General features: G+C 34.1%; 3 protein-coding genes and 1 pseudogene across 4 annotated transcripts; 2 read left to right on the top strand and 2 right to left on the bottom strand.

Annotated features, from left to right (window-relative positions):
- Nucleotides 1–25,779: 25,779 nt before the first annotated feature.
- On the bottom strand, nucleotides 25,780–59,748 carry LOC145297762 (charged multivesicular body protein 1a-like). The gene is made up of 8 exons (XM_080144005.1): nucleotides 59,612–59,748; nucleotides 54,400–54,419; nucleotides 50,333–50,410; nucleotides 39,573–39,719; nucleotides 33,493–33,561; nucleotides 32,789–32,848; nucleotides 30,886–31,088; nucleotides 25,780–26,714 (listed from the first exon to the last, which is right to left on the bottom strand). Exons 1-8 carry the CDS (start codon nucleotides 59,625–59,627, stop codon nucleotides 26,693–26,695), a joined length of 615 nt encoding a protein of 204 aa, XP_080000131.1. The 5' UTR covers nucleotides 59,628–59,748; the 3' UTR covers nucleotides 25,780–26,692.
- Nucleotides 51,014–51,130, bottom strand: LOC145301529 (5S ribosomal RNA; annotated as a pseudogene).
- On the top strand, nucleotides 58,151–116,484 carry LOC145297761 (pseudouridylate synthase RPUSD2-like). Of its 2 annotated transcripts, XM_080144004.1 has the most exons (12): nucleotides 58,151–58,180; nucleotides 67,436–67,456; nucleotides 88,018–88,129; nucleotides 92,778–92,899; nucleotides 93,961–94,061; nucleotides 96,762–96,928; nucleotides 100,312–100,453; nucleotides 104,478–104,614; nucleotides 107,683–107,736; nucleotides 109,652–109,749; nucleotides 113,346–113,720; nucleotides 116,345–116,484. In XM_080144004.1, the coding sequence occupies exons 2-12, from the start codon at nucleotides 67,448–67,450 to the stop codon at nucleotides 116,411–116,413; spliced, it is 1,386 nt and encodes a 461-aa protein (XP_080000130.1). In that variant the 5' UTR covers nucleotides 58,151–58,180; nucleotides 67,436–67,447; the 3' UTR covers nucleotides 116,414–116,484. The 2 variants fall into 2 exon arrangements, with proteins under 2 accessions (XP_080000130.1, XP_080000129.1); XM_080144003.1 differs by lacking the exons at nucleotides 58,151–58,180; nucleotides 67,436–67,456 and adding an exon at nucleotides 84,407–85,099.
- Nucleotides 116,485–131,388: 14,904 nt separating this feature from the next.
- On the top strand, nucleotides 131,389–179,641 carry LOC145297760 (F-box only protein 22-like). Its single transcript, XM_080144002.1, has 5 exons — nucleotides 131,389–131,539; nucleotides 145,066–145,198; nucleotides 146,919–147,117; nucleotides 165,465–165,807; nucleotides 178,992–179,641. The coding sequence occupies exons 1-5, from the start codon at nucleotides 131,424–131,426 to the stop codon at nucleotides 179,392–179,394; spliced, it is 1,194 nt and encodes a 397-aa protein (XP_080000128.1). The 5' UTR covers nucleotides 131,389–131,423; the 3' UTR covers nucleotides 179,395–179,641.
- The last annotated feature ends 25,762 nt before the right edge of the window (nucleotides 179,642–205,403 follow it).

Here is a 205,403-nt window from a genome sequence, read left to right as displayed (position 1 = left end):
GAAATATTGAATTTCAAGTGAAACCAATGGTATCTACTGAATTGCCATGTTGTTGCACTAATGAAATATCCAAAAATGATGAAAAACGATAGGGGAGAAAATTAATTATTCATGAAAATAGTTTTCGAAGATAATTAGCGAAAATTAAGTTTTGCTAAATTGGCCAAGATTTTCAGTTTTCAGAAAAAATAGTTACCCCCCCCCTTCTGTTATGATTCAAACTCCTTTTTTTTTTCTTTTTTTTTTTTTTCGGAAAACTCAGTTTTCAGTAATTGTCTCCGAAAACTATTTTCATTAATAATTAATTTTATACCTTATCATTTTCGTAATTCTTGGATATGTTCATTACTGCAACATGATAATTCAATAGATGCCATTGGTTTCATTTGAATTTCAATATTTTGCCTTTCACTACAATAATGAAAAAAAACTATTTTCTGAAATCTGATGAAGGTTTATTTTAAAATCATGGTACTTGTGCATCTATGTTACCGTGCTGAAATAATGACGTTATCATTTAGAAAGCCATTCTTAACATGGGGAGAAGAGTGTGTTTTGTAACTATTCTGTACTTTCACTTAACAATTTAATAAATGGGTGGGCTCTCCCTACCGTGCTAGAAAGTTACTTATGCCTGAAAGTATCCTGTATCTCTACAAGGCCACAATTCGCCCATGTATGGAGTATTGTTGTCACATCAGATCTGACCGAATGGTTAATTGTAGGCATAGACCAATTCATACCATCTAAAAAATTCCAACAAAAACCTAACAGCCAGCCATGGTTCTCCCCAGAATGTGCTGCTGTTATCGCGCACAGAAATCACTTTTTCCATAACTACCAACGTAATAGATGCACTGAGACTAAAGCTGCTTTCAGGACTGCCAGCAACCACTGTAAAAGAGTAATAAAAAATGCAAGAGAGCTATATGCCCAGTCTGTTAAATCCAAGGTAGCTGATCAGCGGCTTGGTTCCCACCAGTTTTGGCAAATAACAAATAGGATCCTGAACAGAAGTGTGCGTTCTATCCCAACCATTATCAATGGACCAGACGTTATCCCGTCAGCGTCAGACAAGGCCAAACTATTTGCAAAGAACTTTGCAGCTAATTCTACCCTATGCGACGAAGGCCATCAACTCCCCATATTTCCTCCTATAACATAGAACAAGCTAGGTAACATACAAATATCCGTGCATGAGGTCGCCAAGCTAATAAAAAACCTAGATTCCAGTAAAGCAACTGGCCCTGATGCCATCCCAATTATAGTGTTAAAAAAGCTTCAACCAGAACTTGCTCCCATACTTACGAAACTATTTAAGCGCTGCCTTAAGGAGAAGTGCTTTCCGACCCCCTGGAAGACCTCATCAGTTTGCCCTGTATTTAAGAATTCAGGTGATAAGTCATCTCCCTCTCAATACAGACCAATAAGTCTTCTCTGTGTTATGAGTAAGTTACTGGAATCAATATTAAATAGAGAAATAGTCAACCACCTCAGCAGGAATAACCTTCTTAGTGACACACAATATGGTTTCCGCTCTGCAAGATCTACCGCAGATGTGCTGACGGTTATATCCCACAGGATTAGTGAATCTCTTGACAAAGGCTTCCTTTCTAGTGCAATTGCTCTTGACATATCAAAGGCCTTTGACAAAGTATGGCATAAGGGTCTACTTCACAAGATTTCCAGCTACGGTATAACTGGAAATGTTTTCTCAATCATTAAATCATTTCTCTCCGATAGGCTCATAAGAGTAGTGGTAGATGGACAAAAATCGGAGGCCTGCAATATAAATGCTGGAGTCCCTCAGGGGTCAATCCTGGGCCCAGCTCTCTTCCTGATCTACATCAATGACCTCCCTAAACACATACTTAAATCATTCGTTGACATCTATGCTGATGACACGACCATCTACGGCAACACATCAAAGGCTGTAAATGACGAAGTTCTCTCGGATTCTCTCTCCTCTGATCTCGAGCGCGTGGTTCAGTGGGGGAAGATGTGGCTAGTTACCTTTAATGCGTCCAAAACCAAACTCCTATCCTTACATCATCAACGCTCTGATCCCCAGCTGGCATCAATTGTGATGGATGGCTCTCGTCTGGGTGAGGCCCCGTGTTTTGACAAGCTTCTGGGTTTGACCTTTACTCCTGATCTGAAATGGAACACGTACATCAAGTCTGTTGCCAAGGTCGCAGGAAAGATGGTGGGATCCTTCTACCGCTCCAGAAGATATCTCACTACTGATGCAATTCTCTATCTATATAAAAGCCAAGTACGGCCAAGGATGGAATACTGTTGCCATATCTGGGCAGGAGCTGCCAAAAACAGCCTATCATGCCTTGACAGAGTACAAAATAGACTTCGTGGTTTAGTGGGGGATGCCCTTTTCTCTTCCCTGCAACCCCTCTCCCACAGAAGAGACGTTGCGAGCCTATCCTTGTTTTATCGTTATTTTCATGGCAGGTGCTCGTCTGAACTCCAATCCCTGGTCCCCCCTCGCCAAACTTTCACGAAAAACACCCGTCTAGCTGAATCCACTGTGAAAAATTTCCCCCACTCTATATCTGTGCCTAAATCAAAACGCGGATTTCATGAGCAAAGCTTCTTTCTTAGAACTGCACGCCTGTGGAACTCTGTTCCGTCTGCCTGCTTCCCTCCGGACTACAACTTGGATGTCTTCAAGTCTAATGTTAACAAATTCCTAATGAACCGCCCCCCCTAATTAAACACTTCATAAAATCTCCTCACTAAGGTGATGTACTTGCAATAACCCTTATCCCTGAGTGGCTTCCTGGCCTTGATAAGTGGTGATCACTGTGTAAAAAAAAAAAAAAAAAAAAACATTTGGGCTGGTGCATTTGCTACTAGTCTCTCCCTCCTGGACAGGGTTCAAAAGAGAGTCGCCAACCTGGTAGGTCTTGAACTGTCATCTAAGCTTCAGCCTCTGTTCCATTGACAAAATGCTGCATCCCTCTGCCTGTTTTAGAAGTATTTTAATGGTGGATGCTCTGACGAACTACAAGTCCTTGTACTCCCTCGACGTAAATATCCCCGACAAAACCGACAAGTAACAAAGTCCCACTTTTACATAATAGCGATACATAAACGTAAGAAAACCTTCTACTCTAATAGTTTCTTCTCCAGAATTGCTAGACTTTGGAATTTCCTTTCCAAGTTCCTGCTTCCCCAACTGTACTGGCATGCAGAAGTTCAAGAGTAATGTGAACAGACATTTTTTTTTTATTATTATTTTACATAGGCATCGCCACTTATCAAGGCCAAGAGGTCACTCAAGGATAAGGGTTAATGAGTGTACAGTAGAAATTGGGCACTATAGTACTTGTTAGTAATGGAAATTCGGTAAATTTGTTAACTTATATGGAACGGCTCGTCAAAAACTTGTTTACGTTAGACTTGAAGACAACCATATTGTAGTCAGCTGGAAAGCAGGAAAACGGAAGACAATTCCGTAGGCGTGCAGTTCTAAGAAAGAAGCTTTGTTCATGGAATCTATGTTTAAGTTTAAGGACAGATAAAGAGTGGAGGAAAGTATAGATAGTGTTTTCTGCTAGACGGGTGTTTCTTAAATATCTTTAAATATCGTAAAAATTTAAATTAACTCTAAAGTACTATTTAAAAAAAAAAAAACACGTTACCATGAATGCATAAGCAACAAAATCATTTCTTTCTTTTTTTTTTTTTTTTTTGAAACTAATGATCTGTTTTTATCTATGTTCTTTTTTTTTCTTTTAGGGTGTTTGTGTTGTAGCAACCCTCATGATTTTCCACTAAGATTGTAAAAAATCTTTGTTAAATGAAATTGATTTTCAACTATTGGGCTATCTTTTAAGACAGATAGTCCAGAAAGTAAATGTGGTATTATGGTAACTGCAGACGTGACAGTGATTGAAAAAATTATGAAAGAATGAAAGAAACAGTATTATGTTTCTGAATTTTTTTTAGATAAGGGTTGATAATTCATATTATTTGGATTATTCAGAATGCTGTTCTCATCTTGAGTGTTGTTTTCCCAACATTTCAATTTATGTAACCTCCAACATTCTAACCAGCTCTTGCTTGCTCCTCTGACAGTGATTGACAAATCATAGACGTCGCTCCCTGATGGTAATAGATATGGCAGGTAGGTTGCCATAAAGTTACTGCTTCATGAGATGATCTTGATCATGATAGCACATGGGTGTAAGTGTTGTCTAGCTGTCTTTCCAATCTTTTGGTGAGTGTCCAGGTTGTAGCACCATAAACAAGGACAGACTCAACCACTGCTTTGAAGAACTGCCTTTACAATTTGTTAGTTAACCTTGAAATCCATACCGACCGCAGGTTAACCAATGCAACCATGTTTTTGAGATGCAAATTTCAATATCACTCTCTCCATAACTTTATTAAACTTGACCAATGTTTTTGTTTTTACCAGTTTGTCTTTTGTAAACCTAGCAATGTCTAGACAGGACTCTCAAAAGTAGGCGAATGTTGTGTACACACACTGAGTATGATTCGCAGGAAAATTTTAGTTGATTCCCCCCCCCCCGTGAGTGGGGAGACTCGTCTGCAAAAGACAGGAAATTTGCATCAAACATGCAAAAATTGTTGCGATGAGATGGAATCCCTTAAAGGGAAGCAACCTCTGTCCACTTATATTTAAATAAAAAGGACGTGATTTATTCCCTTATTACGAAGACATTTTTCCTTTTTCATCCTGCACAATTTATTTACGTCGGCCATATTCAAAACAAATTGTGATAGCGTGGATTTCATCATTTATCGTGTCCAATTTAAATTGCCATGTTTTTGCATTATAGTTGGATGTAAAAAAAAATTATTTTAAATAAAAACTCTTACGTAATTAGGTGTCGTATCGAAATTGGTAAAAATTACGAAAAATGGAGACAAAAATACAAGAAAAAATGCAATTTATTGAATAATGTAGTTTTATCGGTTTCTTCTATTGCGGTAAATTCCGTATAACAAACTGGGTTATCTCCCTTGTTTTAAGTTGCTGCCCAGGTATGTAAACTCAGTATTCCATCTAGAGCTCTGATCTCCCCCTCCATATTGAAAGTAATAAACTGGTGAAAAATGGATCCCACAACATGGGTGCATAAGCATAGGACGACCTAGATCCACGTACATCCAGCAAATTGCACATAACGCCAACTGTGATGCTGAAGATCTGAGGCAGCTGATGAAAGACAGATAGAGATAGACAACCTCCAACCTTCGAGTAGAGAATTTAATAAAACAATTAATTATAAATGATAGATAAAGTTACAATTTACATATCTATCTATCTAGTACTAGCAGGAGTGGGGGAGGGTCTTTGCCGAGGCATAAAATACGCTTAAATATGGCATTTTAATTTGTCCGGATTTTGTATATATAATTATAGAATCGTGATTTCAAAAGTAAAAAAATAGTATTTGGGTGCCATCAGTTAGAATCGAAACCGAAACTGTAGCATTCGAAGCTGGTGACGTTACCATTGTACTGATGTGACTCGCATATGACCTGATAAAAAATTCAAAATTCAAAAATAAACTAAGATGAATGTACAAAATGTATAACGATTTTTTTCAATTTTTGATCTCTTAAAAACTATTTAAACTAGCGAAAGACCCATAAAAGAACGGACCGTAAAAAATCCAATCATTTGAGACTTTTAGTTTTGGAGGAGATATAGTTTGAAAATATGGAAACAGACAGACAGACATATAGCCTTTTATGTATTAGATTATGTAAAGGGAACTTTGTGTGTGTGTGTGTGTGTGTGTGTGTGTGTGTGTGTGTGTGTGTGTGTGTGTGTGTGTGTGTGTGTTTTCATTCCCTATGGACTCCAAAACAGCTATGCCAATTTTTTTTTAAATTTCACACAAAGGTACTTGATGTGTCTGGGGGTGCTCTTACATAGGTCTGGTATCGGAATGTTTCCGATAAGTATCGGAAATCCCTGCTCGAAACAATCTAATTAAAAAGAGTCTGATTTTAACCAAAGTTAACACTTTTATACAGCCTAATATCACAAATGCAATTTGAGAAGTTTTATCACTACACAAGCAGAAAGGCCCAGCCTATAAAATCAACTGTAGACTCTTTTATAAGGCAGGGGCACATTCAAATTGAATGTTTCTTTTTAGAGCACAATTGAACCATAATATTTACTTTTGTACATTTAATTCAAGTGATTATGTGAAAATAATTTCATAAAATCAATTCTGTGATAAGACATGGGCGCATTCAAAATGAATGTTTCTGTTTAGAGCACAATTGAAATATGATACTTGACTTTTTCATTTTAAAACTTTAAATCAAGCCATTATTTAAAAATAATTTTATAAAATCAACAAAAGTTTCTCTACAGTGCAATGGAAACTACAAAGTCGCTGCAGGGAGGTATGCAAAGCTTCCTCCCAATGCAACACGATAGGTCCCCAACTAGAGCAGGCAATCAATCGATTTGATTGAAAAATGGGCGATTTTATCGATTTTGATGACAATAAGAATATGGGAGTGTGAAACATTTGTTAAATATCATTCAATCCTGGGCAATGTCGGATCTCCCTGCTAGTATTATATAGATCCTTTTTACTACCTATCCCCAAGTCTATCAACTAATCACAATTATAGCATGAAGCTGTATTCAGTAGTGATACCCCACTTTGGGAACTTTGTAAGGTTACAGTTTAGTCATTATTACTCCCAGATTCATTCTGATTGGGATGATAGTACTTATTATGTCTTGATTTACGGATTAAATAGAAGCGATCATTTATTGGTAAAATAGATAGTATTCACTTGCCAGCTGGTGACCTAATATTCCTCAATGTTTTATACATTTCTATTGTAATATTCATGCATGTCTGTTTAATATGCTTCATTTTTTTTTCTTTGCTAAAATGTAACTTTTATAGACAACGAGCAGACCGCCCAGCATTGAACAGTCATAAGATATGCTTCAATATGATATTTTAATTCATGCAGATCTCATATTTATTATTATAGAGCAACTTCATTATTGATTATTATATTGTACCCAATATATAATAATTTCAAAAGTTTAAAAACATCAGCTGGAATCAAAATCCATTATTAGCCATTATTTCATACTTCAGTATTCGTCATTAGGGTTTGAATTACATTTTTCAAGTAGTTATAAGCTTGGAAAGATAGGAGGTCGAATTATTAAATTTTTTATCACGCATTTTTAATGTTAGTTTCTGACACTGCTACTGTTTCACCTTACCTTGAGATAATGAAATACAATGCTGTTTGATTCGCTTCTATAAAAAATGTGGTTGGCTTTGGTTTTGTGCTTTGGTTTGAATTTTACAAGTTTTTCCTCGTTTGTATTTGTTCTTGTTGAAAAGATTGTAAATTTATATTGTTGACATGTAAACGACCTTGACATTGAATATTACAGTAAAATGTAAGTTTTGTTAAGAATTGAGGTATTTTTTGAAAATGTTTGTAAGTTTTAATGATATAATTATTTGATATACATTGTTGTTATTGATGAATAAAACACTTTTGATATACTAATATCGGTGGGAATCATATGGAGGTATTTTAGTATTTAGCTATCATCAAATGGATAAACATCGCTCATCTTCCTCTTAGTACAGACTAATAAGTCTTCTGTGCATCATAAGTAAGCTGATGGAATCTGTGTTAAATACAGAAGTAATCAACCATCTCAGCAGAAACAACCTTCTTAGTGACACACAATATGGTTTCCGTTCTGCTAGATCTACAGTAGATGTGCTTACTGTTATTTCTCATAGGATTAGTGAATCTCTTGACAGAGACTTCCTTTCTAGGGAAATTGCTCTTGACATATCAAGTGCCTTTGAGAGGGTATGGCATAAAGGTCTAATTCACAAGATCTCCAGCTATGGCATAGCTGGAAGTGTCTACTCAATTATTAAATCATTTCTCTCTGATAGGTTCATAAGAGTAGTGGTTGATGGGCAGAAATCAGAAGCTCATAGTATTAATGCTGAAGTCCCTCAGGGGTCCATCCTGGGTGCAACTCTCTTCCTGATCTACATCAATGATCTTCCAAATCACATCCTTAGATCATTCATAGACATTTATGCTGATGACACTACCATCTATGGCCGCACATCAAATGCCGTAAATGACCAAGTTCTCTCTCGTTATCTCTCCTCTGATCTTCAGCACATGGTTGGTTACTTTTAATGCATCTAAAACCAAGCTTCTATCTTTACATCATCAACGCTTTGATCCCCATCTGGTATCAACTGAAATGAATAGCTCTCGTCTCGGGGAGGCTCCATGTTTTGACAAGCGTGGCTTTTACTCCTAATCTGAAATGGAACACGTACATCAAATCCGTTGCCAAGACCGCAGGTAAAATGGTGGGATCCTTCTATCGAACCAGTTGATATCTCACTGCTGATGCAATTCTCTACCTATATAAGAGCCAGGTACGGCCAAGAATGGAATACTGTTGCCACATCTGGGCAGGAGCTGCTAGAAAGGACTTATCTTACCTTGATAAAGTTCAAAATAGACTTCGTGGCCTAGTAAGGGATGCCCTTTTCCTTTCTCTGCAACCTCTTTCTCACAGAAGATACATTGCGAGTCTGCCCCTGCTTTATCATGATTTTCATAGCAAGTGCTCGTCTGAGCTCCAATCTATGGTCCCTCCTCGCAAAACTTTTATGAGAAGCACTCGTCTAGCCAAAACCACTATCAATAATTTCCCTTACTATTTATCTGTGCCTAAACCTAAACATAGATTCCATGAACAAAGCTTCTTTCTTAGAACTGCACAACTGTGGAACTCTCTCTCGTTTTCCTGCTTTCCAGCTGACTACAACACGGTCGTCTTCAAGTCCAACATAAACAAGTTCTTGATGAGCCGTTCTCCTTAAGTAATCTAATTTACCAAATTTACATTACTAACGATTACTGCAATATTGACTGACATGTTCCCCTTGACTACTGTACACTCTTCAACCCTTATTCTCGAGGGGCCTCTCGGCCTTGATAAGTAGTGACTCCTATGTAAAAAAGAAAAAGAAAGGGTAAAAATTAAGGGGCTTCAAGCTAAAAATGTAGATGTAATTCGATTTACTCCTTTTTTTTTCTATTTTGCCCGTTAGCAGATATTTTTACAGGCTTAAAACAAAATAGAAACAAATACTCTATATATCAAGTTTCAAGTTTGTAGAACAAATATTCAGGGAGGAGTTTGGCAAGGATGTTTCGTGCACACACACACACACACACACACACACACACACACACACATATATGATCACTTTTATATATATTAGTATTGGGACAATTAATCGGAATTGGAAAAATCAGAACATTTTAGGGAAAAAATTGTGCCGTAAAAACTCGGAACAGAAAGAGACAATCCAAGAAATTATGAAAGTTTAAATATTGTAAAAAAAAAGAAGTTCTTTTAATGATCATTCGAATTTATTACAACTTTTTAATTTAGAAAAAAAAAAACACAGATATTTTTTAAGTTATATATTTTTTATGATGACCACATAACACGTTCCAGAAAAAAAAATATGCCTGTTTCAAAATTCTAATTATTTTATAAAACCTAAAGAATTATTTTAATTCAATAAATATTCAGATAATTAATGTTTTACAATAGCTACTGTGTAAATTTACCTCTATCAAAAAGTTACGCCGTGACTAGCATTTTCAGAAAAAACTTGTTTAACTGTTTATTTCTTTTCAGTGTGGAAATTGTCAAAAATTGCAACAAAACAAAAACAAAAAAAGAACACATCCCCACAAACTAAAAAAAATATGCGAAAGTATTTGCAATACTTCACACACGCACACGTATATATATTTTCCGATGCCATAAAACGATTCCTTTGTCTTTTTTTATTTGATTTTTTTTAAAGTAATGATAAAATAGTGAAAAATCTATGGATTTTAAAACTAAAATCAATAAATCACCCCCACAATTGTATTTTTACGTTTGAGAAAATATCTGCACATTTAGCATGTTTTTACGGCAATCAGGAAAAAAATAACAATTTTATGGTTAAATATTTAGAGATTTATAAAGAATCGGAATCTGTAATTGTATTGGAATTGTCCCAGCACTAATATATTATATGTAGATTTATTATTACATGAAGGCGTGGTTTGTGGCTATATCCAAAGATGCAATCATCATTCACAGTTTATCATCACTTTTGTTAAACATAACTCACTTGTAGTAAGTTGTAATCACTGCAGGGATCTTAATATCTGAAAAACAAGTGAAGTATGCATGGTCCCCCGTGAGTGCACAGTGAACGAGACATAAAAAAAAATGACTAAGTTCAACATTTTCCCCGACCCCGCATTTAGCCCCAAAAGTCTCCAGAGGACGTCAAATCCTGGCAAAAATGAACAAACCGTGCAGTTTTAAGCCTTAATACATGTAAATTTGAGTTCTGCACCATGCAAAAAAAAGAGAAATGACTGAGTCCATCATTTGTACAACCCCCCCTCCTATTTAACCCCAAAAGTCCCCAAGGCGTTAACATATTTAAATTTGAGTTAAGCACCATGCAAAACCGCTAAATAGACATACACAGAAAATTTTGGACAAACATGGTAAAATAGTCCCCAAAATGGAGTGTTTTTATTAGCCCTAAAAGAGCCCCTGGAGCACACCAAAGAGTTATTGTAAAGAAAAAGTGTGTAATCACCTTTTTCTTTACCATATTCCCTCTGCTTAACTTATTTTGTTTTCAAGTAAGATCTTTGACTTACTTGTTGTTTCATCAAATACTTCTGCATGCAAAATCCGATCCCGCATTTTGCTAATACCTACCCTCTGATGAGAAGGAGAGTATTTCTTTGAAACTCCGCGGATTAAGGACTATCCATTTATCTAGTGTTTCCTTTTCAGATTAAATATGTTTTTAACTCATTTCAAAGTGGTTTTTAACATATTTTATTAACTGTTTGCTCATATATATATACATATATATATATACATATATCAACAAGTTTGACTCATATCCAGATAACCTAGATTCAAAATTTTAAGTGTTTAGACCCAAAATTGGCAGAGGAGTTTGGCAGAGTCTGCTAAGGTAGATTCTTTCAACTTTGATCTCTTGGCAGCCAAATTTTTGCCCAAAAACTGACTAAAAAGCTTGCTATATGTCTGAATATCCTTTATGTAAGATTTCAAATGTTTAGACACAAAATTGGCTAAATAGTTTGCTAGACACCGCAAAGGTCAAATCTTTTGACCTTTATCCCCTTGGAAGCCAAATTTTCGGCCAAATGCCAATTAAATAGCTTGCCATATGCCTGAATACACTTTATGTAAAATTTAAAATGTTTAGATCAAAAATTGGCTGAGTAATTTTGGTAGAAACCGCAGAGGTCAATTTTTTTTTTCACTTTGACCCCAATTTTGACCCTTTACCATTTATTGTTTTGGGTTCAAATCGAATTAAAAAGTTTGATCCATGTCCAAGGAACCTGCATCTAAAATTTCAAGTGTTTAGACCCAAAATTGGCAGAGGAGTTTGGTAAAGTTTTCAAAGGTCAAATTGTTGAACTTTGACCCTTTGACAGCCAAATTTCTGGCCAAAAACCGATTAAAAAGATTTTCCCAAATCTCAATACCCCATATGTCAAATCTCGAGTCTGTAGACTGAAAATTGACAGAGTAGTTTGGTAGAGATAATGTACACACAAAGACAGACACTTTCACTTTTATAGATATATAGATTTGTACACTTTGATGCAAATTTATTCGGAATAGTGTTTCTTTCATTCATCTTACAGTCTTTTGCACTTTATGTATTTTTCTTTTTCAACAAATATTTTAAAGAAATATACATTTTTTTTTAATAGAAACAACTATGATCGAAAATATTTTGTTTTCCTTGAATAGTATCAGAATAGTGGTTTTAAGGTTAGGATAGATGACTGCGTTCTCTGTTTGTGTTTGTGCACTCCTATGCAAATTTGTCTGTAATAGTTTTTTTTTTCTTTCATTTTACAGAGACTTTAGCATATTTGCATTTCTTATTTCTGGCTATGAGTGCTTCTTTCCTAACAGAAAGAGATTATATGAAATAAAATATGCATCTAGTGCACTTGAAAGCCAAACCACAACGTAATATTAGGAATATAAACAAATATTTTACTTGCTTGAAATTTATCACAAATATATTTCAGAGGTATACTCCATCTTCAATGTGTTGCTTTGCTTCTTCTTTTTTTTTTCCTTTTCTACTTCCTTGCCATGTCGTAACGTTGGAGAAAGAAGTCTGTAAAGAGCCGCGTGTTGTATCTAGCAGTTGTATTTTGAAATGTTTGAACTGTGCATAGGCAACGCGAGAATAACGTCAAGGATGAGAGTTCAATAGAAACGTTGTTTTACTTTGAATAAAATAAAATATGCATCAAGTGTGCTTGAAAACCAAATCCCAATGTAATAGTAGGGAAATAAACAAATATTTTACGCACAGTTCAAACATTTCAAAATACAACTGCTAAATACAATGCGCGGCTCTTTACAAACCGACTTCTTTCTCCAACTTTACAACATGGCAAGGAAGAAAAAAAGGAAAAAAGAAACAAACAAAGCAACATACTGAAGATGGAGTATACCTCTGAAATATATTTGTGATAAATTTCAAACAAGTAAAATATTTGTTGATTTTCCTAATATTACGTTGTGATTTGGCTTTCAAGCGCACTTGATGTGTATTTTATTTTATTCAAATTAAAACAACGTTTCTATATGAACTCTTATTCTTGAAGAAAGAGATTATATCTTTTTTTTTTTTTTTTTTTTACATAGGCATCACCACATTATCAAGGCCAAGAGGCCACTCAAGGATAAGGGTTAAAGAGTGTACAGTAGAAATTGGACAATATAGTAATCATTAGTAATGAAAATTTGGTAAATTTGATAACTTATATGGAACGGCTCATCAAGAACTTATTTACGTTAGACTTGAAGACAACCATATTGTAGTCAGTCGGAAAGCAGGAAAACGGAAGACAATTCCACAGGCGTGCAGTTCTAAGAAAGAAGCTTTGTTCATGGAATCTACGTTTAGGTTTAGGCACAGATAAAGAGTGGGGGAAATTATTGATAGTGTTTACAGCTAGACGAGTGTTTCTTGTGAAAGTTTGGCGAGGAGGGACCATAGATTGAAGCTCAGTCGAACACTTTCCATGAAAATAACGATACATCAGAGACAAACTCGCAACATCTCTTCTGTGAGATAGAGGTTGCAAGGAAGAGAAAAGGACATCTCCAATGAGGCTACGAAGTCTATTTTGAACTCTATCAAGGCAGGCCAAGTCCTTTCTAGCAGCTCCTGCCCAGATGTGGCAACAGTATTCCATCCTTGGACGTACCTGGCTCTTATATAGATAGAGAATAGCATCAGCAGTGAGATATCTACCGGATCGATAGAAAGATCCCACCATTTTTCCAGCGGCCTTGACAACAGATTTGATGTACGTGTTCCATTTAAGATCAGGAGTAATGGTCAAGCCAAGAAGCTTGTCAAAACTTGAGGCCTCCTGAAGACGAGAGCCATTCATTTCAATTGATGCCAGATGTGGATCAGAATGTTGATGATGTAAAGAGAGAAGCTTGGTTTTAGATGCATTAAAAGTAACCAGCCACTCCTTACCCCATTGTACTACGTGCTCAAGATCAGAGGAGAGAGAATTGGAGAGAACTTGGTCGTTTACTGTCTTAGATGTGCTACCATAAATGGTAGTGTCGTCAGCATAGATGTCTACAAATGATGTAAGGATGTGATTTGGAAGATCATTAATATAGATCAGGAAAAGAGTTGGGCCCAGGATGGATCCCTGAGGGACACCGGCATTAATACTGTGAGCTTCTTATTTTTGCCCCTCAACTACTACTCTTATGAACCTATCAGAAATAAATGATTTAATAATTGAGAAGACATTTCCAGCAATATCATAGCTAGAGATCTTATGAAGTAAACCTTTATGCCATACCCTATCAAAGGCCTTAGATATGTCAAGAGCAATTGCCCTAGAAAGGTTGCCTCCGTCGAGAGATTTGCTAATCCTATGAGATATAACTGTAAGCACATCAGCTGTAGATCTAGCAGAACGGAAACCATATTGAGTGTCACTAAGAAGATTATTTTTGTTGAGATGGTTGATTACTTCTGTATTTAACACAGATTCCAGCAACTTACTCATGACGCACAGGAGACTTATTGGCCTGTACTGAGAGGGGGATGAGCGATCACCTAAATTCTTAAATACAGGGCATACTGATGAAATTTTCCAGGGAGATGGGAAACTATTCTCCTTAAGACAACGTTTAAACAGTTTTGTAAGTATGGGCGCTAGTTCAGGTTGAAGTTTTTTGAGTACTATAATTGGAATACCGTCAGGGCCAGTTGCTTTACTGGAATCAAGGTTTTTGATTAGCTTGGCAACATCACGTACAGATATACGTATATCACATAGCGTGTTTTCTGATACAGGAGAAATATTGGGGGTTGGCAGCCTTGATCGCAAAGGGTAGAATTAGCTGCAAAGTTCTTGACAAAGAGTTTGGCTTTGTCTGATGCTGACGAGTTACCTCAGGTCCATTGATAATAGTTGGGATGGAGCACACGCTTCTGTTCAGGATTCTGTTTGCTATTTGCCAAAACTGGTGGGAACCAAGCCGCTGCTCAGCTACTTTGGACTTAACAGATTGAGCATACAACTCTCTTGCATTCTTTATTACTTTCTTACAATGGTTTCATACATCTATTACGTTGGAAACAGTGGAAAAAGTGATTTCTGTGCGCAATGGTAGCAGCACATTCTGGAGAGAACCATGGCTGGCTGTTAGGTTTTTGCTGAAACTTTTTCAAGGGTATGAAATGGTCAATACCTACAATTAACCATTCCGTCAGGTCTAATACTATAGAGGACACATCCTTTTTAAACATGGAATGCAGAAGTAGATCAGATATAAATGTACGGAAGCTATCCCAGTCAGCCTTAGTGTATCGATATACTGTACGATGGAGAGGTACGTCTGGGGACTTATTACATTTCATTTTTATCTTAATTGATACAAGTGGTCGGAAGATCCAAGAGGCGACAGAACAGAAACTGAACATAGTTCAGGGCAAGTTGTGAGAAAAAGGTCTAGTAGGCTCGCATACTGGCCGTCATTGTCGGGCACACGAGTGGGTTCGTGAACAATCTGAGTGAGGTCATAGGCAATGGAGAAATCATGACAGAACCTCCCCTCATCATCGGTCTTGTTAGAGTGGGTCAACCATTCGACGTTGTGAACATTGAAGTCACCACATATGTGAATGTTAGCCGAAGGATAAGCAGATTGGACTTGGTCAATTTTCCTCCGAGAGACTTCATAATTTCACACATGCTGTAGTCCATTTTCGCTTTTAAAACATAATTTTCTTTTTGTTGCAACAAATCTATTTGGTACTTGTACAATTTAACGAAGACATTAAAAAATGAGGATATTGAAAAAAAAAAAATTATATTGTAGATTATCATTATGGAATAAAATTTTCACCAAAAAAAAAAAACTACAGCTCATTACCAAGAGTCTTTCGTAAAAACAATATTATTTCATAGGAACATTACTGTTAAAGACTTATTTGAATTTATAGGACAGAGCATTCATTATATATATATATATATATATATATATATATCTATAAAAGTGAACGTGTCTGTGTGTGTGTCTGTGTACATTTCCCTACGCAATAACTCTATCAATTTTAAGCCTACAAACTCGAAATTTGATATACTCCATCTTCAGTGTGTTGCTTTGTTTCTTCTTTTTTTTCCCTTTTTTTCTTCCTTGCCATGTTGTAACGTTGGAGAAAGAAGTTTGTTTGTAAAGAGCCGCGTGTTGCATCTGGCGGTTGTATTTTGAAAATGTTTGAACTGTGCATAGGCAACGCGAGAATAACGTCAAGAATGAGAGTTCATATAGAAACGCTGTTTTAATTTGAATAAAATAAAATATGCATCAAGTGCGCTTGAAAGCCAAAACACAACGTAATATTAGGAAAATAAACAAATATTTTATGCACAGTTCCAACATTTCAAAATACAACTGCCAGATACAACGCACGGCTCTTTACAAACAGATATTTCTTTCTCCAACTTTATAACATGGCAAGAAAGAAGAAAAGAAAAAAGAAAGAAAACATACTGAAGATGGAGTATACCTCTGAAATATATTTATGTTATAAATTTCAAACAAGTAAAATATTTGTTTATTTTCCTAATATTAAGTTATGATTTGGTTTCAAGCGCACTTGATACATATTTTATTCAAATCAAATTAAAACGTTTTTATATGAACTCTCATCCTTGAAGAAAGAGATCTATATCTCTGAGAGACTTCATAATTTCACACATGCTGTAGTCCATTTTCGCTTTTAAAACATAATTTTCTTTTTGTTGCAACAAATCTATTTGATACTTGTACAGTTTAACGAAGACATTAAAAAATGAGGATATTGAAAAAAAAAAAATTATATTGTAGATTATCATTATGGAATAAAATTTTCATCCAAAAAAACCCCCCAAAAAACTCACTTAATTTTATAAAGTACTTTCTTTTTTTTCCACAGAGGAAAATTGAATTTTAATGAGATCGATCAAGTAGCGTCCATCTTGATTTTTTGCTGATGAGGAGGGAGCGCCAGGGAAGATAACTCTAATCACAGCTTAAAGTTTGTCAAAATTTAACGAGATTTTGAAACATAGCAGAAAAAATACATAAAGTTTTTTTTTCATTTATTTTAAAGAGTTTATATGTCCTTTTTTAATCCCCTTTTTTCATTTTGTCTTTACTTAATTTTTCATTGAAAGGCACCCTCTCCTTGTCTGCGAAATAAACAAGATGGCAGGATACTATCGATCTCATTAAAATTTGATTTTCCTCTAAAAAACTACTTGATCAAATTAAGTGAAATTTTTTTTTGAAGAACTTCATTCCATAAAGATACATACAATATAATTTTATCAATATTTTCATTTTTTTAATGTCTTGATTAAACTGTAGAAGTACCATCTATTTTAATTGAAATTTGTCTATTGCTGACTGCTGATTGGCTAATCGCATCGGCCTTTTTCAACAACTTACCTGGTTGCTTACCGTAAACTGCCAGAAGATGCAGATGCAAACTTGGGTCAGATTTTGGATCAGTACTGAAAATATAAAAGAGCTTTTATATCTGCATGCCCCTCTTTCTCTCCCTCCCTCACAATATTTTTTTTTTTTACCGTGTCTAATTACAGAGATTTGAACATAATAAAAGAATTATTGAAATGAATAAGGAAAACATGACCCAAGGTCACGTCAGCATTTTCCAATAGTTTGTCAATATCAGAAAAGTGTTTTTAGAGTAAGGGTTAAGTTTCGCATTTTTTGCATTTCATATTTCTAACTATGAGCCTTCTTCCCTGACAGAAAAGAATTGCCCTCCCCTTTGGAAGACTTAATTTCACACGGTGCACTATAGTTCATATTCGCTTTCAAAACAAAATTGAAATTTGTTGCAACAGACTGATGTCATTAAAACTTGTCCTCTGTTCACAACTGATTGCTGATTGGCTAACAGTGTCATTAAAACTTGTCCTCTGTTCACAACTGATTGCTGATTGGCTAACAGTGTCATTAAAACTTGTCCTCTGTTCACAACTGATTGCTGATTGGCTAACAGTGTCATTAAAACTTGTCCTCTGTTCACAACTGATTGCTGATTGGCTAACAGTGTCATTAAAACTTGTCCTCTGTTCACAACTGATTGCTGATTGGCTAACAGTGTCATTAAAACTTGTCCTCTGTTCACAACTGATTGCTGATTGGCTAACAGTGTCATTAGAACTTGTCCTCTGTTCACAACTGATTGCTGATTGGCTAACAGTGTCGGCTTTTGTTCAGCTGCTTACCAAAAACTCCTGGAAGATGCCAACGTGACCTTAGGTCAGATTCTGGATTGGTGCCCGAGTTTCATATTCCAGCCTGATCATGTCTCTCAACACTACAAAATCTACAAAAGAATGGTTCTTAATTTTCTGGCAAAAAGCCCAGATTCAAATCTATTAGAGAATTTATGAAGAATCCGCAAAAAAAAAAAAAAATATATTAAAACATTTTTTTTATTCAATTTTTTTTTTCTTTGATTTATTACCAAGAATCTTTCGTAAACACAATATTATTTCATAGGAACATTACTGTTAAAGACTTATTTGAATTTATAGGACAGAGCATTCATTATATATATATATATATATATATATATAATGAATGCCCTGTCCTATAAATTCAAATAAGTCTATATATATTAGAAATTCTTGTGTGCAGGACGTTTGCTCAGTTGGTAGAGTGCTTGCCTTACATGCAAGAGGCTCGGGTTTCGAATCTTGAGTTCGGATGTGTCTAACTGATGAGCCCAAATGAGGGCGAAACTCGAGTCTTGGACTTCCGGTTCTTTGACTGTCATGGCTCTTGTGGGCTGCGACGTTGTTTGGCTGTGGAATTTATTATATATATATATAGAAAAGTGAACGTGTGTGTACATTTCCCTATGCAATAACTGTCAATTTTAAGCCTAGAGACTCGAAATTTGATATACAGGGTACTGAGATTTGGGAAAATCTATGTGATCAGTTTTCGATCAGAAATTTCGATGTTAAGGGGTCAAAGTTCAACGTTTGGACCTTTGAGAACTCTACCAAACTCCTCCGACAATTTTGCTCTACACACTTGAAATTTTAGATATAGGTTCCATGGACATCGATCTAACTTAATAACTTGAGCTGAGCCCAAAACAATAAATTTTAAGGGGTCATAATAGGGGTCAAAGTTAAAAAAAATGAACCCTTTTTTGTTTTTGCTCAGCATATACCTCCAAACACCCGGACAACGCCGGGCTGAAATGCTAGTATATATATATATATATATATATATTTCTTATAATATGTACTAATCCTTATTTAAGAAGCTCAATGTAATTACAGAGCAATATGGTGAATAAATGACAAAAGACTATATTCCAAAGTTCATGATGTTGACCATCTTACAATTTATTCCTTTAATTCAGTTGACATTTACAATTCTTGGCAGTATCTGTTTTGTAGCACAAAATCAGTCAATTATTATATCAATCAGTGAATCTATTTTGCTCTTAACTCAAAAAGGAAATAAAGTGCGTTTGACATGATTAAAATCCAAAACTTGGAAGAGAAGCTGTAAATACCTTATATGTTTCTATTAGGCCATTTTGAATTTTAGAAATCAAATTCTAAAATTCAAAATGGCGTAATAGAAACATATTATAAGGTATTTACAGCTTCCAATTTTTGGATTTTAATCATGTCAAAATGCATTTATTTCCTTTTGACAGATTGATTGTTGCTATTTCTTCTGATGAGTTAAGGGCATAATAGATTCACTGATTGATATAATAAGTGATTGATTTTGCTCTATGAAACAGATACTGTCAAGAATTGTAAATGTCAACTGAATTAAAGGAATAAATTATAAGATGGTCAAAATCATGAACTTTGGAATATAGTCTTTTGTCGTTTAATCACTATATATATATATATATATATATATATATATAAATATAAATAAAATAAAAATTACAATTAAATTTACCAAAATGATCCAAGATGGCAAAACTAAAGTAAATTATAAATATTAAAAAATTAATATTTATAAAGTTATCTCAACCAGATGTAAAAGCTCGATAAAACCAAATAGGAGATAGAGCTTATAATAAGAGCAAATAGTTAATAAAACATGTTAAAAAACACTTTGAAAAAGAGATAAAAACATATTTAATCTAAAAAGGAAACACTTGATAAGTGGATAGTCCTTAATCCGCGGAGTTTCGAAGAAATACTTTCCTTCTCATCAGAGGGAAGGAATTAGCAAAATGCAGGATCGGATTTTGCATACAAAAGTATTTGATGAAACTGCAAGTAAGTCAAAGATCTTACTTGATAACAAAAAGTGAAGCAGAGGGAATATGGCGAAGAAAAAGGTGATTTCACGTGAATGGATAGTCAGGTGAAAGGTAAGGTATCCAATGACGGTAAAATCCAAAAATGTAACTCCAAGAAAGTTAATTTAATTTTCCATTCACACAAGTAAAATCCAAGGAAATCGCATAATTGGAAGATTGTCCAAAATAATCCAAAAGGCTGAAATCCATGGAATAATTCACAAATATGTACAAGGAAAAGGGGGAAAAATTTCAATAATAATAATAAAAGAAAAATAAGATATGCTTTTAACATGGCTGCCGAGAACAAAGTGCAATAAAAAACAAAAAATCAGTCATGAAGAAGAAAAAAAAAGAGGACTATCCACTTATTAAGTGTTTCCTTTTCAGATTAAATATGGTTTTAACTCTTTTTCAAAGTGTTTTTAACATGTTTTATTAACTATTTGCTCTTTATATATATATATATATGATGAAAATGATGGAAATAGTATTCCAACAAAATAGAGAAAATAAAAAGGAACAAACTGTATTATGTGTTCATCAACGTTTCGTCTTTATTTCGAGACTTCATCCAGAGGAAGTCTCGAAATAAAGACGAAACGTTGATGAACACATAATACGGTTTGTTCCTTTTTATTTTCTCTCTCTCTCTATATATATATATATATATATACTAGCAGGCCACTCGACGTTGCTCAGTCATAAAATACACATAAATATTATATTTTTATTAATGCAGATTTCTTATTTAGTATTAACAGATATACTATAGGTAACGTTAAATTCCTTTAAAAAAATTAAGTAAAAAAAAAATGGAAAGAAACTGAAATATGTGAACGCGAATATTGTTTTTTTTTTTTCTAAACAATTCACTTCTTGTAAGTAAAAAAAAAAATAACACAAGCTGAGATCGAAACAAACCCTAAAGACTGAGAGACAAGTGTGATAACCATTAGGCCAGATTGACACGATCTTTTAAAAAGTGTTTTCAAACCTACTTATTCTTAACATGAAGAATCTGTTATGGGAATGATTCACGCATGTGCATTTGTGAAACGGTTGACGAACAGATAAAAATCTGACAACACCCACATACCTATTTTTCAATTTTGACCCATTTTTTCCCCGATGAAAACAGATTAAGTTTTCCACGTGTCTGAATACCCTATATACCAAATTTCAAGTCTGTAATCAAAAATTTGTTGAGTATATAGGTTGAGATTCTGTACTTTCATAACTTACTACTGAGCTCTACTCATGTATTGAGCACTGTTAAAGTAAATATTGAAAATTGATATATAAAATACTATATCTCTTTATAATATTTTATATGGTGAAATGAAATAACGTAAGTTCGAGTATAATGATCACATGAAAACTGACTTACTGCACTAATTAATATAGTTCAGCCGTGTTTTTTTGCTGGGCGTGGGAGGGGGTTGATGAACTTGCAAAGACAATTGTTTCTTTTGCTGTACCATTCTAGTTATTTCTAGTTAACAAATGATGAATTTCAGCTTTTTTAATATCTTCCTCCTCCTCATGTTAAGAATGGTTTTCTAAAATCTCACAAAAGTTTTAATTATTTGGAATTGTATCCCTAATTTTTCAAACTATTTGCAAAATGGTGTTGAGAGATCGTCAATTTGTTGTATACTGGGCTATTTAACGAGTGCATATATGTGAATTGTACATAATGAGTCTCTTTATTTTGTTAACGTGTCGTCTATTTGTGTTCATGTATTTTGTGTCTAGTTAATGCGTGTGACGTCATCCATTATGTTATGTTTTTTTTTTTGTTTTTTTTTAACATAGGCATCACCACTTATCAAGGCCCAGAGGCCGCTCGAGGATAAGGGTTAAAAAGTGTACAGTAGTCAATTGGACAATATAGTAATCGTTAATGATGGAAATTCAGTAAATTTGTTAACTTAAGTGGAACAGCTCATCAAGAACTTGTTTACATTGAACTTGAAGACAACCATATTGTAGTCAGCTGAAAAGCAGAAAAACGGAAGACGGTTATGTTTCTCTTGTTGATGTGTGTATAATGGTTACCTGTACATGTCGACATACTAGACAGTTTATAGACAAAAGGACGGGTAAACATCTTTTACATCTTGTGCCGAACAAAGAGCAACATACTGTGAATCACAACCATTTTTGTCTGTTCCAACGTGCTCCTGAAATGTAGTCATGTCTCTCATAAAAAACTCAAATAACCAAGTTGTTTCACATTTACACTCGTGAGCAAAAAAAAAAAAAAAAAAAAAATGGGCCAAACAAATTTCATAAATTTTATCGCACTAAAAGCTATATTGAACAAGGAAACTTAAACGAGACTAATAACACAGAACAAGACATTTACGTTAATAAATGCTTAGGATGGAAACACATTCCCTTTTGATTTCTTTAAAAGATCAATCCTTTTAGACATGCTCTCAACCAAAGTGAAATACTATGAAGAGGAGATGCTATTCCATTTGCTTTGCACAGCTTTCCATAGTTTGTCATTGTTCTCAAAAGTTCTTCCGGCCAATGCATGAGATATTATGGACCAAATATTCTCGATTGGGTTTAAATCAGAGCTTTGACCTGCCCAAAATATCACACCAACTGAATGTTGAAAAATAATTTTCTGGGATATTCCCAGCTTCTGGATACTTGATAACCGTCCTGTTTCTAATATTCAAATGTATTCCTTTGCATTGATGATGCAGTCTTACCATTTTTCCACTTATTATTATATGTTATAATAATAATGATTCACAAAATAGAAATTTCCAGTTAAAATTAACAAAAATTCATGGAAAAATATTGAAAAATCGATTTCTTCCTTCTTTCACTCTTGGCTTTTTTTTTTTTTTTTTGCTCATAAGTGTACATTTACTGTGGTTGGTTCTCAATGTGATACGCCGATTTTCTTCTCCACATGTTCCTTTAACCAGTCCAGTGTCCCCATGACTGCTATCCTCTCCTCTACTACACAACTTTCAGTTACAGACTGTTCAATCTAACTCTCCACTTTCTACGTGTAATCTAAAACTCAATTCTTTTGCTGACGTCACATTCTACGTAGCACCAAAACACATCACTTGTTTTTTTTTCCAAATATATTTTGTTTATCCATTTTCTTTGTCCTAAATTCATAAAGCTCTCCGATACATTCTTAGTGAAAAAAAAAAAAATAAAAATAACATTATCAAAATATTTCATTCATCAATTACAATCCTGAAAAGTATTTAATATAAATATTTCAATCATGATAATCAAGTATTTTGCTTCCAATGTTTTTCGGTAGACTAACAGATTGTCATTTAGCCATAAAATCTGATTTTCTTTTTTAATGAGAAGGAGATTAATAGAATTTCTAGAACAGATATGCAGATGGTGAAATGAATGTATGGAAGGATAGGAAATCATTAGACGAGTTAAGGAATCGATTATACATTTCCAACGTAGTTGAGGCTTCGCACCGGAATAGATTGCAGTAGTACAGATATGTTAAAAAGAATGGATGATGCAAATCGAATCAGTAGATGTACAGAATGGAATGATAAAATTCTTGCCCTAAAGAAAACGACACTACAGCTTTATTTCGAACATTTTGTTGAAAAAATCAATTCAGGTAACTTGATTATGTAGTAGAGCTGACATCTATTTAAAGTAGCCATTGTCAGTCTCAATTACCGTCTTGATACGAGTCTGGAACAGGGTTGGTTGGTTGTTTTTGTTTTACGGCATATCAACCCTTTTCAGGTTATTTAATGCCGAATTCGGTGATTTTGAAGAAAATTTTTTTAATAGAATATATTGTTTTTTTGCAAGTCAGTTTCTATTTAACCCATAGTTGGGACCCTAACAGGTACTACCACTCCGGGTCAGACTGGACCTGGGAGCAATAGCAATTAAAGGGTGGGTCCACACTCCCCAGAGTCCGCAAGCTGGGGCCTCACAATCGGATATAGTTTAAGGTCATCTCCAGGACCCTGGAACTGGGAGCATGCCTTTTCCCTAAACAGCAGCAGGTTAGCAAATATTCAGCAGACGGTGGCAATCGGGCTGGCTTTGGTGTTGTGGGAGGTCATGTTGATATTAAGTGGCATCATGTGGCCCTCACTTAAAACCACACCAAAGACCATATGTGTCCGGAAACATTGTTTTCATCACCCGGGGTACGTCCCTGTTATTTGTGGTAGTTCAATGATGCATTTTAATGGTGCTGGCAATGGCCCTGTTGTCATAACTTAGATCAGTAGAGAGCACAAGATGTACTCCAATCTCGCTTGTCGAACATTGTGTCACTTTTAGACATGATAGAAGGCTCTTATCGCTCTTGGAATTTGTACACAACTGGTCAACTAGTAGATGGTTTGCAACAAAAAAAGAAAACCGGTTTTCATCACACAGAAATGGAATCATGCCGTCTTTTCTGGGGGGGGGGGGGTGACAATTTTATCGATCAACCTTGTGGGTTTATTGAAGCTGATGCATTTAGAGGGAGGGGTAGACATGGAGTCAATTAAGGATGAACTAAGGAGTTGAGACCTACTAGAAGACTGAGAGGACTGGAGAAGAACCATCAGGCAAAACGCGTTCATTCCATCCTAGCATGGAAACGGACATTAAACGATAACGAAAATAAAACTACCTGATCTATTTATGTGATTTTTGGTCTACAATATTTTTTTTATCACAGGTAAGTACATTATAAAGATTTTTCTTTATTTTAATTTTTCAGAGAAAGCGGGTATAAACTTGCACCAACAATTGTTTTTTTTTCTTTTGCTATCCTGTTCTAGTTTTTCCGGGCCGATATCAATTGATGTTATTCCAATGATAAAAATAGCCTGGTTCTTATTCAGAATTTCCCCTATATCAAAAAACAAAAATAAAGAAAAATCTCTACAATGTATGTACCCGTGGGAAAAAAAAAATATTTTGCAAATCACGTAAATTGATTAGTTTTATTTTTTTTATAAGAAATTCATTTGTAAGTGATTAATGGGAATTCGTAGGCATTACAACGTATATCCAGTAATTATGAATTATTGAATTATCTCCCTCTGTCTCTCAAGATTTTTTTTTTTCAAAATGGCAGTCAAGATAATCATTCCTTGCATACTCATAAACTTTGATTTTCTTATTTTAAAATAAAACAATTTTTATTTATTTTATTGTGAATGTAAAATTAAGTTTTCGTTCAAACCGATGTGAAAATGAGAAAGATTAGTATTATAAATAAAGAAATGCCCGTTAGCAGAGTAAATGAGATTTTTAATTAAAATAATTTAAAAAAAAACAAAACAAAAAAAAAATTGCCCAGTTTTATGGTATTTTCATTTCATTGTTTATAAGCTATAAGCAACAGCTTTGTGTATACATTTTTTTATGGGAAATCCATTAAAAACGACTCTTCGATTATTCCAGTCTCTTGGATATGTATTCAAGTTTCACATTAAACAGTTTTTAAAGTTCTTTTTTTATTTTTATATCATCTTTGATACAAGAATTAAACTTGAAAATAAAGTGGCCGGAAGTCTGTTGAGCAAGAGAGAGAGAGAGAAAAGAAAAAATAATAAAAATGAAGAGAGAGAAAAATGTACATACACAGCAATACAAAAAAAAACATTATCCCCCCCCCCTACTATATATATATATATATATATATATATATATATATATATATATATAAACATGACAGGCGCTTAAGACACTTTCAAAATATGAAAAAAAAAAATTGTAGAAGTTATTGTTTTTTTTTTTATATTTGCATGTATCTTTTTTGTTTTGTTTTTCAACTAATTAATCTTAAAACTTGTTTTGTTTCCACGTGGTTAATTTTGTTCTTATAAAATGTACAAATGAACAGCATTTAAAGTGTGGGAGAGGAGGAAAAAGGGAGAGGGAAAGGAGAGGCGAGGGAAAGGAGAGGGAAAACGAAAAGGGGAGGAGAAGCGGGGAAAGCTAAAGGGGAGGAGAAGCGACAAGAGCAAAAGGGGAGAGAAGCGGGGAAAACGAAAATGAGGAGAAGCGGGAAAAACGAAAATGAGGAGAAGGGGAGAAAGAGAAAGGGAGAGCAAAAGCAAACAAAAGAGAGAGATGAGAGAGAGAGAGAGAGAGAGAGAGAGAGAGAGAGAGAGAGATGAGATAAAGTGAGAAGGCAAAAGGAAGTGAAGAAAAGAGAGGAAGCAAAAGTAAGAGAGGGAGCAGAAAAATATGAGGAGAAAAAAGAGCAGGCGAGCTGGAAACCGAAAAGGAGAGAGATAGAGCGCAAGAGTGAGAGAAAGAGAGTGGAAAAGTAAATTGAAGCAAAACAGAGAGAGGGAGCAAAAACAAGACCGAAGAGACAGGGCAGAGGAGAATAGGAGAGATTAAAAGGAAGCAAGTGAGAGCAGAATATCAAGGGAGGAAGGAAGCGGGAAAACCGGAGGGAGAAAAAGTGGGGGGGGGGGTTTAAAAACAAACGGAATACTTCCTTAATGGGCGGACATCAAATAAGATATAAGTTTGTTCTTTTGCGATGAAATTGTACACCTTTGCTACCCACCCCCCTCCAGCAAAGAATTCTGACTTCACCACCCCTTGCAGCACAGCACAAGTGAGGAGGAGTTTAAGGGAAGAAGGTCGGCAGATCATTAAATCCCAAAGATTTAATTCCGCAATGCTTGTAACCTGCAATTAAAACAAATATGAAAAAATAATTTGGATAAAACCGATTCTGTGTAGACAAAAAAAAAATTATTATTTATTAAATAAACAACAACTTGAATGACTTTGAAATAAGTGTTTCATTGTTGCTGAAGGGATGTTACCCCATTTGTTCTATCATTAGCTGATCAAATGCAGGGGCAGATAACTGCTCAAATCTAAAATGAGGCAAGAAAGACAACATTTGGGTAAAATATTAATTCCCTAAAAAAAATATTCAGTTTCCCTTAAATACAAAATATTTAAACACATTATTATTCTCTACAGTGAATTTATCCATCTAACTACACTAATCAAAAAAAATTCAGAAATAAGTAAAATGATAAATTAATTTACATGAGTTGAAAATAAACTGTGCTTATTTAAAATTCAACTTGATTAAAAACAATAAAAAACAGAAAATACAGATAAATCTTCATCACAGAACAAAGATGTCATATTCCAAAAATCACGTAAATTGATCAAGTAGGTTTTTGTTATTTCAACTAAGAAAATCAAATATTATGAAGCAAGGCTTTGTCTTTTAATAGGGACACAATTCCAACTATCACGTCTTCTAACGGCTACAATTTACTCTTATTAGTAAAAATTGTAAAAAAATTAATTGATCAATTTATGTGACTTTTGGAATATAACATCTTAATTCAGTAACGAGAATGCACATCACAAAAATTTTTTCTAAATAAGCACCGTAAAATCAAAAGTGTGTAAATCTGGGTAACTTTCACAAAGCGCAACAGAAAACACAATACCTCAATTAGAACATGGCTTACACGTTTGCAAGGTTTGATTGACAATTTATATTATTTGAATTATTCCAACTACTATTCTCGTATTGAGTGTTTATGCTCTCAACATTTTGCTGATGCTACCCCCCCCCCACCCCATGGATTAAATAAAAGGTCCATTTGAAATTCTGTGCAAATTCACTAGTTCGACAGAAAGATCCCCACGTTTAACAAGATATGCCTGAAAAAGGTTGGCGGTTACATAAATTGAAACGTTGTGAAAATAACACTCAAGATCAGAACAGTAGTCTGAAAAATTCAAATAATATGAGCAATCAATTCTCATCTCAAATTATGTTCCTAAATTTTGTAGATGAGGATTGATAATCTAAATATTAATTTACTTGTCCGACGTCTAACCGGTGTCACAAAAAATCATCACAAACATTAATTAATGAGAAACAAATTACCTCCTTTTATAGTCGCTCTTTATCAGTTAAAAATCATTGAAACGGTTTCCTCTCCAAAATATTTCAAAACAAAAAAGAACATGGCTGTCTGTTTATGACTTCAAATTGGTTATTTTATTTTATAATTTAAAAGACTCATGTTGAGGAAATTAAGTTTTTTGTGTGCTTGTACAGTTTAGTCAAGACATTAAAAAATGAAAATATCGAAAAAGTTTAAATTGTATGTATCCGTTATGGGACGAAGTTCTCTGAAAAAAAATTTCACTTAATTTCATCAAGTAGTTTTTTTTTTACAGCGAGAAAACAATTTGTTATGATACCGAGCAAAATGTTCGATTTTTAGGAAGAAAAGCTAGTATTAAAGATGGGGAGGGGTGTCAGCGCTTTAACTGGAGTTATCTCCCTTTGTCATTTATAAAATTCTTTCTTAGAACTGCACGCCTGTGGAACTCTGTTCCGTCTGCCTGCTTCCCACCGCACTACAACTTGGATGTGTTCAAGTCCAACGTTAACAAATTCCTAATGAACCGCCCCCTTAAGTAAACACTTCATCAAATCTCCACACTAACGTAATGTACTTGCAATAACCCTTATCCCTGAGTGGCTTCCGGGCCTTGATAAGTGGTGATCACTGTGTAAAAAAAAAAATAAATAAATAAAATAAAATTCAAACAAATTTTTTAAAAATCCAATATGGCCGCCTTCAACGCGCTCTCATAAAAACGTGTTTTTCCGCCGTAAAAAAAAACAAACTATTTGATGAAATTAAGTGAAATTCTTTTTTGGAGAACTTTGTTCTATAACGGAGACATACAATTTAAACTTTTTTCGATATTTTCATTTTTTAATGTCTTGACTAAACTGTACAAGTACCGTTTTTTGATTATAGATTCTTCTTAAAATCTAAAAAAAAAATGTGCAAGTGAAATTGACATTTCCTTTATAATTTATAATAAAAAATGATTCAGAAAACAAAAAATTGTAATGCGTGTTGAAAAAAAAAATCTCAATTTTTTAAAATCAATTTGAGCGTCCATACAATAGAAACATGTCACAGACTCCTGTACAGTTTAATCAAGACATTAAAAAATGAAAATCTCAAAAAAAAAAAGGTTATATTGTATGTATCCTTTATGGAATGAAGTTCTCCTAAAAAAAAAAAAAATTCACTTAATTTCATCAAGTAGTTTTGTTTTTTTTACAGTGAAAAAACAATTTGTTATGATACCGAGCAAAAGGTTTGATTTTTAGGAAGAAAAGCTAGTTATAAAGAGGAGGAGGGAGTTTTGGTGCTTTACATGGAGTTATCTCTCCGTGGCGTATTAAAAATTTTCATAATGGCTGACTTCGACGGGGTCTCGTAAAAATGTGTTTTTCCGCTGTAAAAAAAACTACTCAATCAAATTAAACAAATTTTTTTTTCGGAGATCTTCAGTCCAAAACGGATATGTACAATATAACCTTTTTTCGATATTTTCATTTTTTAATATTGTGATTAAACTGTACAAGTATAAAAAATTAAAAAGAAAAAAAAAACAGCATGCCAGTCAATCTAAATGAAAATTGGTTGCTTTTTGTTGTTCTTGACATAAGAATCTCAGGTTGTTCGAATGACGTGCATAAATATTACACAAATAGAAAATAAGAAAATTTGTGTTAATTTAACAATTAACGCTTAATTTGCTATAATTTTAACCTATGTGTTCACTGCTGCTCTACTACAATACTAGCACAACTATACATCTTACAATATCCTCGTTTCACCAGGCACCTTTAATGCGTCGAAACATTAAGATTCCAAAAATCACATAAATCAATCAAGTAGATTTACTTTTAAAAAAAAAAAAAATCATTTTTAAGTGATTAATGGGAATTTGTAGGCATTACAAGAAAAAATCTCATAAGTTTGAATTATATTGAGTTATCGTTTTCAAAATGATGTCCCAAGACAGTCGCTCCTCGGTTAGGCATAAAATTTGATTTTCTTACCTAAAACTACTTGATTAATTTTGTGTATTCATTTTATTGTGGACTGTTATTCTCATCTTCATAGTTCATGTTTCACCATGTTTCAGCCAACTCATCCTCCAACCTTCTTCAGGTGGTTAACCACGACCAGATAGGAATGCTGAGTCTTGTAACTGTATCCATAGTAATTACTAGGGTTATGACAAGAGAGTAATTTTTTCTATTATTTTGACTCTCGAGTATATATCAGTTAATATCTTATGTTTTTATATAGAGTGATATGGTTTTAAATTGATTAACTATGTTTAACTGTGTTGGATATATACTCGAGAGTCAAAACAATGAAAAGACTATTCTCTTGTCATAGCCTTGGTAATTACTACCTTCCATAGTTGTTGTCGTCTTACCACGTTTCAAGGTGAGCATTGTCTGAAGATAGTGGTTTCAATGCTACCCAAAGCAGGCCAAAAGATTAGTCGGCCAGAAATGAGGTGAGACAACGACAACTATGGAAGACAGTAATTACTACGGATACAGTTACTCAGCATTCCTATCCAGTCATAGTTAACCACCCCAAAAAATGACCAAAGGATGAGTTGGCCGAAATGTGATGAAGCAACGACAACAACAACAATGAAGATAAGGATAACTGTCCACAATCAAATAATTACACAAACTATGAAGCCTCATCTCAAAGGATTCCAAAAAAATAAAAAATATATAATACTTGATCAAGTTAGGTGATTTTTGGAATACAATATTTTCTTTCTGTCACGGGTACATATATCACAAATTTAAAAAAAATTTTTTTAATTCTAAACAAACACCAAACATCATCCATTTTCTTACTGGCATTTCTAGTGTTTTCTTTTTTAGTCAATTTTCATAATACCCATAATTCCTTTCTACATCGTCAAAGCATTCTGAACAAAGAAAATTATAGGGGTGTTGCCCCGCATCTAAACTTACCTCCGAGCGAGTTCATCTTCTCTCGTTGAATCGGCTGTTGAAGCAACAGGCGTGGATGAAATTGAGCCAGTGACAGGGTTAAGATCTTGGAGTTGGTCAATCATTTCCAGACCATTCTCTTCGGCAACTTGTTGAATCAAAGCTTCCACTTGATCTTGTGGAGTCGTCAACGTGGTGGCAGAACTCATTGAAGATTCCAGGGTCTGAAAATAAAACAACTGTTGTATACCCTGTATATGTTGTTATTCGTCTGTCTTAATGAGGAGGACCATCTGATCATCCTGGAGAATAGGGTGAGGAGGTTTTCAGCGGTGAGTGCAGAGACGGCTAAGTTCAATCTTCGCTTGGAAAGTACTGCTGCAGTGGGAACAGGGAATGGTAGCAGATGTCGAGGGCTTTAAAGCATTGTTCTTCGTGTCCGGAACAAAAGTATTATTTGGATTATTCGTTCTCCTACTGTTCACTATCTGTCCCACATTTCAGACGTTAATTTACATTTGAAGGCTGTAATATCTCTTGGACTTCCTGGATATAAAAACCTAACTGTTCAATTTCCCCAACCCTCCCTTTCTCTGTTATTCATTTGTTCTTATATAACCAGTTGTGGCTTTGTTCTTTAAATATTACAATTTTAGGTAATCAGTCATGACTTTCACCCTGGTGCCCCTGCACTTTGCAGATAAAATTAAACTCCTCATTGTCTATTTAATCTGACGTTCAAACGAGATAATTACCTATGACGTCTAATCTGTCATATTATTGTTAGTTGCTAGAAAACTACTTACGCTTGAAAGTATCCTGTACCTCTATATTGTCACCATTCGCTCATGTATGGAGTATTGTTGTCACATTTGGGCTGGTGCATCTTCTCACTCCTGGCACCGGGTTCAAAAGAGAGTTGCCAACCTGATAGGTCATGAACTATATCATCTAAACTTCTGCCTTTGTCCCATCGATGAGATTTTGTATCCCTCTGCCTGTTCTACAGGTATTTTAACGATGAATGCTCTGATGAACTACAAGCACTTGTACCCCCTCAACATAAATACCCCTGACAAACCCGACAAGCAGCTAAATCCCACCTCCTCACAGTATAGATTCCTCGGTATAAGAAAGCCTTCTACTCCAATAGTTTCTTCCCCAGAACTGCTGGACTTTGGAACTCCCTTCCGGGATTCTGCTTTCTCAACTGTACTGACATGCAGAAATTCAAGTGTAATGTGAACAGACATCTTGCTGCTCATCTCCCTTCATAATATCCCGGCAACTTATGTTCCTGATAGTAGCCCCCCCCACACATCAAAGTGGCGTTGTGCCTTGTTTGGGGTGAAAATTGAATTAAAAAAAAAAATTCTTTAAATTCCCAATTTTATATATTTACTTAGTTAACCCTACTCACTCGCCACCTTAGGTCCTTAATCTGTAATACGACAACCGATATTAAGATGAATCGATTTAATATGCTGATATCACTGTAGCCAAACAATTCAGTGATAATGGCATCGTCATTTTTTTATGTTATCAACATGGCACAATTATCCAGGATCTCTTTTTTAATGGATGACAACATTTTGATGACGTCATCAAGTGTGTATGGGGACTTACAAGATAAAGGTTTAGTAATATGCAGATAAACACTTATAAGTTTCAAAATTATTGGTTGAAATTCTACCAAATTTGGCATAAAGTGTCCTTGGGATGCTGCATATCATACAAAATTAGAATACTAATAAAGACGTCTATTTAGACGTCTTTATTAGTATTCTAATTTTGTATGATATAGTTCCAATAAAACTCCCACAGATGTTGGATGATTAATCTTAGATGAGATGGGGGTAACAGCAATATTACAGTTATGTATAATAAAAAAAAAAAAAGAAAAGAAAAGGCAGATTTTACTTACTGAGGTTCGTACATCAAGATCTTCAAACTGCTTCTCAAATTTCTCCATAATTTGCTCGACCTTTGAAGATAAAAATAAATATAAACAAAATAATTAAAGAAAACAATTCATTTCTTTGAAAGATCTGTAAATAAAAACATTTTTAAAAATGATCCGACGAGTATTATGGATTTCTTTTGATGCCAACAAACTTTTTTGGTAGCATTTGTGGAATCATATTATTTGGATTCTTTTGAACTATTGTTCTCATCTTGAGTGTTATTTTTACAACGTTTCGGTTGATGTAACTTCCGACCATCTTCAGGTGCATCTTGTCAAATTCAAAAATGTTTCTGTTAAACTTAGGAATCTGATTGGAATGTCAAACGGAACCCGTTCGTTCATTGAGGTAGCATGCTCTTGTTCCATCAACCATGACTGGATAGAGGTTCTAAGTAATTTGCATTTATATTTTTCAGTCGCCCACACTTAGAATTGAACCTTCTTTCAGGAGAATATCACTTTTACAATTCATTTTTTGTCAAGTACTCTAACCACTATTCTACAGGTCCTTGCTTATTTTAACTGAAGTAAAATGAAACATAACTGCTATTCATAGGGGAGGGTCAGGGTTAGGGTTATTCATAGGGGAGGAGCAGCTAACAAAATTGTGGTTGTACTGAATCTCTGAGGAAAACAAAAATAAAAATAAAAAAAATACTCACTTTTGGCAAATCCAAAGATGACATGGCCTTTTCTAATGATTTTGTGACGCCTTCAAGATTCTTTGTGACCTACAATATAAAACAATGAAACAAAGTGTTATCAACTTGCAGGATTTCCGCACTCATTTCAGAAATTATAACAGAAATTCCAACACTACTTGTTTCTTTTCATGTACAATCCAAAACAATGTACATGTTGCAATCATTTTCACAGATTTTCAAAATATTTTCAAGGTGTCGCTGCGAGACCGTTGCTCATAGTTTAGCCATAAAATTTGATTTTTTTTCTTCAAAAATAAAACTATTTGATCAATTTACGTGATTTTTGGTACACAATATTTTCTTTCCGTCAGATTTTTCTTTATTTCTCTTTGTTTTTTCCACGGGGGGAAATTTAAAATTTACTTTGGAAGAGAGTTCATTGGAGAAAAATTATGGTTATAGTCAGCTAACGTACTTCCTAACTTCCGGCGTGGTTTCTACTGGAAACAATGACAGGATAAATCAGTTCCTGTGAAACAATGACAGGACAAATCAGTTCCTTTGTTTCTTTTTTCTCTCTCACACCTATATCCCCCCCCCCCCCCCCGCTGTGCATGTACTCTTTTTCTAATACGTTTTTTTCGATCATTTTTTTTTTTTTTAAATAATCACTGTAAAGGATTTTTCGGTCTTATCTTGTATCTTTTAAGAAAAATAAAGTAGACGAAATTTTTCCCCTCTGGATGAAACTGTCCTAAGCTGACAATAACAGTGGGCACTGGGCACATAGAAAACTATTATGTTTACGCCAATAAGCCATTACGTCATCTAGCTATAGAACACAATTACATACACATTACTTCATAATATTAAAACATTACTTTTATTCTGAGGAGCGCCATGATCACCATCTAGGATGATGGTGATCATGGCGCTCCTCAGAATAAAAGTAATGTTTTAATATTATGAAGTAATGTGTATGTAATTGTGTTCTATAGCTAGATGACGTAATGGCTTATTGGCGTAAACATAATAGTTTTCTATGTGCCCAGTGCCCACTGTTGTTGTCAGCTTAGGACAGTTTCATCCAGAGAAGTAGTTAAAATTTCACTCACTCTATACCAAGTCCTCTTACGACACCATTCTACACAGAGTGCATTTATACTTTTTCTTACTTTCCTGGATGTTAACCATCATTAAGTGATTACAGACTTTCTACACAACCACATATTCTTACTCCCTATGGTATACAAAAATGAATGATTTCTCTCGTACATAAATATACAATTCATGTAACTATTCCGCTTAGAATCTCTATACTTTTACTGCTTATTTGTGAAGATATTACACTGCAAAACATAACTCATTCACCGGCCAGCGAGCAATAGAAAGAGAGAAAGAAAGAGAGAGAACTATTAATGTCTAAAATTAAATCACACTATTAGTTCACATGTTAGAATGTGGTTAACAATCATTTTGTTTAATTTGGCTTTTGATTCGATTTATGTTTGCTTATTTGTTTATATACACAAACTATAATTGGATATTCGATTTTTAAGTTTTCACGTTTGTTTGCATTATATCTGCTTCACAAACTATAAATGGCTTAAATTAATTCACAATATTATTTCACGTTAAGATGTGGTTAACAATTAATTTATATTAACCTTTTATATTATTATTAAAATACCGCAATAGTAGTTCTAGGGACGCATCTGATAATATTTTGTTTCATTTGACTTTCCAGTGTCCAATTCGATTTATACATTTCCATGTTTGTTTATATACACAAACTATAAATGGATAAATTTCCATCACTCTATCATTATACAAGTGAGGATGTCATTAAATTTTTATTACACTTAAACACGTTATTTTACAAATACAAAAACAAAAGGGGTAAATATGAGGATTCTTTCTATCTCCGACCAATCCTTAAAAATTACGACATGTTTTCAACACCACTGAAAACAAAAATCACGTTTAAAATTCTGGCAAACAAGTACTTTATCACGTTATTTAGTAAATACAAAAAAAAGGGGGGAGTATGACGATTTTTCTATCTTCAACCAATCCTTAAAAATCACGTTTACAATTCAGGCCCAAGTACTTTAACATATATGAAGAAATGTTTTCAGGTGTGCTAAAAACAAAAATAACGTTTAAAATTCTGGCAAAAATTTTAAATACTGTTAATTTAAAAAAAGTAAGAGATCACTTGTATATAATAATTTAACGTACATTGAGCACCCACTTTATGGTCACCTTTTGTTGGGGGGGGTCAGCGGTTTTATTTTTTTTGAAGAATTATTAAAAACACTTTAAAATCTTTTAAAACTATTTTGGGAATTATTAAAATTGGATACGTTTTTTTAATGATGTTTGAAATTTTATTATTTTGATTTCAATAATTTTATTTGTTATTTTGATTCCAATAATTTTATTTTTATTTTTAAAATCAAAAAAGAAGTGTATTTTCATAATTTCATAAAAATATTTCTTATAAAATTTCAAATAAGATAAAAACTTATTTTTTAATTTTGTTATTAAAAGTGCAAATCAAGACTAATTGTGTTATTTTTATCTTTTTATAATTTTGTTAAATTTTATTGTATATTTTTCAATAATATCATTTCTTTATATTTTACTAGCGGGGTACCCGGCGTTGCTCGGGTGTTTCGAGGTGTGTGTGCTCTAAAATCAAAAAGAAACCCGGAGGGGGGGGGGGATAAAAAAAAAGTTTTGATAAGTTGGTAGAATTGAACCCGAAGCCCTGAGGTCAAGTTGGAAAATAAAATGTGAAAAAAAAACATGACACGTTAACCGCTCGGAAGTCGTAGAGCTAACATTTTGTGCGAGCATTTCGATGACGACAACGGCGACGACGTAAGCAATAGCTATTCAGCAGTTAAAATTTTCTGCGGGACAGTTTTTAATGAGGTCAAGAACCCGGGTTGTTTGTTTTTACCTAACTTCGGGGAAAAACAGCTCCTCCGTTTATTAGGAGAGTGCTTCGTCTCGAAATGAAAGCAACCGTCTGATATGACGACAGTAAACCGACATTGACCAAACGTTACATCGCTTTCTAGAGACCACTGGCCGTGGGCAAGGGATTTGAATCGAGTTTCTTTTTTTTTTTTATACCGAAAAACGAAAGCAATATGCGGTGATCCCAAAATGTTGAATATTTAACGTTTCAAAGTTGGGCAAATTAAATAGACGGGCGACCTCCGTTTGTAACTCGTAGATATTATGATTTCAACGTGATATAAAACGTTTTAAAAATAAGCGACGGCCTCGAGAAGACACCGAAAAAAAATCCTTTTGCGGACATACACAAAAAGCGAACATACACACACACATTTTCGCTTTTATATATACAGATTTCAATAAATCACTTTGCAATAGATATACTGAAGAACAATAAAAGTGAAGGAAATGATTCGTCTTGTCACCGTTTCCAGTAGCAGCCACACCAAAAGTTAGGAAGTAAGTTAACTGGCTATAACCAAATTTTTTTTTAGTTTAATTGCCCTCCCTGGCTCAGTTACGTGATAGAGAACCAGTATTTTTATCGAGACCTCATCGCTTTATAAGGCTTCACCAAAACTAAAACATCACTTTGTCTATCATTTTCATTTGTTTTTCCGTAAAAAAAAATAAAATAATTTACTTGTTCTGTGCTCTGTTGCCAACTGCAAAATTCTTTTCACTTCTCAACCTATACACTCAACGAATATTTTATCCACAGACTTGAAATTTGGTATATAGGGTATTCAGACATGTGAAAAACTTTTTAATTGGTTTTCATCTGTCTCTTCTGTGAGAAGGAGGTTGCAGGTAAGAGAAAAGGCATCCCCACTAGGCTAACGAAATCTATTTTGAACTTTGTCAAGGCAGGATAAGTCTTTCTAGTAGCTCCTGCCCAGATGTGGCAACAGTACTCCATCCTTGGACATACCTGGCTCTTATAAAGGTAAAGGATTGCATCAGCAGTGAGATATCTACTGGATCAATAGAAGGATCCCACCATTTTCCAAGCAACCTTGGCTACAGATTTGATGTACGTGTTCCATTTCAGATCAGGAGCAATGGTCAAGCCCAGGAGCTTGGCAAAACATGGAGCCTCCTTAAGATGAGAGCCATTAATTTCAATTGATGCCAGATGAGGATCAACGTGATGATGTAAAAACAAAAGCTTGGTTTTAGATGCATTAAAAGTAACCAGTCACCTCTTTCCCCATTGTACCACATGCTCAAGATTAGAGGAGAGTGAATCAGAGAGAACTTGATCATTTACAGTTTTTGATGTACTACCATAGATGGGAGTGTCGTCAGCATAAATGTCTACGAATGATCTAAGGATGTGATTTGGGAGATCATTGATATAGATTAGGAAGAGGGTAGGGTGCAGGATGGACCCCCGAGGGACTCCCAGCATTAATACTATGAGCTTCTGATTTCTGCCCATCAACCAAAACTCTTATGAACCTATCAGAGAGAAATAATTTAATAATTAAGATATTTCCAGCTGATTATTAAACAAAAAAGAATGATTGGAAAAACGTAATAAAAAAAAAAGTACATGCACAGGGGAGATATAGGCGTGAGAGAAAAAAGTGATGGAACTGATTTGTCTTGTCACCGCTTCCGGTAGCAGATACACTGGAAGTTAGGAAGTATGTTAGCTGACTATTACCAGTATAGTTTTGAATCGCTGCTAAGTTTCCAATTTAGTCACAAAAAGACTAATATTCAGTAACACAACGCAGTGATCAACATAAATTATAAGCACAAATACAAACATATATATAATGCATGCAATAATTTAACAAGAATTATGAATTATCAAGTTGAAACTATTTGAAAACCAGCAGAGGTGCACTCGGTTTTGCCCGGTTGTAAAATATGCTTAAATATATTTTAATTTGTCCAGATTTCATATATGTTATTATTATAGTTGTGATTTCAAAAGTAAAAAAAAATGTATTTGGGTGCCATCAGCTAGAATCGAAACCAGAAGCAAAATTGTAGCATTCAAAGCTGGTTATGTTACCACTGTACCAAATGTGATAAGCATATGGTTGGTTGGTTGTTTTTGTTTTACGGCATATCAACCCTTTTCAGGTTATTTAATGCCGAATCCAGTGATTTTGAAGAACAATTTTTGAATAGAGTATATTTGTTTTTTTAAGTCGTTTTCTATTTAACCCATAGTTGGGACCCTAACAGGTACTACCAGTCCGGGTCAGAGTGGACCTGGGAGCAATGGCAATTAAAGGGTGGCTCTACACTTCCCAAAGCCCGCAAGCTGGAGCCCTCACCACCGGATATAGTTTAAGGTCATATCCAGGACCGTGCTAAGCATATGAACTGATTAAAAATAAACTAAGATGAATGTACAAAATGTATAATGATTAACCAGTTAAAGACCCATAAAAGAATGTTCCATAAAAAATTCAATCATTTGAGGCTCCCTAGCGCCGCTCTATGACTTTTAGTTTCTGAAAAGATAAAGTTTGAAAATATGGAGACAGACAGACAGACATAGGAAGCTTTATAAATTAGAATAACAGATGTTTCAAAATAGTTCTAAAAGGGTTTGTTTTCATAGAAATATTAAAAATGATGGTTTGGTTCTTTTACGATATATCAACCCTTTTAAGGTGATTTAATGTAGAATTCAGTAATTTTGCAAAACGTTTTTAATGCTTCAAGTTGGTTATAGTTTCAAATATTTATTCATTATGTTTGGTTTGATTGTTTTGCTTCACGGCATATCAATCCTTTTTTAGTTATTTAATCCTTTTCAGGCTCAATCATTTGGGCATAAGTTTTTATAAGTTCTTTATATCTTCAAATGTTTATTCCTAGTGTTTGGTTTTGTTGTTCGTAGAGGAGAATTGTGGTTTTTGGCTTTGCAGAACATGATTGAGTTTTGAAAAGGAAAAAAACAAAATAACATCAATGTTTGGTGCATTTTCGGTCAGGATGCTGGTATTTTCAGACGGCCTGATCTAGTAAGACCGGCAGCAATTTAGTTCGTAATTGAAATAAATAATTTCCAGAATTTCTTCCCATTAAGAACTGACTCTTACCTGTTTCATCGTCAGCGCTGTTTGGACCTTACTGGACACGGCATCAATTCGAGCTGCCATACGCAAATAGTTCAAAGATTCGTTTTTCTTTCGGATGGCATTCTCTGCATACACTTTGGCTACCTCGATATTTTTCTGTTGGATTGCCTGTCAAAATTGTGAAAACATTTGTAAAAAAAAAAACCAACTCAATAGTACAAAAGCACTTAGAGAGTGCAAGGTGAAACAATGTAGCAATCTGTGATGGCATGGAATGATTGCATAGAATTTAGTTAGTACAAATAAAGAACGAGATTAGAGTTGATAAAAATGTGATAAGTCTTGGCTCGTCATCTGCTGACATTTGGATGGGGTGACAAACGGTGAAATTTCATTGGTTGAGATGTGGTGTCAATTAAACAATTGTAAAAGAGAATTTTTATGAATCTAAGAAAATCTTACATATAAAAGTTATCTGGTCAGATTTTCAAAGTCAGGCTCAGATAGCAATTTATTTGGGGTATTGATGCTTGATTTGGACTAGCTTAAATTCTTTGCTTTTTCCTTTACTATATTATTGTCACAAATATATTTGATTTTGCATTAATTTTTTTCTGAAAATACTTATTCTAGCTAAGAAAACTTTATATATGCGTGTGCTGTGTGTGTGTGTGTGGAAATATGTTTTTTTTTCCAATTATATTTCACCTTTTATTTATACCAATCCGTAATTTATGAAGCTCAATATAATTACAGAGCATATAACAAATAAATGACAAAAGTCTATATTCCAAATTTCATGATGTAGGATGGTCAACATCATGAAATTTGGAATATAGACTTTTGTCATTTATTTGTTATATATACAGGGTGAGCCAAAATAAGGGTCCTATCTTTAAATTCCACAAAATAAAAGTTAAAGTCACCAAACTTTATGTGTGTGTAGACTGACCCTTCCGAGATTTTTTTGAAATAAACAAAACAAATTTTGGCCGAAAAACACTTCTTAAAACTTACATGAATTTATGAATTTTTAAAAATAGGACCCTTATTTTGGCCCACCCTGTGTATATATATATATATATATATATATATATATATATATATATATATATATATATATATATATATTAAACGGGCTCCTTCAGTCTTTGACAGACTATGGATACCCACCCATGAAGGGGTGTCTGCACATGAAATTTTTGTGGTAGGAGATGCGCAATCTCCAACCACATCTCTCCTAGATCGACATTGTTGAATACCAGTGGCAAGTGAAGTAACTGTGCAGGATGACTGGAAAAAAAAGCTGGAATAAGCGGAGAGCACATACAGCACCTAGAATTCCCAAATAGTCACTCATCTGGTACTAACCAGGCTCAATGTTGTTTATCTTTGGTAATCTGATGAGAACCGGTGTGTCAACACAATTATGCTGCATATATATATATATATATATATATATATATATATATATATATATATATATTGCTTAAATTGGACCGAAGTATAAGTGGAATATGAACCCTGGAAGTCAACAAACTCCAGTTGACTGCCAAGAAGAAGAAGAAAAAAAAGATTTGATAAAAAAAAAAGGATTAAGAAAAAAAAAGGATTGAGAAAAAAAAGATTGAGAAAAACAAAAGGATTGAGAAAAAAAAAGGATTGAGAAAAAAAAAAAGGATTGAGAAAAAAAAAAGGATTGAGAAAAAAAAAGGATTGAGAAAAAAAAAGGATTGAGAAAAAAAAAAGGATTGAGAAAAAAAAAAGGATTGAGAAAAAAAAAAGGATTGAGAAAAAAAAAAGGATTGAGAAAAAAAAAAGGATTGAGAAAAAAAAAAGGATTGAGAAAAAAAGAAGGATAGAAAAAAAAAAGGATTGAGAAAAAAAAGGATTGAGAAAAAAAAGGATTGAGAAAAAAAAAGGATTGAGAAAAAAAAAGGATTGAGAAAAAAAAGGATTGAGAAAAAAGAAGGATTGAGAAAAAAAAAAGGATTGAGAAAAAAAAAGGATTGAGAAAAAAAAAGGATTGAGAAAAAAAAAAGGATTGAGAAAAAAAAAAGGATTGAGAAAAAAAAGGATTGAGAAAAAAAAAGGATTGAGAAAAAAAAAGGATTGAGAAAAAAAAAAGGATTGAGAAAAAAAAAAGGATTGAGAAAAAAAAAGGATTGAGAAAAAAAAAGGATTGAGAAAAAAAAAGGATTGAGAAAAAAAAAAGGATTGAGAAAAAAAAAGGATTGAGAAAAAAAAAGGATTGAGAAAAAAAAAAGGATTGAGAAAAAAAAAGGATTGAGAAAAAAAAAGGATTGAGAAAAAAAAAGGATTGAGAAAAAAAAGGATTGAGAAAAAAAAAGGATTGAGAAAAAAAAAGGATTGAGAAAAAAAAGGATTGAGAAAAAAGAAGGATTGAGAAAAAAAAAGGATTGAGAAAAAAAAGGATTGAGAAAAAAAAAGGATTGAGAAAAAAAAAGGATTGAGAAAAAAAAAAAGGATTGAGAAAAAAAAAGGATTGAGAAAAAAAAAGGATTGAGAAAAAAAAGGATTGAGAAAAAAAAAGGATTGAGAAAAAAAAAGGATTGAGAAAAAAAAAGGATTGAGAAAAAAAAAAGGATTGAGAAAAAAAAAGGATTGAGAAAAAAAAAGGATTGAGAAAAAAAAAGGATTGAGAAAAAAAAAGGATTGAGAAAAAAAAGGATTGAGAAAAAAAAGGATTGAGAAAAAAAAAGGATTGAGAAAAAAAAAGGATTGAGAAAAAAGAAGGATTGAGAAAAAAAAAGGATTGAGAAAAAAAAGGATTGAGAAAAAAAAAGGATTGAGAAAAAAAAAGGATTGAGAAAAAAAAAGGATTGAGAAAAAAAAAGGATTGAGAAAAAAAAGGATTGAGAAAAAAAAAGGATTGAGAAAAAAAAAGGATTGAGAAAAAAAAAGGATTGAGAAAAAAAAAGGATTGAGAAAAAAAAAGGATTGAGAAAAAAAAGGATTGAGAAAAAAAAAGGATTGAGAAAAAAAAAAGGATTGAGAAAAAAAAAGGATTGAGAAAAAAAAAGGATTGAGAAAAAAAAAGGATTGAGAAAAAAAAAGGATTGAGAAAAAAAAAGGATTGAGAAAAAAAAGGATTGAGAAAAAAAAAGGATTGAGAAAAAAAAGGATTGAGAAAAAAAAAGGATTGAGAAAAAAAAAAGGATTGAGAAAAAAAAAGGATTGAGAAAAAAAAAGGATTGAGAAAAAAAAAGGATTGAGAAAAAAAAAGGATTGAGAAAAAAAAGGATTGAGAAAAAAAAAGGATTGAGAAAAAAAAGGATTGAGAAAAAAAAAGGATTGAGAAAAAAAAAAGGATTGAGAAAAAAAAAGGATTGAGAAAAAAAAAGGATTGAGAAAAAAAAAGGATTGAGAAAAAAAAAGGATTGAGAAAAAAAAAGGATTGAGAAAAAAAAAGGATTGAGAAAAAAAAAGGATTGAGAAAAAAAAAGGATTGAGAAAAAAAAGGATTGAGAAAAAAAAAGGATTGAGAAAAAAAAAGGATTGAGAAAAAAAAAGGATTGAGAAAAAAAAGGATTGAGAAAAAAAAAGGATTGAGAAAAAAAAAGGATTGAGAAAAAAAAAAGGATTGAGAAAAAAAAAGGATTGAGAAAAAAAAAAGGATTGAGAAAAATAAAAGGAAAGCCCCGCCCCCTCCTCCAAAAATGCACTCTACATTAAATATATTCCCCCAAATTTTCTTTAAATCTTTCCTTGATATTTAAAATCAACAAATAAAACAAACAACTCAGGTTGTGCATGGACACTTGCTATTATATATTTATATATATGGTGATATAATATCAAGTGTTCATACACAACCTGAGTTGTTTGTTTTATTCGTTGATTAATTAATATAGTTATCTCTGCAAAAAATGTTTTTCTTCTTTTTTTTTTTTGATAAGAGCATATCTTAATGCAATGAACATATAAGATACTCAGGCATTAAATGGCACGCAAGACGCTAAGCCGTTTGATGACAGGAGAGACACTAAAGCAGTAGACATCCAGTTTTGATTACATTGAATTGTTTCTTTTATTTCAATGTGATTTAGATAATGGGGCATATGGGATCATGGGATAAAGGGGTGATATGCGGAAAGCCGTCAAGAAGCAGGTCCAGAAACAGTGCATAGTCTTTTCTGATGGCTAAACATTATTTGGAAGCTAAAATGAAATATTCTGCAACTGTGGTACTATATCTCAGTGCCACGGTTGCTAACACACTCTACAACATGGCCGAGTGGTGATTTGGTCATAAGCGTAGAGGTACAAAGAAATGCATTCCCAGAATTCCGTTTCTAGACAGACCTCTTTCTGTCCGGACCGTCATGAGGTGAGCACGCATATAAAATATATAAAATAAGTTTTTATTTTATTTTAAATTTTATAAGGAATGTTTATGAAATTATAAAAATAAGTTTTTTTAATTTTAAAAATAAATTTTTTTTTTTATTTGAATTTATATAATAAATATACGTTTACGAAAGTATGAAAATAAAATTAATGAAATCAAAATAACAAAATTTCAAACATCATAAAAAAACCTATCCAATACATGATATTCCCAAAATAGTTTTAAAAGATTTGAAAAAGTGTTCTCTTGGGGTTGGGGGGAGGGGCAAACTAATTTCAATAATTCTTAAATAAAATAGGACCAAGAGAATTTTTAATGATTATTAAATAAAAAATAAAAAAAACTATTAGAAAAATGCAATAAAAAAGAATAAATGCACAGGGTAGATTTCGGCGTGAGAGAAAAAAAGCAAAGGATTTGTTTTGCCAACGCTTCCGGTAGCAGCCACACTGGCAGTTAGGAAGTACTTTAGCTGACTATAATCGCCTTTTCTTTCTTTTACTCACAAGCAACACTAGGTAAATACAACTTATAGTTGATGAAAACAGGGATTTTAAGATTTGGACATGAAAGGATGAGGGTAGCAAATGTGACTCGATTCGTGCTCTCCATAATATATAGCAAAATAGCTTTCAGATCAGCTCCTTTAATTTTAGTAGATGTGCCAGATATTTCAAATTCACTTCTTCATGTGGAGAATGGGTTGCAGCACACTGGTAATAACAACAACATTGATGTTTAATTATTACCGACGAATATCAAATTGTAATCGATTGTCACTGATAAACATACATCTTTAATAAGTTTTGAAAGGCAAAAACTAAGGTTGTGTTTATCCTATATAAATTTGTTCAAACTGAGGAATCTATTTAAAGTCAATTCACCAAAACCAATTCATCCAAGCCGGTTCAGCTAAGTTCATCCAAGTCGGTTCATCTCTATTTCATCCTTTATATAATACTAGCGGGGGTACCCGGCATTGCCCAAAAGTTTGGAGGTATATAAAAAAAAAAGTTTTGGTAGGTAGATAGGCTTGAACCTGAAGTCTTGACGTGAAGGTGGAAAAGAAAGTGATAAAAAACCTGACAACTTGCCGCTCGGCCACGACGACAAAGGAAGTGAAAAGCCTTCTAATTTAACGATTAAAAAGTTGACTTACAGAAAGCTAAAGTGAATGAGTTCACGCAGGAGAAATGAAATCACCCAGTTCTTTCTGCCATCATGGGGAAAATCAGCTCCCTAATAGGGGGAGCCCTCGCAGTGTTTTAATGAATAGCAATTGTCTGATATGAAGGGTATTCCCCCCCAGTAATCAAAGCCGATTGCCTTCAACACCTGCTGATCATGAAGGCCAGCGACTCGATTTTTTTTTTCAAATCAGTTTCACTTTTATACGAATAAACCAAAGAAACACGCGGAGACCAAGAAATAGCGCAAAAATAGTGTACAAATCACTCAAATAAAAGATAGACACAACCTCCTTTTGTAACTCGGAGATATTATAATCTAGGGAGTATATAAAAAATTGTAAGAATTAGTACCCCGCCCCCCAAAGCTTTTGACAGACATACAAAAAATTTGCACACATATTTTCGCTTTTATATTATAGACTAGCGGGGTGCAGAAGAGGTGGGGAGATGCCCAGCTTTGCCTGGTCGTAAAATATGCTTAAATATGGTATATTTAATTTGTTCAGATTTCATATATATTATGATAGAGTCGTGATTTCAAAAGTAAAAAAAAAAAAAAGTATTTGGATGCTATCAGCTAGAATCGAAAGCAAAACTCTAGCATTCAAAGCTGGTGACATTACCATTGTACCAATGTGACGAACTGATTAAAAATTAAAAATAAACTAAGATGAATGTACAAAATGTATAACGATTTTTTAAATTTTGACAAATTTTTGACCCCTTAAGAATTATTTTAACCGGCTAAAGACCCATAAAAGAACGGTCCGTAAAACATCCAATCCTTTGAAGCCCCTAGCGCCGCTCTGCAACTTAATTTCGGAGGAGATAGTTTGAAAATATAGAGACAGACAGACCAATGGACAGACATATAACCGTTTATATGTTATACTAGCGGTTATAAAATACGCTTAAATATGATACTTTAATTTGTCCAGATTAGTATATATATTATTATAGAGTCATCAACACTAACGTACTGTACACGCAATAACCCTTATCCCTGAGTGGCTTCCGGGCCTTGATGCATTGGCATCTTCAAAAGAGTACACATCACCATTACCAAAAATCGGAATTGTCTTCCCTGCAATTGAACACTGTTTAATGTAATCCCAGTCAGCAAGTTTTGTATACCTCTGTTCACGTGATCTGCTATGAATTGTGACAAGGTCTATACCCCAAAGTGGTTGATGGGCAGAAATCAGAGGCCCTCAGTATTAATGCTGGAGTCACTCATGGGTCAATCCTGGGCCCAACTCTCTTCCTGATCTACATCAATGATCTGCCAAAACACATACTTAAATCATTCGTTGACATTTATGCTGATGACACGACCATCTATGGCAACACATCAAAGGCCGTGAATGACAAAGTTCTCTCTGATTCTCTCTCCTCTGATCTTGAGCGCGTGGTACAGGGGGGGGGGGAAGAGGTGGCTGGTTACTGTTAATGCATCTAAAACCAAGCTCCTATCTTTACATCATCAACACTGATCCCCATCTGGCATAAATTGAAATGGATGGCTCTCGTCTTGGGGAGGCTCCATGGTTTGATAAGCTTCTGGGCTTGACCTTTACTCCTGACCTGAAATGGAACACGTACATTAAGTCTATTGCCAAGGTCGCTGGAAAAATGGTAGGATCCTTCTACCGCTCCAGAAGATATCTCACTGCTGATGCAATTTTCTATCTATATAAAAACCAAGTACGTCCAAGGATGGAGTACTGTTGCCACATTTGGGCAGGAGATGCTAAAAATAGCCTATCCTGTCTTGACAGAGTACAAAATAGGCTTTGTGACTTAGTGGGGGATGCCCTTTTCTCTTCCCTGCAACCTCTCCCACAGGAGAGACGTTGCGAGCCTGTCTTTGTTTTATCATTACTTCCATAGCAAGTGCTCGTCTGAGCTCCAATCTCTGATCCCACCTTACCAATCTTTCATGAGGAGCACCCGTTTATCTGAAACCACTGTCAAAATTTTCCCCACTCTTTATTTGTGCCAAAACCAAAACGTAGATTCCATGAACTTCTTTCTTAGAAGTGCACGCCTGTGGAACTCTGTTCCATCTGCCTGTTTCCCACCTGACTACAACCTGGATGTCTTCAAGTCCAATGTAAACAAATTTCTGATGAACCGCCCCCTTAAGTAAGACACTTTATCAAATCTCAACACTAATCTACTGTACATGCAATAACCCTTATCCCAGAGTGGCTTCCGGGCCTTGATAAGTGGTGACCACCTTGTAAAAGAAAAAAAAAAATTCAAAGGTAAAAAAAAAAGGTAATTGGGTGCAATCAGCTAGAATTGAAACCGGAAGCAAAGCTATAACATTCAAAGTTGGTGATGTTACCACTGTACCAACATGACACATATATAAACTGATTAAAAATAAACTAAGACGAATGTACAAAATGAATAACGATTTTTTCAATTTTGACCCCTTTTGACCCCTTAAAAATTATTTTAACTGGCTAAAGACCCATAAAAGAACAGTCCATAAAAAAATCCAATCATTTGAGGCCCCTGCGACTTTTAGTTTCAGAGGAGATAGAGTTTGAAAATATGGAGACAGACAGCCATATCGCCTTTTATATATAATACTTGGTGCCCAGCGTTGCCCGGGTGTTTGGAGGTGTGTGTTGAGAAAAAAAAAAAAAAAAAAAAAAAAAGATTGTAGTCAGCAGGCAGGCTTGAACTCGTACCGCGAAGGAGAAAAAGAATGTGAAAAAAAAAAAATGTGACGTCTTTGCTGTTGCACCCATCACCAAACCGGAAGTAACAAATTTTTAAATAAAGGCTAGTCAATCAAAAAGAGAAGATGACTTTCGAAAATATCGGTGGAGAAAAGATACCCCTTCCTGTAGAAAATTGCCCAGTTGAGGGTGCAGGAATTAGTGCTTTTAACCAATATTTCGATATTTGTCGTTCAAAGGGTCGAGCCTCAAAATACTGATCTCGTGAAAATCTGTCGCCTCTGTTGAAAGTTTTAGGTAGATATACAAACAAACAAACATACATACATACATACATACATACATACATTTAAACAGACAGGTGAGATTTATATTATAGATGACTAAATCTATAACAGTCAAAAACTGTAAGAAGCAAACGTTTTTGGTATTCTCAAAACTAAGGTTGTGTAATTAATAAATAAAATATTTGACTGTTGACAATTCAAAAATTTCCAACTTACAAAAATCTTTCGTTAGTAATAATTTATATATGCTGTTTTATTTATGTAAATCCTTGACCTCTATGTATGCCTTGCGTATCTCTCACACATAAGACAGAGAGGCATTAAACAATGTTCTGCTATGGGTTGGTGTAACGTTGTCCGGGAACCAACACATTGTAGCCTCAGTCACAAAGTAGACAAAGAATAGAAAAAAACTTCAATTCACTGTTTTTTTTTTTGTTTTACAACATTTTCTTATTATTTTAAGCATAATCTTGAACGCTATCCACATCTCTAACATAATCTCCTTTTTGAAGCCTTTATTTTTCCCTACTTTTCATGCATTTTCTTCTGCGCTATGTTAAATTAGTTGCTGGACATAAATGAGTATCTAAGAAAATAAAATGGATTTTTTTACCTTGATACAACTCGTAAAAAATAACCAAGCAAATAGCATCCTTCACCATGACTTAAGCTATTCCAACCAATTTTTATCAGAGATGACATTGCTAAGAATCCAGCTAAGTTCTTGCCTGGCAATGGTAAGTTTCAGGAGAAGCAAGTCGAGTGCAAAGTAATGTCTAGTGAAGCCGCTTTTACCTTAGCTGTCGGAATCTAAGTCTGCATCCAAAATTGCTGTAAGTTTGGGTTTATATGGAGATGGCCAATACGTCAATTCACTTTCTTTGCATTTCTCGTCTGGACTAACTCGGCTAGAAATGAAATACACTTGATGATTCATGCATCTGGCATCCTTTTCTGTTTTGCTTCACGCATTGCACGAATCTGTGACACATTTTGGAGGCACACACTGCCATCATGTTTTTTTCTTTCCATAGTTTATTTAGGTCTGAAAACGAAAACGTTTGTCCCAAAAATAGTTGTGAAAGTATGAGTAAAAAAAAAAAAGCGAATGCCATTAATAATAATTGAGCATTTTGATATTAATAACAATCTATACTAAATTATTGTAAAAAAACAAAAAAGTAAAAGACAATGTAAAAAAAAAGTAAAAAAAAGTAAAAGTAAAAGTAAAAAAAAGTAAAAAAAGTAAAAAATTTAAAAAAGTAAAAAAAGTTTTAAAAAGTTTTAAAAAAGTAAAAAAGTAAAAAAAAGTAAAAAGGTAAAAAAAATAAAAAAAGTAAAAAAAAATAAAAAAATAAAAAAAGTAAAAAAAATAAAAAAATAAAAAAGTAAAAAAAGTAAAAAAAAGTAAAAAAAGTAAAAAAAGTAAAAAAAAGTAAAAAAAAGTAAAAAAAGTAAAAAAGTAAAAAAGTAAAAAAAAATAAAAAAAAATAAAAAAAGTAAAAAAAAGTAAAAAAAAATAAAAAGTAAAAAAAATAAAAAAGTAAAAAAAAAGTAAAAAAAAGTAAAAAAAAATAAAAAAAAGTAAAAAAAAAAGTAAAAAAAGTAAAAAAAGAAAAAAAGGAAAAAAAGTAAAAAAAATTTTAAAAAAGTAAAAAAAGTAAAAAAAAGTAAAAAAAGTAAAAAAAGAAAAAAAGGAAAAAAAAGTAAAAAGTAAAAAAAGTAAAAAGTAAAAAAAGTAAAAAAAAGTAAAAAAATTAAAAAAAAGTAAAAAAAAGTAAAAAAAAGTTAAAAGTAAAAAAAGTAAAAAAAAGTAAAAAAGTAAAAACAAGTAAAAAAGTAAAAAAAAGTAAAAAAGTAAAAAAAAAGTAAAAAAAGTAAAAAAAAGTAAAAAAAAGTAAAAAAAGTAAAAAAAGTAAAAAAATAAAAAAGTAAAAAAAAGTAAAAAAAAATAAAAAAGTAAAAAAAAGTAAAAAAAAGTAAAAAAAATAAAAAAGTAAAAGTAAAAAAAAGTAAAAAAAGTAAAAAAAAGTTTAAAAAAAGTTTTAAAAAAGTTTAAAAAAAGTAAAAAAAAAGTTAAAAAAAAGTAAAAAAAAAGTAAAAAAAAAGTAAAAAAGAAAAAGTAAAAAAGTAACAAAGAAAAAGTTTTAAAAAAAGTAAAAAAAAAAAGTAAAAAAAAAGTAAAAAAGAAAAAGTAAAAAAAAAAGTTAAAAAAAAAGATGCAAAAATTTCTTACTTTTTTTACTCGGTTCTGTTGAACATGCTGTTCTTTTTCAGCTTTTCGAGAAAGGCGTTCCAGTTGTTTGTTGGTAAACTTGAATAGAAACAAAAAATAAACTTTAAAGCATAAGGAAAACAAGATCTGAAAGAAACGTTTATAAAATCTATCAAACATTTAAAAAAAAATTTTTTTAAATAATAGACCGGTTTTACATGAAAAAGGGGCTCCTTCAATCTTTAACAGACTATGGATACCCACGAAGGGATGCCTGCACGTGAAATTTTTGTGGCAAGAGATACGCAATCTCCAACCACATATCTCCTGAGTCGACATTGTTAAATACCAGTGACAAGTGAAGTGTATGTACAGGATGACTGGAAACAAATGCCGAGATAAGCGGAGAGCATATGCAGCATAATCACGTTGACACACCGGTTCCCGTCAGATCACCAAAGTTAAGCAACGTTGAACCTAGTAAGTACTAAATTGGTGACCATTTGGGATTTTCAGGTGCTGTATGTGTTCTCCGCTTATCTCAGCATTGTTTCCAGTCGTCTTGAACTTCTCCTTGCCACTGGACTCAAACAATGCCGATTCAGGAGAGGTGTGGTTGGAGATTGCGCAACCCTTGCTTCACAATTACACACGCAGCTACCCCTACTATCCTTCGTCTTTCGGGACTGAACAGAGGCATCGAACATACAGTGCCTAGAATTCCCAAATGGTCACCCATTTGGTACTAACCAGGCTCACCATTGCTTACCTTCGGTGATCTGACGAGAACCGGTGTGTCAATGCAATGATGCTGTATATATGTTTTACGTGAGAGAACTAACAAATAGAATGATGTTTATAGGATAATTTTATTCCAATGTACACATGCTCCTGTGAAAACTCAACACTTTAAGGTTTAACGAAAAACTGTTACAGTACTTAGCTAATTGCCAGACAAATTAACCTACATATATCTAATATATTATTTTCACTCCAAGCAAGGGACATTGCCACTGAAACATAAAGGAGTACTGTGAATTAGAGGACAGGTTTATAGGGGCATCCTAAGTGGGGAGTCGTGAAGTGAGGTGCTTGTTCACATTAGATTTAAATATCTCCATGATAGTAGAATCTTCTATTGTTACTCCAGAGACAACTCTGCATTTTTACTATTTAATAATTTTATTTCAGTTTTGATTAAAGTAACATTGGGATTGTATTTTTTTTTAAGCAAACCGAAAAGTGTTTTCTTTTTCTCTCTAAATCAGATATGTGAATATATGTATATACATTTATGTTCAGGATAATTTCCTAAACTTGTAAACGAACCTTTATCAATTTTGGAATATATATTCTAGGCAACATATTGTGCAACATGAGAAAGTAACTAATGTTCAAGTGTAATTAAATAATTTTTTTTTTGTTTTTTAAATCACTAATAAATTTGAAATAAAGTCAGAAAAAAAGGGCAAAACAAAAAATATTCGGCCTTGAAAAATATCTTTATCTGTGCCTAAATCAAAACGTAGATTCCATGAACAAAGCTTCTTTCTTAGAACTGCACGCCTGTGGAACTCTGTTCCGTCTCCCTGCTTCCCTCCGGACTACAACTTGGATGTCTTCAAGTCCAACGTAAACAAATTCCTGATGAACCGCCCCTTAAGTAGACACTCTAAAATATCCACACTAACGTACTGTACTTACAATAACCCTTATCCATGAGTGGCTTCCGGGCCTTGATAAGTGGTGACCACTTTGTAAAAAAAAAAAAAGAAAAAAAAAAGGAAGAGTAAACTGTATCATGGTGCCTTTTTCTTCCCTAATGTCACATGCAAAATGACAGAAAAATGGACAAAGGATTGGCGAGGACATAGTCTCAGCGAATTATATCAGCTGCTACAATTTTCTTCTTCACTTGAGCTAGTCAGCACTTAACTGCTTTGGTTTGGTTATTTTACGACATATCAACCCTTTTCGGGTTATTTAATGCCGAACCCAGTCATTTTGGAAATAATATTCATGTTGCATCCAGTTATTTTGTAGAGGGTTTTTATTTTTCAATCTCTTTGTATCTTCAATCGATAGTTTGTAGTGTTTGGTTTCGTTGTTTTTATAGTGGATTTTATCCTTTTTGTTCCCTGCCTAGCAGAACATGAATGAGTTTTGCAATGGGAGAGAGAAAAGGGTTACAGTATTAATGTTTGGTACATTTTAGGAAACCAGTCAGGAAGTGGGGGAAATAGAAAGAGAAAGGGGAAATGGGGAGAAGGAAAAGGGGGAAAAGATTTTTTTTTTTTTTTTTTTTTTTTTTTTGCAAAACATAATTAAGTTTTGCAAAAGGAGGTAGAAAAACAAAAAACATCAATGTCAGGTGCATTTCGTCTCAGGATTGGTTGGTTGGTTGTTTTTGTTTTAAGGCATATCAACCCTTTTGGGTTATTTAATGCCAAATCCAGTGATTTTGAAGAACAATTTTTTAATAGAATATATTTGAATTTTTTTTAAGTCGGTTTCTATTTAACCCATAGTTGGGACCCTAACAGGTACTACCACTCCGGATCAGAGTGGACCTGGGAGCAATGGCAATTAAAGGGTGGCTCCACACTCCCCAAAACCCACAAGCTGGGGCCTCACCATCGGATATAGTTTAAGGTCATATCCAGGACCTCGTCTCAGGAAGCCAATATCTTCAGACAGCCTGATCTGGTAGCACCAGGGCGTAAGAAGAGAAAATGAGTGCGTGATGTAATGAGAAGGAGATAGTAAAGGATAATGAAAAAAAAAAAGTGGAATTGGAAGAGCAGCCAACTTTTGTTTATGAGTATGAAATTTAAGTCGAATTTGGAATTTTGGGTTGTGATGACATGGACAGCGATCAGAGAGAAAAAGAGAAGTGATTTCGACAACTGAATTTTGGAAATTGGAATCGGGAAGATATGGGGGGGGGAGAAGAACATTGGAAGAGAACAAGGATTAAATTTAAAAAAAAAAAAAGGTGAGTTAAGAAAAAAAAAAATCATTATTGTTATTTATTTTTATTTATTTATTTTTTTAATAAAAATATCAATCCAAAGAATAATTAAAGTTGTGTACGTATAAAAAAATCCACTTTTAGTCGAGAAAATCTGCTTGAATGTACTAAGGTGAAGGTTAAAGCAGTGTCAACCAAAATCTGACCTTTTCTAAGTGAAGCCGGCCATGGTCCTTATACTCTACTTTGTCTGAAAAAACATTTAATGCATTGAAAAACCAAGCTTCTCTCCTTTCACCATAATCGCTCTGATCCCCATCCCACCCCAATTGAAATGAATGGCTTGCATCTTGGGGAAGCTCCATGTCGAGAAGTTTCTGGGACTGGCTTTCACTCCTGATCTGAAAAGAAACACATCAAATCTGTTGCCAAGATTGCTGGAAAAATTGTTGGATTACTGCTGCTTCAGTAGGTATTTCACTGCTGGTGCAGTTCTCTATCTGTATAAGAATCAGGTACTAAAATGGAATACTGTTGCCATATATGGACAAGAGCTGCTCAGCACGCTCTATCCAGCCATGATAGAGTTCAAAACCAGCTTCAAAACCTAGTAGATGATATCTGTTTCTATTCCCTGCAATCTCTTTCCCACAATAGAGACATTGCAAGCCTGTCTCTGCTTTATCATTATTTCCATGGCAAGTGTTCAACTGGACTCCAATCTATGGTCCCCGACCTTGCCAAACTTTCACAAAACACACTCGACTAGCTATAACCACTATATACGATTTCCCCCACTCTCTATCTCTGTGCCTAAATCTAGATTCCATGGTCAAAACTTTTTCCCAGAACTGTCCACCTGTGGAACACTGTTCTGCTGGCTTGCTTCCCAGTTGAATACAACATGGTAGCCTTTAAATCCAATGTAAACAAGTTCTTGTTGAGCTGTCTCCATAAATAATCAAATTCTACCAAATTTACGCCATTAACGATTACATTTAGTAACCCTTATCCTCGAGTGGCCTTCGGGTCTTGATTACTGGTGACTAATGCTATATTTATTGCTTGTAATCGTCCTGAAATGGGTATTCTATTAGTTAAATAAAAAAAAACTTACCTTTAACTGGAATAACATTTCTAAAAATTAAAAGAAAAAAAAAAATGTATTAAAACAAAAAACATAGTAGCATAAAAAAAAACAGGAAAAATGTTAAACTTTAAAAAAAAAAAAAAATTTATTTCAAGTTCTAGGCAAAAATAAAAGTGTATATCAACTCTCAGGAGGCGATTCTCCAAGGCATTATCTTCTCCAAAAACAAAAGTGGATTGGTTTATACTCTGTTGCAGATGTAAGCCAAACAAACATGGGTAGAAATGATACGGATTGATTTGAGAAAAAGGGCTAAATGAAAACTTGGCCAGAGATAGGATCGGTTTCAGTCAATTTTTAACACCTGTCAGCATGTATAACAGACGTTAAACTAAATATGATTATAGTGGTGTTATGCAAACGTAAAAAGTTGCAAAATGCTGGTTTAAGATATTTAAAAAAATTAGTTGGAATAGTTTATCATAAAAGATGTTGCAAGACATAAATTAATTTTAAAGAAAAAGAAAATTCAACAATATATCTGTTTTTAATGGGTTTCTAAATAATAACGTTATTATTTCAGTACGGTCCGTATTCTGCATAAGTATCTATACATATTTAGGTGCTTATGAAAAGAAGGTACCATGCTATTTTTTAAAATAGTATTTTCATATTAAATTTAAATTTTATGGTATCTTTTGTTTATTTAATTGTTAGATGAAAGTACAGAATAGTTACAAAACGCCATCTCCTGCCATGGGTTTCTAAAGAAAATTCAACAATATATATATATATATATTTAGTAGAAATGGTAATTAATAAAAACCTGAAAAAAGTGCTCAATACTGTTGTAGAGCAAATATGCATTTTATTTTTTATTACCGTTTTTTTTCTGTTTAGTTACATTATTGTTTCAACTACCCGGCCGTTTTTTTGGCCATCTGTAGCTTCTTCAGACTTTTACAGAAATGTTCGTTTATGGTGGATTTGAAATTTGAATTCAACCAAAAGTACCACTCTATGATAAATATCCACTCCTCGGTGGTGTAACGACCCCTGATGACTTTGCTAACATCATTCTAGATGCTCTAAAATCTTTTTTTCACTGATTTGTTGCTTCTGTTGTCCCGTCTTATATTTGATCAATTCAGCTTCTTTTGGGACACCCTGTATATAGAATAAACTTGATTTTTCCAAAAAGGCATTATACGAATATAAACGCAGGCAGCACACATAATTCCAACATAGTTGTGCTACCTGTCACTACCTGATGCATATTTTCAGAAAGTATTAGACGGTTTTAATCAAATTGGTAAATTCCCACAATGTTTCTGAACAAAGTCACTCTCCCCAAAAAATTCATACTTAGGAGGTAGGAGTATATTTTAGTCATTATCATACACTTTCACTCTCCCAGCATTCACCAGGAAAAATATTTCTTTGTAGTCACTTTCAGGATTGGTTGGTTAGTTGGTTGGTTGTTTTTGTTTTACGGCATATCAACCCTTTTCAGGTTATTTAATGCCGAATCCGGTGATTTTGAAGAAAAATTTTTTAATAGAGTATATTTGTTTTTTGCAAGTCAGTTTCTATTTAACCCATAGTTGGGACCCTAACAGGTACTACCACTCCGGGTCAGACTGGACCTGGGAGCAATGGAAATTAAAGGGTGGCTCCACACTCCCCAGAGCCCGCAAGCTGGGGCCTCACCATTGGATATAGGTTAAGGTCATATCCAGGACCCACTTTTCAGGAAGAACTGTCATTATTTCATAAAGTTCTTTCTTGTTGGAAATAAATCAATAAATGTTTTTATTTTATTTTTCATTTTTCTCCAGTTTCCTTTTCTGGAACCTGGTTTTCATTTTGTGTTGTTGCCTTTCACAAAAAAAAAAAAAAAAATTCAAAATATAATTTTGTTTATATTTTTTTTCTAAATAGGATTTTAAAAGTTTAGCTGTTTTATTTTTTTATTAAGATAAATATACAATTAATTAATAGTAAATTAAAAACATAATTCGAAGTTACATACTCTCTGTTGCTAATAGGTCACTGTCCTGCAGAAATGCCAACTTTTGTACAGAATTTTATTTTTTTTTACGCATATTTTACGAAAATAATTGTTTAATTTAATTATTTGATTAAATTTTGGGGGCTTGTTAAGATAGAATCAGACAGATCGATTTTTTTAAATATGTTGTTTTAAGCAAAAACAACTTGTCACGTCAAAAATAGTCATATATTAAAAAATTATCAAAATTCATCAAGTAGAAAATTATTTATAGTTAAAAGTAATATGGAAAATTGGGGAAAATAGCATTTTCCCTAGATGTGAACACATTGAAGATTGTGAAGGGGAACATACTCATCTCCTTTTTTGCTACTTTAATGGCGGCGTTTTGTTTTAGAATTTTTTTTTTGAAACTAAAAATACAATAGCAGTTTTCTACATCTATAAATATAAAAGCGAAAATGTATGTATGTATGTTTGCTTTTTCTGTATGTCTACAAAAGGCTTTTTTCAGAGAAGCGGTCGATCGCTTCTCAACTTTTAAAAACTTTTTATATCACATATAAGTCGTAATATCTCACAGTTAACAATGAAGCTCGCCTGTGTATTTAATTTGCTCGATTTCGGGAAGATAAATATTCAACATTTGTCGCTCGACGCATGTGGGTTAGTCTCTTTCCTATAACATCTTGGGAAGCGTTCCCGCCCGCAGTCAAAATTAACCTCATTAACTCATTAAAACGGGCACCTGCCAAATCCAAGTAATTAAATAAATTCAAACGTGTTTCCGTTAGCATCTCGCGGTGGGGCAATGGTTAACGTCGCACGTTTTTTTTTTCACACTTTAATTTAAAACTTTGCTTCAACAGTTTGGGTTCGATTCTCATACTTAGTTTGTTTTTTTTAACCCCCCACCCCCGGAGTTTCCACACACACCTCCAAACACCCGGGCAACGCCGGATACCCCTCGCTAGTATATAAAGGGCAAAAGCAGTGCGTGCATTTTTGTATGTCCAGCAAGGGCTTTTTTTGCCGAGTTCTCGGGGGTGGGGGGGCTTACTATGTCTTAGAACTTGATCAATGCGGGGAAAACTCATCATATCAGACAATTGCTATTCATTTGTACACTCCCCTTTTTAAGGGGAACTGGTTTTCCCCAAAATCTTAGGGAAACTGGCTTACAGCCAAAGTTAAGTGCGTGATTTCATTCCCCAATGGCGCGATGTTTGACTTCATTAAATTTATGCACCTGTTATCTAACTTTTTAATCGTTTAATTTCAACCATTCTTATTTCTCTGCCTTTGTAGCATAGCGGTAAGTTAGCTATTCGCCTTAAAGCTTCGTGTTTGAGCCTACCTGCCTACGAAAACTCTATTTTTTTTTCTTTTACATTTCCAAACACCCGGGCACGGGCACCCCTGCTAGTTTTTACTAAAAACACAATAGCAGTTGTTATACTGAATGGATTTTTGGAATTTTCGGATATATTACTATTTTTGACATGACAATTAAGTAAGTACTATTGTTTTAGCTTAAAACCACATATTCGTTGTAAGCATACCCGAAAACCTATAAAAGTCGACATTCCTATGTGAATGGTGAATTGGACCGTGCTTACGTATTTTTGGTACCGCACTATTTTTAAATAGCTTTTTCAGGTGAAATTCAAATTTCACAATACCTTTTAGCACAGAACAGTTAGAAACCACCCTCCCCATGTTAAAAATGGCTTCTGAGATAACATTCTTTCAACGCAGTCGCAGTACCAAAAACAAAAGAAAAGAAAAATAGAAAAGGTATTCCAAATTGACTTCTTTCGTTTAAAAATTAAATTATTTCGTTTTTGTTAATAAAATTTTTTTTCTTTATAAAAAATGAGAGATTTTTTTATAAAAAAAAAGGTTTTTTTATAAAAAAAATGATTTTTTTATATATAAAAAGTACGATTGTTGAATGTTATTCTTTCGATTACTTTCGTTTTGGGGGGGAGCACAATTAAAAAAAAAAAAAAAAATTAAAACGGAACGAAATTTAAATTTCCGTTCCATATTTACAACAACCGTAAAACAGAGCGTTCTCCGCAAGTTTTACTCTGTTAACTAATTGTCAGAAAAAAGTTTTTTTTTTTTTTTTAAAGACGTAAAACAAAACACGTATTTTTAAGGGGTGAGCAGCGTGGGCACTCTCGTACAGGTCCGCCAATAACGCTATTATTTCAGCACGATACAATAAGTGCCTAAGTACGATATTTTTATGAAAAAAAAAAAAAATAGTATTTATGAAGAATACAGTCCGTTAGTTTTTTAGATAAGATTTTTAAGTTAAATTCAATTTTTACGCCATCTTTTGGTAATTAAATGGCTATGTGAAAGTAGAGAATAGTTACAAAACACTCTGCCCTCCGCATGTTAAGAACGATTTTCTAAATGTAGCGACGAACAAAATGGAGGCGAGTTTAAAAATTTATTGGTGCTTATGCAATGCACTTTTGTTACCGCGCTATTTAAAAAAAAAGTAGTATTTTCAAGTTAAATTCAATTTTTACGACGGTATGTTTTGTTTATTAAATTGTTAAGTGAAAGTAGAGAATAGTTAGAAAACACCCTCCCCTCCCAATGTTAAGAATGGCTTTCTAAATAACAGTATTATTTCAGCACGATAACAAAAGTGCATCATCAGTATCAGTTTATTTTGACGGATTCTCTCTTTAAAAATCTACCAGAAATCAGGTAATTAATCAATATAAAATGTTCAGGTGAAGAACGAACTTTACACACAGACACAGTTTTTTTTTTTTTTGCGTACATTTCTTCATTCTTGTTCTCTTAAAATAAAAAGCCCCACCTGGACATATTAAATAATGTAATTATTTAAACACAGTTCATATCCTGCGTGCATGCATAAGTACCTAATTTTTATGATATTTTTTTGTTTATTAAAGTGTTAGATGAAATTATAGAATAATTAACAACCCCCCCATTCCCATGGTAAGAATTCTTTTTTAATAACCTTATTATTTCAGCACGGCCAGTATTCAGCATGAGTACGAACATTTTAAGAAATAGTTTTTCTTAATATGAGCAGACGTAAAAAAATAAACTCGAATCAAGTTTTAGATTTTCAAATACTTGAAATATCACGTCTTTTTCAATTCCTTCAACAAATTAACAAACATTTTTTTTTCTTCTGTCGAATGGAGAAGGAAGAAATACCAATTTATATCTTACCATCCATTTTCGACATCTTAGTAGTTTTTGCAAGTCAAGAAAGACTTGACAGACGAAAATTAGATTCTGTTGACAATTTAAGTTTCACAAAGTTAGGCGAAACAAAACCGGAAGTTTTCGATCCTAAACTTCCGGCCTTTTTCTTTCCAAACAAAGGTAATAAGCGACAAAATTGCACTTTCCACACAAAGGTGATGGATCACATTCATTCATTCATTCATTCATTTACTAAAAAAAAAAAAAAAAAAAAAAAAAAAACTTTAGTAGGTTAATGAGTGTACGGTAGTCATGGGACAATATCGTAGTAATCGTTAGTAGTGGATATTTGGTCAATTGGATGACTTAAGGGGACGGCTCGTCAAGAACTTGTTTATGGTGGACTTAAAGACGACCATATTGTAGTCAGCTGGAAAGTAGGCTAACGGGATAAGTTCTACAGGCGTGCAGACTGCAGTTCTAAGGAAGAAGCTTTGTTCATGGAATCTACGTTTAGGTTTAAGCACAGATAAAGAGTGTGGGAAATTATTGATAGTAATTTCAGTGAAACTTTGGCAAAAGTGTGTGTGGAGGGGGAGAACAAAGATTGGAGCTCAGGCGAGCACTTGCCATGAAAAATTCCAGTAATTAAAAGTAGGAGCAACTGGACATTCCAGCAATTATATGGACTCACGAAAAAGAATTTCAAAAACTACCTGGCAAATATACCAGGTGAGCCAACAAGCGCAAGAGAGATTCAAATAATTGCACTTAAAGGGATGGTTGGAATCTTAAAAAGATCTCTCGGTTAGAATACATGAGATAGCAAGTGGATGTTTAGTGTTTGGTAGGATGCCCCATCCCCAGCTTGAACAAACTGATAAGAAAATTTAACAACAACAAAAAAAAAAACACACAAAAGACAGCAATCTAAATACTGATTTAATTCAGGGAATCTGTGCGACTATTGATTCTAGCAAGAAGACCCGTCGCTATCCAGGATTAAATGAGTAACTATATATCTTTTGTATTAAAATATTATTAAATTTATTATTATCTTAAATTCGTTGCTAAAGTCTGTAAAGGAACGTCGGATTTACCAATTGTTGGGGACTTGCATAAATCCCCTGAAATAAATAAATAACAATAAATACCAAATAACAAAAATAAACTTTTTGTTTATTTTTGTTAAAAGAAATGAAATTACTTTTTAATGTGCGCCAAGGTGGCACTCGGTATGAAAGAAGGAAGGAAGGAAGGAAGAAGATGAAGACTTGAGAGCATGAGAGGAAAAAAATCTGACTATGTGTTGCGGCGAAGTGAGAGAAAGAGAGAGTCAAGCAATGTTCTTTGGCGTGCGAGAAAAGCTGTCATTTCAGCTACTGAATTTCACTCAGTGAGTGTTGCTGTTGGTGTCGGTTATCCCTTTCTCTGATGAGAAAAGTTCTCCGGGACTTTATATTTCTTCAGCGGCTCTCAGAGGCTTGCAAAAATAAGTTTTTTTAAAACGAACCCTGATTGGTCAAAATTCATATTTTTGACAAAAAAAAAAAAAGTGCTTTCATGCTTTCAACCTTTTTTCAAGCGTCCTGCTTTTTGACCCAAGAGGATGAATGCTGTAATTCCGATGCAAATGAATTTATGAATTTTAATGTGTGTGTGTGTGTGTGTGTGGTAGAAAAATAAAATAAGCACGTCACTGGGAAAATTGTTGGATCATTTTATAGCTTTGGAAAATACCTGTTTTCCGATGCAAGACCATGCTAGAGTGCTCGGGGGGGGGGCAGTGTAGCAGTCAGAATTAAGGACTTATTTTCTCTTGTGGATAAATGTCCTTGCCAGGCGATTTAGTTACACCAATCAATTTGCTGGGTGCATTAATTTCATCTGTCCGCTAAAGAACTTATTCAGCCCCTTTGGGAATCATGGTCAGCGAACAGAAAGAACCCTGGAAGCAACGCGAAAAGATATCTCTCCTCTTTCTCTCTCTAGCCCCTGTCCACTCAACCATCGGTGATCTTTCTCTGACAGATTTTTGATAGTCTAAAGAGCTTTCCTTTTTCACTTGGAGGCAGTCTAACTTTCTTCCAGTTAAATAAATTCTCTCGTTGTTGTGGTAAAAGAGATTTTATTTTTTTCTTCCTGTGTGTCGTTTATGCTTATTATCAATATAAAAAGTGCATCTCACATTTGTATGGAGGCCTTGCTTGGATCAGTTTTAGTTGGGGGATGATTAGTTTTGAAGAAAGTCAGAATGACGATAAAATTAGTTGAAGCTGGCCGTATCTGACTGAAATAAAATATGAAATAAGAAAAGCGCAACAACAGAATCAATCTAATGTTGATTGTTGCATTTTAAAGCAGGATTGGATCATCTAACATCGAAACCGTATTTAGTTGAACAATTCAGAAAGAAGGAAGAAATGTGATGTGGATGAGTTAGTTAAAACTTGAAAGAGTTAGGCAAAATTTGAAAGAGTTAGTTAAAATTTGAAAGAGTTAGTTAAAACTTGAAAGAGTTAGTTAAAATTTGAAAGAGTTAGTTAAAACTTGAAAGAGTTAGGCAAAATTTGAAATAGTTAGTTAAAACTTGAAAGAGTTAGTTAAAATTTGAAAGAGTTAGTTAAAATTTGAAAGAGTTAGTTAAAACTTGAAAGAGTTAGTTAAAATTTGAAAGAGTTAGTTAAAATTTGAAAGAGTTAGTTAAAACTTGAAAGAGTTAGTTAAAATTTGAAAGAGTTAGTTAAAACTTGAAAGAGTTAGGCAAAATTTGAAATAGTTAGTTAAAACTTGAAAGAGTTAGTTAAAACTTGAAAGAGTTAGTTAAAATTTGAAAGAGTTAGTTAAAATTTGAAAGAGTTAGTTAAAATTTGAAAGAGTTAGTTAAAACTTGAAAGAGTTAGTTAAAACTTGAAAGAGTTAGTTAAAATTTGAAAGAGTTAGTTAAAATTTGAAAGAGTTAGTTAAAATTTGAAAGAGTTAGTTAAAATTTGAAAGAGTTAGTTAAAATTTGAAAGAGTTAGTAAAAACTTGAAAGAGTTAGTTAAAACTTGAAAGAGTTAGTTAAAACTTGAAAGAGTTAGTTAAAACTTGAAAGAGTTAGTTAAAATTTGAAAGAGTTAGTTAAAATTTGAAAGAATTAGTTAAAATTTGAAAGAGTTAGTTAAAACTTGAAAGAGTTAGGCAAAATTTGATATAGTTAGTTAAAATTTGAAAGAGTTAGTTAAAACTTGAAAGAGTTAGTTAAAACTTGAAAGAGTTAGTTAAAACTTGAAAGAGTTAGTTAAAACTAGCCACATCTGATTGAAATCGAATAAAACATATGGTACCTTCTTCCATGAATTTTTTATTTATTGCATTTTCACCCCAAAAGAAAGCACAGTGCCACTTTGATGTAGGGGGCTACTATCTGGGACATAATTTGCAGGGAATCTATGTAGGAATCTATGTAGGAATCTATGTAAGAATCTGTGTAGGAATCTGTGTAGGAATCTATGTAGGAATCTATGTAGGAATCTATGTAGGAATCTGTGTAGGAATCTATGTAGGAATCTATGTAGGAATCTGTGTAGGAATCTATGTAGGAATCTGTGTTAAATACAGAAGTAATCAATCATCTCAACAAAAATAACCTTCTTAGTGACACTCAATATGGTTTCCGTTCTGCTAGATCTACAGCAGATGTGTTTACAGTTATATCTCATAGGATTAGCAAATCTCTCGACGGAGGCAACCTTTCTAGGGCAATTGCTCTTGACATATCTAAGGCCTTTGATAGGGTATGGCATAAAGGTTTACTTCATAAGATCTCTAGCTATGGTATTGCTGGAAATGTCTTCTCAATTATTAAATCATTTCTTTCTGATAGGTTCATAAGAGTAGTAGTTGAGGGGCAAAAATCAGAAGCTCACAGTATTAATGCCGGTGTCCCTCAGGGGTCCATCCTGGGCCCAACTCTTTTCCTGATCTACATTAATGATCTTCCAAATCACATCCTTACATCATTTGTAGACATTTATGCTGACGACACTACCATTTATGGTACCACATCTAAGACAGTAAACGACCAAGTTCTCTCCAATTCTCTCTCCTCTGATCTTGAGCATGTAGTACAATGGGGAAAGGAGTGGCTGGTTACTTTTAATGCATCTAAAACCAAGCTTCTCTCTTTACATCATCAACATTCTGATCCATATCTGGCATCAATTTTTTTTTTTTTTTTTTTTTTTTTTTTTTTTTTTTTTACACAGTGATCACCACTTATCAAGGCCCGGAAGCCACTCAGGGATAAGGGTTATTGTAAGTACATCACGTTAGTGAGGAGATTTTATGAAGTGTTTAATTAGGGGGGCGGTTCATTAGGAATTTGTTAACATTAGACTTGAAGACATCCAAGTTGTAGTCCGGAGGGAAGCAGGCAGACGGAACAGAGTTCCACAGGCGTGCAGTTCTAAGAAAGAAGCTTTGCTCATGAAATCCGCGTTTTGATTTAGGCATAGATATAGAGTGGGGGAAATTTTTCACAGTGGATTCAGCTAGACGGGTGTTTTTCGTGAAAGATTGGCGAGGGGGGACCAGGGATTGGAGTTCAGACGAGCACCTGCCATGAAAGTAACGATAAAACAAGGATAGGCTCGCAACGTCTCTTCTGTGGGAGAGGGGTTGCAGGGTAGAGAAAAGGGCATCCCCCACTAAACCACGAAGTCTATTTTGTACTCTGTCAAGGCATGATAGGCTGTTTTTGGCAGCTCCTGCCCAGATATGGCAACAGTATTCCATCCTTGGCCGTACTTGGCTTTTATATAGATAGAGAATTGCATCAGTAGTGAGATATCTTCTGGAGCGGTAGAAGGATCCCACCATCTTTCCTGCGACCTTGGCCACAGACTTGATGTACGTGTTCCATTTCAGATCAGGAGTAAAGGTCAAACCCAGAAGCTTGTCAAAACACGGGGCCTCACCCAGACGAGAGCCATCCATCACAATTGATGCCAGCTGGGGATCAGAGCGTTGATGATGTAAGGATAGGAGTTTGGTTTTGGATGCATTAAAGGTAACTAGCCACATCTTCCCCCACTGAACCACGCGCTCGAGATCAGAGGAGAGAGAATCCGAGAGAACTTCGTCATTTACAGCCTTTGATGTGTTGCCGTAGATGGTCGTGTCATCAGCATAGATGTCAACGAATGATTTAAGTATGTGTTTAGGGAGGTCATTGATGTAGATCAGGAAGAGAGTTGGGCCCAGGATTGACCCCTGAGGGACTCCAGCATTTATATTGCAGGCCTCCGATTTTTGTCCATCTACCACTACTCTTATGAGCCTATCAGAGAGAAATGATTTAATGATTGAGCATTTATGTAATATTGTTTAGATGTACGGCCATCGAGGACAACCTGGATTCTTTTATTTAAGGATTTAATTATGTTAAGTATTCACCCAGTGATAATGTATGATCTGATTTTACTGAGAAGACCATCGTACCATACCCTGCATATAACCTTAGATATACCTAGGGCTACTGCCCTCCACTCTCCTGCTTTGTCTAGTGTATGGTATATATGTTCCGAGATTAGTTAGGATGTCTGCAGTAGAACAAGCTTGCCTAAATCCATATTGTTGGTCGGACAGAAAATTAGCAGCTGTAAGGTGATTGACTAGTGCTTAGTTTATTATGGACTCAAATATTTTGGCAAAAAGAGGGAAGATGCTAATGGGGCGATAATTTAATGAGTCGGTTATTTTGCTAGAATTTTTGTAAATTGTACGACAGAAGCAGTTTTTCAGCAGGCAGGAAAGCAAGATTCGTTAAAGCATTTGTTGAAAAGTTTGCAGAGGACTGTAACAACCTCAGCGGAGCATTTTTTTAATAGTACAGCTGGGATGAGATCGGGCCACATGCTTGTGAGGTGTTTAGATTTTTTATGATATCATGCACTTGAGAAGGGGTGATTTTCAGACCATTGAGTGTGGTGTTTGTCCGCAAAGGAAAATCGGGGGGGGGGGGGGTTGCTGGGCCCAATGTGGAGTTTGAAGTAAACCTACTAGCAAGCATGTTAGCCTTCTCGGTTGCCGTGCAAACAACCTCATGATTGTTGGATAGTGGGGGAATAGTTGATTGTCCATTATTTACTATGCTGTTGTAGATTTTCCAGAAGTAGGTTTTTACTGATTTGCCAGCATTTAATGTGATGGTTTGACATAACTTGCAAGCAGCTGTATTCTTATTCTTGGGAATTGACATCAAAATACTTCCAGCAGAAACTTATTGCCATAATGGTTGAAGGTTGTTGTCAGTATTTAGTTAATTTTTTACATATAGAAATTACATATGTCTGATATCTAATTAGTAATTTATTTCAATAAAATATACATTATTAAAACCAGAAAATATATATGTAATCGTACCAAGAGTCCAAAAATGAGGAACAAGAATATGACTGATGAAGAATGCTTTATTTTCGGTTGCAATTTACTGTACAATTCCTCAACATTAAAACTAAAAGATGAAGCAATAATTTTCTTTGACAAATAATGTAAAGTAAAAATTAATAATTCGATAGAAAGAGAAACGGCTGAAACTTTCTATATGCTTACATCTATTTTCCTCAAATTCAGTGCAGCTTTAAAAAGTCTACATGTTAACAGCACGTCATGCCTGTTATTTGATAATATGGTGTAGACGATGCATGTATCTTTGATAAATTTTCACTGGTATGCAAAGCTTGTTTTCGTTTACAATATAATTAATATTAGTATCATTCAGGACAACAAAATTTGCTGATAAATCGACATTAGAAAAGCTATTAATCGGCCGATTATCAAAGACCGATTGATCAGTATATTGCTATCTGAGATCGATGTGATCAGACGGCAATTAACGGACGAAGTTTGCGGTTTCCTTTCTATGCATGCTGTATGTACACACAGCTAAACTGATTTATACCAACAGTTTGTCTTGTGCTGTTATCGTAATGCGATCACGAAAGCGGTTATCTTCTGAATCAGCATTGCTTAAGTTCAACGACAAAATGAAAGTGACTGGAAACAATGTTTAGATAAGTTTTTTTTTTTTAAGAAAAAAAAAAGAAGAGGAAAAACAAGGCCATCTTATTTTCAGAATTTTCCTCCTAGATTAGTTGCTCTATTCAACTATTGCGTCCATAGCTAGTAAATGGGAAAGATAGATTCTTACTATTTTCGAAAGTTTTTACAGAAAGTGATTTTCCAGTCATTTCTACTTCCATTCCATAAAAAATTTCTCAGCATTAATTGACTCCAGTGATTCAGCAATAACTGTTTAAAATATTTAGACTCGACAGAATGGTGATGTAGTAAGTTTAACTGATTCTCACTACACTATCAAATCCGTCTCGCAAATTGGTGTCATCCAGTGCCCAGCATAAATATACGCATATTCCAGGAAGTTCATACGAGTTGACAGTCGGTCTCATCATTGATGGTGACACTGACAACGTACACGTTAGTAGTCCAGATCTTTTAAAGTAAAAGACCAACGCTTACTTGCAATAGCAACGAAGCATGTCTGTTTTCTGTTAGCAGCAATATTGGACGTTACATATCAGAAGTATTTTGATTTATATAACTGGGGGGTCATTTTCTTTTTACTTTACCTTTTAACATAAATTTTATATTTTTTCAACTTAAAAAAATAAATAAATAAAAAGCACTCAAACATTCGTTCTCGTGCACACGTGAAAAAGATAGTGTGTTATGCTCGGCGACATGAGTAAAGGCGAAGTAGATTATCTGCACGTTAAGGCTCTGCCATTCCTTCTCTTTTCGTTCGACTTTACTCTTTATTTTTTTCTTTTTCTCTTTTCTCAGGTTTAGAGGAAAATGGAAATGGTAAGTACTTATAACCATTGTTTAAAATGACGTCTACAAATCAGGTCACCTGATCAATTCACAAGTAAAAAAAAAAAAATGAAAATAAATAAATAACCTAATGTTGATAGAATTACCCAGAACGCATCATGTATGTTTGTTCGAAGCCAATCTAGGAGCCTCAAATTTAAGATAAAAGGAAACATGTTTATTAGAAGCATTTTCAGGGCGTTTACTTAACAGAATGTTAAAAACAACACAATGCTGAAGAAAACGCCAAATTTTTAAATCATGTCCGACACAGAAGAATTATAACAACGATAGCGAGCTTTCAAATGACATAACATGATTTTGAGCTAAGATCAAAGTAGCTGTTCTTCAGATGCTACACTTCAATTTCTTGTTCTCTCTCAGTGGAGGAGAAATCCTTCACGACTGAGACCATTTTTATTTTTGTTCCTTTTCTCCACGTTAAAAAACGACCCTGTTGTCTAACTCTGCCCCGTGGAGAGGCATTGTAAATAGGAACGTGACTAGTTCTGGATGCTAGAAACGACGTAGCTGACAGTGCGTCCACACGCGTTGAACTTAGACAGCAATGAACATTTCGAGAACTTTTAAAATGAAAGCTATGTAAATCTTAGATTATTTGGGCACTTTTGCATTTATCAACCCGCGATTCCACAAAAATTACTCTGGTGTGCCCGGCAAATGACGAGAAGAAGAACCGGAAACAGTCAAGTAGTTTTCTGAATATTAAGACATTTTTTTCCAATGTATTATTTAATGAATTTCAGTGGTCGTCGCTGTTCTTAACATTGGGAGAGGGGTTGTAACAATTTTTTTTTTTTTTTTTTTTTTTTTTTTTAATAAAGTCGCCCAGCCGTTTCCGGTTATTCTCGTCATCTACCGGCACATCCGAGTAACTTCGTGAAAATCGCTGGTCGATAAATGCAGAAGCAAGATTACTGTTCTCATCTTCAGTGTTATTTTTACAACGTTCCGGCCGATGTAATCTCCAACCTTCTTCAGTTGTAATTTATCGGACTCTGGAATCTTTCTGTGACACTTTTAAATCTGCATGGAATTTTAAACGGAACCACCAAAACGTTTTGAAAATAACACTCAAGATGAGAACAGTAATCGGTATAATCCAAATAATATGAATTGTTAAAGATCCAGAAAGATGTATATCTCAATTCCATCGTTTTCTCATTTTTTTTTTTTTTCCTAATTGCAAGATCCTTTTTAAGTGCGGTTTTTCATTTCTAACACCATTTTTTTTCTGGTTTTCTCCTTGTCCAATCATATTTGTAACTTATTGTGTATGTCACTTTATTTCTTTTTTTTTTTTTTTTGACGATATTAATCAGTCCATTGATCTTTTTGTAAAAAGAAACTCGGCATTCAACTTTTCACAATCTAATTAGATTGGCGTATTCTCAACGGGTTTGTGCATGTCTAGATTTTGATTGATATGCACAATTTATTAATCTTCCGTTGTCGTCTGCATAAATTATTATTCAAAAGAGTTTTCTGATATTTTTTTTAATTATCTCTTATTTCGAATTGTTTTTTTTTTTTGTTTTTTTTTAAGAAATCCAGTCCAATTATTTTTTTGTTACTGTTTTAATAACTTTAATATTAAAAAAAAAAAAAAAATCTGCTAACATATAATAATGAACATGAAGAAAACAGTTGTTAACTGGAAATTCCTACAATTATTTTTAGACCAGACCATGAATTTTTATAATTTTATATTTCCGTTGTTTAATCACGAATATAGTTGAAATAGTACTTCCATTGCTAAACGTGCTGATTGAATGAAATCAGTTCATAATAATAATAATAATAATATAATAATAATAATAATAATCCAAGACGTCAACTTTTCAGTTCGTGTGTTTGTAATGGCCGTTTGTGTCAAATCAATTACCATGGAATCATCACCATCGTCATTATTGTTACATCCAATGGCACTCTCATAATATGCGTATTTATATCGTTAGTAATCCTTCCAAAACCAGAAGATGTATTTATTTCACACTTATAGTATTAATGTTAATCGAGTTGAGTAGCGGAAATTCATCAAATAACTTATCAGACAGATATGTGTTTCTCGAGGAAAAAAAAAACAATTGGAGAGAGGGGTTTTTTTTTTTTTTTTAATGTTTTGTTTTTCCTTGGAATGAAAAATATGGTTAATGTTGATAAAAGTAAATATAGTACTGAAGTTGAATCAGTTTCTTCCGAAGAAGAAAGTTTTATGGGAGTATGAAATTCACAAGTGGTCCCCAGTTGCATGTATATCTTCATTGGGGAAGATGACGACGTTAGGTTTTTGCAGCTCTTGCAGGGGGGTGTCAACTCAACGTCCTTCTATATACAGTGTACAAGGTATTCCCAAATGGTCACCCATCTGGTACTGACCAGGCTCAACGTTGCTTAAGTTTAGTGATCTGAGAACCGGTGTGTCAACATGATTAAAAGATTTCCATTTCCTTTTATAAAGTTTGCAAAGTCGTCAGGATAAAAACTCTTACTTAATATAGAGTATACAGGCACCTTTCCGAAAAAAATAAGTTATATATATACATATAAGCAGGGTTACTCAGTGTTGCCTGTGTTCAAATGTAGGGCAGCCACATCCACAACATTTTGGTTCTCTCTTCTGATATTGAGCACAGTACTTAGGGGAAAAAGGTAGTTGGTTAATTTTAATGTCTCCAAAACTAAGCTTCTATCTTTTCACCACCAATTCCGATCTCCACTTAGCCTCAATTGAAATGAATAGTCCTTGTCTTGAGGAAACACCCTGCCTTGACATGCTTCTAGGACTGACCTTCATTTCTGATCATAAATTGAAGACTTACATGAAATTTGTTCCCAAAGTCACTAGCAAAATAGTGGGATTATTCTACTGCTCCATCAGATAACCCACTTTGGACTCGATTCTCTAACTCTGTAATAGCTAAATACGTCCTAAAATGGAGTACTGTTACCACATCTGTGGAGGGGTTGTTCAGGGCACTCTTTCCTGTCTGACAGAATATAAAACTGGCTTCGAAATCTGGTGGGGAACGACCTATTTTGCTCTCTGGTACTTCTTTTTTATGCGGGTATAAATTCTTACACGGTAAAAACTAATTAAATTCAAACAAATATAATTTTTTGTTTTTCACAATATTATGTAAAAATTTCATTTACACAATTTAAAAAGTTAACCTTGCTTATTTGAATATCATCATGGGCCTTGCATGGAAGTGGAATTATTACTTGTATATGTCGTTTAATTTAATAGTTGTTCTTTTTTTTTTTTTTTTTTTTTTTTTTTACTGTGAAATAATTTAGATTAGTATGAAATAGTTTAAACTTACAACAAACTTTGTTCATGGTCTTGGTAAAAAATTAAAATAAATTAAAAAAAACATTGATGCCGGCCCACTGCTACAAATTCAGAACAGGGGCACGTGAACGAGAACAAACGAAAGTAAAAAAGGGGAGACAACAAGTACATCAGAACCACTATTTTCATCGTAATTATAATTGTTTCTATTTATTCTCGGGAGAGGAGGTGGCATGATATTTACATTTTTCATAACTGTCATGTTGCTCAGGTAGTTGCATGAAATTTATAATTACATAATTTTTTACTGTCATTGCATCAAATCAGGAACTGAACTAATTCAGTCATAATTTGAAATTATTCCATTTGTTTGAACGGTTGATTCATGCATTTACACTTTCGATTTTGTTTGGTTCAGATTGAGAAAAATACTAACACGCATGTCCATCTTAAACTAATTAAAATTATTTATTAATATCAGGAATTTAACTAATTGTATCAAATGTATAAGCAGCTAAGTAAACGCTCTGAAAATGCTTTTTCTGGATAAAAAACAAACATAATTTGTTCCATAGATCCGAGTCTCCTATATATCCAGTTTGTAGACCAAAAATTGACAGAATAGTTCTGTAGAGACGCTTCTGCACTGAGAGACACAGTCAAGATCACTTATATACATACATAAACCTGAAATACTAAAATGTAGTACTTAACACTCAGCATGGAATGATCCTGTGAAAGGAGTGGCGTCCTTTCCTACATTTTTTTTTTTTTTTTTTTTACAAAGGCATCACCACAATTATCAAGGCCCAGAGGCCACTCAAGGATAAGGGTTAAAGAGTGTACAGTAGAAGTTGGTCAATATAGTAATCATTAGTAATGAAAATTTGGTAAATTTAATAACTTATATGGAACGGCTCATCAAGAACTTATTTACCTTAGACTTGAACACAACCATATTGTAGTCAGCTGGGAAGCAGGAAAACGGAAGACAATTCCACAGGCGTGCAGTTCTAAGAAAGAAGCTTTGTTCATGGAATCTATGTTTAGGTTTAGGCACAGATAAAGAGTGGGGGAAATTATTGATAGTGTTTACAGCTAGACGAGTGTTTCTTGTGAAAGTTTGGCGAGGGGGGACCATAGATTGAAGCTCAGTTGAACACTTTCCATGAAAATAACGATACATCAGAGACAAACTCGCAACATCTCTTCTGTGAGATAGAGGTTGTAAGGAGGAGAAAAGGACATCTCCTACGAGGCTACGAAGTCTATTTTGAACTCTATCAAGGCAGGACAAGTCCTTTCTAGCAGCTCCTGCCCAGATGTGGCAACAGTATTCCATCCTTGGACGTACCTGGCTCTTATATAGATAGAGAATAGCATCAGCAGTGAGATATCTACTGGATCGATAGAAAGATCCCACCATTTTTCCAGCGGCCTTGGCAACAGATTTGATATACGTGTTCCATTTAAGATCAGGAGTAATGGTCAAGCCCAGAAGCTTGTCAAAACTTGAGGCCTCCTGAAGACGAGAGCCATTCATTTCAATTGATGACAAATGTGGATTAAAATGTTGATGATGTAAAGAGAGAAGCTTGGTTTTAGATGCATTAAAAGTAACCAGCCACTCCTTTCCCCATTGTACTACATGCTCAAGATCAGAGGAGAGAGAATTGGAGAGTACTTGCTCGTTTACTGTCTTAGATGTGGTACCATAAATGGTAGTGTCGTCAGCATAAATGTCTACAAATGATGTAAGGATATGATTTGGAAGATCATTAATGTAGATCAGGAAAAGAGTTGGGCCCAGGATGGATCCCTGAGGGACACCGGCATTAATACTGAGAGCTTCTGATTTTTGCCCCTCAACTACTACTCTTATGAACCTATCAGAAAGAAATGATTTAATAATTGAGAAGACTTTTCCAGCTATACCATAGCTAGCGATCTTATGAAGTAAACCTTTATGCCATACCCTATCAAAGGCTTTAGATATGTCAAGAGCAATTGCCCTAGAAAGATTGCCACCGTCGAGAGATTTGCTAATCCTATGCGATATAACTGTAAGGACATCTGCTGTAGATCTAGCAGAACGGAAACCATATTGAGTGTCACTAAGAAGGTTATTTTTGTTGAGATGTTTGATTACTTCTGTATTTAACACAGATTCTAGCAACTTACTCATGACGCACAGGAGACTTATTGGCCTGTACTGAGAGGGGGATGAGCGATCACCTGAATTCTTAAATACAGGGCATACTGATGAGATTTTCCAGGGAGATGGGAAACTATTCTCCTTAAGACAACGTTTAAACAGTTTTGTAAGTATGGGCGCTAGTTCAGGTTGAAGTTTTTTGAGTACTATAATTGGAATACCATCAGGGCCAGTTGCTTTACTGGAATCAAGGTTTTTGATTAGCTTGGCAACATCACGTACAGATATACGTATATCACATAGCGTGTTTTCTGATACAGGAGGAAATATTGGGGGTTGGCGGTCTTGGTCGCAAAGGGTAGAATTAGCTGCAAAGTTCTTGACAAAGAGTTTGGCTTTGTCTGATGCTGACGAGATTACCTCAGGTCCATTGATAATAGTTGGGATGGAGCACACGCTTCTGTTCAGGATTCTGTTTGCTATTTGCCAAAACTGGTGGGAACCAAGCCGCTGCTCAGCTACTTTGGACTTAACAGATTGAGCATACAACTCTCTTGCGTTCCTTATTACTTTCTTACAATGGTTGCTGGCAGTCCTGAAAACGGCTTTAGTTTCCATACATCTATTACGTTTGAAGCAGTGGAAAAAGTGATTTCTGTGCGCAATGGCAGCAGCACATTCTGGAGAGAACCATGGCTGGCTGTTAGGTTTTTGCTGAAACATTTTAGAGGGTATGAAATGGTCAATACCTACAATTAACCATTCAGTTAGGTCTAATACTATAGAGGACACATCCTTTTTAAACATGGAATGCAGAGGTAGATCAGATATAAATGTACGGAAGCTATCCCAGTCAGCCTTAGTGTATCGATATACTGTACGATGAAGTGGTACGTCTGGGGACTTATTACATTTCATTTTTATCTTAATTGATACAACAGAGTGGTCGGAAGATCCAAGAGGCGACAGAACAGAAACTGAACATAGTTCAGGGCAAGTTGTGAGAAAAAGGTCTAGTAGGCTCGCATACTGGCCGTCATTATCGGGCACACGGGTAGGTTCCTGAACAATCTGAGTGAGGTCATAGGCAATGGAGAAATCATGACAGAACCTCCCCTCATCATCGGTCTTGTTTGAGTGGGTCAACCATTCGACGTTGTGAACATTGAAGTCTCCACATACGTGAATGTTAGCTGAAGGATAAGTAGAAAGGACTTGGTCAATTTTCTCAGATATGCTTTGAAAGATAGTAACTCCGCTGTTGTGGGGGCGATAGAGAGTAAATATAAATGCAGTAGTGTGAGCTAAAGCAACCCGGAAGCACATATAGGGTAAGTTAGGATCTTCCCTGGAGATGTCCCTCCCACATGGAAAGCTATCTTTAATATAGGCACATATTCCATGCCCATGGCGATCTTGGGGGTCAGATTTAGAAGTTAAGTTAGAGTATCCTGTAATTGCAAACTCATCTAGGGAAATAGCCTGTCCAATGCCAGTTTCACTTAAAAATAAAAGGTCTGGTTTAGTCTCCTGTAATTGGGTTTCAACCTCTGGAAGGTTAGAACGTAGACCCCTGATGTTGGAGAAGGAGACATGGTAGTAGGGGTCTACGTTGGAAGTTGGAGAACCGGGTTTAATCGTGTATTTTTTCTTGAAACTTGTCATGATGAAATTTTGGAATTTGTGGACTAGGTCGACAGATTTACTTAGAGCAGGACAGAGAGGGGAAACTGAGAGAGAAAAAGAAACGAAGAATTTTTTTTTATTTGTAGCTAATGATAAGGTAAAGCCGTAACAATTACCCACTAGTATGGCATCGAGAGGCCCCACCAGAAGCTACTGCATGGTCCAGATTCCATTCACCAAATGGCAATACAGCAGCCCCAGTACTTTGCACCTGCTGATAGGACAGCCTCCTTAGTGGTTAATCCAAGGTTCGGGTCCCTGACTATCAGGCGGATAACGTCAGCCCAGACAAAACGTTTACCTCCAGCACCCTTACTAGTGACATGGCTACAAGGATAGACATAGAAACAGAAAATTTCCACCAACTCTGCCAACTGTTCGCGCAAAAATACTGCCAACCTAGAAAACAGCTTATTCTTCTCCCTTTGTCAGAAAAATCACTCATTTAAAAAATGAGGACTGAGGGACAAATAAGAAGAAGCGAGAGTAACAGGAGCTGCCGATAACGCATCCACAATGCGTTTTCTACTCTCCATTAAAAAAAAAAAAAAAAATAAATAAAATAAATAAATAAATAAATAAATAACTAATAAGTATTGTACTTAATAAAAGTCCAACAGACCTGTTTAAGGGAAAGTATGGTGATAGATTCCCCTCCCACGAACTAAAAATGAGTACAATTAGGTAATCTATTTTTGCAATCAACTCGGTAGATAAATAAACATTTATGGACGAGAAAAAAAAAAAAAAAAAAAAAAAAAAAAAAAAGAAGCTAGCATTTAATACAACAGAAATACATAAATTAAATACTGAAATAAAATGTAGTTATTAATATTTGAATCTTAAAATAAAAAGTGCGAATTAGTAGAGAAAAAAATCACTTATCACAACAACGCATTCCGTCTCCAAACTAGTGAAGAATTTAACTTTTAATAGCGTTCAGAAGATTTTTTTTTGTTTTTTTAAATTAACCGTTAAGAGAAAGCGTGATTTTATTCTGAACTTTAACTAATCACGTTTTAAGCAACTTATGATATAAAACAAAATCGGATGGGGGGGGGGGTTCTTCCGAAGCTAGTTGGTGACGTTATAAGTAATTGCGAGATAAGATGGGAGCCAGAAATTAGGGGTGGGGGACTGAAAATGATAATATAATGGATTGATTATACAATATTTAAGATCAACTTGGTAGATAAACATTTATGGACGAGAAAAAAAAAAAAAAAAAAAAAAAAAAAAAAAAAAAAAAAAAAAGAAGCTAGCATTTAATACAACAGAAATACATAAATTAAATACTGAAATAAAATGTAGTTATTAATATTTGAATCTTAAAATAAAAAGTGCGAATTAGTAGAGAAAAAAATCACTTATCACAACAACGCATTCCGTCTCCAAACTAGTGAAGAATTTAACTTTTAATAGCGTTCAGAAGATTTTATTTTGTTTTTTTAAATTAACCGTTAAGAGAAAGCGTGATTTTATTCTGAACTTTAACTAATCACGTTTTAAGCAACTTATGATATAAAACAATGAATGGCTCTCGTCTTCAGGAGGCCTCAAGTTTTGACAAGCTTCTTGGCTTGACCATTACTCCTGATCTTAAATGGAACACGTACATCAAATCTGTTGCCAAGGCCGCTGGAAAAATGGTCGGATCTTTCTATCGATCCGGTAGATATCTCACTACTGATGCTATTCTCTATCTATATAAGAGCCAGGTACGTCCAAGGATGGAATACTGTTGCCACATCTGGGCAGGAGCTGCTAGAAAGGACTTGGCCTGCCTTGATAGAGTTCAAAATAGACTTCGTAGCCTCGTAGGAGATGTCCTTTTCTCTTCCTTGCAACCTCTATCTCACAGAAGAGATGTTGCGAGTTTGTCTCTGATGTATCGTTATTTTCATGGAAAGTGTTCGACTGAGCTTCAATCTATGGTCCCCCCTCGCCAAACTTTCACAAGAAACACTCATCTAGCTGTAAACACTATCAATAATTCCCCCCACTCTTTATCTGTGCCTAAACCTAAACGTAGATTCCATGAACAAAGCTTCTTTCTTAGAACTGCACGCCTGTGGAATTGTCTTCCGTTTTCCTGCTTTCCGGCTGACTACAATATGGTTGTCTTCAAGTCTAATGTAAATAAGTTCTTGATGAGCCGTTCCATATAAGTTATCAAATTTACCAAATTTTCATTACTAATGATTACTATATTGTCCAATTTCTACTGTACACTCTTTAACCCTTATCCTTGAGTGGCCTCTGGGCCTTGATAATGTGGTGATGCCTATGTAAAAAAAAAAAAGAAATAAATAAAAAATAAAAAGGGTGTTGAGCAGCAAAATGTCTGTTTACATTACACTTGAACTTCTGCATGTCAGTACAGTCAGGGAAATTCCAAGTCTAGCAGTCTTAGGGAAGAAACTATTTCTTGCATCTGGGGATTTCTCCTGTGTGGGGGTGGGATTTTGCTGCTTGTCAGGTTTGTCGGGGGTATTTACGTCAACGGGGCACAAGAGCTTGTAGTTTGTTGGAGCACCTACCCATCAAGTACTTGTAAAACAGTCAGAGGGATGCAACATTTTGTCGATGAGATAGCGATGGAAGCTTAGATGACAGTGCGGGGCCTATTAGTTGTTATTCAAAGGTTAGTCAATCCTGATTTATTAACTTGGTGGGGGATGTTATTACATTGATCAGTGGGTGGAAGTAATGGGATTAACAAATGCGGAGGGATTGAGTTAGATACTCTTAGAGCTCAAAGTTCTCTTTGGTGTTGACTTTCAAACCAATTTCGAAGATGCGAGATGACATGATATGGCCCTCACTTAAAACCACACCAAAGACCATAACCGTGGGTCATCCGATATGTTGAGCTGTGCTCTCGAGTGTTGAACTGTTGGGATTTGCATTTTGAGGGTGCTGGCAATGGTCCTGTTGTCATAACTTGGATTGATAGAGAGCATGAGTTGTACAGTGGCACATCTCCAATCTTGCTTGTTGAAGATTGTCATTTTCAGACATGATAGAAAGCTCCTATTGCTCTTGGGATCAACAGGTCAACTAGTAAATGGTCTGCAACAAAAGAAGAATAACGGTTTTCATTAAATGGAAATGGAATCATATGATGTTTTCTAGGCCAACAATTTTATCATTCCCTGTATTTTTATGTATGACATCTTTGTTAACCTTTTTTCTTTTCTTTTTTTTTTTTTTGTAAAAAAAAAGCATTAATTTTGGATTGTCTTCTCATTTCACTAAACTCTTCTGAAAATGAAAACAAATAATTTTTCCGGCAAGTAAAAGTGCAATTTCGCCAAAAAAAAAAAGAAAAAAAGAAAAAGAAACTTTAGAAAAACTATTAGGAGCATTCAATAAGTTTCCAGACTTTTTTTTATACAGGCATTTAAAATTGTTGTATACTCTTGAAAATTCAGTATATTATTGCTATAACTCTTATGAGATGATTGGCCAGTTTTTATGATTTCAGGTTCAAATGAACAGCTACAGCAGAAATTGGAATACACCCTACTAAAGCCTGGTTGTCACAGTTAATGAATTTCAAAAATTCAATCTGTACATGAGGACACTTTAGAAGAACATATATATAGGGACGGCTCAGCAAGAACTTGTTTACATTGGACTTGAATGCTACCATGTTGTATTCACCCAGGAAGCAGACCAGCAGAACAATGTTCCACAGTCGGACAGTTCTAGGAAAAGCCTGCGTTTAGATTTAGGCACAGTTAGAGGGGAGGAGAAATCTGTTTTAAACTTGGAAAAAATGACACAAAAATGTACGAAATGCTTCAGACTGCTTTTATAACATCTTGCATGAGTGGTATAAGAGATTCAAGGAATATATATACTAGCAAAAGTACCCGTCGTTGATTGGGTCCAAAAACAGCCTACAGAAAATTGATTCTGATTTATTAAAAGTATGATAGGTCATGAAAAGTAAGGGTTGTAAAGAGATAGCTTCGAATTTGGGGGTATCAAAACCAAAGCAAAATATGATGAAAGTAAAAATAAAATAGATAAACCCCATAATTTATTATACCATACCTGTTCATACTGAAACACTTATCACAATATTCTGTGGATCTATATTAAAAAAAAACCTTGTTAAAGTTTGTGACATATTTCCATTCTGTGGAGGTCAGGTGCGAACGAACACCCCATAATTTTATTATACCATATTTCTTCAAACTGAAACATAATTATCAAAGTATATGTAGTGGACTGGTGGATATATTATATGCATCCCCCGGTCGTACAAAATAGGAAAAATGAATTGAGAAAGGAAAAATGAATTGCTTTGAGAAGGAAAGTCTATTGTCGTAGAGAGAGAAAGAGAGAAAGTCAATCCAGTTTGGTGTGCGTCTCTCGCTGTTAGCTGATGAGAAGGAAAGTCTATTGTAGTATAGAGAGAGAGAGAGAGAATGAGAAAAAGTCAATCCAGGCCATGGAGATAGAAAACGTGTAAGGTGTACATACTGTCTGTTAACTCTTGCTCCCACACATACAGTAGCAGGGGACGTGATGTGCATGGGCGCGCACGCCCTGAAAGGGGCGAATGGTTTGTTGAACCTCTTAGCTCGGAAGCCGAATTGAAAAAGGCTGGAAACAGATTGTCTCTTGCTTTTATAGTTGTTTCCGGTGGTCTTTTGCGCATGTGTGGATTTCCTTTGAAAGTGGAAATGACGTTGCCCATGTGTGCGTATGTGTGCGCGTATGTGAGTACATGTGTGTACGTTAGCGTGTGTGTGTATACACGTGAATGTGAGTGTATACACGCGAACGTGAATATATGTACGTGTGTGGACGTGCGCGCGTATGTTTGTGTGCACGTATGTATATGACACGTAATATAGCTTGAGATGTGAACGCGTGTTTTTGTGTGAGACTAGAAAAGGCTCCCACAATACTTCCCTTCCTAGGAAAGAAAAAAATATGCAGTGTATATTTTTTTTTTAAGTAATGTTTTCGGCCATTGACTTTTCGTCTTGTTTTTTTTTCTGTTGGTGTGGTTTAAAAAAACGTCAAAAACAGAGTGTGTTCGTAAAAAAAAGTATTTACTTACGCGTAGAAAAGGCGCTTACTCTTTTTTTTTAGGCTGACATTTGTTTTGTTTGTTTTTTTGTATGCTGACATCTGCAACGAGTTTCTTGGATAGTGAAGTGAATTGTTCGTTTGGAAGGAAAATTTTTGTTTCGTGTTGATGTTGTGTATCAAGTTGACAGTGTCTTCGCAAATGAGTCCGCGGTAGTGTGTGTACATTGTCTGTATGGGCGTTTGTTGTGCATTCGTTCGTGTTGAACGGGTTTCCAGTTGCCGTTGTCTTCGCATGTGAGTCTGCGGTAGTGTGTGTACATTGTCTGTACAGGCGTTTGTTGTGCATTTGTTCGTGTTGAACGAGTTTCCAGTTGCCGGTGTCAACGAAACTTCCAGTTGTGAGTTTATCCGTGTGCGTGGTGCATCTCAACTCATTGTTAATTCAGCTTATTCCTATGTGTTGATAGGGATGTCCCGTAATTGTTTCTTTGTTGTTGCGTCTGCTGTGCGAGAGAGAATGTGTATAGGCCTATGTGATTTTTCTCCTCGCGTTTGTTGCAGGGTAATGTCAGGAAACCATGAAAAATGTTTGTCGAGCTCAAATTTTTTTTAAAATTCGGTATGAAGTCGACAGCTCCATGTATATTTTTCTGCCGAGTCTGACGAGGGGTTTCGTCATTGTAGTTCGTTGAGGTTCTTGTTGGTAGTAGGTCACTTGTTTTTCTTTGTTGAAATGTTTTTTTGTTTTTTTTTGTCAAATAAAACGCGCGTCTCACTCAAAACAATTCCTTTAAAAAAAAGTAGGGTCACCATGCATGTTCGTTTTACGTCAGTCGGTCGCCAGTTTGTTGTGAGACTTGTGGTTTAGAAGGAAATGCGTGTTCATTTCACGTTCAGGTGTCACCAATTTGTAGAAATTAGGAGAAATGATTTGAATTGGGAAAGGAAAATGAATTGCTTTGAGGAAGAAATGAACAACGCGTTTACTTGAATTAAATGAACTAGGATATATTTCGTGAAGAAACAAATGAAAGAAAAGGGTACTACACATGCTTAGTTTGGCGTGTGTCTCTTGCTGTTTACTGGTGAGAAGGAAAGTCTATTGTCGTAGAGAGAGAAAGAGAGAAAGTCAATCCAGTTTGATGTGCGTCTCTCGCTGTTAGCTGATGAGAAGGAAAGTCTATTGTAGTATATATATATAGAGAGAGAATGAGAAAAAGTCAATCCAGGCCATGGAGATAGAAAACGTGTAAGGTGTACATACTGTCTGTTAACTCTTGCCCCCACACATACAGTAGCAGGGGACGTGACGTGCGCGGGATTGCATGCCCTGAAAGGGGCGAATGGTTTGTCGAACCTCTCAGCTCGGAAGCCGAATTGAAAAAGGCTGAAAACAGCTTTTCTCTTGCTTTTATAATTGTTTCCGGTGGTCTTTTGCGCATGTGTGGATTTCCTTTGAAAGTGGAAGTGACGTTGTCCATGTGTGCGTACGTGTGCGCGTATGTGAGTACATGTGTGTACGTTAGCGTGTGTGTGTATACACGTGAATGTGAGTGTATACATGCGAACGTGAATATATGGACGTGCGCTCGTATGTTTTTGTGCGCATATGTATATGACACGTAATATGGCTTCAGATGTGAACGCGTGTTTTTGTGTGAGACTAGGAAAGGCTCCCACATATACTAACGCAGACCCCACAATTTTATTATACCATCTCTTTTTTTTTTTTTTTTGTTTACACGGTGGTCACCACTTATCAAGGCCCGGAAGCCACTCAGGGATAAGGGTTTTTGTAAGTACAATACGTTAGTGTGGAGATTTAATAAAGTGTCTACTTAAGGGGGCGGTTCATCAGGAATTTGTTTACGTTGGACTTGAAGACATCCAAGTTGTAGTCAGGTGGGAAGCAGGCAGACGGAACAGAGTTCCACAGTCAGGTGGGGTAAGCAGGCAAAGTAAAAACATACTTATCAAAGTATTCTTATGTACATCTATATCAAAAACACTTGTAAACGTTTTTTTTTTAATTTTTTAAATTTTTTATTTCCATATTTTGTGGACCAGGCATGAACGCACACCCCACAATTTTATTGAACCACCGTTCTGCCAGATCAAACATACCCATTCCTGTCTCTCGATACATCTTCTATCATTATATGCAATCAGTTTTTTAAAATAGTGAACCATATAGGAGCCTATTCGTGACCACACACACACACACACACACACACACACACACACACACACACACACACACAGAGAGCTTTATATTATATATATATATTTATACATATTTTTACCTTTTCCACCTTAACATTCACTATTAAATTGGCAACTTTAAACGTTTTCGAGTATGCTGAAAACAAATATCACATTTAAATTTTGCGCGGACAAGTAGTTTTCTGGATATTAAGACCTTTATTATCCAGTGTAATCTCTTATGTTTTTACTGGTGGCCATGTTTTTTTTCCAACTGAAAAGTATTAATGCGCATGCGTGTCACAAAACACCCCCTCCTCCCCATGTTAAAAATGGCGAACGCCATTGAAATTTAAGTAATACATTGAAAAAAAAAAAAAATTTCTTAATATCCAGAAAACTATTTGCCTGCACAAAATGATCTATTCTCCTATAATTTTTTTTTTTGTAGATTGATATTCATATTAAAAACCCTTTCTATATATATATTTATGTATACATATATATTTTTGTTTTAAAAAAATTGCCTACCAAACTCCTCTGTCAGTTTTTGGTCTGCAGACATGAAACTTAATATATAGGTTGTTCGAATCCATGCAAAACTTTATATTTGGGTTTTAGCCGGGGAAAATCGATGCAAAAGTGTGAAAATTTTTTAAAATGGACTTTGCCAGATGATGGTGAAACGATAGCATTACAAATATGCATGCGTAACGTAATAGCCATTGGTTCATGTTTTAATTTTTAGCCTTGCAGCAAACGTCTTCATAGCTCAGGCATTAACATCAAAGGAAAAAGTAAATCATAAGCTAAACGTTTTGGTTTCGATTCTCGATAGTGGCGCACAAGTTATTTTTTTTTTTAATTTTTAAATCGTTACTATATATTGGGTCCAATCTAATATAATAATCAATACGAAATCTGCATTAATCAAAATATCATATTTAAGCGTATTTTACGACTGGGCAATGCCAGGCGGCCTGCTAGTATATTACAAATTTGTAGCAATTTCTGTTATATTCTGAATAAATTTTAGGAGATCTTAGGTGCGTGCAAAATGAATGCCAATGTTCAAAATGAATAAACATTTTGACCCCTCCCTTTGCATAAAAAATCACCAAAAATCAGAAAATTGACCAATTTTAATGAACTTTTCAGTATTTATCAAATAATGATCACAGAATATATTGATCCCATTATTTTTATTTAAATCTTAGTGGAAATGTATTATTTTGTTTAAACAAAAAATACCTTTACTAAAGTTATGGTTTTCAGTAATAAAAAAAATAAAGGAATTTATTTTTGCTTTTTCTATGAAAATAAAGCATCGTACAATATAACAATTAAAAAAAATTAATTTTTACAGAAACATTACGATAAAAGACCCTAAAGTCTGTATTAATGAATTCGATAACTCAAAGAAAAATGAATTTCTCGAACTACCGATATTTTTATTGAACTAAGCATTATTTATTTAATATTTTCACACAAAAAAATTCTAATAGCAAAATCTATTTCTACTTTTTCTTTTTAAATGACAGATTTCGCATAATTTTTATATGTAAGATTTTAATATTTTCCTTGCTTGAAAGAATGTGAAATTTTCCGCATAACATAATTTTTTATATAATATGGAACAATATTAAAAAAAAAATAATTTAATAACAAGAACACACAAAAATAATTAAATTAAAAAGTCGAAAAAAATTATACAATCATTCAGAATAGGAATGTTCGGATGCACGCCTGGAGGAAAAAAAAAAAAAGAAGAAAACTAGCACAACCTTCCTCCCCTTTAATTACATGACGTCATTTTCACAGTCTTTCGACTGGCTGAAATTTTGGGCTTTCGTGTTTACAAAACTTTAGTTTGTTGCATTTTGCGAACAGCACTCGGTTTTTGGGCTAATTAATTTATGTTTTGTACAAACAAGGTTTTTTTTTTTAATTTAATTCAATATCTTAGGACTTTACTAATTATCTTTGAAATAGACCCAGAAAACTAATATTTATCTTTTAAAGAATTTTTACAATGAATTTATTTAACTTCAAAATTTAGCTCGCCGTGAAAACATTTTCCATAGCTTTTTTTTTTTTCGCGTGTACAAATATTTTTTTTCCTTTTGGAAATTAAGTTTAGTCATTAGTCTTTCAAATACAATCAAAAAGTTGTCGGAAACCTAGAAAAAAATTATGATAAATCGGCTTTCAAAACTATGTCCCCCTATTTTTGTCCGTTTGTTGTTAGGTTATCATGGTATGATGTTCTTATAGTGATTGATGAAGGATGTATACGCTGATGGATGTATAGTATGAATGTGGTATTATGGTGTAAGTAGAGTGAAAGTAGGAACTAGTTAGGTTAGATTAGTTAGCACTAGTCAGAGAAGACCGTCCTTTCCCCTCCCCCATCTTCGGCCTTGTGCCAAATTTTTCTGAATTTTTATTTGTAAATTTTCTGAAAATAAATACCTATTTTTGTCCGTGCCTAGGAAATCTTTAAATGGAATAATTTTCTAAAGGGATTTTTATACATTGTCCCGGTTGTTTTCGTCCATGAGAGTTATCCCCCTTGAGAACATGTGTTTTCTTCAAGTTCAAATTCGTCCATAAAAAAAATCACACCAGAACTTTGTTTTAATGACATTCTTTTTATTGAAATCGATCCAAAGTAAATTTAGGTTTATTTCCAATCACTGAGAAATATGTTATGTGTGTTTTCACAATCTTAGCCAAAAAAACCTTCCTTGTCCAACAGTGGAGGAGGTTGATATACCCCAAAATCACCGGGTCCCTTCCGAAAACCTTTAGCTTAAAGGGATATCCTTGTTGTCTAAGAAGGAATATACCTAGTAATTCTTGCAGAACGAATTCCATATCTTGTTCTTTTATCCGTAGAATGTCAACAATAATGGACAATGCAGTAGCAGGAGAAGAAATGGCGGCGGCCTCTTCTAATGTCGACAGTGATATTTTAAAATCGAAAAACGATGTTGATATGTTAGAAAAAGCGCCCGAGAACGATACGAATGGCGATAACCCTGTCGAAACTAGTCCAACAAGTCCAACTGACGATTCGTCTCTTAAAAATGTTTCCAATATAAACAAAGTTTGTGAAGAAGAAGCTACAGAGACAAACAATCACGCAAAAAATGTTGAAATAACAGCGAAGAAAACGTATGTTCCAGCCCCGGGAGCAATGTCGAAGCGTGCCTTGAAAAAGGTAAGAAACTATGGGCATTTGGGTTTGTATTACTGTACACATAGATTCGAAAAAGTTGCCAAAAAACAAATATATAACAAATAAATGTTATCAAAGGCAAGATAAGTTACTTTTCTACCTAACTGGATAATTTTTAAAAGTTTTTATTTAATGTAACATGTTTATTCAGCTCGAAAAACATAGTGTTTACCGATGTATTCGAAAATTGCAAATGGCGGGGCACTCTCTGGTAAACATGGTAAGCTTGGAAAAAACAAGTTCAAACTAAAAAGAATACACAAAATACTGTTAAAACCCCACCACCGAATATATGTCAGCCTGTAGCATATATTGAGCGAGTTTCTAACAATATTTTTGTTAGTTTTTTAGTTTTAACTCATTTTCCCAAGCTTACCATGTTTACCAGAGAGTGCCCCCGCCATTTGCAATTTTCGAATACATCGGTAAACACTCTATGTTTTTCGAGCTGAATAAACAAGTTACATAAAATAAAAACACTAAAAAATTATCCAGTTAGGTAGAAAAGTAACTTATCTTGTCTTTGATAACATTTATTTGTTTTTGTTTTTTGACAACTTTTTCGAATCTATGTGTACAGTAATACAAACCAGGGCATTTAATAGAATATCCCCCCCCCCCGGCAAAAAAAGTGTGTGTGAAAAAATTATACAACAAATGAATGTTACCAAAGGCAAGATAAGTTACTCTTCTACCTTCCTGGATAAGTTTTTTATAGGCACCGCCAAAACTGGGGGGGCAGGTCAGTACTTTTTGACGGACCGTCTTTTTAAAAATCTACCAAAAATCAGGTAATTATCCGATCAATACGAAATTTTCAGCGATTATTAGGAGAAGAATGAACTTTATAACAGTGTACTTATTTTTCATAAACGATATTTATATATATATTTTTTTTTGCTTACAAAACCCCCCCTTGTTTTGAAGTGGGAACAAATATGCTTAAAATAATCATCTGAAACTGAACAAAACATATTGTGTTGTTGTAAGGGACAGAATTATAGATTAAAAAAAAAAAAAAAAAAAAATTGTTTGCATACCTTATTTTGACGTCTGAATATCAGAACTTCGATTGTGTTTAATTATCCCGCTTTTGAGTTTTGAAGTGTGAAATTCGGTGAATATGTTAAGTAAAATAATTAATTTAAGTTAAGCAAAACAAAAAAAAAATTTTTTTTATATTTATACGAAAAAAGCCATTTTAAAATTTTTGATAAATAAATTAACAATTTTTTTTTAGCGAGCCGAATAATGCATGACCATTATTAAACAGAGCATGCTTTGAATAATCGATACAAAAAAAAAAATTCGATAAATATTGTGCCCTTTGTGTTAAAAATAGCATCATTTTTTTCGATCTCGTTTGAAAACGTTTGCCGCCTTTCGACTACGGTGGACCAAACGTGCTGAAATAATTTTTTTTTTATTCTGCTTTAAATTGCCCCCTCCCCCCATTTTGGGGAGCCTGGCCCCCACACACATACACATTAAAAACCAAACTCATACAAATGGTCACCCATCTGGTACTGGCCAGCCTCAGCTTAATAATACATTGAAATTTTCGTCACTGAAAAATAAGTTTTTTTGGCCTGTTTAGCCTTCCATAGTTTTCGTCTCATCGAAAGAAAACGTAAACAGAGTCGATCTGAACTCTTCGGCGACGCGAAATATCTGGTTACATATATGAATAAGTGGAATTATTTGAAATTCAGGTACTTATATTATAATATTTTTGCATATTCTCTTAGAAAATCATCCTAAATCTTAGTTAGACAATAAATGAATAAATAAATTATTTCAAAAACCCTTTTTTTTTAAATATTTAAGTACGTTTTTTGTGCAAGACAAAAAATAACAATTGTTGACTTTTTGGGAAAATTTAACATTTAAAATTGAATTAAAAATAGTAGAAAAAGTTTTACATTATTCTGTTTTCTATATGATAAAATTCAGGGTTTTATCTTTCTGGAAAAAAAAAAAGTTACTCAGAAATAATGGATTTTAATAAATGTAATTTAGTTTTAAAAAACAACAACAACTTGATTTTGCGGCCATTTTTGGCGGTGCCTAGTTTTTTATATGTGCATTTTAACTTTTTTTTTTAAGTGTTATTTTTTAACTTAAAAATAAAAGTACTGTAAAGCTCATTGAGTTAAAACGAAAACAAAACATGATCTCATTTGAGCTATAGTTGAGCATTGATAATCGCTCAAAAACCGAAAATTAAACAAAATACTGATAGAAATACATCCAATGTCACCAATCATGCAAAAATATAATGTTCTACCAGTATTTTGTTTAATTTTCAATTGTTGAGTGAGCATTGAGGTTCGACTATTGCTTTAATGAGACCACCATTTTATTTCGTTCTAACTTGATAGGCTTTAGACTATTTTATGTCTCGGCACACGGTAAGATTTACCCCAGAGAGAATTATTAACCAAGTGTTCAAATGGAACTCTGATAAAGAAAAAAAAGAGGAAGACCAAAAATGAACTGGAAGCTGACAAGCTAGATTTGGTTGCAATGGGAAGAAGCTGATAATATTTGTTTTTAGCAATTAAATTAAGCTATCTAAATGGTTGACTATAGCCAAGAGTGGCCCAAAGGTTCCCATTTCATTGTCTGTTACATTGATGTGTAAGAAAGGATGCCATTCACTTTATTCCCCAAATTGCTCCACTTACCCTTGATCATTCCCTTATAATGCTGAATTTTTTAGAAAGGAGGCATCACGTACCATTTTACAATTTTTGGTACGATTCGACTGAGGATTGAACCCTGGTCATAAATTAAATTGTAATTAATACAAATGCTTTTTTTAATACATGCTTTCGGATTTTATTTTTTTATTAATCTATTTTTTAATTTTACATCCTATTTTTTTTTTTTTGTTCTAGTGGAAGAGGCAACAAAGTAAAGGGATTAAATCAACTGGTCCTTTGACGACCAATCCAGATCCAGGCTACGGTTCCGATGTTCTTTCAGAAACTGAATATTATTATGAAGATGGTAAGCAATGTCTTAGATTTTACCATTTAAAATTCTGCAATGCTTTAGCAAGATTAGACGCTGGCTGTATATGTATACTAGCAATGGTTGCTCAGGTGTTTGGAGGTGTATGCTGAGCAAAATAAAAATAAATAAACAAAAAAACGGTAACTGTTTTTAACTTTGACCCCTATTATGACCCCTTAATATTTATTGTTTTGGGCTCAAATCAAGTTATTAAGTTAAATCCATGTCCAAGGAACCTATATCTAAAATGTCAAGTGTTTAGACCCAAAATTGTCGGAGGAGTTTGGTAGAGTTCTCAATGGTCAAATCGTTGAACTTTTTTTTTTTTTTTTACATAGACGTCACCACTTATCAAGGCCGATAGGCCACTCAAGGATAAGGGTTAAAGAGTGTAGATTAGTCAAAAGGACAATATAGTAATCTATAGTAATGGAAGTTCGGTAAATTTGTTAACTTAAGTGGAACGGCTCATCAGAAACTTGTTCACGTTGGACTTGAAGACAACCATATTATAGAAAGCAGGAAAACGGAAGACAATTCCACAGGCGTGCAGTTCTAAGAAAGAAGCTTTGATCATGGAATCTATGTTTAGGTTTAGGTACAGATAAAGAGTGGGGAAAATTATTGATAGTGTTTTCAGCTAGTCTAGTGTTTCTTGTGAAAGTTTGGCGAGGGGGGACCATAGATTGAAGCTCAGTTGAACACTTTCCATGAAAATAACGATAAAGCAGAGACAAACTCGCAACATCTCTTCTGTGAGACAGAGGTTGCAGCGAAGAGAAAAGGACATCTCCCACCAGGCCCCGAAGTCTATTTTGAACCCTATCAAGGCAGGACAAGTCTTTTCTAGCAGCTCCTGCCCATATGTGACAACAGTACTCCATCCTTGGATGTATCTGGCTCTTATATAGATAGAGAATTGCATCAGCAGTGAGATATCTACTGGATCGATAGAAGGATCCGACCATTTTTCCAGCGGCCTTGGCAACAGATTTGATGTACGTATTCCATTTAAGATCAGGAGTTCAGGATCATTTAACCCCTTAACAGCGAAATTTCTGTCCGAAACCCGACCACATCGATTTTCACAAATCTCAGTACCCTGTATATCAAATTTTGAGTCTGTAGACTAAAAATTGACAGAGTTATTGCGTAGGGAAATATACACAGACACACACACAGACATGTTCACTTCTATATATATATATATATTTAAATAAATGTTTAGAGGTACAGAATTTGTATATGGTTTTAAATAAAATACTAGGTGGAAGTTTCTCGAGAGCTCTTTCGGCTATCATCTCTTCAGGAGTAAATTGATAGCAATCTAAATAATATCGTAACGAAAATAAAGAGTTCTATTGGGGAACTTATTTAATGTGCCAACGTACGGGGACATTAATTAAATTTATTTACGTTTAAAAAAACAATTAAAAATGTTGGCACAACAAGGGAGAAAAAAAAAAAGGAGAAAAAATTCAAAGTTCCCCAAAGAGAAACAATGCGTTTGATGTTTCTTTTTGCCGGCTGAAGGTTGAAACATTGAAAGATGATAGCCGAAAGAGCTCTTGAGAAAATTCCGCCTAGTATTTTATTTAAAATATATATATATATATATATATATATTCAGGGTAGTGTTTTCCGTTTTAGAAGCATTGATTGAATTTGAATTTAAAATTGAAATACGTATGAAATATGTTTGAAAGCTAAATTACAACACAACATTATGAAAATAAACATTTACTTGTTTAAAATCAATATATATTTTGGAGTTATAATTAATTTTATTTTTAGTTATACTCATTTGTCAAAATTAAAAAAAAAATTTTTTTTCCCCCCACCATAATGCTAACTTGAAGAAAAAAAGTTTCAAATCTCATTACCAAACACATTCTTCTGGCATTTCAAAAACAACACAGCAGATAATTTTTTTTTTCTGTAACTTAACATCATTGCAAGGAAAAAAAATTTTTTTTTTAATTCTGACGAAGGAGTATAACTCCGAAATATATTGATTTTAAACAAATAAATATTTATTTTCATAATATTGCATTGTAATTCGACTTTCAAACATATTTCAGATGTATTTCAATTTTAAACTAGTTTAAAAATGGAAATTTTTACATTGAAATAAAGTAGTCATTTGTGAGTGGTAAGTCACAAATATGAAGAAATAAATTGGATGAAAATGATGCCTTGTAGATGTAGATCTACAAGGTGTCGTCAATAAGTTTCCAGATTTCTTTTGTATGTGCTCGTTTATTGAGAGTACACACATAAAACTCTAGTCTCCTTCGAAGTAATCTCCTCTGGCTACTATACACTTGTACTGTTCCAACAACTTGGAAGTTCTCTTGTGTGAGTGTGTCAATGACCCTCGTCATAGCCTCTTTAATCTCTTCAATTATCTCATAACAACAGCCTCTAAAGTTTTTTTTTTTTTACATGTGGGGGAGGGTCACGACTTATCAAGGCACAGGAGCCACTCGGGGATAAGGGTTATTGTGTGTACAGTAATCAATGGGATAGTATCGTAGTAATAGTTAGTATTGGGAATTTGATAAGGTGTCATTACTTAAGGGGGCGGTTCATCAGGTATTTGTTTGTGTTGGACTTGAAGACATCCAAGTTGAATTCGGGGGGGAAATAGGCAAGCGGCAGAGAGTTTCACAGCCATGCAGTTCTAAGAAAGAAGCTTTGTTCATGGAATCTACGTTTTGATTTAGGCACGGATAAAGAGTGGGGAAAATTATTGACAGTGGTTTCAGCTAGTCGGGTGTTTTTCGTGAAAGATTGGCGAGGGGGGGACCAGAGAATCAAGCTCAGACAAGCACTTGCCAGGGAAATAATGATAAAACAGAGACAGGCTCGCAACGTCTCTTCTGTGGGAGAGAGGTTGCCGGGAAGAGAAAAGGGCATCCCCACCAAGCCAGTTTTCCTTGAACTTAGGGAATAACTAAAAGTCACAGGGAGTAAGATCTGGGCTATAAGGAGGATGAGGAACTGTCTTGATGCCCATCTTGGTCAAATAATTTCTGACAAGGCAGGAGTTGTGGACTGGTGCATTCACGCAAATCTTCCACATCTTCAGTTCTTTGTGAATAATTGTCTGTACAGTTCCCACACTGACATCAAACTGTGCACTTATTGTCTCTACACACGACGATCCATGAAATTCTTTATTTGACCAATCAACTCTTCCTTACTCCTGTCACACCTCTCATTATTCCTCACAGACACTTTGCCTTCCTTGAATCTCTTATGCTTGAGTCCTGCAAGATGGTCCAAAAGCAGTTTAAGCATTCCATACGTTTCTGTGGCATTTTTTCCAAGTTAAAAACGGAATTTTATTGCATATCATTCTTCTAAAGTGTCCTCACGTCCAGATTGCATTTTTTTAATTCACCAGATGTGACAATACGGCTTTAGTAGGGTGTATTCAAGCTCCCGCTGTAGCTGTTCATTTGAACCTGAAATCATAAAAATTGGTCAGTCATCTTATAAGGTGTATAGTAATAACTAGGGCTAAGACAACAGCATATTCTTTTCCTTGTTTTGACTCTCGAGGGTGTATCCGTTGATATCTTATATGCTTTTATATAGTGATGTGGTTCTTGGTTGAGTAACTGTGTCGGATATACACTCGAAAGTCTACAACTGTTGTGTTATCTAATAAGGGTTAACGTTGTGTGATTGTCTAGTGGTCCAGTCTATTCGTTCATATGCCGTTGTGTGTGTGTGGTACATGTATTTTAGACATACCTTCATGTGTCGTGGATGTTGGTCTATCTGGAACCATCTCGTGTCTTGGAGGGGAGACTGGTACCTGTTTTGGGGACGAAGATTCATTTCACTCCAAAACGCTGAATTGGTTTTATAGTTTTTATTTCACTTTCCAGATGTCTTGCAGAAGGATGGAAAGTGAATCTCTGGCTTGCGTGGTTTACTTCTAGGTCTTATTTCCACACATGTCAGCATCCCCCTCCTCCCCCCCCCAGTGAAGGGGAGGAGATGACTGTTAAGCCGTCCGTCGCTTTCTATGTCAAAACCCAATCTCTTCGATTCAGCTAAACTGTTCACGTGACTCATGCAATCCGATCAGCTGACCCTCACTTCCGGTCAACCTGTCTACAATATAATTTACTCACCTCCCTCTCTCTCGGTCCATTCTCTAACACAACATTTTAATTTTAAACGCCTGTACAAAACATGTTTGGAAACTTATTGAAGGCACCTTGTAACTTGTTAGCAGCTGAATAGTATTCTGAAATCAAAGTTAAAAGTAAGTGAGAGATTGTCATCTCTCTGATAGTTGTGGTGATGATTGGGACTGATAAGCAAATTCTAACAGTTCTTGCAAGGAAGAAACAATTTCTTTCTCTTCCACTCTTTCTCTCTCACTCTCTCTTTCTCACTCTCTCTTTCTTTCTCTTGCTCTCTTTCCCACTCTCTCTCTCCTACTCACACTTTAACTGTCTTTTTATCATGTATCACAATCTCTTTCTAATCTCCTACCACCTCTCAGTATCAATAACAGAATGACCGTCGTGTCTGTTAACAAGAAGTTGATGTCTGTGAACCCAAAATATTTTTTTTTTGATATTTTAGTAATTTCAATTTTACTATTTATGTGTTTTTGTAGGTCTCCGAAAGGTATACCCTTATTACCACGAATTTTCTTCTTACGTGAAAGGACGTTGGGTAAGAAGGACGGTTTTCGATGTTTTCAAGAAAGAATTTCACGTTCCATCAGATGAAAGCTTGGTAAGGCAACTATTTTTCTTTTTAATCTCCTATTCACTCTTCTTTCGCCTCTTCTTCCCTTCCTCTCTCTCCCCCCCCACCGTTCTCTCCTCCCCCACTGGTCTCTCCTCCCCTTCCCCTTCCTCTTTCTTCCTTCTCTTCTTTTCTCCTATTCCCCTCTCTCTTCTCCTCTTCTTCATCTCTCTCTTCTCCTCTCTCTCTTCTCCTCTTCTTCATCTCTCTCTTCTCCTCTTCTTCATCTCTCTCTTCTCCTCTTCTTCATCTCTCTCTTCTCCTCTTTTTCATCTCTCTCTTCTCCTCTTCTTCATCTCTCTCTTCTCCTCTTCTTCATCTCTCTCTTCTCCTCTTCTTCATCTCTCTCTTCTCCTCTTCTTCATCTCTCTCTTCTCCTCTTCTTCATCTCTCTCTTCTCCTCTTCTTCATCTCTCTCTTCTCCTCTTCTTCATCTCTCTCTTCTCCTCTTCATCTCTCTCTTCTCCTCTTTTTCATCTCTCTCTTCTCCTCTTTTTCATCTCTCTCTTCTCCTCTTTTTCATCTCTCTCTTCTCCTCTTTTTCATCTCTCTCTTCTCCTCTTTTTCATCTCTCTCTTCTCCTCTTTTTCATCTCTCTCTTATCCTCTTTTTCATCTCTCTCTTCTCCTCTTTTTCATCTCTCTCTTCTCCTCTTCTTCATCTCTCTCTTCTCCTCTTCTTCATCTCTCTCTTCTCCTCTTCTTCATCTCTCTCTTCTCCTCTTCTTCATCTCTCTCTTCTCCTCTTCTTCATCTCTCTCTTCTCCTCTTTTTCATCTCTCTCTTCTCCTCTTCCTTTCTCTTCCACCCATCCTTTTTCTTTTCTCCCCGTTCTCTTTATCTTCAATCCATACTCTCTCTGTTCTTCCCTTTTTCCTTTCACCTTCTCTATCTCCCCTTACCTATTTCTCTATCTCTCCTCATATTGCAGTTTAATATCTCTTCCTTCTTTTCATTTTTTCTATCCATTTTTTTTTTTTTTTTTGTAATATAGTCTTTTTAGAATTTGCTAAAACAATTTCATAGTTTTCCTCTCGTCTTTTGACACAGCTAAATGACCTCAAAACTGGTTCCCTCCGTGTGAATAACAAAATCGTAGCCCCTGACTACAAACTCCGATTCAACGATTTTATGTCGCATAAAATCCATCGGTAAGTAAAAGCAATTTTTGTACAAATCTGAATTATCATTGAATTTTCTTTCATCGGAAACTGCAGAATGATTTCATTTGGAGATAAATAAGGGCCACATTGCCGTGTTTTTCAATCTTTTTGCTGGAGCAGAACCCCATAGAAACATTCCACGTGCTCATGGAACCCTATACAAAAAAAAAAACAAAAAAAAAACAGCGTTTAAAAAATAAAATGCCGACCTTCCTTGCAGCAGCTGTGGCAATGCCCTTGTGTATCTGTTGCAACTCCTGTTTCCTGTGAATATTAAGCCAAGGAGTTTGAATACTTTCAGAAAAATAAAATGTTTTTTTTATTTGAAATTTTATGATAAGTATTTGTTTATGAAATTATAAAAAATTAGAGTTTTTATTTGAAATTTTAAATTTTTTCAATAATTCTTAATAAAAATATATTAGAAAAAAGGTATCTTTTGCTAAAACTTAATAAAAAAGACTGCATACACAGAATATATATGAACATGAGAAAAACTAGCAAAAAGTTGTAATCGATCCCGCAGAAAATTAAGAAAGACTGATTATATCCCGTTGAAATCTGATTACAATCATATTAATCATTAGATTCTACTTACTTACTGCAAAATGAGTTCATTGCCAATAAAAAGGGGGGGGGGGTAACATTGTAAAAAAAAAAGAAAGGATCCTCAAGATGCACTCGTTTTGCTATATGTGGTTATTTTATTTCCCTAACTGTATTTAAATAAGATCCGAAACATGACCATCATCAGAACAGATGATAGAAGAAACTAAAACCAAATATTTTCATCTAACAAAAAAAAAAAGATATTGTGTTGATTAATTAATTAGTTAATTATTAACCTCATGTGTTTTGAATAAAATTCACACGGGTAATCATATCGACGCTTGACAAAAAGATAAATTAACATGCAGCCACTTTTAGTTTTACACAGACACAGAGAAGAGGCCGTTTGTCTTTATTTACATGTTGACAGGAAAGAGAGCGAGTGACACGCAATTACTCATTTTATATACAGACAAAGAAAGTCACACTAAGTTACTCAAAAAAAAAAAAAAGAAGCTTAATATAACATTTCATCACAAACCCAGACAAGGGGAGGCAACTTTTCACATGGTTCAATGGAGATATATTATCTTCACTTGTATTTCATTTTTTTATTTAAATTCATTTTCACCCCAAACAAGGCATAGTGATGTAGGGGGCTACTATCAGGGACATAAGTTGCAGGGATATTATGAAGGGAGTTGAGCAGCAAGATGTCTGTTCACATTAGACTTGAACTTCTGCATGTCAGTACAGTTGGGAAAGCAGAATCCTGGAAGGGAGTTCCAAAGTCTAGCAGTTTTGGGGAAGAAACTATTGGAATAGAAGGCTTTCTTACATTTAGGGATCTCTACTGTGTAGGCGTGGGACTTTGTTGTTTGTCGGGGGTATTTACGTTGAAGGGGGGTGGGGTCCAAGGGCTTGTAGTTCGTCAGAGCATTTACTATTAAAATACTTGTAGAACAGGCAGAGGGGTGCAACATTTCGTCGATGGGACAAAGGCTAACATGACAGTTCAAGACCTATCAGGTTGTTGACTATTATTTGAACCCTGTCCAGGAGTGAGAGATTAGCAGCAGATGCACCAGCTCAAATGTGACAACAATACTCTATACATGGGCAAATAGTGGCTTTATAGAGGTACAGGATACTTTCAGGTGTAAGTAGCTTTCTAGCATAGTAGAGAGAGCCCACCTTCCTCACAGCGGCTCAATGAAACATGACTATCATCAGAATAAATGATAGCAGAAACTAAAACCAAATATTTACAGTTGACAAAAAAAATATTGTTGGTTAATTAATTAGTTAATTATTAATGTTTTGTGTTTTAAATAAAATTCACACGGGTAGTCATATCAATGCTTGACAAAAAGATAAATTAACACGCAGCCACTTTTAGTTTTACACAGACACAGAAGAGGCCGTTTGTCTTTATTTACATGTTGACAGGTAGAGAGCGACTGACACGCAATTACTCATTTTATATACAGACAAGGAGTAACACTGTTACACTAAAAAAGCTTAAATAACATTTCATCACAAACCCAGACAAAGGGAGGCAACTTTTCCACTTATGTATTTAGATGAGATATGAAACATGACCATCATCAGAATAAATAATAGAAGAAACAAAAACCAAATATTTACAGTTGATAATAACATTAAAAAAAACTGTATAACATTTATGCAAAGCATTAAACATTAATAATGTATGGAATATACATAGATGTTATTTATTTTAGTTTGCAATACTTTTTGAACAAATTCAATTATTTATACGTAAGTGCATTTTTACCTAAATGCAAGTTGGGAATAATTTTCCCTTTGACCAATTCGGTAGCTCCAAATGGGGAGCGGCATATGTATTGTTTTTTTTTGTTTTTTTTTTTGTTTTTTTGTTTAAATATAATTATCCACTGACACATGTTTTGTCGTCTACGACTCCTCAAAATGGCTGAATCTAGCGAAATTAGAAATCGGGACCTCATGGTAAGAAGTGTAAACCTTTACCGCTAGGTTATCTCACGCGACTGCTGTTACATATCACGATTAATGTAGATGTTATTTATTTGTTTTTTGTTTTATATTCTCAAACAGATCATTAATTTTCTTTTTTTTTTTTTTTTTCTTTGCTTTCAGGCATGAAAACCCTGTTGTGGGCACAAAACTTGAGATAATTAAAGATGATGAACATGTCGTTGTCATTAACAAACCTTCATCAATTCCGTGCCATCCTTGTGGCCGATATCGCTACAATTCCATTGTCTTCATTCTTGGTAAAGAATATGGTTATAGTAATCTTCGAAGTAAGTGTATCAAACTGATTGACTACGAAGCAACTGTGACTGCTTCTCTCAATATTAATATAATTGTGTGATCACTTCTATGTATTTCTCGTCTCTACGTGACTTACATTTTTTTTTTTATTTACTTTCAATTGAATGTTTATTGAAATTAAAAATGAAATCGCTCAAAATAAAAAGAAATTTTTAAGATCCTCATGAAATAAAATTTAATCATCAAATTAAATCCATCACAATGCATTTCGGTTTTTGTGTAAAATATTTTTTCTGTACCTGATTCCAATGCCTGTATCAGCATTTCGGAGGGCATCCTTCAGCATTGCAGTGAACAGTGCTGGTTTCACTTGATTTATAACTTCGAAAGGGTTAGAGACAGAATTCGTACAGACTTGAATTTTTACTTTTGCCTTGAAAATGCCTTATTTTTATTATTACCTTGAAAAGTTATTAAGAATATGGAAAATGTCTTGAAAATTTCTTGAAAACTACTTGAAAATTGTATTCTTTATGTCCAGTGAAAATTTGTGTGGAAATATCTATGATATAAAGGGCAAAATGTGTGTGGGTTTGTATGTCTGCCAAAAGATTTCGACAGACGCGTCTGACCATGACAAAATTGGTTCGTTTTAAAGCTTGATATCTCGGACAACAAAATTGGCCCAAAACATTAATTCTTTCACTGTCAACTAGGCCGTTTTTTTACAAGGAGAGGTCACTTTTTTCATCAACATTTTTGCAAGGCATTCAAACTTTGCGTCAACGAAGTTGCATAAAACGTTATTTCGAATGCCTGTGACGTTACAATCGCAGTCAACGCATCAATAAGACCATTTGCTTTTCCTCCTGTGCATTATAGGTTCAAGCCTGCCTACTACCACTAATATTTTTTTTTTTTTGCTCAACCAACACCCTTACACACACCTACACACACCCGGGCAATGCCGGACACTCGGGCTGGTTAAAAATAAAATTAAAATACTCTTAAAATTATTTTTTAAGTATTGATAAAAATACCATTAAAATATATTTTAAATTTCAAAAATAAAATCAAAATACATTTTTCTGAAATTGTATTTTTGTGGATACAAGAGTTACGTCCCTTCATCACAAAACTGCCCAAGGTAGTTTTTTGATGAAGATTCAAATTTACATCTATTTTTGTTCTTATTTATAATTTAATTTGGGGGGGGGGGTAGAAGCACAAAGAGGGAGGAGTAGTAGTGGCTGCCATAAATAAAATTAATCCTCCTCTCTAAAAAAATACTTTCCTTGAGCAGACAGGATTCTATAAACACTTTCTAAATTCTTTTAAAACTATTTTGATACATTTTTTATGGTGCTTGAAATGTTGTCATTTTGATTTCAATAATTTCATTTGTCATTTTGATTTCAATAATTTCATTTGTCATTTTGATTTCAATAATTTGATTTGCCATTTGGATTTCAATAATTTGATTTGCCATTTGGATTTCAATAATATGATTTGCCATTTTGATTTCAATAATTTGATTTGTCATTTGGATTTCAATAATTTGATTTGTCATTTGGATTTCAATAATTTTATTTGCCATTTTGATTTCAATAATTTGATTTGTCATTTTGATTTCAATAATTTGATTTGTCATTTGGATTTCAATAATTTGATTTGTCATTTTGATTTCAATAATTTGATTTGTCATTTGGATTTCAATAATTTGATTTGTCATTTGGATTTCAATAATTTGATTTGTCATTTGGATTTCAATAATTTGATTTGTCATTTGGATTTCAATAATTTGATTTGTCATTTGGATTTCAATAATTTGATTTGTCATTTGGATTTCAATAATTTGATTTGTCATTTGGATTTCAATAATTTGATTTGTCATTTGGATTTCAATAATTTGATTTGTCATTTGGATTTCAATAATTTGATTTGTCATTTGGATTTCAATAATTTGATTTGTCATTTGGATTTCAATAATTTGATTTGTCATTTGGATTTCAATAATTTGATTTGTCATTTGGATTTCAATAATTTAATTTGTCATTTGGATTTCAATAATTTAATTTGTCATTTGGATTTCAATAATTTAATTTGTCATTTGGATTTCAATAATTTTATTTTTATACTGTTAAGACATATATTTGTCACATAAATTCCAATAGAAACCTTTTTTTTTTTTTAATTAAAAAAAACTTTAATTTTTATAATTTCATAAACATATTTCTTTATAAAGTTTCAAATAAAATAAAACTTATTTTTTTATTTTATTAAAATTGCAAATAAATTAATTTTGTTATTTTTATCTTTTTATAATTTTATTAATTTTTATTGCATACATTTCAATCATGTCCTGAAATAAAATATAAGAAAATATTTTATTTCAATAAATCGCTTCACAATAGAAATACTGAAAAACAATAAAAGTGAGGGAACTAATTTGCCTTATCACCACTGCCGGTAGCAGCCTCGCCGGAAGTTAGGAAGTATGTTAGCTGATTATAACCAAAATGTAAATATATATCACTTTTGTAATGTTGAAGATATTCACCTTTTTTGTTAGTGTGAGAAAAAAAGAGAAGGCTTAACGCAAAAACGTGCTCAGGTCTGTCTGTTGTGCAGGCTTAGAAAGAAAAACAAAAAGATTCAAGATGGTGACCTTGGTCTTTTAATGTCCACAGTCTCGAACAGTTCTTGAAAAATCACGCCTCACACGTGATTTTGAGGTGTGCTCGGACACCGTAAAAGCAAGTTGCTGGGGGGAGTGGGGAGAAGTGTTCAACCTGTGTATAGTCAACTTTATTGTGCGACTTGTTGAATTTCTTGATACAACCTGTGTATAATGAGCTCTGTTGTGTGACTCGCTAGACTTTTCCGATTCAGTTAGTGATGTAATTGATGTAGATCCAAAGTTGGAACCACTGAAGGAAAACACAGAAAACGGTTTAGGTTTAAGAAAGATATATTAACTAAAAGGTTACAAGGACAGGATAAAGAGTAAGCGGTGCTTACTATCCGGTGATGTCCAATATGGGTAGTTGCATGCGCTGTGCAGTGCACTACTAGTACTTCTGCTGATTCTATGGTATTACGATACTGCTCCTTGAGAGTTATCGTAATATAGTTCTGGAAAAGTCCATGATGCAGAAAAGTTTTAGTCTCACAACAGTAATAAACTTTGTTACCTTAAAAAACAAATTAGTTTTCTTTAGTAACATTTTCAATTTCTTTGCAACTATCATCGGATTTTCTTTCGTTTTCATAACACGTATTCAGTTGTGAAAGAGGAAAATTTGAGAACCCTTCGATAGATGGCTGCTTGACCTATTATAGATATGTTTTAAATAAAAATATTTCTTTAAAAATAGTTACCACTTTTTTTTTTTTTTTTTTTAATTTTCAGATATTTACCGGCTGGACCGGTTAACATCAGGGGTCTTGATCTGTGCAAAGACTTCTGAAAAAACACGGGAACTTGAAGACCAAATTCTTAACAAGTTGGTTAGGAAGGAATACGTCTGCCGTGTTTTTGGAAAATTTCCAGAGTAAGCAAAAATCTTATCTTGTTTCTATTTTTGGTTTTGGTCCAGAATTTCCCCATATTAATAAATTGATCAAGTAGTTTTATTTTTAAATAACAAAAAATAATCAAATTTTATGAATAATCAAAGAACAACTATCTCGCATACCATCTTGGAAAAAAAAAAAAAATCTGAAAATAACAAAGGGAGATAACTCAACAATAATTAAAACTTGCAGATTTATATTGTAATGCCTTTAAATTCCCATTAATCACTTAAAAATGATTTTCTGTATAAAAATAAAACTACTTGATCAATTTACGTGGTTTTTGGAATATGATATTTTTGTTTAATCATGGATATGTATATAATGCAAATTTTTTTTTTTTTTTTTTAGTATAGAGGGAATTCTGGACAAGAATCCTAGATTTTTGCTTAATATTCTTGTGGGAAAGTCTTTCCTTTCTAAATATTATAAGATTTGTATGGATAAGATTAACTGTTCACATTTAGAATATATATATTAATACTGTACGCATGTGTTCTTTTATGTGTCACGCTTGCATCCGGGTCGTTTGTTATGTTCTTCTATTTCTTGTTATAAATAATTTGATCAAGAATTTTTCATAAGCTTTGGTTTCGATTATGGCTGAAGGAACTCAAGTTATATATATACAGTATCGGCCATAATATAAGGAACAGAAAAAAAATTACTATTATTCATGTATATTTCAAAAATTAGAGCAAGGATTTTTCTGAAATACTCAGAATAAACAAATAGAACCAACAAACTAGTACCAAAAAAAAAAATAAAATTACGATTCAATATTGAGAAATATTTTAGTTTTAAATTATATCTGTGGATTTATCCTGGCCAAAAGTTAAGGAACGAAATAGAAACTTTGTTTTTTTTAATGCAAATGTTTTAAAAAATAAATCCATTCAATATTTAGTGAACATCCCTTTATTCTTTATGACCTCACTGCATCTTTGACCACAATGCACAGATATAATTTTAAACTAAAATATTTCTCAATATTGAATCGTAATTTTTTTTTTTTTTTTTTTGTACTAGTTTATACACATTGGTTCTATTTGTTTATTCTGAGTATTTCAGAAAAATCCATGCACTAATTTTTGAAATATACATGAATAATTGTAATTTTTTTCCGTTCCTTATATTATGGCCGATACTGTGTATATATATATATATATATATATATATATATATTTTTTTTTTTTTATAAGTTTTTATTTTCGGTTTCCATTCTAGCTAATGCACTCAAGTCATATGGATATATATTTTTATTTTTGAAATCACAATTTTATAACCTATAAAAATCGCTAGAACATTAACTCTATAATAATGTATACGAAATCTGCAAGAATTAAATTATCATATTTTAGCGTACTTTACGACTGGGCATTACCGGGCGTTTGTGTTAGCTTAGATAAATACTTTATCAGTTTTAACAAAAAAGCTACAATAATATCAGCGTCTCGTTTCCATATTAGGTCACTGAACATCTACAGAATGCCAACATCAATACGTCGTTACATATGAATGAGTCGCCTGTGGAAGTTCAACAGGTCGCACTAGTATATATTAATACTGTATGTATGTCATGGATTCCAGATTATATATTATTCCATCGGGAGATCTTATTTATTAAAAAAGGAAGATAATATACTACGAACATTAAATGAGTATGTAGGGACACTAATTTAATGTTCATAGTATGTCAGCATCTTCCATCCTTCTTTTTAATAAATAGGATCTCCTGATCGCCGAAGATGTAATGTAAAAAGAAAAATTTTTAAATAAATGATGTTGCTTTTGGGTTGTATAGGAAACTAAAATATACCTTCTTGGCCTTCTGGCTAGGATCCAAGGGGAGTATCTGTTCTGTCTAAGGTCAAACGGCATTGTGTTCCACTGAACAGTTGTGGGAAAGAAACTCTGCTGATGGAATTTTTGTTTAGTTTTAGGCCTAGATAGATAAGGAGGGAAGTTGTTAACAGCTGTTGTCGCTAGATGAGTATTTGTTGCAAACATTTTACAGGGAGGAACCGTAGATTGGAACTCGGTCAAGCATCTACCATTGAAGAAACGAAAGAGCGGAGACAGACTTTGCGAGAAAGATGATGGAGACAAAACGATCCTCACCTGCTAAATTTCGAAGATTTTTTTTTTTTTTTGTGGTACTTCTAACATTAGACTCTTATTTCCGACACTGCTACCATATCTGGGCAGAAGCTGCTAAAAACAGCCTATCCTGCCTTGACAGAGTACAAAATAGACTTTGTGGCTTAGTGGGGGATGCCCTTTTCTCTACCCTGCAACCTCTCTCCCACAGAAAAGACGTTGCAAGCCTATCCTTGTTTTATCGTTATTTCCATGGCAGGTGCTCGTCTGAACTCCAGTCTCTGGTCCCCCCTCGCCAATCTTTCACGAAAAACACCCGTCTAGCTGAATCCACTGTGAAAAATTTCACCCACTCTTTATCTGTGCCTAAATCAAAACGTAGATTCCATGAACAAAGCTTCTTTCTTAGAACTGCATGCCTGTGGAACTCTGTTCCGTCTGCCTGCTTCCCACCTGACTACAACTTGGATGTCTTCAAGACTAACGTTAACAAATTCCTAATGAACCGCCCCCTTAAGTAAACACTTCATCAAATCTCCACACTTACGTACTGTACTTGCAATAACCCTTATCCCTGAGTGGCTTCCGGGCCTTGATAAGTGGTGACCACCGTGTAAAAAACAAAAAAAACAAAAAAAACTGGCACTTCTGACATTGACTTTTGTAAAAGGGTTGTGGAAAAAGGATTCCAGAGTGGTGGTGGTGGTATAGGTGTGCTGGCAGATAGATGCCTTGCCTAAGAGTATGGCCAAATAAAGAGAGTTGTAGTTTTGCTCTTTTTTTTTCTTTTATCTGTTGATATTATCTTCTTTACACTCATTGAAATTTCTATTTTATTTTATTTTATTTATTTTTATTTATTTTTATTTTATTTATTTTTATTTTATTTTATTTCTTTTTTTCTTTTTTTTTTTATCTGGTGATATTGTCTTCTCAATATTCTTTACACTCATTGAAATTTTTATAGGGTATCTTTTTTTTTTATATAGAAGTCAAACTTTAAATTAAAATAATTTACAGAAAAATACTTTATCATGCAAATATATATATATATATATATATATATATATATATTTCTGTAGAAATATATTTTCTTATTTATCAATCTCTCCATTTCTTCATTCTATGCACAATTTATCTTTCTTTTAATAATATTTTGAACTCCCTCTTTTTTCCTTGTTTCCATTTGTAAATTATTTCATGGAATTCTCTATAATGAGCTTCTTATCATGCAAATATGTGGTTTATTTCAAAGATTAATTCTTGGCATTTAAAATTAAACTAGCAGGCTGCCGGGTGTTTTCCGGTCATAAAATATGCTTAAATATAAATGCAGAAACAATTTGAAAATCTTTTATCGAATGTTTTAGATATAGATATTTATTATTATACCAAATGTGAGTTTCTAGAAATTTCAATGAGTGAAAAGAAAGTTGAAGCTTAGGCATCTATTGGTTATTTTGAGTTCAGCTTGGTTCGCAATTCATTATAAGGAGACAAACACCTGCAAACTTTTTCATCACTCTGGGCACATCCCTGTTATTTGTGGATATCCAGCAATGCATTTTGAGAGTATTGGCAATGGTTATAACTTGAATTGGTAGAGAGCATGAGTTGTACAGTGGCGCATCTCCGATCTTGCTCATTGAACATTGTGTCACTTTCAAACATGATAGAAGGCTCCTATTGCTCTTGGGATTTGTACACAACTGGCCAACTAGTAGATGGTCTGCAAAATTTCGTTATGGCATTTGGTGTGGTTTAAAAAAAAAAAAAAATGCAAATGTTAACTCACATTTGGTATAATAATAATAATTATCTATGTTTAAAACATTTGATAAAGATTTTCAAATTGTTTCTGCATTCTTTGTAATCCAAACCTTTTTTTTTTTTTTCTTCCAGTGATGAAATTGAAGTGGACCAACCCTTGGAATGCATCAACCATAAAATTTCCTTATGGCAAATCCGAGAATCTGGGAAACCAAGCAAGACATTATTTAAACGTCTAAGCTACAATGGCACAAGCAGTGTTGTTCAATGTTAGTAGAGTTCTTTTATCATATTATAGACTGCCTCACGAAGCTGGGATCGCCAGAAAATGTTAGCTAGAAAGTAGAAACATGAATAACAATAAAAAGACTGGTAGATCCCTTGAACTCTCAAATAAAATTTTATAGGGTTCGCCCTTTCCTTATTTTCAAAAGCAAGTTAGTTTTCACAGGAACATATTAACTGAAAATATTTTGACAAAAGATGGCTATGACAATTATTAGTTTGTTTTTTTTTTTAATGATTTTTGACAGGAGAGCATTGTTGACATTTATTGTGTACGTGTTTTAGGAAAGTCACATTATTAAAATCAAAATGGTGATCATTCTCCATAATGTGACAGAAAATACCATTAAGTGTATTATTATTTTTCACATCTCTTTTGTGTTCATATAATCTCTTAAGATCACGTGTTTCTCCTATGTATACTTTGCCGCAATCAAGACAGGGTATGGAGTATACTCCGTCTTTGATTTTAGTATTAGTGTTAGATACAGGTTTCTGGGTTAGATCTCTAATTGTCAGAGTTTTTCTTTTTTTTTTTTTTTTTTTTTGTGATATTTGGATCCGATTTTGTTTCGATTTTTGTAAATTGCACTGTTATTCTTGTTAGTGGGCAGGATTAATTTTCTGTTATGTATTTGGTTATTTTGAGGCTGTTATGATTCTGGTCATTTTGGGCTGTTATGATTCTGGTCATTTTGGGGCTGTTTTGATTGTGGTTATTTTGGGGCTGTTTTGATTGTGGTTATTTTGGGGCTGTTTTGATTGTGGTTATTTTGGGGCTGTTTTGATTGTGGTTATTTTGGGGCTGTTTTGATTGTGGTTATTTTGGGGCTGTTTTGATTGTTATTTTTGGGTTATTTTGATTGTGGTTATTTTGGGGCTGTTTTGATTCTGGTTACAGTAAATTTTTAGAGCTTTTCTTTTTGTGTTTAGTAAAAAAAAATATGGAGGGTATTGCAAATTTTTTAAGGTGCATTCCATGTGATCAAATTCTTCATTTATATATTCCTTGCTGCAAATTGTTAGGGTTCTGAGATAAAACCCAATTATAAAACCTCTTTTCAATTTTATCATTGTGATGTGAGTAAAAGTGTATATAATCATTTTAATTTGTTGTGATGAACCTTAAAACTTGGTTGGTTATTATTTATTGGATGTCTAGAAAAGATATGGAATTGTTTTTTTCTGTTTAAAGGTGTATTTTATGGTAGATTCAATTTTATTTAGTTTGTTAGTGATGTTCTCTATCTTGGATGATTTAACAAAACATACAAGAAATTAATATTTTAATCTCATATTATTTTCACAAAAACAAGACAACAAAAGTTTGATTGATAGCAACAAGTAGTGTATTTTGATTGTTCGTTACAAATGTTTCGCGACCATTCGGACAATTTCAAACCTTATATCACGATAAAAGATTTACCTACATTTCTTCCTACAAAGGTTTCCAAGAAAACGGAAAAACCTCTGAAGGAAGAAATGTAGGTAAATCTTTTATCGCATAGTTTTCCTTAAAAAGGAAATGGATTCCATATGGTTCATTAAAAAAGTGTTTTTTCCATACATCTGATGAGAGGCCGTTCTTGTGAATATTTTCAAACGATATAAGGTTTGAAATTGTCCGAATGGTCGCAAAACATTTGTAACGAACAATCAAAATACACTACTTGTTGCTATCAATCCAACTTTTGTTGTCTTGTTTTTTGTGAAAATAATATATGAATGCTTGATTACAAAAACTGGTACTTTTGAAGCTTATAAATTAAGTCACTTTATACAGACCTAAAATTTATTGGTATATGAACACTTACAGAATTCTCAATTATATAAACATAATAAAATTTGGAATATTATAAATAAGATATATATATATATATATATATATATATATATATATATAAAAGTGAACGTGTCTGTGTGTCTGTCTGTCTGTGTACATTTCCCTACGCAATAACTCTGTCAATTTTTAGTCTATAGACTCGAAATTTGAAATACCGGGTACTGAGATTTGGGAAAATCGATGTGACGGGTGTCAGCCAGAAATTTGGCTGTTAAGGGGTCAAATATATATATATATATATATATATATATATATATATATATATGAAATTATTTAAGAATCTAAATTTATATTTCTCTTATACTGTTTACCTCTCCATTTTAAGAACTCTACCAAACTCCTCCGACAATTTTGGGTCTAGACACTTGAAATTTTAGATATAGGTTCCTTGAACCTGGATCTAACTTAATAAAGTGATTTGAGCCCGAAACTATAAATTTTAAGGGGTCATAATAGGGGTCAAAGTTTTAAAAAATTAACCATTTTTTTGCACAGCATACACCTCCGATTAAGAGGTCAAAGTTCTACGATTTGACCTTTGAGAACTCTACCAAACTCCTCCTACAATTTGGAGTCTAAACACGTGAAATTTTATATATAAGTTCCGTGGACATGGATCTAACTTAATAACTGGATTTGAGCCCCAAACAATAAATGTTAAGGGGTCATAATAGGGGACAAAGTTAAAAAAAAAAAAAACGTTTTTTTTTGATCAGCATACAACTCCAAACACCCGGGCAACGCCGGGCACCCATGCTAGTATATATATATATATATATATATATATATATATATATATATGAAATTATTTAAGAATCTAAATTTATATTTCTCTTATACTGTTTACCTCTCCATTTTACTTTTTCTCTGATACTGTTGGCCAATCTGGTTAAAATTTTGTATAGACTTTTGTTACGAGGCACCAAACTAAGTATTATGGCGTCCATTACAATTAATGATTATTAAGGATTAATGCAAAAATGAGCAGAAATTTAACCATATTCAACCATCAATTTGACATCAAGTACTCATTCTAAGTCAACAGGTCATAACTTTTGACCATTTTTATTAGGCTAAAAAAGTTTAGTAAAAATAAGAGCAGCTTAAATTTCAGTGATTTTTCTAGAAACTAAATTGTTACTTTTATCCACCTTTTTGTATTAACTTTGTTTTTATTTTTTTATTTTTATTATAATTTTATAACTTTAGGTATTCCATTTACTGGACGGACTCATCAACTCCGTGTTCATTTGCAATATTTAGGTAAGAAAGATTTTTATTTTTTATTTATTTTTTTTTCTATATCTTTTGGGCATCTAGTAGAATTGAGCCAAAAATGAATGGCTACATTTAATGCTACTAAGATAAAGCCCCTTTCCTTTTATAGTTATAACAAACCAATGATTGCCATGGCTGGTAGTAGTATTACCAAATGTTGCAACATTCACAAGTAACATGAATTGGAATAGATGCATTGAAGATACTGCCAAGTCTGCTGCAGAGAAATCAAGTTCCTTCTACCAGACTAGAAAACTTCTCGTATATGCCAGTATTTTATATTTCTACAAATCACCATTTGCACAGAGTATTGTTTTCACATTTGGACTGGCACACCAACCACTAATCTTGCCATCTTAGACAGAATCCCAATAAGAACCTCTAACATAATAGATCCACATTTTCAATCAAGTTACAGTCTCTGCCTCATCACCACATTGTTGCATCAATGGTCTGATCCCCATCTGACATCAGTTGAAATGGATGGTGCTCATCTTGAGGAGGCTCCATGTTTTAACAAGCTTCTGGGCTTAATCTTTACTCCTGATCTGAAATGGAACACTTACATCAAATCCATTGCTAAGGTTGCTGGAAAAATTATAGGATCCTTCTATTGATCCAGTAGATATCTCACTGCTGATGCAATTCTCTATCTATATAAGAGTCAAGTATGTCCAAGGATGGAGTACTATTGCTACATCTGGGCAGGAGCTGCTAAAAACAGCCTATCCTGCCTTGACAGAGTACAAAATAGACTTCGTAGCTTAGTGGAGGATGTCCTTTTCTCTTCCCTGCTTTCTTTGTTTAATCGTTATTTCAATGGCAAGTGCTCGTCTTAGCTTCAATCTCTGGTCCCCTCTTGCCAATCTTTCACAAAAAACACCCGTCTGGTTGAAACCACTGTCAATAATTTTCCCCACTCTTTATCTGTGCCTAAATCAAAACGTAGATTCCATGAACAAAGCTTCTTTCTTAGAACTGGATGCTTGTGGAACTCTCTTCCATTTGCCTGCTTCCCAGCTGACTACAACTTGGTTATCTTCAAGTCCAACATAAACAAATTCTTGATGAATCGCCCTCCCCCCTTAAGTAATCCAATTTACCAAATTTCCATTACTAACGATTACTACAATATTATCCCATTGACTACTGTACGCTCTATTACCCTTATCCTCGAGTGGCCTCCAGGCCTTGATAAGTGGCGACTCCTATGTACAAAAAAAAAAAAAAAAATTATTTAAATTATTTGTTAAGAGTTGATATGGACAGTCAATGAACTTTTAAGGAACCAAAGTGGTTGGAGTCACCCAAGACTGAGCAACAACCAAAAGACACATTTTTTTCTGTAATTTTATTTCTGATTTCTGATAAATATTTTGATAACAAAACATCCAATATTTAAACAATGATTCAATATTTTTTTTAAATACTTTTTTCTTAATTCTGCAACACTATCTCTGCAGTATATCCACTCAATGTTTTGTTTTTTATATTTGTTTTCGATTTTCTATAGATTTTTGCTTTAATAAAAAAATTTGTAAATAAAACTTGACTTTTTTAAGTATTTTTATGAATAAAACTTTTGAATTTTGTTTTTCATTAAAAATGTGCTTTAAAATTAAACTACGTATGTTTTAGGCTATTAATAAAAGCTTTTCCTGAATAAACCACCTTTTAAATATATATATATATATATATATATATATATGTGTGTGTGTGTGTGTTGTGTTGTTTTTAATTCTGTGTTAAGACAAAAGGTGCTATTTTGGTTTTGAGGTGCCTCAAATGTATTTGATCCATATTATTGTAAAAAGAAACCTATATATATATATATATATATATTTGATTTTCATGATGAAAGCAATTAATTTGAATACATTATTTTATTTCCCTTCCACAGGTCATCCCATTCTGAATGATCCGCTTTATTTCAACGAAGCGTGGGGCCCAGAATCCGCAAAAGGAAAAATATTCAAATGCAAAATTGATGATAAAAAGGTAAACACTTTCATTTGATTGCGTAAAAAAAAATTATATTTTACTGCTTTTCCACCCCAAACATGGCACAGTGTCACTTGGTTGTAAGGGGCAAAATTTAGGCAGTTGAGCAGCAAAATGTCTGTTCACATTACACTTGAACTTGTGCATATCAGTACATTCAGGAAAGCAGGGACTCTAGAGAGAATCCCAAAGTCTAGCAGTTTGAGGAAAAAAACTATTTGAGTAGAAAACTTTCTGAGCATTTAGGGATCTCTACAGGAATGAAGGGATGGGATTTTTGCTGCTTGTCAGATTAGTCGTTTTATTTATGTTGAGGAGATACAAGGGCTTGGAGTATTTATGTGGAGGTGGTACAATGGCTTTGAGTATTTATGTTGAGGTGGTACAATGGCTTGGAGTATTTATGTGGAGGTGGTACAATGGCTTGGAGTTCATCGGAGCACATTCTATTAAAATACTTGTAAAATAGGTACAGGGGCAGGTTGGAGTTTGGAGTTGATGACTCTTTTTGGAACCCTGTCTAGGAGTAAGAGACTATTAGCAGATGCACCATCCCAAATGTGGCAACAATACTCTATTCATGGGCGAATAGTAATCTTATAAAGGTACAAGATGTTCTCTGGCATTAGTAACTTCCTAGCACAGTAGAGAAAGCCCACCTTTTAATAGCAGCCTTGGCAATACCCTTTATGTTCTCATTTTGAGTGTCATTTTCACATTTCAGTCAATGTAATCTCTGACCATATGACATGAAAACAGTATTTAGAAGCGATGCAACTCTCTGGAAACAGCTTGTGCAAGTCAAGCACGCTCACAGAAAGAAAATAAATGTCTAAGAACTGTGTATATGCGATCCCACGTAAAAGTGGAAAACTATATAAAGGTGAAACATGTTGTCCACTAGAAGTACAGTTAGAAGAATATCAAAAAGCTGTAATACGTGAAGAGATTGAAAAGTCGGGTACGGCTGATCACATCTGGAATGAAAAGGAAAACCATCTACTCTTATGAGATGAAGTAAAAATTATAGACAGAGAAAAATGGTGGAGAGTAAGATGCCTCAAAGAAGCAGCACATACGACTCAGTTACTAAGTAAACCTGGTATAGAATTTAACGTTAATTATAAATAATAGATATTATATATAGTAATAAGTAAACAATAATATATATATAGTTATATATGTGTCAATCGCTTTATTGCAGATCAGTAAAATATCAATATTTCACTGAATATATGTCACAAAAAAATAAAAATTGTATAATCAAATGACTGCTTTAAGGTTAGTTATTTCCCAAACTTTTAACCAAATTCATGCGATATTCACAAAGTTATGGCATTTTATTCTTTATTAAGGAATTTCCACAGTCCATATTGCAGGTCTCTTAAAATGTTGTATTAGGGCAAAAATACATGAAAACTTTACTTTTTATTATATTTTTCTGTCAAAGATTAATAAACAAAAGCACATCCTAGGTTCTAAGCCTCAAATAAATGAATAGTTTATCGCCATATCCACTATTTTTTTTTAAATAACTTTAAACAACGTTTTGTCCACAGAAGAAGCCAATTATTTGATCTGAAAAGGAGTTATAGTTCTGGCGACATCAACTACTTTCCTCCACAGGACATCCTTTGAAGTAAATTGCTCTCCTCCCTCATAAACACCTCTTTTTAATATTGACCAGAGATGTTAAGATCCGGAGAACACGCTGGCCAGCTCATAAGGGTTTCTTCAAAGAAGCTCATAGATTCAAGGAAGGCTGCAGTCGCCCTAACAGAATGGGATGGTGCATTGTCATGCATAAAAATCATCTGAAAGCGATTTGACAATGGTAGGTCATCTAGCCATGGTGACAAATGTTTATCCAAAAAGGCTGTGTATGCATTGCTGGTAAGTTTTACACTCTATGGAACTCGGAATGGTCCAACTAACCTATCCCCAATGATTCCTGCACAAAACATGATGCCTTCACCTCCTTGTTGGTGATGAACTCTAGTTGTAGTTCCATTCAAGTTCCAAACTTTGGCCCATACATCCAAACCGTCAATAGTAGCACTGATCTCATCTGTAAATAGGATGTTAGAAATCCATTTTTATGTAATTCTGTGCCCAAGCCATTCATTTTTCCATATGTTGTTTGCTCAATGGAGGCCTTGGAATAGTTTTGATGTTCCTTGCCATCTCATTCAACACATTACATCGGGTCTGCCTGGATCTTGGAGCGATTCCAGCTCTTTCAAAAATGGAAGTACTGGTGCTGTTTGGGTTTCAGTTGACTTCCCTATGAATTTTCCGAAAATCATGATGTAAAAGGTTTCTCCAGGTGCCCTTATCTTTTCTGGATTTGGTGTTGGGGTTGTTCACAAATGAAGCTAAAGTTCTTGGATCCCTTTCCAGCTCCATAACTAAATCTTTGAACAATCATTCTGTGGCAACAATCCTTTCCTTTTTTTTTTTTTTTTTCATTTTAAAAGACCTGCAATAAAGCGATGGACAGTATAAATTACTTGATAATAAATAAAATGTCATAACTTTGTGAATATCGCATGGATTTGAATGAAATTTTGGGAAATAACTAGCCTTGAAACAGTCATTTGATGATACAATTTTCATTTATTTGTGACGTATATTTAGTGAAATATTGATATTTTACTAATCTGCAATAAAGCGATTGACGCAGTTTATATACTAGACTATTCATAACCTGTTTAGTTGGTATGTGTTATATGAAATAGCTATGAAATAGTGAGTATACAGAATTAGTGTATAAATGTGCAAAAATTGAATGCACATGCGCACAAAAATAAACATGGCGACCAACAAAAACCATATGAAACCTTGGATAATAAAGGCCTTAACATCATTGCCCTTAGGTTAAATGAAAAATCTTTTATATAAGATTGATGTAATCCGTTGAAAAAAAAACTGGAAAAAAAAAGAAAAAGTTTGTTTTTTTTGTTTACATTAGAAAAACATGTTTGTCTTTTTTTTTTTTTTTTTTGAAAACAATTCCAACTTGCAATGTAAAATACAGATAAAATAATTGTAAATAAATAATTTTGGACACAAAAAAGGTTTTTTTTTTCTTTTTTTAAATCAAATTTTAGTTTTAATCATGCACAACTTGGGTAAAGAAAATATTTGAAAAAAAATATCTAGGTGCACCTGAACAATCCGCCCCCCCCTACAATTTTTTTTTTTTTTTCTCCTCTTTCTGCAGATTATTGGACATTAGGTTGTTTAAACATTTAGATTCAATTCAGCTTAAATTTGCGGTTTTTAAAAAAAATGACAAGTGTGGATTTTCTTTTTGGCGTCACTGTATGTTATAATCTCTGGTCCTTCTTTTAAAGATGTTCACAGCAAGAACTTGTCTTCTTCCACAATTGAAAAGAATGTTCCTTCTTTCATCCATGGCCTAGTGTCAGATGGAATTTCCATGTTCATAATTTTCTTTCAAGAACTTCTACCCTATCAGAACACATTAGCATGAGATTACTTCTCTACAGACATGGTAATTTTTAAAAAGATTGTCAGCAAGTGTACAAACATCTTGTATTAATACAATTTGTTTTTTTTTTTTATTGCAGATTGGAGATGCAGTTATGAAGAACCATAACATTGGGCTGTGGGTGAAAGGACCAAACCCTCGTTTCCAGTCTCGTCTGCAACAGGTGAAAGAAGAAGAGGCTGCGAGGGAAGCAGCTTCGGCTTCCAACAATTCGGTCAGTGAGTCTCACGAAGGAGAAACTAACTCCGCAAAAGATGAAGATGAATCTTGTGAAGTGAAAGAGCCACCATCGAAACGTTTCAAAGCCAATGATGCGGACACAGAAAAGGAATCACGTCCAGACTATGACCCCCAAAAGTGGATACCTGACGAGAATTGCATTCATTGCCAGACGGAATATATTGACCCTCGACCTAAAGATTTGATTATGTATTTGCACGCGCTCAGCTATAAAGTAAGTTTTTTTCATTTTTTAATTGTAACTATCATTGTCGGCTCCCACTTGTATCCAAGTATTGAATCCCGTCGTTTGTCACTAGTCTCCTATCTTTATGTTTGTGTATGATGTGGCTGTAAAATCCAAGTCTATGGTGGAAGAGTCGTGGACAGTGTTCACAAGGGAGGGTGGGACAGGGTTTTTCTCTTCGCTCTCTTCTTCTCCTTCTCCTCCTCCTCCTCCTCCTAGCCTCCTTATTCTCTCTCCTCTTCTCCTCAAAGTCCATGGTGTGCTGCATCTCTCCACGTCTTCCTGTCCCTGGCAGTTTCCTCCCACGAGGATGGGTCGATGTTTGTTAGAGCCAGGGTGTGCGTGAGTTGGTTTTTGTAACACATTTCTGGAGCTCCTCGTGGCCTTGTACCCTGGGCCAGTTCTCCATATAGCAACTGCCGCATATTCAACAACCATGCACTAATGACGTCCATCAAAATAATGAGACGTGGACGCTGTATAGAAGCGATATAAAATATCTGGAACAGTAAACTAAACTGAGGCAGATTTAGAAAATTCCCTGGGAGAGCCACACGACCAATATTGAAGTCCTACAATGAGCCTGGGTGACCTGTGTTGAGGCCATCATCATCCACCACCACCTCTGCTGGGTAGAACACGTCCACAGGTTGGATAATTGATATGCCGTAAAACAAAACAACCAACCAAAACTACTTCTGATGCACAGCTATGAGAGTCTCACACCATCAATATCTGCAACAGAGAGATGAATACTTTTCAGATCATGAATGCATGAGTTCAGTCATTATAGCAATGCAATTTGCAATCGTCTTTGGTCCATTCAGGTGGAATAAAAAAATAGGAAGCCTAACTTTTGGAACATTCCTCGTAGTTTATTTATAACTCCAAAATTATATAAATGAAAAAAATATATATATATAAAATATATAATCGAGATAAGACACTAATTAGAAATCAGATGAAAGATTCTGATAGATATTGCTTGAAGTAATACTTTCAGGGCGATCCTAGCCAAAAAGGAGAAGCTCAATATTTAAGCATATCTATCACTCACGGGATATATACAATGGAATGGTATATCTATTTAACATCTGATACACTGTGCCAACACCTAAAAAGATTTTGGAGTACATCCACCAAAACACACTCAACGCACCAACGAATACGACTGCCCCGTATACTTTTCGCAAAATTACTAAGGAGCAACCACGCTTTTTTGTTATATGGGACTATTGCCTTCTCCTCTGGACCAATACTCTGCCTACCTGGATTTATAACCCCGGAGGACATTGTACTCCTTCCGATAATGGACTGCCCAGGTTGTATCAAATTCCTTTTCCTATAATTATTTCCATATAATTATCATTCACCACTCAAAAAAACTATTTTCAATATTTGTGCTGAAAAGCAAAATAAGTGTCTATTCACAGATGAACATTTTGCTAACCGCATTTCATTTCCTCTGATGATATGAGCCTTTATTGAAAATCCATGGATTAAGGAAATCAACATAACCCCTTCTATATATTTTTTTTGTCAAAGAATAAATTTTTAATTCCAATATATGTGTCTATATGTTGTTTTTTCGGAATTTAAATACAACCACTTAACTTATATATATATATATATAAGTTATCGCCCAAAGTGACTATTCTAGAAAAGAAGCCAATGTTTTTATTTTAATTTTTGTTTCATTTTTAGTGTTGTCTTGTGAAGTTAGTTAAAATTGTAATACTTGTACATCATAATATGATGTAAAAAAATACATTTTAAGTAAAAATATTACGTACTTACTTGTAATGTCAAAATTTGTTACATCACCAAAAATTATGAAAAATGATTGAGTAGAATAAATAATTACAAGAAAAAATAAAATAATGCAGTTTTATTGGTTCCTTTGATGCTTCTACACTATTTGGACGAAATTTCATAAGTCATAAAACTGAATTTCACATGAAAACAAACGTATTCCTCATATTTTCAAGATGATTATATCCAAAAATTACGAAAATCGATAGGGTAGGAAATTATCTATTAAAGAAAAAAAGAATAGAATTTGATGAAAACGATCGTAAAACACAGGAGAGTTCGAAAGGGGGATAATTTTCTGTTTTGAGTTAAACAAGATGGCGGCAATTTTCACCTGCTAACACGATTAAAGTTGTTTCGTTTAATAATTCAGTAAGATTCAGGTAATTTCAACTGCATAATTTTGAAGCTGCCATTGTGGCTTATTAGAATTGACAAAAAAAAACAATTTCTTTTTTATCTGAAAACTGCATTTATTGACTACAAAATCTCGTCCAATTCTGTAGAAGTGCCATTCCTTCTATTGCAGCTAATTCTGTATGATAAACTGACTTATCTCCCTTGTTTTCAGTTAACTTCCATGATTTCAAATTAGAAAATTGTGTAAGATCTTCTATTCTGTTCATTTTTCATAATTTAAATTTTTGTTTACTAATTTTGACATTACAGGTAAGTACGTAATAGTGCTTTTTACCAGAATGCATTTTTTTTTTATTATTCAATTATAATGCATAAGCAGCAAAATTTTAAATTTAAATGATTTCTTTTTAAAGCTTTCTTTTTTTTTTTTTTTGTTATAGGGTCCTGATTGGGAGTATCGAACAAGTTTACCTGACTGGGCTCAACCAGACTGGCAAGAAAATCTTTGAAACCCTTTTCTTGGGTAGTTAGTATTTTCTGTTGTCAGTGTCACATTAAAATATATTTTAACATTTCAAAATCGTATTTCCATCTTCCTTTTATTTTTACTATTCTTTTTAATCATGTTTATAATTAGGGCTATGACAACAGCCTATTCTTTTCATTGTTTTGACTCTCGAGTATATATCCGACACAGTTAATCAACCGAGAACCACATCACTCTATATAAAAGCATATAAAATATCAATGGATACACACTTGAGAGTTAAAACAATGAAAAGAATATGCTGTTGTCATAGCCCTAGTTATAATAACCAGGTATAGAAAATTTGGTGCTTTTATATTTAAATAACAAAAAAAATATTGAATTTCAAGTAAAGCAAATGGTGTCTACATAATTGTCATGTCGCAAATAGGAACATATCCCAAAATTATGAAAAACGATAGAAAATTAGTTATTTGTGAAAAACACTTCCAATAAAGGTAAAACTATTTTGATAAGTTTACACGCTGAGGCAGACATATTGCATCACATGATATTAGCAAAGGGGAAGTAACTCCGTTGAAACATTATGTATAGCAGACAGTTTATTCAGAAAACAAAACTAAACATAACATATAGACATAATTTGTGAATTAAAAAAAACAAACACTTTTTTAACTGATTGAATTTTTAATTTCTTTTTATAAAAAGTAACTGATTGAATTTTGGTATTAGATTTCCGAGAAATTGAAAACTTAATTGCTTCCCTTGTTAACTCTCTAATTTGAATGAGAAGATTTTGAAACCAAATTGCCAGATTTTACAAATGTCTTTTTTTCATGATTAATTAATTTTCTACCTTATCGTTTTCCAAAATTTTTGGATATGTTACTACTTGCGACATGACAATTATATAGGTGAAATGGCACCTATGTAATTTTAGTTAAAATTCAATATTTCTTTTTTGCTTAAAATTCAATATTTTTTCATTATTATAAAATGGTTGGAAACACCGAAAAGCATTTCGAATTGAATTTATTAAAAAAGAAAGAAAATACAGAAAAATCTTTCTGATGTAAGCATTCGTCACAGAATAACGATGTCATATTCCAAAAATCACGTAAATTGATGATGTATTTTTTTTTTTTTTTACGTGAGTTACCACGTATATATTTATTTAATTGGAATTTATTATTGAGATGAGTATTATTTATTAATTTTATTTATTACAGATTATTATCCTCATCTTTATTAGTTGTTGTTTTATGACGTTTCGGCCAACTGTTCCTCTGTCTTCATCCAAAACGACAATAATCAACTATTATTGCTGAGAATGCAGTTAGGAGATTCGGAGTTTCTATCCTGTCACGGCCAGAGGAATAGTTGGCCGAAACATCATGAAACAACAACTAAAAGATAAGAATAATAGTCCGCAATAAATAAATGGGTTACCATTTATCAAGGCCACTCAGTTTAATGAGTGCACACCTGGAAAACAGCATATTAATAGTTAGTGGTGAAAATGGATTATTTAGGCTCAGCAAGAACTTGTTTACTTTGGACTTGAAGATGACCATATTTTAGTCAGCTGGAAAGCATGTAGTTCTAGGAAAGAAGCTTTGTTTATGGAATTTGCATTTAGATTTAGGTGCAGATAAAGAGTGAAGGGAAACTCTTGATCGTCGTTATAGCTACAAAATTAAAGATTTATGATTTTTAGCGATTTTTTTTTTTTTTTTAATACTAAATGTATCCATTATAAGACTGATTTTGATCTTGGTGGTTCAAAGATATTTTAAAATCTTGAAGCATAAAAACTGTTTCCAAAATAACTGGATTCGGCATTAAATAACCTGAAAAGAGTTGATATGCCATAAAACAAAACAACCAAACCAAACTATTATTATCTGTATGTATTATAAAAGTGACGTTGTCTGCCCGTGAAGAACGGTCTCTACCAAACTACTGTCAATTTTTTGGGTCTACAGACTTGAGGGATTCACACAAATATTTATACGTTCAACTGCCCTAAAGAAAACAACACTAAAGATTTATTTTAAAACTTTTATTAAAAAAAATCAGTTCCAGTAACTTGATTATGTAGTAGAGCTGCCATCTATTCAATGTAGCCGCCTTCAGCCTCAATCATCGCCTTGATAAGGGTTCTGAACTGGGAGCATACTTTTTCCACAAACGCTGCTAAGAGCTTGGCGAATACTTGGCAGATGCCGACAATCAGGCTGGCTTTGGTGTTGTGGGAGGACATGTTGGTGATATTCTCAACGTATGACCAAACGGGTTCAGGTTGGGGGAGGAGCGAGACCAGTGAGAGAAGGGTACACAGTCGTAGCACTCCTTCTGAAGCCAGGCCTGGGTCTCTTTGGACTTGTGGGCTGGCACCAAGTACTGCTGCCACACCAGGGTCTGTCAGCATCCACCTGATTGCACCAGAGGATCATCACACACTTCAACACGCCGAGGTACACTTTAGTGTTGATTTTTGAAGCCGACTTTGAAAATGTGAGGTGGCATGATGTGGCCCTCACTTGAAACCACACCAAAGACCAAAACTGTGGCTGGAAACTTTGTTTTCATCACCCTGGGCATGTCTCTGTTATTCATGGCAATCCAGCGATGGTTTTGGCTGTTGCGCACCTGGTCCTGGCAGAAGTTCTTTTCGTCTGACAAGAACCAAAGCATGTTTGGCTTCTTGGGATGATTGAGTAACCTGACGGACTTAGCCTAAGGTTCTTTTTCTTCTCAGTCAAGATCTGGCTTGTCTGGCGCCTGTAGGACCAACACTTCAAGTCCTTTTTCACACATGCATTCACAGTTGCGTGTGAGATGCTTACATCTTTAGCAATCTGCTGAATAGGCCGCTGAGGAGTTTCATCAATGATTGCTTGGACCTTTTCAATGAACCCCATTGGCAGTGTCTTTGGCCTTGGGCTTTCACTTCACCACCTCCAAAGGGTCAGCTGATACAATGCATTGAGTTGTGCCCTCAAGTGTTGAACCATTTGGATTTGCATTTTGAGGGTGTTGGCAATGGTCCTGTTGTCATAACTTGGATCAGTCGAGAGCATGAATTGTACAGCAGCGCATCTCTGATCTTGCTTGTTGAACATCGTGTCACTTTTAGACATGAAAGAAGGCTCCTATTACTTTTGGGATTTGGACACAACTGGTTGACTAATAGATGGTCTGCAACAAAAAAGAAAACCGGTTACATCAAATGGAAATGGAATCATGTCATCTTTTCTAGGGCAACAATTTTATCTTTCTACCCTGTAGTGAATACTGCTGGAGAGTTACATGTTTTGGTTTTGATTTTAGCTGATGGCATTCAAGTCATGTACTTACTTTTTTTAAACTTTTCAAATCATTACTTTTTATCGAGTTGATTGGCCAAATAAAGAATTTCATGGATAAAGGCAGTCATGTGCCTATAGAGTGCACAGTTTGATGTCAGTGTGAGAACTGTACACAGACTTATTTACAGAAGATTTTTTTAAAAATTTTTTATTTTTTTTACTCATGTCCACCCTAACAAGGAATATCGCCACTTTGACGTAAGGGGCTACTATTTGGGACCGTGCCTAGGAAAGATTAACAAGATGTTTGTTTACATTACATTTAAACTTCTGCATATCAGTACAGCCAGGGAAGCAGATAGCAGGAAGGGAATTTCAAACTCTAGCTGTTCTAGGGAAGAAACTATTAGAATAGAAAGCTTTCTGACATTTAGGGTAATCAACAGTGAAGGGGTGAGATTTTGTTGTTAAGCAGGTTTGTCAGGGATATGTACGTTAAGGGGGCAGAAGTGCAACAAGTTCATCAGAGCATATTCCATTAAAATATTTGTAAAACAAGTACAGAGATGCAACATTGTGGCGATGGGACAGGGGTTGGATCTTAGTTCACAAAATGGGAACTATTAGATTGGAGGGAGAGGCTAATGGTAGATTCACCAGTTCAGATGTGGCAACAAATACTCCATGCGTGGGCGAATGGTGGCCTTGTAGAAGTTCAGGATAATCTCAGGTGTGAGTAGCCTTCTAGCTTGATAAAGGGAACCCACCTTCTTCGCAGCAGCTTTCACAATTTCCTTAATGTATTTGTTCCAGTTCATGTTGTCTGCAAATGTTAGGCCGAGGAGTTTGAAGGAAGAATTCTCAGGTAGGGTATGATTTGACATGGATATAGGCGGCTGGAGAGGCGTCTTGTAATTGATAAAGGAGAGCAGCTTAGTTTTAGTAGCATTAAATGTTACCATCCATTTGTGGCCCCATTCCACGATAGTCTGGAGGTCATTTTCTAACGATTCTGCTATTGTCTTAGATTTATGTACATCCATTCTTCCCTCATGCATATTATAGAACGTTGTATCATCAGTAAATATACCTACTTGGACACAATATTGTCAGGGAGGTCGTTTATGAATATCAGGAATAATAGTGGTCGTAGGATCGAACCCTGAAGCACTCCAGCATGAATGTTATGCTGCTTGGATGTACGTCCATCAATGACAAGCTGAATGGTCGGATTGTCTAAGAAAGGTTTAATTATATTTAGTATACATCCAGTTATACCATAGGATTTAATTTTCATTAGCAGCTGTTTGTGCCAGACTTTGTCAAAGGCCTTTTTCTTTCTTTTTTTATTTTCTGTATAGGAATCACCACTTATCAAGGCCCGAGGGCTACTCGAGGATAAGGGTTAATGAGTATACATTAGTCAATGTGATTATAGCGTAGTAAACATAAGTAGTGGAAATTTTGTAAATTGGATTACTTAGGAGGACGGTTCATCAAGAACTTGTTTACGTTGGACTTGAAGACAATCAGATTGTAGTTAGCTGGAAAGCAGGCAAACGGAAGAGAGTTCCACAGGCGTGCAGTTCTAAGAAAGAAGCTTTGTTCATGGAATCTACATTTAGGTTTAGGCACAGATAAAGAGTGTGGGAAATTATTAATAATGGTTTTGGCTAGACAAGTGTTTTTCTTGAAAGTTTGGCGAGGGGGGACCAGAGATTGGAGCTCAGACAAGCACTTTCCATGAAAATAACAATAAAGCAGAGACAGGCTCACAACGTCTCTTCTGTGGGAAAGAGGTTGCAGGGAAGAGAAAAGGGCATCCCCCAGTAAGCTATGAAGTCTATTTTGAATTCTATCAAGGCAGGATAAACTGCTTCTAACAGCTCCTGCCCAGATGGGGCAATAGTGCTCCATTGTTGACCGTACCTATTTGAAGATGTATAGAATTTGAAGCACAAAAACTTTTACCAAAATGACCAGATTCAGCATTAAATAACCTACAAAAGGGTTGATGTACTATAAAACAAAACAGCCAAACCAAACATCTCTATATATAAAAGGCAAAATGGCCACGCACATTTTTGTATTTGTCCCAGAAAGGCTTTTTCGCGGTGGTTCTCGGTGGGGTTACTCTATTTTAGAACTTTTTATATACTCCCTAGATTGTAATATGTACGATTTGTGAACAGAGATCGTCTCTATCTTTTATTTGAGCAACTTTTTACAAAATTCACGCAATTCCGTCCTGTCGCGTGTTTGTTCAGCTTTTTCGTTCCAGGAACGTCCAGAAAGCAATTAGCTTGGATCACTATGGGGGGAAACCCCGCATATCAGGCAATTGCTATTCATTTGGACACCCCCTTTTAGTTGGGAGCTGGTTTTCTCCAATGTTGTGAGGAAACAAATATGTCTGGTAGAAAGCTGAAATCTTAACTGGCCTACAGCTAAACTTAAGTGCGTGATTTCATTTCTGTGCCTACGTGAAATCATTAACTTTCACTTTCTGCGTGTCAACTTTTTGATCAGTAAATTAGAACGCTTTTCACTTCCTGTCGCGTCATAGTGCAGCGGTAAATCTCATGTTTTCTTTCACTTTCTTTTCGGCCTTCACATCAAGGCTTCGGGTTCGAGCCTGCCAGCCTACTACAACTTCTTTTTTTTTCTCAACACAAACCTCTAAGCACCCAGACAACGCCAGGCACCCCTGCTAGTCATGAATAAATATTTGATTTGGCATTAATTAGTCTGGAAAGGGTTGAAACGCCATAAACAAAATGAAGGGTGGGATACTAGTTGAATGATGACATTAAATGGAATTGAAGGTCTTGTTACCCACTCAAAAAGAAAAAAAAAAAGAAACCAAGCACTCCTACAGAAGGTTCAAAAGAAAGTCGCCAACCTGATACGTCCTGAACTGTCATCTAAGCTTCAGCCTCTGTCACATCGACGAAATGTAGCATCCCTCTGCCTGTTCTACAAGTACTTTAATGGGATGTGCTCTGATGAACTGCAAGTGCTTGTACCCCCTCGGCGTAAATATCCCCGGCAAATCCGAGAAGCAGCAAAATCCCACCCCTTCACGGTTGAGATCCCTAGATGTAAGAGAGCCTTCTACTCTAGTAGTTTCTTCCCCAGAACCGCTAAACTTTGGAATTCCCTTCCGGGTTCCTGCTTCCCCAACTGTACTGACATGCAGAAGTTCAAATGTAACGTGAACCGACATCTTGTTGCCCAACTCCCCACATAGTACTCCTGTAGCTTACATCCCTTTGGGGTGAAAATGTAATAAAAAAAAAATAGAAGCAAGTTCTCACTTTCCATGAGTGATGTTTCTGACAAAGCAGAAAAGAATTTCTCTTTTCAACTGTCCGTCTGTCCGTTCTATTAACTTGTATCCTCAAGCGGCTTTAGGCTTGGATAAATGTGAGTCGTTACTAAAAAGCGACATCCGATTTCTCCCCCCCCCTCCCCTACACAATAGAAAAAAATGAATCACTTGTGAAATCAGTCGATGAAGTTCCCATAGGGTCTGAGAAGTTAATAGTGAGTGCTGACGCCCATATTGGATTCTAACTAAAACTCTGCGCTTTAGTATCATATTCATTCATGTAAGAATTATATTTCAATAAAAAATTAAGAGCACTCAATAATAATGGTATATTTTTCAATCATGTAATATATATATATATATATATATATATATATATATGTTTTATTTTTGTTTCGGATGTTGGACCATGTTTACAATCCTCGTCAGACCTTACAGATTTCTGTAAGGTCTGACGAGGCTGTTGGATCGTAAACATGGTCCAACATCCGAAACATATGTAACCAAACAGATAAAACGGTAATAAAAAAATAAAACAAATATTTTCTCTGCAATAGTATTGAGCACTCTCTTCAGGTTTTTACTAATTACCAGTTTTACCAAATATATATATATATATATATATATATATTTCCGTAGAAATATATTTTCTTATAATATATACCAATCCTTATTTAAGAAGCTCAATGTAATTACAGAGCAATATAGTGAATAAATGACAAAAAAACTATTTTTAATCATGTCAAATCACACTTCATTTTCTTTTGACGGATTGATTGTTGCTATTTCTTCTGATGAGTTAAGGGCATAATAGATTCACTGATTAATGTAATAATTGAGTGATTGATTTTGCACTACAAAACAGATACTGTCAAGAATTGTAAATGTCAACTGAATTAAAGGAATAAATTATAAGATGGGCAACAACATGAATTTTGGAATATAACTTTTTGTCATTTATTCACTATATATATATATATATATATATATATATATATATATATATGAGGACAGAATATTCACATATATCAAATACAACCTGGCAATGCCAAGTACTTCAGCTCGTGTGCAAATAATAGAATGGAAAAGAGAAAGTATTAAAATATTATATTTTGATTTGTCCAGATTTCATATTTATTATTATAGAGTCGTGATTTCAAAAGTAAAACAGAAAAATATTTAAGTGCCATAAGCTAGAATCGAAACTGTAGCATTCAAAGCTGGTGACGTTACCACTGTACCGACGTGACACGCATATAAACCACTTAAAAATAAACTAAGATGAATGTACAAAGTGTATAACGATTTTTTTTTTCAATTTTGACCCATTTTTGACCCTTTAAATCTATTTAAACTAGCTAAAGATCCATAAAAGAACGGCTTGTAAAAAATACAATCATTTGATCCCCCCTAGCACTGCTTTGCGACTTTTAGTTTTGGAGGAGATAGAGTTTGAAAATATGGAGACAGACAGACAAACATATAGTTTTTTATATATTAGATAACACTGATATTTTATTTGAAATCCAGACGTTTTATTGCAATGTCTGCAACCCCCTCTTCTAAGTTTTCTAAATTCCATGAAACAGAAGAATTTTGCACCACCATTATTAAAAAATCATATCAAAGATTAACATAAAATTTTAATTTTAATCAAAATCTGTTACATGTATTATTATTCATTGGGCTACTGTTCTCATCTTGTGTGTGATTTTCACGACGTTTCGGTCGATGTAATTTCCGACCTTCTTCAGGGTATCTTGTCGAACTTGGGAATTTCGAGCAGAACCCTTTATTTACTTCACAGGGGTAGCATGCTCTTGATCCGTCAGTCATGACTGGATAGAGGTCCTAAGTAATTCGCAAATGTATATTTTGGTTGTCCACACCGAGGATTGAACCTTCAACCTTCAAGAGAATGTCACTTTTTTACAATTGATTTTCCCCAGTATTCTAACCACTGCGCCATGGATCCTTGCGGACAATTCTAGTACGAATTTATTTAGGAGCCTTAAACCTACTTTTTATTTCTAGTTGTAAATATCACTATTTAATACTAATTATTATTATATATTAATGTTTATCTATTTCTATACTTATTACTTGTATATATTAATGTTTTTACTTATTACTTGTATATATTTTTTTTTTTTTTACATAGACGTCACCACTTATCAAGGCCGATAGGCCACTCAAGGATAAGGGTTAAAGAGTGTAGAGTAGTCAAAAGGACAATATAGTAATCGATAGTAATGGAAGTTCGGTAAATTTGTTAACTTAAGTGGAACGGCTCATCAGAAACTTGTTCATGTTGGACTTGAAGACAACCATATTATAGAAAGCTGGAAAGCAGGAAAACGGAAGACAATTCCACAGGCGTGCAGTTCTAAGGAAGAAGCTTTGATCATGGAATCTATGTTTAGGTTTAGGTACAGATAAAGAGTGGGGAAAATTATTGATAATGTTTTCAGCTAGTCTAGTGTTTCTTGTGAAAGTTTGGCGAGGGGGGACCATAGATTGAAGCTCAGTCGAACACTTTCCATGAAAATAACGATAAAGCAGAGACAAACTCGCAACATCTCTTCTGTGAGACAGAGGTTGCAGCAAAGAGAAAAAGACATCTCCCACCAGGCACCGAAGTCTATTTTGAACTCTATCAAGGCAGGACAAGTCTTTTCTAGCAGCTCCTGCCCATATGTGGCAACAGTACTCCATCCTTGGACGTATCTGACTCTTATATAGATAGAGAATTGCATCAGCAGTGAGATATTGTTTATAATTCCCCAGCATTTGTGCTGCTTCTTTCAGTCGGCTTACTCTCCACCGTTCCTCTCTGGCTATAATTTTTACTTTGTCCCATAATGGTAGATGGTTTCCCTTTTCTTTCCAGATATGGTCAGCCTTAAACCTATTTTTATTTCTAGTTATAAGTATCACCATTTACTAATTATTACTATATATTAATGTTTATCTATCTCTATATTTATTACTTGTATATATTAATGTTTTTACTTGTTACTTGTATATATTATCTATTGTTTATAATTACTGGTTCCCATATCGTATTGAATGTGAAGTAAATAAAGGGTTCTGCTCGAAATTCTGTCCAAATTCCCGAGATCGACAGAAACGTTCCCGAGTTCAACAAGATACACCTGAAGAAGGTCGGAGGTTACATCGACCGAAACGTTGTAAAAATCACAATCAAGATGAGAACAGTAGTCCGATGAATAATAATACAAATAACCAATCCTGATCTCACAAATGCAGAAACGTCATTTCTATTACATGGATTTGATTGTAGAAAATATGGAATTTAAAGCTAAAGGGGCCGATAGTAAAAAAAAAAAAAATTGGCATGTGCTGTGAAAGGCGTGACTACTATAGCTGCACACATGAATTTAGTATCACACATATGCTTTAAAGGTTCTGTGGTCAGCACTAATATACAAGTACACATTCTTCATAAATAAACACTTTTCTTTTCCTTGCTAACACAACGTGGAATTTCTAATCTTTCGTGTTTTCACTCATAGACTTATTCCAATACTTATCTCTTTTCCATTCCATTATTTGCACACGAGCTGAAGTACCCGGCGTTGCCAGGGTTGTATTTGATATATTTTCATATTCCATCCTCAGACATAAGTATTTGATTTCCAGCCAAAATAAATAATTTCCAAAAAATATCTGTCAGAAATTAAAAAAGAAAAGTTTTATTTTCCAAACCTTTAAATAAATATTTTGATTTCGCCTGTCATAAAATACGTTTAAATATATTCAAAACCATGCAGATATTCACATTTAATAATACAAAGAAAGGATGGCAAAAGTTAAAAAAAAAAAAGATGACTTGGTGCCATCAGGTAGAATCGAAACCAAAACATTTCATGTTCCAGCCATTTTTTTCTACGGATGTTGGTATCAAGACAAAGATAATTAACTTTAAAAAAGAAGAAAATGATTTATGTGCGCATGCATAAACATGTCCGCCAGTAGAAATGAACATTTCGCGTTTCAACATGCCACTATATGTCTGTATGCGTTATTCATCAACCCAAACAAAGATTTTATGCATTATAAACTATCCTTGGTGTATAATTACTATTTTCTGTTAATTTCAGTGTAATGTGACAATAGTTTAAGCGTTTATCGGTTAAATATTTACGCACACACACATAGTCTACTGTGTTATTTATATAGATAGATTAACGAAGATGATTCAATAAAAGTTGTTTTAAATGTTAGACTGGGACTCTGTCGTCCTATTCTTGACCACAAAGGGATGACCAGAAGAATGATGTATTCAGAATAGCTCAACAAACGGCAAAGCCAAATATGTATATTGTTAGATAAAAGTGCATTTGAAATAACAATGGAGTGTTAGCAACAAATAACAAAAGTACAAAAGAGGGATACTTGTGTAAAATGGGAAAATGTTTCCTTGCAGTTTGTTACTGAGCTCAACACAAAAAGCAAATGGATGCCCCCACTGGTAAATCCCGCTTAGATGCCCGAAGGCACAAAACGAGCATGACCTTAAGTCTGTGTAGCAACACTGTTTACTTTAACCAGCTGCACGTCGCTTCAACGTTGTGCTGAGTTCCCTTCTCACAACGGCTTTATCTGTGTCATCACTGTCTTGGCATCAGGATAAATCTGAAATCAACTGCACTTTCAATTCGACAGGCAATCAACACATAAAGAAAAACCAGTGGTTATTTTTATTATAAACAAAGAAATAATTATTCACTGAAAGTTACAAAACTCTGATCATTCATAAGTTTCTGTCTCTAAATACAAATACTCAGAGATGGCGGCTTCTATTAGTAAAGTTAGGGGTTGTGTCTTCATAGTATATATTCAGGGGCTTAGAATAGAGTGAGACTCAGGTCAGGGGTTTCTCTATGACTGATTTGGAATCTCCAGGTGGTTGGCAGAATGTGTCCTCGAGGCTATTTTTTCCTTTTCATTATATTGAGAATCAGGTGGGCTTTAACCCCGCCTCCCTATCTACAGAATTTCACTTCACAATTCTCAGCAAACCAATCTCAGGCAGTTTTAAAAATTCTCAAGCTCTAAAAAATTTTCGTTTTCTTCTTCCTCAAATCTGTAGCTCTGGCCACCACTCTCAACAGGAGGGTTCATTGCTTTCACCCTTCATTGGGTCTCTACCTTTCACCATCACTCACGAAGGAGGGTCCCGCATCTTCTTGTTTCATTTGCATAACCAAGGGTTTTTCTCAAATGCCATTTCGTATTGGTAAAAAAATAAATAATTTGATTATCTTTTGAGGATTCCTGAACAACAATTAATAGCCACTTGAATTTGTATCCACCATCTTGTTTTTCCTTATCCAAAGAAACTCATAATATATGGCTTATATTTCAGGTGACCCAGAAATAAATTTTGATGATCCAAGAATTTGGTTAACTGTTTTTCTTAATAAGAGTGGCCTTGAGATGAAACTTGTTAAATTGTCAAAAGGCACCATTTCCGACATCTTTTCAAGATATCTTTATAATCCAAACGTCAACGTTTTCAGCTGGTGTTTTTTTTTTTATGGCCGTTTATGTCAACACAAATTATCATGAAAGAAAACAGTTTCTTCTTTATTCATTCAAAATATCCATAAATATGTACATGTATTAAATCAATACCATAACAACCTTTCTTAACATCATCATCAGTATCATCATCATCATCATCATCATCGTCATCGTCACTATTGTTACATCTAACGACACTGTCACAATATATACAAGGTGGAACAATAAATTTGTTGCCCTAAAGAAAACAACACTACAGCTTTATTTTAAAACTTTTATTGAAAAAAATCAATTCAGGTAACTTATTATGAAGTTGCTTTCAGACTCAATCACCGCCTCGATAGGGGCCCACAACTGGAAGCATGTCTTTGCCACAAGTACTGGTGGGAACTTGGCGAATACTCAGTGGATAGCAGCTATCAGGCTAACTTTGGTGTTATGGGAGGTCATGTTGGTGATGTTCTCAATATAGGACCAAACTAAGTAGTCCAGCAGGTTCAGGCCGAGGGAAGAGGAGAGGGGCAGTGAGAGAAAGTTACAAAGTCGTAGCACTCCTTCTCAAGCTATGTTTGGGTTTCTTTGGACTTGTGGGCCAGCACCGAGATCTGCTGCTACACTCAGGATCTTCCAGTGGCCACCTCACTGAACCAGGAGATCACCATATTCTTCAGCAAATCCAAGTACACTTTGGTGTTGACTTTCAAGTTGACTTCAAAGATATGAAATGGCATGATGTGGTTTTCACTTGAAACCACACTAAAGACCATAACCGTGGCTGGAAACTTATTTCATCACCATGGGAATGTCCTTGTTATTTGTGGCAATCCAGCAATGTATTTTGAGGGCACTGGCAATGGTCCTGTTGTCATAACTTAGATTGGTAGAGAGCATGAGTTATACAGCGGAAAAGCTCTGATCTTGCTTGTATGGCAGAAGGCTCCTATCGCTCTTGGGATTTGTACACAACTGACCAACTAGTTGATAGTCTGCAGCAAAAAAAGAAAACCGGTTTTCATCAAATGGAAATGGAATCATGTCGTCTTTTCTAGGGTAACAATTTTATTGTTCAACCCTGTACATGTATGCCAAAAAAAATGTGTGTGTGATACCATCGAGGAAAATGATTATTAAGTTATCAAATTTACCAAATTTTCATTACTAATGATTACTATATTGTCCAATTTCTACTGTACACTCTTTAACCCTTATCTTTGAGTGGCCTCTTGGCCTTGATAATGTGGTGATGCCTAATGTCCACATCAAGTTCATCACTATTGGTTAATAAAACTCTCTCAATCTGCTCCAAGCTGTCAAATGTCCTAAACTAGAAACTGCTCCTAAATTGATTCTCACTTCTAAATTTATTGTCTAAAAATTGGAAATCATAAAAGTCTCATCTTTGTCTCAGAGTTATCAATAAGCGAAAATAACTCATCCTCTCAACCACTCCAAGCTGACTATGCAGAAACTGACCACCGATCGTGAGGTGTCTTCCTGTCTTGAGAGTTCAAAAAGCCTCAATGGGTCTCATTGCCATTTTACTAACGTCACTTCCTATACTGGGAAGTGACGGTGGTCAAGTGGTTAATGTTGGTGGGAATGTCAGGGTCTGGGGCTGCAGTAGTGCTGCAGGTATTGGAGAGTTACATTTCATTGAGGGAAACATAAACTCCAACATGTACATGCATTTTGAGGGGAAAATAAATTAACTCTGTTATATATGCTGCAGACAGATTACTTTTCATTGTGTCAAAAAATCATTTTTTCAGTGTTGCCTGAAGAAGAGATATACTTAAATATTTGAAGAAATGTGAAGGGTGTACTCACTTTTTGTGATAAACTGTGTATATATATAAACTCTTTTTCTGGGTCAATGGCCAACTAGCACCGTGTATATTTGTGTGTGTGTATATGTGTATTGGGGTAGAGAGGGCTCCCGTAAGCCGTGGTGAAGGCAACCTTTCTAGGAGAAGCAAATCTCTGATTTAAAAAACCATAAAACGGAAGACCAGTACCTGCATTGAGCTGGTCTGCAGTTTAATTTGTTGCTGGCTATCTTGCTCTTGCTTGTTGCTGGATCTCAACATTTTGAACCGAGAGAGAGTACAAAGCTAAGACTCTGTAACATCATATTTGTATGGATACTCCCTCAAACATTTGGGCTCATGGATTTTAAATGTCTGAGGGAGTGGCACTCGTCTGACAAGACGTTGCAATCATTATATATATATATATATATATATATATATATATAAGAAATCTGAAAAAACTTTACAGTAAAAAAGAGAAAGAAAAAATACTTTAGAACTGAGAATCAGTTTCGAATATAAATGTAATGTAAAATGATCACCCACTGCCTGACTAGATAGCGTTTTTTAAGGACGTGTAATCATTTTTTTAAAAATCTTTGTTATTTTTTAAATTTCTTTTTGGAGAAGATGAGGGGAGTGAATTAGCATATGGGTGTAAAGGTAGAATATCATCACTAAAAGAAATTATTATATTAAAAAAAAAATTATATATATTAACATTTTATTAATAATATTTTTTCAAATAATTAAAAAAAAAAAAATAATAATAAAAGGTAATATAATACTATGGTCTGGCGCCAGATTCTGTATTCAAACCCGGGCAACATTGGGTCTTCCTGTTAGTGTTTATTAATACTAACAACACCGACTTATACAAGAAACGGTGTCGGTTATTAGAAACTTAAAATAAAGTAGAATATTTAAACAAAAACAAAAACAAAACAAATTTTTATTGATTTTTTATTTTATTTTTCTGTTTTGTGATTTTTTAAAAAAGTCTTTCCTTCCTTCATTGAAGAGTTCCAAAAAATGGTCGATGCCGTCGAAACGTCCGGTACGGCGGCTTACGTGCTGACAAAAATTCCTTTGATCACCAAGAAAGTGTTCACCTATCTACCGGCAAAGTCCATCAATTCCTGTGCAAGGTTCGTAGTTTTAACCCGTTTAATATTTAAATCAATATAAACCCGACATTTTCGACATTTGTTTCTTCCTTCTTTCCGTCCGTGACATGGCGCGGCGTGCGCGCGTTTGAATTAATCGAACACAACAAAACAAAAATGAATAAAGTTTCACTTTTCGTTTTTTATTAAAGTTATTTTTTCAATAGAATACCAAAAAGTGTAATTTACATTTAAAAAAAAAATATAAGGTGCTTATATAGATCTTTACATGTCGATATATTATCTCGGTAAAATTCGGTAACGAGTTACGAAAACAGCCGAAAGGAAAGCACACAAAATTAAACCCGGGTTCTAGAAATAGAAAATAATAATAAAGTTTTATTTTATTATTGAGCTATTTACACTGTGACATAGTATTTTTTTTTTTGTAGATTGATAAGCTCAGCTAAATCCTCCCGTCTCCCATGAGATTCTACTATTTCTTTTTCGATTGCGTGCGAACACCCTCAAAACATTCGAGAAAGGAAAAAATATTTTAGAATTTAGAATGAGGGATCAGTTTCGTGTATAAATTTAACGTAAAATGATCCCCCAGTTTCGGTCTTTTTTTTAATTTAATTTTTTTTTTTAAAAGGGTCTTTGCAACAAATTTATCACTCCCCTAGTCCACTACTAAATTACTTTCTAGGACTTAGGGTTAGTGTTAGGATTAGAATATTTATTTATCTTTTTGGAGGAGGGGACTTTGTCACTCATACTTAGGGTTAGTGGTAGGGTTATGCTTTGTTTTTTTTTGTTTTTTTTTTTGCAGATGGGTGGTTACCACTCGGGTCGGGTTGTTTTATTTTTGAAGGGGGTCTTTTTATTATTTTTAAGGTACTCACGCAGAGAGTGATCCGTGCTGAAATAATAACGTTATTATTTAAAAAGCCATTCTTCACATGGAGAGGGGAGGGTGTTTTGTACCTATTCTGTACTTTAACCTTACGATCGAATAAAAAAAACATATAAAACTTTAATTAAACATGGAAATACGATTTAAAAAAATAGCGCGGATCGGATCCACTCTCTGTGTTAGCACCATTTTTAAATGTCTTAATTTTCTAGTTTCTTTTTGATGAAATTATATTTTGCTAATTGACTTTTTAAGAAAATGAAAATTGGTGATGCACTACGCAGAGGGATAGGTGACTCGAAGTCAGCAGCAAATGGTGTCATAAACAATTCACATTATACTTATTTTATTTTTTTTTTTGCATAAAATCTTTATCTCTATTCCACGTTAAAAAACGACCCTGGTGTCTAACTCTGTCCCGTGGGGAGGAATTGTAAATAGTTACTATCATATAAAATGAACTTTGTGTGAGTTCGTTACCGCGACCCCCCCCCGCCTCATTGCTCCCCCCCCCCATGTAAACAGAATTTGTGTGAAATATTAAACGGTTCTTCTGCTTGGTTAATGTCGGCACGTTACTTTCGGAAAAACGGTGGGTTTACACATAGATTCTAAAAAGTTATCAAAAAACAAATATATAACAAATAAATGTTATCAAAGGCAAGATAAATTACTTTTCTACCTAACTGGATAATTTCTTAGTGTTTTTATTTAATATAACATGTTTATTCAGCTCGAAAAACATACAGTGTTTACCGATGTATTGGAAAATTAAAAATGGCGCCCGACTCTCTTTGACACAGTAAGTTTGGGAAACTCGCTCAATATGTTACTGTGGCATAGGCTGACATGTATTCAGTGGGTTTTTAACAGTATTTTGTATAATATTTTATTTTTAACTCCTTTTCCCCAAAAAAAAGAGATCCAAGGCATGAACGCGCATAGGTTCCCGTCTTCCCATAGTCGTTTTCAGATATTCAACCTCTGTTGGAAATTTCTGTTTCTGAAGCGTCTTCATCAGATAGATTACTGCCTTGGAATCGTTGTCCCCATACACGTCGTCGTCTCAATTTGATGGCTAAAATTTGAACGTCAATAAAGTGAACCTCAGCTGATGAGAGCAGGTTGAGAACCTATTAATGATGGGACGATTCCAATATTTTTCCCAATTCTGATACAATTACCAATTCCGGTACAATTACCAAATCCGATTTTTTTTTTATAAATCTCTAAATATTTAACTACAAAGTTGCTATTTTTTTCCCCAATTACCGTAAAAACACGTTAAATGTGCAGATATTTTCTTAAACATAAAAATACAATTGTGAGGGGAGTGATCTATAAATTTTAGCTTTGCGAGTCATTTAAAATCAATAAATATTTATTATTTCATTGTTGATACAAGCAGTTAAAGATTTTGTTTTAATCAAAATTAAAGGAATCGTTTTTAGCATCAGAAAACAGGCACAATTCTTTCCGATTCGATTAATTGTCCCAACACTAGAACCTATGGATTGGTACGATGGAAGGGTACTCTTAGCCCAAGATCAGAAAACAGTTCATTTAAGTATAGACCATCTGCTGGTAATGCTTCTTTTAAACAAGGATTCCTTCACATAGCCAAGGAAGACCAGTGTACCAAAATTCAAAATTGTGACTGGCACCAGGGTGTGGTATGTTTACATTCATGAAACCTGTCTGGGTGGGTATCTGCAGTGTGATGATAGGTTTTGAACATCCCCCACTGGCAGCTTTCCATAAAAAAAGCATACCACACCCTGGTGCCTGTCACAAGGAAAGAATGGTGTGCACTGTTGCACTACTTTTGATTAATACATTTATTTCACTGATGACCTACTTACGCCCAATATCATGTGACATCTAAAACCACGAAACCACTGCAGTATGCTGCCTGTAGCAATAGTATGTGGATGTAAAAGAAAGGTGTGCTTGGATAATGAAAACATTTGATCATTCATCGTATGCTACCATAAATTTCTAGGTCCCAGAACAGACCTAAACAAATTACGTTATCATCCAGCTCTAAACGAACTAGCAAAGGACTTTACCTACGAAAATCCGAGAAAATGTACGAGACACAATTCTTCAAAGATACAAAAAGAACAGGATTACTCGGCGCTATCAGCGGGGCAGTTATCAAAGCTAAAAACTACCTTGGACTTGATTTGACTTTCAGAAACACTAACCCCGCAAACTGTGATAGGACTTCTATTAGCAGTACTGATAATCAAGCTATGGAAACGGATCAAGCAGAAAATATGTCTGATGGTGGTGAGAGCAATGGTTAGCAGGGAACCGCATTCAGAGGAACACTATCACCAGAAACTGGAAACCTGATAAGGAAAATAGTAATTAAACGACGATTGAAAAACATGGTCAAAACAACTGGCAGCAACAGCATAATAGGTTACTTCATGAAATATTATTCAGAAACCGAAACGTTTCACAATCAATTTTTTTTTTTTTTTTGCTGGGCACAATCAAAATCGGCAGACTACTTAGTTTGGTACTTTCTATTGACATGGATAACACAGATAAAATGGGAGGTTGTAAGGGCCAGCGGAACATCGTACAGAATAAAAAACATGAGATGCAACATAGATAACATCATCATGTGATGAACGCAAAATCAATGTAGAAATGTTTATGTAACGTGAACGTTTTTATTTATTTTTTTTATTGCATTTTCACCCCAAACAAGGCACAGGTCCACTTTGATGTAGGGATTATGTAGGGAATTGAGCAGCAAGATGTATGTTTACATTACACCTGAACTTCAGTATAGTGTCAGTATAGTCAGGGAAGCAGAAACCTGGAAGGGAATTCTAAAGTCTAGCAGTTCTAGGGAAGAAACTATTAGAGTAGAAGGTTTTCTTACATCTATGGATTTCTACTGTGTTGGGGTGGGATTTTGCTGCTTGTTGGGTTTGTTGGGTGTATTTACGTTGAGGTGGCACAAAGGTTGTAGTTCGTCAGTGCATCCACCGTTATGATACCTGTAAAACATGCAGAAATCGTCGATGGGACAGAGGCTGAAGCCTAGCTGATAGTGTGGGACCCATTACGTTGGCAACTCTGTTTTGAACTCTGTCTAAGAGGGCAAACACAAGTAGCAGATGCACTACCCCAAATGTGACAGCAATACTCCATACATGGGCGAGTGGTGGTCTTGGAAATAAATAAATAAAAATCCAGATCAGCATTTTTTTTCTTTTTTAACACAAGTCATTTATTACTGTCTTTTTCTATCCCCGTCTTGACACCAACTTAAAAGTCTCTCGCTGCGACATGTCTATTTAATCTGGCATACATTTCTCTTTCTTCGGATCATATGCTTTTCTTCCTGATCACGTGATGTCCTTTTTCTTTTTCTTCAGACGCAAGTCTGAGCACACTTGCTGATTTGCATTCACGTTCCAACGCTGCTCCTACTGCTAATACAATCGCTTGCCATTCATCCTTCGGCTGCTGCTGCTGCTATTTTCATATGCACTCTATTACTTTTATACCAAATCCGGAACCATACTTCGACATCTGCTTCGACAACGGACATTACAAAGGACATGGAAACTTAGTAGGTTTAACAAAAGTACCCAACAATGCATTCCAAGGAATACACCCAATGGACCTGACACAGAACTACCGAAACACAAATACAGTTATGGAGCTCCCATACACTTAATATACCAACTACCAAACTCTGGAAACATCACGACAGACACTTTGAGTACAAATATAAAAATGATCTTACTACACGACTGGAGAGAGATACATCAAACAAAAGACAGTTGCGACAAGGAGACACGCTCACACACATTTGGAAAAACTGTTCATTACTTAGAAAACCCTTAACAAACTTAATGATGTAGGGTGATTACAAAATTCAGGGCTTCATGTTAGGTAGTCCAGACCTACTAATGGGCAACATACAAGGCAGAAATTCTGTAGATAGCAGGATAGACGTCAGTACAGTACCAAATTACGGTACGATAATATACGACTGCAAAAATATCTTGTCGGAAACAAGCCGAGAAAATGGAAAAAAAAATGGAGGACTTTGTATTGATGGCTATATCCAATATCACGTTTGACTATCAAAGAGCAAGATGGATTAGCACGGAGAATAATAAAAAACAACGAATGCACAGATACGAACAAACATCAGGATCGGTAAGTGTAAATAACTAAACAGGAATAAAGAAGAAGCTGTACATAAATGAGGACGTATGAGAAATTATGTTGATACACGTTCCCACCTGTCATCATCATCATTGGCGGTCACTCGTGTCCGAGTAAGACTGTCCTCCGTTGTGGCTTCTGTGGGTCCTCAGGTGAGCATAAAGCCCAATCCTAGACCCAATTTTTCTTGTGCAATTTGGGCAGATAAAGGTAGTGGTGGTGGGGTGGGGTTGGGTGTGTCTGGTTGATAATCTGTCCTTTCTGTGCTTGCGCTTATCCTCAGCAGCTTGATTTAGGTCACTGCTATAAAGCGCAGCACCTTCGTGGACAGCGCTCCTCCATGCCAACCTGCTCCCGTCCACGTCCTCCCATGTCTCAAGGTCCATGTGAAACCGCTTTAAATTTACTTTGATGTTGTCCTTATACCTCATCTGTACTACGACCAAACACTACAACCGGTGCTCTCTACTTTACTTTCGAATTAACGTACAGTATGGAAGATACTGCGAATGAATGCAACACCCGCAAAAAGTGCGGCTGACTAACCATAGATGTGCAAAAATACCGACGTCACCAAATTTTAATTATGTCCTTAATTGCATCATCCCATCCAACAGATATTTTCATGGGAAGACAGCTAAAGGAGTATTATACATAATCATTCGACTCGTATTACAGAAAAGGCTGATGGCACCATGGGTGAATACCAACATGGTAACATTATAAACAAGTAGATCAAAATACCAACCACAAGCGCACGACTATAAAAGCCAGTCAGTTTGACAGCCCAGAATGCAGTTTGAGAAGATGGATGATTCAAGTGACATATGGCTCTATATAGATTGAGGAAAAAGAAATATTCAACTCGAAAATACTCGAAGACAAACTAACGAATGAAAAACACTCCACACCATATGTGGCACAATGGAGAGCGCCCCTTTTGGGGGAGCTGGGGACTTCTACATTAGTGAACCTTGTGCCTAACACGTGTTAAGCTGGTGCTTTGTGGGCTCGGGAAGGTTCGAGCATGTCAGCTGGGTTTGAATGACAGTCGTTTATTAATAACCAAGTCAAAACAATTTGAGATCCTAGAAAACGAAAGGTCAAACCCGGAGAACTTATCATCGAGGCATACGAAAACAAAACAATGTTTAAACTGTATGAATATATCTTTCTCTCTTTATATCGCTCTCTCACTCGCTCTCTTTCACTCCCCTTCTCTCTCTTTCTTCATTGAAAGAGGGAATTAAATATAATTCTATTGTTTTAAAATAGTTGGAGCTTGCATTCTGAGGTCGGCAGATGCGACATAGCAGTCTTACCTGCTTGCGTCTGATTTCAACTGGTCTTTGTAAAAATATGCTCCACCAGTGTTAAACGTAAAATAAATTATATATTTTTATAAAAATGCATTTGTTTGTTGTTTCTATACAAGCGTTAAATTTCAGTATGTGGTCCCTGCCGAGGATGGAAATGCTGCCTGTGACGACGCAATGAAGACTAGAGAAGCAACCCATGCCAGCCGGTTATAGCCGACAACATATTGACCCATTCTGTTGCTGTTTCCATGTGCCTATCGTTTGATATCGTGTCTAACACCCAGGGAGCTGGTTGGATTCCCAGGATGTGCCTCAACTAAGTAACTCTTCCCAGGAAACAAGTGTCATGCATATACGCGGATCTATCGATAAAAGAGTCGGATTGAATTCAAACTAACACTAAAACTGAAACACCTACTACTGGCAAGGTGAGCATTGTATTACATACAAGGCAAAAAAAAAAGATACTTTCAAAACATCCTAGATAATCATGCTTACTGTTGGGGACACACCCCTACTGCCTGGAATAATGAACTAGTCCATGATGTCACTTCCGGGTAACGAGAACCGATTTACCAAGTCAGTCAGAGTCGGACATGTGGAGAGTGTGGTTGTCACCACTAGTCCAGCAGTTGAGCAGAGATATTGCTCCATTTCCCTCTTTTGTGTATTTTAATTAATACATATTTATTTAAACTATTACTATGTCTCCCTTGTTAATTATTCAACTACTAACACCACAAAACTTACATATTAGTATACCACCAAGCAGGGCCCAGTAAACATTGTTCGCTTATAGACCACTTTCAAGCATTCATGTAACCTAACATCCACCCAACATCTGAACACTCCAAAAAAAATAATCATCTCCAAAATATACATTCATCATATCAAAAAAGCGGAATGGACCCGGAGTTAATAACAAAATTTAAAAAAGATTGGTGCTGTTTGCGTTTTAAATTTCTAACGGCTGTGTTTGTTGAAAAAGCAAATAAACCAAACAATTTTCACTATACACCAATAACATCCAGTGTGAATGCACCTGAAGATGACTGGAGGTTACATTGGCTGAAACGTGAAAAAAACAAAAAAAACAAGATGAACATAATAGTCCACCGGCAATTAACACAAGGATTATAGGAAATAAAGTGCCTATAAATGTCATGTCAGCGGGCATATATAATAAACAGTCAGAGAGTATTTATCGACCGGCAGTTGGGATGTTATAATGAATATTGTTAAAATTATTATCTACGTACGTTTCATCCTAATAGAATCATCAAATAACTTTTTAATCAATCACGTGATCCAAACCCATGAACACAACGCAAATCCGAGCGTTCTAACATATTGGCCAATATTAATAGCTATACGTCAAATCGATAAATAAACCCTATTTATGGCATAAGAATGGGTAATATAGTCAGTCGTTTTATCACGTCACGTAGACAGGATAAGCGCATTTAGATTAGATTAGATAGTGTTACGATTTCTCTTAATCAAAAGAAGGCTATAACTCATTTAATGAAAAATATTTTCTTAATTGATATGATGGATGTATATTTTTGAGGTGAGTATCGATATTTTTTTTTCTTTTATTATTTGTATCATCAATCCTCATTTCAAAAATATATATTCATCATAAAAAAGAAACGGAATAGACTCGGATTTATTTAAAAAAAAAAAAAAAAAGAAGAAGAAGAAATAGACTTGGCGCTATTTGCGTTTTGAGTTTCTAACAGCTATGTTTGTTGGGAAAGCAAAAAAAAAAAAACAAAAAAAAAACCAACATTTTTCACCATTCACCAATAACATCCAGTGTGAATACACCCGAGATGGCCGGAAGTTACATTGGCCAAAACTTTGTGGAAAAAAACAACCAAGATGAGAATAATAGTCCAAACAATACAAAATATAATTATCAATCCTCATCTCAAAATATCTACAGTCATCATATCTGAACACTCGTTCATCATGTTAAAAAAAACTGATGGCCACCTGGGACGAAAAATTGTACAACATATTTTGCCAGAAGTTACACTTTTTGTATGGAATAACGGAATATCTGAATCAGCATCCAGAGTCCTGCTACACGATTTCAGTAAAATGTTATATTTTGAGGACTTCTGCACAGAAAGCTTTCTCATGATAGATCAGTTCAAAGCAGACTGGAGACTCCTTTTCTTCAGCAGAAAACTCTGGAGACGAGGAACTGCAGAATAAAATGTTACGAAGTAAAAAGTACGATTTCATCAAAAACTTAATGTAGAGGTGCAACAGTATAGCTGATATTATGATATACTCAGGGCTTTATGTTGCAAATGAAACGGTTGCATTTGCGAGTGATTTTTCAAAGTGGCGACTAGGAGTAAGAAAACACTTATCTTTTGGTGATTGTATTTTTGTGTTGACAATCTTCCAACATCTTTTCAACCTTTATTTGTTTTTAAATAAAACGAACATATTATTTAAACAATAAAAGTTAATAGATCAATATACTGTCATTTTTTAAGAAAATCTGTTTAAAAAAGATCTGAAGTATTTAATATCTTTTGGGGGCCACTAGAGGCTTCAGGAGTGAGATGAGGCTGCTGGAATCGCTGGAGGCTGCAGGAGTGAGATGGAGCCGCTGTAATCGCTGGAGGCTGCAGGATTGAGATGGGGCCCGCTTAAAAAATATGTTAATATTTCAAATGTTTATATGCTTAAGTCTCAACATAAAATTTTGTAGTATATTTAGAATTACGCTTATTAAAAAATAATACAAAAAAAATCTTTGTGATGTACGTACTCGTCACAGAACGAAGATGTCATATTCTAAAAATCATGTAGGTTCGGCTAGTAACTTTTTTATTTGGCTAGTAAATAAAAATATTTAGTTGTCAAAGGTCAACTAAAGATAAATTTGTGGAGCCCTGTCTTCTGTAAACGTACAAAAAATTCCCAAATGGCAGAAACATGGAATAACATATTCCGCAACACGTCCAACCTCCAAAACATAGTCATAGTGGCCGCTCCAAACTTGAATGTGGAAATGAAAGTTATGCCACTATGGAAACAGATATTCCAGTAGAAAGAACTCTTTGAATTGGACACGGTAAGATACCAACCAGGATGAACAGTGCAGTATTAACATCTATTCCGAAAGGTGTGCCGTACCTATCATCGCATGGATCTGAATGAATTCTGACAAAAGACGTTTGAGATCTACCACAGGATCCCGCTGAAGAAAAACGCCCTACGTGTAACAGGTGTTTCCAACAGCGGAAAGTCATATATTTTAAGATTGATAAGAAATAGGTTAACGAACTGCAGAAGAATGGGATGCCAAACCACCGACAATTTCATGTTTGGCAGTTGTGTGACATTTATCGGGTGGGTTTCTATCAGTATCTTGCTTAATTTTTGATTTTTGAACCATTATCAAGACTCTCCAGATAAGTCTAATGTCAGCCATTTTTTTTTCTTCTTCTAACTTAAGACTTAGCACTAGTTGTGTTTCAAAGTAAATAAACGCTTCAAAATAAGTAAAAATACAAAAAAAACAAAAAAACTTATCTACGTAGGTAGAAAAGTAACACCTTGCCTTTGGTGACATTTATTTATTTTTATGTTTTTTTTTGCCACTTTTTCGTTTTGGTGTCTATACTGCAAAATACCCCCCCCCCCCCCAGTAGAAGAATTTTAAATTTTATCTATTTTTTTTTTTGAGGGTGACGGCAGTTGAAATATTTTTAGCCTCACCTAACCGGTTTTGCATTTTTATGTTTTATTGTTGTCTGGCTTTTTCCATTTTTATTTCACGGTCTTGCAATTTTTTATCACATGTCTAGATCGACAAACGTGTAACCACACCCTTTTATTTGTATTGTCCGACTACTGTTGGGATGATTAATTGAAATTTGGAATTGTAAAACATCAAAACTTTTTTTTGGTATTGGAATTGGAAACATTTGTGTTTATTTTCCGATGTCAAACAATTTTTTTTCTTTGTTTTTGTTTAAAACTTAATTTTCCATTGCTAGTCCTAATGATAAACTATTTATCGACTTTCAACTACCAGTAAAACTAAAATTGATACCCCCCTCACTCCATGCATATTTTTTTATGCTAATGAAAAAAAAAATATATATATTAGGATTGATATATAGTTTGCTTGAAGCATTGTGTATGTAGTAGAGATTTAGAAGGCTATCACAATGCGAGGAATGAAATATAGTCGTTGGTGGTGAAAGGAGACGAAAACAAGTGGCAATTTACAAATCAACAAGTACATACATATATGTCTATATATACATATATTTATTCAGTTGTATTAGATACAAATGTCTTACTTGTTATGTCTGCGACAATATCCATTATTAATTTCGGAAAAACATTCCCTTTTCAAATGGTAGACGTGACAGATCAATTCAAAGCATGCTAGATGATGGAGTGGAAGTTGGATAGCTGTGTGGAGCCTCGGAGCAAATGTAAGGAGGGGATTTATGTACGGTCTGATTAGGCAATTAACATGTTTTTTTTGTTCCTTTTTATAAAATTTTTTTTTTTTGTATATATATTTTTATTCATTTATTTATTTTTTTAGTTTATAACTTGTTGCTTTAGCGTGAGTTTTTTTTAATTTCGCATATTCTCTGTCTATTTATTTATTTTTCTTGCTGATATGTATTAGGTGGGATGACTTCGTGTATCTAGGTCACTGAAGTCGCTAGTAGGCTGTTGCCGGTTAGCTTTTGAAGGATAGAAGTAGGAGTGGAATGTGAGAGGGGAGGGGGTGGGATGGTGCACTCCCAGTCTGCTGTTGGGGTGTTTAGGTTGGTGTTGCGGTTGTCAGAAATAGGAAGATAGATGGGAAGGAAGGCACTGGGTTGACCTTCGTTGGGAGCTGTTAATTTATTTATTTTCATAAAACTATAAGCGGTAATAGATGGGACATTTTTTTTGACATCAGTCGTGACTGACCGACATATCAGACAATAAACAAAAAAGGCGTGGAGGAATGTTCTGACATCATCCGTCCTAATAAAAAGAAAGACAACCGCAAAGAGTGGACACATTTCAGCCATTTTGTACACGCATACCACCGCCAACCTGCGACCCCCTCCTTGCTGTCAGTATTGTCACTGGTGAATAAACATTGTTTTAATAATTCTTGTTACTTGCTATTAAAAGTATAAGAGATTTTTATTTTTGGTTACGTCTGATTGTGGAGGCACGCATAATTGTATGGATTCAAACAAATTACAACTAGTGATCAAACTAATCTTATGAAAAACACAATACCTACAGGTTGGGAACCAATGCTCTAGATGATAGCCGATCAGGTTTCACTTTCATACATGATACTACATACACATGACGAAAGAGAATTCCAAATATCTTGCTTGAGATTTTGATACACAATGAATGCATTTGTGCCGAGAAGTTTTGATTCATTGCTAGAATGCAATAACTATTTACTAATATGAAATAGTGATCAAAACCTTTTGTTTCTTAGGCATAATTGATCCTCAAACACCACTTTTTAATACTTAAAGTTATAGAGGGTTTGATTCCAATTACTGACTAACAGAGCATTACCATTGTCGATTAAAGCAAGAGTCGATCGGGTATGTGTATGTGGTTTGATGATGTATGGAAGTGACACCTGACTAATGAGAGTTGAGGACATGTGTTAGATGGAGAGAAATGATATGAGAATGATAAGATGGATGTGTAATGTGAGTCTTGAGGATGGGTTTAAATTTGAGTGTTATTCTCGCAATGTTTTGGACGATGTAACCTCCTGTAACGTTGTTAAGATTACGTCACAAGGAAACGGAAGACAGGAAAAAAAAAGTTCCAACTCATTGTTTGAATTTTTAACAAAACATTTATTCTTGTTTCTTTGGCCACATGTGAATTCTTGTCTCTGCTGTGACATCACCCACGTGTCTCGAACATCCATCTTGAACAAGCATCTTGCTATTCTCTCTCTTCTGATCTTGAGCGCACGGTACAGTGGGGGAAGAGGTGGCTGGTTACTTTTAATGAATCTAAAACCAAGCTTCTATCTTTATATCATAAACGCTCTGATCCCCACCTGGCATCAATTGAAATGGATGGCTCTCGTCTTGGGGAGGCTTCATGTTTTGACAAGCTTCTGGGTTCGACCTTTACTCCTGATCTGAAATGGAACACGTACATCAGGTCTGTTGCCAAAGACACTGGGAAAATGGTGGGATCCTTCTACCGCTCCAGAAGATATCTTACTACTGATGCAATTCTCTATCTGTATAAAAGCCAAGTACGTCCAAGGATGGAATACTGTTGCCACATTTGGGCAGGAGCTGCTAAAAACAGCCTATCCTGCCTTGATAGAGTACAAAATAGATTTCATGGTTTAGTGGGGAATGTCTTTTCTCTTCCACGCAACCTCTCTCCCACAGAAGAGACATTGCGAGCCTGTCTCTGCATTATCGTTATTTCCATGGCAAGTGCTCGTCTGAGCTCCAATCTCTGGTCCCCCCTCGCCAATCTTTCACAAAAAACACCCGACTAGCTGAAACCAGTCAATAATTTTCCCCACTCTTTATCTGTACCAAAATCAAAACATAGATTCCATGAACAAAGCTTCTTTCTTAGAAGTGCACGCCAGTGGAACTCTCTTCCGTTTGCCTGTTTCCCACCTGACTGCAACTTGGATGTCTTCAAGTTCAACATAAACAAATTTCTGATGAATCGCCCCCTTAAGTAAGACACTTTATCAAATCTCCAATACTAACGATTACTACGATACTATCCCATTGATTACTGTACACGCAATAGCCCTTATCCCCGAGTGGCTTCTGGGTCTTGATAAATGGTGACTACCATGTAAAAAAGATTGCCTGCTAGTATCTAACACTAAAACAATCAGTAGAAGCAACTATAGCCTCCTCTTTTTATGTCAAATTTTTTCGGGAGAGGTTTTGTCTAACGAAAGTTTCATACCACTTTAATATCGATATAAATTATTTTCAGGGTTTCTTTTTTTTTAAGAGGGAGGGGAAATTATTATTTTCATTTATGTCAATAGTATTGTATCTAGAATGAAAAACTCTATTTTTTTTTTTTTTTTTTTCATAATTCTTCTGCTTCCTTCTTTCCAGAGTCTGCAAGGCTTGGCGACTGGTTTCACAGCAAATCAAGAAATGTCGACGGAGGTTAGGATGGAATTCGTACGTTTGTCATGATGAGGAAAATGAAGAGTTGTTGGTTTCAGACATCAAAGAAATATTACAAGTGAGTTCAACAATGGCTGCACGGCTTTCATTTTTTTTAAAACATTTCAATACATCTCCTCAGTTTTGGTCTCGGCTGAATAGCTGTATTTACTTGGAGTTATGTGGGTACCTTTTTTATTTTTTATTCTTTTTCAATTTGTAGATCACTAGCTGACTTAGTTGGCTTATTTTCACTTTGCAAATTTTGGTATTTGAAATTCTTAAACCATTAACATAAACATTTTATTCCTAACTTTGTTATACGAGGTGCCTTAAATAAATTTCTAGACTTTTTTCGTATGGGCACTTTTATTGTTAATACACACATGAAACTCTAGTCCCCTTCGAAGTAATCACCTCCGGCTGCAATGCACTTGTTGTACCATTCCAATAAATTCTGGAAGGCCCCATGGAACTCCTCTTGTGTGAGCGCGTCAACGACCTTCGTCAAAGCCTCTTTCATTTACTTGGTTGTCCTATAACGACAGCCTCTAAGATTGTCCTTGAGCTTAAGAAACAACCAAAAGTCTTAGGGAGCAAGGTCTGGAATATAAGGAAGGTGGGGAACTGTCTTGATGACTATCTTGGTCAACCCTCGACAAACCTGACAGGCAGCTAAATCCCACCCCCACACAGTAGAGACCCCTAAATGTAAAAGATCTTTCTACTCCAGTAATTTCTTCCCCAGAACTGCTAGACTCTGGAATTCCATTCCAGGTCCCTGCTTTCCTAACTGTACTGACATGCAGAAGTTCAAGTGTAACGTGAACCGACATCTTGCTGCCCAAATCCCAACATAGTGCCCCAGTAGTTGCTGCTCCTGATAGTAGCCCCTACACCAAAGTGGCAATGTGCCTTGTTTGGGGTGAAAATGTAATTAAAAAAAGAAAATAGTCTGTGATCTTCTGTGAGCACCCTCAAGACAAACTCAGCACAAATCTTCTGCGTCTTCAGTTCCTCTGAGAACCCTTGGGACAAAATTTGTTGTGCAACTCTTCTGCATCTTCAGTTCATCACGAATAAGTGTGTGTACAGTTCCCACACTGACATCAAACTGTACACTTATTGCCTCTATAGACACACGATAGTCCTTATCCATAAAATTCTTTATTTGGCCAATCAACACTGGTGTTATGACTTCCTTACTCCTTCCACACCTCTGATCATCCCTCACAGACTCCCTTCTTTCCTTGAATCTCTTATGCCAATCAAACTGATGCTCAATTCATGCAAGATGGTCCAAGAGCAGTCTGAAGCATTCCATACGTTTCTGTGACATTTTTTCCAAGTTTAAAACAGAATTTTATTGCATATTGTTTTTCTAACGTGTCCTCACGTCCAGATTGCATTTTTAAAATTCACCAGCTATGACAATCAGGCTTTAGTGGGATGTATTCCAATTCCTGCTGAAGCTGTTCATTTGAACTATCAATATAGATGGACGATAAAACGCTTTAGGGTTTCTGCTAAAATCGTCATATTTTAAAAACCAAAGCACTTTATATCCTCAAACTACCACTGTTTTGTTCGGAAATTAACTTTTAAAACCAAATTTTCTTGTTGCGATGAATTAATTTAATTAAAACTTGTCATCCACTGACTGATGATTGGCTAATCACATTGGCTTTTTTTGGTTGCTTTTACCATAAATTGCCAAAAGATGCCAATACGATCATGGGCCAGGTTCTGGATCAGTATCAATTATTCATGATTTTGTGTATATTGTTGAATATTTTCAGGATGTTTGGTGTGAGCCAGCCTTCTTTTTGGGTTTCTGTTCAACGGTACTATTTGAAGAACCACTCAAAGTGCCCAACACCGACGTAACACGTTACCCTCGCAGGGCAAAATGTATGCGTGTGGATATTGGACCTTTCTTGAAAGAAATGTTGCCTGACGCGTGCAACTTTTTAGCAGTTTCAGCGGATGGTGTCATTGGTAAGTTATTACCACGTTTTTTAAAATGGATTGACCATAGTTGAGGATGACACAGTCTCTCTTTTCATTGGCTATTGGGGATAGCACCAGCTTTTTCCCTGGATTGCCCCACTTATTCATGATTCTTATGTTGAGCAGGGCTCTACGGACAAATTTATCTTCAGTTGACCTTTGTCAACTAAATATTTCCGTTTACTAGTCAAATAGAAAAGTTACTAGCCAAGCCCACATGATTTTTTTTTTTTTTTTTTTTTTTTTTTTTACACGGTGGTCACCACTTATCAAGGCCCGGAAGCCACTCAGGGATAAGGATTATTGCAAGTACAGTATGTTAGTGTGGAGATTTAATGAAGTGTTTACTTAAGGGGGCAGTTCATTAGGAATTTGTTTACGTTGGACTTGAAGACATCCAGGTTGTAGTCAGGTGGGAAGCAGGCAGACGGAACAGAGTTCCACAGGCGTGCAGTTCTAAGAAAGAAGCTTTGTTCATGGAATCTACGTTTTGATTTTTTTTTTTTTTTTTTTTTTTTTTTTTACAAAGGCATCACCACATTATCAAGGCCCAGAGGCCACTCAAGATAAGGGTTAAAGAGTGTACAGTAGAAATTGGTCAATATAGTAATCATTAGTAATGAAAATTTGGTAAATTTAATAACTTATATGGAACGGCTCATCAAGAACTTATTTACTTTAGACTTGAACACAACCATATTGTAGTCGGCCGGAAAGCAGGAAAACGGAAGACAATTCCATAGGCGTGCAGTTCTAAGAAAGAAGCTTTGTTCATGGAATCTACGTTTAGGTTTAGGCACAGATAAAGAGTGGGGGGAATTATTGATAGTGATTACAGCTAGACGAGTGTTTCTTGTGAAAGTTTGGCGAGGGGGGACCATAGATTGAAGCTCAGTTGAACACTTTCCATGAAAATAACGATACATCAGAGACAAACTTGCAACATCTCTTCTGAGAGATAGAGGTTGCAAGGAGGAGAAAAGGACATCTCCTACGAGGCTACGAAGTCTATTTTGAACTCTATCAAGGCAGGACAAGTCCTTTCTAGCAGCTCCTGCCCAGATGTGGCAACAGTATTCCATCCTTGGACGTACCTGGCTCTTATATAGGTAGAGAATAGCATCAGCAGTGAGATATCTACTGGATCGATAGAAAGATCGGACCATTTTTCCAGCGGCCTTGGCAACAGATTTGATATACGTGTTCCATTTAAGATCAGGAGTAATGGTCAAGCCCAGAAGCTTGTCAAAACTTGAGGCCTCCTGAAGACGAGAGCCATTCATTTCAATTGATGACAAATGTGAATTAGAATGTTGATGATGTAAAGAGAGAAGCTTGGTTTTAGATGCATTAAAAGTAACCAGCCACTCCTTTCCCCATTGTACTACGTGCTCAAGATCAGAGGAGAGAGAATTGGAGAGAACTTGGTCGTTTACTGTCTTAGATGTGGTACCATAAATGGTAGTGTCGTCAGCATAAATGTCTACAAATGATGTAAGGATATGATTTGGAAGATCATTAATGTAGATCAGGAAAAGAGTTGGGCCCAGGATGGATCCCTGAGGGACACCGGCATTAATACTGTGAGCTTCTGATTTTTGCCCCTCAACTACTACTCTTATGAACCTATCAGAAAGAAATGATTTAATAATTGAGAAGACTTTTCCAGCTATACCATAGCTAGCGATCTTATGAAGTAAACCTTTATGCCATACCCTATCAAAGGCTTTAGATATGTCAAGAGCAATTGCCCTAGAAAGATTGCCACCGTCGAGAGATTTGCTAATCCTATGCGATATAACTGTAAGGACATCTGCTGTAGATCTAGCAGAACGGAAACCATATTGAGTGTCACTAAGAAGGTTATTTTTGTTGAGATGTTTGATTACTTCTGTATTTAACACAGATTCTAGCAACTTACTCATGACGCACAGGAGACTTATTGGCCTGTACTGAGAGGGGGATGAGCGATCACCTGAATTCTTAAATACAGGGCATACTGATGAGATTTTCCAGGGAGATGGGAAACTATTCTCCTTAAGACACCGTTTAAACAGTTTTGTAAGTATGGGCGCTAATTCAGGTTGAAGTTTTTTGAGTACTATAATTGGAATACCATCAGGGCCAGTTGCTTTACTCGAATCAAGGTTTTTGATTAGCTTCGCAACATCACGTACAGATATACATATATCACATAGCGTGTTTTCTGATACAGGAGGAAATATTGGGGGTTGGCGGTCTTGGTCGCAAAGGGTAGAATTAGCTGCAAAGTTCTTGACAAAGAGTTTGGCTTTGTCTGATGCTGACGAGATTACCTCAGGTCCATTGATAATAGTTGGGATGGAGCACACGCTTCTGTTCAGGATTCTGTTTGCTATTTGCCAAAACTGGTGGGAACCAAGCCGCTACTCAGCTACTTTGGACTTAACAGATTGAGCATACAACACTCTTGCGTTCCTTATTACTTTCTTACAATGGTTGCTGGCAGTCCTGAAAACGGCTTTAGTTTCCATACATCTATTACGTTTGAAGCAGTGGAAAAAGTGATTTCTGTGCGCAATGGCAGCAGCACATTCTGGAGAGAACCATGGCTGGCTGTTAGGTTTTTGCTGAAACTTTTTCGAGGGTATGAAATGGTCAATACCTACAATTAACCATTCAGTTAGGTCTAATACTATAGAGGACACATCCTTTTTAAACATGGAATGCAGAGGTAGATCAGATATAAATGTACGGAAGCTATCCCAGTCAGCCTTAGTGTATCGATATACTGTACGATGAAGAGGTACGTCTGGGGACTTATTACATTTCATTTTTATCTTAATTGATACAACAGAGTGGTCGGAAGATCCAAGAGGCGACAGAACAGAAACTGAACATAGTTCAGGGCAAGTTGTGAGAAAAAGGTCTAGTAGGCTCGCATACTGGCCGTCATTATCGGGCACACGGGTACGTTCCTGAACAATCTGAGTGAGGTCATAGGCAATGGAGAAATCATGACAGAACCTCCCCTCATCATCGGTCTTGTTTGAGTGGGTCAACCATTCGACGTTGTGAACATTGAAGTCTCCACATATGTGAATGTTAGCTGAAGGATAAGTAGAAAGGACTTGGTCAATTTTCTCAGATATGCTTTGAAAGATAGTAACTCCGCTGTTGTGGGGGCGATAGAGAGTAAATATAAATGCAGTAGTGTGAGCTAAAGCAACCCGGAAGCACATATAGGGTAAGTTAGGATCTTCCCTGGAGATGTCCCTCCCACATGGAAAGCTATCTTTAATATAGGCACATATTCCATGCCCATGGCGATCTTGGGGGTCAGATTTAGAAGTTAAGTTAGAGTATCCTGAAATTGCAAACTCATCTAGGGAAATAGCCTGTCCAATGCCAGTTTCACTTAAAAATAAAAGGTCTGGTTTAGTCTCCTGTAATTGGGTTTCAACCTCTGGAAGGTTAGAACGAAGACCCCTGATGTTGGAGAAGGAGACATGGTAGTAGGGGTCTACGTTGGAAGTTGGAGAACCGGGTTTAATCGTGTATTTTTTCTTGAAACTTGTCATGATGAAATTTTGGAATTTGTGGACTAGGTCGACAGATTTACTTAGAGCAGGACAGAGAGGGGAAATTAAGAGAGAAAAAGAAACGAAGAATTTTTTTTTTTTATTTGTAGCTAATGATAAGGTAAAGCCGTAACAATTACCCACTAGTATGGCATCGAGAGGCCCCACCAGAAGCTACTGCATGGTCCAGAATCCATTCACCAAATGGCAATACAGCAGCTCCAGTACTTTGCACCTGCTGATAGGACAGTGGATTCAGCTAGACGGGTGTTTTTTGTGAAAAATTGGCGAGGGGGGACCAGAGATTGGAGTTCAGACGAGCACCTGCCATGGAAATAACGATAAAACAAGGATAGGCTCGCAACGTCTCTTCTGTGGGAGAGAGGTTGTAGGGAAGAGAAAAGGGGCATTCCTCACTAAGCCACAAAATCTATTTTATACTCTGTCAAGGTAGGATAGGCTGTTTTTAGCAGCTCCTGCCCAGATGATTTTTAGAATATGACATCTTCATTCTGTGACGAGTATGTATATCATAAAGATCTTTGTGTTTTTTTAATAGGTGTGATTCTAAATATACAACAAATTTTATGTTGATACTTGAAGTTATTATCATTCTAATTTCTTCAGATATTTTTAAACAGCCTTCATTAAAAAAAGTATATTGTTCTATTAAACTTTATTGTTTAAATAATTTAACTGTGTTCGTTGTATTTAAAAAAAAAAAAAACGTTGAAAAGATATTTTTCCCTCCGTAGTGAGCTTTGGAAGATTTTCAGTGAAAGAAATACAATCGTCAAAAGATAAGCATTTCATTATTTCTAGTCGCCACTTTGAAAAATCACTCGCAAATGCGACTGTTTCACTCGCAATGTAAAGCCCTGCTGAGGGTTTAGCAATGAGACATTATTTTGTAAAGTCTTTGGCGTGACTTGACCCGGGATTTATTTCCCTCCAATCAAAACATATTACCACTTGGATGCTAATTGGGACCAAGACAACTGGGACACTATATAGGGACTTGAGCAGCGTGATGTCCGTACACATTACTTTTAAACCTCATCATGTTAGTACAGTTAAAGAAGCAAGAAACTTGGAGAAAATTCCAAAGTCTAGGAGTTTGAGAAGAATAAAAGCTATTAGAGTAGAAGGCTTTCCAGCATTTAAGGACCTCAACAGTGAAGGGGTGGGATTTTTCTGCTTATCGGATTAGTCGGGAGTATGTACGTCAAGGGAACACAAGTGCTAGGAGTTCATAAGTGTGTATTCTGTTAACATACTTTTAAAAACAAGTATAGGGATGCAACATTGTGGTGATGGGACAGAAGGTAGAGCTTGATTGGCAGTGCGGAACTTATTAAATTTGCCTTTTTTTTGGGGGGGGGGGGCTTGTCGAAGAAACAGAGACTAGTGGCAGATGCACCAGTAATACTCCATGCATGGGTGACTAGTAGCTTTATAGAGATACAGGATATTCTTTGGTGTGAGTAATTTTCTACCAATTATCATTTGTTAAACTATTTTCTTTTATCTTATAAGATTTATTTTGTATCTTTGTATTTTTTTTATGTACTAGTAGGGGTACCTGGTGTTGCCCAGGTGTGGAGAGGTTTTATCATAAGGCTGTCGAGCGAGCGGAAAAAAAAAAAAAAAAAGAATTAGCCAACCCCCTTAAAAAAAATTAAAATAGGAGCGAGTACCCGTGCGAATGCTAAAAAAAAAATTAGCCGCAGTAGCCAGGCTCGAACCTGGAATGCTAAGAGAAAAAGGAGGTGAAAAAAAAAAGAAAACTCTTAGTCGCCGCGCCTACCACGACTTACGATGGCAAGGATGTTCAAAATAAGCTTAATCATTGCAAGGTATATGATGACTTTGCAAAAATGTTGACTCAAAAAGTGACCCAGTTGGCGACCCAAGAATTAATGTTTTTGACCAATTTTTGGATATTTGTTGCCTGAGAGACTGATCTTTCTAACTATATCAATTTTGTCAGTGTTGGTCACGTCAGTTGAAAGTTTTAGCAAAACGTAAAAACATACATACACACACACACACACACTAACAGACAGGTGAGATTTAACCCATTATTTGGTAACTTTATAAATAATATTAAGCAATATATATATATATATATATATATATATATATATATATATACTAGCTGAACGCCCGGCATTGCCTGGTCGTACAATACACTTAAATATGATAATTTATGCTGATTACGCATATATTTTTATAGAATCAATTTTCTATTGACTATTGTACTTTACGAACAATAATTTGCTTGGTGGATTAATTTGCAAATGAAAATGATAATATCGTTCATCAAATTCTGTCTGTATTTGCTTACAATATGACGTCAGCTGATATTTGGGCTTGACGATGAATGCCTTTGAAAAGTCCCTTCTGGTTAATGTTTAGTTTTAAAATATGTAAACGAAGAAATGATTTGCAGCGATTTTAAATGGTACCTCTTCTTTTATTGTAAACTGAATTCATTAATAAGAAAAAAAAAATAAAATGGTGCGGTACACCCGGGCTTGAACAGCGGGATAATTCGATCTGTAGTCGAACGCTATACCACTGAGCTATATCTCCACATGAATAGCAAGAATAGCACTCGTTTAAACTCTGTGGAATAAGGACTTTGCTATTATGTTTTTAGTAAAAAAAAAAAAAAAAAATAGTCTATAAGGGTAAAATTTTAGCTGGCATTAAAATGTAATCTAAAATTTACCTTCCGACAAAGGTCGTGGTTATGTCCACTCGTCACCATCTATTTTATAACATCTAAGAAAGATACAATTTTACCCATTTTTCTGTACTTGATTATTTTGGGTTATTCCCTAAGCTGGCGCTTCTACACTACTAGGACGAAATTTCAGAAATCGTAAAACTGAATTTCACATGAAAACAATGGCATCTATGTATTCCTCGTATTTTTAAGATGATTATATCCAAAAATTACGAAAATCGAAAAGGAAGAAAATTATTTATTAAAGAAAATTATTAATAAGAAAAGCATTAAAATAAAATGGTGAGCTACATCCGGGCTTGAACAGGGGATCATTCGATCTGTAGCCGAATGCTCTGCCACTTGGTTATATTTCCAGATGACAAGGAATCTGTTTTTTAAGATGTTGCAATATTTTTGACTCATAATGGGGGTATGCTCCCTCAAAGTTGGGATATTCTATTTATAAACGCTGCAGATAGGAACTGATGAATCAAATTAATTCACGTTCTGCTATCAACCAATCAGAAACTAGAATTGTTCCATAAAAATTAAATCTTTTAGCATCCCAGCACATATTTTTTTCGTGTCAACACGAGAAGGATCTTTTGTTTTTTGGCTGCGAAATTATAAAGTCAGGAACGTGTACAGAACAGCTTCCCACTGAAAATTCGTCTTCTCTAGAATTCCTACTCATTGGAAACTCTTCTGAAATGATTTGCTAAGATTTATTATTTCCCTTGGTTGGTGTAAGGTAAAATATTCCCCTGTAAAAATTCTTATTTTTTATCTATAGGAGATAAAACACTATTTTTAAGATCATGTTTTTTTTTTTTTTTTTGATACTTATCGTACAAAACATATTGAAGAACACTGCCAGACATATAAATTACCTTTGTGTGAAATTTGGAAAAGATAGGCTCAACCGCTTCGGAAACTATGAGGAAAGAACTCTTTCACACACACACATACACAGTGACTTTTATACAAAAGTGGAGATATACCATTTCATGTGTCTGCATAATATATTATAAGGAGATATATTTTATGTATTGATTTTCAGTATTTACTTCAACAGTGCTCAATATGTAAGTAGAGCTATGTAATTATTGAAATATATATGGCAATGAAGCTACACAGTCTTCTGCATTTCATACCCAAAGGTAATTGTCAGGCTAAATTGTATTCCCTCTGAGACCGAAACACGCAAGTCTCTGTAACTTAATTGTAATTAATGTTTTCATGACACACACACACACACACACACACACACACACACACACACACACACACACACACACACACACATAATGCTCTCTATCTTGGGTTGAGCATGTTGGGAAGTAATATACAAACTGCCATTAGTGTATTAAGCGATGCTCTTTGTGTGAACAAATTGAGCTTAGGCATTTGGACGATGTCAAAACATCGTTAATTCACTCCCCACACAGCAGCCATATAGCGGAATGATGAGAAGCTTGACTGTTTGGGCGGTCGGATTTCGATCCTGGCTTGAGGTAGTTGGCTGTCTAGCCGCACTAATGAGCTGTGATACAGCGAAACAGTACTGTATGTGGATGACTATAGTTTCATTGAACAGCAGAAATAATTCCTGTATGTTTCTCGTGTGATCCATCTTTTCCATTTGGCGGGCCAATGTTCAAATGTTCTGTTTGAGTGTAAAAAAAAATTTGCCATAGCCATGAACGTTTTCGATTTCCATGAGTCGTCTTTAAGCAAGTGATGAATTAAAAAGTTGCGTTTAGTGAATTTCTAACTGTCTCATATTGTAACCTGCGCCTCCCTATCATAGAAGCCCTACTCATTTGCATAAACAAACTAACCATCAATCAGGCTCAATATGAGTGCTTTTAAATGATTTTAATCAACTTTTTCAAGAAATTATAATTTGATTGTTTATAATTAATTTGCTACCATTGTTTGTTTTCAAAGATCTATGTGCCCACGTTAAAGATTCGGTGCTTATGCAGTTTAGCAAAGATATTAAAAACAAAGATAAAAAAATCTCTATGATCTATGTGCCTATTATGGAATGAAGTTCTCATAAAAAAAATTGCTTAATTTCATCATGTTTTTTTTTTTTTCTTTACAGAGGAAAATCAAATTTAAATGAGACTGATTGTCATGCAGCCATCTCGGCAATTTCAAGTTATAAAGAGTAGGGGGGGCACCAGGGAAGATAACTCCATCTAATTCTTGAAGTTTGCGAAAATTTGACAAGATTATTTTTACAGTTTTTAATAATTTTTGGTATTCCTTTTTTTCTTTGTTTTTTTTTTCTTTCTTTCAAAAAATCGTTTCAAAATTGATTAATAAAATTATTAGAACTTTATCTGCATTTTGACAAACTTCAAGAATTAGCTGGAGTGATCTCCCTTGGCGGCGACTCCTAAGATGGCTGCATCGCAATCAGTCGCCTTAAAATTCGATTTTCCTCTGTAAAAAAAAAAAAACGAAAAAAACTACTTAATCAAATTAAGGAAATTTTTTTTGTTAAATAAAAAAAATTCATGGTCACGAACATCAGTGATTTTTTTTATCTTTATTAAACTGCACAAGTTTTTTGTTTTTTTTAGATATAATGAAAATACAGTATAAAAGAATAAAATTGAAAAATAAGATTGTATCTCAAATTCAAGGGAGAAAACCACCATCAGATGCAACGTAAACAAATTGATGACGCATTCTTCTGTTGATCACACAATAAACTAGTTTAGCAGTCACAGGGTTAATCAAATTCATTCTTATGATTTTTTTTGTATTAAAAGAAGTACTGGGCCATCTGTTGCCAAAAAAAAAAAAAAAATCGATGTTGGGCTTATATAGTTTGTGATAACATTTTATATTTTTATTTTCTCCAATAAATTGTTAACTCATTAGAAATAATTTAAAAAATTTTGTGTTTTTAATTATACAATACAAAAGTTAAAGGATTTCTCAATATGATCTTTAACTTTGTATCAAATATTCAGAAATCGTGAAAACCTTTAAAGGCTGAGAAAAAAAAATGATATTTCTGATTCCGGAGTTAGTTTAAAGTGAACCCTTTGACTTTAGGGTTTGTGTTCCTTGATAGGGTTAATCAAATTCATTCCTATGATTTTGTTTGTATTAAAAGAAGTACTGGGCCATCTGTTACCCCAAAAAGTCGATGTTGGGCTTATATAGTTTGTGATAACATTCTATATTTCCTCTAATAAATTGTTAACTAATTAGAAATAAATATAAATTTCAAACAAAATAAATATCTGTTTATTTTGTAATAATGCATTGTTTTGGCTTCAAACGTATTTCATGCGTATTTATTTTATTCAAACTCAACCAGCGCTTCTATCAGGGAACACAAACCCTAACGTGAATTCCGCGTGACCAACGCACCGTTCCGACATTTGAAAAGACTAGCGTATAAACAACAAATGGACTTCTACTGGTTCTATGCTTGAACAACAACATGACAAAAAAAAAAAGAAAGACCTACTAATGATGAAGTATATCTTCGAAATATATTTATAAATTTTAATATAAATTCAAACAAAATAAATATCTGTTTATTTTATAATAATGCGTTGTTTTGGCTTCAAACGTATTTAATACATATTTATTTTATTCAAACCCTTCGAATTTTTACTCTGGAGTCAGTTAAAAAAAAACAAAACAAAAAACACCATTGATTTTTAACTCTGGAGCTATTATTTACTTGTTTCCTTGTGAGAGAAAAGTTTGATAGAAAATCGGTCTGTTTTTTTAATGTAGGGAAAACCAATTACTCAAAAAGGTGCTGGATTGAGACAAAAAATGTAAATTGCCTCAGTTAAGGACTTTGTGTTCATTGACTAAGTGCAGAAAAGATGAAATGTAGTATAAGAACAGATACTACACTTTCAATTATTTATTTGCACAAAATATAAAAATTTTAGTCAATGTAAGCTCTAACCATCTTATTGAACTCTGGAATGTTTCTATCGAACCCGAGAATTTGGATGGAATTTCGAATAGAACGCTTTATTTACTTCATGGGGTAGCATGCTCTCGTTCCATCAACCGTTACTGGATGACAGAATGAGAGCATGCTACTGAAGATGGTCAGAGGTTACATTGACCAAAATGTGAAAATAAAACTCAAGATGAGATCAATAGCTCGAAGAATCAAAATAATACGAATAAGCAATCCTCATCTCAAAAATTCAGCAAAGGAATAAATATTTATATTTGAACAAATTTGGCACAAGGCCATTCAAATGTGTGAAGAAAATTAGTGGTGTTGGTTATCTTTGGTCACAATTACTGAAAATGTCTCAACTACTTTTAACTAGAATCACCATAATACCACATTTACTCCATTTAAGATTTTCTCAAATAGTTACCCCCCCCCCCCTGAATTTTGATACTGAAATCATTTAATAAAAACAACTCCAACACCATGTTTCTTTTCTGGTGTTACCAGATCAGACTGCCTGAAGAGAGTGAATTCTCTGACCTAAAATGCACCAAATATTGGTGTTATTGTTTTTTTTTTCCATTCCCTTTGCAAAACTCAGTCATGTTCAAGGAAAACAAAAGCAAACTAAACAATTGTCCTCTACAAAACAACCAAACCAAACACCATAAACAAATATGTGAAGATAGACATAGAGAACTTAAAGCATGAAATCTTTTTCCAAAATAATAACCCGAGAACGGTTGATATATTGCAAAACCACCAAACCAAACTTAAAAAATTGAAAATCCCGAGGTGACAAGTCGTCTAGAAACAATCTGCCTCCTCAAATTATTTTTAAAAACTTTAATTCATAAATTATTGACTCCACACATCCGGTTGTTATCGCTTTTCTTTTTTTTCCACGGTGGTCACGACTTATCAAGGCCCGGAAGCCACTCAGGGATAAGGGTTATTGCAAGTAAGCTTTTGTGTGTGTATATAAAATATATATATAGATCTACTCTTATATAAAAGTCACTTAGTGTAAGTTCCTTTTTCATAGGTTCCGAAACAGCTGAGCCTATCTTTTGCAAATTTCACACCAAGCTAATTTATACATCTGGCAGTGTTCTTAGATGTGTTTTGTACAGAAATTCATCCGATAAGCATCAAAAATCAAAAAAACCCGATCTGAAAAATAGCTTTTCTCTCTTATAGATACAAAAGAGTAATTTTTACAGGGGAATATTTTAGTTACATTGGCAAAGGGAGATAATAAAATTTGAACAAATCACTTCTTAAAAAAGGAAAACAAAACAGATTTATTATAATCTGGAGATCTAGCTTAGTAGTAGAGCATTTGACTACAGACCGAAAAATCCCCGGTTCAAGCCCAGGTGTACCTTACCATTTTATTTTATTTTTTCTTATTAATAAGCGCAATTTATGATAAAAGAAGAGGTACCATTTAAAATCATTGCAAATCATTTCTTCTATAATAATAGATCTGCAGTCTGCATAAAAATCTCATGTTTAAGCGTATTGTGTGACCTAGCAATGCCGGGATACCAGCTAGTATTTATATATGGTAATCTCCAAAAATACCGTTAGGGCTTACAACATGGCCGCCAGAAGAGTCAACAAAAAACTGCGAATAAAATATATAAAACTCGTAATTTCTGTTTTTAAAGTGGGTTGTCAATTTTCTTTATGAAATATACTTCCAAAATAAACTATTACAGTCGTTTAAAACATAATAGAAGTATTATTTTTTATTTTTTAAAAACAATGTTTACAAAATGTCTATGACTGTAATAGTTTATTTTGGAAGTATATTTCATAAAGAAAATTGACAACCCACTTTAAAAACAGAAATTACGAGTTTTATATATTTTATTCGCAGTTTTTTGTTGACTCTTCTGGCGGCCATGTTGTAAGCCCTAACGGTATTTTTGGAGATTACCTTATATATATATATATATATATATATATATATACACACACAAGTAATTCCCCCCAAAAAGGAATCTCATTTTGAAGTTGGGGTTGGATCTAGCTGAGAGTACTCACCTACAATTTTATCAACAATTAATTTAAATATAACAGTTGCAAATATGCTTGAAATAATAAGTAAACTGTAGAATGCATTAGTAACATCTCTTATTGCAATGTATCTATGCAACCCCCCCCCAAAAAAAAAATGAAAATATTAAAGAAAATAAAGACGCAAACATCTTCAACAAGGTTCGCACAGGCGTTAAACGTCATTGAATTTTGACCTTCGCCTTGAAAAGACCCTACATCTGTTATTATCTTGAAAAATCCTTGAAAATATGGACAAAAATGTCTTGAAAATTCTATTCTTTATGTCCAGTAAAAATTTGTGTCAATATATTAACAATAAAATAAAAATAAATACTATCAAATGTCAAAATATTAAAAATAAAAATAAATACTATTAAATGTCAAAATATTAAAAATAAAAATAAATACTATTAAATGTCAAAATATTAAAAATAAAATAAAAATAAATACTATTAAATGTCAAAATATTAAAAATAAAATAAAAATAAATACTATTAAATGTCAAAATATTAAAAATAAAATAAAAATAAATACTATTAAATGCCAAAATATTAAAAATAAAATAAAAATAAATACTATTAAATGCCAAAATATTAAAAATAAAATAAAAATAAATACTATTAAATGTCAAAATATTAAAAATAAAATAAAAATAAATACTATTAAATGTCAAAATATTAAAAATAAAATAAAAATAAATACTATTAAATGTCAAAATATTAAAAATAAAATAAAAAATAAATACTATTAAATGTCAAAATATTAAAAATAAAATAAAAAATAAATACTATTAAATGTCAAAATATTAAAAATATAATAAAAATAAATACTATTAAATGTCAAAAAATAAAAAATAAAATAAAAAATAAATACTATTAAATGTAAAAATATTAAAAATAAAATAAAAATAAATACTATTAAATGTCAAAATATTAAAAATAAAATAAAAATAAATACTATTAAATGTCAAAATATTAAAAATAAAATAAAAATAAATACTATTAAATGTCAAAATATTAAAAATAAAATAAAAATAAATACTATTAAATGTCAAAATATTAAAAATGAAATAAAAATAAATACTATTAAATGTCAAAATATTAAAAATAAAATAAAAATAAATACTATTAAATGTCAAAATATTAAAAATAAAATAAAAATAAATACTATTAAATGTCAAAATATTAAAAATGAAATAAAAATAAATACTATTAAATGTCAAAATATTAAAAATGAAATAAAAATAAATACTGTTAAATGTCAAAATATTAAAAATGAAATAAAAATAAATACTATTAAATGTCAAAATATTAAAAATGAAATAAAAATAAATACTATTAAATGTCAAAATATTAAAAATGAAATAAAAATAAATACTATTAAATGTCAAAATATTAAAAATGAAATAAAAATAAATACTATTAAATGTCAAAATATTAAAAATAAAATAAAAATAAATACTATTAAATGTCAAAATATTAAAAATGAAATAAAAATAAATGCTATTAAATGTCAAAATATTAAAAATAAAAATAAATACTTTTAAATGTCAAAATATTAAAAATAAAATAAAAATAAATACTTTTAAATGTCAAAATATTAAAAATAAAATAAAAATAAATACTATTAAATTATTTTTTTAAGTATTAATAAAAGTTTCATTAAAATATTTTTTAAATATTGAAAATAAAATCGAAATGTATTGTTCTGAAATTGCTTCGTATTATTATGGATATAAGAATTATGTCCCTTAATCACGAAACTACCTGAAGTTTTCCATATAATAACATAGTTTTGTGATGAAAACATGTAACTTTTGTATCCACAATACTGAAAATTCCAAATTTAAAAGTAAAACGAACACAGCGTAGACCAATCTAATATAAGGAATATATACTGTAATTGATCTCGGTTGGCCAAGTACGAAGGGCGTGCAATAAGTAATGCCCCTGACCCACTTCCCATAGCAGTAGAGCAACGAAACTTGGCACAGTTATTAGTCTTTCTCTACATAAGAACCACCCAGAGTTTTGCATTTCTCCCATCGTTCCATGCAGCTCTGGAGACCGTTTTTGTAGAACACCCCAGGTTGGTCCTCCAACCACGACGTGACTTCAGAAATCAAGGCTGCATTATCTGGGAAACGCTTTCCTTTCAAAAACAAGTTCATGGCTGGGAAGAGATGAAAGTCAGAGGGTGCAAGGTCAGGAGAGTAGGGAGGATGGGGAGGATTTCATAACCACATGCCCGTGCTTCTGACCTGGCGACATGCGAGTTGTGGACCGGAGCGTTGTCCTGCAGGAGGAGGGTACCTTTGCTGATCTTGTCCCGCCTATTGATTTGATAGCTTCCCTTAATTTCCTCAAAAGTGAAGCATAATAGACTCCTGTAATTGTGGTACCCTTTGCCAGGAAATCTGTCATCACTACTCCGTCCTGGTCCCAGAAGACTGTGAGCATGACCTTACCAGCGGAGGGCTGCACCTTTGCCTACTTTGGAGGTGATGAGTCCAAGTGCTTCCACTGCATTGACTGGACTTTGGTCTCTGGATCATAGTGATGGACGCAGGTTTCATCCTGTGTAATCAGTCTTTTGAAAAACTTTGACTCATCTTCTTGCCACATCTCCAAATTCATCCTTGAGCACTCAACGCGTTCTCGCTTCTGGAATGGTGTGAGCAATCTGGAAATCCATCTGGCAGACACCTTATGCATATGCAAATGGTCATGAATGATAGTTTCCACAGACCCTGTACTAATCTTGACATCTTGGGCTATTTGGCGAATAGTAATGCGCCGATCTTCCAAAATGGCAGCCTCAACTTGACGGACAGATGCCTCATCAATGGCAGAAGGGGGGGGGGCGACCAGGTCTGGGAGCTGTTTTCACAGACTTCCGGCCATGTTTGAATTCACGATGCTAGTGTTTTACAAGGTCATATGATGGGGCATCATCACCATAAGTATCTTTCATTTCATTAAAAGTCTCCTGTAGTGTGCGCCCTTTCAAATAAAAAAACCAGATCACTGCTCGACATTCAAGTCTCCATTTCACACCTGACTCAGTTCAAACACCTGTAAAACAGAAATCACAATTAATTCAGAGCTATAATTTGCCACATATCCCGTAGAGATATAAATCATTACACATGCAAAATTTCAGTTAGATCAGACAACGGGAAGTGGATTAGAGGCATTACTTATTGCACGCCTCTCGTATAAGGTTTGTTGCACAGAGAACGTCATGTAAATAACTGTGCGATCTTTAAAACTACTTGATAAAATAAATGAAAAGGACTTTTCCTCTTGAAGATTATTAGTTTATTATATCATTGTTTATCAAATTTTGTTTTGAAAACTTGAGTTTGTCTTAAGATGGCCTTGAAAAACTTTGAAAAGCTTTGAAAATCTCTACGCACTCTGTTCAATATAGCCTAGAGGTAGCGGCTTTGATATCGCCAGTTTGTCTATATAGCATAAAAAGATGTTACATTTGGCCTTTTTTTTGCCAGTTTGTTTCTAAAATTGTGGCCTGGGTTTGTAAATTAGCCTTTTTTTTCTTGGAGAGATTGGCATCAAACAGTTGTTTTTGTTTGTCAGCCCCTATTGCAAAATGCATCGAGCGGAAGCGCTAATACAATGGTAAAAATAAACAACATTTTTTTATTCCACTTTGATGTAGGGGGCTACTGTCAGGGCCATAAGTCGCAGGGATACTATGTAGGGAGTTGAGCAGCAAGATGTCTGTCCACATTACATTTGAACTTCTGCATGTCGGTACAGTTAGGAAAGCAGGAACCCAAAAGGGAATTCTGAAGTCTAGCAGTTCTAGGGAAGAAACTATTAGAGTAGAAGGGATCTCTGTGTAGGGGTGGAACTTTGCTGCTTGTCGGGGGTATTTACGTCGAGAGGGTACAAGGGCTTGTAGTTTGTCAGAGCATCCACCATTAAAATACTTGTAGAACAGGCAGAGGGATGCAAAATTTCGTCGATGGGACAGATGTTGAAGCTTAGATTACTTTTCAGGACCTAACAGGTTGGTGATTCTCTTTTTAACCCTGTCCAGAAGTGAGAGACTAGATGCACCAGTCCAGATGTGACAACAATACTCCATACATAGGCGAACAATGACCTTAGAGATACACGATACTTTCAGGCGTAAGTAACTTTCTAGTATGGTAGAGAGAGAGAGAGAGAGCCCACCTCCTTCGCAGCAGCCACGGCAATGCTCTTGATATATGTTTCAACTCATGTTCTCTGTGAACAAGACTATGAAAATGCTGTTAACACAGCGTTCATAGTAAACCGAAATGGACATGCTGGTAACCGTGTTATTGTAAATGAAGTAAGTCTGTAATATTTGGTAAATGCGTATTCTAGAATGAAGGTTTATGTCTGAGTAGCAAATGAAATTGTCGTTGCAATCAAAAGTGAACAGGAAAAGGATCGTACATTACTTTTGATGCAAGTGAATCGTAGGGGAAAGGTAAAAGCACGTAATGACAAAACAAAATAATTGTGATGAATCCTGGTAAGCTTAGACTATCAAATATTTGTGGTGGTACTAACTGGGATAGTCAGAGTAGAAAATATTAAGTGGGTGAGTTATCCTCCTACTACTGTTCGCTGTAACTTGTTTTGAATGGTTACTCTCTTTGAAAATAATGTAACAGTTAATGAAATCGAATGATAATAGCTGGAAAACATGCATAGAGTACTGGCATGTAGTGTGACCATTTTTGAATTATGTGGAGACTGTAAAGGGGGGAAAAAATGTTCCTATTTTATTATATATTTTGTAAAGAGAGGAAAATGTTCGTATTTTATTATATATTTTGTAAGGAGAGGAAAATGTTCGTATTTTATTATATATTTTGTAAAGAGAGGAAAATGTTCGTATTTTATTATATATTTTGTAAAGAGAGGAAAATGTTCGTATTTTATTATATATTTTGTAAAGAGAGGAAAATGTTCGTATTTTATTATATATTTTGTAAAGAGAGGAAAATGTTCGTATTTTATTATATATTTTGTAAAGAGAGGAAAATGTTCGTATTTTATTATATATTTTGTAAAGAGAGGAAAATGTTCGTATTTTATTATATATTTTGTAAAGAGAGGAAAATGTTCGTATTTTATTATATATTTTGTAAAGAGAGGAAAATGTTCGTATTTTATTATATATTTTGTAAAGAGAGGAAAATGTTCGTATTTTATTATATATTTTGTAAAGAGAGGAAAATGTTCGTATTTTATTATATATTTTGTAAAGAGAGGAAAATGTTCTTATTGTATTATATATTTTGTAAAGAGAGGAAAATGTTCGTATTTTATTATATATTTTGTAAAGAGAAAAAAATGTTCCTATTTTATTATATATTTTGTAAAGAGAGGAAAATGTTCGTATTTTATTATATATTTTGTAAAGAGAGGAAAATGTTCCTATTTTATTATATACTAGCAGGGGTGCCCGGCGTTGCTCGGGTGTTTGGAGGTGTATGCTGTGCAAAAAAAGCAAAAAAACAAAAAAAATGGTTAATTTTTAAAAACTTTGACCCCTATTATGACCCCTTAAAATTTATAGTTTCGGGCTCAAATCACTTTATTAAGTTAGATCCAGGTTCAAGGAACCTATATCTAAAATTTCAAGTGTCTAGACCGAAAATTGTCGGAGTTTGGTAGAGTTCTTAAAGGTCAAATCGTTGAAATTTGACCCCTTAACAGCCAAATTTCTGGCTGACACCCGTCACATCGATTTTCCCAAATCTCAGTACCCAGTATTTCAAATTTCGAGTCTATAGACTAAAAATTGACAGAGTTATTGCGTAGGGAAATGTACACAGACAGACAGACACACAGACAAACAGACAGACACGTTCAATTTATAGAAATATATATTTTGTAAAGAGAGGAAAATGTCTGTATTTTATTATATATTTTGTAAAGAGAGGAAAATGTTCCTATTTTACTATATATAGATATATATATATATATATTTTTTTTTTCTTTTTCATTTTTAGGCACAAATGCACAGTCGACCCGATCACATGAAGTCGAGAGCAAAAAATCGCTGTCGTATTTGCTCATACCTAAATTGGAAGGTTTAGAGATCAACACTTTCACTATCGACAGCCACACATACACGTCAACTGTTGACAATCATTTTGAGCCGAGTGCTCTGTCAGAAATCAACGACATTCCAGGCGGCAAAGATGTCAAGGCTGTTTTGTTCTTTTGCAATGAACCGTTATGTCCGCCGGAAATTGGTTATTCCTTATTGCAGCATTACCACGATTCGATTGTAGCAGGGGGCTACGTTGACAATCTGATTTGCCCACAGAACTGTCTTAATGATCCAACGGGGTGAGTAGTAGTAGTAGTAGTCATATTTGGTTCAACGTCTGTTTTACATGTTGGCATGTGTTGGACAGCTTTTAGAAATTAACTTCCAAACTGATCTATTTCTTGACCCGTCTTTATTTATTCATTTTTTTTTTTTTGTGGAATGTCATCCTCGTCTGCATAATTATTGTTTCACCACGTTTCGGCCAACTCCTCCTCTGGCCTTCTTCAGGCAATTAACCGCGACGGGATAGGAATGCTGAGTCTTGCAACTGTATCCCCAGCAATTACTGCCTTCCATAGTTATTGTTGTCTTGCCACGTTTTGGTCAAGTAAGCCTCTGGCCGGCTTTGGGTAGGATTGAAACCACTATCTTCAGACAATGCTCACCTTGAAACCCTAATCAGGCAATGCTCACCTAGGACCGTAGAGCAGTGGATAAAGTTGAGTCTATTAAATTAGAGACTTGCTTTTGGACCCTGTCCATTAGAGAGAAATGCATACAACAACTTGATTACAAACAAGAAATGGAAGTGCAGCATCTGAAGAACAGATACTACACTTTGATCTTGTTTATATATTTTATTGCTTTTAAAATTTTGTAAATACAATTAAATAAAAAACAAAAACAAAAAAAACAAAACATTTTCAAACAACAAAATTAGGCACAAGGCCCTACAAGAAATTGGGGAGGGGAAGAGTTCAGGGTCTTTGTGACTTTGATTACAAACAACAAAATTTCTTGACAATCTTAATAGCTTCATCGTCTGAACATACTTTATCCCCATCTGAGTTTTCATCCATCTCTATTGTCTTATGCTTCTTGTACATACCAAAACCAAATATCGATCCTAAATGATTATTTGTATACAATTAATTGAACACAAGTTTCTATTTTACTAATAGTTGGAGAGAGATGAGATGAATATTAAGGGTCCATATTTTTCTTAACAAGTTATTCTGAATGCTTGTAAACAGGCCCTTTGGTTAAAGTTTATATAGAAATCTGCAGACTCCCATTTTGGTATATCATGGCTCTTCAGTGTAGCTAGATTCGAAAGCCGATTGAATGATCAGCAAATTGGGAATTTTACTCTGATGCTATTACGCTCAAGAATAAGTCAATTTATGTTTATATACTTTTTACATTCGCATTACCAACTACCGAGATTGCTCAATTCTTTTAAGAAATACTATGCCTTGCGTTAGATGACAATCATTTATTCTCTTACTAGAGAGCTTGGCTCACAATTGGGAAGCATGTAATTCAATCATAATAGAATCACTAGGAGCTGGACTTGATTTAGCCGATTCCATAGTCTGGGATGATTAATCAGGCATTCGAGTGCCTCCCAAAAAAAGGATAAAATTGAGACTCTTTTCCCAACCTGTTGCTGTTGGGACATAGAAACTACTTTGAATTAGCTTAGTGACCATACGTACATGGAAATTCTAAGTAGGGAATTGAGCAGTAAGATGTCGATTTGCATTACATTTAAACCTCTGCATGTTAGTACAGTTAAGGAAGCAGGATACAGGGAGGGAATTCCAACGCCTAATTTGAAGGAAGAAACTTTTAGAGTAGAAGACTCTCCAGCATTGGATATAATGAAGGTGTGGGATTTTGCTGCTTATGGGATTAGTTATAGCATTTATATCAAGGGAGCACCAGTGTTAAGAGTTCATCAGACACATTCCATTAAATTTTAACACAAGCACAGAGATAGAGGCTGGAGCTTGGTTGACTTATTAGATTGGAGATTCTATTTTGGATCTGGTCTGAGAGAGAGAGATTAGTGTTAGATGCATACAGTAACTTGATTACAAACAACTTTGTGCTATAAGGGTTTCACAAAATGCAACAAAATTTCTTGACAATCTTAAAAAGCTTCATCATTCGAAAATTCTTTTTCCACATTTTAATATTCATCCATCTCTATTGCCTTATGCATCTTGCACACAAACTGGTTATCATTTCTCAATCTACCTGCAATTTCATTCTACTTTTTCTTGTATCAAAGCTAATCTATATAAATAAAGCAGTAAATGTATGTATGTCTGTCTGTCTGTATGTGTGAAAATATTTAACCGATAAACTGTTAAACTATTCGTCACATAACACTAAAATTAACAGTAAATAGTAATCATCTACCTTCTTACCACTTATCCTCGAGTGGTCTTTGGGCTTTGATAAGTGGTGACTCCCAAGTAAAAAAAAAAAAAAAAAAAACTAGGATGATTTATAACAATTAAAATCTTTGTTTGAATGGATGAATAACGCGTACAGAAATATTTTAGCAAGTTGAAATGCAAAATGTTCATTTCAACTTGCCGACATATTTCTGTTACTTTTGTGCATGCACAAATTCATTCATGGCTAAATCATGGTGAACTGTGGAGGCGTTGAGTCTGTTAAATTAGACACTCTCTATTGAACAGGGTCCAAAAGGGAGAGATGTGCACAACAGCTTCATTACAAACAACTTGATCTCTGTGCGATAATAGAATCACAAAATCCAACAAAATCTCTTGACAGCTTCGTTATCCAGACATACTTTATCCACATTTTAATTTCCATCCATCTCTATTGTCTTACGTATCTTGCACACAAACTGGTTATCATTTCTCAATTTATCTGCAATTCCATTCTACTTTTTTTTGTATCAAAGCTAATCTATATAAATAAAGCAGTAGATGTATGTGTTTTTGTCTGTATGTCTGTAAATATTTAACCAATAAACTCTTAAACTACTGATCACATGACACTGAAATTAACAGGAAATAGTAATCATACACTAAGGATAGGTTATAGTAAAATCTTTGTTTGGATGGATGAATAACACGTACAGAAACATGTTGACAAGTTGAAATGCAAAATGTTCATTTCAGTTTGCTGACATAGTTCTATTACTTTTGGGCAAACAACTAGACGTACGCACACACTCATCTTTTTTTTTTTTTTTTTTTACACAGACATCACCAACATTATCAAGGCCAAGAGGCCACTCAAGAATAAGGGTTAAAGAGTGTACAGTAGAAATTGGACAATATAGTAATCATTAGTAATGAAAATTCAGTAAATTTGTGAACTTATATGGAACGGCTCATCAGGAACTTATTTACCTTAGATATTATATATAAACAAAAACTTTGATTCCGACATGGGTAAGAAATTGCCGGGTACTTCGGTATTTTATTTTGATTTTAAACCTTACTTTTTTGTAATTATTTAAAAAACAAAAAAACAAAAAAAAACTTAGTCCTTGCCTTCAAAAATTTCTATAGAGATCCGAAAAGAAATATCTAAAAAAAAAAAAAATGGTGGCATCTTTGTTATTTAGGGATTTGAGCAGTAAGATGTCGATTTGCATTACATTTAAACCTCTGCATGTTAGTACAACCAGGGAAGCAGGATACGGGGAGGGAATTCCAAAGCCTAATTTGAAGGAAGAAACTTTGAGTAAAAAACTCTCTAGCATTGGTGGACTTCTACAATGAAGGCGTGGGATTTTGCTGCTTATGGGGTTAGTTATGGTATTTATGTCAAGGGGGCATCAGTGCTACAAGTTCATCAGACGCATTCCGTTAAATTTTAGCACAAGCATAGGGATAGAGACTGGAGCTTGGTTGTCAGTATAGGACAGAGATGCACACAATAACTTGATTACAAACAAACAGATTTTTTTTGTGCTATAATGGAATCATAAAAATCCAACAAAATTTCTTGACAATTTTAATAGCTTCGTCATCTGAGCATACTTTATCCACATCTGACTTTTCATCCATTTCTATACACAAACTGGTTATCATCTCTCCATCTACCTGCAGTTCCACTGTACTTTTTCTTTTATTAAAACTAATCTATTTAAACAAAGCAGTAGATGTCTGTAAAAATTTTAACACATGCACAAAGATAGAGGCTGGAGCTTGATTGTCAGTATGGGACTTATTAAATTGAGGAGACTTGCTTTTGGACCCTGTCCGAGAGAGAGAGAGAGAGAGAGAGAGAGAGAGAGAGAGAGAGATGCACACAACAACTTGATTACAAACAACTTTGTGCTATAATGTAATCACAAAAAGCAACAAAAATTCTTGACAATCTTAATAGCTTTTTCATCCGAATATTTTTTTTCCGCATCTGAATTTTCATCCATTTCTATTGTCTTACGCTTCTTGCACACAAACTCGTTATCATCTCTCAACCTCCCTGTAATTCCATTCTACTTTGTGTTAGATAATAACAAGGTTAAAAGTGGTAATTATCTATCTATCTATCTATCTGTCTATCTATCTATCTGTCTATCTGTCTGTCTGTCTGTCTGTCTGTCTATCTGTCTGTCTGTCTTTCTTAGAACTGCACGCCTGTGGAACTCTGTTCCGTCTGCCTGCTTCCCACCGGACTACAACTTGGATGTCTTCAAGTCCAATGTTAACAAATTCCTAATGAACCGCCCCCTTAAGTAAACACTTCACCAAATCTCCACACTAACGTAATATACTTGCAATAACTCTTATCCCTGAGTGGCTTCCGGGCCTTGATAAGTGGTGATCACTGTGTAAAAAAAAAAAAAAAAAAAAAAATCTATTTATCTGTCTGTCTATCTGTCCATCTGTCTGTCTATCTGTCTGTCTATCTATCTGTCTAGTGATAAGTGGACAACACCAAAGATCTTGCAAGGCTAAGAATAGAAATATCGTTTTGGTAAAATAAGTTTTGTTGAAAGTTAATCATGTAAAAAGTTAAATGATATGTTTATAAATTTAGCTGTACTTAGCAATAAACATTAGAATTTAGAAATCAAAAACAAGAAGTGATAAATGACATTGATCACGTCATATTGAAATAGGTGACCGGAGGTCATGTTAAGGAGACGTGTCTTAATCGGCTATGTCACCGGAACTAACAGGTCAAAATGATTAGAGTTAGAGAGTTTGGGTTTTGTCACCAAGGTGTGCGGACGTGCTCCAAAAAGGCCGGGAAGCGAGGCTAGACAAAAAGCAAGAATGTAGATAGGTAAGCAGACTCCAGTGTGAAGACACTGAGACATCTGAAATAAATTTATATTTATAAAATATAAAGTCGTTGTCCTGTGTTTCACAAAGAAGAAAAACCAGATATGTCTCAATTGTGTTAATACGTGAAACAGTCATCACAGTGTCCAGCAGCAGTTGAAGACGAAGGACTTTCGGACTGAAAGGTATGAAGCCTAATTTTCTTCCATACACAGGGCTCTATGGGCAAATTTATATTTAGTTGACCTTTGATAACTAAATATTTTTATTTACTAGCCAAATAGAAAAATTACTAGCCAAACCCACATGATTTTTAGAATATGACATCTTAGTTCTGTGACGAGTATGTACATCATAAAGATTTTTCTGTATATTTTTAAATAAGTGTAATTCTAAATATACAAAAAATGTTATGTTGATACTTGAATGTATAAATATTCTGTTTTCTTCAGATGTTTTTTTTTTTAAACTGCCTTCATTAAAATAAAATATATTGTCCTATTAAGCTTTTATTGTTTAATTAATTTAACTTTGTTCGTTTATAAAAAAAAAAAAAGCGTTGAAAAGATATTTTTCACTCAGTAGGGAGTTTTGGAAGATTGTCAGTGAAAGGAATATAATCGCCAAAAGATAAGCGTTTCATTATTTCTAGTCGCCATTTTGAAAAATCACTCGCAAATGCGACTGTTTCACTTGCAATGTAGAGCCCTGATATAGCCCCCCCCTCACCTCCTCGCGATACAACATTCGTAGTTTTGAGAACTCGAGGAGCTCAATCCTGGAGCTAAAACTTGATTTTATTACTTGAATTTATATCTTAGGGCTTTTTTAAGGAGAGGCGTTGTTCACTCGATGGTGGCTATCTGTATTTTGCGACGGTGAATTCTCATAAGTATGACTAAACTTGATTTATTAGGACAAGACGACATGCATGCTTAGCAAGAATATGGCTTTTGTCGGTTTATTTTTACAGTACTTTGTTTAGAAGACCAGAAATATTGACACCATGATGTGCAAGAATATGTATTTTCCTCTTTTCTAGATCATGTAGAATTTATATTTTGGATTCATTATGATTTAAATAGAGGTGAAACTTCAATATACAACATGCCTTAAATGAATTTCCAGACATTTTTTTTTTTTTTACGAGCCTTTAAAATTGTTGTAGACTCTTAAAAATTTAGTATGTTATTGCTAGACATATTATGAGATGACTGACCACTTAAGTTCAATCCGACTAATGGTAGATTTAAAAAAATAATCATGCTTTTTAATGTCAAGGATGTGAGTTCCACTATAGAAACGTTAATTTAATTTGAATAAAATAAAATACGCATCAAGTGCGCTTGAAAACCAAATCAGATCTTTACAAACAGATTTTTCTTTCTCCAACTTTAAAACATAGCAAGAAAGAAGAGAAAAAAAAAGAAAGAAAAACAACATACTGAGGATGGAGTATACCTCTGAAATATATTTATGTTATAAATTTCAAACAAGTAAAATATTTGTTTATTTTCCTAATATTACGCTGTGATTTGACTTTTAAGCGCACTTGATACATATTTTATTTTATTCAAATGTTTCTTTTTATTTGGGATGATGGCTGAAAAATATCAATGAATTGTTTGGCTATAATAAATTTATTCAGTCAGGTATCCAATTAATGTCCTAAAAATACATACAACCCCCACCCCACTCCAGAAAAAGCTCCTTCATGGTTAAAATAAAACTTTATCCAGTGTGTCGAATTTGAACATTGTTATAAGTCCATATGATCCTGTTACATGAAAGGAAATTGATTTATTTAAAGTTTTCCAATGTGTATTGTTTTTTGTGGGGTGGAGGGGGGGGGAGATACAAAGAAAATGAACATATACGTTTTTTATAGATTTTGTTTCAGTACAAAAAAAATTTGAACATTGATATAAATCCATATAATATATATATATTATTCCTTAATTGGAATTTTTTTTATTTTGAGATGAGCATTTTTATGTTAATTTTATTTTTATTTTGGACTATTAGTCTCATCTTTATTAGTTGTTGTTTGTTTGTTTTTTTATTGGTTCACAACGTTTCGGCCAACTTCCTCTGGCCTTCGTCAGGTGGTAACCGCGACGGATAGGAACTTCGAATCTCCTAACTGCATTCTCAGCCATCACTGCCATCCGTAGTTGTCGTCGTCTCACCACATTTTTGACCAATTTCCTCTGGCACGCTTTGGGTGGGATTGAAACCGCTATCTTCAGACAATGTTCATTTGGAACCGTAGAGAATCAACGTCTCTCTCAACTGCGCCACGGGCCCCGAAGGGCGATCAAGGTTGGATTCTTTGATCTTATAAATCCACATTTATTCATTATCTGATCTTCCATAGTCGGGTCCGTACCGATTGGTATATATATATATATATTATTCCTTAATTGGAATTTTTTTTATTTTGAGATGGGCATTTTTATGTTAATTTTATTTTTATAAAGGCCTGACGAAGGCCAGAGGAAGTTGGCCGAAAAGTTGTGAACCAATAAAAAAACAAACAAACAACAACTAATAAAGATGAGACTAATAGTCCGAAATAAAAATAAAATTAACAAAATCCATATAATCCTGTCACATCAAAGGAAATTGATTTATTTAAAGTTTTCTAGTTTTCTTTCTTTTTCTTTTTTTTTTTATTTGAGAGATACAAAAGAAATGAACATATATATTTTTTTAATAGATTTTGCACCCCCCTCCAAAAAAAAAACTGACGTTAATAAATTCTAAGTCAAGTTCTTTTAACATAGCCTTAGTATGTTTACATTTTATGAAAAACTTTGTAATAAGAAAAGCTCCAAATATTTGAAAACTTTCCATACAAACAAACTCAAATCGATGCTACTTAATGAATTCTTTTGATAGGGAGTCTATAGTTGTGTAGGTGATTACATTTATGCTGCGGTTGTGTGTTTTATAAACAGTTTGTCTGTTTGTTCTATATTTTTCATTTTTTTTTTAAAACAAACCTAGATGATCAGTGTTGCCCGAGTGTTTGGAGGTGTGTATTGAGCCAAAAAACCCCCAAAAAACGTGATAGTAGGCAGGCAGGCTTGAACCCATGACGCGAAGGCGGAAGAGAAAGTGAAAAAAAAACCCCTGACATTTTACCTCTACTCCATGACTCGATCAGAAGTTCGGAATGTTGCATTTCATTTCCTCTGATGATAGGAGCCATTATTGAAAATCCATGGATTAAGGAAATAAATATAATTTTTCTTCATATATTCCTTGTTTCAAACAATAAATTAACTTAAATATATTTTAATCTACAGAATTTAATTTTAATCATTAAACTTGTATATATGTAAAAGTAAGAATTTACGTGTGGAAGGACAACTCTCAACCTATAGACTCAACAAATTTTTGATCTACAGATTTGAAATTTGATATATAGGCTATTCAGACACATAGAAAACTTTATAGTCGGTTCTCATCCAGAAAGAAGTGTTCCTAAGAGATCAAAATGTAAAAATTGGTACTTGGGGGGGGGGTCATCACATTTTTATCTGTTCGTTAACTCTTTGCATGTGTGATTCGTTCAGATGACAGATTACTTATGTTAAGAATAAGTAGGTTTGAAAACACTTTTTAAAGATTGTGTAAACCTGGCCTGATGGTTATTGTACTTGACTCACTATATTTAGGTTTTGGTTTCAGCTCGAGTATTTTTTTTTTTACTTACAATAAGTGAACTGTTTAGAAAAAAAAACATTACTTGCATGCACATGTCTCAGTTTCTTTCCGTTTTTTTTATTTTACTTCATTTTTTTTAAGAAATGGTATTTCTGTTTATAATAAATAAGTGTTTTGCATTAATTAAAATATATTTATGCATACGCCAGGCAGCCTGCTAATCTAATATATATATATATATATATATATATATAGATAGATATATAAAAGTGAAATGTATGTATGTGTGTTTGTATGTATGTGTGTCTTGCAAAAACTTTCGACACGGGTCACGGATTTTTGCCAGATCGGTATTATTTTAAACTTCCAACCTTAGGTTTTCATTAACACCCCCACCCCCGACCGACCACACACACCCAAAAACACCCGACCCGAGCAACGCCGGGTACCAGAAGCCATTTTTCATGTGTTTTTTTATTGGGTTTTTATTTTTCAGATGTTTTGAAGAAGTTTTAACGTTCATTTTTCTGTTTTCTTTAACATCGTTCGTTTGCCTTACGTTAGTTTTTTTTGTGTGTTTTTTTTTAAAAAATATTTACTTCGCTTATTCTTATTTTTTGATTAACACCCCCGGCCGAGCATGCACACCTCCAAACACTCGGGCAACGCCGGGTACCCCCTGCTAGTATATATATAAAGGGCAAAATGTGTTAGTGTGTATGTCCGGCAAAGGCTTTTGGGGGGGGGATGCTTTGAGGGTCATTGTTTTTTAAAACTTTTTATATGCTACCTAGATTATAATATCTCTGATTCACGAAACGAGGTCATGTGTATCTTTTATTTGGGCGACTTTTACATGCTATTTTCGCGATATTTCTTGGTCTCCGCGTGTTTCTTTGGCTTTTCTGTATAAAAAAGCGAAACTGAACCCGTAGCAAAACCAAGCTCCCTGGCACTCGTGCCCGGGATGTCCAGAAAAGCAATCAGCTTTGATCAATACGGGGGGAAACTCCTTATATCAGATAATTGCTATTCATTTGGACACTCCCCTTTTTATGGGGAGCTGGTTTTCCCCAACATCTTGAGGGAAGCAAACAAAACTGGCTTGCAGCCAAAGTTAAGTTCCCCCAAGGTGTGATGTTTGACCTCGTTAAATTTACGCACCTGTCACATAACTTTTTAATCGTTAAATTAGAACGTTTTTCAGTTCCTGTCCCCTCATGGCCGAGGGGTAAATTGTCAGGTTTTTTCACACTTTTTTTTTTTTCCACCTTTGCCTCAAGGCTTCGGGTTCATGCCTACCTGCCTCCCAAAACTTTTTTTCTTTTACACCTCCAAAACACCCATGCTAGTCTATATATAAAATGCAAAATGGGCACAAGCGTTTGTGTATGTCCATGAAAGGCTATTCAAATTGGGGTTCTGCTGTCGGTTAAATTCAGCAAGAAGTTTTCCTATGTTTCTGAGATAATAATATCTGAGATTCGCAAACGGATCCCACTGTGCCGTCGTCTTGAGTGTTTGTTTGTCTTTTTGTATAATAAAACAAAACTATTTGAACGCAAATGACAGAAAGCGGGAAGATTATCTGGTCTCCCCCCCCCCTGGCTAGGTTTAAAAGCAACGTTCATTTCTGCGCATGTGTGGTGACTCCTATGATTCTTAAATTAATTACCAACTCATTGAATTCAGTATCCTCTTTGGCTTAATGGTTAGCGTGGAAAACTAATTACCCACCTCTCTCTCTCTTTTTTTTTATTTTGACCACGTGGAAGCCATTCTTAACATCGCTTCGTCCTTGTGCCAATATCTTCGACCCGGACAACGCCGGGTACTCCCAGCTAGTATACTTATAAATCTTAATAAACACACGATGCAAATTCTTCTACCTTCTTCATTATCAGCATTACATGGTCATGCTTCCTTCCTTTGAAGAAATATTTTTTCTGCTGAGTATATGTAAGGAAAAAATTTTTTCTGCTGAGTATATGTAAGGAAAAAATTTTTTCTGCCAAGTATATGTAAGAAAAAAATTTTTCTGCCGAGTATATGTTAGGAAAAATTTAGTGTTAATATAAAAATATTGATTGTTTCACGTAAATGATCTGTAAAAAATGTATCAAAGTTTTATTGAAAAAAAAATTAAGGTAAATAAAACCTTGGAACAAAGTGAAATTTTCATTTCGATGTTCTGTTATATTTAACAAGCATAGAACTTCTAAACAAAAAAAAAAGGATTCGTACAAACAAAGAGTGGAATATAATCGCAAAAGCATATTTTTCTCAAAACAGGGATATATATATATATATATATATATATATATAAAAAATAGTAGTGTTCGTGTGTGTGTGTCTGTGTGCAACTCTCTTACAGCCCACACGGTCCTGGATATGACCTAAAACTATATCCGATGGTGAGGCCCCACCTTGCGGGCCTTGGGGAGGGTGGAGCCACCCTTTAATTGCCATTGCTCCCAAATCCACTCTGACCCGGAGTGGTAGTACCTGTTAGGGTCCCAACTATGAGTTAAATAGAATCCGACTTAAAAAAACAAATATACTCCATTAAAAAATCATTCCTCAAAATAACTAGATTTGGCATTAAATAACCTGAAAAAGGTTGATATGCCGTAAAATAAAAACAACCAACCAACCTACAGCCCACATCAGTGGACTATTCATGACCAAACCTGGCATGATGATGGTCCCCCACCTAAGGAAGGTGCACACTATTTTTCCAGGTTACGGTCAAGGTCATAACATATGTATATATACTCTGCTACAGTCCACATCAGTTTTTTCTCAATTGTTTTAAGAATGCGCATGCACAGTCGTGAAATATGACAGGTTCCTAATGTTAAGAATAAGTAGGTTTGAAAACACTTTTTAAAAATCATGGCCAGCTGGTCTGATGGTTATTGTACTTGATTCACTTTAGGTTTTGGTTTCGATCTCAGCTCAAATATTTTTTCTTGTTTTTACTTACAAGAAGTGAACTGTTTAAAACAAAAAAAAAAAAGAACAATACTTGCATGCACATTTCAGTTTCTTTCCGTTTTTTTTTTTCATTTACTTTATTTATTTTTTTTTCGTTTACTTTATTTATTTTTTTTCGTTTACTTTATTTATTTATTTTTTTTCGTTTACTTTATTTATGTATTTTTTTTAAAAGAATTTAGTGTTACGTTTAATATCTACGGTATTTCTGTTTATAATAAATAAGAAGTCTGCATTAATTAAAATATAATATGCGTATTTTATGATCGGGCACATATATATATATATATATATATATATATATATATGTGTGTGTGTGCATTAATTAAAATATAATATTTATGCATATTTTACGATCGGGCACACATATATATATATATATATGTGTGTGTGTGCATTAATTAAAATATAATATTTATGCATATTTTATGATCGGGCACATATATATATAAATATGTGTGTGTGTGCATTAATTAAAATATAATATTTATGCATATTTTACGATCGGGCACACATATATATATATATATGTGTGTGTGTATGCATTAATTAAAATATAATATTTATGCATATTTTATGATCGGGCACATATATATATATATATATATATATATATGTGTGTGTGTGTGCATTAATTAAAATATAATATTTATGCATATTTTACGATCGGGCACACACACACATATATATATATATATATATATATGTGTGTGTGCATTAATTAAAATATAATATTTATGCATATTTTACGATCGGGCACATATATATATATGTGTGTGTGTGTGTATGTATGTTAAAAGTCCATGTATGCTTCTAGAATAGTGATTTAAAGGTTTTCGGGGTTTTTCAAAGCATGAAAACAATGTTACTTTTTGTATTTAATCTTTTATTTTTTATATTTCAAGCGGTCCTCTGCTCTTTATCACAAAAATGTATCGAAATGAAAATGAAAGACGTTGAAAGAAAAACTGGAAATTTGTAATTTGGACAGCATTCATTCCTTGCAACAATATTCGAAAGAGTTCACGTGAATTATTTTAGCCGTTTCTGGGAGAAGAATTTTGTTTTTTTTTATTAAAATTTTTTTTTAAATGTTGCAGCGTATTAGCGTTTAATTCATACGGCAAAAAAGAGAGATTTCAATTGAAACAAATTCGTTGAATAGTAAAAATAACGTTATTAGTAGTTATCATAATGATAGTTATAGTAAATTATTAATAACAAAGGTGGTAGCTTTAAATAATAATAAACCTCCCCACGAGGGCAGAGTTAGAAACAATGTCGGCTTTTAATGTGGAGTAAATTCTGTTCCCCCTTCTTGCAAAAATTGCACACTGGATAGGGACAAAAAAATATATGTGTATACACAGACTGGCTTTTCAAATCCCAGTTTCCATCTTCTTGCCATGAGAGGAAGCTAAATATTTCCATTGCCAAACGTGACAGTAAATAAACATATCTTACAATTTACCATTTCCGTTTATATAAAAAAAATGAATCCAATTTTCTGTTTCTTATTTTAGGATTTTGGATCCCTCGCTCCAGTGTATCACGTTTGGTGGGCCCCGCTTGAAGGTGGCATCAATAGTCATCGAGGATTACGTTAACAGCCGAGAAGAAGTCGAAGCGACGATGAAGAATTTAAAAAACTGTCGGATTCCCGAGGAGCAGAGTTTTGCATTTATGTTTGCTTGTATCGGACGCGGTTCCCATCATTACGGTGTCTCCAATGTAGAAGCAGATGTCTTCAGGAAATTTTTCCCCAAGACTCCTTTGCTAGGCTTCTTTGGAAACGGTGAGGTTGGTTTCACCTACCTTCCAAAGGATGGAGTGCCACCGGTTCCAAGTTTGCCAGACGGTAACCGTATTTTACCAAAGTTATACCATGCATATACGACAATCATATGCTTGTTGTCTGTTGAATGACAAGACAATTTGATGATATACATACATATATTACTTTTTTTCAGATATTGTTTTTTCCAAGTTCCAAATGTAAGCTGTCCAAAATGGTGTTTTTTTGTAAGTTTTTTTTCAGGAAAACATCTGCTGAGTATATGACAAAATATGCAGCAATAACACAATTTTTGCTGACTTGTTAGTCACAATACGAAACAATATTGCAATGGCTACCTTTTTGAAAAGTAATAAAAGATCAACCGAGAAAACTTGATATTTGGAACTTGGAAAATTATTATATTACACTATATATGCTCTGGAACCCAATAAAAAGGCATTCTTTGAGCATGGATAATTTTCCAAATTTATATTAAAAAATTTTTTTCATTCTGAAAACTATTTATGAGAAAGATTTTTTTAATCCATTACGATTGGTATATACAAACCGAGTACATTTCAAGTAAATAATTAAACTATATATATATATATATATATATAATGCACACACACACATTTTTTTAAATTAATAATTAAGTTCAAGTATATTGATTAACAAGTAAAAAAAAATGTTCAAAAGCATTCGATGCATAAGTTTATATGAAGTTATATAAACATTATGAGGATCATATGCAGATTGATCAGCATTTTGAGATTAATATGTCATTATTTAAAGTCCTGACGATGACATGTTAATGTTGAAATATTGGTTGATTCACACATGCTTTTGAATATATATATATATATATATATATATATATATATATATATATAAATAAACCTTCAATTTAGATCATATTGTAAATCCTCAATGGGATAACTATAAAGACCAACAAACAAGTTGCAAATATCAGCAGCTCGATATTTAGTGGAATAGAGCTTATATGTGTGTGTGTGTGTATATATATATATATATGTATAGAGAGAGATTTTTGTTTTTAAAACATTTTTTAAAATCACGTTCCAAATAAAGAGCATACACCTAAGTAATATGGTTCTTTACAGCTGTTGCAAAGTGATCTTAGAACAAAACGTCGCAAGACATTGCATTTATATTCCTGATGTGAAAAAGTATTTGTTTCTGCTGAGAAAAACCAGCATTTATAATTTTATGATTCATTGTATGAATGAAAATAAACACTGCTGTGAAACAGTCGTAAACAACCACGATACCTTGGTGTATGCTCTTTAATTGGCACTTGATTTGAAAAATGGTTTGAATCTCTTAAATCTCCCTCCTTCTCTCTCACTCACTCACACACACACACACACACGAATGAGAAAAAGAATTATGTAAAATTGACCTTCAAGGGTTCCATAGATTATAAATGAACTTTTAACAGTCCTGTTGCACTCATGTCATGTACACCATTTCCGGTGTTATTTTTATTTTTTTTTTTTTAAAATTTAATTTTAATTTTTTTCCAATTGATACCTGGACTTTGGGTTAGCAGTCAGATTAAGAAAGAGCATGTTTTTTTTTTTTTTATGACTTAAAAATTGTCTAACTTTTATTTTTGTTTGAATCGATTTCAAAATCAGATTTTCAAATGCTGTCAGTGACGTTAATAATGCAAAAAAAAAAAAAGATTAAAAATTATCAGCCTGTCTTGCATTGATATGGATGTTAATGTGGGGCAGCGTTGAAAGTCATAAAAACCACATGATCCTCTTTCACCTTATAACTAACCCTGTCTGGCTGCCAATATGAAAAAAGCAATAAAAAAAATATCTCGCCGTCTGTCTTATGTGTTTTTTGTGTGTTGTAGATTACCTATTTTGTATGGAACAGTTTGGTTTTTAGGCACTCTTAAAGTGCAAATTAGTTCCATTGGCTGGAAAAAAAATTCCAGTTGAGCGCTTGTTTACCATTTAATGGTGGAATGTTTATTTATGATTTTACGGAAGTTTAGATCGTCTCATGTTACCGAAGTTTGGCTACTGAAATAAAGCTTGGCAAAAAATTGTGTGTAATTTGTCATATCGCTTGTCAGCCATATCAAACATGGTTGATGATCGATATAATAGATTATACCCAGCCATTTTTTTTTTTTTTTGTTTTTGAAATTGAAATTGCTCCAGACAAGGCATAAAGTCATTTGATGTAAGAATCTTAAAAACTACTTTGAGGTTAAAAATGAGACCAGGATGTGACCATGTCATGTGCTCACTGTGCTGCTGTGATTACCTACATGTGCCGAGCCAAAGTTGTTTGTTGATCGATCCAGTCAGTTCTATAATGAAAAGTCCGCATATGAAGCAACACCAGAACAGCTTATAAACAAGCTAGCAGGTTGACCTGATGTTGCCTGGGATCGAATGATGATCAATGAATGTTTTCCACTCCCATATTTTTATTGTCATCAAAATTGGTGAAAACTCCCATTTTTTCAATCAAATCGATTAATTGCCTGCTCTACTTTGGAACCCATCCTGGTGCATTGGGAGGAAGCGTCACATGCCTCTTGCAGTGACTTAGTCAACAATACATTGTAGTCTACATTGCACTGTAGAGAATCAACTGTTGAATCATAAAAATTGGTCAGTCATCTCATAAGATGTATAGCAATAATATACTGAATTTCCAAGAGTCTACGACAATTTTAAATGCTTGTACAAAAAAACAAACTTGTTTAAGGCCCATCATACATATATATTCTTGCACATTTGTTAGTGAAAAAAAAAATTGAATAAAGAAAATATTTTTTTTATTTTTTAAATGTATGTAAAATGCCATTCTATTTCACACAGTCTTAAATATTAAATCGGACAAATGTTTCTCATCATTGCTAACGCACGATTGTAGACGTTCACAAAAGTTTTGAATTACTCGGATCATTTCGGTTGGAATATTTAGAAATTTTAGATCGAACAGCTCATTTTAATTCTTCCAGAGATTGAGGGCAGTGGCTGAATTCTTTTGACTATAAATATCCCCAAAAGAAAACATTGCAGAAGTTTAGATCAGGTGATCTTGTGGGCCAATAAATATCACCATGCAAAGAAATCAAATGAAAATTTCCTTAAAAAAAATACATAAGTACAGATATAAATGGATTTTGACCCAATTAAAATAAAATGGCATTCTACGTACATTTAATAAAAAAAAAAAAAATTTCTTTATTTAATTGTTATTTAATTTTTTTTTACCTACAAATATGTCTGATCATTTTGGGGCATCCTGTGTGTGTGTGTGTGTGTGTGTGTATATCTATATATATATAAACTAGCAGCAAGACTTGACATTGCCCAGGAACGAATGTTTGACACTCCCACATTTTTGTCATCGAAATCTGGGTGGAAGCTTCACATAACTCTCCGCAGTGGCTTAATCCACAAGTCAAGTATCGTAGTTCAGTTGTGCTTTAAACAGAAACATTAATTTCGAATGTGCTCCTGTCATATCAAAGAACCTGCTGTTGATTTTTATATGCCAGGCCTTTCTGCTTGTGTGGTAATAAAACTTCTCAAATGCACTTTTGATGTTAAACTGTATAAAGTGTTAACTTTGGTTGAAATCACGTTTTTTTTCTTTCACTGGATTTTTTTGATTATCCCTAATTATCAAAGGCATTCCGATACAAAACCTATCTTAGATCACTGCCAGATACATAAAGTACATTTAGGTGAAATTTCATAAAAATCGACCCAGCCGTTTTGTAGAAGGAACAAACTCACACACAGACAAGCTTCCTTTTATACAATAGTAGATAGATGGACGGATATATATGGTATGGCTGAAATATCTTCCATATTTGAAAGGTTGACAAAAGAAAGATGAATTAATGGTACAGTTGAAAGAAAATGTTACAGGTTTTGTTAGTTTGGTTTTCAAAATGAAATGCTCTAAATGTTGACCTCTGTCTACTATACATTTTTAGAAACAGTTTCTGAAATTTTCTGTCACTCAAAATCCAAACCCTATTGCTAGAAAATGCTTGAAATTATCGGTGGAAAATCTTCAGACAAAAATATCATTAACATTTGTATTCGTTCATTAGCGACACGTAAACGATTGCTTAAAACGTGGGATATATTCTGTCGCACCCGCTCTCTATCTATCTATCTATATATATGACGCGTTTGGTGGAGCTCAAATCAAGTTATTAAGTTTGATCCATGTCCTAGTAACCTACATCTAAAATTTCAAGTGTTTAGACCCAAAATTGGCAGAGGAGTTTGGTAGAGTTTTCATTGGTCAAATCATTGAACTTTGACCCCTCGATAGCCCTTAAACTATATCCAATGGTGAGGCCCCAGCTTACGGGCTTTGGGGAGTGTGGAGCCACCCTTTAATTGTCATTGCTCCCAGGTCTACTCTGACCCGGAGTAGTAGTACCTGTTAGGGTCCCAACTATGGGTTAAATAGAAACCGACTTAAAAAAATAAATATACTCTATTAAAAAATTGTTCTTCAAAATCACTGGATTCGGCATTAAATAACCTGAAAAGGGTTGATATGCCGTAAAACAAAAACAACCAACCAACCTTGACAGCCACATTTCTGGCCGAAAATCGATTAAAAAATATTTTCCCAAATCTCAATACCCCTTATGTCAAATCTCGAGTCTGTAGACTGAAAATTGACAGAGTAGTTTGGTAGGGAAATGTACACACACACACAGAACAATTTCACTTTTATAGATGTATAGATTTAAATACAAAGACAATCTTAGGACATCATTCTAACAAATTACAAATTTAACGAGATACAGGTATAAACCATATATTATCGCATTGATATATTTGATTGTCTACATATTAACGTATCTGTTGACTGTCTAATGAGGACATATAACATTAAGGGACAAGTAACCTTCTCTTAGTTCTAAACCATATAGAGGTCAGTGCAGTGAATAATATAGAACGGAAAAACACTTTATATTGAAGATATTGATATGTCCATGCTAAATTAGATTACATAAATATGCAAAAATATTTGCTGCGATAATATCTAATGTATTTATGGTACTTGTGTTACATATTCTAAAATGTTATTTTCGTCAAAGTCTTTATCATTTTTATTGGCACTTCGATTTTGTTCTGCTTTTTCAAGCACATTTTTGTAATAATCACTGTGAATGTTCTTGCAAAAACAAAAAAAAAAATGTTTTTGTAAAACATTTTTTTTTTTGTTTTTGCAAGAACATGCTTCTCCAAGCCTGCGTTTTCATACAATGCATTTTTTAAGAACTACTGAGATATTCTTCGCCACAATGTCGCCTCCGTTTTGCTGCTTCTCTTTCCTACTGGTCAATTTTTTTGTTATCTTTCTTCCAGTCATATTTGAAGGGGGCGTACAAAATTAAATTATTTAGATGTTTGACTTTAATGTACGACAATGATGTTAGCGCTCGATGACTTGCAAGTCTGGAAAAATGAAAATAAATCGAACTTGATTAGGTGGAGAATTTAAAGGAAGTGTATGTTCTGAATGTTTGGCGTTAGTTCAATAAAAAATTTGAGGTTGTAATTTTTTCGTCTGGTAAGAATGATATCTAACATGTTTTGTGACAAAAAATCTGACAATTTTTAATTTTGGCGCTTACGTCGTTCTTCCACCGATTCAATTTAGTCACTAGCTCACTTCATGGCTACTTTAGTCGACAAAAGTCTTCAGGAGGCCTCAAGTTTTGACAAGCTTCTGGGCTTGAACATTACTCCTGATCTTAAATGGAACACGTATATCAAATCTGTTGCCAAGGCCGCTGGAAAAATGGTGGGATCTTTCTATCGATCCAGTAGATATCTCACTGCTGATGCTATTCTCTATCTATATAAGAGCCAGGTACGTCCAAGGATGGAATACTGTTGCCACATCTGGGCAGGAGCTGCTAGAAAGGACTTGTCCTGCCTTGATAGAGTTCAAAATAGACTTCGTAGCCTCATAGGAGATGTCCTTTTCTCCTCCCTGCAACCTCTATCTTACAGAAGAGATGTTGCGAGTTTGTCTCTGATGTATCGTTATTTTCATGGAAAGTGTTCAACTGAGCTTCAATCTATGGTCCCCCCTTGCCAAACTTTCACAAGAAACACTCGTCTAGCTGTAAACACTATCAATAATTTCCCCCACTCTTTATCTGTGCCTAAACCTAAACGTAGATTCCATGAACAAAGCTTTCTTAGAACTGCACGCCTGTGGAATTGTCTTCCGTTTTCCTGCTTTCCGGCTGACTACAATATGGTTGTGTTCAAGTCTAAAGTAAATAAGTTCTTGATGAGCCGTTCCATATAAGTTATCAAATTTACCAAATTTTCATTACTAATGATTACTATATTGACCAATTTCTACTGTACACTCTTTAACCCTTATCCTTGAGTGGCCTCTGGGCCTTGATAATGTGGTGATGCCTATGTAAAAAAAAACAAAAAACAAAAAAAAAAAAATCACAACTTCAACAAAACAAAGGAAGCCATTTGCAAAACGTTAAAAGTTGGATTTTTATTTCGATCTTTGATGTAGCCCTGAGGATTAATGTTAGAACAATCCACCCTCACTCCCATCCATGCCAAACTTTCACAGAAAGCATTCGCCTGTCTACAACAATCATCAACAATTTCCCTTGCTCTATCTGTGCATAATTCTAAACGCAAATTCCATGAACACAACTTCTTCCATAGAACTGCCTGCCCGTGGAATGCTGTTTCAGCTGGCCTGCTTCCCAGCTAATTTTGTTGTCTTCAAGTCAAATATAAACAAATTCTTGTTGAGCCTATCCCATAAATAATCAGATTTCACCCAATTTCCATCACTAATGAACTGCTGTTGTCTTAGTCACCACCGTCCACTTATTTATCCGTATCCGCTTATCCTTGTCTTGCTATTTGGACGTCTCAGAAGCACTGTATGGGAGCATAGAGGAATTCGGCTGCAGGCCAAACTTTATAGATATAATGGATTATGCTAGATATATTTCTATATGTCTGAATACCCTATATACAAATTTTCAAATCTGTAGATAAAAAATTTGTTGAGTATATAGGTTGAGAATTGTGATTCTTACCATCCTCATGTATGTTTGGGAAACTTGGACTGTATATGTCAGACATGCCAAGAAACTGAACCATTTCCATATAACCTGCCTCTGCAGATTGCTAAAAATCAAGTGACAAGACAAGATACCAGGCACAGAAGTAAATTGGAACTAGTAGTAAAACTCTGCCGTGTCGACATGTGCTTGAAAATTTCTCTCCTTGCCATGTGTTTTTTTTTTCCTTTTCTTCCGTTGTGACATCATGTTTGTGCCACGGCTTGGTCATTTGCATATGGATCAGTGGCTTTGTTACATGTGTAGTTAACCCTACCAGACCTGAGCTACCGAACCTAATTTGCACCTGTGCCTGGCCTCCTGGGCAAAATTGTGAAAAAAATTTAAACGCGTTAATAATTTTTTGCCGCCAGTATTCAGCCTTTGTGTGCCAGTCCGCCCAACAGGTGGAGCCCTGTTTGATGCACAGGCTCACTTGCATCATCAGAATTATCATCACTTTCTTCTTCATCGATATATTCATCATCGCTAGCGTTACTTGATTAAGAAACATACTCCTGATCAAATTCGCCTTCGTCTGAATCAGAATTTGTCACTTTATCCAACACTTGTTGAACCGTGAAATTCCTTGGTCTCACTCTTTTACCTGTTAAAGTGCTTGGTTCGTCACTAGCTCGCTTCATGGCTACTTTAATCTACAAAACAACTTACAACTCTGCCAAAACAAAGGAAACAATTTGCAGAACGTTGGGCTTGTGCTAAATCGAGGCTAAGCTGCGATTGGGTAGCTATTTTTAGCTCCCTCAAAAACACGTGGCCAGAAAAATACCGGTTTAGCGGTAACTCAGTATATAGCATTTTCAGAAATTACCGGTATATTGGTAACTCCGTGGTAGCGTTTTTGGAAATTACTGGTATATTATACTCGGTCTGGTAGGGTTAATTCAATGCAAAATTAACTGAAAAATGAAAGCCGTATTCTTGGACAATTTTTCCGGAAATTTTTGGAAAATTCAAATCAAGAAAAAAAAAACAATCATTGTAAGGTAAGTTTCATGAATAATTTTTTATTTTTATGAATAACAAACAACTGATTATAAAAAGTGTTTGGATTTTTGTCTTCATTTTATAATTTTTCTTTTTTTAAATCAAGAAAAATATTTGAATTTTTTTTTAATAATATACATGATATGATAGCAATTAAAGTTATCGAATATGGCCCGAATGAGACAACCATTTTATTAAACAAAAGATGCCACCAAAATTGAATTTAACTTAAAAATCTTATCTAAAAATATCACCCTCCGTATTCTTCAGATACACCATTAAAAAAGATATGGTACTTATCGTGCTGAAATAATAGTGTTATTATTTAGAAAGCCGTTCTTAACATGGGGAGAGGAGGGTGTTTTGTGACTGTTCTGTATTGTTTTGCCTAACAATTTAATTTAAAAAGAAAAGACATCGTAAAACTTGAATTTAACTTTGAAAATACTATTTAAAAAATAGCGCCGTACAATAAGTCCATAAACAGCAAAAGTAAATTTCTGTTTGGAGTTATTGAATTGTTTTGATATGGCAATATTATAAAAAAATATTTAGTTAAAAAGTTCAATTAATGTGTTTCCGAAAACAAACCAACCTTATTTTCCTAATTATTTAAATTAGTCACTAATTAGTTTGTTTTTGGTAGGTGTTAAGTTTAATCGAAACATTTAAAAAATAAAAATATTGAAAAAAAATAATATTGTACTTACTCTTTATTTATTTATTTTTTTTACATAGGGGGGGGGGTCACCACTTATCAAGGCCCAGAGGCCACTCGAGGATAAGGGCTATTGAGTGTACAGTAATCAATGGGACAGTATCACAGTAATCGTTAATAGTGGAAATTTGGTAAATTGGATTTCTTAAGGAGACGGCTCATCAAGAATTTGTTTACATTAGATTTGAAGATAACCAAATTGTAGTCAGATGGAAAACGGAAGAGAGTTCCACCGGTGTGCAGTTCTAAGAAAGAAGTTTTGTTCATAGAATCTATGTTTTGGTTTAGGCACATAAAGAGTGGGGAAAAGTATTGACAGTGGTTTTCGCTAAAGGAGTGTTTTTCGTGAAAGTTTTGCGAGGGGGGGGAACCATATATTGGAGCTCAGATGAGCACTTGTCATGAAAATAACGATAATGCAGAAACAGGCTTGCAACGTCTCTTCTATGGGAAAGAGGTTGCAGGGAAGAGAAAAGCGCCCCCCCCCATCCACTAAGCTATGGAGTCTATTTTGAATGCTGTCAAGGCAGGATAAACTGCTTCTAGCAGCTCCTGCCCAGATGTGGCAACAGTACTCCATCCTTGGATGTACTTGGCTTTTTTAAATTCTCATAAATAAAAATTTCACTTTGATCAAGTAATTTTTTTTTTTTTTTTTTTTTTTTTTTACAGAGGAAAATCAAATTCTAATGAGATTGATCATATCCTGGCAATCTTGCTTATTTTGCAGACGAAATGAAAAAGGGATTAATAAAAGGACAGAGAAACTCTGTAAAATAAGTGAAAAAAAACAATATTTATATAGGTATTTTCTCTACCCATGTTTCAAACTAATCTTGTTAAATTTTGACAAACTTTAAACGGTGATTAGAGTTATCTCCCTTGGAGTTCCCTCCTCCAAAAATTTTTTATGAGAACTTAATTCCATAACGGGTATGTACAATATAATTTTTTTTAATAAACTAACCATAACCTGTTATTCTTTACCTAATTTTATATATTTAAATGTGTATTTTTCAATACAAAATGCGTATTAATGAATAGATTTAAACTCGAAAAGATCCTCATATAATAATATTTAACAAAAAAATTGTTTTAATACCTACAGAGAATTTTTTTTTCTTGCAATAAATTTACGTTGTAATTTAGTATCTTTGCCCATGGTGCAGATTTGAGTATAAGATCTCCCAAGGGGAGATAATTTACTTTAATGGATAGAAATTTTCTATCCATAAATATACATACATATTATATAGTCATCAACATACACTATTGTTTTTCTGTTAAGGGGGTCAAAGTTTAACGATTTGACCATTGAGAACTCTACCAGACTCCTCTGCGAATTTTGGGTATAAACACTTAAAATTTTAGGTATAGGTTCCTTGGACATGGATCTAACTTAATAACTCGATTTGAGCCCAAAACAATAAATGTTAGGGGGTCATAATAGGGGTCAAAGTTAAAAAAAATTTGACCTCTGCTGTCTCTACCAAATTATTCAGACAATTTCTGGTCTAAACATTTGAAATTTTACATAAAGGGTAATCAGAGATAGGGCAAGCTTTTTAATCGGTTTGGGTCGAAAATTTGAGCTACCAATATATAAATGTATGTATGTATGCATATATGTTTGCATGTCTGCCTAAAATTTTCGACAGAGGGGACAGATTTTCACAAGATCAGTATCGTTTTGAAGCTCGACCCTTCAGACGAAAAATATCGAAAAATTGGTCAAAAACATTAATTTCTTCATCCTCAACTGGGCACTTTTCTACAGGTAGAGGTCGCTTTTTTCACCAATATTTTCGAAAGTCATCCCCTCTTTACGATTGTCTAGCTTTAATTTAAACCTATGTCACTTCCGGTTAGATGGTGGTCGTAACAGCAAAGATGTCACGTTTTTTCTCCCGTTCTTTTCCTCCTTCAGAGTACGGGTTCGAGCCTGCCTTCCTACTACCACTTTTTTATTTTATTTTTTTTTTTGCTCAACATATACTTCCAAACTACCGGGGAACGCCAGGCACCCATGCTAGTTATTTAAAATTTTACTTTATTAAAACATTGTTTAAATTTAATTAGAATTTATAAATTACTTTTTTTTGTATAAACTTTAACATTTAGCGATTAATTTAGTTTTAGCGATTAATTTAGTTAAATTGTCGACAGAAAAAGATATTGAGAGATAATCTTAAAAAAACAAAACTATATGCATTTTTTTATATAAATTCAGTCGTGCAGTGCGTATATTGTTATAAAGTTGATTCTGTCCGTCTGTAACAGACTCTGCAACATTTGGACGCTGAAGCCAATCGGTATAAAATCCAAATGAAACTCCGTCTTTCATTTAATCTGTCAAAACTCAATGCATGTCTTTCACTCATAAGAAAGTCTGTTTTCTTGGGATTCTCATGGCTGCTACTGCTCTTCTGGAAGAATCGACTCTGAAATTTCTTGATCCTTCTTGGAGTTCATATGTTAGATCCAGTTGAAATATTTTTGACTCAAAATGGAGGTATGCTCCCTCAAAGTCTGACGATTCTATTTATAAACGCTGCGGATAGGAACTGACGAATCAAATTAATTCACGTTCTGCCATCAACCAATCAGAAACCAGAATTGTTCCATAAAAATTAAATCTTTTAGCATCCCAGCACATAATTTCTTTGTGTCAATATGAGAAGGATCTTTTATTCTTTGGCTGCAAAATTATAAAGTCAGGAACCTTTACAGAACAGCTTCTCACTAACAATTCTTCATGTCCAAAACTTGTATAGAATAACTACCCATCGGAAACTCTTCTGAAACTAAACATGGCTTTCACTTCAAGAGATCCATTACTCTTTCTGATTCTTGTAAAGTTGATTTTCTGTGTAGTAATTGTCTGCATTTTTGAGATGAGGTGTTTTCATTGATTGAGATTGTCGGACTGACTTCCTCATCTTGTTTGTTAACGTCACAACGTTTCGGCCGTTTTGCCCTCCGGCCTTCATCAGGTGTTTTGTATCGAACTGGGGAACCGTTTGTTAGGAGTCTCGAACTCAACCCTTTATCATTATTACGGGGGTACAGAGAATCAGCAACTATGTCCCAGAGCCTAGCTGGAGTCCGAACACGGTACCCCCGTAATAATAATAATAAAGGGTTGGGTTCGAGACTCCTAACAAACGGTTCCCCAGTTGGATACAAAACACCTGATGAAGGCCGGAGGGCAAAACGGCCGAAACGTTGTGACGTTAACAAACAAGATGAGGAAGTCAGTCCGACAATCTCAATCATTGATTCTCTGTGTCGCTTCAAACACTTTCTCACACTTGACGCTATGCTCTACCCCTACAAATCAGATCATGTATGAAGTATTGTTGTTATATTTGAGCTGGTAGATCTCTGTCCTATTTGAGGATTATTGGTAAGATGCAAAAACGTATCTGTAATTTGATTGGCCCAATCCTTTCTTCGGCTCTTCAACCTCTCTCTCACAGACGTGATGTTGCTAGTCTCAGTCTTTTCTATAAATATTATCATGATTTGTTCTTCAGAATTGTCTGATCTATTCCCTGCTTCTTTTGTTCCAGCTCGTTTGACTTGTTGGTCTAGTGGTCTTCATACAATTTGCCATTTTGATATCTCATTGTAATACAGGTTCATTTCCAAGAACCGCAGGCTTGTGGAACTCTCTTCCTGCTGACGGTTTCCCTCCTACCTTTAACCTTGAGCTTTTCAAGACTAACGTCCATCGGCATTTTCTGTCTTTTTGATGGTCATCTTTCATCCTTGTTAGCTCCTTACATTAAATAGCTTCACGTTTTGTCTGGAGCGTTTACCATAAAAAAAATTAGACATGGCATAAATATAATTAAGTTTACTAGAGAGTTGGTTAAGTAGTCTCCCTTAGTTTATTGTTAATCGCCATAGTCAGATAGTCAGGCTTAACTATCTGTTCAATATTGAAACCGCTGATGTAATTCAGTAAAAAAAAAAAAATGTGTATAGCTTCGATGATACCTTCTTGCCACTATCAGTTCTTACAATTCCATGCTTCTTAACCAAAAATGTACTGGGCATTGATGTTATTATTGTTTTTCCTCTTAGCAAAACTCAAATCATGTTTTGCAAAGCCAAAAACAAAAATGGGTTTTCTTTACAAAACAACCAAACCAAACACAATGAATAAATATTTAAAGATATAAAATTTAAAGAATTTGAAGCAGTTGGATGATGGTGTGCTACGTACGTTGTTGTGTGCAAGTCAACTTGAAAGAGTGTCGAGTTTAGGAATTGGAAATTTTGACAGAAGAGAGTCAAATTTAACCAAAGATATGGGGGGAGGGAACAAATAAACTATGAACTTGCCGATATTTTTATTCTCGTAAACTTCACCGCGCATGGCTCAGATTGATCATTGTATGGAGTATTGCTGTCATATTTGGGTTGGTCGATCTGTGTCCCATTTGAGGTTTCTTGATAAATTGCAGAAACGTATCTGTAATTTGATTGGCCCTACTTTTTCTTCTTCTGTAACCACTCTTTCACAGACGTGATGTTGCTAGTCTCAGTCTTTTCTATAAAAACCTATTATGCCATGTGTTCTGCAGAATTGTCTGATTTATTCCCTGCTTCCTTTGTTTCAGCTCATTTAACTTGTTGGTCTAGTGGTCTTCATCAATTTGCTATTTTAATACCTCACACTAATACAGCTTCCTATTCCAAATATAACGCTATTTTCATGCATCGGGCGACACCAGAATAGCTTGCTTATGGGCTTAGGCGTGGTCAGTGCGTGTCTGATAGTTGGTTAAAGAATCCAGATGCCTTGGCAGAATGATCAAAGAAATGTTATTTTTTGGAGATGGTGGAGATGTGGATTTATCTATCGTAAATTGGAATAACAGCCATCGGAAATATCAAAAAAATTGCCGGTATAGTTATCTGTGGAATATGGAAAACAAAAGTTTGTTGTTTTTCAATAGCAAAAAAGAAAAGAAAAAAAAAAGGAAAGAAAAAAAAAGGTAGATAATCGATTGCTAGGAGAAAAAAAATAGATATGGAGAGAGAGAGAGAGAGAGAGAGAGAGAGAGAGAGAGAGAGAGAGAGAGAGAGAGAGAGAGATCTAAATAAGAGATGGGAGGCAGATCTAAACTTTCTATAAATCAACTATAAAGATGAGGATAACAATCTGCAAAAAGACAAAAAAACAAAAAAAAACAAACAAAAACAACAAAAAACAAAAAAAAACGAATACTTCATTTTATTACTTGATCAGTTTTTGCAATTTTTACTAATTCCGACGTGACACGTAATTACATGATATTGTTTTTACTTAAAATTTATTTTTTAATATCCAATTATAATGTACAAGCACCGGCTGAGTAAAAGTGAAGATAATAAATTTTGGTATTTTTTTTTAGATTAGGTCCACCTTCACAATTTTCTTTTAAATGACGACTTTTCTAGGTTTTCGACTATGCTGAATATGGAAATCGCATTGAAATTTTGCAGAAATAATTAGTTATCGAGATATAAAAAGTTGTTTTATGCATTGTATTCTTTGGCGGCCATCTTTGTTACACGCGTAGATTTGTTTATGGCGCGCGCACGCGCGTAACAAAGATGGCCGCCAAAAAATACAATGCATAAAACAACTTTTATATCTCGCTAACTACTCATTTCTGCAAAATTTCAATGCGATTTCCATATTCAGCATAGTCGAAAATCTACAAAAATCGTCATTTAAAAGAAAATTGTGGAGGTGGAACTAATCTAAAAAATTTACCTAAATTTTTGCAAAACAGTATATACACTCGAAACTTACAGGTAGATATAAAGTTTTCTTGCGTTTGGTAACAGTTATTTGTTGTATCTTTATTCTCCCTCCTCATTTTTTGCATTGTTAACTATAATACACTTTTGCCTCTATGAGATTAAAAAAATGGCTGACATGAGATTAATGACTAAAAAACAAATCAAAAATGCCCAGAAGATAAATAAACTATTTTCATTATTCTTACAATTAGGAATTTTGTATTCACTGAGTTATCTCCCTTATCTTTCAATTATCTCCCCTTCCTTTGAGTTATCTCCCTTCAGGTTAACCGTGATAGGAAAGACATTACTGCTATAATTATAAAGGAAATATCGTTGGAGAATTATTCAAAAGCAGTTTGTTCTGCTTTGCGCACTGATTTGTGATCTATTCGCGTTGAAAATTTTTTTAAAAATTTATATTTAATATTAAATAAATCCTTTAAGCTGACGATTTCAATAGATTTTCGGGTATGCTGAAAACGAATATCGCTTTTAAATTTGTCGCAAACAAGTAGTTTTTCGGATATTAATCAATGTAATTTCTTATGTTACACTGGTGGCCATTTTTGTATGTGCAAACGCGCACATTTTTTGACGTATGCTTAATATTCGGTGAAAATTGTAGCATTTTAAAGGTGATTGTTAAGGTATGAAATAAGTAAAAATTTAACAAATGTTTTAAGCGATAGAAACTGAGCAAAATGATCTGTATTATATATTATTTTATTTTTATTTTTAAAAAAATCCTTTTCAGACTTCTGGCCTGCTTTGGGTAGGATTAAAACTGCTATCTTTAGACAATGCTCATCTGGAACTGTAGCGACTCAACTCCTCTATCATTGGCCCCGAATGTGAATTATTTTACCCAGTAGTACTGGTTTCAGAGCTTGTCCAGAATGTCCTCAAAAATGAAAAAAAAAAAAAAAGAAAAAAATCTGTACGCGGTATGTATTCGTAAGGGAAAGAAAGTATTCCAAAAATCACATAAATTTTATAAAGAAAATAAATTTTAAGTGAATTTAAAATTTTCTAATGTCCCTATGTTAAAAATGACTTTCTAAAATCTTCCATGTTTGAATTATTTCCCTTGTTTTAAAGATGGCCGTGCGATATCGTCGCTATTTTTTTATCCTGTGAGAAATTTCCAGTTACATGCCATGATACACACAATTCTAGTAGGCAGCCTGTGATTGAATTATTTGTATGAACCCAATTAATTACTTGGCGCCTATTTTGTAAACATTCTTTTTCTTTTCAGTTTACGATAAAATGCTCGGCAGGAAAGACTCGCCATAGGGCGGCTCCGAGAAGAATGCCTTATCGAGAGTGGAGACGCCACAATTTCTTCATGTTATATCACCTAAATGTTTGGTGAAAAAAGGATTTGAAATCTCTACAAGCAGAGACACCTTTACATTGTGCCGAAGATATCCCAATTAGAGGATGGCATCTTTTAAACATTTTCATCATGTTTATATCACCTAAACGTTTGAACTTTTCTCAATTCAATTAGTCCCAAGGGACTCGATTTATGCCTAATAAAAGCACCTGAATTCTTGCCAAAAACACCATGAATTATCATGGATCCTTTCAAAGGAAAACGAATTACCACTCCACCAGAAGGAGTTAGCTACTGGCTCCCAATTTGGGAGGCAAAACTGGCCCACCGTTTTGCAATGGACTATACCAGGACCAATAACTTTTCTTTGCTGTTATAACTGAATAAATTTTGAGTTTAAAGGTATGGTTTTGTAATTTGTGGATTTATTTTGCCTCTGTCAAGGAGTATTGAGTTTGTGAAATTAATTTTCTCACAGTCCACACGTTTCGATTTTCTTATTTAAAAATAAAACTACTTGATTAATTTATATGATTTTTGGAATACGACTTTTTCTTTTTGTTACGGCTACATCATACAGATTTTTCTTTCTTTTTTTTAATATAGGGGGCGTTCTGGACAAGCACTCGTTTTTGTTATTGACCATTACTAATATCATCGTTTTTACAGACCGATTTTTTTCTACGTAGGATTATTAATCAATTTGCTATAGAATTCTGTCTTCTGAGGAAAGGTTTTTAAAAATGTTAGAAGTTTAGAGGGGGGAATCAGTTATCTGTATAAATTTCACATGAATTGATTACTCACTATTTATATTTCCAATGTGATTATTTTTTTGTATACATTTATCGAGTATGCCACTGGACATTTCCATTTTTTTAAGCTAATATTTTAAATTTTAGAGCATAGGTCATTCTCCTGTATGAATTTAATATAAAATGACCACCTATCTTTTGGCAGTCAGCAATTTTTTTTTTTACTTGGGAGTCACCACTTATCAAGGCCCAAAGGCCACCCAAGGATAACAGTTAATAGATATAAGATGGGGTGTAGTAACTGCTTATGGTGTAAATTGGATAGAATTTGATTATTTTTAAGAACGGCTTAGCAGGAACTTGTTTATTAGATTTGAAGGCCATCATGTTGTATTCAGCCGGGAAACAGGCCAGCATAACAGTGTTCCAAAAGCAGGCAATTCTGGGAAAGAAGCTTTGCTTATGGAATCTGCGTTTACATGTAGGCACAGATAGAAAGTTGGGAAAATTGTATATAGTGGTTGTAGCTAGTTGAGCATTTTTTGTGAAAGTTTGGCAAGGGAAGGACCATAAATTGGAATTCAGTCGAGCGCTTGCCATGAAAATGACGATAGAGCATAGACAGGCTCGCAGCATCTCTTGATTGAAGAGGTTGCAGGGAAGGGAAAAGGACATCACCTATTAGGTTTCGAAGCTGGTTTTGAACTCTATCAAGGCAGGATAGGGTGTGCTGAGCAACTCCTGCCCAGATATGGCAACAGTACTCCATTTCAGGGTGCACCTGGCTCTTAAACAGATAGAGGATTGCATCGGCAGTGAGATACCTACTGGAGCGGTAGAGTGATCTAACCGTTTTTCCAGAGATCTTAGCAACAGATTTGATGTATCTGTTCCATTTCAGATCAAGAGTGAAGGCCAGGCCAAGAAGCTTGTCAAGACATGGAACTTCCCTAAGACGAGAGCCATTCATTTCGATTGGGGTGTGATGGGGATCAGAGCGATTATGATGAAAAGAAAGAAGCTTGATTTTCGATGCAACTGGAAATTTAATGTAGAAAAACAAGCAAAAGAAACAACTACAAAGAAAAACAAAACAAACAAACAAAAAAAAATTAGCAAAAATAAACAACAAACAAACAGACAAACATTCTCCCACCCAAAACAGTGTAACAAATTTCCTTTTGTATTTTTAACAAGTGTAACAATATTTGAAAGGTTAGAGCAGTCGTTTTTTGATGCCTGTAAAGTCGACAGATCAATTAAAAAAAAATGTGGTTTTAAGCGAAAACAACAGTACTTACTTGTCATGTCGAAAACAGTAATATATCCCAAAATTACGAAAATTTATTGACTAGAAGATTATTCATAGTAAAAAGTAATTTTTACGTAAAATGGAGGGGTAATTGTATTTTTTCTAGATGTGACCACCTTGAAGATTGTGAATGCAGGAGACATTCTTATCTCCCTCTTCACCACTTTAATGGTTAACGTTTTGTTTTAGACTATAGCGATAGACTTTTTTATTATTAAAAACTCAATAGCAGTTTGCTTTACTCAATGAATTTTCGTAATTTTTGGATATATTACTATTTTCGACATAACAAGTAAGTACTGCTATTTTAAGCAAAAACAACATATTTAAACAATTTCGATCTGTTCACTCTATCTTAATAAGTACGTTTTTGTATCGACTTAAAAAAGTAAATTTTCTATGATTCCAATATTTGTGCAGAACAGCGTTCTACACAACATTGAAACAATTTTTTTTTGTATGTTTGATTTGGAAATACTTATTCTTTAAATGTGTGTGTGCTGGCCAACGCTTAAGCGCAACTAAATTAATCTTGAGTGCATTAGCTTGCCCATGCAACAGAAACTGGTGAATGAGCGTAGCTCGTTAGCACCCCACATCTGACTTGTATAGCCTCTACTGACAATATCTTAACGTTTAAAAGAAAAACCGTGAAAATAAATAAAATGAAAAATAAAACTGCTAAAGTGTACACAGGAGAAAATGGATCATATTCAGAAAATGGGTGATCATTGATTAGTGAACAGTTGCATTGAAAAATAAAATGATAATAAAAATAAAAATGAAAAAAATGTTGATAGCCGTAAAGTGGGTGACCAGTTTAAGTAAATTTTATATAGGAAAGTAATCAAGTACTGTTGTCACATTTGGGCAGGTGCATCTGCTACTAGTTTCACTCCTTGACAGGGTTCAAAAGAGAGTCACGAACTGTCAGCTAGGCTTCAATCTTTGTCCCATTGATGAAATGTTGCATCCCTTTGCCTATTTTACAAACATTTTAATGGTCAATGGTCTGATGAACTACAAGCCCTTGTACCCCCTCAACATAAATACCCCGAATAAACTCGACAAGCAGCAAAATCCCACCTCTACATGGTAGAAATCCCCAGATGCTAATAAGCCTTCTACTCTAACAGTTTTTTTCCCCAGAATTGCCAGACGTTGGAATTCCCTCCTGGCTTCCTGCTTCCAATACTTGTGCATAAAAATAGTGACGTGATACATAAAAATAATGACATGATACATAAGAAAAGTGACATGATACACAAAAATAGTGACATTATACATAAAAATAATGCCATGATACACAAAAATAGTGACGTGATACACAAAAATAATGACGTGATACATAAAAATAATGATGTGATACATAAAAATAATGACATGATACATAAAAATAGTGACATGATACACAAAAATAATGACGTGATACATAAGGTTTAATCGAGTTTTTATTCTGGAGATATTTCATGTTGAGGTTTGGGGATATGTGGAATAGGTCGGCATACTTGGTTAGAGCAGTACAGAGAGGGAAAGTAAGAGAGAAAAAGACAGGAAAATTTTTTTTTTATTTGTAGCACACGAAAAGGTAAAGCCGTAACAATTACCCACTAGTATGGCATCGAGAGGCCCTACCAGAGACTACTGCATGGTCCAGATCCACTCACGAAATGGCAATACAGCAGTCTCCCAGTACTTTGCGCCTGCTGATAGGACAGCCTCCTTAGTGGTTAATCCAAGGTTCGGGTCCCTGACTATCAGGCGGATAACATCAGCCCAGACAAAGCGTTTACCTCCAGCACCCTTACTAGTGACATGGCAACAAGGACAGACAGAGACAGAAAAATATCCGACATCTCAGACTACTGGTCACCAAGTAGTACCGACCTTAAAGCAGCTTTTTCTTCACCCTTTGTCAAAAACATTACTCATTGAATGAGGACTGAATGATACATAAAAATAATGACGTGATACACAAAAATAGTGACAGGATACATAAAAATAATGACGTGATACATAAAAATAGTGACATGATACATAAAAATGATGACATGATACATAAAAATAATGACATATATAAAAATAATGACATGATACATAAAAATAATGACGTGATACATAAAAATAATGACATGATACATAAAAATAATGACATGATACATAAAAATAATGATGTGATACATAAAACTAATGACGTGATACATAAAAATAATGACGTGATACATAAAAATAATGACATGATACATAAAAATAATGACATGATACATAAAAATAATGACATGATACATAAAAATAATGACATACATAAAAATAATGATGTGATACATAAAACTAATGACGTGATACATAAAAATAGTGACATGATACATAAAAATAGTGACATGATACATAAAAATAATGACATGATACATAAAAATAGTGACATGATACATAAAAATAATGATGTGATACATAAAAAAAATGACATGATACATAAAAATAATGACATGATACATAAAGATAGTGACATGATACATAAAGATAGTGACATGATACATAAAAATAATGACGTGATACATAAAAATAATGACATGATACATAAAAATAATGACATGATACATAAAAATAGTGACATGATACATAAAAATAGTGACATGATACATAAAAATAATGATGTGATACATAAAATAATGACGTGATACATAAAAATAATGATGTGATACATAAAAATAGTGACATGATACATAAAAATAGTGACATGATACACAAAAATAATGACGTGATACATAAGGTTTAATCGAGTTTTTATTCTGGAGATATTTCATGTTGAGGTTTGGGGATATGTGGAATAGGTCGGCATACTTGGTTAGAGCAGTACAGAGAGGGAAAGTAAGAGAGAAAAAGACAGGAAAATTTTTTTTTTATTTGTAGCACACGAAAAGGTAAAGCCGTAACAATTACCCACTAGTATGGCATCGAGAGGCCCTACCAGAGACTACTGCATGGTCCAGATCCACTCACGAAATGGCAATACAGCAGTCTCCCAGTACTTTGCGCCTGCTGATAGGACAGCCTCCTTAGTGGTTAATCCAAGGTTCGGGTCCCTGACTATCAGGCGGATAACATCAGCCCAGACAAAGCGTTTACCTCCAGCACCCTTACTAGTGACATGGCAACAAGGACAGACAGAGACAGAAAAATATCCGACATCTCAGACTACTGGTCACCAAGTAGTACCGACCTTAAAGCAGCTTTTTCTTCACCCTTTGTCAAAAACATTACTCATTGAATGAGGACTGAATGATACATAAAAATAATGACGTGATACACAAAAATAGTGACAGGATACATAAAAATAATGACGTGATACATAAAAATAATGAAATGATACATAAAAATGATGACATGATACATAAAAATAATGACATATATAAAAATAATGACATGATACATAAAAATAATGACGTGATACATAAAAATAATGACGTGATACATAAAAATAATGACATTATACATAAAAATAGTGACATGATACATAAAATAATGACATGATACATAAAAATAATGACATGATACATAAAAATAGTGACATGATACATAAAACTAGTGACATGATACATAAAAATAATGATGTGATACATAAAATAATGACGTGATACATAAAAATAATAACGTGATACATAAAAATAGTGACATGATACATAAAAATAATGACGTGATACATAAAAATAATGACATGATACATAAAAATAGTGACATGATACATAAAAATAATGACGTGATACATAAAAATGATGACATATATAAAAATAATGACGTGATACATAAAAATAATGACATGATACATAAAAATAATGACATATATAAAAATAATGACGTGATACATAAAAATAATGACAAGATACATAAAAATGATGACATGATACATAAAAATAATGATATATATAAAAATAATGACGTGATACATAAAAATAATGACGTGATACATAAAAATAATGACATGATACATAAAAATAATGACGTGATACATAAAAATAATGACATATATAGAAATAATGACATGATACATAAAAATAGTGACATGATACATAAAAATAATGATGTGATATATAAAAATAATGACATGATACATAAAAATAATGACATGATACATAAAGATAGTGACATGATACATAAAAATAATGACGTGATACATAAAAATGCTGACATGATACATAAAAATAATGACATATATAAAAATTATGACGTGATACATAAAAACAGTGACATGATACATAAAATAATGACGTGATACATAAAAATAGTGACATGATACATAAAAATAGTGACATGATACATAAAAATAATGACGTGATACATACAAATAGTGACATGATACATAAAAATAATTACGTGATACATAAAAATAATGACATGATACATAAAAATGATGACACGATACATAAAAATAATGACATATATAAAAATAATGACGTGATACATAAAAATAATGACGTGATACATAAAAATAATGAAGTGATACATAAAAATAATGACATGATACATAAAAATGATGACATGATACATAAAAATAATGACATATATAAAAATATTGACATGATACATAAAAATAATTATGTGAGACATAAAAAAAATGACGTGATACATAAAAATAATGATGTGATACATAAAAATAATGACGTGATACATAAAAATAATGACATGATACATAAAAATAGTGACATGATACATAAAATAATGACATGATACATAAAAATAATGACATGATACATAAAAATAGTGACATGATACATAAAAATAGTGACATGATACATAAAAATAATGACATGATACATAAAAATAATGACATGATACATAAAAATAGTGACATGATACATAAAAATAATGACGTGATACATAAAAATAGTGACACGATACATAAAAATAATGACGTGATACATAAAAATAATGACATGATACATAAAAATAGTGACATGATACATAAAAATAATGACGTGATACATACAAATAGTGACATGATACATAAAAATAATGACGTGATACATAAAAATAATGACATGATATATAAAAATGATGACACGATACATAAAAATAATGACATATATAAAAATAATGACGTTATACATAAAAATAATTTCGTGATACATAAAAATAATGACGTGATACATAAAAATAATGACATGATACATAAAAATGATGACATGATACATAAACATAATGACGTGATACATAATAATAATGACGTGATACATAAAAAAAATGACGTGATACATAAAAATAATGACATGATACATAAAAATATTGACATGATACATAAAAATAATGACGTGATACATAAAAATAATGACGTGATACATAAAAATAATGACGTGATACATAATAATAATGACGTGATACATAAAAAAAATGACGTGATACATAAAAATAATGATGTGATACATAAAAATAATGACGTGATACATAAAAATAATGACATGATACAAAAATAGTGACATGATACATAAAATAATGTACATGATACATAAAAATAATGACATGATACATAAAAATAGTGACATGATACATAAAAATAGTTACATGATACATAAAAATAATGACATGATACATAAAAATAATGACATGATACATAAAAATTGTGACATTATACATAAAAATAATGACGTGATACATAAAAATAGTGACACGATACATAAAAATAATGACGTGACATAAAAATAATGACATGATACATAAAAATGATAACATGATACATAAAAATAATGACATATATAAAAATAATGACGTGATACATAAAAATAATGACGTGATACATAAAAATAATGACGTGATACATAAAAATTATGACATGATACATTAAAATAATGACATGATACATAAAAATAATGACATATATAAAAATGATAACGTGATACATAAAAATAATAACGTGATACATAAAAATAATGACATGATACATAAAAATAATGACGTGATACATAAAAATAATGACATATATAAAAATAATGACATGATACAAAAAAATAGTGACATGATACATAAAAATAATGATGTGATACATAAAAAAAATTACATGATACATAAAAATAATGACATGATACATAAAGATAGTGACATGATACATAAAAATAATGACGTGATACATTAAAATAATGACATGATACATAAAAATAGTGACATGATACATAAAAATAATGACGTGATAAATAAAAATAGTTACATGATACATAACAATAATGACGTGATACATAAAAATGATGACATGATACATAAAAATAATGACATATAAAAATAATGACGTGATACATAAAAACAATGACATGATACATAAAATAATGACGTGATACATAAAAATAGTGACATGATACATAAAAATAATGACGTGATACATACAAATAGTGACACGATACATAAAAATAATGACGTGATACATAAAAATAATGACATGATACATAAAAATGATGACACGATACATAAAAATAATGACATATATAAAAATAATGACGTGATACATAAAAATAATGACGTGATACATAAAAATAATGACGTGATACATAAAAATAATGACATGATACATAAAAATGATGACATGATACATAGAAATAATGACATATATAAAAATATTGACATGATACATAAAAATAATGACGTGATACATAAAAATAATGACGTGATACATAAAAATAATGACATGATACATAAAAATAATGACGTGATACATAAAAATAATGACGTGATACATAATAATAATGACATGATACATAAAAAAATGACGTGATACATTAAAATAATGATGTGATACATAAAAATAATGACGTGATACATAAAAATAATGACATGATACATAAAAATAGTGACATGATACATAAAATAATGACATGATACATAAAAATAATGACATGATACATAAAAATAATGAAATGATACATAAAAATAGTGACATGATACATAAAAATAGTGACATGATACATAAAAATAATGATGTGATACATAAAATAATGACGTGATACATAAAAATAATGACATGATAATAAAAATAGTGACATGATACATAAAAATAATGACATGATACATAAATATAGTGACATGATACATAAAAATAATGACGTGATACATAAAAATAATGACATGATACATAAAAATAGTGACATGATACATAAAAATAATGACGTGATACATAATAATGACATATATAAAAATAATAACGTGATACATAAAAATAATGACGTGATACATAAAAATAATGACATGATACATAAAAATAATGACGTGATACATAAAAATAATGGCATGATACATAAAAAATAAGCAAAAGCAGCAAAATCCCACCTCTACACGGTTGAGATCCCCAGATGCTAATAAGCCTTCTACTCTAACAGTTTTTTTCCCCAGAATTGCTAGACGTTGGAATTCCCTCCTGGGTTCCTGCTTCCTTTACTATGTTGACATGCAGTTGTTCAAGTACAATGTAAACAAATACCTTGCTGCTCAACTCCCTACATAGAAACCCTGCAATTTATGTCCTAGATAGTAGCCCCCTACATCAAAGTGGCACTTTGGCTTGCTTCGGGGGAAAATGCAATTAAAAAAATAATAAAATAAATAATAGAAAAGAAAAAAAAAACAACAAAAAAACAAAACAAAAAAACCCAGGAATTCTCTAGCGACGTGATAAGTTGCACAGAAAACCAACGATAATGACGTAATAAAACGAATGATCAGTTTAGATAATATGAGTTTATATAGGAAACTGATCACCGTCTCTAAATTCTAAAATATTTTGGAAAATTAAACAAAAATGGTGATTCTCTTGTGGCATGACTTGTAACATGAAAATAGTGACATGATGCAATGATGCATATAAAAAAAAAAACAAAAAACAAAAAGGAAAATGATAAACGAAAAAAAAAATGCTGCGTAAAAAAAAAATATTAAAGCATGTAGAATGAGATTACATATAAAATGCAGTTTCCGTAAAATATATGAGGGGAAATATTTTTTTAGTGCGTGTTCTCCCCCCCCCCACCACATCATGATTTATTTTTTTTTCGAAATTTGAACAAAATATATTTAAATTGATCGAAATTTCTATTTATTATGA

Source organism: Euprymna scolopes, chromosome 18 (genome assembly GCF_053919585.1).
Source record: "Euprymna scolopes isolate OS-2025 chromosome 18, ASM5391958v1, whole genome shotgun sequence".
Taxonomy (NCBI): Eukaryota; Metazoa; Mollusca; class Cephalopoda; order Sepiida; family Sepiolidae; genus Euprymna; species Euprymna scolopes.
The sequence above is the reverse complement of the archived record's forward strand: the minus strand, read 5'-3'. Positions and strand labels throughout refer to the sequence as shown.

Coding starts and splice junctions, on each gene's coding strand:
- LOC145297762 (XM_080144005.1), bottom strand. Junction 33,562..39,572: donor CAGCGCTGACGATGAAACAG/GTAAGAGTCAGT, acceptor TTTATATTGTAG/GTCACAAAGAATCTTGAAGG. Junction 32,849..33,492: donor CATCTTTGGATTTGCCAAAA/GTGAGTATTTTT, acceptor TTATCTTCAAAG/GTCGAGCAAATTATGGAGAA.
- LOC145297761 (XM_080144003.1), top strand. CDS start 84,587: ATGTGTGTTTTCACAATCTTAGCCAAAAAAACCTTCCTTGTCCAACAG. Junction 88,130..92,777: donor TGAATATTATTATGAAGATG/GTAAGCAATGTC, acceptor GTGTTTTTGTAG/GTCTCCGAAAGGTATACCCT. Junction 94,062..96,761: donor ATGTCGCATAAAATCCATCG/GTAAGTAAAAGC, acceptor CTTTGCTTTCAG/GCATGAAAACCCTGTTGTGG.
- LOC145297760 (XM_080144002.1), top strand. CDS start 131,424: ATGGTCGATGCCGTCGAAACGTCCGGTACGGCGGCTTACGTGCTGACA. Junction 131,540..145,065: donor TCCATCAATTCCTGTGCAAG/GTTCGTAGTTTT, acceptor CCTTCTTTCCAG/AGTCTGCAAGGCTTGGCGAC. Junction 165,808..178,991: donor TGTCTTAATGATCCAACGGG/GTGAGTAGTAGT, acceptor TTCTTATTTTAG/GATTTTGGATCCCTCGCTCC.